This window comes from Tenrec ecaudatus, chromosome 7, assembly GCF_050624435.1.
Source record: "Tenrec ecaudatus isolate mTenEca1 chromosome 7, mTenEca1.hap1, whole genome shotgun sequence".
Lineage (NCBI taxonomy): Eukaryota > Metazoa > Chordata > Mammalia > Afrosoricida > Tenrecidae > Tenrec > Tenrec ecaudatus.
In genome coordinates, this window is record NC_134536.1 from 87,128,038 (window position 1) to 87,416,395 (window position 288,358).

General features: G+C 41.6%; 5 protein-coding genes, 1 non-coding gene and 5 pseudogenes across 11 annotated transcripts; 5 read left to right on the forward strand and 6 right to left on the reverse strand.

The window, feature by feature from the left end:
- Positions 1-11,556: 11,556 nt before the first annotated feature.
- C7H6orf163 (chromosome 7 C6orf163 homolog) lies at positions 11,557-44,248 on the reverse strand. The gene is given in 5 exon segments (XM_075553754.1): positions 11,557-12,040; positions 22,722-22,924; positions 32,632-32,739; positions 35,343-35,437; positions 44,101-44,248. Coding segments are annotated over 5 exon segments (1,038 nt in total).
- Positions 44,249-52,714: 8,466 nt separating this feature from the next.
- On the reverse strand, positions 52,715-59,002 carry SMIM8 (small integral membrane protein 8). Of its 6 annotated transcripts, none has more exons than XM_075554796.1 (3): positions 58,948-59,002; positions 55,235-55,388; positions 52,715-53,167 (listed from the first exon to the last, which is right to left on the reverse strand). In XM_075554796.1, exons 2-3 carry the CDS (start codon positions 55,367-55,369, stop codon positions 53,009-53,011), a joined length of 294 nt encoding a protein of 97 aa, XP_075410911.1. In that variant the 5' UTR covers positions 55,370-55,388; positions 58,948-59,002; the 3' UTR covers positions 52,715-53,008. The 6 variants fall into 6 exon arrangements, with proteins under 6 accessions (XP_075410911.1, XP_075410917.1, XP_075410913.1 ...); XM_075554802.1 differs by lacking the exon at positions 58,948-59,002 and adding an exon at positions 58,735-58,934; XM_075554798.1 differs by lacking the exon at positions 58,948-59,002 and adding an exon at positions 58,628-58,933.
- A 23,098-nt stretch (positions 59,003-82,100) lies between these two features.
- GJB7 (gap junction protein beta 7) lies at positions 82,101-82,898 on the forward strand. The gene has a single exon (XM_075554029.1). The coding sequence runs from the start codon at positions 82,101-82,103 to the stop codon at positions 82,896-82,898; it is 798 nt and encodes a 265-aa protein (XP_075410144.1).
- Positions 82,899-88,707: 5,809 nt separating this feature from the next.
- Positions 88,708-92,687, reverse strand: LOC142452419 (casein kinase II subunit alpha' pseudogene; annotated as a pseudogene).
- Positions 92,688-102,813: 10,126 nt separating this feature from the next.
- ZNF292 (zinc finger protein 292) lies at positions 102,814-189,611 on the reverse strand. Its single transcript, XM_075554803.1, has 8 exons — positions 189,419-189,611; positions 146,040-146,194; positions 145,774-145,852; positions 144,579-144,714; positions 134,341-134,543; positions 117,359-117,495; positions 115,281-115,422; positions 102,814-112,324 (listed from the first exon to the last, which is right to left on the reverse strand). The coding sequence occupies exons 1-8, from the start codon at positions 189,584-189,586 to the stop codon at positions 105,179-105,181; spliced, it is 8,166 nt and encodes a 2,721-aa protein (XP_075410918.1). The 5' UTR covers positions 189,587-189,611; the 3' UTR covers positions 102,814-105,178.
- On the forward strand, positions 121,333-126,524 carry LOC142453091 (exosome complex component RRP46-like; annotated as a pseudogene).
- Positions 161,131-175,827, reverse strand: LOC142453092 (mitochondrial glutathione transporter SLC25A39 pseudogene; annotated as a pseudogene).
- Positions 189,612-222,129: 32,518 nt separating the features above from the next.
- On the forward strand, positions 222,130-223,353 carry LOC142452837 (zinc finger protein Pegasus pseudogene; annotated as a pseudogene).
- A 10,793-nt stretch (positions 223,354-234,146) lies between these two features.
- LOC142454156 (U1 spliceosomal RNA) lies at positions 234,147-234,310 on the reverse strand. Its single transcript, XR_012785676.1, has one exon. It is a non-coding gene; the product is annotated as a U1 spliceosomal RNA (small nuclear RNA).
- Positions 234,311-236,128: 1,818 nt separating this feature from the next.
- Positions 236,129-236,602, forward strand: LOC142452838 (microsomal glutathione S-transferase 1-like; annotated as a pseudogene).
- A 40,091-nt stretch (positions 236,603-276,693) lies between these two features.
- On the forward strand, positions 276,694-278,456 carry CGA (glycoprotein hormones, alpha polypeptide). The gene is made up of 3 exons (XM_075554030.1): positions 276,694-276,793; positions 277,785-277,969; positions 278,379-278,456. The coding sequence occupies exons 1-3, from the start codon at positions 276,694-276,696 to the stop codon at positions 278,454-278,456; spliced, it is 363 nt and encodes a 120-aa protein (XP_075410145.1).
- The last annotated feature ends 9,902 nt before the right edge of the window (positions 278,457-288,358 follow it).

Here is a 288,358-nt window from a genome sequence, read left to right on the forward strand (position 1 = left end):
TCCTGTCTTTCTCCCAAGGGGCAGCTGGTGGTTTCGAACTATGGACCTTTCAGTTAGCAGCCCAACACATAACCACTACAGCACCAGGGTTCCTGGCATGCCGTAGTGCTTACTAAATGTCCGGCTGATTTTTCATGAAGCGTTTTATGGAAATGTCACTCGCATGGCACGCACGTCAGCAGGTCATCTGAGAGTTGCACAACGCTCACTACAATCGACTGCAGAGCATTTTCTTCCTTCCTGCGCCCACTGCTACCAGCTCCCCATTTCCCTCCAACCTTCCCACCCCTGGCACCCTCAGTTTGCCATTAGTCCAGTTACTATCTCTATAGATTCGCCCATCCTGGATTTCATATACCGGAGGAATACCCTAAAGTGATAGTTAGTTTTAGTTTTTCAGTGTCAGCCTGCTCGCCTTTTCCCTTTCACATCCTACATATTCCCTCGCTCTTTCTCTCTCTCACTCTCGAAAAAAGAACCATTTACATAGTTGTTGATTTTAAAGGTTAGTGGTTTATTAAGACCAGACAGTTCCCACCCACTCCAAGACATTGGACCCAAGCACGCCAAGGTGACATCTTGATGGCCCTCCACGCTCGCTCCTTTGGGAGACGGACAGGCTGCCCTCAGGCAGGTCTTGTAGTCGGTGTACCTGGTCTGTCAAATGAAGAGAAGAATGTTTGCCCTGCATTGCTGGACGAGTAGAGGAGATAACATGTGTAGACACTTTGAAAGGCAACGTGGTTTTGCAATGATTTACTCCTGACTTCTCTTTCCAGCCTTTCCCCCCATGGCCCCACCTTCCTGTCCCCCAAAAGAGTACATTTTCCTGACTCTTCTCATAAACAATCTATGCTTAGATTACCCTTCTTTTTTTCTCAACAAATCTTCCCCCGAAATTGAACTGATCAAAACTGTCTATTACTTTGACCTGAACTCCCACAGCCCTCTATGAGCACTACGAATCGGGGGCCTCGGCAAAGCAGCCATCGTGTTGTTGTCTTTGCTCCTTATGAAGCCCTCACCGCTCCGCTGCTATCTTCCCTGTCTCTGGTCTGCACCACGCCGCGCGCCGCAGGTGTGCTGCGAGTGCCGACTCACCGACTGGACCTGATATCTCCCGTCGGAACTCCCTGTCTAAGGCTTGGAGAGGAAAATGGATGCTTAAAAAGTGTTCATGTATATTTTCATCCCATTCGAGAGCCAACCTACTTTCCTTTTACCTTGGAATTTAGGACATGGAATTCACGGAGCCATCGTTCTGTAAGGAAAACGACAAGCCTCTACCGGCAGCATTATTTGAGCTCTGCCAGTCACACCAGGACGAGGCAGACAGGACTGTGAACCTGAGGCTGACCTCTGGAGTGGCTTCAGGTTGTATAAAACGATTCCATGACCTCAAGGCTGACTCACTTCTAAATTCTAGTATCCAGAAACCACTCCAAATGATTGATTTCCCTGCAAAGGATCAGGTCATTCAATGTGTCATCCCTATCCTGGAAAAGATGACATTTAAAATCATTTAAAATCAAAAGAGTACATGGTTGGTGATATTTTTAGGAAGAGTCCACCTCCCAAAGAACTAGGGAAAAGTTAGATAAGCATTGATTTTAAAATGTTATTGGCAATTAAGATGCTAGACATCTGATTCCCTTCTGTCCTCCAGTTTCTTTCAAGTGACATCGTAATAGCCACAGATGGTCCTTCCAGAGATGGATACCACACACTCAGGAAGAAAAAAAATTGCTAAGCTTCTCAGCAACATAAGAAATGGATTTTTTTAAAAAGAAATTAATTTAGTTAAAATTCAAAAGCCATTTCCTCTAAAGTGACTATCATCTTTTTCTGTTCAAGCTCAGAAATTCCTGCAAACGCAAACTTTTCATATATTTTAAAGGGCTTTATACTGTGCCCTGATGATCTTTTATACAACAAGAATCTATTTCCCTTCTAGGGCTCTTCTATGTTTAAATAAAAATAAATGTATGTGCTGTCAGAAACAGTAATTGAGTTTATGTAAAATAGGAACCAGTGAAACGTAGCTGGCTGGCTTGGGTCCTGGACTTACTGAAGGAAACATCGCAGACATGTCCCTGATCAGAAAAAATGACATTGTCATGTTTCATACCTCTGGTCGCCACAAGATAGGAAGCCCACCTGCTGCTCTGGCTCTGTCTCGTAGTCTTGGCAATGTCGCTCTGTTTTATCTCGTGGTCTCTGGTCTCAGCCTAGCATCTTTGCTCCGTTGCATGCTCTGTCCCATGGTCCCTTTGCCCCAGGCCCGTGGTCTTGGCCTCCCCCTCTTTAGGCAGAGATTGCGAACAGGCTCCACGGTGGCTTTTCTTCCGATGGTCCTGGGATTTCTGTCTCTGCTTCCATTATGGTTCTTATTGACCCACTTTCTATCCAGACCTTGGTGACCCAAAGCCGCCTCATAGAGACCCTACGTACAATGGGAGAAAATACTGCCTGGTCCTGCACCATTCCCATAATGGCGGGTCCCCCTCCATCCATTTTGTCCTGATCATTTCATGCTACAGCAGACCTTCAAGTTGTTCTTTTCCTTCAAAATCATGACTACATCGGACTTACCATAATATGATTTTGATGAACTTCTTTTAGGCAGAAGCCTTATAATCATGAAACCGTATTGCAGTCACTTGACCTTTAAATTTGTAAGCATACTTTCCACATGAGTTGTTTTTCCACTTGAATTCTTAAAGTCTTAGACAAACTTCACTGATTTCCATGCAACGGTAAGGTGAAGGGCACATTCTATTGTTCAGCTCTCTATTCCTTAGCAATGTACTTAATGGCTTTAGTCAATAAATGTTATCCATAGGTCAAAAGAGAAAGCATAAATTGAGTTAAAGAATTTTTATATGTCAACAGGCATTTCTAAAGGTTAATTCAGTCAGAGCAAAATTAAAAAATCAAAGTTCTCCACACTATTACCTAGATATATCTTAAAACCCACGAACAATAAAATATATCTCACACACACATACTGAATAAAAGCAAATATAATGAAATTGGTAGTTTTTAAAAATGAGAACAAATGGCTGTGGGATTTGTAGAGGAAATGCAGAGCTATCTATATATCTTGTAGAGTTATTTTTGCAGCGATGGAAAATCATAATAGCGAACATTTAGATTAGTTTCTCTTTCTTAGGTACTAAACATGCTAATGAATTTTCACCTTGACTCAATGGAACAAATACAACTTAGTATCCCATTTCATGATGAAGCCTGAGGATTAAGAGGGCATTTGCTGAAAGTCAGCCAGCTACACACATGTAGGTGAGGGTTCTCCGCAGGCAGCCTGCCCGCAGACCAGGATGCTGTTCCGCACAGTGAGGACTAGAAGGGCAGCGTGGCAGGGCGTCTTCCTGGTTAGCGGCATTGTCATTTTAAAAAATTGGCTCGAAAGAAGCCTAATGCTCATACAATAATATTCACCAATTTTAGTGTACAATTAGATATGAATTGAAAAATCTATATAGTAATGTAATCATCACCAAAATCATTATAGAGAATATTTCCATTACTCTAGAACGTTCCCGCTGTCCTTTCCGAGTTGCTCCATTTGTCCCGACCCCCTACCCCCTCCATTCTAGACAGTCTTTCTCATGAGAGTCTCTTCTAGAATTCCATATAAATAGAATCATGATAAAGTAGTGGTCTTTTTAGGATGGCATTTACAAACATACTGTTTTTTAGATTAACCTTCTTGCATGTAAATGACTATTTTTTAATTGTTGAATGGTGTTCTATTTCATGACTATGCCATAATATGTTTATGTACCCCAAAATTGTTTGACCCTTGCATTATTTCCAATTTAGGGAAATTATAAATGAAGCTGTTGTGCGTATTTGAGTACAATCTTTGGATGGACTTGTGTTTAATTTCTCTCTGGTAAGTACCTAGGAATATCACTGTTGTGTTTTATGGTTAGTGAAAAAGTTGTGGAAAAGGGAATTAGAGATCATAGACATTTTCCTATAGCCATGAATGTGGTGGAGTATACAGGGGGTAAATTTTTGAAAACTCCTTAGTGGTTAGACATAACCATTGTGTCTCTAAGCCTGAAGCCTCAGGACCAAAGTCTCCTGGTGCACCGAAGTCCAGTGACACAACACTGTGCCCAAAGGCAATAGTCTACATCCTCCTTTGGTGAGTAGCAACTGGATACTTAAAAGCTAAGGCGCAACCTTCTAAAGTGCCCATCTTGGTCTCTCCCACCTAGAGGAAAGGAGAGGAAGGAACAAAGAAGATGCATGGAAGCAATTGGTCCAACGGACCAATGCACCACACAAACATTAGCCTCCATGGCCCTGAGAGCAGAACTAGATCATACCTGGCTGGGACTACCAACTGCCCCGAGAGGGATCACATGCCCCATTACCATGTCCTGCATAGAGTGAAAGAAGATTGTGGAACAAAACTAAAAGTCATCTTTAAAAAGACAGGTTTGCTGGCATGATAGAGTCTGTCAGAACTCCCAACACCATGGACCATCGTTACTCTTCAGCAGTGGTGCGATTCAAATAATTTAACTGGTTTGCTGCCCTAATAACCATTTTAAGTACTAAAAAGATATACTGACCATTTTAAGTATTAAAAAAATATATACCGAAAGGTAGTTTATTATTTCAATATGTTATCAGAACACCACTGTTGCACAATGAATATTTTAAAAAATCATTTTATTGAGGGCTTGTACAATTCTTATCACAATCCATACATAAATCCATTGTGTCAAGAACATATGTACATTTGTTGCCATCATCATTCTCAAAACATTTGCCTTCTACTTGAGCCCTTAATATCTGCTGCTCATTTTCCCCCTCCCTCCCCACTCCCCCACCTCATGAACCCTTTATCATTCATAAATTATTATTTTGTCATATATTACACTGTCCAATGTCTCCCTCCTCCTTCTTCTCTGCTGTCCCTCCCCCAGGGAGGAGGCTATATGTAGATTCCTGTAATCAGTTCCCCCTTTCTACCCCACATTCTCTCCACCCTCCAGGCATCGCCACTCTCACCAGTGGGCCTGGAGGAGTCATCTTTCCTGGATTCCCTGTGTTTCCAGTTGCTATCTGGGGCCTATGTACATCCTCTGGTCTAGCCAGATTTGTAAGGTAGAATTGGGATCATGATAGTGGGGAGGAGGAAGTATTTAAGAACTAGAGGAAAATTATATGTTTTATCATTGCTACCCTGCCTGGTTCATCTCCTCCCCACAACCCTTCAGTAAGGGGTGTCCAGTTGACAACTTTGGGTCTCCATTCTGCACTCACCCACATTTTCAATGATATGATTTTTTGTTCCTTGATACCTGATCCCTTCGACAGCTCGTGGTCACACAGGCTGGTATGTTTCTTCCATGTGGGCTTTGTTGCTTCTGAGCTAGATGGCCACTTGTTTATCTTCGAGCCTTTAAGACCCCAGACGCTATATCTTCTGATAACTGGGCACCATCAGCTTTCTTCACCACATTTTCTTATGCACACATTTGTATTCATTGATAGTATCAGGGAGGTGGATACCCTTGATATGATTTTTAGTTCTTTGATGTCTGATAACTGGTCCTTCTGCACCTTGTGGTCAGACAGGCTGGTTTGCTTCTTCCATGTGGGCTTTGATGCGTCACAGCTAGATGGCCTCTTGTTTACCTTCAAGCCTTTAAGACCCCAGACACTATAGCTTTTGATAGCCGGGCATCATTAGCTTTCTTCACCACATTTGCTTATGCACATGTGTGTCATCAGTGGCCATGTCAGGAAGGTGGGCACCCACTGATATGGTTTTTAGTTCTTGATGTCTGATAACTGGTCCTTTCTACACCTCGTGGTCAGCCAAGCTGGTGTGCTTCTTCCATGTGGGCTTTGATGCTTCTCAGATAGATGACCCCTTGTTTATCTTCAAGCCTTTAAGACCCCAGATGCTATGTCTTTTGATAGCCAGGCACCGTCAGCTTTCTTCACCACATTTGTTTATGCACACATTTTTCTTCAGGGCCAGGACTGGCCCAGACTGACTCTGTGACACTGAGGCAAACCACTAAAAGCATGCGACACAGAAACCGTGGGAGCAGAGCAGGGAGCCTCCAGGGGAATACAAAGGACACACTCTAAGACCAAAGCATGGTGCCCCATTGGACCTGACTGAAGGACACACCTAGAGATAAAAAATCAGACCTTGATCTATTTACAGGTTTTTCTTTCTTTTTAAAATTTTTTCTTTTAATTATTTTTTCTATGGGTAATTGGTTTCCCTTTTTATTGTCATAGCTGTGTTCTCACTCATTGCCTATCTTGCAATGACTTGATTTTTGGTGCATATCATTATCTCTACAGATCTATCTAGACAAGATGGACTGGATGAATAGTCTGGAGGAGAAAACAACAGGACCAATGGTTCCGAGGGGACATGGGAGAGGGAGAGGAGAGGGCAAGCAGGTGGTGCTGACCAACCCAGGGACAGGGGAGCAATAAGTGATCCAAAATCAGTAGCAAGGAGGGTGTGAGTGGCCTGGTAGGGATTCAGCAAGGGCAAGGTAACCGAGAGAAATCATCACTGAAACCCAAATGAAGGCTGAGCATGATAGTGGGACAAGAGGAAAGTAAAAGGAAATAGAGGAAAGAACTAGGTAACAAAGAGTATTTATAAAGGTCCCAAACCTGGCATGTACATATGTAAATATATGTACATGAGTGTGGGGAAACAGATCTATGTGCATATATTTAGAGGTTTAGTACTAAGGCAGCAGATGGACATTGGGCCTCCACTCAAGCACTTACTCAATGCAAGAACACTTTGTTCTATTAAATTGGCATTCCAGGATGCACACCTTCCCGACACGATTGCTGCACAATGAATATTTTTTCAAAAAATGTAAATTTGTGATTTCTACATTAGGCAGTCACCTACCTTACAGAGAACCCTAATTACGAGTGTCATTTAAACAACCATGTCACTGAACGCAACACAAATAAATCATCTATAAGTTCTTGAAAACAAGCTGATTCCTACCACCACCTTTCAGGTGTAAAACTGGCTCAATTTTCAGCCAAATATGATATTGTCTATAAGGGGAATAATAACACTGGTGATATATATAACCTTAGGATTTTTATGAGGATTATGTCAAATCTATTGATTAATATCAGGATACTTAATGTTTAAACAATATTTCATTTTGGGGTCCATAAACAAGGTATATTTATATTCATTTGTTTGAATCTTATTTAATATAAATGAGCAATTCTTTATAGTTTTTGTATAAGTTTTGCATACCTTTTACCAAAATTATGCCCCAAAATATAGATATTAAAAATACTATTGCAAATGATATTTTAAAATAGGTTTTCACTTTCTGCTGGTTCATTACTTAGGTGCATAAGAATCTTATAAAACTGTATTTTATTTCCTTCTCCAATTTTTCCTGTATAATTTTCACAATGCTAGTTCTATGTATGTATGTAGTATGTATGTAACCCAGGACAGATGATTAATTTTTCCTTTTAACAATTACCCTTTCAAGATACTTAAAATAAAAAAAATTTTAAAGATACTTAAAATAAGAAAAATACATTTTGCACATATTCACATATCTATTAATTCCAGTATTCTGTATTCTTTTTGTAGATCTAACTTTTCACCTCATAACATTTTCCTTCTGCCTACAGAACTCCCTTTACTGTTTATTATATTGCTGATATACTGGTAGTGAATTCTTTCGGCTTTTAGCAATGCCTTTATTTTGCCTTCACTTTCTGACGCATTTGGGCAAGGTCTAGAATTACTGGGTCAACAGTTGTTGCTGTCCTTTATGTTTGCTTCCACTCCATACTTTAAAGATGTGGCTTCATTGTCCTCTGGCGCCTTTAGAAGTTGGCTGTCATTCTTTGTCCTCTCAACAGAAAGTGTCTTTTTCTGTCTGGCTATCCAGGTGCTGACTCCAGAGATGAGTGGTGAAGGGGGCTGGGATCAGGTCAGTCTGTCCTGAGAGCATTCGCTGCGGTCACCAACATTACCCAAGGCATAACCAGTGCTGAGGCTGCAGGTCAGCGGGCAGGGGAGTCAGTGGGTAGGCAGGGAGCCCTGTGGTCATCAAGCTAAGTGCAGCAAGTAAGTAGTAAGATTCCAAACTCATCTCTTCTAAACAGGATGGATCAGAGTGAGGAGCAGCAACTGGAGTATGAACAAAGAAAATCCTAAACACATGGGCATTTTCATTTAGTTGCAGACTTGGAAGATGGCTTTTTCTAAACCAAAACTGAATTCACCTCCCTCTTTTCATGTCACTCCCCCTGTCACTGACTAATACCAAAGGAGAAACACTTTAATTGCAGGCCTGGCGTAATGATGACTGTCCTCCGCTCCCTGGTGTTATAAGCTCAGATCGAGTCTAGTGGAGGATGCCAATAAATTAAATACTGCAATCAACCAATAGCTATAACTTCCTGTTGGATTATGTACATTAATTCTCCAAATAAACAAACAAACAAACAAACACCAAATTCACTGCCACAGAGTCAATTCTGACTCTTTATGTGGGGTAGGAAGCATCATTTTTCTCTTGCAGAGCAGCTGTTGGTTTCAAACTGTTGACCTTGCAGTTAATAGGCCAACAAGTAACCCACTACGCCATCAGCGCTAGGTGAGATAAAAATAATGTGGGACCCAGCGGATAAAATATATTCTCCCAATATTCATCCCAGAACCCACTCTCCAATGCCCTTCACACTGCATTTATGCATCCCTCCATCCATATACACTCATGCACACACTCGTGTAGAGTCAACAAACGAGACACCAATTCTTCACTTACAGTCTGTGCAAACAATAGACAACATTCTGGCTCAGGAGCCATCATCTGTGGGTTTGAAATGGGCCCTGTGCTTTACTAGTTGAACAGCTCTGAAAAGTGACTTAACCTGTCTGTGCCTCAGCCTTTTATCTTGAAAACAGCCATTGAGTAGTACCAACGTGCAAACATTGCTGTGTCCCTGGGTACGGCACACGGCACACCGCAGCACTGTGGTAGCTACGTAATTTCACGTCAACTTGAAGATATGTAAAAATGTAGGGGTGTTTAGCCTGTCAATCAGGTCACAGCCAGAAGGTGCCTCCTTGTGGGCATGGTCTTCTCATAGGGAGAGTCCTGGTAGCCTCCTCCTTTCTCTGCCTTCACCTTCCTGCTGGTGGCCCCTGGAGATGGTACCACCACCATTGGATCCACAAAGCACAGCACACACCCACCTGTGGTCTTCCTGCATTCTGCATCATTGCATGTGGCTGCATGAGGCTAAAGAGGGACTTATGGACTTGAATTGAACTGGACTGGAATGTTTTACTGATATACAACTGCTTCTTGATATAAAGCTCTTTGTTACACATGCATGAGTGTCTCTGGATTTGTTTCTCTAATCAACCCAGTCTAACAGGAGCAGCATCAGCAGCAGCACCACCACCACTCCATTGCTGGTATTACTAAGTATTCAATCCTAAAAACCCTTAGGCCTTTCTCATGCACTGTCTACCAGTGCTTTGTAATAAATTGAACCTTGACTGTTACTGGGGAAGGATATTTCATCACTTGTAACCTCAGTTTCCCTCTCTGTAAACTGAAGACAATGAAAGGCATTGCAAGGATATGTTTTTAAGTGCCACTCATGTGAAAACAGCTTAGTACATTAGTTTTAATTTTTCACCCTAAAAAGGAAACAACAGCAATCCTCACCCTGTCTATCTCACCAGTTACTGTGAAAGAGATGACACCCGGAGAAGCAGTGCTGAGCAGCATTCAAATGCTGTCACTTCCAGTGCGGCTGAGTTAACTTGGACCGGGTGGCAATAATCCTGCAGCATCAGGGAGTTAAGCACTAAGACGCTACCTATGGTGCAACTGTACATGAATTGCTACCTGTACCCTTAGGACATCCCAGAATAGTCCAGATAAATAAATCCACCGAAGACTTGTTCAATAGCAGTCTTTTTTAATGTGCTTGTATTGGACAGGGTTCTCTAGAGAGACAAACCAGATTGCTAGTAATTATATATAAATATATTTATAAAGATAGATATATAATTCAAGAAATAAACTGTTAAATAATGTACAGATAGATAATACAAGAAAGTAACATTTAAATTATAAAGCAGTGAGACACTAGCAGTCCTTTAAGGCTTGAGAGCTGCCAGGTGCCAGTCCCCTTCTGTAGAGAGAGCTGAGCTATATATACCCAGGCAGCAAACAGCAAGGCAGGTCCCCAACTGTCATCAACTGTCAGTCCCCAGCTCCAGATATGAACATTCCAATCGTGTGGGCTTAAAGGGGCCTCAACTTACAGCGACACAGTCCACAGGCTAGGCATCCCACAGGTAGTGTACCCCTTTAAACTGAGGCACAGAACAACCAAGGTGAGGCTCACCGAGCCATTTATCCCTCTGCCCTTCAGTTAATCCTACTTGTGTTTATCGGCCAGGCTGGCACAATAAACTATAGCAGTGCTGAAAACTGCATCTAAGTTGTACATTTTTAAACACCTATATAGTTCAGTAATTAATAATTTGAAGTTGTTGTACTATAGAGGATACATTGTTAGAAACATATTTATGGCTTGGGCTTCTTCAGTTCAGTAGATGTTGAATTGGGTTGGTCCTGAGTATTGCAGTAATTAAAAGTTTCTGCATTTTGACCCAAAAGAGATGAGTTCAAGGCACTCTTGGGTTTGGGTATAAATGTCAGGAGGGAATCTTTTCCTGAAGATAGGGAATCTGAGACCTATTTTTTCCTTCACAATTGGCACTGTCAGTGCTCTTTGTATATTATTTTATACGGGGGTCTCAAGAGTAAATTTGGCCCTACTGAACTGCAGGGGGAAAGGTATTTGATCTATAATACCATTGAAGTTTGAAAAGCAATAATCTCCACACCCCAAATATCTCAGCACACTTCTCCACAGTGGTTGTAATATAAGCACACATCCCTTTGCTTGCTCTTGACCGCCACAAACACTAAAATTGTTACGTGTGTGGAGTAGAATTCAATACAGCCAGATCCAGAAGTTGTTTAGATTCTTCCCACACAACTTTTCTCCTCCTATGCAGTTCTGACCCTGCTCACTGCTGAATCTCCTCGGTTAGATGTGGAGCTCACTAGAGCCTGGAAGGTGCTTTTTATTTTAAACTTTTTAAAAAATTGCAAGCTAGGTGGAGCTTTACATTTCAGACCATCAACTTTGCCTTCAATAGTCCAAACCACCAGTCAGGTCCTCCAGTAGCACCCCTCTGACCCACTTCTCCCGACCTTCCTGCCCCCGCCCCATAGACCACCAACCTCCATGTCACCATGACCAGAGAATCAATAGTTCAGCCCACTGCCCCATGCCCTCTCCTGGCCTGCCCCATCACAGCAACCTCCAAAGTCAGTGCCCTGAGTATGGGGGTCATGCACTTTGGAATACTTTGCTTTTCCACCCAAACTCTGACAACGCAATGATACACTGCACTTAAATGGGGATAAAGAAAATAATGTTTGAGTGAATTTATTTGGTCTTTGGAATGATATCTTTTGTAGTGCTATTCCAGGTGAGGACTTCTAGTTAAGAATTGTTCTTGTTAATAACCAGGTTGGACGGTGTTTTCTTTCTTTCTGGCAGAATAAAATCAGCATGCCCTGGAGAAAGATTGGGAAAAGTGTAATTGATGTATTTTTGAAATGCTGCCCTGGTCTCCTGTAACTCCTCCTCCAGAAAATCTTTCCAATTTGTCATGATTCCCAGTTGTTTTGCTATGGACAGTAGCTCCCCTTCGGTGTTCACCAGTTTATCCATCACATTCCCAAGGGTGATTTGATGTGATTTCTTGGCTTCTTGAAGTACTTCCTGAACTTCTTCTTGCTTCTGCCTCTGAGCTATACCATAGTAGGCACTCAATTTTTGTTCTTTTTCCTTTATCAGGTGTTCTACACTCTTCTTCTTATCCTGAACCATAGACACACCGGAACTCATAAGTTCCTCCATGGCCTTTCTGCAAATGATAATATAAGTTTACAAATTAGATAGTTTCGTTCCTAAAAACAGAATGAGTCATCCTTAAGCACAGATCGAGGAACCACTGCATTGTGGAGATGAGCAATCAGACACAGGCTGGCACAGTGAGTCTTGGATTGCATTAGCTAGCAATCAACCCTCAACTGTGGACTACAGAGAAAATACTAGTCTGAGTGTCTGATAGCAAAGTTGGGGATCTGCGGCCACCTTGACCAGAAAAACAAAAGGCTAGTGTGCTTAAAATTCAAGAAATACAGTCAGAGTACCAACCCCCTATGGGAAGTATGTCTTTATGTAAATTTAGCTAGAGAGGAGACAGCTGAGCTCTAATCTTAATTTCCTCTGAGCAATACTCTCTCACAGGTCTCTAAATGTCAGGTCCCCTTTCTACTCTTAAAATAACGCAGTCTCAAATGACTCCTTTTACATGGGTAATATCTATTGACATTAACAGTATTTTAAACTGAAAGTGAGGTATATAGATATATGCTTATACACCATATATAGAGATATATATACTTATTAATTCATGTAAGATAAAAATAAATCCATCACATACATTAAAAAATTTTATCAAAAAAGGATTTTCCAAAGCAAGATTTTATAAGAAGAGTGACATTATTTCACTTTGTTTTGTTGTTGCAAAACTGATGTCTGACTCAGTAGAAAAAAAGGCTATATCTATTTTTTGCATAAATATAATCTATTGTGATCTGCATTATATAGCCCCTGGACAACTCTCCTGTACGTGTGGAGGCATCGTCATTACGAGCCAGGCTGCAGTCCTCAAGGTCAGCCGTTCCTAACCATCAGCTGTTCCTAGGAAGACAGTCTGGGCTTTCTACTCTGCTTCATAGTTACAGTCTTGGAAACTCACAGGGTCAGTTCTACCCCGTCTTACGAGTCAGTATTGACTCGATGCAGTGAGTTTTGCTTTTGGATACTGGAGAAAATGAGATTGCAAGAGTAAACAACATCTTAGTATTATTTTTAAAGTAGCTTTGACTTTGAGAGCCTCCTAAAAGGAAAACAACAGGTTCTTGGGCCACATTTTGAAATCCACTGTTGTAAGAAATAATAGGCTTCTGGTTATAACGTGTGTCACTACTTACAGTAACTATATACATATATAACTTGCGCCCGGGGCAAGTACCTCCCTCTACCCTGTCCCCTCATTACCCCTATGTCTGTCTCACTTGAAGAAGGCCAGTGGCCTTTACCAGATTAATAAAGACCCTTCAGCAGTGCCTCCCATCAAACGGCACCCAGACAGGTTGGAGCACTCCTGTACATGTATTACCTCCATGGTTCTTAAACCAACTCCATGAGATGGTTGTATTGTATTATGTCCATTTTACTGATGAGGAAACCGAGGCACAGAGAAGTTTAGTAACTTGCCCAAGATCACTTAATTAGTAAGTGGCAAAACTGACCCACACTTCGAGTTCACAGCAAAGGTCCCTAGGCCCTGTGCTTACACTTCCAGGCATGTCTGTGGTTAGCCTAGTCCAAGCAGCATAATCAACAATTTTAGATACAAAACGATCTGCAAATGTGGAATTCCACATCTATAGCTATTGAACAATCCTCTTTCCCTCCCTGCTACTCTAAGAACGGTCTTCCTCCAGACCTGTCTTTTATATTCGGATTGCCACGATGTGGTTCTCTCATTTTGTCTGGGTTCTTCCCTATTGACTCTCAGACCTGACAGACCTTCTGAATCTTGGTACACATCGCTCATCTTTAGCTCCTCAGCTGCTCTGCTACCGGTTCTTTCTTTCCACCAACAATTAACGATGCCCATTGTGAATATCAGAGATTAACATTTATTATGAATTTACTCTACCCCGTGACTGTGTTAAGCATTTCACAGTGTTATATCTCAACCAATCTTCATAATAACCACTGAAGCTGGTCCTCTTTGTACTCATTGTCTGTTATTGTTCCCATGCAGCATGTGAAGACATTTCCCTAAGTCATTATCTCAGGTCACACAATTGAGCGGGTGGGAGAGCTCATCCTTGTAAACATTACCAGCTTCAATAGTGTTAGGTAGCTTAGCCTAGGTAATTGGGAAGTCCATTTACGCATGCCCAGGAGAGCCAGCATAGGAAAGCTGGATTTTCCTGCTGGTGGGCACAGATGGGCGTTACACCTGGAGCAGCCCACCTGGGCCAGGTGACTGCAATTCAGTCAATTGGATCAACCTGGGGTCATTCACCACGCCTCCCCCGGGAACCCTTGAAAAGGCAGGGACCGAGAGGGAGAGGGGTCTTGCTTGGGTGGTCTGGTCCTCTTCATGGGAGGAGAGAGATCCTTGCGTGACCTGGGGCAGTCTCCGCCAGGCCACATGGTCAAAGGAATCCTATGGGTGCCTTGTAAAACCTGAAACTTCTTTTAACTCTCATTAAATTCACTTGGATCACGAGCCCGGTTTCGGCGTGAAATCTTTCTCGCGCGGAGCCAAGGACCGAGGCTGAAATCTAGCCAGGAGAGAGAGACCTAACAATAGCAAGCTTATTGATAATAGGTTTGTTAGCATAGTATCACTGGCTGAATAAATCTTAGTGATGTGAGGTAAAGGGTAGAGAAACCATCCAATTGTATTTTGTAATAGTCTGGGTATGACTTAACAAGGAGGGAGGGGAGGGACCCAGATGAGACTGTCTGCTTCCATAAAGATGTACAGTCTCAGAAACCGTATGCAGTGTCACTATGAGTCAGAGTTGACTCGATGATGGGTTTGGCTTTAGACTTTAATCCATGGTCAATGAGCTGATTTCCACTCAAGGCAAACCCAGAGGAGAGGGCACAAGTGGTACCTAGGCCCTCCAGCGTTGGATCTTTACTGACACCAGCGGCCACATCTTTGTCCCCAGGAGCAGCTGGTAGGTGAGTGCAAGGCACTGGCTCTCACCAGGACTGCTAGGACCCTGAGGAGGCTGAAAGGGGACTATCAAAAAGCAGCTTCTTGCCTTTCACTGTGGGCCACTGGAGAATGATGATCCCTTAAGTAGGGGTGATGTCATGGATGGAGTTGGGCGGGCCTTGCCACCCACCCACACCCTCAGGATTTAGTCTGATACTTCATAAAATCCTTGAGCTATTGAGCGTTCACAGATGTGGGCTTATAAAGAGACTTTCCCCCCAGCTTTTTCTCCCCCAATGATATGCCAAGCATTAGAGGCTATTTGCCAGCACATGGTAGGGGTCAGATGCTTAGAGACATCCTCCCTGAAGGCATTCACTTGCCAGACTACTGTCTGGTCCCACCACAAGAGGGGCTCACTTCCTGCTGTTAAGGACAATGGATTACTTCTCACTGAAGGCTCTCAACCTGCAGTCTGGTCCCTTTAGGTGGGGTTCACACCCTACTGTTAATGGTTTCAATAATGAGCCAGAGAAGAGGTCAAACTGGCTCAGTGACATCCAAAATTAAGCTGCTTCTCTGAATCTAGGATCTTCCCATCTTGTCACATGTGTACCCCCAATACCACCCTTTCCTATTTCCTGCGTACCCCTAGATGGTCCCATTCCCATTACTATAGTACCTATAGTGCAACCCCTTCCTGTGACATATGTCTTTATCTGTAATTAAGGGGCTTGCTTGTCTCCAAAATATATAGAAGACATGGTTAGCAATAAAGATATATAAGCCTTAGTTAGCAATAAATCTCTTTCCACGTGGACCACCATCGAGGTGAGTATGCTACCATGAAATGTGTCTGACTCCATTATTTCAAATTCTCTTCTATCTCTCTTATTCTCTATGACTTTACTGTAATCTTTACTTGTTATCACTGTACAATTGCGCCTACCAGACCTGTGAGGATTTGTTAGGGGCTCTCTCCCTTGACACACAGAGACCTCTGGCGCCCACAGCTTAGAACAGAGCTGGAAGGACTCTCTCTTGGCCCAGCCACAGTCTCTACAGAAAAGGTTGGCTGAGCGCCCCCGGCGTCACGCTCTGGAATCGCAGCTCTCACAGGCACACAGGCTTCACACCAGGTCCCCTGCCTTTCTCCTCACCCCACGCACAGCCTCTTTATCTCTGCGACAGACTGAGCAGCCCACCCAGTGGACCTCAAGTAAAGCTAGTATTTAAATCAAATGTACCTTTATTTGACCCCAGCCCTCTACCCTCCATGAGAACCCTCTCTAAACTCCCTGTAGCCTAAACCTGTCCTAACGAAAAGGGTCCGACGTATTTTGAATGTTCTTTCCAGTATCTCCCAGCCTGCCCTTACAGTCAGAGGTCTCTAAGGGAAAGAGCTCAATTGGCAAGCCCTGAGCGGGTGCCCCTACTAGGAAACACAAGGGGAACAGTGCCCTAGGACAATCTCTAAATTGCACCTCTCCCCCAATTTCAAGATGACAGGCAGTGGTCAGCAGAAATGCCTGCCTCTCTCTTGTTGCTTGCCCCAGTCAGGCACCTCACTTACTTGTGGCATCTTCCAATGTAGTGGGGTGCATCCTCTGGCACCCCGTGGACTTGCACTTGGACTTGGGGCAAGTGCCTTCCTCTACCCTGTCCCCTCATTATACCTATGTCTATCTTGCTTGGAGAAGGACAGTGGGCCTTACAAGATTAATAACACTGTTCAGAGGGGTCTCCCATAAAACGGCAGCAAGGCGCATGCTATATCTGCTCTATCCTAGATATAGTTCTGCTTCCCAAACCAAACCTCACTGCCATTGAGTTGAATCCGATTAATAGCAACCCCCATGAAAGAGTAGAACTGCCCCTGTGGGTTTCTGAGTTGGGAGAAGAAAACCTCATCTTTCTTCCTCGAGGGACTGGTGTGTTTGAACTGCTGACCCATGAGGTTAGTAAACCCAATGGATGCTTACTCCAATCTCACTGCTATCAAGCCAATTTAGATTCATATCGATCCTACAGAACAGGGTAGAGCTGCCCCTCTGGGTTTCTTTCTTTTTCTGAGTGGCTGGTGGTTTTGAACTGATGACCTTGCAGTCAGTAGCCCAACACATAACCACCACACACCAGTAGGGTAGTGAAAAAGTACTTATGAGGAAGTACTTAACACAGTTTAAACTCTAGTACATTTTGTGGTGCTAAATACTCCCAAACTTTAAAATGGTGAAATTAGAGCATCACAAAAGCTGTAAAGAATTTATACTTAAAAAGATTCCTTTCTTGATGGGGAGAAACCGAGTGGATGGCACAGGGGGAACAGGCACTAACGCACTCAGGGGGAGTATTGGTTGTGTCCCCACAGAACTGGAACATGCATACGGACCCCACCATGACACGCCAAACCAGGAGGGCAACGTAAAGTGCGGAGGAACACACAGAGACTGGACCATTCGCCAGACCCAAACAGAATTAGCCCGACCCCCACAATCAAAGGGAGTACCACAGAAAATGAAAATAGATCATCTGGTGTGGGAAAGGAACTGACTTACCACATCACACCCAGAAGGAAGCTGAAGCAAAGGAAGGAGGAAGAATAGAGCGGAGCACACCTGGGCCCACCAAGCTCAGAGGATGATAGCCCGGCTCGAAGGGCCCAATGTACAGAGAGGACCATACAGCCAGTCCCACGACGAGATGCGACATCCTGCACTGACCCCGGCCCTCATTGGGACAGCACCTGAGACACAGTGGGGGATGTACGACTGAGCTGACTCCACCACACTGAGGCAAACACTGGGGGTGTGCAATGGAGCGGGGGGTGGGGGGCAGAGCAAGGAGGTCCCGAGGGAGTATAAAGGATGGACTTTGGGGCCAGGACGTGGCACCCCACTAGACTCATCTGGAAAACACTCCCAAAGGCCAACAAACAGATCTCGAACTACTAACAGAATTTTTTTTTTGCTGTCTTTTTGTTTTGTTTTTTCTTTTCTTTTAAATTTTGTATGTCAGTGGCTTTTTTGTTTGTCAGCGTGTCGGTGTTGCTGCTGTTGACACCATGTTCTTATGTGCCACTTTGGTGCTGTCAAAGCCATCCGCATTTGTATGCACATATTACTATATCTTCAGGTCCACCTAGATAAGATAGGCTGGACAAACAATGTGAAAAGAAAATAACGGGATCAAGGGTCCCAGAGGGACATGAGAGTGTGGGAGGTAGGGGAAGGGAGGAGGTGTTGGCCAATCCAGGGAAAAGGGAAAAGCGAGTGGTTCAAAACCAGTGGAGGGAGGGGATGGGAGGACTGATAGGGAGTGACCAGGGGCAAAGTAACTGAGAGGAATTACTGAAAGCAGAATGAAGGCTGAACATGGTAGTGGGACAGGAGGAAAGTGTAAGGAAATAGAGGAAAGGAGTAGGAGGCAAAGGGCATACATAGAAACCTAAACAGACATGTACATATGTAAATATATGTATGATTATGGGGGAAATAGACCTATGTGCATATATTTATAGGCTCAGTAGTAGGGTAGCAGGTGGACATTGGGCCTCCTTGCGCACACTCCCTCAATACAATAGCACCTTCCTCAGCTAAACCGTCATTCCATGATACCCACCTCCCCCACATAAACACTGAAGACGAATGTGTGCATAAGTAAGTGTGGTGAAGAAGGCTGATGGTGCCCGGCTATTGAGAGATATAGCGTCTTGGGACTTAAAGACTTGAAAGTAAACAAGCGGCCATCTAGCTCAGAAGCAACAAAGCCCACATGGAAGCAGCACACTAACATGTGTGATCATGAAGGGCCAAGGGAACCAGGTTTCAAACAACAGAGGTGGGGGGAAAAATCATGTCGTGAATGAGGGGAGTGAGTGATGGGGACCCAATGCCCATCTGTAGACAGCTGGACATTCCTTGCAGAGGGGTAGTGGGGAGGAGATGAGTCACTCAGGGTTCAGTGTAGCAACAATGAAACTCAAAACCTGCCTCTAGTTCTTGAACGCTTCCTCCCCTCCCAATTATCATGACCCCAATTCTACCTTGCAGACCTGGTGAGACCAGAGGATGCACAGCGGTGCAGTAGGGATCTGGAAACACAGGGAATCTAGGACAGATGAATCCCTCAGGACCAGCGGTGAGAGTGACGACATTGGGAGGGAAGGGAGTGTAGAACGGGGAACCCATCTCGAGGATCTACATGTAACCTCCTCTATGTGGGATGGGCAACAGGAAAGTGGGTGAGGGGAGACGCTGGGCAGTGTAAGATAAGATAAAATAATAATTTACAAACTATTAAGGGTTCATGAGAGAGGGGGGAGTTGGGAGGGAGGGGAAGGGAAAAAAAAGAGCTGATTCCAGGAACCCATGTGGAAGGTGAATTTTGAGAATGAAGAGGGCAACGAATATATAAGGGTACTTTACTCAATTGTTGTATGTGTGGATTGTGATAAGAGTTGTATGAGCCCCAATAAAATGATTTATTAAAAAATAATAAATAAAAATATAAACTCTAAAAAAACCCCAAAACCTGTACTAAACAAAGAACAAAAAGATTCCTTTCTTAGTCAAAATACTCACCATGAAAAATAGTCAGTATAAGGAAATGGTTAACTCTTGTCAATTTATACAATCTACCCATGTTTATTTGTGTTTTTCCCAAAGAGGAGGCTTGGAAATCATATCCTATGAAGAAGGATTAAAGTATTATTCCCCCATCTTGCAAACTGAAAATGTCGGTCTTGAAATATCTGAGGACTGGCCCTGTGTACATGAAGAGCAGAGCTAGCAGCTCAGGCTGGAAAGGAAGGTGAGGCCAAGCATCTTTTGGACCCCATGACGAAGAACATGGCAAGGGCTGGGCCAGCATTTCAGCCAGCCAGCTCAGCCTGCAGTGAAGCCCTGTCACAGAAGCACTCAGAAAACTGCTGAGCAGAAGGTGACAGCTCAGCCAGCTGACCTCCTACGCCCCTTCCAAAGCAACGTGAAAGTCTGCGTCCTTGCCTACGCAGTGCGGTAGTGACTGCCCTCGCTGTCTTCATGTGGCCATGCATGGTCTTTGACATATTCACAATATTGTTTTCACAGTGGTGTGGTGACTAGGAGGGGCCCATGATGTAGTGGTTACTCAATGGGCTGCTATCCACAGGCCAGCTGCTCTCTGTGAGAGAAAGTTGAGGTTTTCTACGCCCGTCAAGAGTTATAGTCACGGAAACGCATGGATCTATAGGAGTTAGCCTGGTGTTTTTAAAAAATGAATTCTAGCAAAGGCTGGGGTTAAGATATGAAAATAATAAGAGTTTATAATTTATCAAGGGGTCACAAGGGTGGGGGGGGAGAGAGAAGCTGATAACAAGGGCTCAAGTAGAAAATAAATGTTTATAAAATAATGATGGAAACATGTAAAATATACTTAGTACAATTGATGTATAGATTGTTGTAAGAGCTCTAAGAGGCCCGAATAAAATGCTCTTAAAAAAATTCTAAAGTTGCTAAATTAAAAAGTAATTTCCAATCTATATCCAAACTCCACTGGCTCTGTGGAAATGAGAAGCTGTATGAGTAATTGATTTGCCCTCTGCGCCCTCTCGGACTTCTCTGAGCTCTCTTGCTCACTGTTTTCAGGTGGCTGTTGAAACGGCATGCGGTTTATTGCTCACAGATCTAAAGAGAAATTTCTCTTCGGCTCTTAAGTGAATTTTCACTTTCTAACTTCAACTTGATTTTCAGCTTCAAACTTCATGTATGTCCACTAATAAAAACCATCTTAAGAGAGTGAAACGCAGTGCTTTATTTCCTCGTAGGCAATTTCGAAATTATGGAAGTTTTGGTTGGGCGCCCTCCTTGCTCATGAAGTGATTGAAGCCATCAGCAGCTTGCATGCTTAGCCCACGAAGCTGTTGGTCTATTTTTCACTTGAGCAACAGGACTGTCAGCACGAGTTCTGCCAGTTCTACCAATCGTGTGTCTAAGGAAACTATATCCTGATTCTTTACTAGGGAATCGGTTTCTCCTGGGTTTGAAGAAGGATTAGTGGTACCCCTAAGCTGGGGCTGCGGGAACGATCGAGGCCCCAGTGGGAAGGGTGTGCAGATACCTCCAGCAGTGTGTGTGTATGATGCCTTCCTTGGGCTGCACCTCATGATATCTCTCACCTCCTGTCTTGTTCATGCCGGTCTTCCTCGTCCCTCTCTTCTCTCTAAGGTCCGCCTCAAGATGAATGTACTTCATTATATACCTCACCCTTCCTCTGCTTGCTCTCTCCAGGATTTTGACCTCTTCCAGAACCTGAAATTTATCCCCGGTCGCTCAGCTGTGCTGCTTTGAGCCCATCATGCTTTGGTAACCTCACATCACCTGAAGGAAGGGCCCTTATTTCATGATGGCAGAGCTTCGGTGCCAGATTCGCCGCATCAAGGAACTGCATTGATCCCATTAAAGAGGGAGACACTGGCGAGCTCATGTGACTTCTCCAACTGCAGAGCAGGGTAGCGTAAGGGAAGGTCAGACGCTTCTGTGACAAGCCCAACCCAGCCACCACCTTTCCAGGCGACCTGACGGGTCCCTTACTCTTTCTGGTGACTGCCTGCCACTGACCAGCGGAAGGAATGTGAGGAGAGTGGTGTTCATAGTTCATAGTCAAAGATCTATCTAGATCTCTCCCCCCACCCTCTCTCTCTCTATATATATAGTCTTCACATGATCGAAAGAATGCTGGAGTTGAGCAAAAGTTAAACTTAGTATCTGATGTGCTGCAAAGTGGCACAGATGTAGGCCTCTTGGCCAAATGTTAGGAATGCCGCCATCATGTCCAACTCCCTTCAAGGCACCTGGGGCACATCGGTGAACAAACAGACACCGAGTTAGCTGTTGTAAATGGCAGAAGCCGTCTAATCTTACTCCAGTGGTTTAATCAAGGCGATCATTGAAGCGTCTCCATTCAAACTTGATGAAAGGACTGGAGGGGTGGGGAACACGAGACTCGGTGTGAGTGAGGAGGGGCCCAGGGACTCCTATGGGCAGGCAGGCAGGCAGGTGAGGGGAGAAAGGAAAAGAAGGTTCTAGCTGCCACTGCGTGGGCCATATGTATTCTTAAACTGTACCTACATATAATCTGATTTATACAAAATGCTTTATGATTCTCCAAAGTAAACTCAACACCAAGTCAGTGATTTGAAACCACCAGCCAGTAGAGTTACAGTCTCAGAAACCCACATGGGGTCTTCTACTCTGTCCTAAGGGGTCAGTAAGAGGATAATGAGCACACACATATAAGCCACCCAAACCCACGCTCATTGCCGTCGAGCTGATGACGAGATAACGTTGGAGAAGAGCATACGACAACTTTAGAAGCATTGGTAATTCTCACCTTCTTAAACTGCGCAGTGGGTCCTTGGTCTTTTATGGTCTCTATCTTTAAATCATTCTTATACATATTCTAGAATACATTGTATATTTTCTATGCGTGTTATGTAGAACCTATGGCATCGAGTCTATTCTGACTTGTAGGGACTTGTAGGGCTTCTGAGACTGTAAAGCTTTACAGAAGCGGATTGCCTCATTTTTTTCCTGTCAAGTAACTGATGAGTCTGAACCACTGAACTTGTGGTTGGCAGGTCAATGCTTACCTGTCAGCATCAGTAGGGCTCTTTAGGTTTTAAATGTAATCCATAGTAAAAAGGCAAAACACACAAAGGCCGGGCAAATTACCTTACCCTCATCTCTTTGCCCAAATTCATTCTGATAAAAACAAAACACTAATTTTGCTGATGTGTTTTCTGGGATACCTTTTCTGATCCTGGATTTCTTCTTGGGCTTTACGTCTTTCCTCCTCCCGGGCTGCCTGCACAGCCTGGACCTTCTCCCTGTGGCACTCCATCATAATCCTCTGGATTCTGTGGACCATGCGCTGTTCTGCAGCCAAATTTTCTCTCTTCATTTCCTCTTCCATGCTCTGATGCACCTCTAATCTGGTTTTATCCATCAAATCCTTAGGGAACATTAAACATAGGTTTCAATATTATAATTTTCGACATTTAGTAAATGCAAACTAAGAAGTCCTTTAAGTCATAGTTCATCTTCTAGATGGGATATGCCCCTCTTCATACTGAGAACTGAGGAGGAAACTGTACAACATGAAAACTCTTCATCGGTACAGTGTTTAGTACAACCGAAAAGGCATAAGCTATGTTGATGAATATGTATGCAGATAATCCTGGAAGGGAATATTCAAAAATAAAAAACCGTTGTATTGGGGGAGAATAATATGGTCTTCTCCCCACCCCTTGTCAAAATATTTTATAGTGATAGTGCTGTATTACCTTTATATGTGATTTAAAATAGATTATACAATTCTATCGCAAGAGGTCAGTCCTGGAAAGTGGCAGAAGCAGTTACAGGGTCTCCTTTGGGTTTCCTAGGTAAGAAGGATCCTAAGGCCCATGCGGGAAACAGGTGTGCACTCCTCCAGAGGCAGGAGACCACCCGCCACCCCACCCGCCTTCAAACAGCCCAGCTCCTCATTTGTTGTGGGAAACTGACACACAAGGACTATATTCCCTAACTTATACAGAGGAAATCTGGAAAGCTAGTACTCCACAGTAGGAAAACCTCCGCTTTGGTTAAGTTAGAGATAAATTCCAAATACATTATCCTGTTTTAAATATCATTCGCCCAGATTCTCCCCTAGCAGCTAAGCTGTCTTAAAGTGAGCGCATGGTTGAGTTTTCTCTCCCTGCAGAAGCAGACATCCTCTTGCTATCTCCTCCCAGCCTCCCTCATGCCTTGCCCCAACACACGTATTAAGATCCTCACCTCTGAGCTCAGGGGCCTTAGTGTAGATCCCCCCACCTTGTGACATATGTAACTACTGAATATGCATGTCTTATGGCTACCTACAAATATCCCCAGTAGTAGACTCCGTCTCTCTTCCCAGTTCCACATGGACCATCAAGAGGGGCTGAGGTGAGCATGCTACCATAAAATGTGCCTGAATCCTTTATTGTATGCTCTCCTATCTTTCCTATCATCTATGACTTTACTATGGTTTTTATATATGATAATCGTACAATTGCACCTAGTCACCCTTCGCTTGTTAGAGGCTGGTTTCCTCTAACAATTGTGTTAAGCAGCCCTTTCTTAACGGAGAGGACAGAAGCAAGTGGAGGTTCTGGGATAGCACAAATGGTGTGCACTAACCTAGAGGTTGGTGGTTCAAACACAGCCAGCAGCACTATGAAAGAAAGTCTTGGAAATCTGCTTCTATAAAGATCTCATCCGTGAAGCCCCTGCCAAACAGTTCTACTCAGTAACACAGAATTGGCCTGTTAGCCTGCTCCTGGCTACAAGTACCATGGACAGGTTTAAGCCAAATCATCAGGACTTCATGAGAACAGGCTCAAACAACCCCGAAGGAAAACCCTGTTGCCAGCTGGGAAATGCTTACTCTGCCGCAGCGCGCCAGGCCCTCTGCAGGTGCAGCCCAGACAATGCAACGAAGAGCACATGCTCAAGTGATCTGTTCTCTAGCGGAAGAGACCCCCGACCTAGCTGCGCAGTGTGCTGTGACAGAAATGTGTGCCTGAAAGGAGTATCCGGTAATTCGGTCCAGGTTTGGAATCAACTCCATGGCAGTGGGGTTTTGTTTTGAAGGAGCTTCAAATGTTCATTTAAAGGTGAATAGTTGCCTCTATTTTAGGGAAGATGTCGAGAGAACAGCATAGAACCAACTTCTATCACAAAGTGAATCTATGGAAGAATGAGGGATAGAAATAGGCTTTCAAGAGGCCCATCCACTTATTTATCATTCTCGAAATCATTGTCTTAAAAGATGCCACCTTTACCATTTTTTGTTTGTTTTCATAGCTGCAATCTTACCCAGCAGTGGGTGGAAAGAACATCAACAAGAACAGCGCGTTCCTGGCGGCGCACACCCTTCACCCGTCACCACCTCTTTCTGCGGTGGCGCCAGAGAAAGCCAGCCGCCCTGCCATGTCTCCATAGCAAGTTCTGCAGCTGAAGCTCGGGAAAGAGCCGAGAGAAGTCGGGGTTTCAAGGGAAAGGGAAAAGGCTTTTAGCTCCATAGGTAAGCATTTCTACAACTAAACTGTTTGCTTGATACAAGTAGTTGCTGTTGAATTAAGTCTGACTCATGGTTTCTCCGTGTATGTCAGATGAGATTTTTCCCCAAGGATTTTGCAATGGTTTCTTTAATTGGAAATAGATCACCAGGCCTTTCTTCCTCCGGATAGGCTCAAGCCTCCAATCTTTTGGTTAGCAGCCAAGTGTTAAAACTGTACCACCCGCAAACTCCATTTGCTAGTTAGACTTTCAGGAGGAAAGTTTTTACCGTCTCACTTTGACTAGTTCAAGAGTGGGAAGTGGGAGGTTTGGAGAAGGAAACAGACAACTGAAGTCAACTTTGAAAATCTCTCCAAAGTGCTTCATTTCATATATTCAGAAAATCTTAGTTTCTGGAAAACATTTTCTGCTTATAAGTGCTAGCTGGGTTTCCCTTTACATAATAAAAACATGTATTTTCTGATAATGAAGATCTTGTATGGAAATATTTCTAAAAATGTAACACTTCAATCTTTAACATAAAATAGAACATCTGAACCAAGTTACATTTTCGTGATGGTCCAGGCTCAGTGGACAAAGATGAATTATTGTGTGGAGGGAAAAATGTTGACTTGTACGCAGTAATTGCTCAATTGTAGGGTAATTTGTCCGAGACTTAAAGGATCTCTGATGAGTGTTCATTTGGGGATTTGATGGCAGCTTCTTAGGAATGGCTTGGTTCTTCCCAGGTCATCGAGTGGAGGCCTCTTCATCGTTACTGCTGCCAGTCGGGCCCTTCCCACCTATGCTGGTACCCAGTAGCTCATGTATCTCCAACTGGGGAAATTCAACAACCCAGTCAGTGAGGTTCAGGTTGTGAAGTGAACTGACACAGGTCTGAGTGGGGAATAGAGGCTCTGCTCTAGACAAGCCTGGGCTTTATTTTGGAGTCAGGGGCCTTTATCTGACTCCTTAGGGGACATTTTAACTTATGTCTGGACTTTCAATTAGACTCCCAATAGATGGAATTGCTAGGTCATTGAAATTCAGTTTGGTGAAATATTGCCATTAAGAATATATTTCTATATGAATCCTGTATCTATAAATTGTATCCCCTCCCTTTATTTTTGTAGCGTTCTAAGCTATCACTTAAGAGTAGCCTTTCCTCTTATGTAGTGATTTAGCAAAACCAAAATTCCTTTCAAAGACCTCACAGAGATCATGAAATACAGGTATCCACTGCTTTTCAAAAAGGTCACCTTGCGCCACTTTGCTTTTGCAAAAGAGGGTCTACTAAAGGACGCGTGTTCACTAACTGAAAGACAGCTGACTGAGGGGAAAACCAAGCTTGCGGTGAGCACTAGAGGGTGCGTGCACCGGGCAGCGAGTGGGGCGCCTTCTAGCGCCTTCCTGGAGAACGCCACCATGCGTACCTCGTTTCCATCCTAGACTGAATGTGTGTATCTCCCAGTCCCTACTTGTACAGTGCTGGCGCTATTTTAGGGCATTGGGGTTACAAAAAGTTCTATAGGAGCACCTGAATTTGGGGGTAGAGAAGAAAACCTATACATACTTAACGCTCCAAAAGGAATTCAAAATGCGAGTTCTCCCATGGGTTTCCTGATGAAATGACGTTTACTGGAACACGGGTCGAGTGCCCCAGTTCACATTTCAAGATGTTGTAAGCAGTGGCCTCCAGAAACCCACCATGATTACTCCAGAGCTGTGTGGCCGACTGTCTCCTGCTCCGGAGGCTCCTCTCGGGCGTCACAACGCCTCTCGTAAGCGTCCCACTTGATCGACCTTTCACTCACAGGGACTCAGGGACCTTTCCTGTTGGCATTCTCAGATACAAAGCTCCAGGGAACATCGGTGGTCCCTGCCCTGCACCTCCAACTTTCCACCGAGTTTTAAGTTTTAAATTCACCCTGACTTCAGTATTCTTCCGACCTTATTTATTCTTACTTTATCTTAGCTTCCATCTTTTTCATTCCCTTCTTAAAATTACTGCCCTTGAATGAGGTAATATAAACAACGTTCTCAAAGCACTACCTGTCCTTGGGATGAGATCTCTAAGCTTTATCTCATAGCAAGCCTCTGCCACATCTCAAACTCCTAACATGAGAGAAAAACGATGCTCACTAGTCTCTACAGACCAGACTGTATCGTTTGACCTTCTAAAAGAACTTGGGGTTTTTGGTTTGGGTTTTGTCTTGCTGTCGATTGGACATCTCAGACTTTTTTTGATCACCTGGGCCATGAGTGAAGCATGCTGCTGGCAATTCTGTTTCTGTAGGTCAGAGAAGGCCCAGGAACCTGCAGGTGAAGCTCCGGGCGAGCTGGTGATTTAAAGGCAGCCCCTGGCTTTATGAGATGCACCACCGATGTGTCCATCTCACAGAAGCTATAACAAGTCTGCCCAGCCCTCCAGCCAAATCACTGCTTCCTAGACAAGAAACGCCCCTGAGATGGTTTCCGCGTACACTCTCAAACCACAGGCATCAGTTTCAGAAAGGCCAATCCCCCTACAATGTTTGGCCTACACATTCTTAGGACTCCTTCCCACAGCAGCACTAAGTGCATCAGTTCCACCTGAAGGCTATGCGGGGTGCAATCAGATGGCGAAAGGAAGGCAGGATGTGGATAGTTTATAGCAGAACGACCCTGGCTGTAGCAGGGCGGGGTCAGGGCTCTGGAGACACCTGCCTTGAGTTTTTCTTTATAATTGTTAGCCTGAGGGAGGTGATGGAGGTAGGGAGATGGCCAGCAGGGAGAAGCACAGGGAAGTAGCCAGGAGAACCAAGATGGTGGGAGGCTTGGGGAGTGGCTATGTATCAACTCAGAGCAGTCTCTCCAGCCTGTAGGAACCAGTATGACCAGACTGACACCTGCCAGCTGGGAAGGAGACCTGCCTAAGACATGCTATATCATACTTTGAACAGAAACAGAAGTTAGCCGGCGGGCCACTTAGCCAAACCCTCAGGGACTGGTTTGGAGGCAAGGAGTGAGCACTATGCCACCATGTTGAGAGCCAGAGATGAATCCCCCATTTCTGTCATCAAGTCTTCAGAGAACCAACCCCACCTCCGCTGAGTTAATTCTGACTCTGCGACCCTATAGGACAGAGTAGAATTACTCCTTAGGATTTCTGAGACTAAATTCTTTTTATTTTTTTTTTGAGGCTGTAGATCTTTATGAGAATGGATAGCCTCACTCTCTCCCACAGAGTGGCAAAAGGGTTTGAAAGTCCAACCTTGCAGTTAGCAGTCCAACATGGAACCAACTGCACCACCAATGCTCCCACTTCTGTGGTGAAGGAGGTTTTCACCAAGTTCAGAACTCAACTATGGTAGCTACTCACCATTCGAACAATAAATAACGGACTGCCACACGGCTAGCTGGGCCAGCAATCTAGGCCTGTTGGCTGGTGACATTATCATTAAGTGAGGTCAAGCGTGGGGCGGACCTCTGCCACTTGCCTTCCCGCCTCTGTGCATGCATCAGCATACCTGAACCACATCCTGCCCTGTCCTTTGTTAGCCAAACAAAAGGAGAACATATTTCGGTATCCTTTTACTCACCCAGGTTTTATAACTCAGGTACTGAGTTCTCTGCCCAGGAAGCTTACTGGGGTGCGTGAGCCGCTCACAGGTTAGAGAGCGTTCTGCTTCTCTTTTGACCTCTGGCCCTGAAGGAACTACTTGAGGGAGAACGCAGCTTTCCGCTCCGTGCTGCGGGAAGTGGATTCCCAGACTGGATGCAATCAGAAAACCCAGGGGAAGGACGAGGACAGCTTGCTCCATTCTTCCCACAACGATTTAAACCCTGAGTCAAGGCCAAAGCAGTTACAAGACAGGTGTGCCCTTAGGGAGGGGGAGAGTCGGATGTTAGATAACCGCACACACCGCCCAATCTTCACAACTGCAATGACTGCTGTAACCAGTAGGGGATTTCACGGACAACGTCTGACCAGCCTCTTCAGGCTTCCCCTTAGGAAGTTCTGAAGGATGATGAGGCATGGGAAGAACATTCTGGAAAGCACAATGAAGCTAGGCGTGCGGTGTGTTCAGGATGGAGGACTCAAAGACAGGCAGGGAGAAGGGGGTGCTGGGGGGGCAGGGGCGAGGCAGTAGGGAGAGACTCGGTGCCGAGCCTATGGACTTTGAGAACGAGCCCCAGGCAGGCCTCCTGGTCCTGGAAGACAGAGGCTGAGAGGCTGGCTGCAGAGAGGCATGGCTGCGGACTGATGGCTGTATCCTTCCTTCTGATCACTTCTTAACGCCCCCAGTAAGCCCCCTTCATCGTGAGTGTTGTCTGTGAGTTCTGGGTGGCCATTGCCATGCGTTCTTGAACTCGGCAGAGAGGCGAACAGCAGTAGGTGTCGGCATCGGCAAAGAAGGATAGAGCACGCGTGGCCCGTTGTTGAGTCAAGACTGAGAACTAGAATGGGGGTACCCATAGCCCCTGCGCCCCGACCCTCCTTCCCCTGCCGCCGCTGCCTTCCTCAGGCCATAAGGAAAGGGAGTCAAACGTCCCCTCTCTAGAACTTCCCGTCTTTCGACCCCTTTGCTGATGGGAGTAAGGGCAATGCTTCCTCTTGTGACCAAGGATTAGCTCCACCTAGGAGCTCAACAAAGAAAGGGCAGGGAGGCCCAGAGGATCGCTGATGAAAGAGGCGAGAAATCAGACTCTGGAGAAGTGATGCAGCTCCAGGGTGACCAGCACAAGCACATAGGCCAGTTCCTTGTGGAGACGACTGGCTGAGGACAACCAGCTGAAGGTTCGTGGGTTGTAAGTGCTTGTGGCTCATTGAAACTTAAGTGAGGATTTCCTTGCAACGAGTAGAAATTTCCCCTCTGTCCCTCGTGACGAGTTTAAAACCTCACAGCTTGTAAGACGGTAGTTAGAATATCGCTGCAAAGGTTCTGGGTCGTGCGGGACATCGATACAAGCAGTCAGCCAGTGAGTCGCGGATTCTCCTCCATAATCCACTGTCTCAGCCTTGTGGTACTTTACAAAAAAAGATACTTTTGTGCTATAAAAAATGATTTTGAGGTCAGGTTAGTATCCAATTTTTAATCAGACTCAAGTGGGCATATCCCCAAATCAATGAAGCTTTGCACCCAGCTGACGGGAATGCTGCCCCCTCTCCACACACCAGCAGTTTCTACATGGCTAAAGCATTTCAAGGAAAGTCAGGAAGATCTCAGAGATGAGTCAAAACACGAAGACCATCAACCTCACCAAATGAAGAAACTGGCTGAAGTCTAGAAACTGCGGGCGGATGGCAACAGATTGACCACTGACAGCTCCTCAAGCTGTGGATCCCATGTGGCTCTGCAGTTTCAGTTTTAAGCCAAATGAATATGACTCAGCCAGCTTTTGGTTTGATGGGAGCCAAAAGCATTGTGGGACGATTGGCTGGCTCAAAGGCCTGGTCTTTCTGTCGGTCTTTTAAGCCAGGCTAAAGCCAATGAAGGTGATTTCACAGAAAGAATGAGAACATTTAAAAGGGACATTATTTGAATCCGCCAAGGATGCAAACCTTCCATTTTGACATGGCATAAATCAAAGAAAGAGGAGTTTTGTGAAGAAGCATCAGAGAGCTAGAAGCAACACCTACAGAAGTGTACAGACTGATTTTTTTAAAGTGGACAGACTAAAATGCAGAATCTGTCAATAAACAGTAGCTTTATTTCCGATATTTTTGTTTGGTAAAGGCTTTAGGATTGCACAGCAGTGCTCTCAGTCTTACTCTTGTGAAATGTAGCCATTTGGGGTTCACCTCTAACTTGGACTAGTAACGCCTTTGTGCAATAAACCGAACAGAGCCATGTTGTCCAATCTTGAAATCCCTCATTTAAGCAGATCAAGTAGCAGGCACCAGGCAGCAACCCAATCTGAAACCATAACCTCATTTCCATCAGCTCGGTGCCTCAAGTTCTCAGATGGCTATGTCTGGACAGATGCCCCCCTGCCCTCAGAAATGGCATCCTCCATCTGGACCCTTTCAAGAGAACCTAGAGCAGGGGATGGGATGAGACAGCTGTACTCTAGAGGGAACCTCTGCTCCTTAAGATCCCCCAATACCTCCCTTCCCACCTGACAAGGGGGCCAACCTTAGGAGAGGCCTTTTTCCCTCCGGTGAGGTGATAAGACTATTTGGCTTGTCACGTGTCCTTTTTGACCAAATGTATCCTAGGTAAGGGATGTCCAGAGATCGCCAGAGTGTGAGCAAACCATTCGACTAGAGTTAAGCTTTTGACAAGAGAACAAATGCTCCACCGATGTACTAGCTGTCGAAGGTTCAACCCACTGGCAACAGCTGCCCAATGGCATGTGAAGTGGAACTGGTTATTTTTCTCCTTCAGTGTGGATGTTATGTAATATAGTTGAACTTTTCATGTAAACAAAACTTGCTTTCAGATAAGAGAAAAGAAGAAGAGTGGCCCATGGCAGTAAGTCTGACCTTTGCTTTGTGGCAATAGAGAAGCCAGAAAAGGCCAAGTAGGGTCCCCACCCCATTTACTGCAGAGGGCCAGGCCTTGAAGTTAACAGCGAGTGTGCACATAGGAGTATATCTAGCACACCCCACAGAGGTGCCAGAAAGAAGAAAACGAAGAGATGAGAGGCACAAAGAAAAAGGAAGAGAGCGATAAATGATCCTCCCCAAAAGCTTTCGCATGAATCAGGAGCTGCAGCACCAAGGACAGCGTGGTGCCTGGAAGAAGTCTTGTGCCGGACTTGGCAGAGAGAATCCCAGGAGGGACCGTGTGAGAGAGAGAGCTGGTGGTGACGGGCAGAGGTGCTGGCTGCATGGGTGTGCACTGAGCTGGGCCAGTTAGCAGTGGGGAAGAGGCGGAGGGTGGCAAGTCAATGGCAGAGAGGCGTGCACAGCTGAGAGAGGGGCATCTAGCACCAAGAGGTCTTTCCAGAGAGGACCAAGAGGAGGCCTGTGCAGAGGAGGCTGAGCGGAGCCTGCAGAGCTAACAGTGGGCATGAATGGTGGAGAGGGGGGTTTGTTTGCCTACATGCTTCCTGATCCTGATCCGAACTTGTAGCTTGTTAATCCTGATCTCAAGTTGTATCCTATTACTTCCGTAATAAATCACTGAATAAGTATAGTCTATGAATTCTGTATAGCCAATACAACAAATTACTGAACCCAGCAGGGAAACAGAGAATGCTATGGGTGGCCAGCAAGAGTCAGAAATGGTAAAGAAGTTGGAGAGAAGATGTTCATTTGACCTCTACCTCATAGGGAATCGCCTTTGGATGGGTCCTGGTCTTTATTACTAAGGGATCTAGGTAATTTCTGATGATGCGATTACTGGTAGAGCCTCAGCAACACCAACCTCATCAACTAACTAACTGATTGCCGTCAAGTCAATGCCAGCTCACAGTGACCTCATAGAACAGGGTGGAACTGCTGTTGCGAGTTTCCAAGACGTAACTCTTTATGGAAGTAGAAGGCCCAGTCTTTCTCTCGTGGAGCGGCTGGTGGTTTCAAACTGTTGACCCTGCAGTGAGTAGCCCAGGCATAATCACTACCCCAACAGGGCTCCAAATACCAACCTTTGCTAAGGCTTTCACTAACTTAAATACTTTTTAAAAGACAACAAAAGCCCACTTAAAAACCTGTAGATCTTTTTTATGTGCCTCTTCCATAATTAGAAGGTCAATTTTGTGCTTTTCATTTGCTTCTTCAAGTGCTTTTTCCACGGCTTGTTTTTGGTGTTCCTCGGCCTTTGAAAATGGGGGTGGAGGGGGGAAATTCATCATGATGAATGTACAATAAATTATCACTATTTAGGATATTAGTAAATCACGTTTTCAAGTTTACTATAAATAAACAACTATAGGACCCTTATTACTTGTCCTGTTCCCATTTAAAACTTGCCATAGCTAAGTAGCTACTTTTACCCGAGATGCTTAACATATCCCCATATTTGGGTTCTACTACTGCTTCAGATATTGCTAAGGAGCGGGCAGCTTTACTAAAGGCTGCTTGGTTCTTTTCTGCTTGTCATTGCTTGCTTGCTAATCAAAATGGTATATAACAATTTCTCACAACATGGTTAGGTCCCAAAGACCAGTTTGTTATAGGAAAGATCAGTGTCATGCAAAAATGGAGGGTAACCAAATCAGATCACAAAATAGAAGATGATTACATTATTACATAACTGCCAAACCAGCGAGTCATGGCCCAGCCAAAATGACACATACCCTTACCCATTACAGCCAGCACTACTCTCTCCTGGCACCTTGGCATTTGTCACTGCCAGATTGTTATTAATGTGTAAAATAACCAGTAGATTCTTTAACATTAATATAAATGCTATACACCAGACAATAAGATAGTCAAAAAATGAGGAGTAGACTTATATTCACTGTAGGGGATCTGGAGCATACAGTCAAGTATAAAGATGAACAAAGCTATCAGGAGCTAAACCAGGAGCCTGAGTACCATTCTGGATGCCCTGCAACAGGTCTGCAGAAAGATGTTTTATTACTTTATTTGAAGGGAAGGTTCAGAACAGAACATGAGAGAGATTTGTATTCAAATTGTAGATCATTCACAAAGGCATTCTCTCTTATCAAGACACATAACTAATGGTTCACAATTGATTTGAATTTTGTTACTCTTGGCAAAAACAGATGACTACTAAGATATATATATATATATATATATATATATATATATATAATCACTCTTTGTATTGAAATATATTTTCTTTTCAAAATACTTCCATAGTAAAGTTTTGCTGAAACTCACACTGGACAATTCCAGTGCTATGTTATATGATATGCATTTTATAATGAAACTGAGAAACAACATTGTTCTACACATCACAATTTGCATTGCACTCAGCAAAAAATTGAATTTCTGTTTAACAACCCATTTGTGTCATTCTTATTTTAGTGAAAAGAAGGGTGGGTTGAGGATTGAGGGTTTACTTCGGTTAGCTGTCTGGGATCTCATTGTGAGCCCTGAGACACTCATCAGTCCTATGGGTAAGGTAGAATGTATTTTTGAGATGGGTGAAGGAGAGGGAGGGATGAAGCATTTAGAAAAAACAGACCCTTATTCCTGGAGTATTAAACACTGCACACATGGTTTTCTTAAAGTTTAAGTAATCACAAAGGGTTGTCAACAAGAATATCTGCTTCCTGCTGCTGCTTCTTATTTTTTAGTTGTTAATCAAATGAGAATAAAGGCCATCAGAAGCATCCATACAGTGGATACAATATTTCACTGACGATTTCAACAATGCAGTGGGCATTTTTACTCCTCATTTACAGATTACAAAAACAGAGACTCCAGAGTTTGAGGAAGTAGCCCAGGCCCCACACACAGCTAGCCACAGTTCAAAATCAGTTCTGTCTGAATCCATAGTCTGGGCTCTTGTCAAATGTTCTGATTCATAAAGACCCTGTGTACAACAGAATGAAACTCTCTCTGTCCCCTCAGAGACCTGTCTGGCTGAAAAGTGGATCCTGAAAGTGGGTTTATTTACAGACTAAGAGCCACAGTGTCTGTGTTCCATCTATCAGACAGTAAGCCTGGTTGGCCTTTTTCACGGTTGTGAGTCTTGTGCCACAGTTTTTCCCACTCATTCTAGCATGTTGGAATGTGATTCCTTTCAGAGCAGTTGGCAATGGTGGCTGGCACCATCTAGTTCTTCTGGGTTGTTTTGTAGAGAATGCTGTTCATAGGGTCCATTAGTCCAAAGGACTAATTATGTCCATGTGTCTTCAATTTTCTTTCCTCTTCCTCCCTCTGGACAGGGAGAGACCAATAGTTGTGCCTTAGATGGTACAGCTTTTAACACACACCCCCCCCCCCCCGAGGTGGATGTAGACCACTGTCTTGTGGACTCCGTTAGGCTAACTCACCTTGGTGACCACGGACACTATGGTCCTGACCTCCAGGCCATTGGCTTACTGTCTCAAGATTCTTGGTTCTGTCAAAGACATTTTCATCCCTCTTCCTCCTGTATGCACCACCATATTCACGGGCAGATTTCCAGCAAAGGTAAATACATATCTACAAATATCCTCCATCAAACCTGTATGCTTTTGTGAGACTATGGACTCACTCTCTCTCCCACACTAATTCAGTCTACATGTCTGTTGATCCAGGTATCTATGCAACACTGACTACTATTACAGGACCGAGTATATAACAGTATTTGTCTCTGCTGTCTTTAACTCTTGCTCTCCTCCCAGTACCTCCCTCTGCCTTCAGCATTTCTGACTGATGTCCCTCTTGTTGTATATCTTCTTCCCCTTCACCCCTGTTAACATGCGCATCCCCTCTAGCCAGAATTGACTCTCCTTTGTCTTACCTTCACCCACAAGTCTGCTTCCGCTTTTGCAATGTGTTGTCTGAGTAGAGCTTCTTGAAATTTCTCTTCTTTGTTCTGAATATTTTCCCCAATCTCTGTGTATTTGGAGAGAAATGGTCACAGATGTCTACAACCTATTTCCTAGATTCCTTTCAACAACATCAGGTTATTAACAAGGGCTAGGGAAGAGATGTATCATTTTAGACTTGAATATTTTCTTTAAAAATGATCAATAATCACTTCTCGGCCTTTTGGCTAAGATCAAGTGTAAAAATAACAGGGGCAAATTTTTCCCTAATTGGTTAGGAGTGAACTCAGAGTACGGTTAAATCTGGATGGAGTCAGCTGTTCCCCTCAACACACCAGTCCACCCAGTAAGCAATGAGAGAATTACATGAAATCAATGCCCTGAAGGAAGGAAGCTCATTTTACACACACAGAGGAGGACAGGGACTCAGTTTTGAAGAGGTATTAGAGCATCGTACAACTCCTCTCCATCAGAAGCGGTCTCCATCAGAAATGTGGTGATGGGTACCTTCTTTGACCCACCATATGCTGTGCTTTAAGATGGTGCAAGAATTAAGTACGTGGTGGCTAACCCAACAGTTGGCAGATCAAACCCACCCAAGGGTTCCTTGGGCGAAAGGCCTGGCAATCCATTCCCATAGGCATTGAACACAAACCTCAATTCTGACTCCCAGTGACCGTAAAGGACAGAGTCTAACTGCCCGCGTGTTTCCCAGGCTGTACATCTGTAAGGGAGCAAAGTCTCACGTGTTTCCTGTGGAACAGCTGATACATTTGAAGCGCAGAACTAGTGGTTAACAGTCCCAACTTACAACCCACGACGGCCCCAGGGACTAGAAAGTCCTATGAAGCTTCTGTCACATGGGGTCACCATGAGTTGAATTAAACTTGACAGCATCTATCAACAACATGCCATGGCTTAGTGTGGAAGTCTTCATGCGTTTAGCTCTTTCAACTGGATAGTGATTTAAGGCGTGTCACTGATCTCATTGGATTTTCAACTAATAATATTTACATAATGCAAACTAGAAAATAAAAGTCTGTAGAGGTTAGAGGAACATGCAACAGATGTGTAGGGACAGGGCTAGACCTGGAGCTAACACCTGAACTCTTTGAGTAGACCTGAACTCTCTGAGCGGGGCACTGGGTTTTTCCCCGTCTCCTGCCAAAGTGTGCATTAGAGACGGCTGAGGAACTTTATGCAGGTAAAGAGCTGCTGAAGCCACACACATCCACTTTATCCCAAACTTCTCATCTTCGTTCCATTAGATTCCTACATCATGCACTTATTGGAATACTTATTCATGTGACGAGTCCTTGATGATCAACTCTCTGAAGTTAGAGTGTGCTTCTTATACCAAACTGTATCTTTCCTGAAGCTTAGCTTGGTGATGGGCACAAGTAGACGTTTGTGAACATGCATGTTTGTCTGCCCAGCACATCTTGGCTCCATCAGGTAAGAGGACACATTTCTCAGAAGAATTTCCCTGCTTCACTTCTTGCTAACTCACCTATGCTAACTGGTGGGTCCTCCTGTCTCATTACAGCGTGTGCCATCATTCCCGTTCTGCAGATCACAATAGTTGGTCTAGGATTAGGCACATGTTTACTTACTAGGCTCTTACTAAGGATTTTATGTAACGATGTGACATGATCACAGCTCTTTTTCCTGGGGTTCTTGAGCTAGAAATATTAGACACTCAGAGCATATGGGTCCACATCATCTCCTCTCCTTGCTGGTGGAGGAAACCTGGGTGCAGTAGTGAATGTTTAGGGTAATGCACAAAGGGATTACATGTGGAGAGGCTGAAAGCCCTTGAAGTCTTCAAGGTCAGATCCAAGTTGAGTTTCTCTGCTTAAAAGTTAAATTTTAAAAACTTTTAAATCATTTTATTGGGGACTCCTACAACTCTTATCACAATTCATACATCCATCCATTGTGTCAAGCACACTTCTCCATCTGTTGCCATCCTCATTCTCAAAACATTTGCTTTCTACTTGAGCCCTTGGTATCAGCTCTTCATTTTATCCCCTTCGTCCCCATACCTCATCCCTCATGAACCCTTGATAATTTATAAATTATTATTTTGTCATATCTTACACTGTCTGACATCTCCCTTCACCCACTTTTCTGTTGTCCGTCCCCCAGAGGGAAGGTTATATGTAGATCCTTGTAATCAGTTCCTTCGTTCTAACCCAACTTTCCTCCACCCTCACGGTATTGCCACTCTCACCACTGGTCCTAAAGGGATCATCCACCCTGGATTCCCTGTGTTTCATGTTCCTATATGTACCAGTGTACATCCTCTGGTCTAGTCAGATTTGTAAGGTAGAATTGGGATCATGATAGTAGGGTGGGAAGAGGTGGGAGCATTTAAGAACTAGAGGAAAGTTGTATGTTTCATTTTTGCTACACTCTACCCTGACTGGCTCATCTCCCAGCACCCCTTCTGTAGGTAGATATCCAATTGTCTACAGATGGGTCTTGGGTCCCTAATATGTACTTCCCCTCATTCAGAATGATTTGATTTTTTGTTCCTTGATGCCTGATACCTGATCCCTTCTATGCCTGGTGATCACACAGACTGGTGTGCTTCTTCCATGTGGGCTTTGTTGTCTCTGAGCTAGATGGCTGCTTGTTTACCTTCAAGCCTTTAAGACCCCAGAAGCTATATCTTTTGATTGCTGGGCACCATCAACTTTCTTCACCACATTTGCTTATGCACCCACTTTGTCTTCAGTGATCATGTTGGGAAGGTGAGCATCATGGAATGTTAGTTTAACAGAACAAAGTATTCTTGCATTGAGAGAGTACTTGAGTGGAGGCCCAATGTCCATCGGTTACCTTAATACTAAACCTATAAATATATGCACATAGACCTCTTTCCCCATCCTCACATATAAATATATTTACATATGTACATGCCTTTATTTAGACTTCTATAAATGCCCTTTGCCTCCTAGTTCTTTCCTCTATTTCCTTTTACTTTCGTCTTGTCCCACTATCATGCTCAGCTTCATTTGGATTTCAGTAATTCTCAGTTACATTACCCTTGAACAAGCCCTACCAGGCCTCCTATACCCTCCTCACCACTGATTTTGGATCACTTGTCATTCCCTTGTCAGAAAGCAACAAGTGTTGGAGTGGCTGTTGTGAGATGGGAACTCTCATTCACTGCTGTTGGACCTGTAGGCATGTACAGCCACTATGGAAATCGATTTGGCAATAACTACAATAAATGGAAACTGAGCTACCATGACCCAGCAATCCTACTGGGCATATACCCAGATGAGGCAAGAAACAAACCACGGCCAGACATCTGTGCTCCAATGCTCATCATGACACCATTCACAATTGCAAGGAGTTGGAAACAACCCAAATTTCCATCAACTGACGAATGGATTAAAAAACTGTGGTTTATTCATATACAATGGAGTGCTATGCATCGCTAAAAAGCAGTGATAAACATATGAAGAAATGGAGGAAGTTATGCTAAGCAAAGTAAGCCAAGCACAAAAGGACAAGTACATCATGAGTCCACTGAGGTAAGCTTAAAAAATATGCTAAAGGAGCATAGGGAAAAGGTACTGCATACAGATATTCCTGGGGTGAGGTCCAGGTAGTATGGCAGACCAAATCCAGCGATACATATGGTAGCCAACTAAAAAGGAGGGGAAATCAAGGGGGGAAAAAAGAAACGGGTAGGAGAAGAACTGGGCACTAACCCACCCAAGGGGAGGGTATTGCTTATATGTCCACAGGGAAACAGGGACTAGACTTCAACCCAGTGCTCCAAGATGTGAATACAACATATTGGCATGGAGTAAGGAGAGGTCTGAGGGGCTGGCCCAATCCCAACTATGTGGACAATTGCCCCTACCCCCCAGAAGAATTTATTTCAGAGGACAGCACTGAAGCTGCAGCTCAGGGAGAGAGACATGTCTGATCAGAGCACATAGGAGCAAATGATGGGGGAGGAAGAGAGACAACATTCCCGCTCAGAGCAGCCAATGCACAGAGAGGACTATATGACCAGCCCCACTATGAGACATGACATCCCTCACTGACCCATAGCCCTACAGGGGACAACACTGGAGACACAGTGTGGGAATTGCGCCCGATCTGACCCTACCACACCAAGACAAAACACTAAGGGTGTCCAACAGAACAGCAAGGGGAACAGAGCAACGAAATCCCCAGGGAACACCAAAAATAGACTTTGGGGCCAGGGTCTGGCACCCCAGAAAACACTCCTAAAGGCCAACAAATAGTCCGTGAACTATCCACAGGCTTTTCTTTTTGTGTGTCATTGTTTGTTTGTTTGGTTGTTGTTGATTTGTTTTCTTTTGTTGCTTTGTTTTGCTCTTTCTTGTTTTTGTGCATGTTATTATCTCTGGAGGTCTGTCTCAATAAGATAGGTTGGATGAACAATCTGGAGGAGAAAACAACAGGACCGACGATTCCAGGAGGACATGCGAGAGGGGTAGATGGGGGGAAAGGGAGTCATGTTAACAAACTCAGGGACAAGTGAACAACAAGTGATCCAAAATCAGTGGTGAGGAGGGTATAGGAGGCCTGGTAGGGCATGATCAAGGGTAATGTAACCGAGAGGACTTACTAAAACCGAAATGAAGGTTGAACATGATAGTGGGACAAGAGGAAAGTCAAAGGAAATAGGGAAAGAGCCAGAGGCACACGGCATTTGCAGAGGTCTAAATAAAGGCATGTACATATGTAATTATATTTATATATGAGAATGGGGAAGTAGATCTATGTGCATATATTTATAGGTTTAGTATTAAGGTAGCAGATGGACATTGGGCCTCCACTCAAGTACTCCCTCAATGCAAGAATACTTTGTTCTATTAAACTGGCATTCCATGATGCTCACCTTCCCGACATGGTCACTGAAGATAAAGTGGTGCATAAGTAAATGTGAAGAAAGCTGGTGGTGCCCGGATATCAAAAGAGATAGTGTCTGGGGTCTTAAAGACTTGAAGGTAAACAAGCGGCCATCTAACTCAGAAGCAACAAAGCCCACATGGAAGAAGCACACCAGCCTGTGTGATCATGAGGTGCCAATGCGATCAGGTATCAGGCATCAAAGAACAAAAAATCATATCGTTGTGAATGAGGGAGAGTGCGTAATGGGGACCCAAAATCCATCTATAGGCAACTAGACATACTCTACAGAAGGATTGCAAAGAAGAAATGAGCCAGTCAGAGTGCAGTGTAGCAACGATGAAACATACAACTTTCCTCTAGTTCTTAAATGCTCCCTCCTCCTCACTCCCCCCACTATCATGATCCCAATTCTACCTTACAAATCTGGCTAGACCAGAGGATTTACACTGGTACAGATAGGAACTGGAAACACAGGGAATCCAGGACAGATGAACCCTCAGGACCAGTGGTGAGAGTGGCGATACCATGAGGGTGGAGGAAAGGTGAGGTAGAAAGAAGGAACTGATTACAAGGATCTACATATAACCTTCTCTCTGGGGGACGGACAACAGAAAAATGGGTGAAGGGAGATGTCAGACAGTGTAAGACATGACAAAATAATAATAATTTATAAATTATCAAGGGTTCATGAGGGAGGGAGATGGGGAGGGAGGGGAAAAATGAGGAGCTGCTACCAAGGACTCAAGTGGAAAGCAAATGTTTTGAGAATGATGATGGCAATAAATGGACAAATGTGCTTGACACAATGGATGTACGTATGAATTGTGATAAGAGTTGTATGAGCCCCCAATACAATGCTTTAAACAATATTAATTTCTAACTAAGATTCAGATCTCCTATAAGGTATATACATGTATAAATGATCATGAGAAGCCCTGGTGGTGATGTTGGGTAAGCAGAAGACTATGTTTCCAACCAGCCAATCACCCCTCAGGACAGATAAAGAACACCTGCTCTTGTAAGAATTACAGCCCCAGAAAACCCATTAGGGGTGCTATGAGTCAGAAACAACTATGTAGCAGTGAGCTTAGGATTTTTTGATGTAAAATATAAAGAATCAGAACACTGCTTCTCTACGAATGAAGAGACACTTCCCTGAGTCTGAAAAGCCAAAATTCATTTGAGAGACTCCAGGAGCTTCCAGGATTGGGAGGGCGATCTGCTCCTATAGCTGTCTTCAAGTCAAATTTGTTTGTAAATCAGAGCAGATCATATCATATCACTGTTTGCCTTGCTGTATAGTTAGTACACAAGGGGCTCCAAGAAGTTTATGGAAATGCTCCACTCTTTTAAAATTACTTTTTCTGCGGTGTTTTAAGCTTCCTAGTATAGTGTAACTTTCTATGCAAAAAGTTATTAAAGAAATAAGTCCAGATACACTAAACCATCTTTAGCATAATCAATTATATTTTTATGTACATTGCAAAGTAGTGCCCATTTGTTATGATGAATCCTTTTATTAACTTGAATTCTTAATAATAGACCTTTAGGGGAGGGGTTGTTTCTACTGGTTTGTAACTAGAGATTGTACCTAAGTTTAATGTTTGCAACCTAGGGCCTTCCTATAGAGTTAAAAAAAACATACTATAAAAATTTAAAACCATTTTGGTATTGGCAACAATTTTTAAAAATCATTTTATTGGTGGCTCGTACAATTCTTATCACAATCCATATATACATCCATTGTGTCAAAAACATGTACATTTGTTGCCATCATCATTCTCAAAACATTTGCCTTCTACTTGAGCTCTTAATATCTGCTCTTAATATCTGCTGCTCCCTACTCCCCCACCTCGTGAACCCTTCATCATTCACATATTATTATTATTTTGTCATATATTACACTGTCTGACATCTCCCCCTGCCCTCTTCTCTGCTGTCCCTCCTCCAGGGATGAGGCTATGTGTAGATTCCTGTAATCAATTCCACATTCTCTCTACCCTCCAGGCATCGCCACTCTCATCACTGGTTCTGGAGGAGTCATCTGTCCTGGCTTCCCTGTTTTTCCAGTTGCTATCTGTACCAATGTACATCCTCTGGTCTAGCCAGATTTGCAAGGTAGTATTGGGATCATGATAGTTGGAGGGGGGGGGTAAGTATTTAAGAACTAGAGGAAAGTTATATGTTTCATTGTTACTACCCTGCACCCTGCCTGGTTCATCTCCTCCCCATAGCCCCTCAGCAAGGGGTGTCCGGTTGGCTACCTTTCGGCTTTGAGTCTCTCTGCACTCACCCACCTTCTCAATGATATAATTTTATGTTCCTTGATGCTTGATACCTGATCCCTTCGACAGGTATTGGCAAAATTTTAAAGGATGATTCTATTTGATTTTACCCTACATTCTTCCAAAATATTTTCCAGTCTCTTTCTTCAAGTATTTCAGGAGTGTCGTCAAATTACCAATAATTTATCATTTCAAAGGAAGCGAGGATCAAATAAGTATTTTGAGAGTCCTTAAGAAAACATTTTTAAAATGATAATTTATAAATTATCAAGGGTTCATTCATGAGTAAGAGAGGGAGGGAGGGAAAAAATAAGGAGCTGATATCAGGGGCTCAAGTAGAAAGAAAATTTTTTGAAAAGGATGATGGCAACAAATGTACAAATGTGCTTGACACAATGGATGGATGTATGGATTTTGATAAGAGCTGTATGAACTCCCAATAAATTTATTTTTAAAAAGAAAAGTTTTTAAAATTAGCATATATAATATCCTTCCATATTTCAATCATGTCAAGCAGGATTGTACAATTGCTTCCACAATCCGTTTCCAAAAGCTCTTTTCTACATTGACTCCTGGACATGGGCTCCCCTTGACTAACACCCTTATTCGACGTGCTGTCTCTTTAGGTTCATCAATCCTGGGTTTCATCTATGGAAAAGCGGAAAAATATATAACACCACTTCACTTACGATCAGTCTGAAAATTCTTACGGGAACAAGGGAAAGAAAATGAGTACACGCAGTCACACTTTGATTTGCTGGCGAGAGGTATATATGTAATAGATACTCTCCTGTTGCTGAGACTGTGTAGCTATGTTTATATCACCATTTACTAATTAAAGCTGATCGTTTCTTTCACTCATTTTTAGGATATTATATATAGAAGGTGCCCAAGTATGGGGATGGGTAGAAAGAATGAACAGTCCTGATCTATTATGATCAATTTTAACTGCCGACCTTTCAGTCAGCAGCCCAGCAGCATTGTTATTAGCAGCTAGTAACTCACTACACTCCCAGGCCTGCTATGCTGTGTCAACACAACTCACTGCCATCCAGTCTATACCATCCTGCAGGGCAGGGTAGAACTGCCCTCATGAATCTCCAAGACTAACAGTCTACGGCCGTAGACAACCCCGTCTTTCTCCCAAAGAGCAATAGATAGTTCCAAACTACCTTTCAGATCGCAGCCTGTCGCAAGACCACTACACCACAGGGCTCCTACACTGTGTAATAGGTACACATATTTCATTAACACCTCATATCAACCTTCAAGGTAGATATTAACATTCTATTCACATGTAAACCAGTTGAGAAGCTAATTCCCTTGCCCAGGGCACACAACTCATAAGTAGAGAAAACAGGCTTCCAAGTCAGTCTTCTTATTGCATCAAATAAGGATGTAAAAGGATGTAATAAGGATGTCCTAAAGTGACTTTGACTAGGGAAGAACTGACTAAAAAAAAAAAGTTTGGGTACTAGGGAGAGCTATATATCCTAATGCTATGTAACATAAGAACAAAGGAAAACAGTAAATCACTTACCCAGTATATCCTTGTGAGTATAAAAGCGCGTCTTCAATGGCTTGTAATCGTGGATCAGTTTGAAGGCATCCCCAGCAGGCGCTGGGGGGATTATTTTATTACAAATAGCACAGCAAACAAAACTCGAGTAATCCTGATTGCTGATCATAGTTAAATTAAAGCTTTCTTCAACTATGTATCGTTAAAATATTCTTAGGGTCCGAAATATCAGTGTTGAGAAAAGCTGAAAGTTTAAGGAGGCTGAAAGTTCACGGTTTTAGCACAAGACTAGATGTTGGCAAGGACGACATGATCCGCCACGGCTAGCGAGTGGTCAAGTGCCTCAAATAAAAACCAGCGCCCGAAGGCTCTTGCAGCACAAAGCAGGGGCGCTGGATTTGGTCACATTTAGCAATGACCCCCTCCCAGTCTGTAAAATCAAGTTGTCAATGTACTTAGCAACTGTTGCTAGGTAAGAAAAGCTTTGCTCACAAAAGCTACTTGCAATAATGACTGAAGGGAGTTTGGTAATGCCTTTCAGCTGGCCCAGTGTGCTCTGTTAAGAGGGTTAAAGAACTAATTTCTTTTGTGGCCAGCATGGTAGAGTTATTTTTTTTCCAGATTACTTATAAATGTGAAATTTTTGTGTCATGACCTTAAAACTCAAAAAAATACAGTTTTAAAGGGAAAATTACATTCATTAGGTTAGCTTTCAAAATTATTTAGCTTAGTTTGAAGATCATGTCACCAACCAATTTATTCCCACAATTTTAAATAACAGATTTAGTAATTCTGAAATTTTAAAAACTGTTCCACAATGTCGTGCCCAGCATGTACTGAGCAGGGCTGATTTCAGAAAGAATCAATGTCAATCATGAGATTAATTTCAACTATGAAACTCCCATGGAGGCTTGAGCAAAGTATGCCACAAATGCAGAGTATAATTTTTCCCATGAATCACTATATTGACTCATATGATCTAACAAGTAGCTTAGGTTCTCTGCCAAATGGTACCAGATTTGGCTTCTTACAAAAAGAAAAGGGGTTCATGGGTTTTCAGAGCTGGGCAATGAAGATTTAGGTGAATTCCTGCAGAGTCAAAGGTGCAGCCACACAGGTTAACTGCTGCACTCGTGTGAAACCACTGGTGTCCACATGACTTCAACTTGTTGCAGGAACGTCTGCCCAGGAAGTCACCAGTCGGTATTGGTTTACCAAGGACTGTTTTAAAATGGAAAGTTCTGCATCCCAAGAATCCCTCAGTGCTGGGAAAACTCGGATTGTTGGTCAATCTACAGGTCAAAAAACCTGTAAGTCAATACGTAAATTGATAACTTCAGAACATTTCTGAAAATCAATTAGCCAATTACAGTTTCCTTATCAGGGCAATAAGTAGCTTTTCAATGTTATTTACTTAGCAAGATTTGCTTTCAGATCTAATCAATGAAGTAAAAAATTTTGCCTGATCCGACAGATTCTCATATTAAGAATTCCTCCTTTAGCCACTTAAGCTGAGACTAGAAAAGAAGGTAAGTTGCACTGGGAGGGTAGAAGGAGAGTGGGTTGGAAAGAGGGAAACGATTACAAGGATCTACATGTGACCTCCTCCCTGGGGGACGGACAACAGAAAAGGGAGTGGAGGGAGATGTCGGACAGGGCAAGATATGACACAATAATAATTTATAAATTATCAAGGGTGCATGAGGGAGTGGGGAGTGGGGAGGGACAGGGGAAAAAGAGGACCTGATGCCAAGGGCTTAAGTGGAGAGCAAATGCTTTGAAAATGATGAGGGCAATCAATGTACAGATGTGCTTTACACAATTGATGTATGTATGGATTGTGATAAGAGTTGTATGAGCCCCTAATAAAACATTTAAAACAAAACAAAACAAAACAAAAATCAAGGTAAATCGCTTCCCAACCACCTTCTTCTAGACAGAATGATGTCAGAGTGGCATTGTCCTGTAGTGCAGTAGGTTTCGTAAACTTAACTTTCTCTGATCAACAGGCTTTTCTGATGGTTTTTTTTTTTTGAGGGGGTGAGTTGTTAGTCAATCATTATTTATATAATTGTTTCACAATTCAGAAATGTCTCTGACCCCAAAAATAATGTGGCCTCTTATTCACTAAGTAAACATTTATGCACAATGGCAGTATGGTGTGATAAACATATCACTAGACTTTCAAGCAGCGGTTCTCAACCTGTGGGTCATGACTCCTTTGGGAGTCCAACGACCCTTTCACAGGGGTTGACTAAGACCATGGGAAAACACATATTTCGATGGTCTTAGGAACCGAGACACTGCCCAGATGCAGATATGCTGATCTGGTGAAAAAGAAGCTATCTCAACCTTCTCCCTTACTTGGCTTTTTACTCATACTGTCGCAAAATGTAGCAACGTAGTTACTGATGTTATATTATGCTTCAAGACAAAATTTCATTTACTCGTAATTAGAAATAAATATTTCACAATCTATAATTACATATTGTTTTTGTGATTAATCACTGTTTTAATTATGTTCCATTTGTAACAATGAAAATACATCCTGTATATCAGACATATACATTCCAATTCATAACAGTCACAAAATTACAGTTGTGAAGTAGCAATGAAAATAATTTTATGGTTGGGGGGGTCATCACAACTGTATGAAAGGGTCACGGCATTAGCAAGGTTGAGAACCACTGTTTTAGAGTGAGAACCAGGCAATCTTAGCCTATTAACCATAACTGAACAAACTGCTTAAAATATGACTTACATAAAATTGTGTCTGTGGTAGTGATGTGATTTTGTATCAACTAGATACTCCTGGCTAGGGGTGGAGTCAAACCTTTCAATCAGGTCACTGCCTGATGCTGTGTCTTGTGGGGGATGGCCTTAAGCAGGGACACGGGAGGCCACCCTTTCTGTCTCTCCCTTGCATCTTCCTGCTTGCTGGCCACCACCATGAGAGCTACTAGAGTCCTGTGATATTGCCATCGATCTTGGACCCACACCACTCTGCTCCCACTGGCCTGGGCTCTGCCTGCATTCTGCATCATTGCATGTGGCTGCATAAGTCTGAAGAGGGACTTATGGACGAGTATGGGATTTATGGGCTTGAGTTGTACTTAGCTAGGATGCGTTCTTGATATATGATAACTTTTTGATATAAAGCTCTATCTTATACTTATGAACAGTGATAGTTACATAATCTGTTGTCAGTATGAGAAGTAAGAGTGAAGGAGTGGAGTTTAGCCTGTCAATCAGGTTGCAGCTTGATGACCTCATTTATAAATGCTAAGGAGATAAACAGCTCACTGGAAGCAGGACACAGGCTCACTCCCTGTGAGACATTACTGATGACAAGCCTGATGGAACTACCCAGATGCAGCCAGAGCCAAGGAGCCACATGGAAACCCATGCCAGCGTCGAGATGCTTCCACTGCCACTGACTTCACAAGACTTTCCACCCACTGGCCTGTGTTCTTCCTGCATTTGGTGTCATTGCATGTGGTTTCTGAGTCTGAAGAGGAATTTATAGATTGATATCAGACATGTGGGCTAATATTGAATGTATGGACTTGATCTGGACTGGGCTGGGATGGTTTTCAATATTCAACTGCTCTTGTATACAAAGCTTTCTTATTCACATGTGTATGCTTGTGAACTTATTTCTCTAGTCTACCTGGACTAACACATGAAGTCACTATGTTTGTTTCTACCCAGTCTAACACAGTGTCTTTCTACAGTGTGATATGTATTTGTCCAATTGGATAAAAATCAATAAATGAACCCACAGAGCTGTATGGTCCTATGAGTTAGCTAAGAGGAAGACAGACACGGAGGTGTCTGGGTTTGTGGTTTCCGGTCAATGATACAGCAGGTGTAGCTCCTCTTCTGCATTTTGACTCCCAGTGCACTGGCATCACAATGCTTGTGCTCTGTGATTCAGGGAGCGAAAGTCTCACCCCAAACAGTCAGAGTGCTCTCCTTACAGCCTGGTAGTTTGCCAAGGAAATCAGCTTTCAGAATTCTGAAATTCTGGAAGCTAGCTACCTGGCCTGCTTCCGCTCCAGAAGTGAGCACAGGCTGCTTCCTGGCTGTATCTGTACACGCAAAAGGCGGCACTGCACTTTCTACCACGCTTTGTGTTAACTACATTTCACTGTAAGACCATTTCACTTCAAAACAAGTTATTTTAAAACGTTTCTCTTTAAAAATAAAGTGGTTCTTACCTTATACATGTTTCACACTTGACTACGAGTTTTTGAAACAAGGTAGTTTATATATTTGATATTTAATATTCATATCTATGGGATTGGACAAGGTGAAGTCTAATATTAAAAATTCTAGGACTATTATTAAAGACACTTTCTTTTTATCAGTTAGCCCTCATTCCATAAAGAATGGATGAAAACATCAGCACACTGTCATGCAACCTTTGAAACTCTACATACACAAAGATCATGCAAGAACCTGTAACCACTTTGTAAAAAGTAATCATAGTTAGGGACTTCTCCCTAAAATTCAATGTGATTCTTCCCTCATACTGGCTATTTCTTCCTTTGTGCTTGAATGAACCTACTTTTACACTGTTCATTCACAAAGATTCCCATAGCTTAGGATTGTGCCCTACACAGTTTCTATTGTCCTTCTGTGCTACTCTTGATAGTTCACTCAATTAATAACCAGCTGCCAACTGTCTATTATGTTTTTCTGAAGAGTAAGATAATTCTAAAAAACAGCAGTGTGTGAGTAAAATGCCTAAACTATAAATTAAAGAACCTATTTGTGTAGTAATAGACAGGAAATGAAAAAAAGAATACTTCAAAAATTTAAAAGTATCTTCCACCATCTAGGAGTCCTGTTGGTACAGCTAAGTGCTTGGCTCAACCACTAGTCGCCCAGGTGAAAAGTGTAGCAGCCTGCTTCCATAAAGATGACAGCCTCAGAAATCCTATGGGAATGGTAGAAGGGGCTCAACAGCAACATGTCAGGAGGGGGTGAGGAGATGGGAAGAGGGAGAAAGGGGGACTCACCACAAGGTTGGAGATACAGTCAATACCCCAGGGGAAGGAATAACAGAAAGGTGGGTGCAGGGAGACAAGGGACAGTGTAAGATATGAAATAGTAATAGATCAAGGATTCGCATGGATGGGAGGAGAAAGGAGGGAGGGCAAAAAGAGGAGCTGATACCAAGGGCGCAAGTAGAAAGAAAGTTTTGGAAATGTTGATAACATATGTAGAAGTGTGCTAAATACAACTGAATGATGGCTTGTGATAAGAGCACCCCAATAAAATGATAAAGTCTTAGAACTCCCTTCCCCCCAAAATAAACCATATTAAATCTACTACACTCTGAGGCATAGCAGAGAATTATTAAGTTCTTTAGTAAGATTTAATTTTGTGGCTTGTGCTGTTGTCAGGTGCTGCTGAGTTGGTTCTCACTCTCTGCAGTCCAGTGTACAACAGAACGAAGGCTGGCCGGGCACCGTCCTGTTTTAGCTGTCTGAACCCATTGTTGTAGTCACTGCATCACTCCGTAACCCTGGGGATCTTTCTTTTTCACTAACAAGCACGATGTCCTCCTCCAGACACCGATTACTGCTGATAACCATGTTCACAGCACATGAGATGCAAGTCTTGCCATCTTCGCTTCTAAGTACTCTGGCTGAATATTTGCCAAGATCGTTTTGTTCCTCTGGTAGTCCACAGTATATATTTCACCACCACAATTCAATTGTATTCTTGTCTTCCTTATTCATTGTTGAGCTTTCTCATGCGTACAAAGTAACTGAAAATACCGTGGCTTGGGCAGGCAGACGTTGGTCCTCAAAGTGACTTCTTTATTCCTTAATAAAGAGGTCTTGTACAGCAGACTTGCTCACAGCATATGCACATCTTTTAATTTCCTGAGTGCTGCTTCCATGGGTACTGACTGTGGCACCAAGTAAAATGAAATACTTGACAAATGTTTGCTTTCTATTGAAGTGTGATGAAGAGTAAAGGCTGTAGGTTGTCTTTGATCTTTATCAGTAAGTGCTTCAAGTCCTTTTCAATTTCAGCAAGTAAGGCTGTTATTTGCATATTGCAGGTTAATGAGTCCACAAGCCTGATAGTGTTCTTGATATACAGTCCAGTTTTTCAAATAATTTACTTAGTATACAGATTAATTAAGTGAAAGAATACAACTAGGACTCACACCATTTCTAATGTTAAACCATCCAGTATTCTCTTGATCTAACAGCTGCCAAATGAGTTTCCTCGTGACCACAATTAAGTGTTCTTGATTTCCCATTCTTTTCATGTTATCCATAATTTGTCATGATTCACAGAGGTGAATGCTCTGCACAATCCATAAAGCACATGTAAACATTTTTCTCTGCTTTCAGCCATGATCCATCTGACATCAGTAATGATAGCCTTTGGGTCACCTCTTCTGAATCCAGCATGCATTTATGCCAGCTTCCTGCTTATGTGCTGCTACAATCATTGCTGAATTATCCTCAATGAAATTTTTCTTGCGTGTAATATTAATGACATTGTCCAATAATTTCTATATCTTGCTGAGTCACCTTTCTTTGTAATAGGCACAAATGTGGCTTCCAATCAGATGCCTCGGAAGCTGTCTTCCAAATTTGGGGGCATAGACAAGTGAGTGTTTCCAGTGTTGTATCTGTTTGTCAAGACAGCTTCACTGTCCATTCCTTTACCCATGTTTTTCCCAAGTGTCATCAGTGCACCTTGTATTTCCTTCTTCAATACCATCAATTTCTTGTTCACATACTATCTCCGGAAATAGTTAAACATCGACTAAATTTTTCTAGTGCAGTGATTCTATTTTCCTTCCATCTTCTTTCGATGCTTTCTGTGTTGTTCAAAATTTTGCCAATAAAATCCTTCAATATTCAAATATCAATGGCAAAACTTTCAGTATCATAGTAACACACAAGCCACACAGGACAAACTGACAGATCAGTGGTGGTTCCTATAGATGAATTTAATTGTTACTATCTAAAAATCAGATACAATTGCATTTATGTAGCTTACAAAAACCACAATAAAGAACTACAAATGAAAACTGAATGGTAATTCTGCCATGCCATTTTATTAGGAATACTGAGTAAAAACAAACTGCTGAGATGAGATTCACTACTGCTCACCAATTAAGATGATTTAGAAAATAAGGGTAGCTGCTTGGTCAGTTGACCTCTCTCTTGACCCAACCTAAATTTGTTTTAGGACCAAGTATTTCTTGCTTGTTCCATGATAGAAATTTCTTCTCTGGTTTTTAAAATATGGATTAATATTTTTGATAAAACTAGAAAAAAATAATTAAGTAAAAAATAATGAGTAAGTATTAGGAAGAGAAGGGAAAATGTTCTAGAATTGACTGTGGTGATAATTGTGTAATTCTTCTTGATATGATTAAATTATTGAACTGTATCAACTGTGGATGAAGTGCTAATAAAACTTTTTAAGGAAAAGAAAAAGGGTAAACATCTGGAATTAAGATAAGCACACAAGTCTTGTCAGAAAAAATTAAATTATATAAGGTAAACTCAGGATAGTAATAGTAAGACCTTTGTTTCTTTTCTATTGAGTAGTTCTGGTTCTACATAACTATAAGAAACACTTGTTGCCATGTCTACAAAGTTTTTTGGACACTAATTAAAAAAACTAAAAGAGGTAACATTTGTTGGTGTTAGTTGAGATAAAGTAGGTTCGGACTCAGGGCAATCCTATGCCCAAGGGAATGAATTAACTGCCTGATTCTGTGTCATCCTCACAATTGTTGATTATGTTTGAGCCCATTGCTGCAGCCACTATGTCAATCCATCTCTTTAAGGACCTTCTCCTTTTTTTGCTGACTATTTACTTTGCCCAAGCATGATGTGCTTTTTCTAGGGTCAGGTCTCTTCTGATAATATGTCCAAAGCATGTGAGATGAAGTTTTGTCATCCTTGCTTCTAAGGAACATTCGGGTTGTACTTCTTACAAGACAGATTTGCGTGTTCTTCTGTCAGTCCACAGTATATGTTCAATATCCTTCGCCAACACAATTCAAATGCATCAATTATACTTCAGCATTCCTTATAGACAATATTCATTGTGGTCAAATAAAAACATCAATATAGTGTCCTATTTTTAAAAAAACAACCCCAACTTACTTTTGGTTTTCTATCTGATCTTTATTTTTGTAGTTGAGTAGGGCAGCTTTACAATTAAATTAGCTGAAATGGAAAACCACATTGGTGATTCTGTAAAAAGTATTTATCAGAGCCAATTCGGTTTTCATTTCTCACCTAATTTCTGTTGGCTTTAAAATGACAACTTCCTCTTACAGAGCCCTGCTGGTGTTGTCAGGTAAGTGTGTACTGCAAACCACAGGACTGATGGTGCAAATCCACCAGCCGCTCTATAGGAGAAAGAGGAGGCTCTTTGTGCCTATAAAAGTTTTCAGGCTTAGAAACCCTATGCAGTATTGTTATGAGTCAGAACCATGGCAGTGGATTTGGTGCTTCTTCACAAATAAGAGTTTTTATGTGAGGCAGAAAATGAACATCTCCTTTGCAAATAGCAAAGCACAATTAAACCCTCAGAACCACTATAAACGCACAGTTCATCTCAAAATATTGAAAATGTCATGCAAATTTAACAGCACTGAGTGCCTTTATTATAGAGAACTTAATAATTTACAAAAAGGACATCCATTCTCATGGCACTTTAATAAGAGAACTTAATAAAAAGATACAGTGAGAAGCTCTTTTTGTAAGGACAAGGATGGTGGCTACAGCTTGGAAAGGCAAGTTCACTGCCGCGGTCTGGTTGCAGCTGCTACCCTCTTTCCTCAGTAACTGTTCTAGAACAAGGACCAGAATCATGCACTCACAACGCCTTTCATTTGAAGATTCTGCAGGTGGTAACTGACTCTGCAGTCTTGTCAATCCCACTTAGATGTTCTCCTCCTCATACAACTGTGTCCTTCACTGTCAATCGCTTCGTAGAGCTCCGTTTTATTCTCTTGCGTTGCATGCAGGTAACCAATATAAGCCACACAAAGTGAAAGGGTTATCAATCCAAAAGCCATTACCGGTTTGTTCTGTCAAAGAGAAAAAAAATTACAAACTACATTAAAATTAATCATCTGAGGAAACTATCTGTTGGACTTTTTCCTTTTAAAAGGCCATGTCTACTTTTCTAACCACAACTGTATTCCTATGGCAATAATTTCTATTATAATTATTTGCCCAGTTCTGCATTCATTCAGTCAAGTTGACTTCTGAGTATTTAGAAATTACAGAAGATTCTTCTCCCTTGTTTCAGCCTGAAATTCTCAGGCCTCCACTGTGAGACACGAAGAAGTCACTAATTCCTCTGGGCCTAAATTTTCTCATCTGCAAATGTCAAATGAGTTCATTGTATTGGGAAGTGATAAATGAAGTACACATGCTATCCTTCTTACCAAAATCATGCAGAAAGGGCAAAACTGCTTTCATGATATATGAGGGAGATTTAAAAAGGTCAGGAAAAATAACCCATCATCTTTTAATTCCGTTTTCTCACGAACTTTTTGAAGCACTCTCCTCTATCAGGCACAGGGATAATGACAACGCACACCCTCTATGACTCAAACCAGGTACAGTGACCAGGACAGGTAGCATGCTACTAGGCGGTTGTGATTAGGTGCTGTTGAGCAGGCTCAATCCATGGCGACACTATGCTGCTATCATAATCCCAATTTACTGCTTGAAAATGCAAAACCTCAAGAGGCAAAGTGATATAGCTTTGAATTAAAACGAAAGGAGCTGATAACTTAGAAAATATATAGAACTCTTATCTTGTCCACTACCCTTTGTGACTCTCAGACGCAGATCCTCCTTTTTTGCTTTGTACATTCAACAAATTGGCCTTCATTAAGGCAGTGGAAATATACAATAACCATACACACTTTGCCCTATTTAACTAATTTGTGTTTTCTGCTTCTGCTACCATCCTTGCTGCATAATTACTATTTTAAACCTGAATCTTATCAAAAGTTAAGGGTCAAACTTTCTCACTTGCGTAGACATTTAAAATATGCCACAGGTTCGGAACAGTTTAAATGTGTAGTCCTTGAACTGCTATTAGCAATTTTAAAATCACATTAGTTCCAAGTATATGTTTTTAAACTTACTGTGATATGAAAATTTGACTGCTGACCTATACAACTTTAAAGTAATTTACACTGACAGCTATGTAATTAAAATTCTAATAAACATTTAATGCATTTAAATTTTTATCATATTTTATAGTAAGTTGACTTCATTTACATTTATTTAAAAGTAAAATGTACATCTATTTCATAGTAAAATTCATCAAACAAAATATATTCACTAATTTTCAACAAGAACATAAATTGGTGGCCTTAAAATATCTTTAGGAACTTTTCACAAAATGTTCACAATTTAAATTTAAATATTGATAATAAAAACTGGAAAAGCCTATTAAGTGATTTTAAAAAGTTTGTGGAGAAATTGATTTAAAAAGGTAAAGAAAGCTTTTCACAAACTCTTTGAAGTTCCCTTGTATAATAGTAATCAGATTTTCTTCATTAAAAAAAATCAATAGATCATCTTATTGACCGAATGGTACAAAATCAAACAATAATTTCCTTCAAATTAGTGCAACTAATAAAGTGACATTTTAAATAGTTTGAGTTGATAAAGTGTAACTTTTCTGTTGTCATTGTCAAATACTATGAAAATCTTTAGCTTTAATTTTTTTTAAGTTTACAGCAATATGCATTTTTATTATTTTCCTCCCATCTGTTTTCTTCTCAGGTTGTCTTAACAAAAAACCCAAACCAAACCATTGCTGTCAAGTGGATTCTGCTTCTTGTCAGCATGATACGATGGAGTAGAACTGCCCCACAAAGTGTTCAAGGATGTAAATCTTTTCAGAAGACTACCACATCTTCTTCCTATGAAGATGCTGGTGGGTTCTAACCACCGAGCTTGTTACTTAGCAACCTAATGCTTTAACCACTGCACAATGGGACTTCTCCAGGTCATCTCGGGCAACATACAATCTCCATGATAGAATTACATGTTCAGACAAATAAAAACTTTCTACTTCTGACATTTAACTTAGATTAAGCATTAAGCCTTGTTCTGGATGTATTTCTTACAGGTTTAATGAAAAGCTCTGGATTCACGGCTCGAAATAAGGTTGTTGTACGGACCCCTCTGAGACCTGGGTTTCGAAAGTCTTTGTCTTTGGGTGCTTCATTTTTAAAGGCTGGGGGCTCAGGTGCTGAAGACATCTTGCCGATGATATATTACCTAAAAACAAAAATGAGAGACTTTTTCTCCCTTCATAATGGTTGATTGCTTCTTTCTTAAGTCTCTTTTGAAAATAATTATCTTAGTCCTTTTTCAATTCCAGGCCAGGTACGTATCAAAAGTGATTGTCAGTTATTTTATTATTTTGTGTAGTACATATGTTGTAAATGGTGCTTTATGATTTTGTTTTAAACTCCGGATAGGGCAAGATATGACAAAACAACGATGTATAAATTACCAAGGGCATATGAGGGAGGGGGGAATGGGGAGGGAGGAGGGGAAAAAAAAGAGGACCTGATGCAAGGGGCTTAAGTGGAGAGCAAATGCCTTGAGAATGATTGGGGCAGGGAATGTATGGATGTGCTTTATACAATTGATGTATGTATATGTATGGATTGTGGTAAGAGTTGTATGAGTCCCTAATAAAATGTAAAAGAAGAAAAGAGAAAAAAATGATTAGGGCAAAGACTGTACAGATGTGCTTTATACAATTGATGTATGTATATATATGAACTCTGAAAAGAATTGTTTGAGCCCCAATAAATTGTTAAAATTAAAAAAAAAATGGTTCATTATTTTTCTTCTGTTAACACATACCCATGAGGTTAGCAAAGGTTGCTTTTCTACTTTAACAAAAGCCTGTACAATTTTTGTCAATATAAGTCATATTGTACAAAGGTAATTCAAAATGTACTACTATAAAACCATAGAAACCGTTATTTAAAAAACACATAAAATGTGAAGTTGTTGTTTCTTGACATATCCTCTCTAGGTCTACAGACTCTGAATAAACTGCTTCCATTTCTCTGACCCTTCCTCAGAGGATTCAGTGCTCTTTTATACCTTGCTATTTTGGCATCCTCAAGGGACTCAAATCTTGTTTAATAAGAAAATTCATTACTTTATTTTTCTTTTCTTAACACATACCCATTAAAATGTACTTTGACATGGGGAACAAAAGGAAGTCTGAAGGAGCAAGATTGGGGCTATAGACTGGAAGGAGTCAGGTTCCCCCAAAAGTTATCATAGTTGATTCCAACTCATAGTGACCCAAGAGGACAGAGCAGAAGTACCCCACATGATTCTCCAGGTTGCAATCTTAATGGAAACAGTGGGGTTAAACCACCGTTTTCTGTCATCAGTGCTTCTTGGTTACCTGCCACTGCACCACTAAGGCTCTTTGGGTACTACTAGGCAAATGCTATTCTTTTCATTCCGGATAGGCAAGGCTAGGGGCAGGGAGAGGAAAAAGAGGGCAAAGGTTGAGATAGAAGCATTCCAAAGAAAGCCTTAACTTTATGACAATAAAATTCGTAGGGGGGAATCCACTACAGTAAATGTTCTGAAATCAATAGTCAAACATGCAAATTTAAACACTTGGGCACATTCCTAAATGTGGCTTTGTTTACCCAAGTACTCTTTATATATTAGGTCTTTCATTTTGTAGACTTATAAAAGCAGTATTTTACACTTCATTAGCTATATGAGTTGGAACCGACTCAGTGGCACACAACAGTACCAAATACAATGGTGCGATTTTAATTGCAAGATTCCTGGATCTTCTCCTTTCCTTAACAGAACCTGCATTTCCTGCATAAAGACTCAAGAAAATAAGCAATCAAGGTAATATCTATTCTACTGCAAGCTTCAGCATCCTACCCATTGAGACAGCTTCTGCCTCACAGTGATCCTAAAAAGTACAGGGTAGAGCTGCTCCTGAGGGTTTCCCAGGCTGTAAATCTTTAGAGAAGCATGCTGCTCATTGTTCTCTTTGTCGATCTAGGTAGAGTTCAACTGAACAGTCCACGAATAAGGTAGAACATGGATACCTGGCTAACGAACCCTGGTGGGGCAGGTTGTTGAGCGCTGGGCTCTAAGCACTGGTCTCGGGGTTGAAGCACACATGCTCCACCGAAAAACCTTTTCTTTGTTGTCACATAGAAGGCTCTTTAATTCACATGCATGGCCCACAGAGCTGTAAATGCAGGCCTGTGGTTGAAATTCCAGAAATGTCAGTTAAATAAATAATGTAGAATGCAAAGCTTCTTCGGAGATGTGTAATCACCAGTACTTCATTGGAAAACAATTCTCTGTTTTAAAAGCAAACTTAATTTAGAAGTAAAAGCTGTTGGCTATTTTCAATTACTGAGCTAACAAAAATTCAATTTTTTAAAGATGCAGAACTAAGTGCAAAGCATAGCAATAACCTATTCTGACATCGCCACTCAAATGAACCGTATCGGTGACTAAAAAAGCTAACATCTGGCACACTTCCCTTGGGACTTCCTAAAGTATCCCATCATCAGCTCCAAATTCTTCCTTCACCCCCCCTTCCCAGTAGAAAGTTAACACTTATTTGCATATGATACTGTCTAATCTCTAGCTACACTCACTTTCAAGATCTGTTTGTTTTTAGAGTTGGAAGTGGGGAGGATCCCGTTTGTTGCACTACGAAAGCCAGATGGCACACCCACACACTAGTAAGGATGGTGGGACCTTGGGAACTTGTTTTGCACTGCTCCTGAGTAATTTGGGGGTGAGGGAAGAAGGGGACTCACCAAAATATGTATGAAATCAGACGCCCCGTGGCTGGCACTGGCTGTGCAACCCGTCCAGCTGCTGCTACTCTTCTTCCTTTCCCATTGCGGCACACTCTCCCTTTGCTTCTCTATGATAAACTATCTTACATTCTTTAAACATGTTTTTGTTAGTTGCTATCAAATCGAGAATGACTCACGGGGAAGCCCTGTGAACTAAGTATAACGATGCACTGGCTTTTCAGAAGCCAGAATGTTAACGAGAAGGAACTGTCCCAGTAACAGAAGGCTTTCTTTTAGAGTCAAGGCATTGGTGATATGATTAGTATAGCTGCCTTCCCATGGTCTTAGGCGACCCCAGCATAAGAGTCGTGACCCACCGGTTGAGAACCGCTGAATTAGTCTGGGAACCGCAGTGGGCAGTTCTATCCTGTCCTGTAGGTTTGCTATGAGTTGGCATCAGCTCCGCGGCAGTGAGTCTTAAGTATTATTTGGTTCCTTCTAAAGTGGCAGTACCCGCGACTGTTGTCTACTGAGGGCATAAACACAAATTCGTTGGGCGTTTCCCGAAGAAACGGTGGCTCGGCTATGGCATTGAGAGTTAGGGAGGCTGGGAGTGAACAGCGGGTGGAAAGGGGACACGACGATTGGGACCATTACTAAAGGAGTAAAGCACAGGAAAACAATTACAGCGCCATCTACCCCAGGACCGCGTCTGGAGGGCTGGGACACCAAGGGTCTGCAGAGGATGGGCAGGAAGTGCTGCTCCAGCATCCGGGTGCCCCGGGTAGGGCTGGGAGCGCACCGACCAGAGGGCGAGCGCAGGCCGAGACTGGAGCTTGACTCCGAGACGTGGAGATTCAGGGCGCCCACGGAACGGCTAAGGTTGGGGTGCGGCAGAGAGAACGCCCCGGTCAGCAGGGCCTAGGAGTGGGCGCTTAGGCACAGGCGCACCGGGTGGCGACCGTACCCGCCCGTCTACACAGCCAGCGACGCCAAGGCCCGACCACGCCGCGCCTCACCTTCTGAGGAGACGCCTCCTCCCGACGCCGCCGGCGGCTCCGCCTCGCCGTTCTCCGCGGGAGAGAGCGGCCGGGCGCGCACGGCCCAGCTCCGGTCACAGGGCCCCCTACAGGCCGGAGGCCTCGGCACAGGGGCGCGGGATCCTAGGGGACCCTAGCGCTTTTATTTCTTATGTTCAACTTTTGACTGTCAATTGCCAGGTGCAAATGATCTTCCAGTTTCTTGTGTGTGTGTGTGTGTGTGTGTGTGTGTGTGTGTGTGCGTGTGCGCGCGCGCGCGTGTGTGTAACGTAAATTAGACATCTCCAACACCTTTATTTAATGGAAGTAGAAAGGATTCTAATTTGGGAAAAGAGGCTTAAATCTGGGTCGCGCCACATTGTATGTGTGCTGTTATTTAAGCGTACAGTTTCTATGCTGCCATTCTGTTAACACCTCGAGATTCCAAGATGCAAGATGTGTGCAGCTATGGTTCAAACAAGAATTGGTATGGATGTAGGTTTGCACATACTTTGCTAATGTTTCAGTTTGTTGGCCTTCAAGCAATATTTTTAAACTTTAAAACAAAACAAATTTAAACATCAGTACCCAGAATTTCACATGATTTAAGAAAAACTTTTGCAATGATCCCCCAACCCCAAACCATTTTACTAGGAGCTAATCCAGGTATTATACCATTCCATACTTCAATCATATCAAGCAGTGTTGTCCAATTGCTATCAAAATCTGTTTCAAACCATTTTGTTCCTTCTTGAACTCCTTGCTATCTGCTCCTCTCTAGCCCCTTCCCACATCCCCCATGTACCCTCAGAAACGCTTATTCTATAGATTCACCCATCCTGAGCTTCATAAGCATAGAAAACACATAACCGAAAGTCAAGGAGTTAATCAATGACAAAATACAACAGAGATAAACCCCAATGTGTGGGGGGAAACATGCAGAAAATATTCAAAACCAGATCAAGCCCAAAGTGTATCAGAAGGGAGATCAAATGACAAGGTTTGAGTCATTCAAGTCAGGTTTATCATTTTAATCTACTATTGTCGTCTCTCTGATACACTCTGTCTGGTAACCAAGTTACTCATCCCTCAATCATGGTTAGCAACAAATCACCGGAGGTGTATTCCTTGTAGAGATCCTGTGGAATGTATTTCAAGTTTCCATTGTCATCCATAGCCTTCTGCATAACAGAATCTCACAATTTAAACAATACTGCTATTCCTTCCTTTGGATTTGCATTGTATAATTTCCAATCCTTGGATCACGGATGTTGGTGCGCTTCTTCCATGCGGGTTTAGTTAATGTCTCACTTAAATGGCTGCTTGTTTGGAAACAAGCCTTTACGTCTCCAGAGGCGATTCCATCTGATAACGAGGCACTATGTAATTTCTTCACCACACTTTGATATTAACACCCATATCTTCTGTGCTTCCTTTATGCTGGGGCATATCGAGCAGGGCCATGTTGTAAGAACGAAGTGCTCTTAGTTTGGAGCTAGGATTAAGTAAGAACCCAAAATCCATTCCTGAGTCTGTTTGTTTTTTTTAATATAATCTTCTTCTGGTTCACCTTAGAGACATCCTTGTTTATTTACATGAGAGAGTCTTTCTTATTAATCATCTCCCTGGAGCATAAGGATCTTCTGTTTGGAGTGTCATTGGTTAGCCCAATGTACTAATTTTGAAGCACTATTCAGAGAGGAGATTGAACATGTGTAGGGTAACTACATATTGCAATACCTGCATGATTCACCTGTACAGAATAAATCCTTATGTAACTGAACACTATTTACACAAACAATGGGAGTTGGTGGTCAGGCAAAACTTAAAATAATATTCACTGGCAATGTCAGACACAGGTCTTCCAGAATACTACATATCTGTAATTAATAATAATGATAATAATTAATACAGAAAGTAGGGCATTGAAGTAGTAAGTAAACATTAGGCTGCCTAATGACAATTCAATACTATTAATATAGCAGTCTGTTTTATTCAGACACCATGTAGTTTCATTCTTAAGTCCTCAGGTTACAGGTGTGTTTGAGGTAGTCTAATTCACCTATTGGGGTTTCCACATTGGATCCTTCTGTTGTGGCCTTTGGAGCATGTTGTGCACCGTGAAGATCCAGGGTTCAATGCCCCAGTGTTGTGTGGTACTTGACCTGGGTCCCCAGGGGATGTTCAGAAACCCGGATCAATGTGGCTCATTAGAAGCAGATTACCAGGCGTGCTCCCCTCTTAGGGTCCTTGAGAGTATTGTTAGTCACTTTTTTGCCCCCACTAGGAAGCTGGTCCTCCCTCTTTCCTTGCCCACCGACATGCACCTGTCTTCTGGATAGGTATGCTCTCTTTCCCTCTTCTGACTTGACTTCCCATCAGTGTCCCTCATCTCTCTGATAGGAATGTCTAGCAATGAATTTTTAATTTAAAACTTGTTCTCCCAAGTCAAATTAACTTTATATTGGATTTAAGTCTTAATTTTTTTAAGTCAATTAGCATTTGGTATTACCGTACTAGACAATCTTTAAGCAAAGCAATAGATTTCAATAAAATAAGGCTGGTTGTGCAGTAGTTTCAGAACAACTGCAGAGCTAGAAACTATTGTGGTGCAGTAACAACAGACCCGAATGTTCTCCTTATTCTTTCGTATTCTCTTTACAAAGCAGTAAGATGACAGATATCACTTTGGAAATCAAAGAACTCTTACAGCCATCATCCACTCAAAGGGGTCCAAGGGGAGATAGCATGCACTGTAAGAAAAGAGCATATCATGTAGGTAACTTTTTTAAAATTAAAGGATCACTTTGTTGGGGCTCTTGCAACTCTTATTACAATCCATACATCAATTGTATCAGGCATATTTGTACATAGGTCACCATTGTTCTTTTCTAGACAGTTACTTTCTATTGAGCCCTTGGGATCAGCTCCACTTTTTACCCTCCTCCCTCCACCCTCTTGACCCCTTGATAGATTATAAATTATTATTATTTTCATCTCTCATCTCAACCGCCGTCTCCCTTCTCCCATGGTTTCTGTTGTTCTTCCCCCTGGATGGGGTGTGTGGCTATATGTCAATCCTTGTGCTTGGTTCCCTGTTTCTCTGCTCCTCTCCCCTTACCCTTCTGGTGTTGCTATTACCATTTCTGTTCTTGGATTCTGAGTGTTGTGATATTTTATCTCTTAGCCTTACCTATGTACATGCTCTAGTCTAGTCCAGAGTGAGAAGCAGCACTGGAGCCATGATAGTGGGGGGTGAGGAAGCTACAAGGAAGCAGAGGTATATTATGTGTTCCATTGGTGCTTTACTGCACCCTGATTGACTAATCCCTTCCCTGAGACCCCTCTGTGTGTATGTGGGGGGGGGGTGTTCCATTATCTACAGATAGGCTTTGGGTCTCTGTTCTGACCCCTCTCATTCTCAACAATGTTTTTGTTTGTTTGTTTGTTGTGGGTCTTCTGATGCCTGTTACCCGCTCCCGATGACACCTCATGATCACACAGGCTAGTGTGCTTCTTTCATGTGTGCTTGTTGTTTCACTGCTGGATGGCTGTTTGTTTAACTTCAATACTTTAAGACCCCAGATGCTATATCTGTTCATAGCCAGGCACCATCCTCTGTCTTCACCACATTTGCTTATGTACCCACTTTGTCTTCAGTGATTATGCCACTTTGTAAGAACAACGTGTTCTTGTATTGAGGAAAGGTATGAACTGAGGTCCGAAGTTCATCTCACAAGATTTAACCGAAGATTTGACATTTGCTAGGATTGAAAAATGTTGCCATTTGGTGGGTCTACTTCAAAACAAAGGCTCATCATCTGTGTGAAAATACACTCAAATTTCAAAAGGTCTCCACTTTAATCAGGAGTTCCCAAATGTGGTCCCGATGTCACAGGAGGGGACTGTGAGCATCCTCGAGGGACTCGCTTTAGGTGCCAGTACTGTTTGTCAGGGTCAGCACAATGCTGAGCAGCCAACGCCAGAAGGAAGAGGTGACATCCCTGGGCTGCCCACTTCCTCCATTCCATGAAAATCGGGAGTCCAGGAAGCTTTCCAAAGGACTAATTAACAACCTGCCACAGGAGACCTGATTGATTAATCACAACACCAAGGTTAAGATTAATGGAAGAAATAAGTTCTTGGGTGAACAGGGTCCCACCACTGATCCCTATAAAACTTGATGCCATTCCCCTTGACCTGTCTTCCTCACATCTGGAAGGGGACCTGCTTCGTGACTGAGGGCACCTGCATCTCCCTCTGAGCGTAATCTCTGCTTAATAAACAACTGCTCAGCCTTGAGCATGTCTGGCATTCTCTGTTGCTGCAACAAGGCCCCAGGGAGGAGTTTGTTCATTCGTTCAGAGAAAGAAAGCCCAGTGACATGGGGATAGAACCCTTTTTTCCAGGCAGGATTTAACAGTTGATTTACAATATTTAATAAAAACCAGACATAATTGGTGTTTGTCCTTTCGTTTTGGATGTAATACACATTCCCTACCCAGTGTCACATAGTTTATTCGAACTCACAGCAACACTAACACGGGATTTCGGAGACTGTAAATCTTTACAGAAGCTGCAAACCCACCTCAGCCAGTGGGTTTGGACTGTCTCACCCATCTAACCCCACCCCCTCTGGGCTCAACTGTGATTAGCAGCTCATAGCCTAACCCATAGAGCCACTAGGGCTCCTTTAAAATATATTCAAGGGGCTACCCCCCCCCAATGTATTTAATTATTTTTAAAATAAAACAACCCTATCATTTTCAAAGTACTCTCTATTACACTCAATACATTTCTCAAATCTGCAATTCCATTCTTGGAAACATTTTCAAACTGTTTGGATGGCTGACAGCACCTCATGTTTTTCTTTACCTCATCAAATCACTGCATCGGCAAATCACTGTCCTTTCATGTCCTTCTTCATTCTCAGTCACACAGAATGAAGTCGGGTAAGTGAGGTGGGTGGGGCAAGAGAGGCATGCTGTTTTTGCCCAAAACTGGCACACTGAGATGGCTGCATGAGCTGGTACATTATCATAGCAAAACCAGTCCCCCATATGCCACAAATCAGGCCTTTTTGTTGTTGTTGTTGTAATCACACACTATTACACAATCTTTTCAGAACCTCTAAATAGAAAGCTTGACCAACAGTCTGACCTGGTGAAATGAACTCAAAATGCACTATGAGTTGACATTTTCATCCACTTGGGAAGTTGATGGACATCCAGAATGAGATTTGTCATCAATCTACATTTCACCTTTTTTGAAATGAGAAAACCACTCTTTTTCCATAGCGCTGTCCTTGTAAGCTTTATTGAACATCACGAGAGTTTCTGTGGCATTTTTTTCTGAGCAGGAACAAAATTTCACAGCCACATGCTGTTCTCTTAAATTGTCTGTCACAAAACACGAGGTTTGAGCAAAACTACTTCTACAAAAAAATTCACTGTGACCAGAAAGGACCTTCCCAGGAGATGCCACTGAGTGTACCAACTCAGAGCAAGTTGCTCAATGCTCAACCTACTGGAAAAAATGCATGCTACAAAAGCTCTGCTCTGCTCAGCACAATTCCAGTTTATTTTGGGTACCCCTTCGTATACATACAATCAAACCAAACTCACTGCCATTGAGTCAGTTCTGACTCATAGCAACCCTATAAGACAGGATAGAACTGCCCATGTGTGTCTCCGAGACCAGAGCAGAAAACCTCATCTTTCTCCTGTGGAGCTGGCTGGTGGTTTTGACCTGGCAACTTTGGGATTAGCATTCTAACGCATCCCCACTTACCAATCAGGTAAGAATAAGAAGGAAGAGGAGAGAGCAGAAGGAGGAGAGGAAGAAGAAGGGAGAAAAGAAGAATAAATATATATAAAAACTAGAAATGCTGGGGGGTCGGGTTGTGGGCTGGGGGGTTGGGTTGTGGCTTTTTAATGATACAATTGAGAAAAATATTTGGCAATGATGTGTCAGGTAAAGGACTAATATAAAAAACCAGTAGAACACTAAAACACTTTAATAGGAAAAATATAAATAATCCAATCAAAAAATGCACAAATACATGAATAGACAACTTACTAAAGATGACATCTAGGCAGTCAAGAATCTTATGAAGAAATATTTGAGTTCATTAGTCATAACAGAAATACAAATTATAATTAAAACAATAAAGTACCACCTCACATTGACACTCTTAGCAAATTAAAAAAAACAGAAAATAATGAATGCTAGAGAAGTATCTGGAGAGATGAGGATGCTCATACATTGCTGGAGGAATTGCAGAATCGTACAACACCATGGAAATCCCTAGGGAGCTTCCTTTAACAAATGCAAACTATGTTCCTGCAATCTCTCTGGAATTTTCCTTAAAGAAATAATGACTAAAACACAGACAGGCTTATGCACACTTATGTTCATTGCAACAATTTCTATGAGAGCAAAAACATGGATACAATGAAAACTCATCTGTAGAGGAAAGGATAAATAAACTCGGGCACCAACACGCAATGGAAGATCATACAACATTAAAAACAATGATGACTCTAACCAGCACCTCATGAAATGGACAAAATTGAAGGACATCTGTTTGGCAAAGTTAGTCAATCTAAGGGAAATAAATATTTTATGACACTAGGATAGCTAAGTTTATTGTGCCGACCTATAGGACCATGTGGGTGGAGATTAATCATGTGGTAGTTTGATTGGAGGGCAAAGAGAGAAATGGTCTGCAAGCCCTGCCCCCCTCTTCTTCCTCCCTGAAGATTGGACCAGTGGACAGCTGCTGTAGCTAGTTCTCTGTTTCAACCTGTGTGCTGCACTACCTGTGGGCCATGCCAACCACTGGATCCTGTTGCTAGAACTTGAGGCTCCTTTGAGACCTGCTTTGCCATGCTGCTGGTGTGTACATTACTTGAGATTGAGGCTCATCCAATTAACAAGAAAAAGGACAAAACCACATGATACTATCACTAGATAAAGAAAAGGCATTTGACAACATTCAACACCTATTCCTAACCCCAAGTGTGGACTTCTGACTTGGGGGGCAGCGCTTGGTACATCACCAGAAATAGTTTGGGTTACTGACAGGGGACCACACTGAAAGTGTAAGGTGGGGGGTTGAAGTGGGGGGTGGAGGAGTCACGCGAGATGCCCCATCCTAGACTGCAGGAATAGCAACGTGAACGTACGGGAAACTTGCCTTTTTGACGTGAATGAGGCGTTTTGTCATGACCCCTGTTAGGCTATCTGTATGTTGGTGTTTTGCGGTTTTTATTCTTCTATTCATTGTTCTTTTATTATTATTATTTTGCTGTTGTTGTTGTGTGCTGTTGATTTATACAAGAAAAATAGGATGGGCAGTCTTACAGAGACCGTGGCCTTGTCAACTGTGTTCTTGGGGGCGATGGGAGGGAAGAAGGGGAGGTAGGTGAGCAGGAAGCCAACAATGACAGCGGAATAATAAGAGTTGTTTATGGACCTCAAGGAGGGTGTAGCTTTTCTGGGAGTGTTTGATCAATCAAGTTGTATCTGAGAGGAATTACTGAGAGGTGAATAACAGCAAGCTTAATAGGGGGGTAGGAGGAAAAAACAAAACCATATATATATATATACATATATATATATGAATATACATATTCAAATATGTGTATGTTTGTTTATGTATGTATATATGTAAATGCAATAAGGAAACTGATGGACTTTGGGCCTCTACTTAAATCTTACCTCTGTATAAGAATGGTTTGTTCTAATAATGTGGCACTGTATGATGCCCACTTCTATGACATGATCACTGAAGACAAAATATCTTCCAAACTGATATGAAGAGGACTGGATGTAGTGGAGACCCAAAGTCCACTAGCAAGATAATTGGACAGACCCTCTCAGTAGGGCCCCAGAGACAGAGGATAAATCCAGGGTACAGTGTGGAACTTATAAACCACATAATTATCTTCTGGTTCTTCAAGATTTCTTCCACTTACTATTGTGGTCCATACGTGATATACCTCATTTGTCATGTTAGACTTGTGTATGTTCATGTATTCATTTAATATTGCTCGGTACATGGTAGTCAAGATAGGTAACCCCTCAGAGATCCTGACAGGAGTATCAGTTCCCAGAAGGTGTGGGAAGTGAGGGTGGTGGCGAAGAAGAGGGAGAGGGGATTTGATAGCCTGGATGATTGTATAGCCCACCTCCCCTCCGATGGGATCTGTGGTAGTTACATAATCTGGTGTCAATTTGGGACTTGATAGGATTAAGAGGGAAGTGGTAGAATCTAGTCTGTCAATAGCCAATGAGGCCTCTGTGTGGGTATGGCCTTCCCCTGAGGATTCTAGGAATTCCCGTAGTTCCTCCGTGGAGACAGGAGACACTTCTCTCTCTCTCTCTCTACTTCCTCCTTGAGAAATGCTCTACTGACAAGACACATGGCATTATGCCCTGGGAGCTGGAGAAGCCACATGGACCTACTGTGATGCAACCAGACCTCTGAAGCTGGAAAAGTCACATAGAGACCCCTGGCAGCCCTGAGATGCTTACAACGTCACTGGATCCAAAATACTTCCAACCCACCGGCCTGTGATCTTCCTGCATTTGGTGTCATTGCATGTGTTCGTGAGTCTGAAGAGGACTTTACAGATTGATATCAGACTTATGAGCTAATATTGGACTTATAGATTTGATCTGGACCTGGCTGTTTTCTCAATATTCAATTGTTCTTGTATATAAACTTCTTTCTTATTCACATATTAGTCTCTCTGAATTTGTTTCTCTAATCTACCCAGACTAATACAGGATTGAACAACAGAACTGTATGGAAAGGGAAGGGATATATTGGAATGAGTAAGATATGTCAATAAAAATATTACTCAAGGGGGAAAAAAAGAGTCTAGCTGTCAATCAGGTCATAGCCTGATGACGTCTGCTTGTAGGCATGGCCTTCTCTTGAGGATTCTGGGAACTTCCTCTCTCTCTCTCTCTCTCTCTCTCTCTCTCTCTCTCTCTCTCTCTCTCTCTCTCTCTCTCTCTCTCTCTCTCTCTCTCTCTCTGCGTCCTGTTGAAGAGCCACACTCGGAGAGCTGGAGGAGCCACTTGGAGATCTGCGTCAGTGGTGAGATGCTTCTATCGCCATTGGATACACAAGACTTTATACCCACTGGCCTGTGATCTTCCTGTATTTTGTGTCTTTGCATCTTACTATGTGAGTCTGAAGAAGGATTTTTTGGACTCGTATTGGACTTATGGGTTAATATCGGACAAAGTTATATCTGTGTTTACTGTGTATAGAGTTTAAACTAGTGGGATTTGAAGAGCAGACTTCTTTGAATCACAGTAAAAGTTATCTAAGGTACATTTTAATCTTGAGTTTGCTTGTCTTTTAGTTAATTTCAAATACTGGAGGAAATATTTGACCTTATTATTTTCTCTTCTATAAATTATATTCTAGTCATTTCAACCATCACAAATAGTCTTTCCTTTTTTTCTTTCTCTCCTCTCTATTAATAATATTTTTCTTATATTTTGGTGAAGGTCTATAAATAGTTTAGGTTCCCATTCAGCAATGTTACACAAGTTGTTCAGTGACATTAGTGACCTTTTGGACAATGCATGGACATTCTTATTATTTCCATTCAGGTTATTCCATGTCATGCCTCTACTTTTTAAAAATCATTTTATTGGGGGCTCATACAGGTCTTATCACAAGTCATACATAAAACCATTATGTCAAGCACATTTGTACATTTGTTGCCATCATCATTTTCAAACATGTTCTTTCTACTTGAGCCCTTGGTATCAGCTCCTCATTTTCCCCCCTCCTTCTCTCCCTCATGAACCACGGATAATTTATAAACTATTATTTCATGTCTTACACTGACCGATGTCTCCCTTTGTCCCCTTATCTGTTGTCCATCTCCCTGGGAAGGGGTTATAGATAGATCATTGGGATCGGTTCCCCTTTTCTCCCCTCACCTTCCCTTCCCCTCCTGGTATGGCTACTCTCATTATTGGTCCTGAGGGGTTTATCTGTCCTGGATTCCCTGTGTTTCCAGCTCTTATCTGTACCTGTGCACATGCTCTGGGCTAGGCAGATTCGTAAGGTAGAATTGGCGTCATGAGAGTGGGGGTGGGTGGGGGAGGAAGCACTAAAGAAGTAGAGGAACGAAGACTCGCTAACTCATTGAGAGCGGGTGAAGCTGAGAAATGGAAAGCTGGTCCATTAGATTTACCCACCCGAAACTCCTGCGGCCAGACCAGAAAATTGGGAGGTAAGGGGAAGGAGACTGGGAAGCAGAGTCCTAAAATTAGAATCAGGGTACTAGGGTCTGTGTAGACCCCGCTTTTTAAAATTTTCATTCACAAAGTGAACTGAGAACACACTGAAATACCCTAGGTCAGTTGTGCTGGGTTCGTCGGCTCCGGACCGAGCCTCTGCCAGCGCCCTAGGCTGAGGTCCAAAAGGGGTCACAATCCCAGACTCAAAGAGAATCTCTGACAGCTAGTCAGAGTACCCCACAACAGAGCTCCCTGCGCTGTTAGCTACCTTGTGTTAATAGTCTAGGGGTCGGGGTTGGCGCCGGCAGCCATAGATTTGGAGCAATTGAAAAGATGTCAGGAAATGTACCTGAGTCAGATCGCAGCGTGGTCGAGCAGAGCAGGTAGCCATAGCTGAATTGGGGGCAGGGCAGGGGCGAATTCAGTTCCAGTTGGCAGAGAAGAACTAGAGGAAAGTTGTATGTTTCATCGTTGCTACACTGCACCCTGACTGGCTTGTCTCCTCCCTGTGACCGTTCTGTAAGGGGATGTCCAATTGTCTACAGATGGGCTTTGGCCGGTCTCCACTCCAAACTCCCCCTCATTCATGTTTTGGGTCTTTGATGCCTGATACTTGATCCTGATAACACCTCGTGATCACACAGACTGGTGTGCTTCTTCCATGTGGACTTTGTTGCTTTTCAGCTAGATGGTTGCTCATTTATCTTCAAGCCTTTAAACCCCAGATGCTATGTCTTTTGATAACCAGGCACCATCAGCTTTCTTCACAACATTTGCTTATGTACCCATTTTGTCTTCAGCAATCGTATCAGAAAGGTGAGCATCACAGAATGCCAGGTTATTAGAACAAAGTGTTCTTGCATTGAAGGAGTGCTTGAGTAGAGGCACAATGTCTGTCTGATATGTTAATACTAAACATATAAATATATGTACATAGATCTATTTCCCCATCGTTATTTACATATGTACATGCCTGTATTTAGACCTCTATAAATGCCCTTTGCCTCCTAGTTCTTTCCTCTATTTTCTTTTACTTTCCTCTTGTCCCACTATCATGTTCAGCCTTCGTTTGGGTTTCAGTAATTCCTCTCAGTTACATTGTCCTTGATTAATCCCTACCAGGCATCCTATGCCCTACTTGCCATCGATTTTAGATCACTTGTTTCCTTGTCCCTGGGTTTTTTAAGACCCACTTCTTTTCCCCTACCTCCCCCTCTCCCATGTCCCCTCCCCGCCACCCCTCCATAACTGTCAGTCCCTCTGGATTGCTTGTCCCACTTATCTAGATAGACATGCAGAGACACTAATAAGCATAAAAACAAGACAGACCAAAACAAAGCAACAAAAGATAACAAACCGATGACAAAAAAAACCTGTAAATAGTTCAAGGTCTGTTTGTTGACCTTTAGGAGTGTTTTCTGGTTGAGTCTAATGGGGTGTCACATCCTGGCCCCAAAGTCTTTTTTTGGTATTCCCTGGGGACTTCATTGCTTAGCTCCCCTTGCTGCTCTGTTGCACACCCTTAGCGTTTTGTCCTGGTGTAGTAGGATCAGATTGGACACAATTCCTGCACTGTGTCTCCAGTGTTGTCCCTCACAGCACTGTGGGTCAGTGAGGGATGTTGCATCTTGTGGTGGGGCCAGCCCTACGGTCCTCTCTGTGCACTGGTCATGCCTCTGCTTTGAACGCTTTGTGATCTGCTTTCATGTGGGGACCTCAGATTGCCTCATCACTTAGTATTCAGGATTTTGCCTTTCAACGTTGAATTGGATTAGCATTTATAAAAAGTCCATTTTATCTCAGACACTGTTCCCAACAGTTGTGTTTTTACACAACCATGCATTAGAAATCACCTGGCAGAGTGAGCACTGTTTACTGTCTCTACACCTACTTGAGTTGGTCAACGTCTGTACTAAAGTGAGGACAAAACAGAGCCCACCTATGTCTAATAAGATCAGGAAAGACCAGGACTCTGACCTCTCTTGGAAGGAGCATGATGCTGAGAAATACTAAAGGCCAAGTTCAGAGCACAGTGCTCACTCTGCCCGATGCTTCCTAATGTATGATGTTTATCCCATCATAGTGTTCATACTTGATTGTGCTCTTCTTACACGGCATGATTGAGCATAGCTCTGCGATCTTTCTCAAGGAAGTGGTCACCAGGAGGGTCTCCCTGCTGTCTGGCCTACCCCCTGTGCAGCTCATGGAGGGGACATAGTAACCAGTCGAGGCTTACTGCCTAAGTCTGTTGGGGCCATACTGCTCCTGACCACACTGTCAGGGCACACTCTCACACTGAGGCAGCTGTTAAAATCTAAATCTGAAGGAGCAGATCATAACAAGTTTTGTCATATCTACCTGAGTCTTTCTCCAGTTCTGCTTTCCATGTCTCATGCCCCTTAGGTCTCTGACTTCAACAGGACGCTATTTTAGCACTCCACTCTCTTCTGAAGTCTTTGTTACGTTGGTTTTTACGAAGCCAAACATGAGGAGGGAGGATCAAATGTCTTCCTCCAACGTACAGAGGGAGCTGGTGTTGAAGCTGAGAATAGAATTGAGAGGTATAGGATTCAGCAGAATGCCACAGAGACTGGTGGCTTCCAGTACTGACATGGTCCCCCATGGTGGACAAGCATCTGCACACCAAGGCTGACCAGGAAGAAGACCTCATGATCGACTTATAAATATTAGCCCATGAAATCATGGCTAACAACAGAGTATTGCTCAGGATGGTGCTGGAAGATGAGCACAAGGCTGGAAGGCAGGGCAAAATAGCTGCCAACAATGTATTGACGCACAAGGATGATGATGACAGAACAGGGCTGGGCAATGTTTTCTTAGACTACACATAAGGTTGTCATGCGTTGAGTAACAGCAACTAACAGTAACAGGCTTATGTGTAGTGGTACTGTTCCCGGAACACTTCCATGTCTCTTGTTCTTTCAGGATCCCATTCATATCCTGCTTACTCTGTAGAGTCTCTCCTGATTGTCCCTGACCTTTAGCAATTTCTTCCTAGCCCTGCTTTTGTGGATACAGTGATATCTTTGAGAACAGGGATCTTTGTCTAGAAAATTATACCTTCAGTCCTCACTGGAGCTTTGAATGTTGCCTTTGTTTGGGCTAGTGCAGACATTATTGGGAGGCTGGAATCCTCTGATTCATAAATGCCTGGGGCTTCAATAAGGTCACCCTGAAGGTTGTCCTGACAACAAACTACCTCATCCCAACTGTTCTAGCTAAAACTGTCCAATACAAACAGGTCATGTTTCAAGACCATGGATAATGTGGGCTAAATGCTAATCATAAACAAAGAGTGGAAATTGTGACAGATGAATGAACCTGGGGACAACGTCTTTGATGTCTTATTTTGACGTGAATTAGATCAACATTCAGAAATCCTGAGAACTCTTTAAAAGCAAAGCAAAACAGTTGAAATGGCTAATGTTTTGTTACATTACATGTTTGTTACAACAAACACATACAAAGCAAAACAAAGGATGATTCTCTTCACTGGGTACGGAGAAAGTTTGGTTAGAAGTACAATATCCCTCTAGCTATTAGAATGAATCATCAAAACTAAGGGTTTTAAGAAATAAGCCACTCTTTTGTTTGAGTTTTGAATCGAATATATGGACTTGTTTTCAAGGTGAGGAGTTTTAAGAGCAAGAGAGAACCGCGTTGACACTCCCATCATTGTTGGATATGGAAATGACACATTAGTGAATGTGGAAAGGGCTCTGAGACCCAGCTCTTGGCTACACTCGCACTGCACTGGGACCCAAAGCGGGACATTCCCTCTACCATTTATTCTACTTCTCTCAAAAATGGATGAATTAATTTTCATGACATCTAATATTATATCCACCTGTAAAATTTCTGTTTCTAAATCATTCTTGTTCTGAGAGAAATAATTTCTATTTAATTTCTATGTAGCTTCAATTTCAGCCAAATTCATGCCTAGAAATGATTCCATAAAAAGATAAAGACATTTTATCTCTTTTCCTTCCTTCCTATCTCTCCCTCTTCCCCCTCCCTTCTGCTCTTTCTTTCTCATCTGTTTGTCATACATATGAAAATGGTTTTTCAAAAACAAACAAACTCTTTGCCATGAAGTCAATCAGTATGATAGTGACCTTATAGGACATAGTAGAAGTGCCCCTCTGCGTTTCTGAGATGGTAATTCTTTATGGGAATCACATAAGGGAGAAAGCCCCGCCTTCCTTCCTTAGAGCAGCTGGTGGTTTCGACTGCTGACCTTGTGGTTATCGGTTTAATATATAACCCACTATGTTTGGCTGTTAGGAGGAATTATCTGGGCTTGGGATAATTGTTCTTTTCACCCCAGTGTACTATTTGATTTTTTACATAATAGTATGCATTACATTTATTTATAATGATAAGAGTCTGAAAAACAACATAAAAGTCTAAATGATGTTATGCTGAGTAAAATAAGTCTAACATAAAACAGCAACTATTGTGTAGCCCCTCTAGGATAGAAAGGCAGGAATAGATATACACACAGAAATAAAAGTTCTTTGATGGTTACCTGGAATGCAGGGCGCTGGAAGGAAAATCACTTTCTAGCTAGTAAGCACATGTTACTTTGGGTGATGCAAAAGAATAGCAAATCTAGGTGAAGGCTATACAAATTTGACCAAGATAAAAGAAGACATTAAGAAGTTCACAAGATATAGGCATGTATATATGTAAATGTATTAATATATAATGATGGCGTTGTAGGTCTGTTTATTTATATGTTAATTCCAAGGTAGCTGATGAACATTGGGCCTCTACTCAAGTCTGCCTTCAACTCAAGAACATTTTGTTTTAATAATCTGGCATTGTGTGTTGCTCACCTTTCAGACATGATTGGTGAAGTCAAAATGGATGCATAAGCAAATGTGGTGAAGAAAGCTGATGGTGCACAGCTATTACAAGAAATAATGTCTGGGGTGTTAAAGGCTTGAAGGTGAACAAGCAGCCATCTAGCAGGGAAGCAACAAAGCCCACATGGAAGAAGCATACCAGCCTGTGCGATCACGAGGTGTTAATGGGACCAGGTATCAGTCATCAGAAGACCCCAAACAAACAATCATATCTATGTGAACAAGGAGGTTCGGAGTGGAGACCCAAAGTCCATCTGTAGACAATTGGCCATCCCCTCACAGGAGGGACACAAAGAAGGGATGGGCCAGCCAGGATGCAGTGTAGTTCTGAGGAAACACAACATTCCTCTAGTTCTTTAATACTTCCTCCCCCCAACTCTCATGACCCCAGTTCTACCTTACAAATCTGGCTAGACCAGAGCATATTCACTGGTACAGACAAGAGCTCTTGACACACAGAATCCAGGACAGATAAACCCTTCAGGAACATTGAGTATAACAATACCATGAGGGTAGGGAGAAGGTGGGGGAAAGGGGGAGAATGGGGGAACTGTTTGCAATGATTGATGTATAAACCCCCTCATTCCTGCCCCTCACTAAGGGGGATGAACAACTGAAACTTGGGTGAAGAAAGACAGAATATGGTGTAAGATCTGAAAATACTAATAATTTATAATTTATCCAGGGATCAAGAGCATGGAGGGTGGAATGGGGAAGGGGAAAAAAGGATCTGATACCGAGGGCTCAAGTAGAAAGAAAATGTTTTGAAAATGATGATGGCAACATATGTACAAATGTGCTCAACACAATGGATGTATGGAATGTGATAAGAGTTATGAGTCCCCAGTAAAATGATTTTTTTAAGTACACAAGAAAATGGTAAAACTTCAGTAAATGCTGTAACATATACAGTTTTACAATAGCAGTAGTAACAACCAAAAATATGTCTGTGGATACATAGGTAGAAATGCATGTACCCATACATAGGTATGGGAAGACATATGTGAGGGCATGCATATACCTGTATAGTTGTCTATGTAGGTGTACGTAAACATAGGTTGTGTGTGCTGCATCTATATCCATATATATAGTGAAGCACGTGGAAGACGCAGATATGGAGATTTCCTAGAGTTAGCTAAACAACGTGTGGAATTGGCTTCCTGAGTTAAAAAGGTTAGGACAGCAATCTCATTGAATGACTTAGTCAGTTGGCACCACAAAGTCAGTGTCCCACACCATCACGTGGTGAATGGCGTCTAGGCTTTTATTAGCTTGCGCACAGTCATCTCACAGCTATTGGTCTCTAATCTTCTGGAGAAAGTGAGAAGGAGGCCAAAGGCTCAAAGGAGAAACCAGGCCATAAGACTCATCACACAACAAACCAACATCCCCACTGGCCCGAGTCCCAAAGAATTGGCTTGCTCAACTACCACTCCCGGCTGTTCGGAGCAGGCACACAAAGTTAGGTCTGGAATAATGGGAAAATTACTGAGAGCAAAACCCCAATTCCTAACAATGCCGGACCTGAACTGATAGAAACTAGGAGAATCCTTGAGACTTACTACCCTAAAACTCCCTTTGAATTTGTCACTCAGTGTATTGCTGGGAACACCTTTCAGTCAAATGATAAATTTTATAAATTGGCATAAAAAAGAAGCAATTTCACCTATGAGGACTGTGATTCCTTAAACCACCAACCATATGAGACCAAATGGTCAGCATTTACTAAAAGCAAAAGCCTCGATACGGTCAGGTGGGGAAGGAAGACAGACAAATAGAAACAGAGCAAACACTATTGGACATCCCCTTACATAAGGCTCATGGGGCGATGACGGGCCAGTCAGGGTGCAGTGTAGCACTGATGAAACATACAGCTCTCCTCTGGTCCTTTAGCGCTTCCTCCCTCCCCACACCCCACCCCACTCTCATGATCCCATTTCTACCTTACAAATCTGGCTAGACCAGAGCATGTACATGGGTACAGATAAGAACTCGACACCCAGGGAATACAGGACAGATGAACTCAGGACCAATATTGAGAGTAGCCATACCAGGAGTGCAGGGGAAAGATGGGGAGAGAAAGGGGAACCTATTACAATGATCTGCCTATAACCCCTTCCCAGGGGGATGGACAACAGACAAAGGGGTAAAGGGAGACATCAGACAGTGCAAGACATGAAAAATTATAATAATCTATAAATGATCAAGGGTTCATGAGGGAGGGAGGGGAAGGAAGGGGAAAAAATGAGGAGGTGATACCAAGGGCTCAAGTAGAAAGAAAATGCTTTGAAAACGATGATGGCAACATATGTACAAATGTGCTTGACACACTGGATGTATGTATGGATTGTGATAAGAGTTGTACAAGCCTCCAATAAAATGATTAGAAAAAGAAACATAGCAAACAAAAATGGACACAATGGAAATGCTGACACAGCGCAAACATTGTACCCAGTGCCATGGAATAACATGTATGCTGATTGTCAAGTTCACAGTGTAGACCTTCACCCCAAACAAAATAGAATATTTTTTAAAATGTTAACACACCCAGAACAAAACAAAACGTGAACACAGAGAGTATGCCTTTTTTTACTTTCTGAATTTCTCAGAATAAGATACCTGAAAGTGAAGTGAAAATAAACTAAAAAGTGATAGATTGGCATAAATTGTTCGGTGCCTCTTTTTTTTTGAAGATAGCTTTTGATAAATAACCTTGGAAAATCACTCAAAGAGATGAAACACTCCCTCGTTGGATGACCATGAGGCTCTACACAAAGGAATATTCCGTGACCTGCTTGTATCTGAGGAGCTTTGAGTTCTCTTCTCCAGCTTCAGGCTTTTGTTTTAATTTATAATGTAAACAATGGAGACTGAGGGTGCTCTCTAAGGTAAGAGTCAAAACAAATGATCAAGTTACACCTGTTTGGCTTAAACTACCTTGGAAACCACCCGCCTCCATTTTCCTGGATTTAAAGCACTAGCTCCCTTTCAGGGAAATAATGTAACCAACTATTTTTTTTAATTGAAAGAGCAACTGACCAGTTTTCTTCTTAATCTCCTCATCTGTGTCAAGGTAAACTAACTTTATTTCTCTTATGATAGGATTAAAAAAATTGTGTGTGTGTGTGTGTGTGTGTGTGTGTGTGTGTAAGAACCACAATTCTGGTAAATGGATAGTCATTACCTAGAGAAATAGTCTTTCCAAAAAGTTTTAGGGAGTTAAGTAATCATAATTATTGCAAACTGTAAGGTGGTGCTATTCAATGCCCTTTTTGGATTTGAGGTTACCAATGCTCTTTTTGGATACGCGCCCCCAAGTGGAACTGCCTGCAGCGAGTGTGTGATTGACTTGAGGGCTTTGTGCGCTGTGGCCACCTCCCTGGGAGATTGTGATGAGACGGGTAATGGGGATGCAGAGGAAGCTCGTAGGACCCGAGACCACCCTTTCTGTATGGGTTGAGAACAACCTTAGCGCGCTTCCTAACAGAGGGTCTGCTAAAAATGACAATGCCTTAGTTAATACTTACTCGAGGCTCACTGACAAGCCTATGGGGTCGCCCCTGTGGGGATCCAGGACTAGAACTTTCTGCAGGAGTGGAAAGCCTCATCATTCTCCTTGGGGCAGCTGGTGGCTTCGGACTGCTGCCCTGCACCACCAGGGCTCCCTCGTCACTACAGAGGCTCCTGGGAGCCTGATGTATTCAGCAGATGCCATCTCAGTACAGTAGCAATGGTTGCAACTCTTCAGTGATTGAAATTCTTATATCTAGTCTCAAGAGATCGGGGAAATCAAAGACCCTTATGAAAAATAAGGAGATAATCTAGCTTCTTTGCAAAGCTCAAGGACTCTGGAGAGGAAATGTATTTACCGAGAAGGTTGTTTAGTAAATTGGAATCAAGCAAATTATATCACTTGAAAGACATAATCTAAGTTGTATAAAAACCGGATGCATGAATTATTCTTGCCCTGCATAAAGTTGTCATGAAGCCAGCATCATGAGGAAGAATACTAAAGATTGTTGGGATCAGAGAACATGTCTCTGAGGGAGTATTTGAATAGGCAAAAGGAGACAAGAGTTTCACGGGCGAGCGGGCAGAAGAGCTGCAGAACCTGGAGGCAGACGTGAAAGAAAGGAAGGATGCCTGGAAGTCTTGGTGCCTTGGCGGTGTGCATGACAAGACTGGAGAGACAGGCAGGGCTGACGCGACACAGGCCTTAGCATTCAGTTAAGCTGAGCTTAACTTTTGTTACTTCTCTGAATACAATAGGAAGTCATAAAGTCTTAAGCAGAGAAGTAAGATGCGATACTTTCCATTTTGAATATTATTCTGGTTAGCTAATGAAGAATGCATCGGAGGAGACCAAGAACAAAAACAAGAGAAGACAGCCACAAAGCTATGATGAGGGTGCCTAAGATTAGGGTGATGGCCGTGCAGATGAAGGGAGTGAAACATTTTGGGATGTCCTTGAGAAATCTTGGACTTAGATAAAAGTTGAATGTGGGACTTGTAGCCGTGAGAAGGATGGCATGTTTTGCCCCCATACCTCCCTCCCACCAACGCCATGCCCTGGCTCAGTAACCTTTGGGGAGTTGGGTGGGGTTGAGGAAATAACAGCATGAGCTCACTGTTAGGCATCGAAGCTTCTGAGAACACATCTTAGCAGAGATGGCAAGGAGGCAGCTGGAGCTCAGGGTATGCTCTTGAAAATGGAGAGAAATCTCTGTAAATTTAAGAGAGCAGGTAAATCAAAGACCCTTATGAAAAAGAAGGAGATAATCTGGAATTATGACATTAAAAGGTAAAAATGCTGAGCTAATGGCTTCACTATTTTCAGCCTTTAAAGGGCTCGTATAGGGGGAGTTCCAATGAATTAATTCCCAATTAATCAGTCTACTTTCATATGAACAGGGCTAGGGGCAAAAAGCCCCTCATTTACTACGATTGCATTTTGTCAGTAAATTATACCACCATCCACCTGTGTTGAAGCCAGAACCTTGGAAGTTGTTCTTTAGTCTGGGGTCTATGTCTACCTTCCTCCCGTCTTTAAAACGCCCGGTTGGTACGCTCCGCTGCTTTGTAACATTGCATAAACGTCCTTTGGGTAATATCGACAAGTGCCCAGTGACACATGTCGTAGGGAAAGAGAATACGTTTCATCTCCCTTTCTAATCTTTGAGGTTTTGTTTTAATAATTCATAGAGACATTAACCTTTCAGGTGGATTTGAGAATCCTTTTTACTTAATACAATTTTGTTTGTGTTCTGAAAACCAAGGACACTGAAGTATTTATTCCCTGCTGAATAGAGCATTGTGTACATAATTTCTCTGAAAAAATGCTCTCTCTGAAAACATCCCTTAACCTTCATACATCTCCCTAGGGCTCTGGCTTGTGGGCGTGCTGCATACTGTTCCCTCGCAGATACAATGGGCTGTAGTCCAGCAGGTGTGCTCTTTGAACAATGCTTCGGTTTTCTTAACCCTGGTTCCCTTCACGCACTGTCACTGCCATGACGCTCTCTGGTCTGAATCTATGGAAACGGCCAGATGGCATTCATTTTTATAATAGGAAACCAAACTTCCGAGAGCAAAGTATTTATCTAAGAAATCATAAGGCAATTTGGTGACAAACCTAGAGTTGTAGGCCACCCCTTCTGACTGCAGTAGCCAGGCTAGAAAAGGAGTTGAACTATCCCCAGCCTGAGGGACATTGGGCAATGCCTGGAGACACTTTTTGCAGGAGCCCAGGTGGCTTAGTGGTTACGAGGTGGGCTGCTAATTGCAAGGGCCCATTTGGAAATCACCAGCCTCCGAGGGAGAGAGACGGGCTTTCTACTCCCATCAACAGTGACAGTCTTAGAAACTCACAGGGGGACTTCGACTCTGTCCTGTAAGCTCACTGTGAGTTGGCATCAACTTGTTGGCATTGGGTTTGGTTTGGAGACATTTTTCGTGGTCGCAGTGGGGTGAGAGTTGGGGGTTCCAAGCATCTAGTGTGTAAATCCAGGGACGCTAAGCATTCTACAATGCCCCTGCACCCCTCCCAAAGAATGACGTGGCGCCAAATGAGAAGCCGTATACTGATGGGTTACAATCTTGTTCTCTGTCTTACTCGAGATTTGTGGACACAGCTTTATTCCTCAGAATCTGCTTTCTCATTTAATAACAAACAAAACCACCACCACCGCCATTAAAAAAAAATCACTCCTTCTAGGGTGGTTGTAAAAAAATCCCCAATACAAAACCGTGGACCTTACAAACAAACATCCGGGCCCACCCACAGAGCTCAAATATAAGATGTAAGCAGACAGTGACAAGAAAATAATGTCACCGAGGTGAGGAAGGGTCCCCAGGGGGACATGGAGCGGAGACAGTTGGACATCCCCTCCCAGAAGGGTCACAGGGAAGTGATGAGCCAGTCAGGGTGCAGTATAGCACCAATGAAACGCACAACTTTGCTCTAGCTCTTTGGTGCTTCCTTCCCCACACTATCATGACCTCAATCCTACCTTATAAATCGGGTTAGACCAGAGCATGCACACTGCTACGGAGAAGAACCTGCAACACCGGGAATCCAGGAGAGATAAACCCCTCAGGGCCAACAAGGAGAGCAGAGATGCCAGGAGGATTAGGGGAAGGTGGGGGAGAAAGGGGGAATTGATCACAAGGATCAACCTAGAACCCCCTCCTGAATAATGGAAAAGTGGGTGAGGGGCAACGGAGGATGATTAAAGATATGGGAAAAATAATCTGTTAACTTATCAAGGGTTCCTGAGGGAAGGCGGGTGGGGGAGGGAGAGGAAGAAATGGGGAGCTGATATCAGGGACTCAAATGGGAAGAGAATGCTTTGAAAATGATGGCAGCATATGTGCAAATGTGTTTGACACACTGGATGAATGTATGGATTGTGATAAGAGATGTAAGAGCCCCCAATAAAAGTACTTTAAAAAAAAAGAGCACAAGTGTAGGCCAACAGTGTCCCATGTGATAGAAAAAAAGGCGATCTAAAAGTCTAGCTTAGGTCCTGAGCAGTACTTCTGACAGTGCAATGGTTAGCAAAGCAACGACCACTAGACTGGGAGGTGAGGAGTCAACAATAGCTCATGGAAGACAGAGTGATTAGCAGAAAGAGATAGTCTCCCACGCAGAAAATGAGTAATGGGTCAGCATACGCATATGCCGAGAGCAGGGGCGAGGTTACAGAATATAGGACAGAGAAGGCAGTGGGAGGGTGAGTTGGAATTGTTTGAAGCACAAGAAGTAGACCTCTTCTCCAAAGTGGGCAATAGGGGTTAATTGGATGTGGGTGTAAATCAGTCTAAAGGCAATAATCAATCCAAGTGTCAATAAGTCTAAAGGGGAGGAAGCATACATTTGAGAAGGGCCCCATTTTGCAGAGCCTCCCTTTGTAGCAACACGTTGCATGGAGTCAGCTGCGGACCTGGGCCAGGGAAGCACGAGCAGTCAGGGCCAGGCGCAGCTGTTGGGGAGCATTAATAAGTTATAAAGTGCGGAAACTACAATTTCAAGGAGCTGGCAAACGAAGCACATCTCAAAGGACCGGTCGCACACCACAGTCAAGTTGGAATTTATATGTAGTTCTTCCCAGAGCAGTAATAAAACTCATGAAGCTTTAAAAGAAAACATTTTTTTTAAACCAAAAGGATTTAGTCAACCACTGTTTTAAGAATGGGCGTGGGGCTGGGGTGGGGAGTGGGGGTAGAATGACCCCCAAATTCCATATGAAAGTGAGCACGGATTCAATTATGTTTGCAGAACTGTTGTGTCATCTACTTATATGAAAGCAAGCATGTCTTCTGGGTCTTCTAAGAGAGTCTTCAAAGTCGAGCTGTAATAATGTTGTAATTATGCAGAAATAATATTGAGCTCATCTTCCACGAGTAAATAAAGCCGTGGAAAGAATCGGTGGAATAGAAATCAGGACGGAATTGTTTTCTTTTGCAGAGCCTTGCCTTTCTTGAGCCTGAGTCATGAGCTGGATGTTCCTCAGAGACCTCCTAAGCGGGGTAAATCAGTACTCAACTGGGATTGGGCGAATCTGGCTGGCTGTCGTCTTCATCTTCCGTTTGCTGGTCTACGTGGTAGCAGCGGAGCATGTGTGGAAAGATGAGCAGAAAGAGTTTGAGTGCAACATTAGACAGCCTGGCTGCGAAAATGTGTGCTTTGACTACTTCTTCCCCGTATCCCAAGTCAGACTTTGGGCCTTGCAGCTGATCATGGTCTCGACACCTTCACTTCTGGTGGTTCTACATGTAGCATATCGTGAGGGTAGAGAGCAAAGGCACAGAAAGAAACTCTATGCCAGCCCAGGTGTGATGGATGGGGGCCTGTGGTACACTTACCTGCTCAGTCTCATTGTTAAGATCAGTTTTGAAATTGGCTTCCTGGCTTTATTCCATAAGCTGTATGGTGGCTTCAGTGTTCCCTACCTTGTGAAGTGTGCTTTGAAGCCTTGCCCCAACACTGTGGACTGCTTTATCTCCAAGCCCACCGAGAAATCCATCTTCATCCTCTTCTTGGCCATAACCTCATGCCTGTGCATTGTGTTGAATTTTACTGAGCTGAGCTTCCTAGTTTTCAAGAGCACCATGAAGTGCTATCTCCAACAACATTCGAAACGATTCAAGTCCTCATTGTGTGAGTGCCACAACCTCAGATATGATGATGGTGGTAGGATCGGGGCCCCTCCCTTACTCCAGAATCTCAATTCAGATTTGACCATAAGCACAGTCCAGCAAGCTGAAGCGAAGCTACTCTGTGACACCTAACAGCTAACGGAATCTCTAGGGGTGGCAGAGGGCATACAGAATGTCCTGAGTGAGATTCAAGCAGAGGATAAAATGACTGACTATACAATTTTTTGTGCAGAGGTTCACTGGAAAGGTATTATTTTTATGAAGACATATACCTATACTCATTAGTAATAATAAAAACATTTTTGCAAGTCAATCTTAGACATAGCTGTATACTCACAAGGCTAATACTCTAAGCTGAATTACTTCTTACACATTCCACTGTGCACTGTTGAAATATATCATTCTTACCCAATCATGTGGTTTCATCTGAAAACTCTGGTTGCTTTTGAGGTTGCTAGTGTTTTTATATTGCTTATTTTGTCAAATTTTCTGGTGTTTGAGCTACAACATTTTGTTAGTTAGTATTTGTGAGTCTCTATCAGTAACTTTTTTGAGAAAAAAATAGTAATTAAAAGAAAATGAGAAAAATCAAACAAAGTATCCACTCTTATGAATGATGCTGTAATCAATTTTGTTGTATTCTTATAATCTAATAAATACTGAAATGAAGCACTTTACAGCTATGTGTACAACATACTCTTATTACAATTGATAATAAGCATTACGAAGGATTCGGTATGGTCTGGTATGGGAGGAGGTTCATGGTCAGGGAGGTGTGGATGCCACAATTAACCACATTGAGTGCCAGCAACCCTAGTGACACTACTGTTAAAAGGATGACACAGATTAAACCAGCATCCTCCACGCAAATCCTAAACTGGGTTGGAAATCCCAGGATGTCAGCGTACCAGCATCATTAGGGAAGGATTTCTAAACACTGCAGTGTTCTCTGTGTGAACATCAGGCAGAGGACTCACCTTGCAAGACTCTCCATTTTGTAGACACGAGTTGTGTTTGAATCGTTAGATGCAAATGAAACCAACCAAAAATGAAAATGCACTGTCATCCCACGGGTTCCAATTCACAGCGACCCTGTATGGGGTTTCCAAGGATGTAAATCTTCACTGCACCCGTCGGCCTTGTCTTTCTCCCACGCAAGAGTGGTTGGCGGGTGTGAGGGAGTAGTCAATCAGCAGCCCAAGGCTCGCCCAAGAATGCCACCAGGGCTCGCTCAGTGCAAAATTCGTCTGGAGAAGTTCGACTCAGAGCATGCTTTCAAGTGTTGACTAGAAAAGATAAAGTGCTGCTTCTGACAGATGTAATTGCCTCCACCCTGCAGTTGAGGCTCTGGTGATCTTTTCAAAGTGGTAGCCAGGGTTCCACTCACTCAATCCTACTCACTGCATAGACCCAATGCTGGGGAGGTGGGGTGAGGAGCAGCGAACCCCATGCACACAGGACCACGTAGGATGTGGTCCGATAAGCAGGCCCAGGCTGGGGCGAAAAGCAACACTCTGGACTCTTGGCAGTTGAAATAACCCTGCCTAAGAGTGGTCAGCAGGGAAAGAAGCCCCAGGTTTAGTACTCTGCGAGTTAGGTACAAATATTACTGAGAGTTGACTTTGAAAACAATCACTGTTGTCAAGAGGGAAGACATGTTGACCAGGAAGGAAGGCACCGTATAAAGAATTCACTCACCTGGTAGTAGTTATAAACACCACTCTCTAACCAGAAGAATGTTGACATGCTTTGTAAATTCCCAAACTGTTGGAACTTTGTATAGTCAGGAGTGGGTTACGCATTGGACTGGTAACCTGAGTCAGAGCTGACTTGATGGCAGTGTATTATCTATCTATGAATAGGTAAGTCTGTAGTCTGCTTTAAATTTATTAACACATGTCCCTCTAGGACAGACCATAAAATGACTATATTGTGCAGCTACATTGATAGAAAAAATGTAAAAACAAAAACACCCAAAACCCACAAAACATTTACTATCACTCATCATGTACTTTAAAAAAAACTCCCACAAGCATATCCTCTTTAGACTTAATGTTCCAACATAGGCACATGTCCCCAGAGTGAAAATGCATTGGTTTTACGGTGTTATGTAGCTGTCACTGCTATGTTTGACTGCACTGGGCATGATTAGTCTGTGAAATAAAACTTGTTTTGACTATTTCAAATTTTGGACACTGGTTGGTAAGGAAATTTCAGAAACTATTATTTTCAACTGGGACTTTCTTCATGGAAAAGCAGTGCATAAAAATGTAATTGTAACTAAAAACCCAATTAAGTCATGTCTTCCAAGCCTTGCTCTCTTCAGAATAAAATGTCTCATTATAGCCCATGGATAATGATGTGGGTGGTTTGGGTCATTAAGCAGTCCGCAGACCATGCATGTCAGCTGCGGTGGTCATCATTTGTACCTAAAAGACTGTCATGGACACGAGCGGGAAGGGGGAATCCTGTCACTTCCCCTTCTATTTCTATTACAAATCTGTTAGGTTTGTGAGTCTCAACCCACATACTTTAACCACTTAACTCAAAAACATCTCCCTTCCGCCAATGTAGGTAACCACTGAAGGGCTGACTAAAAGGAGCTTTATTATTATTATTATTTACAGGGATAAGCAGCGATCGAGGTTTATTTCGAGGCTCAGGCTCTGTCTAGAACAACAGGGTTTTGGTGGAGAGGACTGGAACGCAGAGGAGAAAGTGCTCAGCTGCGGAGGAGTTTGCTCCCATTCCCCACCCATCGCCCCATGGACCTCAGCCTTGTCACCTGTTAAGACAAGTCTTTTTGGCCCAGCAGAAAGGCTTTGTTACTTGGATATGTACACTGCTGGCTTTTCAGAGGATAATGGAGAACAGAAGCAACAACAAGGAAAACAAAGTTGTTTCCATAGGGAAGGGAATGGCTTTTAAAACGATTTTGCTCTCATTGAAGTTGTTGGCGAAAACTCAGCATTCAAAATGAGTTTCTTATCAGGTCCTCTGCAGGCTGCCTTTGGTGTGAGTGAAGACCCAAATCATTTAACTGGGAGATACTGGAAGTGAAATGTCGCCACTTGCTTCTCTTATCCATAAATTAATATTTATTAAGCACATGGGAGCAAGATACTGTCTCTGTACCTGTGAGATAGAACGCATAATCCCTGGCTCAAGAAAATGTCTATGGAAAGAGCTGGCAGTGACGTCCACATTCATTAGCTCACTCGATCCACCCTGCAGCCTTCTGGGGTTCACCAGCAGAGTCGCCCCAGAGACGATGAAGAGTGAAACCCAGAAAGGCAAACCACTTTCTCAGGGACAGAGAACTAGAAACAGGCCAGCTGGGATCGCCTTGCCTTCCCACCACACCGGATGCCCAGACCGCTACCCGGAGCTTTCTCTAGTCTCGTTCAAGCCATTCTTGGCTTCTGAGTTCAGCGCTCCTGTCCACAATCTTTCTGGTCACACGCCTTCCCCACTGGGCATTCTGCTCCTTGGAGCTGGAAGGAAAAGTTTGTTCAAGTGCTTATATGAAAGGGTGGACAGAGCAGCTCGCAGCAGCTATGGTTCCATCTTCCTGAAGAAATAAGTCAACCCTGAGAAAGTCTACCCAAATGCCTGGGAAGAGAAAAGGGCACCATCCTGGGAATGATGGCATTCCTCAATGCTGTTGTCTCTGAGGTCGAGTTTATTCCTTTCTGCTGTTAATTACATGAGAGATGACCTGTCGCCAGAGGAGACTCAGACTCATGGGGAGCCCGCCTGTGTGTGAATAACACTTCTCCATAATCATTTCCAATTTATTAATAAGTCGATCTTTCTTCCATGGTGCCTCTGGGTTTACTTGAGCCTGTACCCTGTAGTTAGCAGCTGCATGCATAAACTGTTTGTACTACACGGGGCCTCCCACCCTTCAAGACCCCGCCCCAACCCACGGCACTTTTGTTTACACTGGAAACTTTCCAAGGATTCAGTTGGGGTTTCTGTGGCTTGCAATGGAAAGGAACCTAATTACACCCTTTTCTTCACAAATATCTTTCGTGAGTAACTTGGAAAACAGGCCAGATCAGCTTCTATCAACAGTACAGCCCAGAAAACCATTGAGAGGTGTCGCTCTGTAACCCGCCGAGTGATCGGGAGCTGGAGCTGCTGGACAGCAGCGCACTGGGGTGCAAATCCTCTCCAGCACGCTCTCGTGACCATCCTTTCTCAGAGACGATTTTCAGCAGGGCGTCTGTGCAGGACTGTGACGGTGGTTCCAACAGGGCAGAGACGAACGTTTTTAAAAATAAGTGCTTTCTGGGGTTAGGGTTAGGGTTAGGGAAAAAAAAAAGAAAAAAAGTGCTTTCATTGCTTCACATTACTTTTGTTCTTCAATACGGAATAAAGGCCGACCATTAAAATGTCCATCCTACCAGACTCTCTCTATTCTTTTGTTCACATCCGATCACAGATATATAACATATCCCTTAATTCTAATGCCAATGGATTTTTAGTTAATATTTTTGTTTGTATTATATTTAATATTGCATAGAGCACCTAGGGCTCTTTGAAAAGCTGTTGAGGACATAAAGTAGGGAAGGGCAATGCAGAGGTCACCACCTCACCCCCCGAAAAGTCGGCACTCAATAGAATGTTCACATCTGAACCTGGGGGAGATGTTTGCAAAGAGACGCCCAAGAAGCTCGCTCTCCACTGAGAAACAGGATCACTCCCAACAGGGAAGATCCTGCTTTGGCTGTAAGACAGTTCCGTGACTGTGGAGGTCATTTTCACTCTGTCAGGTAGTATCACAAGTAATTTTCCTATTCTGAGAATATGAAGAAGATAGAAAAAACATGTTGGGGAAAAATCTTTTAAACTCTTAGAACTGAGACTACAATCAGGGAATGATCAATTGACAGGCTAGGAATTTTTAAAAAGCTACATCTAGTCTTTCAGAAATTTCCTGTACATAAGTATTTCAAGGACTTTTAGAATATTGCTATATCCATGCGATAGTCAACGGTGTTACAAATGTTTATCTGATTAGGTAATTAATAATGAGGAGGCTAAAAGTTAAAAGAAAATGGACTTGAAAGATCTAGATTTTTTTCCCAATGAAATTTTTGAAGTCCCTTTTTATGTCTAATCCATGTCTCTATCCTGTGTCCATGATGAATGGTGGTGTATTCATTAAAACAAGACCAACTACTCATGTCTCATAGTCACTGCCAAGTTGTAAAACGTTGTACCTCAATAACTGGTCAATGTATCATAAGCATCGAAAAGGATAAATGGCTACCACATTTTAATCTACACCCCTTGCAAAAGCATTAGTAAACCATAATGGAAAGGTAGCTTCTGGTTCAACTTCCAGACCTTAACGGTATGCATTTCCAATGTTAGCTTGCCATCTTGTGGCCTCTTATTCCTGCGCAATTCAGTATCCTACTACCAATCGAAAACCTAAGAAATCGATGCACTCTTAAAAAAAAATTCCACAATCTTTCCCACACATTGTTTGAAGTCCCCTCTTACACACACACACCCACCCACACTAAAACATACAGCAAGTAAGCTCCTTGCACCTTCCAATCTCACTCCCAAACCGATTTTTTTAACTGTCACTTTTTAATATCTCCTTTTCATAAACGAAGCTCGTGTGTCAGTTTAGATTGCTGATGCTTGGCTAAAACATGAGCCTGACTCTTGCCCGAGGAAATCCGAGGAAGGGAGGTTCCCGCAGATCCTGAACTAAGTGCCCCCACCGCACGCTGTCCCTGCCAGGGCAGCTCCTTGCAGACTCCTGGGGAGTCTCTTGCTTGCTTGCTTTTCTGACTTTCGGGTCTTTATTCTCTTCTCTGCATTTCGAAGGCAGCATTAGAATTTCTTTGTATCACACTGCAGTTTTCCGTCATGGTTTGCATTTCGCTTGGTTGTCTTAATGGCTGTGACCGGCTGGGTATCAGTACCCGTGATCCAGGGCCTCGTTGGCAGCCGGTCGCTGTTGATGGTGGCATCACAGGAGTTTGCCAGAAGATCTAGGGCCTCCCGGCTGACCAGGTGTCTGTTCTTGCTATGGATCCAGTTCTCCCAGCGTTTCTGTGCATTGTCCCAGGATATCGTGCAAGTGCGGATCCAGGTCGATGTGCTACTGCCTCAGATACCCATACAGTTCATCCGTACCCAGAGCCTTGGCAATGTGGACAAGCTGGTCAGAGGTGTCCTGTACGTAGAAGAAGGGTTCCCTTTAGGAAGATACAGCCCAAACTGCACAGAGCCAAGCTCCAGCCATACAGCTGATAGTCCACAAGGAGCTCAAGCCCCGTGAAGTACCTCGAGGCCACCGGGACACTGTCCTCCTGAGCGGGATGGTAGAACTCGGCCAGACCCCAATCAATCAGTCACAACGTTTTCTATCACGACACTGCGAGGCTTCACATCCCCGTGCTTGGTCCCCTTGCTGTGGCAGTAATCCGGCACTCTAAGTAGTTCATACATATGACACTGTGTATCAAAGTCTGTCAGAACCTGGTAGCATTGCTTCAAATCTGTATTATTGATATATTCAAATACTAAAACTGGGGTCTTTGCACAGGGTCCTTTACGGTGTCAATCAGCTTAATGATATTTGTTCCACCATGCAGGTTCTCCAGAATCTTAACCTTTTCTTTTTTCTTTTTCACTGGCCAGAGGATTTTCACAGCCACTCTCTCATTGGTGGTGAGTTAATGGCCTCAAATGCTTCACTATCCTTTCCCCTGCCAATTTTTGAACCAGTTGGTAATCATCCTGATTACCCAACAGAAACCCAACATCATGGGGAGGAAGGGCGGCCCCTCACATGCAGGGGGCTCTGACCCCGGCACCCCACACTTGTCCCTTTCTTGGGGTCTCCCAAACCAATTTAAGCCTAACTTTCATCAGAAAGGCTGATACTGGTGGGAGGAAGGGGAAGGCCTAGGCTACAGGGTAGACAGGTGTGAACTTGGGAAGTGGAAGATAATATCTGCCAATAGGGAGATGGGCAAAAAATCATGGAAACAGAAAAAGTTATTGGGAGGGAACCAAGTAGAATATAAAAATGATCTGCTCTGGAAAACGTCATCTAATTCACAATAAAGTTTTTAAAAATCCATTGCAAGGTTTGCGTCTATGGTCACTACTTTATAACCTTTCTTCTAAGCAGGATTTTAGGTTAATAAACTGACTCTGAAGGAATACATTATTCTCTTGAAATAGATGAGACAACACGTGAAATACATAGATATGACAACACGTGAATAAAAACACCGCAACAGTGATCTACAATGCCAGCGTAGGCCTTAGAATTGTGATTACATCAGTTACTGTGTCTACTGGTCGAAACAGTGTGTGACACATGTTTATCAAAACCTGTCATCTCTATGTAGAATGAGCAAGACCTCAGTTTTGGGATTCCCAATCTTTTCTTCCGGGATATCTAAGCCCCGCACTTTCTAACTGCTGCTCCTGAGTGGTTTTATGGAAGCAGCACACCAGCCTGTGAGATCACAAGACATCGAAGGGATCAGGTATCAAAGACCAAAAAAAAAAAAATCATAGCATTGTGAATGAGGGGGGTACAGAGTGGGGGCCCAGAACCCATCTGTGGGAAATTGGACATCCCTTGCAGAAGGGTCGCGGGAAGGAGACGAACCGGTCAAGGTGCAGGGTAGCAACGATGAAACATACAACTTTCCTCTAGTTCTTAAATGCTTCCTCTCCCCACTATCATGATCCCAATTCTACCTTACAAATCCGGCTGAACTGGAGGATGTACACTGGTACAGATAGGAATTGGAAACACAGGGAATCTAAGACAGATGAACCTGTAAGGATTAGTGGTGAGAGTGGCAATACCGGGAGGGTGGAGGGAAGGTGAGGGAGAAAGGGGGAACAGATTACCTTCTCCCTGAGGGGACTGACAGTGAAGAAGTGGGTGAAGGGAGACGTCGGACAGTGTGAGATATGACAAAATAATTTATGAATTATCAAGGGTTCACGAGGGAGGGGAAGGGATGGGGAAAAAAACGAGGAGCTGATACCAAGGGCTCAAGTAGAAAGCAAATGTTTTGAGAAAGATGAGTATTTAAAAAAAAGTGAAGTTTCTGTGCTCTGCTGGAGTGTCTCCCCTTCCTTCAATATTGTTCTTCCGAGGAAAGCTGGCTACAGAGATATGACAGCTGTGGCAGGGAAAAGGAATAGACAAAAACAGGCTAAAAGAACCCTGAGTTCTAACCTTTAGTTTTACAAATTGAGCTTTCATTGTCAGGTCAGAGATATCAGCTGAGGGGAAACACAAAACCAAGAACCTACCTTAAAATCTACATTCAGAACACAGCTTTCCCCAGATCCTGGATGCTTCCTCCCCCCAGCTACCATGATCCGAATTCTACCTTGCAGGGCTGGATAGGGCAGAGGCTGTACACTGGTACATATGAGGGCTGGAGGCACAGGGAATCCAGGGTGGATGATACCTTCAGGACCAGGGGTGTGAGGGGCGATGCTGGGAGAGTGAAGGGTGAGTGGATTGGAAAGGGGGAACTGATTAAAAGGATCCACATGTGACCTCCTCCCTGGGAGATGGACGGCAGAGAAGGAGGGGGAGGGAGACTCCGGATAGGGCAAGATATGACAAAATAACAATGTCTAAATTACCAAGGGCCCATGAGGGAGGGGGGAGTGGCGAGGGAGGGGGAAAAAAGAGGACCTGATGCAAAGGGCTTAAATGGAAAGCAAATGCTTTGAGAATGATTGGGGCAGGGAATGTGCAGATGTGCTTTATACAATTGATGTATGTATATGTATGGATTGTGATAAGAGTTGTATGAGCCCCTAATAAAATGTTTTAAAAAAAATCTACATTCAGTCAATTCACACTCATAGGGGTCCTCCACAATAGGGCTGTCCTTCTGGGTTTCGGCCCCATCTTTCTCCCTTGCAGCACCAAGTGGTGTCGGACTGCTTGTTGCAGCGCAGTCTGTAGCCCATCATGGCAGGCGGGCACCCCGACTACCTGAAAGCTCAGTGTTCACACCCAACCAGCCTCTGCTTCGTGCTGCAGCGGCTCCTATCACCACGGCCGAGGATCCTGGAGGCTCTGCTCCCGTCTCTTAGGTAGACAAGCTGGCGTCTCTCATGCTTGGGGCTCATTTATTTGGCGAGGGAGCTGGTGTAGGACTGAGATTTTGTTGGAAGAAACCCAGTTTCAGTGTCTCATTGTATACCAGTAACATGTAGACGTGTTTATATATGCCATGTGCCAAGATGTGTCATTTTGTCTAGTTTACTGGAATGTGTGTTTACTGCAATGCTTCTCCTATTTGCAAGGAAATCCAAGCAGCGTTCCTTATGTAATCTTGATATCCTTCATCTTCATCCTTCTTGAAAGGACAATCTCTACCAACTGGGACCGAGTTAAGTGTCCGTTTTACTCTCGTGCCTTCCTTTGGCTTTGCTGTTGCAATCATCAAACTCCCCACCCCCCCCTCCCCCGAGGTGACTCTTTTCACCTATTGCATGAGAGGTTGTTATTTTTCCTATTCTTCTCACAGGGTAGCAATAGTCTGGAGGATACACGTTTTAAACTGCTCTCGAGTTTAGAGAAACTGCTAATGCTCTCTCAGCACTTGGCTACTAAGCGGAAGGTCAGTGATTCAAACCTATCCGCTGGGTTGCAGGATGAAGCCGTTTGCTGGAAGGTCCAGAGGGCAGATTCTAGCCTCACAGACTTGCTACGAGCCGGAATCAGAGGGCAGCAGGGTTCGCTGTAAATTACTGTTAGGTACCGTGGACTTTGTTCAGCTCACAGCGACTCTGTTCAGGAGCATGAACAAAGCCCAGTCCTACCTCCTCCTCACAACCGTTGCAGTGTTTGCCCCCCGTGGTTGCAGCCACTGGGTCATGTCGGCTTAATGGGATCATTTTGAAATTTTCAAATAAAGTGACTGTGTGAGTACAGCAGGTAAGGGGCTTTTCGGTTTGGAAGAAACAATGATTACCAAGATGATTTAGTTATTTGAAATGTTTGTATTATATTCACTATAAAAGTACATGGAAGTATAAAAGATTGTTCAACTCATAGCAGTCCTATGTAAGGTTTTCTGGGCTTACATCTGTATAGGAGTAGAAAGCATCTTCTTTCTCCCACGAATTGGCTGGTGGGTTTGAACTGTTGACCTTGCAGTTAGCAGCCCAACACTTAATCCACTAGGCATTGGTTCCCTGTATTTCCCTCTGCCTCCCACCTGACCCTTATGTGCCAAAATGTTAGCTAGCATCATAATAATCAATATTATAAATATACAAAGAAAATTCTCCTGTTCTTGTCTTGTCCTGGAGGGACCATTTTGGCTTGACGAGAACAGGAGAATTCTCTTTGTATATTTATAATATTGATTACAAATACTTATTTTTAGTAATTTCCTGGTGTGACCTGCTTCTGAACACACCCACTTGTTCCAGACATCGGGTCATTATGTGAAAATTAGTGTTAAGCTAAAAATGCTGTGATCTGATCACATCAGACTACAAACTAGAGGCTCAGTGCATGATACACTGAGTGCTAAGCCACTGACACACGTTGCCCAAGCTGACACATAATCTTCACCATCGCTTTCTGTCAGACACATGTTACCGCACACAATTCTGTGGTTGGATAGATGTCCCATGACCATAAATGAGAAAATCCAGGTGAGACAGTGAGAAGTAGGCAGAGTTTGAAAGCCACCCTCAAGTCCAGTGACTTCTTTAAGACCTCCCGGCTGCCTGGGACCTGGGCACATGAGGGAAACTGCACCGCCCGGTGCCTATTTCGTCTCCAGCTAAGAGCACCTGGGGAGGACTGCACAAGTTGGTGTAAGTACCATTTGCATACTTGCCATGTACAAAAGCTGTTTCGGAGAAGTTGCTATATAATACAAGAATCTTGTAGGTGAATAGATACACTAGACAGTGTAGTAGACAGCTGGTTGGAATCCACTTAACCCTGCACAACTGCCTTACATTTTTTTCTACTTAGCTTCTTCAGTGTAGATGTCTTGAAGCCAGTGTTTTTCTTGAGTTCCCTAGCTGCCTTAATACAGCCATCTTTTTTGTGGTACCAGATTAAATCAACATTAAGCAGTGTGATTTTAAAAGGATATAACCCACAGAGCTCTCTTAACTTTGTTTCCTAATCACCCGTGTGGGTGGATTCTCTTCAGATAGCAGGGCAGCAACCTCACATGACTGTGTGCTCCCAGTTCCAAGCACGTACAAGCTCTGCAGTTACAATGCCTGCTTTCAAGTCTCTGCTCTGCCACATGCTTTGTACCACACAGACAAGTCACCTAGCCTTTCCTCCCCTTACTCCATGTCCTGATTTTAATGAGATAAAGGCACTCGTAGTTTGTGTGAGAATATATGTTAATTCAGAGTTTCCAGTTTATAGTATGCAATTATTAAATGTTAATTAGCAGATCTAATAAATGAGAACACAAGGTCTGGGAAGGTCAGGTATAGTATAGCTCTCTTACGACATTAGCCTTGGAAGTTTGCATTGTTACTCAGGCTTCTGGTCTTAGACTTCTAGACTCATATTTTATCTAAAAACCCAAACCAAACTCACTGCCATTACGTTGATTGCAACTTAGTGACCCTACAGAGCCGAGTATAAGCCGGCCCACACGTCGCTGAGGCACCTAATTTTACAAGAAGCCGCATAAAAAATGTGCTGAAACACTCACCGTACACACGCGCAGACACAGCAGTCCTCCATTACAGCACTCCGTTTCCTTGATAGCACCTGCCATACATTGTTTTTTGGTTTTCTTTTTGTTGTTGTTGTTTTTTGGTTTTCATTTTTCCATTTTCCACCCTCCCCTGGACTATAAGCTGCCCAGGTTAGAATCGTTTTAGTTTCCTCACCACTTGATGCTCACTACACACCGTATACATAATACGCACTTGAGTGGCAGATATTTATGGAATACATAAATGAAGAGAACCTGTGGTCCTAATGGAGCAGAGTCTAATTATACAATTGCTGTCGTGGTGCTCTGAAGCACAGGGTCTTATGGCGGGGGGGTGGGGGGGTGGGGGGTGGGGTAGGGTGGAGCCTGGTGGAAGGGCGGCAAGCACCGCACTGCACTGTGCTGCTGTCAGGTCAAACATTCAAACGTGCCCATTGTCAGGTCAATCATTCAAACGTGCCCGCTGCTAGCAGGCAGAGCGCGAAGGGCTGTGGTAAAGATTCAGTCTTAGCAACCCTGCTGCAGAGTTAGAATCAATTCGACGTCAGTGGGTTGATGTTGTTGTTTGGTTTCAGGTATAACTGAGAGAGAATGTGGTACTATCGAGTCTGCAGCGAGAGAAAGCGGTTACTAGGAATTTCCTAGAGGAGGAGGTTGCAGGAGGGAAGGCAGAGGAAATACCAGGCTGAGGGAAAAGCGTACATAAAAGGCTCTGATGGGAATAACTGGAGGAAATGGTAGGAAGCAGTATGACTAGAACTTAAAGTGGAGGAGGAAAGGTTATAAAGTTTCAGTTTATAGTCTCAAAACTAAGATCTTTATCGCTTTACCTACCAGTTTTTGGTCCTCTTGTTTGTTCGTTTTTTACCTCATCCAGGCTACAATGCACTGATAACAATCTACCAGGACGACGTAATCAGCCCCTTCTTCCTCCTCCATTTAAGCAAAGGAACATTACCAGGAATACTATATAACCATGCGGACTGATGTCACCACAAGGCTGTTCCCCTAACTCAGTTGGGTCTTGAGTAGAGTAACCCTTTCATAGCGTGTTGGTGGCACGATGGTTAAGAACTCAGCTGCCAAACAAAGGGACAGTGCTACTCGACAGCACGGGGCATTATGATTGGAGACTGATGGCACACAACACAATCATTTTATAAGCACGATTCCTACGATGCCTCCATTTCCTCCCTTCCCAAGGCTTGCTGCTGGGCAGAAACATCACTGCCTGCTCTACGACAAGCTCAACATTTCTAATTACATAAACGTTCTGCCCGACCAACCCATCCAAACTCAGTGACATGAAGTTGATTCTAACTCATGGCAACCCTATAGGACACAGAACTGCCCCTGGGGTGCTGATTCTAAATCTTTATAGGAACAGAAAGCCTTGTCTTTCTAGGGACTGCTGGTAGTTTTGAATTGCCAACCTTACTGTTAGTAGACCAACATACAATCTATTATGCCACCAGGGTTCCTTCGATGCTGATCTACCTGTATTTTTGGGTCTAGGTTGTACCTTCTACTGCACTTAAACCTCTAACTTTTTAATGAGTACTTCTCCAGTCTACAGATAGGCATAATTCATCGTAAACACTTCAAATGTGGACAGGCAAAAATGATGCCAAGAGCTAGAATTAAATATTTATAAAGTACAATTCAATGCCCTCACTTTCTTAAACTTCTCTAAAGACTAATGGCTATCAACTGTTATTCTACTGGACCCTTCCTTCTTACTCTTAATTGATCTCTCAGTGGCACTGGGCATGACCATCTACAACTTCATTGATTGCTGGCTTTTGTAATGCCCAAACCCTCACTTACTTCCACATTTCTGAGCTGACGTTCCCTTCCCAAGCCATCTTTACAGGTCTTTTCTCCTGTCTACAAAGTGCTGGCACTCATCTGCACTCTCTCCTGGCTTATCTTCTCTTGACCAAGTTGCTCTTCACATGCCTTCTTGTTTCAAACATCCCCCAATGCTTCAAACTAGTCAAAAAATGGCCAGTTGCCAAATTTGCACCTAAGAGTTCTTCAGATTGATTTAAAAAAATGTCAACAAAATGTGTCAAAAAGAGAGAAAATAATAGGAAGAAAACCAAAAAGAAATCAGGATCTTTTTTCTCAGCGGGTATAAAAATCTAGAACTGTACTTTCAGAGCCCTGAAAAGAACTGCTCACTTGACTGATCTTTCTATCTTGATGACCTACAGGGACCTCAAAATCGCTATTAGCCTTTCCTCCTAAACATATTCCTTCCAATTTTTGTTGGTAAACATTAGCTCCATTCATTTGTTCAAAGCCAGAAGTTTATGAATTTTACAATATGCTACTTCTAAAGTCCTAACCTCTCTAAAACCTTATTGGCACCTAAAACTTGCTTTGTTTTTCAAAAAAAAAAAAAAAAAAGACAAACAAACCAATAACTGGATCCCATGATGCTCTTCAGCTACCATGCCATTTTTCTTTTCAAGAGAAGCAACATGTTCAACTATATGGGTTTACGATGATTTTCTATGTGCCTCAATCGGATCCAAATTCAATTCCACTAAATCTTATTAAAACTGCAAGCAATTAACACATTTTCAAATAACCACCTTCCAACCATAGCTTTCCTACAATGACCTCTGATCAAATTCTGTCAAATCCTCTAAATCTCTCAACTCCATCCACTTTTATTCTTCTCTGCGAGTACCACCGTATGTCCTCTTCCCTCATTGACTTGAACAGCCTTAATTCATTGTCCAGAATCTCTCAATGAAATGCTGTAAACTTTAAAAATAGCTGTTTATAGATCTTTCTTCTGCGTAAGACACGAACACTTAAGACATTTTGTAAGACGCTGACAATCTGCCCCTTGATTACCTTTCCTCCACTTCAGGCTCTACTCCTATTTTTCTGTCATTCCTTTTATATCCATACTTTTCCCTCAGCGCAACGTGTTTTTTGCCTTCCTTCCTCAATCCCTTTAGGGATGTCTCTTCACTGCTCTTATCGCACACTAGATAGTAACATTCTCACTCTATTAAAACTCCCCACCCAACCAACAAGTTGATTCTCAAAGACCCTCAACAAGGGTTACCAAGGCTGTAAATGCTTACAGCATCCAGACTCATGCATCTTGAAGGTGACAGCTTGTGGGTTTGAACTTCCAACCTTGCAATTAGCAGCTCACTGCTAATCCCACAGTGCACTTACCTCAAAACCAAACTCACTGCCATCAAACTAGCCTCAACTTATAGAGACCCCAAGACACAGAACTGCTCACTAGGTTCTCCAAGGTCATAAATCAAGTTGCATCTTTTCCCGAAGTGGTGCCTGGTGGGCTTGAACGGCTGACCCTGTGTTTTAACAGCCCAACTCATAATCCACTAAACCTCCAGGATCCTTTTACCCTAGCATATATACCCAGATCTTGTTTTTCCTTTCTACACTCAAACAATTGCAATTGAATGTTTCATAAAAATCGCAAGTTTTCAATATTCATTCAGGCACTCTATCTTTATCACTTGCAAGTACCTACAATGTGCAAGGTGGGGCAATGGGCAGTGGTGGTGTGTGAACAAACATGAAAGAGTTCTGACCTTGGGAAGCATAAAGGGGTAAAGAAAAAAAGCTGGGGGGATGATGATGTAATTACAATTTATAATAATGGCTATCAAGGAAACAGCCCTCTAATGGAGACCATTCATGGATCGAGAAGCCCAAGATCCGAAGAATGGCTACCTTCGAACTCCCAGTAGAACGAGTAAGCGCTAGGGCCTTGAGATGTGTTCGGCTGGTTTGAGGAACTACAATGACACTCGTGGAACACGTTGAGTAGCAAGATGTGATCAGAGAGGTTTTATTCAAAGTATCGAGTGTGAATGCAAATGAATGTTTCCCTGCTCCCTCCCCATTACTAAAGTTAAAAAACCCACCTGAGTGGAGGCCATACTTTGGAAGGAAACCAGCAGGGAGTCCATTACAGTGTTTTACATGAGATGGTGTTTCGTTTAGAATCGATAGGGGACAAGGTGAAAAGTAATGATGCTGCATACTTCGGAGCTACACATGAAAATTGTGACTTGTAGCATATCACTTGATACGATGAGACCAAAGAACATGGCTTTAAAAACTTGGCAGTCGTTATATTTATTCAACTAAAATAGAGTGGAAAATAGATTGTTGGTAGCTGGGGAAGAAAGAACGGGTTGGATATCAAACTATGAAGTAGGCAGTTGGAAACTAGACTGGATCATGAAAAATTTGGTTTTGGGGGTTTGTTTGCACTTCTCAGGTATAGTGATAATTCGAAATGCCAGATTGTAGAAAGATAATGACTCAGAAGTCAGGTACAGAACTAGAACTAGAATCAGAAATGGAGTGGCCAAAAGGACAGAGAAAATGCTGCCACGGAAACCATTTCAAGGAAGGACTTGTTGAAAGCTCGAGGCAGCTGGAATGGATATGGAGCCATGGAAGACTGGTGACCCTGGCCTAGGGACAAAGTTCAGGAGCTGTGAAAATATTTAAAATGGTAAGGAACTAGGGGGGGAATGGTGGGTGCCATGAATATGCATGTACAACATATTTGTTGTTTGGGTGCCTAAGCTGGGTGCCCTGCATGGACGGCTGAGAATTCTACCAGGGAACAATGGTTCATAATAACTTCAAAAGGGGCCAAAGGGTCTTTAGCTGAATGGCATCAGCTGGCTTTTCTTTCTCTCAAGAATAGTACCTAGTAGGTATATCTGAGTGTTGTTTCCAAAGACCCACTTAGAAAAAGGCTTAGGAAATGAGGCAGCAGGTAAGCTTTAAGAAGGAAAAGAATTACAGTGGGATTGCCAAGCTTGCTGAGTCCACTCGAGACAAGATTTTAAACCTGCCCAACGGACCAATTTTCTTCCATTCAGCTGCTCAAGAGTCAACCAGTCTTGGAATTTTTCAAGAGCATGAGAGGGACAAGATCCAAGGATATCTGTCTGCAATGGGTGTGTACAGCCATGGGATCTACTTCCTAAACCCGCTACATTAGGGTAGGAGTGAGCAGGTGAGTACTGGGCAAGGGGTAGAATTAACTGACTGGCGGAGGACGAATTCTTCTAGTGGGGCTATTTTCAGCAGGTGAGCTAGAAAGTAAGTTTGTGGTTGGAGAAAAGGAATCTGAATTCAAAATCTGAAGGCACCACAGGTTTGGATTAGGGAAGGTGCCGATGCCCTTTTGCATACATAGATCATGGCGATGAAGAGCGCCGTAAAAGCATGGCTGCTGGAGAATCAAACACGACACTCATTTTTCTCAGGGAGTGGTAGTGTTGGGAGGCAGAGGTTCATCAGCAACAATATAAAAAATATAAAACTTGTTATAAGGTGCGGGCCTGAGAAACAAGATATTAGAGAGCAGTTTGGGGAAGTCTCTTTAGTGAAGTGACAGTTGAGAGAGATGAGCCAGACTTAGCACTTGTTAAAGGAGGAAGCATTCCAGACAGAGAGGGCAGTCTGTGTAAGGGTCTTTTCGAGTGCACAAAAACATGTGTTGTGTTCAAAGAAATGAACAGTGGGAAGTAGGATCCCAGTGTTGAAGGTCTGGAGGAACTTTGAGTAAGGTGATTGGATTTTACTCAACATGCACTTAATTGATGATCAGTAGTAGGTGTTTGAGAGCAGTGATAATTTAAAACATTATCAATACAGCTGGGTAAGCATTCAATTAGAGTGGATAAACTGGCCAATCGGAAAAATCACCAATTGCAAATAGCTAGTGAAGTTGTACAGGAATCTGTCTTGACAGCCATACCTGAATACATCCCACTTGAGATCAGTGTTTACCGACGTGCCCCTCAGAACACCCTTTCAGAGCCAGGAGGCACAGGGCATTTATCGAGGTCTAAATAAAGGCATGTGCATATGTAAATATATTTATATATGGGGATGGGGAAATAGATCTATGTGCATATATTTATAGGCTTAGTATTAAGGTAGCAGGACATTGGACCTCCACTCAAGTACTCTCTCAATGCAAGAATAGTTTCTTCTATTAAATTGGCATTCTATGATGTGACACAATTCCTGAAGACAAAGCAAGTGAATAAGCAAATGTGGTGAAGAAAGCTGATGGTGCCCGGCTATCAATAGATAGCATCCAGGGTCTTAAAGCCTTGAAGGTAAACAAGCGGCCATCTAGCTCAGAAGCATCAAAGCCCACATGGAAGCAGCACACCAGCCTGTGCAATCACGAGGTGTCGAAGGGATCAGGTATCATGAGAACCAAAAAATCTTAAAATGAATGGGGGTGGGAAGTGTGGGGTGGAGAGCCAAAGCCCATTTGTAGGCCACTGGACATCCCCTTACAGAAGGGTCTCGGGGAGATGAGCCAGTCAGGGTGCCATATAGCAATGATGAAAAATACAACTTTTCTCTAGTTCTTAAATGTCCCTCCCCTCCGCTCAGTATCATGATCCCAATTCTACCTTACAAATATGGATAGAGCAGCGGATGTACACTGGTACAGATAGGAACTGGAAACACAGGGAATCCAGGGTGGATGATCCCTTCAGGACCAGTGGTGTGAGTGGCGATACTGATAGGGTGGAGGGTTGGGTGGGATGGAAAGGATGAACCGATTACAAGGATCTACATATAATCTCCTCCCTGGGGGACAGACAACAGAAAAGTGGGTGAAGGGAGACGTCAGACAGGACAAGATATGACAAAAATAATAATTTATCAATTATCAAGGGTTCATAAGGGAGGGGGTAGCGGGGAGGAGAAAAATGGGGAGCTGATGCCAGGGGCTTACGTGGAGAGCACATGTTAAGAATGATGAAGGCAATGAATGTACAAATGTGCTTGACACAATTGATGTATGCATGGATTATGGTAAGTTATATGAGCTCCTAATAAAACAATATACAAAAACACTTTCAGTGGGATATATATATTAACAAACAAAACCGACAAAAATTTCTTAAAGATCAATTAAATCTGGTAAGCTCAGTTTAAACAGTTAATGTGTATCTTTTAAACAGGATTTCTAAGTTTTTAATATGCAAATGAATAATGGATTCTTTAAGAGGGAGATTATAACATGCTATGATCTATAACATGCCCTATCACAACAGGGCCCAGCACACTGGGGTCTCAATGCAATGCACATTTTCAAAAAGGCTGCTTGGGAGTGCTCTACTTTTAGGCTTCTTCTGTCCATCAGCATGTTTCCTACCTCCATTCACACCAGCTTTCTGCGGGCTTTCACCACCTCTTGCCTCAGCTATTTCAAGTCTTCCTATCTTCACTATCCCGTCCATCCAATACGTAGTGCACGCAGTGTCAATTACATTTCTACACTTATAAGTGACATGGTGGTTACATGTTGGGCTGAAGTCTACAAGGTCAGCAGTTTGAAATCACCAGCTACTCCAAGGAAGAAAGAGAAGACTTTCTGCTCCTATCGAGTGTTATAGTCTCAGAAACTCCCAGCAGCAACTATTGGGTCTCTATGGGTTGGCACTGACTTGCTGGCAGTTAGCAGCAGTAAGATAAATGACTATGGCATACAAAAACCTTCATGGTCTGGCCTGTTTATATAATTGGCTTCATCACTGGCTATTTTGCCACATGAGCTACTTGTAATACTGAAAATGCACTATGCGGCTTCATACTTTCATGCCTAGATATTCTTTATCCCCTGACCATCTAATGGACACTCACTCAACTTGGATGTCTCAGTCAACTTCTATGAAGACTACCCCACTCCTTTTCCCACTGTCTCTCTGATGTGCACAGCGGAGTGATAGTCATGGGTGTCGACCTTACTACTGAAGGAGTCCTTGGTGCTCAGTGCAGTGGGTAGAGCTCCACTACTACACAAAGACCACTAAGTCGAACCAAACAGCCTCTTTGTGGGAGAAAAACCTGATGACGTGCTGTCATGAAGATTACAGCTTAAGACAACCCCTCTGACTAGTCTACGTTTCTGTATAGGGATAGTATGAATCAGAAATGACTCAATAGTAAAAACAATCTTAATAGCTGTAGTAACTGGTTTTTACCTAGTGGTCAACACTTGTCTTGTTTAAAATCTCCATCTAGCCTTTAAAATAATTTAATTATACTAAATTTAACATTGCTGAAAATTCACCATACTACAACATTTCACGTTAGACAATGATGCATTTTGAATAACATGGTCTTCTGATACATAATAGTACAATTCTTTGGATTTAAAAGATGAAAAGCCCCATTTTAAAAACTGATGAAATCTTAAGCAAATTCAGGCTGTAGAATGAAAATACCTCAAGATCACAGGTTGAGAAAATGTATAACATGAGAAGTGCAACTTGATTTTTTAATACATAAGCAATCCATTCCATATCCAATTTTACCAACATGCTGCGCTAGAAATTCACATTTTATACCATAATTTGATTTTTCTGCTCCATGCTTAAAAAGCTCACTATCCCATAATTGCTTACAGTATATTAAAAAAAATTAACTCAATGTTGGCAAACTCTTTCCCCTCATGAGAAAACAGTTACAGAAATGTCTATTGGCCAGTTATCTGGTAAGCTAGTGAGCAAAAGGCCCAATATAGAGGAATTTTCATTTAACAATGATCCATCACTACGCTTATCAGGAACAATATTATGATGATATTATTATATAGGGCAGTTTTGTCAAATGCTACCATTAAGAGCTAGGTCAGCTTTTAAGAAAGCTATATGGAAACATATCAATTGTTAACAAAAATTAATATAAAAATTATACAATGTTATGTAAGTTATTTTAATGCAGATATAAAAAACATGTATTAATCACCCATAACAACTTTATTTTAATAAATAACAGTGGGCTTACTAAACGATAGGGATTGTATGTTGTCAAATTTTATGCATATTGGTAATAGACCTTAAGAAGGTGAAACTAGTTAAGAGGTATAAGCAATTAGGCCCTAAAAACTATAGTACTCCAATAATAAAACTTCAAAAAATATTTTCCAAGAGAAAATAATTCACTTCTTGACCATGCTTATTTATTCAGAGTACCAGCAATTTCAATTCATGTTAAGTGCTTCTTCTTCCTGAAATATGGTGTCGCACAGGGAATATTCACATTTTCAGATCATCACAATATCTTCATTATTTCAGGCTACTAATATTGTGAATGCAAACTTTATAACAAATACAAAATAAAAAATGAATTCTACTACAGTATTTATGGCAAACAGAACAAAAAGAAACCTTGAAAGTGTGTTTTCTTTTGCCTTCAGTACTGTTCTTAGTTGAACTTTAAATGTAGGCAATAAACTCTCTGGAAGTAACCTAATTCTGGCTGGGGATCCACAGTATAAATATGGTGAATAAAGCTAAATTATGAGAGCTAACTACATATTGAATAATCAAAATAATCAATTATAACAACTAATACTGCTCTTGCAGACCAATCTAATGAAAAAAGTATCATTAGATATGGTGGAAATATACAGACAAATCTGTACAATCTAACATCTAGAAACAGTAAAATCAAAACATCCAACTTCCTTATAGAAAGTGTTTCATCTATGTAATTATAAATGTTAAGGACTCTTGCATTTTATAAACACAAGATGAGCTCACTTTGATGATACCAATATTAAGATTTATAAAAATGTTTAAAAAAATCTTTCCACAAAAGTTTATACAGTTTAAAGCTATACACCAATCTATAAATTTCATAAAATGGAGGGAGAGGGGACGACCTTTATAAGATCACATGTATAAAACAAGAAATGAATTGTGATTTTATTTAAGGCAATACTGGGCTACTTCACAAATCACCACCTCAAATATTTACACTGCTCCACACTACTAGTTTCTATCACATCACAAAGGATTTTTTTTAATACGAAATGTTTAAAATCTTCAATGTAGTAAATTCTTTATTTACATTTCCATTATATTTCATGGAATCATAATAACTATATCCAATTAGAAGCAATGGGGAAAAAATTTAAAAAGCAAACCTCCTAAAGGTGCTAAAGAATCTGCCTTAATTTTACATGAACGCCACCCAAAAACCTTGGGTGTAAAAGGTACAAAGCAGAACAAGCTGTCAAAATAATGTGCTGAGTCTGTGAAAAGGAATCTTGAGATCATCTGGTAAATAAACTCATCAGTGGACTCTGGCAGAGTTTCTAGTTTTAGTTTAAAAAAAGTTCTTAATTTAAAACAATAATACAACTTGATCACTCTGTTAAAAACTTGATCACTTAAAAATTAAAATCCCAAATATAAATGTGTCATTTAATAGTTTAGACTTACAGACTGCTGGTGGCAGCAAATGATTTACAATAATAAATATATACAAAAGAGGTATCTACAAAGACTGTTTGTTATACATGAGCAGTGCCCTGGTGAGACATACCCATCACAGATAACTCAGCTTAGTTCATGGAAAGGGTAGTTGGTTGATATAAATTTGCAGTTTAGCTCAACTATTTACAAAACTGAAATATTGATTCTGTTCCTCAAGTCCCATAGGGATAAAAACAAAGAGTTTACATGACAAATGTCATGCGTTTTTTTTTTCTTTTTTTGTTGGCCAGTTTAATTCATGTCAACAATAGCAACAAAAAGGTTAAAAGGTTCCACTGTTCTAGCATGCTGGATGGCTTCCTATTTAAAAAAATCAAACCATGATGTATTTCTACTACATTAGTTCTCAGTACTGCCCTTTCCCTGTGGCTTTACCTGTACTGATTTCTTTCAGAACAGACATATTTAGATCTTTTGGATGTACTTCAAGTTTTTTCAGACTAACGGTAGGTTTCATTTCCTGAAGCTGCTTTAAGATGAGCTCAGTGCAATCTTTAAGAGTCTTGTCTAAAACAATTTTTACATTATTACTGTACTTAAGCTGTGATGGATTGGCAAACTGTACAAACGTCTCAGTTTCTTTACAAGAATATACATGATTCCCACTAGTCCCAGTCGTCTTGTCATTATTTCTCCTTGAATTTGAGTGAGCTCCTTTTTTAGTCCCACTATTTGGATGCTCTTTGTCACTATTTTTCTTCTGCTTCACTGCCGACTCCTCGAGAAACTTGAGAAACGACGCTTCAAACCCCATTGGCTTGAAGGAGCTCCAGTCAAACGAGGCAGGCCGGTCCTCGGAGGTTTGAATGGCAACAGCCGTTTCTTCTTCTCTACGGGCGCTACTTAACTCAACTGCCAGCGCCGCTTCCGCTTTCTCAGTCTTCCTTTTTTTATTTTGTGAGACGTTTTTTTCTTTATTAGCTCTCTTCAAATTACTTGCCTTGTGCTTTTCCGGCTGGCAGGGGTTACTTTCTTGAATATCGTTACTTACACTTGAAGAGGTGTTAGCTTGACCCTCTACATTTGCATTGTCTTCATTTATTAGTTTTGTAATAAATAATTCTGTTAACTCATCCATTTCGTCTTTTTCGTTTTTTTCAACTTCCTTCTGTGGAACCAACTCTGTTCCTGAGTTATCATCGTTCTCTGGTACACACGTGTCGGCATCTTTGACAGCGCATTTCTCAACCTCTTGCCCAGAAGATGCTTCCTTAACTTGTGGGCTGCAACACCGTTTGAAAACAATAAGAAGACTGCGGTGTTGTGATGTAAATGCCTTAGATAATTTATGGCACTTATAATGTCTAATTATATTGCTTTCACTTGTAACGACTGATGTACACCCCTTAATCATACATGGGTACTGGGTCACAAATCTGCTTGTGCATTCAGACAAGGCATCATTTCTAGCCTTTATAGAATACACGTGCTTTCCACGTTTCAGAGAATAAGGCTTATTTTCTTCAATCTGCACAATCTTTGTGTTCTTGCTTTCTAAATTATTTCTTTTCTTTCGTTTGGTCTTAGGAATTCTGATTCCTTCCTTTCCACATCTGCTGTGCTTTGCCCCTCGAAGTTTAGCTTTTGGTTTCTCTTGGTTTGCCTTGCTTGATATATTTTCCTGGCCTGGTGTTAATCTTCTTGGTCGAATCAAATGGGCCTTATGTTTGTCATTATGCTTATTAAAAATGTGTCGCAGGAGATTAGACCGGGTTGCATATATCCGGTCACAGCCTTCGCAATCACACTTATATACGCCATCGTCTTCTACTTTACTCGCCCTCAACCCGAGTCCATGGTCGGCCTCAAGGTGGACAACGTAATTCAGAAAGGTAGTAAATGAAGATTTGCATTCTGATTGATCACACAGAAATTCCCCAGCATCGACAGCGGCAGCCATACCCTCGACCTCTTCAGGGGTCATTTCATGCAGCTTCACGCAGTGCTGTATTAGGCCAGTAATTGCTTGAAAAATTCGAGAACAGTCACTCACCTGACATCGAAATTCTTTCACAGCTTTCGTTCCAACTTCCTCACTTTCTTTACCAGCCTCACTTTCTTCTTCGATCTCTGCAGAATACGCAGGTAGATCTGATCTGTGTACAGCCTGGTAATGAAGAATCAAGTTTTGCTGTATTGTAAACGCAGCAAAGCAACCCTGGTGAACACATCGATAGGGTCGGTATGGACTGTATGTGGTTGGAGCCTCAACTGACTGGGAAGCTGGCTTCTTGCTTTTTTTCTCCTCCTTTTCTTTTTTCTGTCTCCTGACTTTCCGTCCTTTGGTTTGCATGTTTGGGAGAGAATTTGTATTATTTGGTTCTGAAGTAACTACGGTCACTTGGGAAGAACTTTCTGTATTTTCAGGGCTTTTTTTTCCTAGAGGTTGGTTTTCTGGGGTCTCTGTTATGGTACTGGTAGTGCTTTCCTTTTTTGCCTCTACTTCTAAAGCAGGCTGCGATTCCCGTTTATTTTCCTCAGGCTCAGGTAATTGCTTTTTGACTTGCGTAACACGGGAAGCTGGCAAATTTTCACTCTGCGATTTCCTTCCATACGGCCTTTTGATTTTCAACTTGACCATTTCTTCTGTTGTAAAATGATGCACCAACTGACAGTGTGCTCGCAGATTTGAATTTCTTGTGAATGTTTTTGTACATGTAGATACTACACATTTAAACGGAGCAAATTTCAACTGATTCTTCTTAATCTCCAGAATCATCTCGGGCGTGTACTGATGAATCTTGCCATAGTGCTTAAAGAGCGCATCCTTGGTCATAGCACTGTAGTTGCAGCCTTGGTTTTGACACACGAAGGGCTTATTAACCTTGTCACTACATTGAATGCTATGTGTCACTTCAGAAACAGGCGGAACCGGGTCAGTTGGAGTTGATTTAACAGGACTAGAAGTCAATGTCACTGATGTATTGATTAGAACACACTGAGAGACTGGAGCAGAGAGGTCATTTTCTAATTTTAATTTCTGCAAACCTTCTAAGATTTCCTGTATTTGATCCTCCTTACGTAACGCTTCAGATTGAGGAGCATTATTTTTTGTTGGCACGACTCCTGTGAAGGCAGAAAACTGAGAAGAATCGGGTAACGTGTCACTCTGAGCAGTGTTTACTGCAGGAAGCTGGATGCTATAACTCACTTGCGCATTCTGTGGGACTTCACCAACACTAGGAGGTCCACTTTTTACCTCAAGTATTTGAGAATTCATAGCAGTTTTAATAATCTCAAGAGTCTTTTCAAAGTTTTGTATAACATTGTCTTCAGAAATCTGCAAATCAGAATTCATCGATGTGCATGAATTCAAAGCCATCATTTGGGAATCGCCATTTTCTGCTTTGAACGACAAGGGTGCTAACTCTGTATGAGACTCAAGATTGGTTTTGAAGTTTTCTTTTCCATCAGTTATAAACAACTGATTGTCAGCACTGTTTAGTTTTTGTGTTAGATTTTCCACCACACCCCGAGGTTCGCAATTTGGAATGATGGTTGAATGAAGGTTACTAGCTGCTATCTCAAGACTCTTTCCTGCGAGTGCCATTGGTGCCAGGTCGCTCGCTACCACATTTTGGGGGGCAGTAGGCGCGATCAGCGGAGGAACAGCTTTCTTCCTTCTCTTAGAAGCACTGTTGCCCTTTTTATTTAAATTACTGGACCGTGCATTCTGAGGACCACTTATAACTGAAACACGGGAACCATTACCAGCAAAATTCTGCGATGGCCCACCAGAATCAGGAAATGAATTAGCAGCGCACAAACCATTTTCAACAGTCTTCGGGAGCAAGTCATTTGCTGGAAAGGCAGGTACATTATTGCATTCCTCTGCAGAGGGAGTTTTAGCATCGGGGGACCTATTCTGGTTGACCAGCAGGGCGTTGGGGTGGCATACAGTCTGCAACAGGGGGGGCACAGTCGCATTCGGCACCACCACTGCATTTACCTGCCCCGCCTCTGAGACACAACCTGACGGAACAACATGAGAAAGCATCTCTGGGCCCTCAAATGTACTGGGAATGCCAGCAGTTTCCAGAGCCTGTTTAATGATTTCACTTCCTTCTTGGCTCACACTGGTATTAAAATTAGTCACACCAGTACGAGGGAATGTATTTGGTAAAAATGTGGAGCGATTCTCAGCAGCAAGAAGTTGCAAGAACGATGGATCTTTAAAACATGCTTCAGGATTAAAGGCAGACTCTTGTGGCTGCTGCAGATTCACTGCATTTGTGGAGAGGATCATGCTGGCAAGAAGAGAAGGCGGCCCATTATTCTGTAGCAGTTCCTGGGCAATTTCTGCTCCATCCAGCGGCTTACAGTAAGATCGCTTAGACAAGTGCCCTCCTAGTGATCTGGGATTGGTAAAAGCTCTGTAACACCTGCTACAAATAAATTTTCCATCCTTGATAATTGCGGGCCATTTCGCCCTTTTGTTTTGCTTGGGTTTTCTTTCCTTCCCATTTGGGCCCCGCCCACGGTCTGCTTTAGCTTTTTCAGGTGTGGGCTCCTGGGCACTGGTGCTGTTGAGGTCCCTGGCAGCGTGCACGTGTGAAGGAAAAACTGCATTTTCACCATTACTCCCCTTGAGGAAAGAGGAATGAGTGTCCCCTTCAATCTGTGAGGAAAAAGGGTTTGTATTATTTTCCAGTTGGGAAAAAACAGAGTCAGTCCCACTATCTGCTGGTGACGGGAAGAGGGACATTGCGTTATTTCCCACAGGCAAAGGAAGGAAAGGGTCAGAGCCACTGTCAATGCTCAAGGGCAAGACCGTTTCGGTTAGATCTCCCATCTGTGCCGGCAAGGTAGGAGCAGAGACGTCTTCCACTTGGGAACCTAACATACCACCACCCTGTTCATTTTTGTTGTCCTGAGAAGGTATATTTGGATTTATGACACTTTCCACGGAGGGCAACAGTGGAGTAGACACATTTGTTAAATGAGCTGGAAAAACGGGAGGCGAGACATGCTGCAACTGGGTTGAACAAGTAGGATTCCCATTGTCTTTGGTCTGTGATGCAAAAAATGAATTATTAGAACTGCTCACCTGGGATGGCAAAAAATAAACAAACTTTCCATTATTTGGTGTATTTAGGTTGTTAGACTTCTGACCTTTTTTACTTTTGCGCTGCATTTTAAATGCAGCATATTGGTCAGGGTGCGCGGTCTTCATGTGTTTCCCAATACTCTGCGAAGAGTTGTAGGTTCGAGTACATCCCTCCACCTGGCAACTGAATTTCTGAACTGGAGGTTTTGGAGGCACTGATGGAGTTCCTGCAGAGCCACTTAGGTGGGGCTGTGGCGGAACGAAGGTGAGGCTTTCCAAAGTCTTCAGAGGTAAATTATAAAGGTTGGATGATGTTTTCACATCACCTCCACATTCAATCTTGGAAGTTGGTGAAGTGTTTTGAAATGCTGACTGATTTTGCACAGAGAAGGTCATCAGGCTATTCACTTGCCTTCCTAAGTTCTGTGGGGTAAGGTCATCTAGTTTGAGGGTTTCTGAACTGAGTAGAGGATTCTGAGTAATCGGAGTTTCATGAAAGCAAGCCTGTGCTTTTCTCTCTTGGAGACCCGGGTGACACAAATCGTGACAAGTATCTCCAGCAGGTGTGTGTACGCCTGCGACCAGTGATTCAGCAGCGCCTTCCACGATCGAGTTTTCGTGCTTTCCAAAGCTACCCGCAACCCCATGATTAAGAGACACTTTGATGGACACAGCGACCTCACTGGCGTGCAGCAGAGGGGTGGCAGCAGGGTGTGCGGAGCCATGGGACAACGGTCCATCAGTTTCGCCCAGCACAGAGGCGGAACCCGGTTCTTGTTCAGTCCCAGCTGAGCCCGGCTTGAGTTTAGCCCAGGTGTCAGTCCTGCTTTCTGGTGAGCTGCTTTCAAGGCTATTTGCTGCAGGAAGCACGGATCTCTCTCTCTCAGTGCTTCCTTCTGGGTTCCGCCTCCCAGCGGAGGACTGAGCAGGCTCCCCAGGGGCAGGAAGCTGGTCTTCGGCAGCAGTGCTGTGATCGTCCAGGTGCTTTTCTAGCTCACTCTGAGAACGGTAAACTTTGCCACAACCCGCGACCTTGCAAGTATAGGTATTGTAATGCTGTGCTTCATGATCATACAGTAGGTATGCTTCCGAAAAAATTCTGCCACATTTAGGAAACATACATTTTGCTCGAAACACTTGATGCTCCTTCCTGTGGGTTAAAAGTTCCGCGTAACTGTTAAAACCGGCCTTGCATTTCATCTGTATGCAGATATAGGGCTTGCTGCCACAGTGCATTTGCAAGTGGTCATTGAGATGAGTAACGCTCACAAAGTGCCGCCTGCAGTACTGGCAAATAACTTTTTTGCTTTGCATTTCAAGGAAGCGCTTGGCATCTTCATTATCCTTATGCCCCTTTACGTGAGCAATTAGGTTTTTAAAGTACTTAAAGCCCTTTTTACAAAAAGTTACAGGGCAATTAAATTCATTAACAGGTACTGGTTTCTGGATTGGGATCACTTCTGGCTCATAAGATTTATCTTTGTCATCCGTTTCATCATCTGAACCATCATTGTCATTAAATACTATAAAGTCTGTTGAATAGAGACTATTCTTTTTTATAGGTCTCTGTTCCTGCTTGGTCACAGCGTTATTAGTCTTCTGGATCTCATTGGTCGTGGCAATCTTTGGAGGCCTTCCTAGTCTTCTTAATGGTTTCATAGCTGCTAGTCTCTCTTTACTAGATTGTTTAACATGCAGTGTGACATGAGGAACAAAGGCTTCTTTAGAATTAAAGTTCTTTGCACATATGGGGCAACTGTAAACGCCGTCTTTGAAATGTTTCTGAGCATGTCGTACTATTCTGTGACCAAGGAATTCTTTGTCACACAGCACACAGTATTGCATGTATGCTTGCCAATTCCTAAATCTGGCAGATATGAAGCCCCGCTCTCTCAACTGTTTGATCTCTTTCTTCTTTTGCTTCTCATCACAACTGCCTTTAAGGAGGTCCGAGTTAGCACCAACTCCACCAGAAAGTCCATTCACAGAAGTCTCTTTAATCTCTTCCTGGAAGTCTACTGCTTTCTCATACACGTCACTGTCGTTTAGTTCATCTATTGAAGACACAATGGATGCTTCTTCTCCCATTAATGCAAGACACTGGCGTTTTAAGGTTTTCCAATCCCAAAATTCTGGATCAAAAGGCCACTGTGTTTTCAAAACAAGCAAGAGCTCGCAGCGTAGAGAATTTGGTATTGGAAGATTCTCTTCATCATATTTCTGGTCTGGCTGGTTATACAACATTTCAACAGCATAATATGCATCTACTGTAGGCTCAATAAGAAATTCACTGAGTTGACAGGCACGCTTAACTTCCAGATCATCAGGCAACAAGCAGGAAATGGTCTTGCAAATTGATATTTTCACTTCAGTGTTTTCTGTAGATTCCAAGCGAAGAGCTTTCACACATAATTCTATACAGGTGGCAAGTCCAGCCCCTTCAGTCTGTGAAAAGCAAAGAGAAAAAGTTAATAATAACACCCTATTAATATTATTATATTATTGATAATTATTATGTTAAGAATAATCCACATTAATCGAAACAGAGTAACTTGTGAAGTTAGCCACTGTAAAATGCAGGCTTGCTTTCCCACGTACTACAGTAACAGGGCAGAAGGCTGCCCCTTTGGAACGCACTGCAGCGCACTCTGGCAGGTGAACAGGTAACGGACTGCACAGAGGACAGAAAGAGCACCGGCACTATAAGAGAAGCCGTGGAGCGGAACATCTTTTGATAAAACCATGCAAACTGCAAAGTTACTTAACATCTCTGATTTTTTATGAGGGGGCTTCAAAAAGACCACAGAAAAATTGCAGGATATTTTCATTCCATTTTTCCACCAACTTTACAAAGACTCCACATATATCCCAGTTATATACAGTACTTACACTTAATAGAATGGCTCTGTGTATTAAAGATTATTCATTCTAACTACCGGGACCAGTTTAGCAGAGGGCCTTTCACATAGGACGAGGCTTCATGCGGCCACTGTCTGTATCCTAAATCTCAGTCTACCGTCCGTACTCGAGCATAAGCCGAGTTTTCCAGCACATTTTAAATGCAGTTTTTGTGGTTAAATTAGGTGCCTCAGCTGATATTTGGGTCGGTTTATACTCGAGTATATAGGGTAAGTTTACGCTGATAATCCTTTCGAAACGAAACCTTAGCCAAATTACAAAACCAAGTATGTCCTCATAGTTCCTACTTTATCAGTAATGGAAGAAGAATATTACTTCTAACAGAATAAAGGTATCTGGTCCTCCATAATGGGGATTCATTCTACCACCATAAAACTGACTGTTAAATTACATATCTCATGGGTGGACCAGATTAAGAATTAAAAGTAGGAGAAGACAAAACTGTATTAGCACCTTAAATTATTCTTTTTAGGAGAGAGCTGTAATCCAGGTATGAATCACCTGAAAAATAAATGGAGGCAAGAAGATGCGTTTGAAATGGGTAAAAGGGATCATGAAAGAAAGTAAAAGGAATAAGCTAGCTGCAGGATTTGGTCACACCATGGAAGTGGGACATGTATGACACAGTATCAATAGGCAAGAAAGACGCTAAAGGAGCCAGTTAAAGAATTTTATTAGATAGAACAGATATTTAGATTTGTGGGTCAAAATAAGATTGAAAATTGGTAAATAAGGCAGATTCGAGGAAAAGGAAAACCAAAGGGATAGGAGACAAAGACCAAAAAGGTACGAGGTTAAGATGAATAAACCTGAGGAGACCTACTGTAAAAGCGACAGGTAAGAAAGACAGGAAAACTGTGAAGAGTGGAAACATATGGATGTCTCTAGCATCTTTAAAGATAATTCATACAAATCTGCATAGTTATTTTGTACTCTGATACGTTCCTCCAAAGCAGTGCTATAGCAAATCTGCATGAGTGAAGATCTACGGTTACAATTTCTTAGAGGAACCACTTTCCCGTCTAGCCTCAGATGGACACAAAGTTTCCTATCAATTATCTATGGTAGGAAGTATTTTTTTTGGTGGGGGGGGGAAGGAGGGTGTCTACCTTTTCTTTCCATTAGTTGGGATTTAATACATATATCATTCCATGTTTCCATCACATCAAGTAGACTGTACAATTGCTATCGGTTTCCAAACAATCTTTTACTACATGGACTCCTTTTTACCCCACCTCCACTGTGCCCCTCCCCGCAAGCCCCTTATTTTACTTGCTGTCCCTATAGGCTCATCAATCCTGATTTTAGGTTTCATCTACCAAAAACAGAAAAGCATGTAACACAGCTTCAAGAGGGTGACCTGTATTTGACACAACAGCTCTGAGATACACTCTAATACGAACAAACATACCCCGAACAAAACAATACACACCAAAAATACACAATGTTTTGGAAACAGGATCAGGCAAAGCCTGCATCATAGAGGGGACTCGACTGACAAAAGTCTAAACTGTTCAGGTCTCGGACTTTAGCCTTTGATCGTCTACACTCCTCTCTGCCAGAGGCCTCTTGTGTACCCTGCCTCCTGTCCCTCCATTGCATTGTAGACGGGGGGCTCTCCAGAGGCTTATTTCCTATGAAGCTCCACAATGAATCTTGGGTTCCCACGGTCACCCATTGCTTGCTTCCTCCACATTGGATTCTCATAACTTAGGCTCTGATACCGATCTCTCCTTCTGGATTATATGGATTCCAATTTGCTTTTCTGTCTACCTTTTCAATGAAATTAGAGAATTTCACAGCTGCCAGCTTTATGAGGGCCTTCAATTCAAGCTCTCGACCTGGAGTGGGTCTAAGGCCTTACCTCCTATCCCAATATAGATGCATCCTGTCTATGGGAGACTATTAAACTCAAACTCCTTGCTCAGTGCAGGTAGTAACATATCTCAATCCCTCCCAAACCAAACAAGGCATCAGGGCAGCCATTCTCCTCTGGTTTTTAGGTTTCCACTTCATTTAAGGCCCTAAAAATTTTCATAATCACCTTGTAATTTCAGATGTTATATGTTTTTAAAAAGATGTTTGTTACATTTTATCAAATATTCTGGAAGTCTTGTCATAAGAGGATTTTCAGATAATCTAATCTACCATAATGCTAACAACGGGAGACACCTATTCTTCTTTACGTTTTCCAAATTTCTATAAAGCTATCAAAGTAGTATAACACCAAGAAGCAACATCTGATGAGTGATTAAAGAGTAGGTGTGAAGAGTATTGTCTTTCTTTAGGTGAAGTGTATGCTATTGGCCCTCATTTGCCACGTCAAGCATGTGTATCAAGTATCTTAAAGGGCTAAAAGAAAACTAAAGTTCAAAGTACTCCATGACGCAAAAAAAAAAAAAATCTGAATGAGTTGCTTAAATAATAAAATTTAAAGTATTTTATTAAAATTAATTTTTAACTAAAAATGGATTGTTCTTACCTCTGAATTAATAACTTTAATGAGGAAGAAAATATGATACACCGTCTTGGTTAGCAAAGAAAGTTGACGACACCTCTCCAGGTACACCTGTACAGATGGCTCTACCCTTTGCTGCAATTTACTCCAAAAGAGAGTGAGCTCCCTAAAAGAAGTATAAAAATTAATTTGAAAAATATATGTAATAAACATGGACTGTATCTATCAGTCTTGCCATTAGTTTTGATCTTATATTCCATGTTCACATGTGGAATAAAATTTAAAATACAAAAATAGTTTCTACTTTTCTAAAGATTAAATGAAATTATGAAACTTTATAGCTGTATTAATCAATATCTTCCAAGTAGTTGAGAAGCAGAGCTATTCACCAGAAAACATCTAATGTTTAAGTAAATTATACAATGGTAACTATGAGCTGCCTCTCAACTTTGATATAATAAAAGGTACAAAGCATCAATGTCCTATTTAAAAAAAAATTTACCTCTCGACTTCACCTTAAATCTAAAGGCAACCAACCGGTAGGGTTAGTAGATGAAAAATGACACAGAAACCACATAAAGGATCTAACTCACCTGCGCTATAATCATGAAACAAGACATTAAAAAAATAAAAGTAATTACAAAACTCATTTCCAATACAACAATGTGTTTCTAATAATTCAACTGAGGGGATGAGCTTTCTTTTAACCTAATCATTTGTTTTTCTTCCATTCTCCACGATGAACTTCCACAAATATGTACTTCATGACTACTCCCAACTCTCAACTTCTTTAAAAGACCTCTCCATTTTTATCCAGAATGTATCTTCTTCAACATTTTTCTCTCAGACCCCACAATCACACGGAAGCCTTTATCTAATTTTTAAGCTGGAATATTTACTGTATTTGCTGACTTTCTAGTTGATTTTATCTCAGTGTATTACCATTCACTCTCTCCAACTTTGCCCTTGCTCAGTCCCTAGTTGGTTCTCAACTGCTTATTTAATACGGTTTCTTAAACATCTTTTTACTAAAATATTTATACTAGACTGATTTAGCCTTAAGTAAAATTCAGACTGTTATTTTTAAAACCATTTAAAACATTAGTTTATCAGTCATCATTAATATTTACTGCTATGTTATCCCTAGGAAAATCTACTTGTTTGCCATAATACACCACATAATATAGAGCAATGGTTTAGCTAACAGTAATTTAAGACTGCTGGTGCCTCTGAGCCAGTGCTTACTCATTGTGATCCTATAGAACACAGCAGAACCGGCCCTGCATTTCTAGAGTGACTCTGAGACTGGAACTCTCTATGGGAGTAGAAAGGCTCATCTTTTTCCCTGGGAGAAGCTGATGGCTTAGAGCCGTTGACATTATAGTTAGCAGTCTAATATGTAAACCACTTCACCAGCCTGGTGGGAGCCCTGGGAGCATAGTAGTTATGTACTGGGCTGCCAATTGCACTGCAAGGTCGGCAGTTCAAATCCATCAGCTGTTCTGAAGGAGATTAAGTTTTTCTACTCCTGTAAAGGGTTAACCTCAGAAACCCACAAGAGTTTATACACTATAGCCTCAAGACAATTCGGAAGTGGATGGATGACAGTGAGGTTTTTGTTTTTAAGTTTTTGGTTGTTTAATTAACATCTCTGCCAGTTGCAGCATTCCCCAAAAGTACACATAACAAGGTTTGTAAATTAAACTGTACCTCCACATATAGAACCAGCAGCTAGTTCTATAGCTAAGACTTCAATACTCAGAGGGGGAAAAAAAACAAGGAACACACACACTTAATCATAGGAGGGTAATGACATAGTTGAAAATTTCTGTTATGGCACCAGACAAAGCAAATCTTTCTTTTACCACCCAACACTACAAAATACCCTGACTAGATGATCATTAAATTGGTAGGGTAAGGAATTGTGTGGTCCTTAACATTAAAAAACACAGAAAGGTTATAGTGTTATAACTTGATCCATGCTTTTTTACCCTGAAGACTTTAAAAGATACTAAAAATAATTTCCTAAATTATTGAAATTCCCTTAATTTTCCTTGTATTCTTATTTAATAAATTATTTTTAAAAAAGTAAAACAACTCACCAGGCACAATACATATCTCCTTGTTGTAGCTGACGTGATAAAAATGCAGTACATAAAACAAGAGCACTTTTTTCATCTCCCTCAGATTCTAAGTTACATATCATCTCCAGTGCATCTTTGCAATCAACTTCTGAAATCTAAAGAAAATGGATATAAAAAATTTCTCATAAAATAGTATTCTAATTAAAAATTCACATCTGATCAGTATAATGAAAAAAAATCCACTCGTATGTTAATAGTACACAATTGGTCATTGCTATAGCTTTATAAATGTCTAATACAGAAGTTAGTATCACAAATCTGGAAAAATATTAACACAAGAGAATTTTTTCATGGATTTTCAAAGTATTCATTGACATGTAAAGAACTATGCAAGCAGTCCCAATCATAAAGCAAATCTGAAAAAGATGTAGTACTTAGTCTCCCCTTTATCCGGTGATTTTAAAAGGATTTAAATACAAAGAAAGACAATAAAGAGGTCTATTATACATAACTAGTAAACTAGTCTATCTGAAAAATAAGAGTAATATGAAACATTTTATGTAACTATACCACTTTTAAATTAAGCTCGCCTTAGTTCCTACAAAATGCTACTATATCTCTTTCCACATATATGAATTTACTCCATTTCAAAACTTCTCAAAAGTCATGCTGGAATAAGTATAACCTAGATGATAGCAACTTGCTTAATTTAAACATGCATTCATATCTATTACTTATTCTTATTTAACAATTAAAATGTACAACTTTACCACCATGATATACTATATGAAACTTCATGCACTTTACTATATGACACCGGATATGACAAGCAACATACAATCACAAATCGCTAAGCGTTCCACGATAAAAAGTCATTCCTAAGCGGATTAAAAAGCAATGGGTGACCAAATACAGTGCGTCAGAACCAATGTACCAGAGGTAAAAAAGGCCCACGTGGCTGATTTTGAATCACTTCTCACCAATTTTTGAGTAAGACAAAAAGTGGGTGTAAATACAACGTGCTAAGTGAGGAGAAGGGTGACCATCAGGTGGATCTTAGAGGAGGAAAAGGCTGCATGGCAGCATTCAGTGGTCACACTATAGCCATTACATTGGATTAGAAAGCCCTCGGACAATATCAGACTAGAGCGTGTCTGTATTGAGAGCTGACTTCTTTAAGGGCATATGAAGTTGGTGGTGTTAAAGTCTTGCTATTCCCAGGTGTAGTGTTCTTTCCCTATTAGACTCCTCTGCCTCCGCTTTTTAACAAACACTACGGATGAAAGGGTTTCCAAAAGTTTGTGGGAAAATCCCTTTAATCTTTTAATTGCAATGTCCCAAGAACTTTTAAAAGTCTCCTCACTGGACACCCCCTTACCGAAGGGTGGTGGGGAGGAGACGAGCCAGTCAGGGAGTGGTATAGCGCCGATGACGCACACAACTTTCCTCTAGCTCTTGAATGCTTTCTCCCCTCCCCCCACTATCATGATCCCAATTCTACCTTACACATCTGACTAGGAACTGGAAACAGGCAATCGGACCACCAATGAGTGACGATACCAGGAGGGTAAGGGAAAGGTGGGGGGAGAAAGAGGGAGCCGATCACATGATCTACATATAACCCCCTCCCTGGGGGGCGCACAAGAGAAAAGTGGGTGAAGGGAGACATCTGGCTCAGTTTAAGGGAGGGCGGGGGAAAATGTTGATACCAAGGGCTCAAGTAGAAACATGCTTTGAAAATGATGATGCCAACAAATGTACAAATATGTTTGACACAATGGATGGATGTACGGATTGTGGTAAGAGTTGTACAAGCCCCCAATAAAATGACTAAAGAAAAAGGTCGCTTATAAATGACTCATTTAAACAAGCAAAAAAGGGCTAAGGAATAAAAATGTAATATATATATATATATATATAGGTACATATATACATACATATTATTTTACTAAGATAGTTTTCAAGTATCAACAAGAACTTTTCTCCTAAATAGGTATTATCATTTTATACATAATGAATCTGGGACAAAAAGTTGTTCTATAATTTGCTCAAATAAAAGTTAAAGGTGGAGCCATAAATCAAACCATGTCTGAATGACACTGTATTCCCATGATTCTGCCGTTTCATCACATCACTTACCTTGTATTAATTAAATATGTATTAGAAACAATTCCCTTAGCGTACTCCCTACTGTTGAGGCAATTCTGACTCACAGTGACCCAGTAAGACAGAGTATACGGCCTCTTTGGGTTCCCAAAGCTCTGAGTCGTTACAAAAGCGGACTGTAACATCTTTTCCCCCCATAGCTGCTGGTGTATTCAGCCAGCCAGCCTCTTGGCTTCAGAGCCAACTGCTCTGACCAATGTGCCACTGCTGTTGGGTGCCAATGAGCCAGTTCTAACGTGCAGCTACCCTGTTCACAAAACACTGCCCAGTCTTGGTCCCGCACCGTCCTCACACTTGTTAGTCTGAACCCATTATTGCAGCCAGTTACACTGCATTGCTGAGGGTCTTCCTCTTTTCCACTAACCCTCTATCAAGCATGATGTCAAGGGCACTGATCTCCTTAATATATCCAAAGTAGGGAGACAAGTCTCACCCCTCTTGCTTCTAAGGAGCATTCGGATTGCACTTTGACCAAAACAGAAGAGTTCTTCTGGCAGCTCATGGTATTTTCAATGCTCTTCATTAACACCATAATTCAAAAGCATCAGCTATCCTCTGGGGTCTTCCTTATTCATTGTCCAACTTATGCAACCATATAAAGCCCCCTTAAAAAGAATTCTGTTGTTCTTTAGTGACATCAAGTCGACTCTGAATCACACTAGCTCTACGCAGAGTGAGGTACTGCCACTGCGGCCTCATCTTCAGTCTTCCCTTGCACTTGAAGTCCTTACTATGGCCATGGTGCCAATACACTCTGTTGGGGTGGGGACTCTTCCTGTTTTCCACTGATCATCTACTTTACCTGATGACATGTCTAAAGAACGTGAGACAAACTCTTACCGCCTTCTCTTCTAAGAGCATCCTATGTTCCTTCTAACACAGTATAAAGGCCCAAACCAAACTCACTGCCGTCGAGTTGAGGCTGACTCATAGTGACACTAGAGGATAGCACAGAATTGCCCCTGTGAGTCTCTGAGAATTGAACGGGAGTAGAATGCCCCATCTTTCTCCCAGTCTGATGGTTTCGAACTGTGAACTTTGCAAAGCGCAGTTCAGTGCCCAACCACTACACCAACAAGGCTCTGAATACAGAAGGGCAACCTTCTATTAGGTGCCATGTTAATAAGAAGCAGCATTGCTAATCCACTGAATTGTTTGGTCATTACTACTTCTTTTCATAGATAACACTCAATGGCTAAATTACCTTTTCAAATTCAAATAACTAATGGCAATTAGATTTTAACACAAGTCTAGCTTCAAAATCTTGTGTACTTCAGTAATATATGTGCATACTGAGGCCATCTATGGCTAAATATTGCTTTGAGATGTTTCAGGCTTAACAATAGTTATTACTTCTTGAAAGTCTGATTTATTTTGGGTCTGGTCATTTTTTGTTATTGTCATCCCCTCCCGCCCCCTAAAATCTAAGGCATTAATAAAATGGATTATAATACGTTGTGTGTGTGTATATATATATGAAAAAGTTAAATTTCCTATTAATTTATATTTACCATTCTTAAAAATGCCTATTAGTATGTGTGTATGAAGAGCAGTATGCATTTATTTCTATACATATATCAAAAGAAACATTTGGTACAATCTCTTTTTAAAGTCATACTAATGAAATTAATTTTATTGTTCCCCCTGATAGCCTTCATTTTCTTGATTTGCCACTAGATGGCAATGCTTGAATTAAAATAGTTAATAAAAGTGGGATAAGTCAAACAGAAAAATCAATGAGCGATAATTTTTTTAAAAGCCAAAGTAGAGGCTGGGCGAACGCTACTGCGCAGGTTGCACATGGGTCGGCAGCACTGCAGTGGGTGATGCACACAGATACCCAGAAGCGCGCTGGGCCGCGGGCTCAGGCTGGTCTCCCGCACTTTGCTTGTGAACAGAATCTGCTGTCCTGACCAGATGGTTGGCCTCTTTCCTACAAGGCGACACTTGAGTGCTGCTAGGTGTGTACCGGATTGCCGTGAAGTGAAGGTCAGCAAGGCGATCTTCAACAAGGCCAAGCTGGAAGTGCTCCTGAGGCCGAAGATCGGGCTTCCAGGTGTGGCTGAGAAAAGGCAGGAACATGTGCGCCACAGTGGTTCTGGCCGGCCACTGCACCTCCATCACCGTGGTGCTGCGGCAGGTCGTCAGCCTGTTGCCTGAACGCTGCCTGCATGGCGCTGGTGGACGCACGTGTGCCCATGCGAGTCCTCTTCTGGGGCGTCACCTGTGCTCTGGACTTGGATGGGAATCTTGTGCTGGGCCCCACCATGAAGCAGGAAAAGGTCTGAGACACCTAAAGGAGCTTCCCGCCTCACCGCTGTGACTGCGTTGCTTGCATCGTGACAGTGGGGAGCAGTACCTGCTCACGTCCACCACCAGGGGCTCTACTCCAACACCGAGGTGGCACGCACTCCTGCCACTCACCCTCGTCCCAGGCCATCTGGACGATTCAGGAGCAGCCCTTTCTCTCTGCGACCGTGCCCAACGTTTTAATCAAAGAAACTCTTGGGGGATGGGGGAGTCCAGAAGCAATCTTAGCGTGAAGCCCAATTTCGGAGATGGGACAAGAGTAGCAGCTTGCAATCAGGATGGGCAAGAGGTGGAGGTGGGGGCCTCTGAAACCCACCTCCCTCCCCCACCAGAGTGAGAGCCACACCCAATCTCTGGTTCTCTAAGAAACCAAGTTGGGCTAACTGGTCTCCAAGAGCACTTCCCACTCAGACCGTCTATGAATCCCCGGGTGCAGAGCATGAACGATTTGGGTCTGTGGGAGCCCCTGGTTCCTGAGTCCCTAGAAGATGGGGATCTCAAAGCTGCCAGACCATCTGAACTTCACGGGGCTGCTGCCCATGGGGCCCACGGTTCAAATCCACCACCTGCTCAAGGGAAAGGAGATTGCCCACTCCTGTAGATACATAGGCTCAAAGTGTGGTGGGGTTTCCAGGCCACGGAACAAGTAAAGCCGAGTGCTTTGAGGCAGGAAGCTGGCTTGTGGAGTGGGGTGCCTGGGGGCACTTATGGGGGAGCCGGGCTTGCGGTGGAACAGAACGCCTTCAGACTGAGGCTTACAGCGGAGCCGCCTGCCTCCTGGGCACGTATTCCCACTCACCGCTATGAAGCTGATGCTAACGTATGATGATCCTATAGAACAGAGAACTGTCCTGTGAGTTCCTAAGATTGGAATCCCTTATGGGGAGGTAAGCCTCGTCTGTCTCCCTCAGAGTGGCTGGTGGTTTCGAACTGCCGACCTTGCAGTTAGCAGCCCAGCGTGTATCCGCTACACTACCAGGGCTCCTTTGGGCAGGTATTAGCAGCCCTGAAGGAACTTTGCGTGCACGTCTGGACTGAACAGTTGTATAACCTGAGCACGTCTCACCTGCTAGCTTCCTGCGTGAGCCCTTCCATCACAGGGAAAAGGAGATTTACCGTCCCAGAAACCTGACATAGTCGTGGTTCGCAGCCTAGTGTGAACCAACTCAGTGGTCTTGTAGTTGTAGGTCTTGTGCCTCCCAGAATTGCGTCCCCCGCCCCCCTTCTTCCGCACGAAGAGCCTGCAGAGTAGGAAATAAAGGGGCCGGGGACGGGCGCCTTCAGGTCCGCTCCAGCTCTAGGCAGCAGCGCCCCCTTGTGTGAGGGTTAAACCGCACTCCACCAGGGTTTGACAAGCCTTTGCCCCAGGCGACAAAGGGTGCAGGGACTCAAACTTCCAGTCTTTCCCTTGGCAACAGAGCAGTTAGCTGCCTGGGCCGCGCAGGCCTGGGGACCTGCTGCGTACTCTAGGGAGGTGGGAGGTGTGGGGCCTCTTGGGTCTACAGGCTGTGTGGCATGTGGGTCCAGGACGTGCCCCCAGCATTGACCAGTGTGTTGTCCCCGCCCCCCAAGGCCCCAGCTCCAGCAGTGCCTGGCCACAGCTCAGGCTGCCTCCCAACACATCTTCCGCTTCTACCGGGAATCTCTGCTGCCTCTGCCACCGCCGCTGGTCCCCACAGCCTCCAGTGTAAAAAAAAAAAACGACCAAGACAGACACATATACACAGCCAAAGTAGAATAATATAAGAATTAACATTATATTATATATGAGGATTATATAAAAAAGCGCAGAAGGCTTCAAAAGGTTAATGGAAACGTTTGCTTATTTTAAATTCCATTTTCACAAATTTTTAAAAGTCCTTTTGTATTACTAGTAGGATTCTAGTTCATATGAGTGTCTTTCAAAATATGTCTAAACATTTATTTGTGTAAATAGATGGCTAAGTACAAATTCTCTAAGTAACACCACTTGTCTTAGTTTCATTAACGTGTCTTCAAAAATAAGGATTTTTTTGGGGCAGTGAGAAAAAAAATAGTTTCTTAAGGTCAGGGTTAATTCCACATTTTAAAACAAAATTTAAGCAGGAATATTCCCAAATCACAGAAGCTTTGCAACAATTTTATGGGAACCAGTTTTTTAATTAGAACTAGTGTTTTAAAGAGGGTTGGGATGGCCTCAAAGATGAGCGAAGACCAACAAACTTCAATGATAAAGACTATCAAATACCTAATTCTCTATTGCTTCTAAAAAGGAACAAAAAGTTAATGTACTACAAAATTTAAAATTGTGAATGAAATTTTACAAATCAATGGTACTTTTCTGCTTATAAAAGATACTAGTTTTCAAAAAACATATGGAAAAGTAGAACTAAAAATAAAGCATACAAACTTTACTTCTCAACATAAGTCTCATCAAGTTCAAGACACTTGGTAGTTATGGGATCAGCCATCAGACTCAATTAAGAGCCCTGAAAATGTAGTCATGCCTCTATAGTCTTTTGTAGATTAACTGAGGAGAACTGGGCATCTTTTATACATTTTTAAAGACTGGTGGGGGGTGGGGGATTGGTGTTTGTCGGGGGGAGGTGAGAAGGAACCAAATCACGGTCTAAGGCTGCCTATTTTTCTAACAAAACAAGATTGTAAAATTGCCCTCGCTTGTGAGAACAGTGCTGTTGTGGCGAAGCATTCTCTGCGGAAGCTTTCCTGGGTATTTTTCTTCTAGCGCTTTGGCTTTCTCAAAACAGTCTCATAATAAGCAGATGTTACCACCGCTTGGCCCTCCAAAAGGCCAACTCACCAAATGCTTTGAATGTCCTCCTAACATGTTGCTGTGACCTTTGTGCGTGGCTGGCCCACATTTAATTTTGACTGGCCCGCTTGGTAGCCAATGCTTTGGTACTTTACCTTCAGAGTCATATTGGTAAAGTCACACTCCATCTCCTATAATTCTTCTAATAAGTACTTTAGAATCTTGGACCAACGTCTTTGAAATTTCCAAGAAAAGCTCTGCTCCTGTCTGGAGGTGCTCCGGGTGCAACAGATGTAACAGGTCAAGTAGAGAGCGTGCACAACTCTATGGTTCCCTCCTCCAAATTTGGATTTTGCTATTTACAGTCCTTAGATCATACAGGCTGCTGTGTTTCTTCTTTGCAGATTTAACCAATGCCTCACTTAGATAGCTGCTTGTTTTAAGACAAGTCTCCAGGACCCTAGACACAATTCTTTTTTACAGCACACTTACAGCATCCTTATCTTCAGAGACCTCTTCATTCAGTTAAGTACCGAGTATGATCATGTCATTAGAACTAGCTGTTCTAAGGTTGGGGTTAAAATTAAGTGTGAACTCAAAATCCATGAACATATCTATGGCTCATAAATGTTCTTGGTTAACTTTAGAGACACGATTATCATTTTATTGGGAGAATAATATAAATCATCCCCATGAGACATAAGGTAATTCTACCGATATTTTCATTAATATAACAAAATACCAAGTATACTTTGAAAATGTATTGCTTTAAAACATGCTTTAAGAATAATCTTATGCTTACAAATAAATATCCATTTCTATCTACAAAGATCTTAAATGCTTAACCTCAGGCTATGAATTTGTTAATTTTAAATGTATTGTTTCTTTGATCCAACTATTCGGCTCCTAGAAAATTTTCCTAACAAGGATGAAGACAAACAAGTGAAATGTTCACCAGCCTGGTTAAATATAATACAAATCTGTACTATAGAATTATGTAGTCATGAGAAAAAATATGATTTACCTATATGTAGCAACATGGAAAGATACCCATGAGAAGAAAACATGGTGACTAACAACTAGTGTTTGTGTATGTACATTTTTAGCACATAAAAATATATGTATATACATAGAAAGATGTCAAGAGGATTAAATGTCCAATTTTTCAAACTTCTTTCTAATAATGGGAACACAGCAGAGCAAAAAGGCGCTCTAGTGCAATTATTAAGCAGCTGGCTGCTAAACTCAAAGGTCAGTGGTTTGAACTCACCAGCCTCTCTATGGCACAAAGATGTGACTGTATACTTCGGTTAATTATTTATAGCTTTAGAATCCCACGGGGCAGTTCCACTGTGTTCCACAGGGTCATTATGAGCTGGAATTGACTAAATGACAATGTGTAGTAGGATGGAATACGGGAAATTGTGGTTAGGGAGAGATAAGCAAGAGGATTTTGATATTAAAATTTATATTTATTGTTATTTACTCCTTTTTAAATGACAAAACCAATAGTAGTACTGGGTCTAAAATAAACAGTGTCACCTTTACTCTTACTACTTATCCACCCCCCAAAAGTGTATTCCTTCCAGAGAATCCAGCTGAAACCGTCATTGCTCCCAGCTTCATTCTCCGCCATTAATCAGGGTCAGCTGCTCTAACACAGTGAAAATGTTGGCTAATAATTTCTTGACTACTGGCTCATTTGAATACGGATGGTACTAAGCTCATTTATAGAAACGAAGAATAATCAAGTGTAATCTCTAAGCACAATAATAAATAAGGGATGTGCAGATTTACATGGACTCTTTTCTACCCCGTTCTACGTGGCATGTGAGCTGAAACTGACTAGATGGCAGTGAGTTTCTTTCTTTTAAAAATTTTATTCTTTTTTTGCAAATGTGATCTATTCTTTTGGGGGGTATGTTGTAGATAGAGATCCGAGTGAGCACTGCTTGAGACAAACAGTCTCAATCCCAACTAATACGAGAAGAGGAAGAAACCATCTATCATGACAGGCATGCGCGGTGCTCCTCCAGCATGGTCCTGGGGTGTTCAAAGCAAGCTGGACTACTATTGTTCAATTTTAGGCTTACTGTAAGATCTGCTAATCAAAGGACACATAAATAGACTTTTTATTGGATTTTACTTAAGACAACAAAATCATTGTCATCAACTTCAAATACAATTTCAAAACTAACTCAGTAACAACCTAAAGTCTAAACCACCGGCTTCCTATTAAGAAGTATGCTTCTTTAGGTCAGGGCCTCTGGCTTGCTCACCTTTATGCCTCATAAATTTCCAAGCATATCAGAATTGTTTCAAATAGAAGGAAAATGGTAGGAACTCAAAAGCTCTGTCATCATTTGTATCTTACTTGTGAATTCTCTAAAAATTTCAAAGACAATGACATGTGAAAGGCAATGGTTTTAAATGTAACTATATTTTCAAGATTCCTTTCTCCTCTTTCCATCTCATATCTTGGATAGGTCTGGGGATCCTATGAGGCATATGAGCCCAGGACAAAGTGGCAACATGGGAACACATCATTTATTTTGTAAACCTTTGCTGAAAGAAGTACAGACAGAAAGAGTTAACACAGTGACAGAACTGAAAAACAAAACCCTTTGTTATAGCTGAAGAGTTCTAAGATGTAGCTGCAAATATTACTAATTTATTGGAGGATTTAAAAAGTCACATACATTTCAATATATATATATACACCAATTACCATCTCTATTAAGTTATTTCAAAGAATACTTCGGGATTACCAACAAAAATTCCCCTGGACCAGATGGCTTCACAGGAGAATTCTACCAAGCATTCAAGGAAGAACTGACACCAATCCTACATAAACCCTTCCAGATCATAGAAAAAGACAGCAAATGCCCGAATTCCTTCTATGAAGCTAGTCTAACTCTGACACCCAAACCGGGCAAGGATCCCAAAGAATTGAGAACTACAGACCAATATCCCTAATGAACACTGATACAAACACACACACAACACACACACACACACATACAAACCCAGCAAAATAATGACCAACAGAATACAAAAGTATATAAAACAAGTAATTCACCATGACCAACTGGGATTCATACCAGGGATGCAGGATGGTTCAACATATGAAAGACCATTACTATCATTCACCACATTGACATGAAAATCCGTAAGAATCACATGATAGTATCAATAGATACAGAAAAAGCATTCGACAACATCCAACACCAATTCCTGTTTAAGACACTTGCAAAGATAGGAATGGAAGGAAAGTTCCTCAAGACAATACAAGCTATATATGAAAAGCCAACAGCCAACGTGGTAGTCAATGGAGAAAAGACTAACACAATACCACTGAAAAAGGGGACCAGACAAGGATGCCCCTTGTTCCCACTCTTATTTAATATCGTGCTGGAGGTTTTAGCTAACAGCATAAGGCAAAGAAAAGACATCAAAGGTATTCACCTGGGGAAGGAAGAGGTGAAACTATTGATTTTTTGTGGTTGATATCATTTTATATATGGAAAATCCTAAAAGCTCCACAAGGGGAGCACTGGAAACAATAGAGGAGTTTGGCAGAGTAGTAGGATACAAGGTCAACAAACAGAAGTCCATTGGACTGCTATACACATCAGATAAGACCACAGAAGAGATAAAAAAGGAGGTACCCTTCACAATCTTCAAGCACAAACTGAAATATTTAGGGATATACTTGACTAAAAGAACAAAAGATCTATATAAGGAAAACTACAGAACACTATTACAAGAAACCAAGAGTGACCTCAACAAATGGAAGAATATCCTATGCTTGTGGATCAAAAGGCTCAATATAGTAAAGATGTCAGTTCTGCCCAAAGTACTATATAAGTTTAATGCAATCCTGATATAATTACCCTCATCTTCAAAGAAATGGAAAAACTGATTATCAACTTCATATGGAGAGGAAAGTAGCCCAGAATTAGCAGAGACCTCCTCAAGAAGAACACAGTGGGAGGGCTTGCCCTACCTGACTTTAGCACCTATTATACAGCCACAGTTGTCAAAACCGCATGGTATTGGTACAATGACAGACACTCATCAGACAAATAGAAAAGAACTGAAACCCCAGAAATAAAATCATCAGCATACATACAGACAACTGATCTTTGATAAAGGTCCAAAAAATATCCAATGGGAAGCAGATGCCCTCTTTAACAAGTGGTATGGAAAAAAAATGGATATTTACCTGCAAAAAATGAAGCAAGACCCTTATCTCACTGCATGCACAAGAATAAACTCAAAGTGGATCACAGACCTTGAGGTAAAATCCAAAACTATCAGGGCCATCAATAAGGGAATTAGGACCAACTTAGAACTTTGACACAGGGAATACATAGACTATTAGAAACAGGGAAGGACACAAACACAGGAGGCACAAATTGAAAAATAGGATATACTGAAGATAAAACACCTGTGTACATCCATGAACTGGGAGAACATCTTCAGCAAAGATGCATCAGAAAAAAGTCTTATTACTAAAATCTACAATACTCTGCTAGCTTCCAAAAAGGAAAACACTAATTGCCCACTTGACACGTGGGCAAAGGATTGGAACAAAAGTTTCACAGGGGCAGAAATCCGAATGGCCAACAAACATATGAGGAAATGTTCCCGATCTTTAGCCATAAGAGAAATGCAAGTTAAAACAACAATGAGGTACCACCTGACACCCTCAAAGGTAGCCCAATTAAAATAAAATCAGAAAGCAACAAGTGTTGGAGGGGCTGTGGGGAGACAGGAACTCTCATCCACTGCTGGTGGACCTGTAAGTATGTACAGCCACTATGGAAATCGATCTGGTGATATCTAAAACAGATGGAAATTGAGCTACTGTACGACCCAGCAATCCCCCTACTGGGCATATACTAAGAGGCAAGAAACAAACCATGGCCAGGCATCTGTGCTTCAATGTTCATTGCGGCACAGTTCACAATTGCAAGGAGCTGGAAGCAACCCAAATTTCCATCAACCTTGGAGTGGATCAAAAACTGGTTCATACATACAATGGAGCACTGCGCATCGCTAAAAAGCAGTGATGAACATATAAAGCACATCGCTGCATGGGAAGAACTGGAGGAAATCATGCTAAGCGAAGTAAATCAAGCACAAAAGGACAAGTACAACATGAGTCCGCTGAGGTAAGTTTAAAAAAAAAATGTAAAGGGGGCATCGGGGGAAAAGCCACTGTATGCAGACATTCCTGGCTGAGGACCAGGGAGCACGGCAGGGGCCAGACCTAATCCAGGGGTACACATGGTAGCCAACTAAAAAGGAGGGGGGGAAAGGAAAAAGAAAATAAAAAAAGAAATGGGTAGCGGGGGCGCAGGGCACTAATCCTCCCAAGGGGAGGGTATTGTTTATATCTCCATAGGAAAAAAGGGACCAGACTTCAACCCAGTGCTCCAAGATGTGAATGCTACATGCCGGCATGGAATAGGGAACAAGTGGAGAGGTCTGAGAGGCTGGCTCCAATCCCAACAAAGTAGACACCTGTACCTCCCCCAGGAAGAATTTATTTCAGAGGACAGCACTGAAGCTGCAGCTCAGGGAGCGGACCATGTCTGATCAGATCACATGGGAGCAAATGAAGGCGGAGGAAGAGGGAGTGGAGTACATCCTGGCCCACTAAACCTTAAGGACGATATTCCCGCTCAGAGCAGCCAATCTACAGAGAAGACCATATGGCCGGCCCTCTTGTGGGCATCTAACTTCCAGTCTAAGGGTATCCTCCTGAACTGATTATATCCCTCTTATCTACTCAGGCATTAAGTTACACTAAGTGTCCTCTATGACTTGTATCACAACCTTTCCCCTAGCACAGTGTTTCTCAACCTGTGGTTTGAATGACCTTTTCACAGGGGTCACCTAAGACCATCTGCAAACATATATTTCCAATGGTCTTAGGAACAAAGACACCCCTCCTCTATCTGTCTCCAGGCGGGTCTGCCACATGCTGATATGCTGATCTGGCGAGAAAGAAACTATCTCAACCTTCTCACTTTTTAAGCATTCTGTTGTAAAATATAGCAATGGAGTTTACTGTTGCTATATTAAGATTGTTATCCATGCTTCAAGACAAAATTTCATTTATTTGTAATTAAAAATAAATATTTCACAATATATAATTACATATTATTTTTGTGATTCATCACTATGCTTTAATTCTTTTCCATTTGTAACAATGAAAATATATCCTGCATATCAAATATTTACATGGCGATTCATAATAGTAGCAAAATGACAGTTATGAAGTAGCAACGAGAATAATTTTATGGTTGGGGGGTCACCACAATATGAGGAACTGTCTGAAAGGTAGCGGTATTAGGAAGGTTGAGAACTACCGCCCTAGCATATGCTAAGGGTATGTTTCTCAATCCCTTTGCGGTGGTCACTCTACTCGAGAAGTAATGGATAACTAAACTAGAGTTAGCAAGCACTTAAGTACATTAAGTGCTTTCAAAACACTTTTGGTGATCTCCAGTTCTTCTTTATGCTCTTCAAATATTATTTCTCTCAAGATTAAAAACATTAATTATCCTTTAATTCCAACTTCACTTGGTGTTTTCCAAAAACTCCTATAGCTACATGCATACTACACTGTATGCTCAGAAGTAGGAGTAAAACAATCATGTGCCTCCCTAAGAAAATCTTATATTAGACATGCACATAAGAAAATTAAACTTTAATAAATACATATAGATGAATATAACAGGCTTGAAAAGTTTGTAGAAACAGAATTGAAAGACAATGCAATTTACCCATGGAACTTAAAAAAGCTCCGTTGCAGATATGTGTGTCTTAGTTATCTAGTTTTGCTATAACAGAAATAGCCCAAGAGAAAACTCTTAATACACAGAAATTTATTTCCTCACAGTTTAGTCTAAAAGTCAGAATTTAGAAGTCTGGCTTTAAGGAAATGCTTTCTCTCTACGTTGGCTCTGGTCTTTGTCTACTCAGCTTCTATTTCTTGCCATCTATCTTTGCCTGGGTCTAGAATGTTCTCAGCACAGGGACTCCAGATCCAAAGGACATACATACTCCGATCTTGGTTCTTCTTTCTTGGTAGCAGTGAAGTCCCTCCCCTGTTTTTTTGCTTCTTTTATCCCTTGTGTGATACCAGGTGTAACCCCAGCAAGGGTGGTGACTTGAGTAATGATGGTAAATCAACATATATTCCACACTAATCCTGCCTTGTTAACACATACTAGCTAGGATTTATAACACATCACAAAAACAGAAGTATATTAACACCAGATAATATGGTGTTAATGGAGGGTATCCACATTAATACTGGGCCCCATGGTCAGTCAAATTGATACATATTCTTGAGAAAGTAAATTCAATCCATGACATACTACCCTTTACCCTGAAAATTTTCTGTCTTTGCCAAACAGTCACCCCATCACATCTTCTGGATCATCTAAATTCAATATAGTTGAAGCTTTAGAAAAATTGTATCCTGAGGCAAAATTCTCCCTATTTTTGAACCTCTGACATTTACATTACAAATTATGCTTCCAAAGTACAAGGGTGGAACATGATCAAGATGGACATTCCCAGTACAAATGAGATACATTAGAAGGAAAGGACAACGACCACTAACCAAGTCCCCAAACCAGGAGAACAATTTACATTACCAACAGAAGTTTGAAAACAAGGTTCTGGAAGACTCTGGGTGTTGTTCACGCTCCCTGAATTCTGAGTGAAGGCCTCTGGGCCTGAGCTTCAACTCTACCTGCCAAACCCAGCAACATGGCAACTCTGCTCCCTTGGCTTGTGATGGTCCCATTCTTCTAGTCCCCTAAGGAGTGACCCTACTCCCTCCATCCCACCCCCATTCTTCTGCCCCTTGGGCATGGTAGCCTCACTGTCAGCTTTGGGTGACAGTGACATCTCCCTGGATCCAAGGTGGCGAAGATCAAACTGAGGCAGCTATAGCCACATCTCATGAAGCCCCACAGGCCATGGCCTCACTCTTTGAGATATGAGGCAATGGTTCTTTTCTTTTCTTGAAGACAATAGATGTAACCTCTTTTGTCTGTTTTCTGACTATTGAATCCCAATAGGCAGTCAGTAGTCTTATTTTTCATTCTGTTTCTGTGCTCTTCAGTTTACCCTGATGGATTTTTGCTGTGGTAGCTAGTTAGATCCATCAGTTAGAGCCTTAATCTCTTTAACGAAAGTTTGTGCAGCCACATCCTTGAAGACAATTCGAGTACATTTGTCCATTTTGTACAACAGAGTTTCCCAAATCAGTATGTTCTGTTTCCATTTTAAAATCCATTTCCCTCTTGTATTTTACTATAAGTGAGGATAAACCATGTGACCCCCTATAGTAGCTTAGAAGTGCCAAACAGCAAGTTGATCTCTTATAATCGTGTTTGATAAAAAATTCTATTTTCTATCACATTGAACTAATTTCGACAAGTTCTTTATCACTGCACCTTTCCTCCATTAGCCAATCATGTGCTCACCATTTACTTTTAAAACTTCGACAGAAGCACATTTAACAGCCACATTTCCAATACTATGTCGCCAGCAGCATAGGTATTTTCTAAGATGGTAGAGACTTTATATAAAGTTCTCCTGACTTCCTACTGAACCTCATCAGCATTGCCTTTGACATCCATAATCCTACTAATAATCTCTTCAAGACAATCCAGGCTTTTATAGTTAGGCACATCTTACCACATCTACCATTACCCAATTCTAAAATTGCTTCCATATTTAGGTGTCTGGTGGAGCGCTCCATGTCTGGTATCATTTTCTTAGTTATCTATTGCTGTAGTTACTGAAATATCACAAGTGGATGGCTTTGACAAATAGAAATTTATTTTCTCATAGTTTAGGAACTTGAAAGTCATAATTACACTCTAAGTCACATACACTCTAAGGGAAGGCTTTTACTTGGTCAGCTCTGGTTTGTTTCTTCAGCTTCTACTTCCTGGTTTTGTGGAGATCTTCACATCTAGCCTTCCCTAGGCCTAGGAGGTTCTAACCACAGGAAACCAAGGTGGAAAAGATGTGCTCAACTTGTCGCTTTCTGTCTCAGTAGCAGTGAGGTCTGCTCTCTCTGCTCTTCTCTTGCTTGTACGGTAAAAGGTTAGACTCAACCAAGAGTGTCTGACTTAAGGGTGGAGCCCTACGATTCACACCACACGATTCTGACCTCAATAACACACAGAGGGAAGGGTTTATAATACATCAGTTAGACAATGGAAAACAGTTATAGCAGATCACAAAATGGAGGGTACCCATCCATGGCCAAGTAGACACGTATTTTGAGAGACACAATTCAATCCATGGCAATATATAACAGAAAGTCCTCAAAAAAAAAAGAGCCATGTACAATTTTATAAAGTTAATTACTGTGTCAATTAAAAGGTTGTTAGTATCTTGAATTCAGGTGAAATTGAACTTAAGGCCAAAGAACTGATAAACTTATTCTACTAACCTGTTAAGTCAAACCACTCACTGTCTTTTCCAAAAATCAGACAAAGCACTTACAAAATTGCACCTTATTTAACACAGAGGCTAGATGAAGTCAATTTACACGTAACTCTGGAAGCTTCTTAGAATCGAGTGACCACTACCCAATATCATAAGAATTTTTTTAAAACTTACAACAAATGTTTTTCTGCTATTTAAAAGGAAAGTCAAAAAGGATACATTAATTTGAGTTAAAACTTAATCTCGTTGCTTGAAAAATGCTAACAAAAGAAAGCATACTCACCTCTTCGATTAACTTTTCATTTGGTGATGATGTACAAAGACAGACCAGGTACGTTTGTTTAAAACCACCTTTTGTACCAATCTCTGGGTGGTCAGAACACAGCTTTGCCAGAGCAGTTGCTTCACTTAACTGATTTGTTTTGATTAGATGTTTAATTCTCATATCCAACAAGATGGGGCCCTCAAAAGCTAAAAATTCATTCACTTTAAAAAACAAGACATAATAGATTATTAACACTTGGTAATCATTCATTTGCAATACAAATACTTAGAAGGAATATTAAAACAAAAAGGTGCAAGAACTAAATTCTTGAGTGTTTTTTGCATATGATTTCTTAGTACAGCAAGAAGTTTATCAGGAAAGAATGCTTGCCCTTATGATACAAGAGCGTACCTCACTAACATCTAAACGGGGCATCAAACATTTCTGTCCCTTGGAATGCTATGGAGAATACGGTGATGACTAAATTGTTTCTGCATTAAATTTTAATGGTCAATTATTAAAATTATACTAATTCTTCTCATCCCTAGAAATGTGTAATAGGTAACCCCAAAAGGATATTTAGATATTCTAGATGTGAACTATCACATTCTTCCATATGGATAACTTTTCCCTTCAGAAAGCCTATTTTTTCCCAGTCAGTTTCTAGTTTCTAGAATACATGTATCTACAAAGGGAGTGGGGGAGGAAAAGTTGGCTGAATGATGGACTTCATAAACTTGGGTGTGTCTGTGCGGTTTGTAAAGTCCATCCAAACCCTGGCTAAATGTCTACTTAGAGTAAGCAGGACAGAGATAAGACCACTGCTTTTGTAAAGGAGCAGTTTGACTCTGTCGTACATTATCGGGTTGGTAACAGTCAAAATCAACTGGATGGCAGTGGGTTATGTTTGGTCTCTAAAATATAAATTCCTATTGTTCGAATCCTTGAATTTTCTAGTGCTTATCTGACCATCTAAAAGGAAGAATTTGCTTCTTACTTTTTGTGTTTGTAAAGTCTCAAGAATTTAAATTTTAACAACTATAAATCAAAATGTTGCACAAAGTTTCCTTTACTAGGATGAAAAGCATGCTTAAAACTCTGTTTGGAGATGGCGAACTTGAAAGTCTTTTAATAACAAAAACATTAAATGTCTTTAAAAAGCAAAACATTTGCTCTACTTCTAAACAAAGTGGAAGATATGCCAGAAAGGAATTTGTGAGTTAGAAGCTGGAGAAGGTGAGAGATTTCTTCCTATCATAAGTATCCTTTGCTAACTTCTAATGCATTTATATTTTAGATTTATAAAAGAATCATCTATCAGGTATTAAGGTCATGGCTCCTTAGTGTCAAAGACATGACATTACATAAGCAACTCAATACAGGAATTTTAAGTTCCATTTTCTTCTTAATATTTAGGGCTTTCTATATGCTCCGCTTTATTCTTTACATGAGGCTAAAGCAAGAAGTTAATGACACAACCAGGACTATATTATTACAGGATCTTCAGACTTCTACCTTGGTACTTTTGAGTACAATGAGGGAACAAATTCATTTGATTAAGTGTTTACTTCTCATTATGTGCTCTATAGCAATAAAGAGCTGTGAAGTAACATTTGCCTTAAAAAGAAAACAATGATGGATTCAGAAGTTCATGATTCGAATGGATCAGAAGTAGATAATATTCTAATAATTTAGAGCCCACGGAAAGAAAGCTCACTGCCCCTCTGCCCACTGCCCCTTCATTTCTTCTCCCGCTGTGGTCTCCATGGTGAGCACTGCAAAGATGAAGGTGATGGAGTTCACTGTTTGCTGGGCTTACTCAAACGAGTTTTGTGATTTTTATCCTTGAGCAACTGAGTTGCATCAAATTTTGCTTTTCCCACTTCTAGGTCAGGAAAGCGTCAACTAGTTTGATGCTACTTATGTGTAGCTTTCTTGTCGATTTCCCTTGTTCCTCTGAATAGAAAGGCTCTATTGCACTGAAGTGTATTAAGAAAGCACAGTGACTACAGGGTGATATAAATGAATGGGACAGTCAGTCCAATGAAATAAAATAGCATTCTTTCCATAAACAGCCATTTTAATATGATTTTTTACATCAAAGTTAATTAATTTCAAGCATAATGGAGTAAATAAATTGAACTCTTAAAATAAATGACATACAGATATTGGAAGATCAATCCGCTAGTCTTAATCCACCTCCCATTGTATTTCGCCACAAGGAGTTATGGGTACTTTTTTAAAAAACAAGCAGTGTTGAAGGTTTTCCTCCCTCTTAAAACTCTTCAATGATGCTTCTTTGCTTTCAAAGTATCAATTTCAAATTTATGAATCTTTTGTTAGATTTTTCTGCAAAAATCCTGAATTTCTGATTAAAACACTCAAACATAAAATTTAATTGAAAAATACCCCTTTAAGTTGGAGATTAGTGGTTCTGAGACCTGGCTAATTCCCTGGAGCATCTAAAAAGTACTAATGGGTGGGCTCCCATACCCAGAAATATTTGAAACTATCTAGGTATTTTAAGCACAGCCAGAGTTGAGAAACACATCTCTGGTTGTGGCTACATTTGATGGCCATATTTCAGTGCCCAATTTACCAATTATCGATAGTCTTAGTCTTTAACCTATCACCACACATTATGTAACCTGGAAATTCCAGTTACATTAATGAAAGAATGAGAATGACAAAGCAAACAATGCCCAATAGTTGTGAACTTTTAGACCTCCTGAGTCTTTGCTAAGTGGTGTAAACTAGGTTACACTTTCTTCAAAAAACTAACCAAAAGCGGATTGTATCCCTAAATGTAAAATGAAAAGCTATACAACTTCTAGAAGAAAATACAGAAAAAAAAATACATGACTTTGGGTTTGGTGATGCATCTTTAGATACCACACCAAAAGCATGAATCATGAAATAAAAAAAATTGGTAAGTTGGGCTATATCAAAATTTAAAACTTGTTCCATAACAATAATTGAATTCTAAAAATGGACAAAAGATCTGAAGTGAAGTGTCTTAACAAAAAACAAAAAAGTCCCTACAGTTGATAAATATGCAGACAAAATAAAATACCCAATATAAATCTATCATTTGACCATAAAAATAAAAATGCAGTGTCCCTTCACCGGATATTACCCATTGCCATCAAGTGGATTCTGACTCAGAGATCCTAAATAGGGTTTCCAAGGCTCCAGATCTTTATAGAAGCAGAAAACCCTATCTTCCTCCCTTCGAGCTGGTAGTAGGTTTGAACTACCAACCTTGCAGCTAGCAGTCCAACACTTAGCCAAGGCCACTGTGCTACCAGGGTTCCTTATACAGGTAGAACAGCTAAAATTCCCCAAACAGACAATACAAATTGCTGGTGATGGTGTGCGGGGGTCAACAGAACTCTTTCATTACTGATAAGAATGCAAAAAATGCAGCACACATAAAAGGCAATAAGCAGTTTCTAACAAAGATAAAGCCCAACAGCTAACACAATCCTAGGTATTTACGTAACATAGAACACACATGGAAATGTTTAAAGTGGGTTAAAATAGTATTGGCCTCAAATAGAAAGTAAGCAGATGTCCTTTAATAGGTGAACTGATACACAAACATAAGTTAGCGATGAGAATAACGTATTAAGTCACATACAAGTCATGTGTTAAATGCCACGTACTGCTATGCAACAGATTCCAGTATGACTACAATGATCCGTCCCTCTAGAAAAGACAAAATTATAGAGCTGTGAAACAGGCCACTAGCTTTCAGGGTCTCAGGAGGAGACTGAATAGGTGAAGAAATTTCTTAGGGCAATACACTGGAATCATGCTTATACAACAACATGCATTTGCCAAAACGCAGAGCTTTATAACTCAAGGAGAGAGTCTTAATATATGCAAAATTAAAGATAAGGGAGGGAACCCAGAATGAAATGCAGCAAATGACAAAATGAATTTAAATATGTCATTGAAATGCAATTGACAGGGTGAGGAGTAAAGTGCTACTAAGTAAGATAAGTAACTTAAGGAAGGAGGAGCAGCTGTAAAAATCAACTAAGTAAGTTCTAAGTTTGGGAAAATAAGTACTATATTCTAACTGATAAAGTTGTTTCCCACAGGGATACATGTTAACAGTTCTGAAACCAATATATACAGAAACTGGGATGGAGGAACTAAATAAATGGATAGTGGATGTATAAGAAGTCATTCTGAAAGGCTATCAACTTTAATTGGGGCAGCCACAGTCTTTGCAGCACCCACCAAACAACTGGGTGGGACCAGGCAGATTGGGCTAAAATCTTTTTTTCTGATGGGTCTAGGTAAGAGAAAGTGGGGGGAGGTGCTGATAGGATTAGATGACTCAGTTGTGACTGTTAGCAGGGTTAATTGTGATGGTATAATCTTAGAACTCTAACTTGAGATTGGTCATTTTGTCATGCTAAATATAAAAACAGACCATGCTCAGAACCAGGAAGAGGGGATCTTGCAACCTTTGAGAGAATAGCCAGAGTCCCTGCACACGGACCCTCTTGGTGCAGCAGGAGTCAGAGCTGTGACGCCAGTCGCAGTCAAAAGCGTAAGACAGCAGGGGATTTCCCAGGCCACAACGTTGGAAAGCTGAGTGCTTTTGAGCGGGAGGCTCATTGTGGAGTTGGGTGCCTTCAGGCAATTCAGTGGGGAGCTAGAGCTGGGTGCCTTCGGTTTGAAGATGACCGTGATGTGGCACATGGCTGAGAAGTCTAGAATCAGAGAGGTGTGGCTGCAGGAATACCTTAGAAGAGGTGCTCCTTACGGGAAAAGTTATTTCCTGAACATTTCTGGATCCTGAACTGTACCCCATTTAACTTCCCTAATACAGACCCCGTGATTCAAAGTAGCTAGTGCAAAGCATTACTGACTCCAGCTGAGAAATAGCATGGGCGATGTCAGAAGTAGTTCAGAAAAAAACCAAACACAGAAGTTATCTCAGCTTTGGGCTGAATTTGATTCTACCTCCCCTTCAGAATTCTGACACAGTCCTTACACCTTTCTTTAAAAAAATTCCAATTATGTGACATTCTACTGAAGTAGAAGGCTATTGATAATAGGAGGTACCTAGAGTGAACCGTAATACAGGATAGGCATTGGAGATACCAGTATCGAATCGTACTAAACAAAGACACAGCTGCTTACCGCAGTATAAACATATACGTATACACAGGAGAAAGATGGGAAGTCAGCTTCTGTAAAGCTTTACACCTTGAAAGCGCCGTGGGGTAATTCTACGTTACCCTACAAGGTCACTATGAGTTAAAACTGACTTGAAAGCAGTGGTTTAATTGTTATTTTATACAAAAACATCTATGCATGGATACGTATCTATTCCCCGGCACCATCTGTTGAGGGAACTCAGAAGCAGCAGCACTTCAGAGATAATAAGCATACCTAGCTACTAGATCTTGATTCTAATATCATTGTTCAATAAAACCAATCAGGGCTCTTGGAAGAAATGTCTGATAACCAAGAAGTGGGACAAGAAATAAGCAAGCTAAGACTGAAGTTATCTTGTAATGCAAGAAAGCACTCAATACAGAAACAAAAAATGCCATCATGATGGGGTAAGTCAAGGGGAAACAGGAACTTAAAATAGCTATCCATTGCCTAAACTAGAACAACGTGAACAACAGCGTAAGTAATATTAGACTATTACCAAAGCATAAAATATCCATACAGCCATAGTGATACAAAATGACAGAATAAATGAGGGATTTGAGACAAATCTGATATAAAAGAATTCAAAAAATCTTTCTCAAGGAAACAGAGCAGTCCGTAAGTATTGATTCTACACACTGACAACTTTGTAGCCAAGGAGTTAAAAATGGAAAGGGGCAAAAGAGTAACAGTGGAGAAACCTGAGGTACATTATAAACAACAATGGTGAGACAGGTGGATAATACGCATCTTTGATATGCTGTCATGAGAATGGCATTTTCTGCGATCTTCCAACCGCAAATTCATAGCTTTAGTTTAATTATGAGGAAAATATGAGACAAAACCTAATGGTCAGAAATTTGGCAAAATGCCAGTACTCCCCACAATTGTCAAAGTCATCATCAAGTAGAGACTAAGAAGACATGCTGAGTAACTGTATCTTGGATGGAATCCTAGAACAAAAGAGGGACGATAAACCAAAATAAAACTCACTGCCACGGAGTCAATTCTGACTCTCAGCGAATCTGTAGGTGGAGTAGAACTGCCTCGATGGGTTTCGGAGACTGTAAGTAAACATGGGAGTAAGAAGCCTCATCTGTTACCCTCTGAGCAGCTGGTGGTTTCCAACTGCTGACCTTGCACTTAGCAGCCCAATGCATAACCACTATGCCACCAGCGCTTGTAAAAGGGCAATAGGTAACAGGAGATAAAGTACAGGTTTAAATGGATAATGAAGTATCAGTACTGCCCCATTAACCGTGACAAATGCACTACACAAAAGAAAGCTACATACGTGTGTAGGGTGTATGATGACTCAGTGCTCTCCTCACATTTTTTTATGATCCTAGAACTGTGCCAAAATAAAAACTTTATTTTAAAGATAACATATTAGGATAGGCTAACCACAATATGGAGCTATTTTATTTTATAAAACTCTAAGCAAACACTTGTAATGGTCTTTCAAAAAGACCTTACAGACTACAAGGAAAACCATAGGCCATATACAAAAGACAAAGGGGTGCTTTTGGTAAAACAATGATAACCAAAGGGTGTTAGTGAAAAGACTGAAGGCAAGGAAGATTTCTGTAAGTAACTCCAGGGATTGAACTTTAGGTATGTCCTTCTTAGGCTAGCTAAGATTTGGATATAAATAGTATATATGTTATAAAACCTGCTGGGGAAAGTGGAAAGGAGAAAAACCTTCAGCGAGGGTGTGGGGTAGGATCAAGATTCAAAAGGATTAACAATCAGGGGAGACAGTGACTATTATAACAGTGAAATTCAAATGTGAGAAAGAAGTAATAAACATATGGGTCAAAAGGCAAAGTGTGTGTCAAAAACAAAAAGAAATTACTATAGGAGACCATGTCTTAAAACGAAGACATCATCCAAACAAATTTTATTTGTGCTGAATAAAAAATGACAAAGATTATGGAAGGTATTTAAAAGTAACATATTAAAAAAAACCCTGGTTGATTTTAATAACCTTACTGAGTTGTGAGATTCCTAATCACTAAATGCTAATGACATGATAGATCACATTAAATGCAAATCATAATGAAAGAGTGAAAGTTACATTAACCTAAAAGCTGGCCAGATCATATTTGGGGTACAGATTCAGTACTGAGAATTCACATTAAAGGGAGAAACAACATGTGTAAAAATGCAGTCAGAGATTATGATTATGGATTTATATACCACACCAAGAAAGCCCTTTTAAAAAAAATAAACCAGTAGATATGTAAATACAGACATGGTGGTTATCTATAAAAATCTCAATGATTACTAAGTGAAAGGGGGATTTACACTATGATATGGGTAGAGGGGTAGAAGTCAAGACAAAAGATGCAGCATGGAAGAATGCAATTTTCACAATCTAAATGGTCTAAAACAAGTCAAGCATAGATTATTATTCTCTAGAATCTCCAAGCAAAAACTAATTGTATTAATCTGTGATGTTACAGAGGAAAATTACGCCTTAGGCAGCTGATATAAATGACCATTATATGCCCTTCCAACACAATTATAACAAAAAAAGACAAGCAACATCTTGGGCAAGCCTAAAAGTGACTCTGTCATTAAAATGAGTTGCAGTGATTTAATTATGAGTGACCTCATAGATAAAGTTCTTTTTCCTTTTCTCCCTAACCCCCATAGGTAAAGTTCTAAGATGCTTAAACTTTAAAGAAAAGCCAGAATCCTTAAATTTTAAGTTCTATCCACCTCAGTCCTTAAAATCCAATAAGCAAATTATTTGGTCCAGAATTATTCAATTAAAAAATAAAAACAAAAACCCAAAGCAAATCAGGACTAAATGGATAATCCACAACGCAACTATACTAAATTGTCAAAGGCTTTCACTATAAATAAGGAAATTATCACAACCCATAGAGGTATCCTCATTAACCTCTGGGCTCTAGCTCTCCTCTTTCTAACACATTATGGCTAAGATTAAGTTAAATCAAGGGTCTGGGTATAAGAGCTAAAAGTTTTTCATTGATGCACAACCATTTGAAATTTGGAGGCCCCTCTTATAAATAATATACCATATATACTTGTGTAGAAGCCGAGTTTTCCAGCACATTTTAAATGCAGTTTTTGTGGTAAAATTAGGTGCCTCGGCTGATATTCAGGTCGGCAAATAATTGAGTATGTACGGTAAGTGGGCGAAAGACAAGGCTTTCTAGTCCTGTAAGCAGTAGAGCCTCCGAAACCCACAGAAACAGTTCTACCCCGTCCTCCAGTGTGGCTATGAGTCAGACTATAGCAGTGAGTTTTTGAGTTCATATAATAAACGAGCATGCATGAAAAACGAACCCCTTCAACTTTATCAAAAAGGAAATAAACATATTCCAAGATAATGTGTATTATCCATTAAAAAAACTCACATTGAAAAAATTCTGAGTAATGGAGGATCAAGTAAAGATTATGACTTAAAAAAAAAACCCAACCTCTAAACCACATATCTGTCTGGCTGCTTATGATCAATATTAAAGTCTGGCTGCCTAGAATCCACCTGCCAGTATAGAAAGGCCTCCTGTCTGCAGAATCCTAAATATTCTAGTGGCGATGGCTGTGAAAACCAAGACATCAAGCAGTATAGAAATGGGCAGAGATATCTGTTAACATATTCAGACAATTAACTTTTAAAAAATATATAGCTTAAATCTCTACTCCTGATAAAAGCATTTTTTTCTTTACTTAGCATACTGAAGGAGCTTGGTAAATTTTTATAGAAATAGTCAATGAAAAAAATGTTTTTTCTTTTGGCATAACATCTCAGGAAAGAAGTGGAACACTGGACTTCAGTTCTGCCTCTGCCTGTCTCCACTGTCACTGTAAACCAGGAAAAGGCCTGTCAAATGCCTGCGCCTGTGTAAAACAAGGGCAACAGAGAGTCTAGCGTGTTCCTAGGATCACTGTGAAGGCTAAAACTAAGTCATGCGGATAAAAGCACTTTTCAAACAAGAACACTACGCAATGTGATTTAATAGTCATTTTAAAACATTATACTCATATTTCCAAAAGCTGAAAAGGTTAGAAAAAATATAGCACACTGGTGCTAATTTATATTATAAGGACTGAAACTAATATGCTAAATTCAAAGACCCAAAATTTTTCAACTTAAAAAGTTTTAATATTATTAATATTTTAAGTAATAAAGATGTATTGCTTATTTCTCTAAGGTCTTGGAAACTTTTTTGCTAATCTGTGGAAATTCACAAGCTTCTTGTGAAAACTAAGGAATTGCTAATACTGTTAAAACCATCATGAGCGCATGCAGGAAATGGTAGAAAGGGGAGTTAGGACAGAAGCAAAGTGCTTGAAGAGAAGCCGAGGGACTGGCTCGGACGCCTCTGATTGAACACACACCCGTCAGAGGCTTTCAAGCTAAGGGGTTCTCATAGCCTACTGTTCTTAACGGCTCTTTTGCTCTCACAGAGCAAAATACCTCATAGTTCACCATCAAATGCCAAGAAAAGTAGCAAAAGAGGGAAGTTTATAATTGTAGATGTTTTCATTTGATACACTGAAAATATTTTTTATTTCTTTTTCCAGTTGTTAAGTGCCTCAAAGAGATTTGTATTCTTCTTCATGGTATATGTAATTTTTGAACTCTGAACATGAAGTGTTACATATATCAGTCATATAGACATCTATGTGGACATTTCATGCACATTTTATGTCTTAAACTCAGAGAATAGCAACATGGTAAGACACAAGAATTGGGCAACAAGCTGTTTTAAAACTAGTCCTGGCGCTGATTCCTTGCTTTATTTTGAGGAGAATCATTCAACTTTCTGTTTCTCTCTCAAATGTCACCTTACCAAATGAAGTCAGATTATTACCTGTCAGGGATATTGCAGAGGGGACCCCCTCTGCAAAAAGATGTTGGGAATAAATTTTAGTTTCTGTTACTCTAAGATTCTACAATCCGATTAATACATTGGCCCTAAAATAAAAGAATTAAAGGTTAAAGGTCTGAAGCACCTTAGATGAAATATATCAAGACAACTTTAAGTACTAACTTAAAAAAAATGTAACGATTTCCCCACCTCCTTTCTCTAGATATTTACCTTTGTCCTTATCCAGGAGTCCCTGGGAAAGAATAGTGCACAGCGTGGGGTTTTTCCACACCCCCGTTTCTTGAGCTAGAGCAGCTAAAAACTTCAGTTCGCAGCTGCCATTCTCCATCAGCTTTTCATGAGCTACCTACAAACAGCCGAAGAATGACAGCACATTTTTAAAGAGCAAGCCTATCAGGTTTTAAAAACTAAATAAATTTTTTAAAAAACCCCAAACTTCCATCTTAAAAATTCCATGTCACATTACAAAATGAACTTCTTTACTTCTGATTTTTAAAAATGAAACCGAAGAAACAAATTCATTATGAACCTTAAATAAATGTGTGTCTTTAGTGAATATAAGCTCGTGTTAAATTTTAAAATATCTAAACCAAGAACAAAGGTATTTATCAGAGAAGCTATTTAAAGAATCCAGGATGGAAAAAAACAACCTCATGCTTTCTTTTTAACTAACCAATTAGCTAAAATTTACTTAAGATAAAAATACACCTAACTCAATCTAGTGCTTGAAAAGGAACTAAACATCCCTAATAATCACCCCATAATAACTTGTGTGGTACACACACGTGCTTTCACATAAGTGAGAAAAAGCATAGGCTTTGCAGTAAAGAATCTTGTTTCACATAATAACTCTATGACATTAGCATAAATTTAGATAGATACCGTATATACTCATGTATAAGTCAAGTTTCTCAGCACATTTTTAATGCAGGTTTTGTGGTAAAATTGGGTGCCTCAGCTTATTCAGGTCAGCTTATACTAGAGTATATATGGTAAGTATTTTATAGTGTAAGCCTCAGTTTCAACTTTAAAAGGGAGAAAATATACCTACTTCCATAAATGTTTCATAAAGATTAAAGGAGGTTCTTGAAAAGCACAGTGCAGATGTTCATCAATTAAACTACTTCTAAATCCAAATGAGAATATTTTCTTTTGTGTTTCCAGTCCTTTGACAAATCCCTAATTATCTGATCATAAAGAATTCACTCAAACTACCTAAATGGGTATATTAATTTACCAACATTTATTGAGCATCAACTACATATACAAAATATTAGGATTAATAAGAGTGGCACATTAATGCTTGGCATTACTTAGATGTTTTAAAGTTTAACCAACTATTTTTAAGAATAAGAAAAACTGATACAAGTTGTACTAGACAAAGACTAATGGATAAATGTCTCACCTGCACCAGTGTCTGAAATTGCTCCCATTGTTTATTGGATAACTCAACTCGCAAACACAATAAAAGTTCAACACAGCTTCTAAAAAACACAATGATGGTATGGAAACAAATTATTGTTAAAATCCAAATGAAATAAAATGAGCAATTCTAATATTAATAGACTCTTCATCCCTAACTTAAAATTAAACTATCTTAAGAAATGTGCTACAGAGTTATTTTTTTTAAAGCTAAATCTAGTTTTTTTATTTATACAAAGTTCTACTCACAATGCCAAGCGTTCCAGAACCAATGCTACATTTTCACATTCAGAGGTAAGATAAGGTCGTGCTTTAACATAACTTTGGATAGCCACTGTGTATACCTCCAATAAAGGTAAGGGATCATCTGAAGCTTTCCATTTCTCTGCATATTCAAGGAGTGTCTGTTTAGAAATGAAGAATAAAAACTTTTCAGTATAAGTGAAAATATACATTGATGAATTGTATTTTTTCTAATATGAGAAATCATGAAAGGTAACATTTACAAAAAGAAAAAGTTTAACACTAGTTTAAAAAAACAAAAATCCCACAGTCATAATACTAACAGTTCTCTGTCACAGAAAAATAAAAGTGTTAACTCATCCAGCAAGCATGTCAAGATTGATTTCAAATAGTGTTTTATCTTCACTACTATAGTCAAAATGCAACTTCCCGTATTAAATAACGCCCTCTGATTTGAAAGTTATTAAAAGGCAAAACTCAGCTAATAAGACAGAAAGTATATTTGTTCCCTTTCAAGGAGCAAAAAAATTCAATATTCAATTAGAAATAAATCACAAATGGCTAGAGTTTACACATAATTCTTCAATCCATTGAAAACGTAGTGTTCCTTTAACAATAAATTTTATCATTTATAATACAAAGACCCCAGGGAATGCTGAAAGTGGACTTTGGGGCCAGGGCGTGGTGCCCCAACAGACTGGACTGGAAAACGCTCCTAAGGGCCAGCAAAGATCCCTGAACTAACTACAAGCTTTTCTCTTGTGAACTGTTTTGTTCTGTTCTTTTTCAGTGGTTTGTTTTGGTTGTTTTGTTGTCCGGTTATATACTGTTGCTTTGTGTTCCTCTGTCTAGTTTTCGTGCATGTTAGTGACTCCACAGGTCTGTCTGAATAGGACAGGCTGGATGAACTATCGGGAGGAAAAACAACGGGACCGACAGTTCCGGGGGGACTTGGGGTGGGGGGTAGGGGGGGGTAAGGAAGTGGTGTTAACAAACCCAGGGACAAGGGAAAAACATGGGACCCCAAAGGGTAGAGAAGGGGGAGTGGCAGGCCTGGTGGGAAATGATCAAGGGTAAGGTTGATTAGAGAAGAGGTATACTCTAGCCCAGGTGGCAATGAAGCATGGTAGTAGGGCAGGAGGAAGGTCAAGGGAGATGGAGGAAAGAGCTAGGAGTCAAAGGGCATTCATGGAGGTCTAGACAAAGACATGTACATGCAAATATATATAGGAGGTTGGGGAAATAGATCTTTGTGTCTATATTTATAGATCAAGTATTAAGGTGGCGGAAGGACCTTGGGCCTCTACTCAAACACTCCCTCTATGCATGAATACCTTCTTTTATTAAATTGGAACTCTATGATGCTCACTCTCCCGACACAACAGCTGGAGCCTACATGGGTGAACAAGTAAATGTGGTGAAGAAAGCTGATGGTGCCCGGCTATCAAAAGAGATAGTGACTGGGGTCTTAAAGGCTTGAAGATAAACAAGCGGCCATCTAGCTCAGAAGCAACAAAGTCCACATGGAAGAACACACCAGCCTGTGTGATCGAGTGGTCCCAAAGGGATCAGTTACCAGGCATCAAAGAACAAAAAATCATATCATTGACTGCACACCTCCATGATAAGATCGCTGAAGACAAATGGGTGCATAAGCAAATGTGGTGAAGAAAGCTGATGGTGCCCGGCTATCAAAAGAGATAGTGTCTGGGGTCTTAAAGGCTTGAAGGTGAACAAGCGGCCATCTCGCTCAGAAACAAATAAGCCCACATGGAAGAAGCACACCGGCCAGTGCGATCACGAGGTGCCCAAGGGACCAGATATAAGGCATCATGCAAAAAAAAAAATATAAGTGTGTGTATGTATGTGTATTTATGTGTATATGTATATATGTATGTGTATATATATATTATATTAAATGAAGGGGGAAGTGCAGAGTGGAGACCCAAGGCCCAAGTGTCAGCCAATGGAGATCCCCTCATAGAGGGGCTTAGGAGAGGAGATGGGTTAATTAGGGTGTGAGGTAGTATCGATGAAGAACACAGCTTTCCCCCAGATCCTGGATGCTTCCTCCCCCCAACTACCATGATCCGAATTCTACCTTGCAGGGCTGGATAGGACAGAGGCTGTACACTGGTACATAGGAGGGTTGGAGATACAGGGAATCCAGGGTGGATGATACCTCCAGGACCAAGGGAGTGAGGGACGATGCTGGGAGAGTGGAGGGTGAGTGGGTTGGAAAGGGGAAACTGATTACAAGGAGCCACATGTGACCTCTTCCCTGGGAGAGGGACAGCAGAGAAGGGGGGAAGGGAGACCCCGAATAGGGCAAGATATGACAAAATAACGAGGTATAAATTACCAAGGGCATATGTGGGAGGGGGGAAAAGGGAGGGAGGGGGGGAAAAAAAGGAGGACCTGATGCAAGGGGCTTAGGTGAAGAGCAAATGCCTTGAGAGTGATTGGGACAGGGAGTGTATGGGTGTGCTTTGTACAATTGATGTATGTATATGTATGGATTGTGGTAAGAGTTGTTGGAGTCCCTAATAAAATGTAAAAGAAAAAAAAAAAAAAAGAAAATGATTAGGGCAAAATATGTACAGATGTGCTTTATACAATTGATGTATGTCTATGTATGGATTGTGATAAGTGTTGTATGAGCCCCTAATAAAATGTTTAAAAAAAAAAAAAAAAAAAAAAGAAAACGTAGTGTTCCTTTAACAATAAATTTTATCATTTATAATACAAAGACCCTAAACATATCTAAATATCAATAGAAAGGATTATGCAATCAAGTGATTTTTACAATGGATTATTTAATTTAAAAAATTCCTCACTTCATCCCACAACAAAGTGATATTTCAAATTCATCCATTAAAATTAACAAAATATTGCTTATTATATAGAATGAAGAGATGAAGAAACTATTAAAAGCAGTTTTACACATACACACACACACACACAAAACACAAAACACACACACGAGGGAGTACCCACTAGGCAAGCATCAAGCAACTTGCTCTGAGTTACTGCACCTAGTGGCATCATCTGGGAAGGCTCTCTCTGGCCACAGTAAATTTTTTGTAAAAGCAGTTTTTCTTGAACCTTGTTTTATTTTTTTGTGATGGCTGATTTAAGAGAACAGTGTGCTGCTGTATTTTGCTTCCTGTTGTGGAAAAATGCTGCAGAAACTGTTGTGATGCTGAACACAGCTTATAAGAACAGTACTATGGGAAACACTCAAGTGGACGAGTGGTTTGAACATTTCAAAAAAGGTGAAATGTCACTCTTCCTGAATGGATGAGAATGTCAACTCGTAGAACATTTAGAGTTTGTTCCACCAAGTCAGACTATTAATCAAGCTTTCCAATGAGAGGTTCTGAAAAGACTGTCTAACTGTGTGTGACAAAAACAGGCCTGATTTGTGACAGATTGGGGGGGGGGGGGACTGGTTTTGCCACCACAACAATGCACCTGCTCACACAGCCATCTCAGTGTGCCAGTTTTTGGCAAAAAACAGCATGCCTCTCTTGTCCCACACACCTTACTCACCTGACCTCACTCCATGTGACTTCTTTTTGTTTCTGCGAATGAAGAGGGACATGAAAGGAGAGCGACTTGACATAGAAGAGGTGAAGAAGAAAAAACACAGGAAGTGCTGTCAGCCATCCAATCAGAAGAGTTTGAAAAATGTTTCTACGAATGGAATTGCCGATTTAACAAATGTATGAAGTGTAATGGAGAGAACTTTGCAGACGATAGGGTTGTTTTGTAAAAAAAAAAAAAAGTAAACACAAAGCTTTGAGAAATATTCTGGGGCTTTTTGGGTATATATATTTATATCTATGTATTTATTTATGTTTGTATATAAAGGAAGAACTATGGGTGAGATTTAGATTCAAACACCTGCCTGTCAATTTGCCTCACTATAAAGGTTTGCACATAGCTATAAAGGAAAAGCTATGCCACAAGGATTTAAAATACTGGCAGTCACACAAAATAGGAAGGTTTTAGTGAAGCAGCTCTCACACTAAAACAGACTAGGAAGAAAGGCAAACTATTTCAGAAAATTAGACAGTGAAAACCTTATGCATCACCATACAGGTCTGCCTGATTCAGTGCTAAACAGGACCTACTTAGGTTGGAAGGCACCACAAAATAGCTATCGCAGTAACTCAAAAATGCCAGTGATCATGGTGATGCACAGAAGTAAACAATATATCCTGTCTTGAGTTTTCAGTAAGTTGAAATTGACAAAATGGCAAGTGACAAGATCAAATACTCAAAAGAAAGCTATTACTGCTTTGCCTTCTCTGTAGTTAGATGCCATTGAGTAGATTTGACTGACAAGACATCCCGCTTGACAGAGAAGAACTACATTGGTTTTCTAGGCTATAATCTCTATAGGAGCTGCTGGCAGTGCCAACTGATGAATTTTCAAGTTAGCAGGTAAGCATATAGTCAATGCATTGCCAGGGCTCCATCGTGCCCTCTCTATTAATGTCTAATTAGCTGAAGCAATTAGTAATCAAAGAATGGAAAGGAAGGAAAGAGTGAAGAACAGAAAGGATAAGCTGGTAACTTGAAGAACAGCCCAGGAGAACTCCTACCAGTCATCTATCAGTTGTACTACAGAGGCTGTATGTTGTGATGCGGAAAGCTAGTTCAAAAACAGTAGTCACCTATGGCAAACAGGTTTCAGTGGATTCTCCTAAGAAAGGCCTGGGAAGAAGGAACATGCTGTCTTACTTGTGAGTGATTAGCCACTGAACACCTTATGAATAAGAGAACATTGTCTGTTACAGTGCCAGAAGATGAGCCCCTCAGGTTTGAAGGCACTCAAAATACAAGTGGGAAGAGCTGCCTTCTCAAATAGCGTGTACCTTAATGCTGCAGATGAAGCAAATCTTTCAGGACTTTCATTTACTGAAGGGGCATGTCCTAAAATGAGAAGAAACAGACGCAAATATCCATTAATAACCAGAATGTGGAATATATGAAGTTGGAAATTGTCAACAATGAAATAGAAAGCATAAAATGGATCTTAGGTGTTAAGGAACTGAAATAGACTAGTACTGGCCGTTCTGAGTGGGGCAATCATAAGATTTACTTAATGAAAGGTTTACAGAAATGAAAAATTCAAGATAAATTATGCACATGGGTCAAAAAGAACATTTCAAGATCTCTTAAAGTACAATGCTGTCTGTGATAGGATAACACCTACACATGTGGTATTCCAGTTAATCCAACTATTATTCAAATTTATATACCAATCACTAAAACTAGTGATGAAGAACTAGAAGGATTCTATCAACTTCTTTAACCTGAAATTGATAAAAAATTAATCAAGCTGCATTGACAATTACTAAGGGTTAAAAGTGAAAGTTGAAAACAGGGAGGACAAATTAATTGGATAACATGGCCTTGGATTCAGTCTATGCTAAACGAAGTCAGTAAATCAAATGATGTATGGGCACTGGGCAAATCTGCTACAAACGAACTCTTTGAAGTGTTAAGGAGCAATGACGTAACTTTGTGTATTAAAGTGCACTTAATCCAAGTCATGGTATTTTCAGTCACCTCAGATGCATGTGAAAGCTAACAGTGAAGAAGAAAGACTGGAGAACAGTTCATAGGTTCCAATCATGGTGCTGGCAAAGAACATTCAAAAACCGGGAACTGAAACAACAAACGCACCGTCTTGAAAGAAGGAGGGTCAGACGCACTGGAGAAGTGAGGATGGCACGACTGGATTTTGTGAGGCCAATGGCTTCTTTCATCGTAAATACTTGATTATACATGTGGACATTTCAAAGACATATTCTGCATATGACAACTAACCAAAATGAAGAGAGGTTGGCCTGCTGAAACAGAAGGTCTATCAGTGACGTTATTCATACAGGAGTAAGACATTCATGAAAGTGGGGTTAGGGATGATGTAAAGAAATCTAGGAGACACAGTCTATCATATCTGAAGAGACTACCATGGCCAGTGAAAGGGAAAATGGATATGCTCAGATGGTTTCACTGATGTGTTCACATCAATTAAAAAATATTCCAGTTAGTTTCTTTTATTTAAAAATCACAAGAGATACACTTGAAATTGTATTTTTGGCTTTTCTTTTTAAAAAGTTCAGAAATTTTGGGCAACTTAGGGCCCATGTTCCATGATGCCAACAACCAGCTGGAGCTGAGTAATGAGCTATTTCACTGAGTCTAGGTATAAGGCGGTGAATTACTTAGGGCTCTTCAGTCTGTGTTTTACTCCCAACAAATGACTTTTCCCTGATCAGTCTGGATAAGAAGGTAGAAGAAGATGCTTCTTTGATTGTATGATTCAACTGCCAGTGATTGTTAGCAGGTGAAAGTGATTGCCATCCTGCTGTGTATAAAATAAGCCATCTCAGAAGTAGGGCGTGGGGACTCACTCCCAGGGAGAGAGGTCAGCAAGGAGTGGACAGCGTCCTTTGACTCCTGCATCTGGTCAGCCTCACTACCTGATCCGATTTCATCAGCTTTCTCAGCCTTGTGGATGAGGAGGGTCCTCCAAACGGGCATTTAAACTTTAGATTTGGGACTTACCAGCTATGTAAGCCATTTTCCTTCACACTGTGGCTACTGCAGTGGACTGCTGAATTCTGGATATAAGGGAATATATTATGGGGCAGGATGGTGGTTGATAAAAGGGATTATAGGGGATATAGCATTTTTGAAAATTTGGTATTGGGACTAATCTTGTATTAATTTTTCTAAAAGAAATTGCATTGTTTTTTGTAAAAGAGGCACCAGGCATGGACTTTCTGGTTGCTGTGTGCTCACCTGGCTCCCTTACTCTTCAAGGAGCACACTGGACTTACTCTTCAAGGAGCACACTGGACTTCTACAGATATTTGTGGTTACAGTCTGCACTATGTAGTATATATTCCAGCAAGCTTGGTGGGAGAGAGAAATACAAGCAAAAGAATAGTTAAAAAAAATAAGGAAAATGAGCTGATTCCAGGAACCCAAGTGGAAGGCGAATTTTGAGAATGACGAGGGCAACGAATGTATAAGGGTGCTTTACTCGATTGATGTATGTATGGATTGTGATAAGAGTTGTATGAGCCCCAATAAAAAGATTTATTAAATTAAAAAAAAGAACAGTTAAAAAGATCATACTCTAAATAGGAAACATTGATACAGCATTTCTAAACCTTTTTTTCTTCACCTTTTTCTCCATTATTGACACAAAAATGCTAAGAAGCCTTTGGCTTTTTCCTAATATCCCATACCTAAATTTAATTTTAGTATCCCAAATATGTATCTGCTTGGGTCATAAACCACTAGCGTCTGGGGTCTGTAAGGCTTGAAGATAAACAAGTAGCCATCTAGCTCATAAGCAACACCAGCCTGTGTGATCACAAGGTTCCGAAGGGATCAGTTATCAGGCATCAAAGAACAAAAAATCAACACTGGGTGCACACATCCTTGATACGACTGCTGAGAACAAACCGGTGCATAAGCAAATGTGGCAAAGGAAGCTGATGGTGCCTGGCTAGCAAAAGAGATAAGTGTCTGGGGTCTTAAAGGCTTGAAGGTAAACAAGCGGCCATCTAGCTCAGAAGCAACAAAGGCCACATGGAAGAAGCACACCAGCCTGTGCGATCATGAGTTGTCGAAGGGAGCAGGTATAAGGCATTATCAGAACAAAAAAAATCTTATAGTGAATTAAGGGAGAAGTGCTGAGTAGAGACACAAAGCCCATTTGTTGGCTACTGGAGATCCCTTGCAGAGGGGTCTAGGGGAGGAGATAAGTCAGTCAGGGTGTGATGTAGCACCGATGAAGAATACAGCTTTCCTCTAGTTCCTAAATGCTTCCTCCCCCCGCATCCCCCGCCCCTATGATGATCCGAATTCTACCTTGCAAGTCTGGCTGGACCAGAGGATGTACACTGGTGCAGATGGGAGCTGGATGCACAGGGAATCCAGGGCAGATGATACCTTCAGGACCAGGGGTGTGAGTGGCGATACTGGGAGGGTAGAGGGAGAGTGGGTTGGAAAGAGGGAACCGATTACAAGGATCCACATGTGACCTCCTCCCTGGGGGACGGACAACAGAAAAGGTGGTGAAGGGAGACGTCAGACAGGGAAAGATATGACAAAATAATAATTTACAAATTATCAAGGCCTCATGTGGGAGGGGGAAAAAAGAGGAACTGCTGCCAAGGGCTTAAGTGGAGAGCAAATGCTTTGAAAATTATGAGGGCAATGAATGTACAGATGTGCTTTACACAACTGATGTATGTATGGATTGTGATAAGCCCCTAAATGTTTAAAAAACAAAACAAAAACATTTCCACCACCTTAAAGACAAAAATAAACACTCTAATCATGTAGCTCTGAAATTGAGTTCTCATCGATATCAGCTGTTTCATTTTGTTCCTCTAAAGACTACTGGGAGAAAAAACAACACAGGAATAAACTCAGATGGGTTTTATACTTAACGATGATGGGCTTAAACATTATTGTCCTGTGCAAAGGCTAGTGGGATATTGGGATAATTTATATTGTTGTACTCATGTTTCAGTCCCAATTTTTAAGTAAGATTTTAGAACAGAAGTTCACAAATAATTTGCCATCACAACACTGCACTCTCACAAATAGAATTAAAATGGAGATTACAAAATAAGTATTTCCAAATGTACTTATATTAATTTATATTAATAAACCCATCATGTAAATATAGCAAGGAATTTTTAATGAGGAGGAAAAAGCTTATTTCCCCCCAGGGAAACAGTGAGAAGAATAGTATTGTTTTACATTTTCCAGACTTAACAGAAAAGAGCAAGATTCTCATTTTTGCTTCTGCGTTCTATTTTACAGTATCACCATCACATAAACCAAGGAAGTCCACTGTTACATGAATCAAAGAATGTGAACGACAAAGGGAAGTAACACCTCACAGTTAGGACCTTTTAGACCTCCTCACACTTTGTTGAGTATGCTATACGCTTAGGAGATACACGCGTAACAACTAAGATATTGGAATGGTGGTAAGAGAAACACTTTTAAAAGTTAGAAGGCAAATAGAAGATTACTAACTGATTTTAAAGACCATGAGTACCAGTAGCCATAAGAAGTCACTTCTGAGTGAAGTGAGTGGTTAACACATCCGGCAGCAAATCAACAGGTTGGAAGTTCAAGTTCATTCATAAGCCTGGCAAAGTAAACTCAATGCCATAAAGTTGACCCCAACTCAGGGACTCTATAGGACATCCTCCATACAGTTTCAAGCAGACTGCCTCATTTTCTTGCAGAAGGGTGGTGGATTTAAACCACCCTACATTTGAGTTAGCAGCCAGATGCTTACTAAGCCACCATGGCTCCTACCTCTCCATCTCTGCTGGGGAGAAATGAGTATTCAAGTCTAAGCAAGGTCACTCAGCTGTGGTGGGTTACCCAGTAACACCTACCTGCGAATCATAGTGACCCCATGTGTCAAAGTAGAATTGGGCTCTGTGGAGTTTTCAGTGACTATTTTTTTGTTTGTATGTTTTTTAAAGGTGGGGGTGGGGGAGTAGAAGTAGATTCCCACTCAATGCTAAAACCTTAAGAGTCCTTCTCTGGAAACAATAAAAGACACGACAATTCTGACACCAATCCTCTCCCTTGGAAAGACATTAGCTAGCTATATCCCCCTTCTATGAAGATCAAACAAATCGATTCAAGAGTTGAAATTCTCAGTTTCTCAGTAACATAACTTAGCAGCAAAGAGTCAATAGACATGCCAGGAAAACACATAAAATATGAGAGGAAAAATAACAGAAAAAAAATGTAATTTGAAGTGATCAGAAACGACGTAGGGGAATACAGAATTTCAAAACACTATCATGCACATGAACCTATACAGGTCTGAGAGAGGATATTCTAATATATTCTACAGAGGCAGAGAACATGCTACAGCTGTGTGTTCTGCAAGCATAAAGTTAGGAAAATTCTTTAGCCATAACTAAACATCTTGAGGGATCAGTCACTGGATTTGAGGATTTAGGATGATTGCCAACGAACCGAGAAACAATGTTCTACATCTTATTTTGGTGAGCAGAGACCGAGATCTTAAAGGCTGTCAAGCAGCCACGCAAGGACAACGACTGAGATTCTTACTGTTTGAAAAAAAGAGGGGTGAAACACTCAAAAGCCTCAAGAAACAGTGAGAGCAACAGCCTCCATGTGTCTGAAATCAGAATTAGATAGTGCCCAGGCACTAGCAACAGCTGATCCGACTGGGACTGTAATAGAAGGATTTGGATACGGTCGGAGAAAACTGCAGACCCACATTCGAAACCATTCAAACATCAGTCTCCGTAGACTGGCAGCAACCCACAGGCTATAGCACGTAGACAACAAGACACAAACAAGATTCATAGAACATCACGGCAAAAAGTTACCAAAACTCCTTCAGGAGGAAAAGAAAAAGTAATCATTCTTTCACACTAAAGCAAAGATGTGAAGCCAAGGAGGGGCAGGGAAGTTAAATTAATGGAAACAAAATAAACAGAAGGAAAAAAGGAGGAGGGCACATTGTGAAAAACATAAGCAATATCATGGAACAATGTGTATAAAATTATTAAATTGGAACCTCATTTTCTGTGTAAGCTTTCACCTAAAATATTATTAAAAGAAATAGTCCTTTGTCCACCGAACAAACAGAATCTAGTATAGAAAAAGAACTACCAGATAGTTTTGACAGAACAAGTCTACCAAATAAACCTTTAGGCACCACTTACGTTCACCATTTCTTTATCAATACAAACTTTTTGAGAAAGGCAGGAGAAATGAAAGGAGAAAAAATCACCCGAATTTAAAAAGATCCAGAGAAAATTACTGTGCTGTGTGCATTCTAAGAATGGACTACGATTTCCTAATCTCAGTTGTAAACGGGATGTTAAAAACCTTAAATAAAACCAAAAAATATTCCTCCAGTAAACTTTTTTATTTTAAAGACTATTTTAAAGTCATCCCAGATTTACAGATGTTGAAATACAGTAGAGCGAAGCGCTCTCTGTCCCTCCCCCGAGCCTCTTTGGAGATAGTTGCCAACCTGATCGCCCAATTCTTTCAATGTGCACTTTCTACCAACAAGGACATTCTTCTACAACACCGGAAACAAGAAATAACCACGGCTACATCGTGACGCTTAGACACCATTCAAGTCGACCAATTATTCATCTTTAATAGAAAAGATGGAGCTCAGAATCAAACACTGCATATATTTGATATTCCTTCCGTTTCTATAAATCCTAAAAAGACATATTCAATTTAGAATTTAACCTTCTGAAGATCAGAAGCCAATTATTTTGTCGAAACACTCAATTCAGGGTTTCCTGGAATTTCTGGATTTAATATGGTATACCTTTTGGGGCAGGAATAACACAGAAGTGATAGTGATTTCTTCTCATCACATTCTACCAAGTGGCGATAATTTCAATTTGTCTGATTATGAATGGTGCTTATTTTGATGGCCTGTAAAAGTACCATATATACTTGAGTATAAGTCGGCCCGAATATCCCGCCGAGGCACCTAACTTTACCACAAAAACTGCATTAAAAATGTGCTGAAACTTGGAAGCAAATGAAGTGGGAGGAGAGTGGAACACAACCTGGCCCTCCAGGCCTGGAGGACGATGTTCCCGATTAGAGCAGCCAGTCCACAGAGAGGACCACAGGGCCGGCCCCACTATGAGAAACGATGTCCCTCACTGACCCATAGCCCTACAGGGGACAACACTGGAGACACAGTATGGGAATTGCGCCCGATCTAATTCCGCCACACTGAGGCAAAACACTAAGGGGTCCAACAGAACAGCACGGGAATGGAGCAGCGAGGTCCCCAGGGAATGCTGAAAAGTGGACTTTGGGGCCAGGACTTGGTGCCCCAACAGACTGACTGGAAAACACTCCTAAAGGCCAACAAACAGTCCTTGAACTAACTACAAGCTTTTCTTTCTTATTGTGTTTTGTTTTGTCTTGTCATTGGTTTGTTGTTGTTTTGTTGTATATTGTTGCTCGGTTTTGCTCTGTCTTGCTTTTGTGCATGTTATTATCTCCACAGGTCTGTCTAAATAAGATAGACAGGATGAACAATCTGGAAGAGAAAACAATGGGACTGACAGTTCCCGGGGGAGATGGGAGAGGAGGTGGTGAGGAGAAAGGTAGTGGAGTTAACAAACCCAGGGACAAGGGAACAAGTGATCCAAATCGGTGGTGAGGAGGGTATAAGAGGCCTGGTAGTGCTTGATCAAGGGTAATATAACCAAGAAGAATTACTGAAACCCAAATGAAGACTGAGTATGATAGCAGGACAAGAGGAAAGTCAAAGGAAATAGAGGAAAGAAGTAGGAGGCAAAGGGCATTTATAGAGGTCTAAATAAAGGCATGTACATATGTAAATATATTTATATATGAGGATGGGGAAATTGGTCTATGTGCATACATTTATAGGTTTAGTATTAAGGTAGCAGATGGGCATTGGGCCTCCACTCAAATACTATCTCAATGCAAGAATACTTTGTTCTATTAAACTGGTATTTCATGATGCTCACCTTCCCGACACAATTGCTGAAGACAAAGGGTTAAGTAAGTAAATGTGGTGAAGAAAGCTGATGGTGCCCGGCTATCAAAAGATATAGTATCTGGGGTCTTAAAGGCTTGAAGGTAAATAAGCGGCCTTCTTGCTCATAAGCAACAAAGCCCACAGGGAAGAACACACCAACCTGTGTGACCACGAGATGCCCAAGGATCAGTTATCAGGCATCATAGAACAAAAAAATCATATCATTGTGTGCTCACCTCCCAGATAAAATCGCTGAAGACAAATAGGTGCATAAGCAAATGTGGCAAAGAAAGCTGATGGTGCCGGGCTATCAAAAGATATAGCGTCTGGCATCTTAAAGAATTGAAGGTAAACAAGCTGCCTTCTAGCTCCGAACCAACAAAACCCACATGGAAGAAACCCACCAGCCTATGTGATCATGAGGTGACAAAGGAATCAGTTATCAGGCATCAAAAAACAAAAAATCATATTGTGTGCTCACCTCCCTGATATGATCGCTGAAGACAAACAAGTGCATAAGCAAATGTGGTGAAGAAAGCTGATGGTGCACGGTGCCTGGCTATCAAAAGATATAGCACCTGGGGTCTTAAAGTCTTGAAGGTAAACAAGTGGCCATCTAGCTCAGAAACAACAAAGCCCACATGGAAGCACACCAACCTGTGTAATCATGAGGTGTCAAAGGGATCAGGTATCAGGCATCATCATCTTAACAAAAAATCTTATAGTAAATGAAGGCGGGAGTGCGGATTGGAGACCCAAAGCCCACTTGTAGGCCACTGGATATCCCCTTACAGAAGGGCCTCAGGGAGGAGAGGAGCCAGTCAGGGTGCAATATAGCAACAATGAAACATACAACTTTTCTTTGGTTTCTAAATGTGTCCTACCCCACCCCACCCCCCCACTATCATGATCCCAATTCTACCGTACAAATCTGGCTAGACCAGAGGATGTACAGTGGTATACATAGGAACTGGAAACACAGGACCAGTGGTGTGAGTGGCAATACTGGGAGGGTGGGTTGAAAGGGGGAAGTGATTACAAGGATCTACATATAACCCCCTCCCTGTGGGACCGACAACAGAAAAGTAGGTGAAATGAGACGTTGGACAATACAAGATATGACAAAATAATAATTTATAAATTATCAAGGGTTCATGATGGAGGGAGGAGTGGGGAAGGAGGGAGACAAAATGAGGAGCTGATGCCAGGGGTTTAGGTGGAGAGCAAATGTTTTGAAAATGATGAGGGTAATGAATGTACAAATATGCTTTGCACAAATGATGTATGTATGGTTTGTGATAAGAGTTGTATGAGCCCCTAAAAAATAATATTTAAAAAGTGTTAAAACCTCTGCTTATACAGGAGTAGATATGGTAGTACCTGCCCTCCTAGCTTGAATCATCAAGCTAGAACTGGCTACTTTAGGCAGTCCTAAAGCCCTTCATGCCATGCCTAGACTCTGACATTCTATGCCATTCTGCCCATCTTCAGAGATCCCCTCAGTCCACATCCTGCTGACTCTTCCCTTCCCCCATGGATACCCTAATTCATTTCAGTTGGGTTCTCTCAAATACATGTCATATCCCCCAGCCATTTCCCTATGAAGGTCACTTCACACTGATGCACCATCTCTTTCACCAGACTATGCCTAATGTAATTACCCTCATCATCCTATTTATTCCTGAGCTACTGTAGATGCCTACCTCACTCCATGTGTCTAATGTCCTCAAATCAAAACCAACCCACTGACATTCAGTTGATTCTTACTCATAGTGGTCCAAAAGGACAGAGAACTGCTTCTTAGGGGTTCCAAGACTATAAATCTTTACAGGAGCAAAATCTTCCTCTTCTATGGAGGGACTGGTAGATTTAAACCATCGATCGGGTGGTTAGCAACCCAACACTTAACCACTGTACTACTGAGGCTCTTTCTAATAACTTTAGGATTAATTTAGAAAAGGAAGAGGAAGGCCGGCACTTTTATTATTTTTAATGCATTTTGTATTGAACACAGGAATGTGGGAATAGTTTGAAATTAAATACATGTGCAAAATAAATAAAACTCAACTGATTCAGGGCAAACAAAAAGCAAACTTTTCTTGCAACAAGAAATAAAAAGTTCCTTAATTTCATGGGAATTCTAAAATCTTACTACTGAAGGATAAAATGTTAAAAGCTTTCTTGTTTTTAATCATCTTCAGATGTAAGGAATTAATAGAGGTAGGGAAGACTGAGGCAGGCCCAGTTACAGCAAACATACAGGGGCAGGGAGTTGGGGGGCAGGTAGCAAATTTGGTCTTGAACTTGTGGAGCTAAGAAAGTAAGGATCCTTGAGTCTGGGGTGTGGGGTGTAGCAGGAAGAAGGCCCGCTCTGAGGAGGGCCTGAGGGTGGTCCGGTGGGGGGAGGCCACAGGGCTCGCCCCTCAAGTGCTGAGGAAAAGGCACCTGGCTCAGTGTCCTTCAGCCCACAGCCCACCTGAGGAGATGGGATTCCCTGAGCCCCTTTCAAGGGCCTGGCAGCCGCTGCTGATTGAGCTTCTGGAAGAAGCTTTTGCCGAACTCCTAAGTGCTGATCATAATGGCACAGGAAGGGGCGGCCTTGATGATCGGGGCAGGAAGCCTGCAAAGAGCCTCTTAGTGCCCGACTCGGCCTGGATCTTCGGCAGTAGCACCCAGGTGGAGTCGACCCGTGGCGGCCTCACCCTGAGCCTCCACTGTGCCCAGCGCGACCTGGCGCTGAGTCTTCACCACATTGAAAGGTAGAGTCAAGATGGATGCCACCGTCCTGAGATTCCACCAGCTGATGCCCACGGATGCCTGGTCCTTTGACCTGGGCCCACTCAGGCAGCCCTTCACCGGCTTGTAGTTGAACCAATACAGGACTGAGAAGGGCATGTCCTGCAGGGCAGCGGACCCCTAGCCACTGCGGCCTGCACAGAGGCGACCAGCTCCCAAGAGGTTCACATGCTGAGCCTGTAGCTTCGTCCTCACCAGCTCCAAGGGGCTGACCACAGTCACAGTGCCCAAGCGGGCCAGAGTGCCAGCCACCATGGGGGCATAGAGATCAGAGGTCAAGGCTCTGTCACACAGAAAGGTCCTGAGTTGGTCATAGGAGGTGAAGGAGATGACAGTGGCCTGCACAGTCATCACCAGGGTGGTTGGGAAGCCACTCCACAGGGTCCTGGCGCCCTCGTGCCGCACAATCTTCACAAAGGCATGCGTGGTGCCGGTGAATCAGGTGGGATCATGAAACCAGGTGGCACAGCGCGCAGTGTAGGCACAAGTAGAGGGGCGCCAGAACACCGTTGCCGTACAGCAGGCACTTCCATTTGGTGTAGGAGGCGCTCCAGAGGCTAGAGGGCGACTTCAGTTCGGTGGCCACCGAGGCGCTGGGATGCAGACGCACCTTCACCATGTCCAGGGGCATCATGTAGAGAGGTGACCACTGCGTCAGTGCCCAAGGCCACCATTTGTTGGAGGGGGCTAATGCCCCCCGGGTCCTGGTCTCAATCCTGACTCTAGGCCAGTGCTCGCGCGGCGTGGAACCGGCAGGCCCATAGGGGCTCCGCTGTCAGTGCTCAGAGGCCCTCTGCTTGCTTAGAGCGGTCGGGTCGGGCTGGCCCCGTCCCCACGCACAACCCAAAGCATTCTTCTTTATAGTCAGAAACAAAACAAAGATGTTCATTTATCAAAGTTTCCACTCAACCACTGATAACCAGTTTGATTAGAAAAAGAAATTACAGTAATAAGAACTGGAATGGAAAAAATTTTAATATGCTCACTGCCAATAATGTATACATAACAAGCCCAAGAGTATTCAGTATAGTGCTAGTTATCAGATGAATATGCAAAATTCAAGCACAATTTTATTCACAAACAAGCAATTAGAAAATGTGGCTGTGATAAAGATACCATTTACAGTACACTAAGACACACAAGATACGTAGGAATAATTCTAACAACCTGATGCAAAGGGCTTAAGTGGAGAGCAAATACTTTGAGAATGATTGGGGCAGGGAATGTGCAGATGTGCTTTATACAATTGATGTATGTATATGTATGGATTGTGATAAGAGTTGTATGAGTCCCTAATAGAATGTTTTTTAAAAAAAGAATTCTAACAATGTATTTATAAGATTTCAGAAGACATTGCAAAGCTTCCTTTAAAAGATTTGCACAGGTGGAAATATTCATGATTGTTAGAAGACAAAATTTAGAGGTGGCCCCAATTTTATCTAAAAATTCAAAGCAATGACAATGAAATTCCATATTAGCATTTTTCATAAAACTTGACAAGTTGACTCTAAAATTCACACAAAAGGCCAAGACAGTTTTGAATAACAGAGTCAGAGTACATACCCAAATAAGACAGGAAGACATACTTAATCTTAAAAATCATATACCTAAACAAAGCCAGCCGTGCTGCTTGCTTATTGAGCTGATTCTGACTCATGGTCATCCCACGTGTTATGGAGCAGAACTGGGCTGCACAGTGTTCTTTATAGAAGCAGATTGTGAGACTTTTCTTCCATAGTGCGATGGAGTAGTTTCAAAGTGCCAAACTTATGATTAGTAGTCAAACATAAACTATATAGAAATTAGAACTGGAATATGGGTATACAGAGAACTTTTTTTAAAAAGCTATGCTGGCAAATAACTGATGTGCCATTAAAAATCAGTAAGGATAAAGTACAGTCATTTCCATAAACAATGGATTATAAATGGGAAATTACAACTATTCAGAGTATACAATAAAATACCATATGAATTAAATACCTATATAAGCCATCCTTTTTTTTTTTTTTTTGGAAAAGCAGTACTTTTAAAGTTTAAGAAAATAAAGGGCAATATCTAAAGATGCTGGGGCAGAGAATGAGTTTTTAAACAAGACACACAGCAAACCATTAAAGGACAAAGGAAGAAAGTAATTAATGAAGTTACATTATAATTAAAAAACATTTGTTCATCAAAAACCCACATTAAAAAAACCCACAAAAATAAATTATAGATGGGGAATAAATATTTCCAACTGATATTGGCACAGATTGTATATTTACATAATGTAACTGACAAAGAAAATTTATACGTACCTGTAATATAAACATGAGTAAAAGAACAACAGTTTGATAGAAAATTGGGCACCGTATAAAACATTTCACCAAATGACTATTCCAATAGAAGTTAAAAAAAAATTGTGACCAACTAAAATTACAGGTTGACCCCGGGGCAGAAGTTTCCCCACTAGAACTGGCGAAACTGCCAAATTTGGCTTCAGTAACTGAAGGTCACTGGCATCCCTTCTATCTCCCAGTCGGCCTTTGCATCTAGGGTTTTGTCTATCCTCTTAGTCTCTTCTTTGAGCGGTGCCATTATATCATCTTTCTCCAAACTAGTTAGAATTCAGGGTAGTCTCTCTTAAATTGTAAGGAAATACAACATTATTTCATAGTCTTACATGGTGGCCACCAGTTCATTTGTTACAGAATGTATCTGTTATCCATTTTTCTACACTTACACAGCTTCTTCGACAATCTTTCTTCTTTCTCCATACCACTATCTATAGTCACTCCCATACAGCCAATGTAGTAGCTATTTCAGTAGCACATATGCATTTTCAAGAAAATTTAGGATTGTTACATGATTCTCAATCATAATTCATATATATTCTGCTATATACTCATTCCAGGGCTGAAAATAACAGAAAACGGATTTTGATAGTTTTGAATCTCCATTATTTAATCCACAGTATAAATGTTATCTACTGCCATCAAGTCAATTCTAACTCATAGTGATCCTATATAGCAGCGGTTCTCAACCTGTGGGTCGTGACCCTTTCAGGGTTGCCCAATTCATAACAGTAGCAAAATTACAGTTATGAAGTAGCAATGAAAATAATTTTATGGTTGGGGGTCACCACAACACGGGGAACTATATGAGAGGGTTGTGGCATGAGGAAGGTTGAGAACCACTGCTGTATAGTGTTTCCAAGGCTGTAGATCTTTACGGGAGCTTCATCTTTCTCCTGTGGAGTACTTGGTGGGTTTGAACTGCCATCTTGGTGGTTACCAGATCAAGCCAAAAGACTCCCTACAGACACTAATTTTCCAGATTTTCTCAGACTCCAAGGCTTACTGTCTTTACAGTACATTAGTTTATTAGCATAAACCAATCAACCCCAAAAGCTCCTGTTCTGTAACTTGACATGGTGTGGACCATTAATTCCTATTGTTTCTTATACCAGTATGTATGCATGTATACATGTACGTATCCTATGTTACAAGCAAGACTTACAGAAGTAATCAGATCAGTTTCTTGGTATAAAGATGCTCGATCTTGAACTGATCTTACCACGTCAAACAAAACTGCTCATCATACTCACAAGACTCTAATTTCCTAAAAAATTTCAAGTTATTAAAAGTAGAGTATAATAAAAATTTTAGTTCATTAGTGTATTCCTTTGAGTGGATATTTTACTTATGCATAATTTGATACTATCTCACAAATCAGCCATCTGGAAAATATTGGCCTACTGAGTTATGAATACCTTTGAAATATTTACACATTTCATAATCCTAAGTACATATTAACACAGAATTACAGATGTACTTTAGAAAGCTTCCAGCTGCTGCTGTAAACTAGACAACTTCCTACTACTTAAAAATATTGTACAGACTTTCGCTGACATTCATAGGAATACACACACACACACACACACACACACACACACAGAGGACTTCAAAGTTTGTGGGGAAAAGTGGAATTAAAAGGTAATGGATTTTTCCCACAAAGTTTTTGAAGCCCTTATGAATTGGAATCGATGTAATGGTAGTGAGTTTGAGTTTTTTTGGTGTATACATATACATTTTCCAAATACCTACCCTTTCAGGTGTGGAAATGAACTCACACCCATGGCCCAGTTTTCAGCCAAAGGACAGGCAGGTCTATATGAGGGGCTATAACCCTAGTAAGGTATGCACATCTTAGAAGAATTGGGCATTTATAATCAAAAGGGCAGCATTGGCCCAAGGACAAAGTTTAGAAGGGCTATGATAGGACGAAGAATGGAGTAAGAAAGGAACTGAGATAAGTGGTATTGTATTGAGGGGATTGCAATGAATAAGAGGAAGCACAATATGTAAGGATAATTAAGTAGAAAACTGGTCATCTGCTCTGTAGATCTTCACCTGATTCAAAATAAGATAAAAACAAAAACAAGCTACTTCACAACTCTTAACAAGTGATTTTCCTCAAGATAATCATTTAAATACAGTAAAATTTAGCAAAAAAAAAAACCAGTAATATGTATTTGCAAGTTAAGAAAAACCCATCATAAAAAAGTGTTGCATATTTATCAGACTTAAAGGATTCATCCTCTATTAAGAAAATTGGGTTAGAACTGACTTTCAGAAAATGCGAATGTCCATCAGTACTAGAGTGAACAGCAGCTCCCCAAGTCATGTCTACCAAGAACCATAGACCGTGACCTTATTTGGAATAGGGTATTTGCAAATGTAGTTAATTAAGTTCATACAGCATTAAGTAGGCTCTAAATCTAATATGGCTCATGTCCTGGTAAGAAAGATATTCATAGGGAAGAGGGGCAAGTGAAGGCACAGGAAAACAGGAAAGAGGGTCACGTGATGATGGAGGCAGAAATTAGAATAATGCAAGTAAGTTACCAGAAGCCAGGAAGATGCAAGGAAGGATGTCCCTCCTAGAGACTTCAGAGATTACGACCCTGTAAACACCTGGACTTGCCCAGTCCCAAACAGGGGCAAAATAATTTTTTCGTTTGTTTTAAGTCACCTATTTTGTGGTAATCAGTGGAAAGTAATGCAATACTTCAACCTATGACATCAATGTTTCCTAGTAAACCAAGCTCTTATACGCACAATAGTGTATATCAAAATCCAATTTCAAGTAATATATTTCTATCACAAAAATATTCAAATTGATCTAAGATATAACAAACATATGCTTCGAAGATTTTCTATTTACTTAAAACTAAATACTAAAATAATATAATGGGTTTTTTAGTGACTTTTCTAATTTTTAGTCTTAAAAATATGTATCACTTGTTTGGTTTAAGAATTCCATTTCCTGGTATATTTTCCTGTAGCAAGCATGGACATTCTTTCATTGTTCCAAGACCTTCAAACAGGATTCCCTAGGGTCTCTGTCTTGCTATGTGTGCTTCCAAGTCAACGCTCACAAATGCCTCTGAGAGCGCTCGAATGAAGAACGCGGACAGCGGGTATAAGCATGGCAGCTGCATTGTTAGTTATTCCAGTTCTGGCCGTCAGCAAGGTTTTAAAAGCACAGGCAGTGTATATACCTGAAACATACATAATCTATTTTTAAAAATTATTTTCCTAGTTCAAAAGATTTCTTGTGTTCATAAAAGAAAAGATAAAAACCTACCAGGTTTTATAGGAACACACAGATGAACTGGGAAAAGCTTTCAATGGCCATGCAGGAACAATAAGAGGAACAAACAAGATAGTATTGGATTATAAACCAACATAGAAAATAACACCCTAAATCCATGTTGGTATAAATAAATGATTGAGTAAGTGGAGAAGAAAGAAGTCTCCCCTGTAGTAGAATTCCAAATAAACCCAACTCAGGCCATCCAAACCAACCAGCTGCTCCAAGGGAGCCCACTTGCGCCTGGTAGACATGTACAGTCATGGAAACCTACAGAGACTACCTAGGAGCCAGAACCAACTCAATGGCAGTTTCCCTCCCCGCCTACTTGAAGTTGGTGTTACTTATGAACTGAATTGTGTACTGCAAAAATGTGTTGTAGATCCTAACCTTCTCCTTGGTGGTCTAATCCATTTGGGAAATTTACCTAGATATTCTTCAGGAGTTGGAATAAAACGTCACAGTCTTACATGTGGGTAGATACATAGTAACTTCTTTCAAAGAGCATCTTAGCGCTAAGAAACTTGACAAACACTACACCTCAGCAGATAATCAAGATTAACATCAAGCAAAAATAAGTCACATTAATAGTATGTACTTTGAAAGACAAGAGGGTACCCCCCAAATCAACAACAACAGAATTGCACTGGGCGGAGCTTTCACAGGGCACATTTTCCCCACTAGACGAGCATATCAAGTAACTTGCGCTGAGTTAGTAGTGCACCCAGTGGCATCACCTGGGAAAGTTCTCTCTGGTCATGGTGAATTTTTTTGTAAAAGCAGTTTCGTTCAAATCACGTTGTGTGTGTGTGTGTGTGATGGCCAATTTAAGAGAACAGCTTGCAGCTATGAAATTTTGTTTTCTGCTGTGGGGGTGGGGTTGGGGGTTGGGAGGGGATATGATGCCGAAATGTTATGAGTAGTTTTCTCATTTCAAAAGGACGAAAATGTCAACTTGTAGTGCATATGGAGTTTGTTCCACCAGGTTAGACTTCTAATCAAGCTTTCTATTTAACAATTCTGCAAAGATTGTGTGACAATATGTGACCAAAAAGGTCTGATTTCTAGCAGATGGGGGATTGGTTTTGCCACCATGACAATGCACCTGCTCACAACGCCATCTCAGTGTGCCAGTTTGGCACAGAAAGAAAAGTAAAACAGTAGATAAAAACTAGAAATCTGGGTACAGTACTTAGGAAGCAGATGGGGGGGAGGGGTAATGTTTCCTAGGCCTAACAGGGAAGTAGTAATGGCCCACCATGACAGAACGCTTATCATGCCCAGCCAGGAAAGGTCTTCACACAGCAATGGTACTCACTTCAGGTTCTAGATAAAATTTCTGTAAACCTCGTGAACCGGAATAGACAATGGAAATAGCTTGAACTCTAAATATCCTTCCTGCAGAAGCAGAGATGCTGGAAGAGAAGGGAATGTAATCATATCTTGAAGGGTTTGGGGCTTATTTAGCAGCACAATCGATCTTCATATGCATGGAAACTCAATATGAGAAGGTTTTGACGAAAGCCTCCGATAAGTTTAACAGTTGAATGAAAAGATATACGAGGGAGCTTCACAAAACTTGTGGAAAAACAGGACTGTAGGATAATTAACGATGGACAACATTGGGAGGTGTGTAAGAGTTAAAGGCACTCTCCTGCAATACCAGTGATCTACCAGTGATCTACCAGTAGGTGCATGGAATATGATGCACGCTGAATGCATGTGTACTTAATAGAGGACATTTTTATGTAAGTATTTACCTTTTATGCAAATAGATCCATGAATATGGGTGAGCATACAGGGGCCAAGTTATGAAATCTTCTTAGATATAACCAAACATCTTGAGTGACTGGGCTGTGGGCTCAGGACCACAGTCTCACAAGAAATCAGTCAACTGGCATAACATAATTCACAAAGACAATGTTCTACTTCTGGCTTTGGCTGAGCAGTGACTGGGGTTTTTAAGCTTGTGAGCAGCCATCTAAGCAGATCTCTCCCTGTCTGGAGGAAAGATCAAAGGACACCCAGAAACAAGGAGTCCAATGCAGTGGTTCTCAACCTTCCTAATACCTCTTGCACACAGGTCCTCACGGTGTGGTGAGCCCCAACCACAAAATTACTTTCGTTGCTACTCCATAACTGTAATTTTGCTACTGTTATGAACCGGGCGGCCCCTGTGAAAGGGCCATTTGACCCCCAAAGGGATTGCAACCCACAGGTTGAGGACCACTGAGGATCCCTCAACACTACAGACCACGAGAAGACAAATTAAATGATGCCAAGTTACTACTACCAAATGCTCTGAAAGGGATCACATTAGAAGGTCCTGGATAGAGTGAGAGAAAGATGTGGAACAAAACTAAACACCATTAAACAGACCGGGCTTACTAGTATGATACTGGTGAAACCCTCCCACTGCCCCCCCACCCCACCCCAACCCCTAAGACTGTAGTGGTTCTTAGGCCACCTTTCAGGTCTGAAATTTAACTCACTATGGCAGCTTAATTTTCTGCCTAACAATTGAGAATTAAAATACAAACAAACAAAAGCCCCACAACCACTGATTCCAACCTTAATAGGGCAAACAGAGAACTGCTCCCTAGGGACCCTGGTAGCATATGGATTGTGCATTTGGCTTTTACAGCAAGGCCAACAGTTCAAATTCACCAGCAGCTGTGAGGCAAGAAGATAAGGCTGCCTGCTCCTATGAAGATTTACAGTGTTGAAAACCAGGGAATAAGCAAACAGCAGGTCCATCAGGTCACGGAGTCAGATCAATTTAGGGTAGTACATTTGGTTCTGGTATATGGGAAAGAATAACACTTATAAGGGGCACACACTTTAGAATCATCAGCCATTTGGGATCAAAAGGGTGGCATTTACCCACGGACAAAGCTCATAAGGGTTATTTATGAAAGGAGGAATAGACACAGCAAACACATGAGAGAACAGAATAGATGATCTTACATCGAGGGAATAACAATGAATGAGATGAAATTAAGTATGCATAAATTGATACATGTAAAACTTATGGTTTGATCTGTGCACCATCATCTAATTCACAATAAAAAGTAAATATAATAAACTGAACAACCAAAAAAGAAAACAGAATTTCCCCAAAACTTTTTGAGGGTACTTAGCATGCTCTTCAAAGGTTCCTTCTGATAGAGCTCATTTAGAGAGAACTTCAAGTTATTAATATTGTCATTTACGAAAACAGGCATTATCAAGGGAAGATAAATGACAGAATTTGTGGAATTGAAGATCCCTCCTCAAGCTAAGACTTCAACTGTTCATTGGGCAACAGTGACTTCGACCTCTGCTCGAGAGCATAATACCATATGTTCTCGAGTATATGCCGACCCTCTTATCGGCCGAGAACCTAATTTTACCAGAACTGCAGTAAAAATGTGCTGCAAAATTCAGCTTATACATGAGTATATATGGTACCTTTGCATCTACTACCATTAATAAGAATGATCCCAAGGAACAACGTTCTAGAATCTCACACGAGAGTGATCTCTAGTCATTCAACATTCACTCAGCGTATCTAAATTCTAGAGAGCTTTGTAACCTTTAGGTCTGGGAAACTGCATTTAAGCAGCTCACTTTTGGGTTCTCAATACTGTAATAAAGCATGTCATCTGCCAACTCAAACCAAAGGTTTTGTCTCATGTTATCAGGACTACTGGTTCTCTTCATTTCTTGGTCCAGTTTTCCAAATAAATTTACACTCCAATAAGTCATATCACAGCTGAGTGTTCAATGTGACTGCCTCACATAAACGAAATTGTTTTCTCCACGGTTTGGCAAGGAGGAGACGGTCTATCACTGACTTCAAGGCACTAGCCCTTTTGCCACGACTCAGATCTTACTCTTTTTCTTTCAGTTTTTTTAACATTAGATCTTACTTTTTTCTCTGTTCATTTATTCAAACCAAAGCTCATTGGGAAAATAATGTATAAGGTCTTTATTATAGCAAACATTCCTAACTATGCCAGTATTCATGCAGTATTTTCTTTGGAGAATTTTGTCATTATTGCTGTATCTTGAGTGTTGGGAGGATGTGGTGTGTGTTGCTTGCTCATTACAAAAGTAAGCAAGTACAATGAAAATGCGTGCTAAAACATCAAACTTCCAAATGTTTGTGTGGTGTCCTTCAAAGTATAACACATTTTTAAATGTTTTAATTTGTTTTATTACAAATATAACTTATGAGGAAAAATTTGATAGGAATAATACTGCACATTGCTGATTTCCACCAGCAAACCCAGAACCCTGGTGCTACAGTGGTTCGAAGCCACTAGCTGTGGGAGAAAGATGTGGCAGCCTGCTTCTATGAAGATGAAAGCCTTCGAGATCCTGCAGAGTCAGCAGTCCTACTCTGTGCTATGGGCTCACAGTAATTTGGAATCAATCCAACAGCACACACCAAACTAGCCAGCCTTACAAACTGCACATCTTCCCCATATAAAGTACTGATTCCAGTAAAATAATTGTCAAGTAAAATTCTCGAGTTTAATTCAGTATTTTTAATTGTTCCTTTGGCTAGGCTCTGTATCAAGACTTCTTTTAACCATCTTTGGGATTTCAGAATTTAATATTTGGAAGAAAATTGAGAAATATATTTGGAGAGAATAAAACTAGCTTTATTTCAAGACTACTCTAGGAGCTGTTGGAAGCCCTGGTGGCATGGTAGTTACGCATTGGGCTGCTAGCAACTAAGTCAGCAGTTTGAAACCACCAGCCAGCTTGTCAGGAGGAAGACGGTGCTGTCTATTACTGTACAGAGTTATAATTTCAGAAACTGACTCTATACGGTCGCTATGAGCCTTAATTGACTCGATAGCAGGCGTTTGGTTTTCTTGGTTGGAATTGTTTTTGAGCTCTGGCCATGCCTGAGTGATAAGCATTGGGCTGCTAACCATAATGTCAATAGTTCAAACCCACCAGCTGCTACAAGGAAGAACGATGGGCCTGTCTGCTCTGATTTCCAGTCTCAGAAACCCTCAGTAGGGTCACCATGAGTCAGAATCAACTCCATAGCATGGGCTTGGGTTTTTATTGACAATATTTATTTGTGTGTGTGTGAGCAATAGGGAAGTGAGAAGATACTATTATCTATGGATTGGTCGTGTCCTTCAAAAATGTGCTAGTTTTAGTTCTTCTAGGGCAATTTCCCCCCCCCCACTTACTATTTCTGGCACACTACAGAATGCTCAAAATATCTAGGAATAAATTGCCCGGACACACAAAATTTTGGGTTCTCCATTTTTAATTAGTCACCATTATTTCATAATTGGGACATTACACATACACACACACACACACACACACATTGATTCTTAACTTTTCATGGTAGAAACAGGCAGGTAGGTAGCAACTGGTGAATCAGGTGGGCACTCTGGATTCGTTATGTCCTTTCCCTACCTGGCCTTTTAGGCATTTAAAAATGCAACTGCTGGCATAAGCAACTGGTTAAGCAGTGAAAGCAACTTTTATAAAGAAGCATCAAACTACATAAATCCCCAGGAAAAATAAAAACCAGCCATTTGGCACTGAACAGGTTCATACAACTGCCCTCCAGTTTAGGATTTGGCTAGGAATATTGCTTATTTTCCAGCACTGAGTGGTTATCTCACCTCACTGTGATCCAGTTGATTCCAACTCATATTTTGTCGTGTGAGCCTACGACATTTTTAAAATTCTATATTGAACATGATCAATTTGAGCCCATCATTAACAGAACTTTCTAGGTATGTAAATCGGAGAGGACTGCCAACTTGTTATGTTTAGAGAAATATTTTTCCTAAAAAAAAAAAAACAAACCCCAAAATGTACTATTACTGACACTGCAGTTAGATATTCAATACAATTAGCTTAAGCTAAAAAAGTTGTTTATTAACTCACATTACTGGGAAAGACTAGCACGACAATGACACAATCAGAATGTTGAATTCACAAAACCAAACTCTAGTCTTGCCCTATTCATTCACCTCATGAATCAATCATTAGTGCCAACAAAATGGGGGTGTTTTCAGAGGAAAATGTAAGTTCAATCTCTAAGAGAAACTCTTAAGTTCAGGGGTAAACAAAATAAAACTAGGTTTAGCAGCATCAAAACGATTTGTGTCGATGGAGACTCTGCTATTACAAATTCGTTGCTGTTCAGTGTCACAAGTCTGTACTGACCCACAGGAACTCTACGCACAACAGAATGAAACACTCCCTGGTTCACTGCCTACACAGTAACTCTAACTGCAGCTTAACACACCACCACCACCACCACTGTGGATTCCTCCACCGTCACCTCCCCCCCAAACTGAGCATTTTTGTCTAAATATGTACTTAAATTATTAAAGAACAAATATATATGAAAGATTATAATCTACCAAGCCATAGCCATAAATATTATCTTTAATAATAAACTCAAAGTTGTTACAAACAGGAAAGCTGGATCGGGAGGAGCACGAGATAGAAAACCCCCATACATACAACTCTGGCAGCCTGTTGCCTTACTCATATTTTTAAATATGTAATGTATTCAATAGACTATGCAGAATACCCTTATTTTATATAAACCTTACTTAATAAAGACACTTACCTTAAAGTAGGCTTTCCAGAGAGCAAAACTAATGAAGTACATATACATATAGAAAACTTAATTTCAAGAATATAGATGACACAGTTATGGAGGAAGACAAGTCTCAAATCTGTAGAGCCAGGTGTCAGGTTGGAGGGTTGGCAGGACTCACATGGCTGCAGGGGTTGAAGAACCCCAAATCGGCAGGTCATGCTGCTAGCTCCTGTCCCTAGAACCAGCCAGAGGTACCGTAATGACAAGCTGCATATAGGATCCAGTGAGAGTATCTTACCAGTCTAGTCCATATAGACTAGATAGAGGCACAGCCACAAGGAAACTCCCCTGATAGCAGATGGCAAAATGATGGATAACTGCACCATACCAAGAATCATGGCCTAGTCACGTTGACATAAAACATGAACTCTCACAAGACTCAATTATATCATCTGTAGTAATACATGTGGAAGGAATTTTTATAAATTTAATGTAATATAAAGGTTATTGGGTATAATTAGTTTTGTTATAGAATTGATAATGTGATAGTTAATTCACTTTTATTCTTCAATTTTTGGAAATGTTTCTGACAGTAGTATTTTAAATTTAAATAGTATTTAAAATTTTCAATACTTCTTTCATCTGTTTCATCAACCCCATGTTTCTGTGAATGTTGGTGTGCTTTTCTTTTAGCCAACAAACAAAGGAGTCCTGGTAGTGCGTGACTAATCACAAGGAAAGCCAGCAGTTCAAGCCCACCAGCAGTTCAGTAGGCTTTCTGCACCCATAAAGATTTACCATCTTGAAATCCACACAGGCAGCTTCACCCTATCCTATAGGGTCACTATGAGTTGGAATCAAATCGATGGCATTGAGTTATTATTATTATATAAACAAACTGAATCGTACGCTATTAACAATTAGAATTAATGTTCTTTATGGAGTAAAATGTATGATCGAGTACTCTTAGATCACCAAGTGCTAACATTTGCTATGCATTTCCAACATAAAAACAATTTAAGCACTCACGATTATATCATAACAATCACAATGGCTTTCAGACAAATACAAGTATAGACTGTGTATCTACAGTCTATATCCAATAATATAGACAAAGAAGGAAGTCTTAAATACCACAGGAAATGACAAATCTGAAATTCAAGTCATAATCCAAAATCTATACTTGTAGGTACTATGTAGTTGAGATAGTCAATTAATTTGGCCCTTAAGATGTGTTGTATATGCTAGTTCCTATCCATGTGGTTATAATCCTATTTTGGAGGGAGTTCTGTTACAGGATTAAGGTAAGGTACAACCTTAGTCTGTACCTTACTAGAAGGGTGACTTAATCACCACTTTTTGTTTTATTTGGGGGTATGACCTGCTGAAAGATCAAAACCACACCACCTCCATGGAAGAACCGTCTCAGAAGCAGACAGACAGAAATATAAAATCCGAGGACTATTGGAAGACAGTTACCAGTGGAGCCTGTTTAAGATCTGTCTTAAGTGAGGGAAGTTCAAGACCAGAGGCACCAGAAGCTGTGGCAAGGAGACCATGAGACAGAACAGAGGAGCAGCAGCACGACTATGAGTCAGTGAAGCAAGGCAGCGGGCGGATTCTTGGACTCCAGAGGCAGAGGACAATGTGGCTGAGAGGCTGAGGACCAGTCTTGGCTGCTGGCTGAGAAGAAGCACTGCTGGGGCCAGTGACGGTATCCTTGCACTTGGGTAGCCTGTTAATCTCCCTAGCAAACTCCTGTAGGTAGTGTGGCCACTGTAACAAATCACTGAAGCCAAATGAAGAGTGGAGTGTCATGAAAGGTACAGTTGGTGACAGAAGATGGCGAGAGGCAGCATGTCTGATCTCTGCCTCGAAACAACAGAAGTCACAGTAGTATTTAACTTTCTACATAGCAGTGCGTCTTTCATAACTAGTCTTTGAAACTTTCCGTTTAAAATGTTGGACACAGAAAAGGTAAAAATGTAAAGCCAATAATCTTCAGTTCCAATTCATAGCAACCCTATGTACAACAAAATGAAACACTGCCTGGTAGGTAAGCAGCCACTATATGAACCTACCTTGTCAGCCGTTTCCCCATTTTTGCTGCCCGTTGTTTTCCCAATTATGATGCCCTTTTCCAGGAACTGGTCTCTTCTGATAGGCCAAAGTACATGCGACAGTCTTGTCATCCACATTCCCGAGGAGTATTCTTGCTGTATTTCTTTCAAGGCAGATCTGTTTGTTCTTTTGGTAGACTATGGTTCTCTCATTATTTTTCATTAGCATCATAATCAAATGCACCAATCCTTTCCCAGTCTTCCTAATTCAATATCCAACTATCATATTCAGAGGAGACTACGGAAAATACTGTGTTTGGTTGGGGCCAGGCACATCTTCGTCCTCAAAGTGTCATCCCTGCTCTTCACCACTTCAAAGTCTTGCATAGCAGATTCACATGATGTGGTTCCATTCCTGACTGCTGTTCCCATTCGCACTGATTGTGGACCCAAGCAAGAGAAAATCCTCGACAAGGTCAATCTTTTCTGCATTTAACAAGATGTTACCTAATGGTCCAGTTGTGAGGATGATCTTCTTTGAGTTCTAATCCATACTGAAGGCCGCAATCCTTGATCTTCATCAACAAGAGCGTTCTCAGTCTTCCTCGCTGTCAGCAAGGAAGGTTGTATTACCTACATATCGCAAGTTGTTAATAAGCCTTTTTCCAATCCTGATTGCCGTGTTTTTCTTCACCGAGTTCAGCTTCTTCAATTATTGCTTAGTGTACAGGTCAAGTAAGAATGGCAAAAGGACAGAATTTTACACACTAAGGTTAACTGTTAATGACAGTAGCAGAAGCTTTCAGAAATGTTTTCTTGTAAAATACTTTCACAGTGATGGTGAACTTCATGACAACTCTGTTTGAGGATATCAATTTTATGCAGCGTTGTTTTTTTTATAACACATTCCATACTCTTATTTCAGATAAAATGCTTAATTTTTCCAAATTATTCAAATATGATTTAAGTAAAAGTTACCAGATTCAAATTACTGAAGTAGAAATCTCTCAATAAGTACTTTAAGAAACCTTTCCCACTCTTTTGAAATAAAATATTGTGAAAGCTTTGCTTAGGAAATTAAAAATCAAAATCTGATTTTAGAATAAAATTTGACAATAAGTTAATACTTTTGAATCAAATGCCTAATGAAGCTTTAAAAGCTTTCCATGTTGACTGAGATCTACCATATTTATAAAAATTAGGGAAACTAATTTTATTTTTTTAAATAGCTGCACATATTATACATAGAAAAATACAGAAGATAAATTATTCTGAGTAAACAAAAATTCCAAATGCCTAGTTTTGATAAAAATGGAACATATACAAGAAGCAACAAAATTATCTTTATTTACTGAAAATAATTTGATCTCAATCTCACAAATACCTCCTCCAATTCACTTTGATAGTTTATAAACTTAGTATGACTCAAGATTTTTATCTAAGACAGCTTTTTAATATTGCTATAAAGCTGATTAGGCTGGGGATGAAGTCAATGATCAATTATTGCTTCTAAATTTAGAGTACCTCCTTTTTAAGCATAAATGCCCCTATCTGGTAGGTATGAAGCGAACAAACACTATTCACCTACCATCTCAAGCACCGAAGAGCCCTGGTGGCATAGTGGGTTATGTGTTGGCTGCCAATCGCAGGGTAGGCAGTTCAAAGCCACCAGTCACTGCACAGAAGAAAGCAGCTTTCTACTCCTCTACAGAGTTACAGTCTTGGAAACCTACAGGAGCAGTTCTACCTGGTTGTATTCTGGTCATTATAAATCCGCTGACTCAGTGGCAATGAGTTTTTTGAGTTTTCATATCAACTTTCAATAAGGATGACAGATGTTCCATGTGATTAAATTCTCCAGATATCTGAAATTCATATTTTAAAGCACAATTTAGTTTTAGTTATTTTAACCACATCTCAGTCTTCATATATAATGGCTAATAAAATTCCTAATGATTTTCTAATGATTACAAGTCACACTAAGTTTAATAATTAAAGGTCACACTGCATAATATATATTCATGATGAGGTCCCAAGAGGCAATCTGGGTAAAATTGTATATTTAAACAGACTAAATGGTTCTTAAATCTAGCATCTAACAATGCCTGTCTTGAACATTAATTCTCTCCCTTGGATGTCAAGGTCTTCTTGCTATAAACCATAAACTTCACTGTATTTTCAGATTATGAAAATCAGCTAATTTTTGGTTTGTTTTTATAACTATGCTAGTAAACTAACATCACTGGCTTACAACCACCGGCTGGGTACGGGCAAACAAGCTTTCAGCCAGCAGTAATGCAGTTTCCCAAAGTGCCACTTCTCTTGCGCCTTCATGGACAAAGCGTTTGCTAATTTATGATTTAAACCTTACTGATCAAATACATCTTATCTGAAGCCACCAAAAATTTCCGAGACAATCTTAGCTCAAATATCTTCTATAACTACATTTAAAAGAGCAAAAATTTGACTAGCACGGTTCTCCTCAATCTCATGAAAAACAAAAAACTCATTGCTGCCATTGAGGCGATGCCAACTCACAGCAACCCTATGGGACAGGGGAGCAAGGCCCCCTTTGAGTGTCCAAGACTGTAACGCTTTCCAGGAAGTAGAAGAAAGCCCTTCTCCCGAGGAAGGGCTGGTGGTTTCTAACTGCTGACCTTGTGGTTAGCGCACAAAGTGCAACCACTACACCGCCAGGACCCCTCCCAGTCACCTGAGTACCACAGAAAAAAGTACTGTATTAACTCTCTAACACGGATCCCATGAAAACCAAGAAGATTTAAGAGTCAGTTTTACAGTGTTGAGCGGCTAACTAAAAAAGGCAGTGATTTGAACCCACTAACCATTCCACGGGAGAAAGATTTACAGTTTCAGAAACCCTAAAGAGCAATTCTACTCAGTTCTATAGTCAGGAGGAGCCAGAATTGCCACTCAGTGGCAGCAGGGAAGTTTTTTACTTAGTCGAGAACTTGTATTAAAGGGGGCGTAGAAGAGGGATCAAATATTCAGTATTGCCTTCAAAGATTTGACTTCCATAAATTCTTCACAGAATTACCACTACTTTCTCTATGTAAGCAGTACAGTCTGACACAATTAAGCACATAATATGTGTTAATGGAATAAATGTTGATTAAAAAATATTTTTATTGGGGGTTCTTACATCTCTTATCACAATCTACACATTCATCCAGTGTGTCAAACACATTTGCACATATGCTACCATCATTTTCAAAGCATTCTATCCCAATTTGAGCCCTTCATATCAGGTCCCCATTTCTTGCCCCTCTCTTCCCCGCCCACCCTCCCTCACGAACCCTTGATAAGTTATAGATTATTCCATATCTTGCATTGTCCTGTCACCTCCACCCACTTTTCCATTATTCATCCCACTGGGAGGGGGTTCTAGGCTGATCCTTGTGATTGATCCTCCCTTTCTCCCCCTATCCTCCCCTAATCCTGCTGGTATCTCTACTCTCCTTGTTGGCCCTGAGGAGTTTATCTATCCTGGATTCCCTGTGTTGCAGGCTCTTCTCTGTAGCAGTGTGCATGCTCTGGTCTAATCTGATTTGTAAGGTAGAACTGATGTCATGATAGTAGGGTGAAGGAAGCATCAAAGAACTAGAGGACAGTTGTGTATTTCATGGGTGCTATACTGTACTCTAACTGGCTCATCTCTTCCCTGTGATCCCTCTGTGAGGGGATGTCCAACTCCCTATAGATGAGCATTGGCTCTCCACTCCATATCCCCACCCCCTTTCACCTTGGTTTTGGTCTGAGTCTTAGATGCCTGATACCTGATTCCATTGACATCTCATGATCACACAGGCTGGTGTGCAACTTCCATGTGGGCTTTGTTGCTTCTCAGCTAGATGGCCGCTTGTTCAACTTCAAGTCTTTAAGAACCCAGACGCTATCTCTTTTGATAGCTGGGCACCATCAGCTTTCTTCACCACACTAATGGTGTTTTGTTTTTTTTTCATCCTGCCTGAGGTAGTTAATTTATTGTACCAACCTGGCCAATAAACATATGTGGGGTTAATTAAAAGGTGGAGGGATAAATGGGTCCTTGAGCCTTGCCTTTCGAGTTCTCGGGTCTCTTGTTTTGTGATGGTCAGACGAGGATGCAGCTGCCTTAGCCAGTTCCCTGCTTCAGCTAGCAAGGCTCATTTTCTGCCAAGACATCCCCGAGGTGAAGCCACATGGACCTACCCTGAAGCAGCCCTGGGTGCTGGAGCAGCCATGTGGAGACCCCTGCCAGCACTGATTGCTTACACATTCACTGATTCTGCTTTCCACCTGCAGTCAGCGTCATAGTGTGTGTTTTGTGAGATGGAGGAGGACATGTGGACATGTGGGTTAATGTTGGACTTGGGGGTTGGGCAGCACTGGGTTGGGATGTTTTCTTTTTTATTTTATTTATTTATTTATTAACAATTTATTGGGGCTCATACAATTCTTATCAGAGTTCATACATATACATACATCAATTGTATAAAGCACATCTGTACAGTCTTTGCCCTAATCACTTTTTTCTCCTCTTTTCTTTTTTTTACATTTTATTAGGGACTCATACAACTCTTATCACCATCCATACATATACATACATCAATTGTATAAAGCACACCCATACATTCCCTGCCGGGATGTTTTCTTGATGTGCACTTAAACTTTATATAAAACGCTCTCTTACACGAGTTTCTGTGAATTTGTTTCTCTAAAGCACCCAGACTGACACACTGCCTCATTTCCTACTTCACAAATAAAAAAGGAATATGGAATATTTCTGGCAAAGAGCCAAGTGACCCTAACCACCATAGAACCTTGGAGAGGCAGTCAGCAGAGTACACTGAATTTGGACCTGGATTAAAATCATACACTATCTCCGAGACCTATAGCAAATGAAAAAAGTGAAATGTATTCTCACTTACAGACATGGTTAGTTTCCAAGACCAGAGTTAACACTAATGAAAATGGGAGATGACCACATCAGTTCACAAATGAAGGATAACTAGATACAGACATAATTGCTAAACCACTGAGAATCATGGCCCAGTCAAGTTAACACATAACCATCAGTCAGTGATACTCTCACCTTCCACACCTTAGAATCCATTACTACCAGATAATCTAAATAGAGTAGAAGTGCTGGGGTTAAAAATTCAAATACTACTTAAGACATTCAAGGCACTATAGGTGTAATAAGACAAACAAACAAAACTCCCTGCCATTAAGTAATTTCTGTTTCAGAGGGTAGTAATTTCTGATCCCTGTGGGTTTCTGAGACCATAACTCTTTATGGGAGTAGAAAGTCTCACTTTTGACTGAATAACAGCTGGTGGTTTTGAACTACTGACCTTGAGGTTAGCAACCCAATATTAGCAACAGGGCTCCCTCCTATAGGTGTAATAAGAGAGCGCAAACTATGTAGTGATAGAGAACCAAAAGAGCTATCAATGAGATTAAATAAACAACATAAAAACAAGGGAACCCATTGTGGTACATTGATCTACTTCACATGTCTCTTTTAGACATAATCTTTGTAAACGCTCACCAAATAACTGGTTGAAACACCATGCAGACTATGTATGTCCACTGTTCCTGGTGGTCTGGATAAGAGAAGGTGGAGGGAGATTCCCATAAGACTATATGATTTCATGTGTGTCTGATTAACAGGGTTGTGATTGTAAAAACGTAGAACTGTAATTTTGGGATTGGTCGATTTTGCTATCCATGAGGGTACAAAATGGGCCAACTCAGAAGCAGGAGGGGGATGGAGAATTTCATTAACAAGAAATATCAGCCAGGAATGAATCTTTTGGACCCTGAAATCCCTGTGGTGAATCTTTTTGATGCGGTAAACAGAGGTAAAATCCGGGAAAGCAACAGAGGAGTAGCAGCCACAGAAGCACGAGCCAGAGCACAAGACATGGACTTCCTAGTCATGGAAGCAGGTAAAGCTAAATACACCCTGGGGCAGGAGGCTCACCTGTGGAGTAGGGTGCCTCCAAGTACTTAATTGGGAAGCTAGAGCTGAACACTTTGGGGCTGAGACTTGTGGAAAAGTGGTACATACTTTGGGTATTTGGGGGCAGAGCTAAAGGAACTGACATTATTTTATTGCTAGAGTGGGTCAGAGGTCAAAGGGTCTGTATGGCTGAGAAACCAAGGACCAAAAAGAGGCCTGACTGCAGGTCTGGCTAAGAGGAGGCAGTCCTGACTACAAGAATTGCATTGAGTGTTCTGAGCCTGAATTGTAATGTATTAGTTTCCCTAATAAACCCTGTAATCATGAGTATGATTTGTAAGTTTTGTGCGGCCACTGCAATGAATTCTCAAACCCCGCAGAGAAATGTACAGAATGTGGTGGAAGAGATGGTTGGTATTAGAACGGTAACGAAAGTTAGAGGGTGGAGACGTATCTGACCCCCGCCCCCTCACAGGAATCAGCCTTAGGAGGTCAGAATACATCACCCGCATGCCATTCTAACAACCATACCAAAACCAAAACCAAACCAAAGCACTCAGTGCCATCGAGTTAATGCACTCAGAGCAACCCGATAGGCAGGGTAACTTCCCTGTGAGTTTCTGAAGACCGTACGTCTTTAAAGGATTAGAAAGCCCATCTTTCTCCCACAGAACGCCTAGTGGTTTCAAATGGCCAAGCTTGCAGCCCAACATGTAACCTCTATGCCAACAGGGCTCCTAACAACCACATACAAATATTTTTTTCTAACCCAAAATTGACCAAATTAGAAAACCAATGTTTAAATTAATGGGAAAAATGCAAATTTAATTAAGTTGTATTGGAGAATCCATTATATACAAGCATTATAACACAGATTATAGAAGTCAGAGCTACCTCTATGGGAATTTCCAAACGAAGAAAATAAGAGAGCATGCTAAACTTTACAGTACAAGTAGAACTGAAAATGAAGCAAGACCTATACAAGGGGTGCTTCAAAAACTCCACATAAAATGTAATTAAAAGATAATGGATTTTTCTCATGAACATTCTTAAGGCACTTTGTATGGTAAGTTCCCTGCATTCACTGTACACTTAAAGCTGCATTTTAATTTAAATTCTTCTCCAGGATTTACTGTTCTGGATCAACTAGGCTAGAAGACTATGTTTTAATTCAGGGTTTGCCCTGCTTGCCTAAGTGCTTATTTCAGGAGTCAGTGTTTTTCAAATCATTGGTTATGACTTATTAGTGGGTTATAAAATCAAGATTTATGTATATGTATACACACATATGAAAACAGAATGCAGCATATACAATGAGGTTAAGTATTATTTTGTGACACTTTTACACTTTTGTTTCAGTTGGCAACTAAGTGGAAAAGTAAAAAAAAAGTTACATTTTACTATGAGTTAAGGCCAAAACTTTGAAATTCCAACTGAGATCTAAAGACTCCTTTTCTAGAGCCTTTCAGCAAATACTAGAATTTGAAAAACACTGTTACATGCAATGGACCACGACTGAGACGGACAGGATTAAAAAGCAAACGGGAATTTCAAGAAAATGGAAACACGTGTGTTTCCAATGCATAGCTAAGATTGAATAATAACATTTTTCTTCTGAAGAGTGCTGTGCAATTCTCAGTGCAAAGCGATTAACAATGAATCAAATGGCTCTCCTAGAAAGTAACAAAGTTGCAAGGTGCATGGGTATGTGATAAACATAGAGGAAAAGCAAACTTCATGTACAAGGCTTAAGAGGCTACTAACATTTCCTCTAGTTCCTTAATGGTTTCCCCCCCTCCCCCCATCATGATCCCAATTCTACCTTCCAAATCTGGCTAGAACAGAGGATGTACACTGGTACAGATAGGAACTGGAAACACAGGGAATCCAGGGCGGATGATACCTTCAAGACCAGTGGTGAGAGTAGCTATACCGGGAGGGGGGAGGGGGTGGGTGGAAAGGGAGAGCCCATTACAAGGACCTACATATAACCTCCTCTCTGGGGGACAGACAACAGAAAAGTGGGTGAAGGAGATGTCAGACAGGGAAAGATATGACAAAATAATAATTTATAAATTATCAAGGGTTCGTGAAGGAGGAGGGAGTGGTAAAAATGAGGAGCTAATGCCAGGGGCTTAAGTGGAGAGCAAATATTTTGAGGATGAGGGTAATGAATGTACAAATGTGCTTTACACAATTGATGTATGTATGGATTGTGATAAGAGTTGTATGAGCCCCTAATAAAATGACTTAAAAAAACTGAATGTATTTGTAAAAGTTGGGAAAAAGGAAATCTTTCAACTTTGATAGAAGTAACAAGGTATAAATAAGTACAGCAGTGGTTTTAGAGTAAAATCTTTGGTTTTCAGGCTAGTTATATAAAATATTATGAAAAGCATCTGCATAATATATCTTTTCTTCTCCCATGTTAATTTAGGACCAATAAATGCCAAGGAGATAAGCAAAATGGGATCTAGTTTGCTCTTCACTAAAATTGGTGTAAGCATATTCTGGAAAGTGGAATTTAATATCAACAGCATGTAGTAATACAATTATGAACATTAAAAATTATTTCCCATGAGCATTAAAGTTTTAAAATTTAAATTACTTATTACCCCCTTAATACCTAAAATAATTATCACCAATTAACAAACAAATCATCTTTCCTTCTGATTTGAAGACATGTCCTACAAATTAATTTACAACAACCTCTAATAGTAAAAGTCTCATTTTTTAAGGAACATGAAAAAGCATTCTCAGAGCTTTTAACCACCATAATTAAAGCTAAGCAAAACATGTAAGGAACAAAACCATGAACTTGTATCAAATTGCTCAAACAGAAATATACAAACAACTGTTTTAAATGCACAATTCAAATAACAACTCTCCCAACTGTTTTTATTTCTTATGCCAATAAAAGCACTAACAATAGTTCCTTAAGATACTAAGGTCCAGCTGAAACCTTAAGTCCACAGTAAAACTTTCCCTGATATTCAAGACTGGCAATTTGATTGCCACCTACTCTGATCTCTACATTCAAATTATAATCCATAAATTAGCAGATTCACTAAATCTCACCTTTCTCCCTCCAATTGGCTGATATATTTCAACCACCAACGTTGTGGTTAGTCCATCGCTTAACTCACGGCACCAGTAGGGCTCCTATTTCTTTAATTAATGAGAATGTTGCCCATGTGCAGCTGTAGGATGGTATTGATATTGATCATTGGGTCCTGGAAAGATTTACAATCTCCGAAAGCCTCCATAAAGTCACTGTGGGTCAGAATCGACTCAATGGCAGTGGGTTTTTGGTATGATACTAATGAGGCAGGATTACAGCCAATTCTGTTAATAAAGCCGGACACAATCTACAGAATTAGGTTCTATCTTGAGTCAATCTCTTCTGCAACATGAAAGAGAGGGAACAAGAAAGCAGCGATGGGGGAACCTGACTACCACACCAAGAAGTGCTTGGAGTGGAGCCGAGTGCACCCTTGTAGACCAAGGATTCCCAGCACTGTGAACCTTGTAGATTTGGGGAGACGGACATCAAGGCATGAGCAGATCTCCAAGAAACAAGGACCTTCCTGCAGAGCCAACAGGTAGATAACATCTTCCTCTGAAATCAGCACTAGGACTTTAGATTTCTAGCCTCCTAAACTATGAGGTTAAATTTGTTTAAGTCATACACTTGTGGTATTTTTGTGATAGCCAGAACTAGCTAACTAGAACAATGACTGAAAAAAGAGAAAAACCATACGACAGGATTATCCTAATTCCTTTAGAATATTCCGTATCGTTGGCTCTTAGGCACTAAATGCCATATACCTCCAGTTCCTGTGACAGTCAAAAAGCTGACCCTATATTTTTCAAAATGGCTTTGAAGAAAGAACTGCACCCACCAAAAAGCACTGCTTGTATGAACTGACACTAGCAAAGCGCACACCCTGTCAGGGTTTCCAAGGCTGTACATCTTTACAGGACAGGCAGCTCCATCTGGCTCCTGAGCAGCTAGTAGTTTGAAACGAAGATCTTGCAACTGGCAGTCCAATGCTTACTTAGACCGACACAAAAGCTCCTTAATATGAACCAAGGAACAAATATACCTCCCCCTACAACTGTATTTCAACTCTAAAAGTTTTTAGCCACCAGAAAATAACCAACAACTACAACAAACATTGATTCTGACTCACCGCAATCCTACAGGAAAGTGAAGAACTGCCCCCATTTACAAGGCTGTCATCTTTACAGAGGCTAACTGCTACAGCTTTCTCCTTGGAGGAGCGGATGAGTTCAAACCTTATGGCTAGCCAGGCGAAGGAACCTTTACCCCTGCCCCAACAGTCCCAGCTCATGCAGCATCAGCCAGTCCACAATGCTGGCAGTACCATTCAACTATTACTATGAAGTAACTTTTTTATAATGGAGATTATTTGCACATCCTTTTAAAGCCACTCTTCGGTTGGGATGCTTTTGGGTTTGAGCTTCCAAAGAAAAATTCTTCCGTTGTATTGCATTGAGATCAGTGATAAAGATACACGAATCCATTTACCAGTTATTTGCTATCTTCCCTAGAGTCTTGCCTGGCTTATAGATGGAGATGGTATGAGAAGGTCTTCAAAAAGTTGTGGGAAAATGGAACTGAAAGAAAATAGAGTATTTTCCAGTAACTTTTATGAAGTCTTCTCATATTCAGTAAGAATGCTGAGTGAAATCTGCAGTCTAATCCAAAAAGTTCCAACTCTAACCGATGTTTATGGGTGGGCTTCAAAAAGTTCATGGAAAAATTCCGTTCTCTCTCAATTCCATCTTTTCTTCTTGAAGCTTTCTCATGTATGTAATAATAATCCTGAAACAGATTCATTCATTTTGAGGGATTATCCTGTTCTTATTTTAGGTTATTTTTTTGGTTTTAATTAATGTATAGCAGACTATTATCACCCAAATTGAGGCTAACTTTTAAAATATGTTTGATAGTCACTGCCACTTATCCAACTTCTGCTTCCTTTGCCTTCTTTCCTCCCACTTAAGCTTTAAGCAAATAGTTATTTAAATACAATAGGCATGCTTCCAAGGAGCCAGCTAATTTGTGGGGGTTTCAAAAATTCAGGGAAATATGTTAATAGTTGAATAAGAGAAACATGTTTAATGTCTTCCATTTCAATTCTCCTAAGGACTCAGGAAACCTGTTACTATCCTACCTCATTGAAAAACAGAAAATGCGTAAACTAGGGCTTGCAAGCAACTTCTACTTTTGTGGGTTTTATTACATTCTCCAAAACTTCACCTTTTTGCTGAGGTAAAATTTCATTTTCTGATACGTCCAATAGTGAAGATTTATAGAAGCACATTAGAGCTTTATTATCAACACTGATAATAAATAGAATATGAGTGTTGGAAGTCCACTAACCTTGATGTTTACTGTAGCATGTAAACACCCTAGTTTTAAAGAAAAGGCTTGCTTAGCTAAAATGTTAACTAATAATCTTAAGGTTAGAATCCAAGACATCATTTCTAGCTCCTAATATATCTAGCAAGGTATTTACATTACTCCAGTAAATATTAACCACTGTTCTGCTCAACCTTATATAAAAAGGCATGATTATCCTAAATAGGATACAATTTTAAGGAAACAATTGTTTCAAGTCATCTTCCATTTGACAGTATCATTACAATAGAATACTTATTTTTGAAACAATTTGGAACATATTCTAGAGGGATTATATTCTCTCTATTAATAAAGATCACTTTCAAAATCATTTTTAAAATCATTGATACTGTAGTAAATGAAACATTTGAAATTCGCAAATCTAGCATTTGGTTCAGTGCTGTTTTATGTGTTCTGCTAGCACCTATCAGTCAATAAATACAATATGATTACAAAGCTACCCATTTAAAAATAATTTAGGAACTTCTTACATACTGATGAAATTACTTTGTCTATTATTTTATCCATTAAAAATATTTTCTAAGTGATAATTTTTAATATGGCACCAATTCTTCCCAGGATTATTAATCCTGCTTATAAATACTGCTGACCAAGAATTTTTACAGTTATTAATTTTAAGCACATCAGTGGACACTATTAGATGAAAAATGTCTTTCACCAAAGCTAAACGTTAATGCGGCTTATGTATTAAAAAGCTGAATTATAAACAAAAGATTGCCTATCATGGATATTTAACAGAAATAATTCTTTACAGAATAAACCTTTGTGTCTATCAGATGTTGGCAATGTAGTGAAATTATCTATTCTTTAAATCTTAACCCATAGGTTTAAAGAATGGTAAAATCTCAAATTTTGCCACAAGCAATCACCAGACCTTAAGAAATAAACTTAGGTAAGTCCCAAGTTGATCAGTTGTTGTATGTTAATGATAATAGCGGTACCACACACGTGACAAAGTACATAAGCAATGGGGATTTTTTGGTTTATAATGGAGCATCTCTAGGGCTATAAAGATTTCTGGACTTGGAGGCAAAATAAAATAAGTGAAAATGAAATCTACTCTGAAATTCAAATTGGTCCAACACTGCCCACCTTGCACTTCACATTTTTCCAAAACTAAATTTCTATGACATTCCTAAGTTAGCTCTAAATATGACCCATAAAAGGTGACAGTTCCTGTCTTCCTTCTCACATTAAAAAGACAACCTAACCAAGATCTTCACAAGAGCGAGCAGCTCCTTGAAATTGCAAATGTAACTGTAGGGCTTGAAATGAAGTTCAAATGCAGAAACCCCCACCCCCCAAGTTCTCCGGCTTTCAATCATAAGCAGACAGTGTATTAACATTTCCCAGCTCACTTAGAAAGCAGTTCCTGGAAACCAGTGTCCTTGGGTATAAAAAGGAAAAGATTTGAAACTGGCCAGAGCACGCAAGTCAACATTAACCTCAGTCCCTTCCACCGTCACTAGAATGCCGCCGAGGTGCGAGCGGAGAGCAGGGCGAAGAAACGTGACTCCTTCGGGGGTAAAAGCAGAGCAGCAAACCCAGGACCAGCCACTCCGAAGGGACCTTCGGCCGTGGGATCCACGCTGACGGGCCGCTCCTTTCAACAGCGGAGAGCAACCTTTAGCAAGCCGACGGCGCGCCCAGCTAGTAACGGCGAGAGCGGACCATCTCGTCCCGCTCCCAGCCCTCGCCCTCGCCCTGCAACGTCCAGCCCGGCAAGAAGGGTTCGGCGGGGACTGCTCCCCCGAACGTCAACAAAGGCCCTCAGTCCGAAGGCGAAACTCCAACAACAAAGGCCCCGAGACGGCGAGGACGCGGCCGCGGGCGGGCCGGAGGACGGACGGGGGGAGGCAAAGGCATCAAGCCCTTGGGGGCGGAGGCCCGTTGGAGTGGGAGACCCGCGCAGAGGCGGGGGCGCGGTAATCCCCGTGCACAATAAGAGGAGGAGGAGGAGGAAGGGGACCCAGCCTCCATTTCCCACCTAGCCCTCTCCTGCAACGGAGCGCCGCCGCCGCCGCCTCCAGCTCCGCCGCGGGGAGCGCGCGGCTCCGAGTTCGGGCAAGGAGAGGGGTGGGGGGCATTTTCCGCCCTGACCACAACTCCCTTCCCCCAGCCCAGAGCCGGCGACGACAGCAACGACGACAGTCACACAAAGGCGCCTTCCTCGTCCTCCCCGCTGCGCCCCGGCGAGGGCGCCCACCGAGCCCGGGCGGCGACCACCCCCGATGGGCCGCCCGGCGCTCGCTCGCCCGCTCGCCCCCTGGGCTCTGCAGCCGGGAAAAGGGGGAGGGGACCCGAGGCGCACTCACCTGGCACAGCTGCTGACAGTACTCGGTGGCCGCGTCCACGGCCGGCGCCCGGCTCTCCCGCAGCCGCCGCTCCAGCTCCTGGAGCCGCTCGCCCAGGCGCTGCAGCTCCGCGACGCAGCCGCCGCCGCCGCCGCTCAACCTCTCCTGCTCGGCCTCCTCGTCCGCCATCTTCACACCCCGCTCCGTCGCGTACGCACCTGGGTCACGTGATAACACAATGCCACGTTCGGGGGGTCACGTGCCGGGCGCGCCAGCACGCCGGGGCGCACGTACAAAGGGCCCGGCCGCGGAGCTGGGGCGGGAGGGTGGCGCGCGCGAGCCCCGGGAAGTGCGCGGAAGGGGAAGGGAGCGGGGCGGGTCGGCGGGGCCGCGGCTTACTTACCCGCCGCGGGAGGCCTGCCCGGGGTCCCCGGGACGGCCCTCCGGAGAGGCTCGTGCTGATGGGCGGCTTTCGCCCGCGGCCCTGGCCCCGGCCCGGCGACGCTCTCGAGCTCTCTCCCCGAGGCCGCTCCCCACCCTAGGCTCCAGCCCCCTAAGAGGACCGCGTGGGGACATTTCCGAGTAAGCTGGGACAAAGATGTAGTTGCCATTGACTTCTGGGCGGGCCCGAGGCCGCGGAAGAGGGACAAGGTGAAACCTACCCATGGGCCACCACCAAGCGGGAGAGCCCCAGCGGGATTCTGAACTGTCAAAATGGCCCGACTTCTCCTCTGGCTGGAGGTCCGGGGTGTGAGGTCCCAGATCGCCTCCCGCTAGACTCGCCTCCTCTTCAGCCCCAAGAACGCCTCTCCCTTGGAAACACAAGCTCTAAAGAGTGGCGGCAACAAAGAAAAATAACAATTGGGTCAGAGCCGGATGAGGGTGGAAATCTTCAGCCTGGAGAACAGGGCAAACTATTTAGGAAATATAGTTGAAGAGTTCAAGCACACAATAAACTAGTAGATACTGTAACCGAATTATATTCAAACCGTGAAACCATTTCCAGAATAAGTGCTAGCCAGCTAATCTGTTTCTCTGTGACTTCACACTGATACACACTGTATTTTGCATTACCAAATACAGAATATATGAAGGGGGGGGGGGGCTGTGGCACTAAGTAGGCCATGAAACATCACAACAGAGGGGAGGAAACCGGTGCTAAAATAAAAGAACAAGAGTATCCAGTATTAAAATAACAAGTTTCCTGGTCAAATGGAGATGGCATTCTAAACCATCGGTATTCACAACTTGGAAAGAATAAATTCTTAGTGGTTACTTTGGGGTTGCTAATGTCAGCAGTTTGAAACCACCAGCACTCCGTGGAAGAAAGAAGCTTTCTACTCTCAAAAGCAGTCGTCTTGCTTTGGGTTTTTTTCCTTTGGATTTGCACAAAATAGGAATGTACTCAAAAAATTAGAGCGTTTACCTTAAAGTTTAGAATGAAACTAATAATTTAATAGAGAATAACAAGGCTTATCTTTCTTACAACATAAGGATCTTCAAAAATTCAGAAACAATGATTTTGATAAATGATATTTTGAGGTAAATTTTCTAAATGCAAACATCCAAAATGAAAAGAATTGTCATTATGTATAGGATCCTCGGAAAATTTTCTAATAATAATAGAAAATCTATTGTTCAGAATGAATGCTTTGTAATGTATCAGCCATGGTAATGTTACAGTGTCATGTAAGTTGAGTGGGGCACAATTAAATTGAATTCCCTTATAAAATACAGAATCGGCTAAAATATTAGCATAACACTCAAGTACTAATGTTGGATATTAGCAATGCAGGGATTTCAAATGTTTACTTATAGAAGAGGCTGGAGAGTACATTCAGAGGTTTTGGAAAAATTATATAACAGCATCTATCACTGGGATCTAAAAGATCAGGAATTTACGCCACTAATAAATTTCAATACCTGGAGCTTACTTTCCCAAGTGAAGTACCTTCAAACTCACGATCATCCAGTCGATTTGGACCCAACAACCCTATAGGACAAGGTCAATGGTCCCTAATAGTTTCTGAGACTCTAATTCATAGAGTAGAAAGCCCAGTCTTTCTCCCACAGAACAGCTGGTGGTTTTGATCAGCTGACCTTGTTGATCACAGCCCAACTTGTAACTTGGATACTATGAGAACTGTGAACTGAGTAAAATGAGGTTAGCCAGGTATTCCAGTCATTTCAAAGACAAAGTATCAACGACAGCATTGCCCATTCTCACTTCAAGTTTAATGGAATGGAAGGGTGTGTGTGTGTGTGTGTGTGTGTGTGTGTGTGTGTGTGTGTGTGTGTGTGCACGCGCGCAAGCAAGAGGGAAAGAATTCTCAAAACAGCTGTACAGCCCTAGAGTGTAGGCCATCCCCACCTCCTCTGAAACCAGGCTGATGACTCATAAACAATTCTGTGCACTATTACTACTTTGCAAAAACACCTTAGAATGAACACCTGGTGCCCTTTTTATTTGGAATATTTGAGTCTTATCGCTCCTTCATTACTGCCTTCTTACATGTTTAGAGCCTCTGGCAATGTAAACACTGGAAAGGGAGATGAAATCATGTAATAATCATTTTGCTTTTAGGTGCTGTCATGTTGGTTCCAACACATAGCAACCCTATGTACAATGGGACAAAACACTGCCCAGTCCCGTGCCACCACCCAGCCATGCCATGTTAACCCACGGCAGTTTCTAGTGAGTGAGACTGTCAATGCAAGGCATTGAAGGACCGCCTCCTTCTCACTGACCGCTTCTTTACCAAGCAGGATGTCCTGCTCCAGGAATAAGCATTCACTGCTTGGGGATATCAGAGGTAAATGAAAATGATCCCTCATGATGAAAACAAACTGCATTAAAATTTTTTTAATGAAATAAAACTGCATTGAGAAAGCTTAAAGTCGTGGAAAGAGTGGGCTAGCATACATGCGATAAATAGGCAATGTTGTACTGTAAAAATGAGTGTAGATTCAACTGAGAACCTTAAAGTAGCCTGAGTAATAAATCTAACTAGAATGTCTGCAGAATCTACAGAAATACAGGTTGTTGATTTTCTTGTTCTTTGTCATTTGAGAAGGGATGGAATGCCCTTCCTTGACAAATTGACCTTGTCCTGGAGGTATCTAATCTTTCCTTTGATAATCTCATTCTTATCCACAGAAAATATGTATTCACAAGTACGCATGATGTAAAACACACACATACACACACCCCTACTTACTGAGAGACACACACCCCTACTTACTGAGATGTTCCTGGGGGAAATTGGAAGCCGGTCCATGGAGAAAATAAGAAAAGGCCCTTTGGGAACTCAGTATCTGCACTGCGAGTTCCTGGTCCCATGCTGTGCTTTATATGGTCGCTGTGGCCTCAGCCTAACACGGACCCTCACGCCCAAGTGCCTTGACTTCAGAATACATCTTGGTGCGGAAACAAGGCCTGCATCTCCACCCCTACCCCGAGGTGGACAAGGCTGGGAAGGCATTGGGAGAAAGACATCTCCCTGCTCCCGGGAGGCTAGAGCTGCGGGGCCGGCACCGTGCCGACGCACTGGTGCTCTAGAGTCCCGGGACGAGCGGGGCCCGGGGCTAGAAAGGAGCGCTTTTGTGCTGGCTGAAAGCAGGTGGCCCAGAGCCAGGGAGCCGGCGGGCGCGGCGTTGGCGTTTGGAAACGAAGCGGCGCCGAGCGCGGAGGCCGCGCAGGCCGCAGACCCCGGGAAGCGCCGGGCCCCTGGGGCGCACTTCCACCGCGGGCGGCTGGGCGGAGGCCGGGCGGGCCCCGCACGCTGGGCCCCGCTTCACCGACCCTCCTCGCCGCGCCCCACCAGGGCCAGGCCGGGCTGGGCTCCGCGGGCCGCAGCCGGGCGCCGGGTCTCCGTGCAGCCGCGCTGGGCCCCGGGCGGGCGCGGCAGGCTCGCCGGCCCCCGGCGGGCGCAGTCGGGGCATTTCCAGCCGGTGTTGCGGACCGAACCGACCAAGCGGCAGAGGCTCCGGGCCGGGAGACGCGGGGCCTCCCCGGGAGCAGCAGGGCGGGGGCCAGACCCCGAAGGGCCTGGGTGTCGGATCCGTGCCGCCCGGGAGGCCGCGACGCGAGCCCCGCCGCCCGCTCGCCCAGCCCCAGACAGTCGTGTCCAGGATCTCGGAGGTGGAGACTGGATCGGTCTGGCCGGCCACCAGTTCCGTCAAAAGTTCCCCACGAGTCTGAGAACCAGCATTTGCTGAAAATGCTGCCATCGGTGAACTGAAACACTGTGCCTTTGCAAGGCAGACATTTTAAGGATCCTGGAGAGGAGCGGGCAGAAGAATGCAACAGTGAGCCATCAGGCAGGTGCTGTGCCACAGACAAATGTTTCAACGCCGAAAACTGGAAACATTGAATCCGCGCGCTAAGAGCACTGGGTTGAGTCCTGGCGATTTTCGCCCACAGAGGATAGTACAGAAGATACATTTAAATCCACAGATAATTAAATGAGGGCTAATTTTGTTGCCGATGTGGATCATTAACAAAATGTTATTCTGTAAAAGAAAATGCCAACTATGAATAAGGAAGTAGTGATATTTAAAGGAAAATGCTTTTAATGTCCTTCAGTTATCCACAGTTCTAAATCAACCAAGGTGAAGGTAATGGTGAAATGAAACCACAATAAAATATTTTAAAGGATAATGTGATCGGTGTGTGAATAATTTCTTTTAGGAGGAGCAAGTTAAAGTTGGTTCCTAAGAGGTGAAATTTAAAAATAGCCCAAATGTCCAATGCTTCCAAACGGCTCTACTCCATCATCTCTAACATCAGCTACTCCCCTCTCCTTCAGCTCTCTCCCTCACAGAGTCTTGGACTTCCATAATTTGCAGAACTACTTCACAGAATGCACAAGCCATCAAGGAGCTGACTCCTGTGGTTGTGGGGTTGGCAAATCCAAATCCCTGCACGAGTCAGGCATCATCCTGGAGGCTTCTGACTCAACGTAGTTGTAAGGGCTGAGGAATATTCGCAAGCAGACAGGCTGGGGTTTGGACTCAACCTTTCCTCTATGCACAGGTACCACGAGGTAGAAGAACTGGTCTGGAGCCTATTGAGAAATATCTGTCTGTCTTCGTTGGGGATTTACAGACCAAGAGGTGGTATTGCTTCTAGCAGGGACCAGCTGGAGAGGCAAATTTCTGCTTAGGAGGTGTCATTCTAAAGGATTGTTTTATGGTTTGAGGCGGGTTACCAGAAACCAGTGACAACATGATGGGAATAAGCCCAAAACTCATACCTGAAACACTCTAGAATCCTTGTAAGGTCGATGCTATGCAGATAAGAGGAAGGAGCAGGAAGAATTTACATCTGACTGTCTGTGGTGCTCTGACTTCCTGTGAAAGAAGAGTATCGTCCAGGTGGACAGAGTGACACATGGAGAGTGCCTGCTTAGAGGAAGTTGGTCATTTGTTACCTCGGGCCCTACACTCAGACCACAGAGTACAAGCTCACCAGGCCACGGAAGCTCATGAATTAGGTCAGATGATAGGCTGCTGGCTCATGTTCCAAGAGCCATGAAACAGATGATAGCAAGATGCAGGATCCAGAGCAAGAGAGAGAACTGGGCTGATCATTCATATGTGCTAGATACAGACCATATTCTCAAAGAAATTCCTCTTACTTGAGCAAGGTGGTACAAGTATGTGACATGTGATAATACTAGGATAAGGGTGGTGTCTAGAGTCACATCTTCTAGCATGGCAGTGATTCAAGATACATTCCTCTCTAATCCTGCCTCATTAACACAATAGACATCTCACTCCCAACTGGAAATATAACCACAGGCATAAAGGTACAAAATGAAGAGTAATTACATTAGATCACAAAATAGAGGGTGCTCACATCCTTATATAACCGCCTAATTACATAATCATCAAACCACTGAAAATCATGACCCAGTCAAGTTGAAACATAACTACTATATAAGGAAATGATGTGGGTAATGAGGCCATAGCTAACTCCTTTGGGCTTCACTAGGTGGGGAGCGGAGCCCAACTCCATATCTGCCCCAGGTTGATTCCTATGAGGCAAAAGTTAAACATGGATCCATCCTGTATTCTTCTTTACCTAAATAGACACTCAGCATCCATTCAAAGACATTCTACTTTTCTGCTGGGTTTGATAACCTGTTGCAATGGCTCCATGGAACTCAAAGACAATATTAATTGTAAGATTTATTAGTGGGATAATTAATGTTTATTATGTCAACCTGACCACTAAACACATGTGGGGTTAATTGAAGGGCAGAGATAAATGGCTCTATGAGTCTTGCCTTTCTAGTTCTCAGGTCTCTTGCTTTCTGATGGTTGGACTAGGGTGTAGTTGCCGTAGCCGCTTTTCTGCTTCAGCTGGCCAGGCTCACTTCCTGCAAGACATCCCCGAGGAGAAGCCACATGACATGGACCTATCCCGATGCAGCCCTGGGTGCTGGAGCAGCTGTGTGGAGACCCCTGCCAGCGCTGAAATGCTTACACGTTCACTGATTCAGCTGTCCTCCTGCAGTTGGCATCATTGAGTGTGTTTTGTGAGATTGAGAAGGACTTTGTGGATTGATGTCGGACATATGGGCTAATGTTGGACTTGTGGGCTTGAGCAGCATTGGGTTGGGATGATTTCTTGATGTGCACTTACTCTTTATATAAAACTCTCTGTTATACATGAGTTTCTGTGGATTTGTTTCTCTAATGTACCCAGACTAACAAGTACAGACATTAACAGGTTACCACAAGTCAAGATAAGAAAATATTAAGGATACAGTTGTCTTGTTTACATCAGTGTCTCTTCTCAGCCACGCCAGCACGCATGTCTCTTTCTTGTCCCTACAATTGCTCTCTGGTGTTCAGCCTCTAAGCAACACAGCCTTGTGCCCTCTGCCTTGTTCCTTGGGCCAGAAAGACATATGTTTTGCCTCAGGACCTTGGTGCTGCTCCTTTGCTCTGTCTCAGTCTTGATGCTGTGGAAACCCACCACATGCATGATCTCTGTTGGAAACTCTTATTGCTTAATGGTCATGGGATTCTTCCTGCTTCTGAGATGACTTACTTTTATACACAACAAAATGGCAAAATTGGACAATCCCCAAGTTAATGTTCTCTACACTTTCTTTTTGTACTCCCACCCAGTCACTAGGTGGAAATTACAAGGACTATGATAGAAGAGCCATATCAAGCAATTTCACTTTGCCACACCATCACAGTTCCCCCACCCTTTATTTGCTTTAGAAACAAGCTATCCAATTCCCCTGGTGGGAACAAGCACCTCATTTGCATGGTCCCACCCAACCCTATACACTCTATACCTAGAGGGCCACATTAAAGAACTTATCCCACCACATGTAGTGTACGCTGCCTCTAACAATAACCAGGAGTTGGTTTTTAACAAATTTTCTCAAAGCAGGAAAAAGGGAAATAAAGAATGTGCCTTTCCTTATATTTTTATATTTTAGCCACCTCTACCTCATTTGGAAATCTAGTGTTAACAAAAAATCAAACAGCATAGTTTCTCATGCAATTCTTAATTTAAAACATAGGACTGTCGAGGTGTGATGGGCTTAGAAATGAACAGATATATCTATATTTCTGTTTTAGGGCATTAATTTTGAGATCGTTTTGTTATTCTGATTGGAAAGACACATTCTCTAACACAATAGCAATCATAGGAATCACTCAATAATATCAACTGGCGTATTTCATCCAGTGGGTGAAGTCCTTTCCCAGCATGGACTGACCCTTTATCACATCTTTACAAAATTGTTTCACTGTTCCTTTTGTTCCTTGATAGTCTGTTTCCCAATCCTGATGTTTATATATTTTATGCAGCGTCCTTTTGTGAAATCCTCCTTGATCTTCAATATCTATCCCCAGATTAGATTTGGCTCACGTTGTATCCTCCCCTTTTACTCCCTCTCCGTACAGAAATATCAATCTCCAAAGCCCCTGTGGCTTGTATGCACCACTTACTATATTTTTATTTCGAATCTGCCATTTTGCCTTTTATTATACTTATTTTGTAAATGTGCCTCACTCCCGAGCTTGTAAATTGTTTATGGATAGATTTTTTTTAAAATCCAACCTACTTTCTCTAATACTCTTTGCTATATTGCAAGATAAAATTAGGTGATCAATAAGTGCACATTGAACTAAATTCAACTCAGCCTATATTTGGCAGGGATGGATATTGATTTGTACTTATCTTCATTATTATTTAAAATATCTTAGACTCTATAGAGAAATCACATGTTCTCCAAACTTTAGAAGCTTATTTCTAGCAGTCTTAAAATATGTTACGTGATCTATGTTTTATCAATGGAATCCCTAGGTATTGCAAACTGTTACTGTACTGGCCTGGCAATGGAAAGATTGAATCTACACAGAGATACCTTGAAAGACATACCTAGTGATCCAATCCAGAAAAACAGCTGTTGGATACTCTATGTACCACAATTGTACTCTAATCAGTTGAGGTTGAGATGAGTCAAATAAACTTGACAGAGAATGATATTGGTTATGTACACAATCAAAAGTTCTAATGTAGATGAAATGGAGAGAGGAAAAGACACAAGCTCACATGTTATAATATAACAGGTTGGATTCATTTCCTAGGACTACCATAGCAAAACATCACATATTGGATGGTTTAAAACAATAAAAATTCATTGTTTTATACTTCCAGAGGCCAGCAGTCTGAGATATGGCATCCACAGGATTTTGTTTTCCCTAAAGAGTCTAGGGAAAGAGCCTTGCCTCTTCCTAGTTTATAGTGGTCTTGGCAATCTTTAAGATTCTTTGGTTTATACATACATCCCCAATCTCTTCCATGTCTTCACATGGAAGTCTTCCCTCATATCTCTGACTATATCTGTTCTCTTTTCTTGACACCAGTTATATTGGAATAGAGGTGACCCTACTCCAGTATGATTTCTTGTTAATTTAACTAATAATACCTGCAAAGATCCTGTGATGCTTAGAGTTTATGTCAACTAGACACTCCTGTAGTTGTGCACTACAACCTATCAATCAGGTCACTACTGGATGACAGCTCAGTGGGGTGTGCCCTTTTCTATAAGAGAGAGACCCTATGCAGAATCAAGCTCTCTCTTGCCACTTTACCTTCTGCCGGATCTGGATCCTGCATCTGGCTTGCAAATCTCCTGTTGTATCACCTGCTGCTCCCAGGAGGCATCAGCAGACTGTTGACCTTTGATTCATTTACCAGATCTCGGACCCATTTATGTTTGCATCCACCAGCCTGTGACCTTCCTGCTTCATTATCTTCTTCCTATTCATCAGCTTCTGCAGCTACAAGAGTCAGGAGAAGCTTGACTTGAACTGGACTGGACTTACCTACTTCTACAACTGTGTAAGTCATCCCTTGATATAAATCTCTTTCCAAATACATACACCTACAAGCGTCCCTGGTTTTACTTCTTGAGAGAGATCCAATCTAACACAGATCCTATTTTCAAATAAAGTACAGGGTTGAGATGTCCACATTTTGGGGTCATAATTCAGCTCACTACACAGATGAACTGTGCAGTGGTTCCACTAGTGGGGTGTGGACAGCAGTCTTTCAGTAGAAATGTATTCCCAGGGTTCAATGTAGCAATAAGGAAACTCAAAACCTTCCTCTAGTTCTTAAACACTTCCTCCCCCGACTATCATGATCCCAATTCTACCTTGCAAACCTGGTTAGAGCAGAGGATGCACAGCGGTACAGATGGGATCTGGAAACACAGGGAATCTAGGACAGATGAACCCCTCAGGACCAACGGTGAGAGTGGCGATACTGGAGGGAAGAGGGGCTAGAAAGGGGAAACCGATCATGGGGATCTACATATAACCTTCTCTCTGGAGGATGGGCAACAGAAAAGTGGATAAAGGGAGATGCTGGGCAGTGTAAGATAAGATAAAATAATAACATATAAATCATTAAGGGTTCATGAGGGAGGGGGAAGCAGCGAGGGAGGGAGAGAGGAAAAAGGAAAATGAGCTGATTCCAGGAACCCAAGTGGAAGGCAAATTTTGAGAAAGATGAGGGCAATGAATGTATAAGTGTGCTGTACACAATTGATGTATGTATGGATTGTGAGTTGTATGAGCCCCAATAAAATGATTAAAAATAAAAATAAACTGTTATAAAAAAAGAAAAGAAAATTTCTCTGTAGTGACAATAAAAACATTTGTTTTAGTTGTTTGTTCTTAGCAATAGCATCTTTTTAAAATCTGAGGTTGAATTTGACTTACAGCAAATTGTTTGGTTTTTGTTTAATGTAGATATATTGATACATGTAAGTTGGTTTTTAAAAAAATGTTTCCCAAAAAATGTTTCCCCTCCACACTTTAAAAAAAATGTTTTTACCACACACCCCCGTCCCACCCCACTATCGTGATGAGTGTGTTTTTCCTAATGTTCTAAGATATATTACATTTTCAATTTATGAATGTGATAATTATGAGGGGGTCCTCCAAACAAAATCAATGCTCTTTTTTATTTTGATGTGAGGGGGATAGTGCATTTGAAGGTCCTTCCACCAGATTAGATTGTTAATCAAGCTTTCTATTTAGAGGTTCTGAAAAGATTGCATAATAGTGTGTGACAAAAATGGCCTGATTTGTGGCAGACAGAGAACTGGTTTTTGCCACCACAACAATGCACCTGCTCACTCTCACAGCCATCTCAGTGCGTCAGTTTTTGACAAAAAACAGCATGTCTCCCTTGCCTCATGCACGTACTCACCTGAACTTGCTCCCTGCGACTTCTTTTTGTTTCCGTGAACGAAGAGGGACATGAAAGGACAGCAATTTGATGTAGAAGAGGTGAAGAAAAGATCGAGGGAGGTGCTGTCAGTCATCCAAAATGTTTCCAAGAATGGAACCTCAGATTTGACAAATTTATTGAGTGTAATGGAAAGTACTTTGAAGGTGATAAGGTTGTTCTGTATATAAAAAATTTAAAAAATTAAAGACATAGCTTTAAAAAATAAAATTATGCAATTTTTTGGGGGGGGTGTTTGCCCCCTCGTATGTACTGTGTCAATTTGGCTGGGATAGAAGTCTTATTTGGTCATTGGAGCCTCCTCCATGATATGATCTATAATATAATCAGCTTCATGATAGAATCTACTGTGAGCAGCCAAATAGTTGTTAGAAGATTAGGGTGGAGCGTCACAGCCCTGAGGCAATGGGAAAGAATTCAATGGGGAGTCTGGACTACTCTTAAATATACACTGATAACTGTTGACACTGTGGAGAATATTAGTTCTCTTTTTGCTGGTCTGAATTCTGTATTTGACACATTGGCCTGCCATGTTGTCCCCCAAACCAGGTAGTTAGGCCAGGTTGACTAGAGAAACAAATCTGGAGAGATTCATATGTGTCTAAGACATATTTATATAAAAGAGAAAATGTATATTGAAAAAACATCCCAGCCCAGTCCAGATCACATCTGTAAGTCTGATATTAGTCCATATGTCTGATACTAGTCCATAAATTCCTCTTCAGACTCACCTTGCCACTCGCAATGATGCCGAATGCAGGAAAACCACACATCAGTTAGTGAAAAATCTTGGGCATCTAATGGCAGTGAAAGCATCACAGGGCTGTCTCTGCATGTCTGCACTGCATGGCTCACTTAGGTCTCAGTGTAACTTCCCATGGCTTGTCCACAGGGAGATTAAGGGAGAGACAGAGTATGGCCCGCTTCTAGGAAGAAATAAAGAGAGTTCCCAGAATCCTCATGAAAAGGCATGCCCCAAAGGGGCATCTGATTGAAAGGCTAGACTCCCCTTCTTCACTCTTAATATCCTCAAGTTGACACAAGATTATGTAACTACTGCAGTGACCTTCTATATTGCCTGATGACCTTGAATTCATTCAATTGTGCAGCCACGAGCCTTGCTTTCTGCTTGGTTCATCTTCTTGCTTCCTGGTTTGTTAGCCTTAGCAGCTATATACATCACGAAAAGCTACGAGCCTTGACTTGCTGCTTGGATTCATCTGCCTCTGCTGCTGCCTTCTCTAGGCTGATGTCTTCCTGATTCCTGGTTTACCAGCTCCAGCAGAACATCTGATCCATGGACTTGAGTCACAGTGGAATTAACTGCTTTCACAACTGTGTGAGCCACTTTCTTTTTATAAAATTATTTCTCTCTGTGTATACAAGTGCTGCTGATTTCTCTACAGAAAAGCAAACACAATAAATATATTATCACATATTATTCTATGGTTAACTATGTCCTCTTGGGTTCTCCGGAGAAGCAAAACCAGTGATACCTGTATGTGTTGTATCTAGAAAGAGATTTATGTCAATAACTGGCTCACACAATTGTAGAAATGGGAAAGTCCAGTCTGGGGCAAGTCAGGCTTCTCCTGATTTGTGGGAGCTGATGAACAGAAAACAGGATGGCAAACGGGGACAGTGGGGGATACAGGCTGGCAGATACCGAGATAATATGAATCTGAAGTCGGCCAAATGAATACATTGTTGGTAGTTTACTGATGGCTCCTGAGACCATGAGGCCACATAATAGGATACTGAGGAACTAGATGCGAGATTCAACTCCAGGAGAAGGCAACAGACCAAAGATTCGATTTTCTTCCAACTCTCTCTCTCATACAAAAGGCCATACCCCTACGGAGGTGTCAGTAGTCTGCAACCCAATTGGTAGGTTGGGTTCCACCCCTACCCTTACCCAGGGGTGTCTACTTGACATAATATTTAACCATTAAATTAATATGGATATCAAATAGCACTATGCCTTCTATCTAAGAAGCCCTTGTGACCTTGTGGGTTAGTCACTGGGTTGCTAACCACCAAAAAAAAAAAAAGGAGGTTCAAACCCATTACTGCTCTGTCTGTTCCTGAAAAGATTTACAGTCTCAGAAATCCCATACAGAGTTGATTTGGGTAAAATAGATTCAGTGGCAGCAGTTAAATATTTTGCTTGATCCAGGATGGGAGGAGGTGTCTGAGAAGAAGGGGTGATGTCACTGGAAGGTACCGCACTGAGTGACACTAACCCTAGTGACCCCACTGGAACTGTGGGTACTTGGGCTCCAGTTTGGTTGGGCTTCCAGGGAAGTAGCCAAACAAATAAACCCGAACTCATTGCCGTTGGGTCAATACTGGATCATAGCAAACCTATAGGACAGGGTACAACTCCCCCTGTGAATTTCCAAGACAGTAACTTAAAAAAAATCATTTTATTGGGGGCTCGTACAACTCTTATCACAATCCATACATCCATCCCTTGTCTCAGGCACATTTGTGCATTTGTTGCCATCATCGTTTTCAAAACATTTTCTTTCAGTTTGAGCCTTTGGTATCAGCTCCTCGTTTTTTCCTCTCCCTCCCTCCCTGATTCTCCCTCCCTCATAAACCCTAGATAATTTATAAATGACTATTATTTTTTCATGTCTTACACTGACTGATGTCTCCACCCACTTTTCGGTTTTCCATCCCTCTGGGAGTTTATATGTAGATCATTGTGATCGGCTCCCCTTTTCTCCCCCCACCTTCCCCTTACCCTCCTGGTATGGCTACTCTCAATATTGGTCCTGAGGGGATTATCTGTCCTGGATTCCCTGGGTTTCCAGATCCTATCTGTTCTTGTGTACATGCTCTGGTCTAGCTGGATTTGTAGGGTAGAATTGGGGTCATGATAGTGGGGGGCGGGGGACGGGGCTGGGGAAAGAAGCATTAAAGGACTAGAGGAAAGTTGTATTTTCAACAGTGCTATACTACACCCCTACTGGCTTGTCTCTTCCTTGTGACCTTTCTGTGAGGGGATGTCCAATTGTCTACAGATGGGCTTTGGCTCTCCACTCCACACTCCTCCTCATTCACAATGATATGATTATTTGTGCTGGGTCTTTGATGCTTGATATCTGATACTATCAACACCTCATGATCACACAGGCCGGTGTGCTTCTTCCATGTGAACGTTGTTGCTTCTCAGCTAGATGGCTGCTTGTTTATCTTCAAGTCTTTAAGACCCCAGACACTATATCTTTTGATAGCTTGGCACCATCAGCTTTCTTCACCACATTTGCACACCCACTTTGTCTTCAGCAATCTTGTCAGGAAGTTGAGCATCACGGAATGCCAGGTTATTAGAATAAAGTGTTCTTGTGTTGAGGGAGCACTTGAGTAGAGGCCCAATGTCCATCTGCTACCTTAATACTAAACCTCTAAATATATGTACATAGATGTATTTACCTATCATTATATAGAAATATATGTACATATGTACATGCCTGTATTTAGGCCTGTATAAATGACCTTTGTCTCCTAGTTCTTTCTTCTATTTCCTTTTACTTTCCTCTTGTCCCACTATCATGTTCAGTAACTCTGCTCGGTTATATTGCCCTTGATCAAGCCCTACCAGGCATCCTATGCCCCCCTTGCCATCGATTTTAGATCACTTGTTGTTCCCTTGTTCCTGGGCTTATTAACATCCACTCCCTTTCCCCCGCCTCCTCTTCTCCCATGTCCACCCCCCCTCCCCACTGCCCCTGAACTGTTGGTCCTGTTGTTTCCTCCTCTGGATTGTTTATCCTGCCTATCTTATCTAGATATACATGCAGAGACAATAATAAGCACAAAACAGAACAGCAAAAGAAAACAACAACAAAACCAATGACACAAAAAAAGAAAGGCCTGTAATAGTTCCAGATCTGTTTGTTGTCCTTTATGAGTGTTTTCCGGTTGAGTCTGATGGGGTGCCATGGCCTGGCCCCAAAGTCTGTTTTTTGGTATTCCCTGGGGACTTCATTGCTTTGTTCTCCTTGCTGCTCTGCTGCACACCCTTAGCGTTGTCCCCTGGTGTGATGGGGTCAGATTGGGCACAATTCCTGCACTGAGCCTCCAGTGTTGTCCGTTGAAATGCTTTGGGTCAATCAGGGACATCATGTCTCATGGCAGGATTGGTCTTATGATTCTCTCTGTACACTAACTGCTCTGAGCAGGAATATCGTCCTTGGGGCTTGGTGGGCCAGGATGTGTTCCACTTTCTCTCCTTCCCTCTTTGTTTGACTGTAACTTTTTATAGGAGTAGAAAGTCCCGTCCTTTTCCTGAGGAGCTGCTGGTGATTTCGAACTTCTGACCTTATGAATTACAGCTCACCTCATAACCACTATGCCACAGGGCTCCCACCTAGGTAAGTAGAAGTAGAATTAATTCCAATTATGAGCTAGAATCAATTCATTGGCAACCAGATTGGATTCTTTTTAGCAGTGTTCTCTATGCTTTAGGTCTTATTTATTTGTCTTTGCTCTTACATTTTGTCATAGTATTGAATAATTTTTTCATTGTCTCAAAGGTTTTAAATTTCCAATTCACATACTTTCATAATGTGATTGATTTTTTCTAAATTTCTTTTCATAATGTTTCTTCTTATAATCCAGGTGCCCTCACTACAGGACAGATTGACATAGTAGCTTCAACAATGGGCACAAATACAGCAATGATTGTGAAGATGCTAAAAATCCAGGCAGTGTTTTCTCTGTTGTACATTGGGCTGTTATGAGATAGAGGCAACTTAACAGCATCTAACAACAACTAACAAACTGTATCTTCTTATTAAACCTCACCACTATCCAGTCAATTCTGACTTATAGTGGCCCTATAGGACAGAATAGAACTGTCCCTGTGGGATTCTAAGACCATGTGTTAGTCTGGGTTGACTAGAGAAACAAATTCATGGAAATTGATATGTGTATAAGAAAGAGTTTTATATAGAAGAGTAATTGTTTATTAAGAAAATATCCCAGCCCAATCCAGATCAAGTTCATAAGTCCGATATTACCCCATTTGTTGATACTAGTCCATAAATTCCTCTTCAGACTCATGCAGTCATGCAATGATGCCGAATGCAGGAAGATCAGACTAGCAGGAGGAAAGTCTAGTGGATCCCATAGTGGTGGAAGCACTTGTGTGGGTGGGACTCCAAGTGGCTCCTCCAGCTCCAGGGCTCTTGCTCTATCAGCTAGCTCCATGTGACTTGTCAACAGGAATGTCTCACAGGGAATTAGCATGTCTCTGGCCTCCAGTGAGTTATTTATCTCCACATGTGCCTCCTAAGTGAGGTCATCAAGACAGGCTAGACTCCACCCCTTCCCAAGTTGACAGAAGATTTTGTACCTGCCACAGACTGTAAATCTTTATGGGAGTACAAAGCCTCATATTTCCCCTGAATGAGTGATTCTGCATCTTGCATTTTCAGTGCTTAAAAATGAGAAGCCTTCTCATATCTGCCTTAGTTTTAATAGCCTTATGATTTTCAGCAGCATACATGGAGATGATTTAAATAGTCCTCTCATATGTAAACAGTTACATTTTCTCCACTTTAAAAGTATTTAAAAATCCTGCAGTGGCCATTTTTGCACATATACCTTCTTATTTGAGCAAGTGAGTATCCATGGGATCATTTCCTCAAAAAAGAGATATTACTTAAAAGCAATACATGATTTTAATTTAGTCAAATGTTGGCCAAAATTCTATTTCACAGAAAAAACTTTTAAAAGAACTTCATATTTTAAAAATACCATATTTTAATCAACAGACCTTTCTTTTTGAGTCAAATGAATAGTTAAATTTGTTCATTTCTATTAGTTTTTTTCAAGAGAAAAGTCCCTGAAACTCAGGCAATATTTTACACAATTGTTAATTTTGTACAACAATAATATAGAAATTCAACTGATATATTGTTTTTGAAACGAATTGCTTATTACTTTAAAATGTATATGTATCCCTTAAATCAACACAGGGATAAAAATTAAGATGGCCATCGCTCTGCTGAACAGAGGGTCATTAGTTCAAACCCATTATGCTGCTCCACAGAAGAAAGTTAAGGCTGTACGTGCCCTTAGAGCATGACAATGAGTAGGAATTGACTTCGTGGCAGTGATTTAATGTTTCTTTATTGTCTAATATTCCTGGCAATTGAAGAGCTTTCCGGTATATTCTTCCCCTTTTGAATTAGTGACAAAAGGCAAAATGGCTTGATTTTTAGGGAGTTGCTTATTTATATAGTAAGTACACATTGAAGCAAAAAGGACATTTTCTTTACCTTTGCTTCAGGATGCCCAATTCTTGCTTTCATTTCTATTCTACTGTAAAATGTCTTCCCTTGGTGCTCTGCCCTATTTCAAGCGGAGAAAGAGCAGAAAATTTACAAGCCCTTAACTGTCAGCAGCATTGGGTACATCATTTAGAAACAAGAATTCTTTCTCCCTGAGCTCTGTGTGGCCCAGCACAGCAGGTGAGTATGGCTGAGAAAAGAAACCATGAGAAATTTATGGGTTTTTTTTTTCTGCTTTCCAAAGCATAAAGGTAGGACTTCAAAAGGAATCAAATGTGTTTCAAATAAACCTCCAAGATTTAAGTTAAAACATGATTTTTTAATTTCAGAAGGATCAATATGTGTTGCTCCTCACAGAATTATTAGAACCACTGTCAATATTTATTTAAAATTGTAAGGCTGATACTAGTGATTAAAATGGATTTTATGACCTACTCAATCTTTAGAATATTTTGCATCTTTCATAGAGAGTTAGGTGATATCTGAGAAGCAAAATATTGTTTTTAAAAGGGTCCTAGATCATCAGTATTTGTCTATTATTTTTCACAAAGAACTTGCAGTTACTTCAAATGGTCCACCCCCAAATTTTTGAGTTTATCACTGATTCTTCCTTTTCCTTATGTTTTCTGAGCCATGTGTTTTTCAGACTTGCTTTTGTTTCACTCAACTCCTCCATGTCCAAGGTCACCCCACAAGTGGTTCTCTTAAATTACCCCACAGAGAAAGATTGTTCATTTGTCTCTTATCTTCTCACTCTTCTTTTTACTAGATTGCACTAAGGATTGACGGCTGGAGTTGTCCTTCCACAGGGCAACTCTGATTTTCAGACAACACAAGGTAGCAGAGTTGAAAGTCCCTAACTAGAGTGAGCAAACTCATGTAGTCACTTCACCACTCTAGTCCCTATTTCCTTATATGGTTGTGGATAATAATGATGATAGGGCTATGATCTAGAATTGTTGAGAGGATCGAATGAGAAAATGCTCATAAAGTGCTTTGCCCTGACATTTAGTCATTTAATAAATATCAATGGTTATTATTAACACACCATTTCCTACTAAAACTGTCAATATTGCCCTAACACCCGCTGAAAAGTATAACTCTAACCTATCATTTTGGCTTTGAATCTGACTTTTTTGGGGGGATCATTTTATTGGTGGCTCATACAACTCTTACCACAATCCATCCATCCATCCATTGTGTCAAGCACATTTGTACATTTGTTGCCATCATCACTCTCAAAACATTTACATTCAACTTGAGCCCTTGGTGTCAGCTCCTCATCTTTCCCCTTCCTCCCCACTACCCCCTCCCTCATGAACCCTTGATAATTTATAAATTATTATTATGTCTTGCACTGTCCGACATCTCCCTTCACCCAATTTTCTGTAGTCCGTCCCCCAGGGAGGGGGGTATATATAGATCCTTGTAATAGGTTCCCCCTTTCTACCCCACCTTCCCTCCATGAATTTGATATATTGACCTTCAAGAAGTCCTTTTCAGTCAAGCATTTGTCCTGTTCCCCAGTACATTGTGTTTATCTACCTAATTGGCCTTGTCTTAGTCAATATTCTGGTAGTAACAACTGACCCCTCCACGGACTCACTCGTTCCACAGTCAAGTGTGACACAAAAAGTGCCTACAGAACAAAGGAGAACTGCTTCCGTGGGTCTCTGAGACCATAAGTCTTTATGGAAGCAGAAAAGCTGATCTTTCTCCCATGGAAATTTAGATTAAAAGGGAGAAAGATTAACTCATATGTGAGGGCTGGGGAGTGGGAAGCTGCTCAGAGCTGTGGAAGACGCTTCCTCAGTCCCGCGCTTTCTGGGGCCACATGAGCTCCTTCTCCCTTTGCTATGAGCGGCTGCCTTGCATACTGGCTCTCTTTGCTTCTCCATCTACCCAAGAGCCACACAGTTCTCAAACTCACACCTCCTTGATTCTAGCACACACATAGATCACATAGCCCTGCATCCCAAATGCAAACTCCTAGACAAAAGACTCATACTAGTCAGTGACTACTCTAATCCGGTCTTTTGTAGCCACTGTGCAACGTCCTATGGTAGAAATGTGGTCCACATGCTAGGTACATGACAGTTCTAAAACAATATCTACTCAGGAAAAGACCCTCTAAAAATGTCAAATATGTATTTTATCACAAAATTAGATCATTAGAGATGACATAGTTGTTTTATCATCTTTATATTTTCTCATAGTTCCTAAAAATTCTATTTCTTTTAAACTCCTTTCAATAAATGTTTATACAAAGATCTAGGCATCTAGTGTGAGGTTGTAAAAATAATACTGGTATTTAAAATAATATCAACTTTATAATTTACTTAGTCTAAGGACAACTATCTATGAGTATGTCTGATGATGTGTGACAGTCCCTCACAGTTCTTTGGAATTTTTTTGTCCCATAGTAAAAGGAATATTTGACCTCATCAAATAAGAGAACTTTAAAGAAATGCAGGAAGACATCTTTAGTAAAACCCCATTTTGTGCAGAAAGTGGTGAGACACTGGTGGATTAAAAATAACCACGGAGGGCCCATGAAGATAATAAAAAAGAATGAGAGAGAAGGACCTACAAAGAGATGATTAAAAATAAAATATTAGCCCACAAATGAGACCTGCACAACACAATAAATTACATTAAATCTGAGTTACTGTGCTTGACAGAACAGTGTTTCCCACCCCAAATGCCCATACCTTGATCTCCTGACCATTTGAAGATACTATGTGGCAAAGGGGAATGAAGGTTGTAGATTGAATTAGATTTGCTAATTACTTTTTAAAAAATCCATGAATTGTTCAGGTAGGCACAAAGAAATCACCCCAGTAACCAGTTGCTTTTGAGGGGATTCTGATTCAACGTGACCTTGTGTGCGTCAGAATAGAACTGACCTTCTGGATTTCAAGAGCTGATTTTTTTGGTTGTCGTTTTTTTTGTTGTTGTTAAGAATATTTTTTTTTATTAAAAAACATTTTATTAGGGGCTCATACAACTCTTATCACAATCCATACATATACATACATCAATTGTATAAAACACATCTGTACATTCTTTGCCCTAATCATTTTCTTTTTTTTTATCTTTTTCTTTTTAATTTTAACAATTTATTAGGGGCTCATACAATTCTCATCACAGTTCATACATATACATACATCAATTGTATAAAGCACATCTGTACAGTCCCTGCCCTAATCATTTTTTTCTCCTCTTTTCTTTTTTTACATTTTATTAGGGACCCATACAACTCTTATCACCATCCATACATATACATACATCAATTGTATAAAGCACATCCATACATTCCCTGCCCCAATCATTGGTTGTCATTTTGTTAAGTATATTGCAAGGCCCTTCTTAGATGCCTCTGGGTGGACTCAGGCCTCCAACCTTGCGGTTATTCATCAGATGCACTCATCATTTGCCCTCTCCATAGAGTCCTCACAAGGGTCTTTTAAATGTGGACCGTTGAAAAGAGGAACTGAATGGTGTGATATGAGGTGGACTCAACTGCCTATTGCTGACTTTGAAGATGGAAGAGGGCAACCTCTAGGAGGTGGGAAAAACAAGAAAACAGATTTCCCCCAAGGCGTTTAAGAAAGGGACACGGCTGTGGTAGCACCTTCATTTAGCTCATGGAGACCCATTTTGGTCTTCTGATATCCAGATCTGCTAGATAACACATCTGGGGATATTTTAAGCTGCCACCCCTTGCCATCAAGTTAGCCTGATTCACGGCAACCCTGCGCTTGTCAGAGAAGAACTGCGCCCCAGAGGGTTCAATAGCAAAATGTAAAAAGTAGATCACGATGCTTTTCTTTCAAGGTGCATTTGGGTGAATGGAAACCTCCAATATCTTGATTAGCAGTCAGCTCCTTAACTGTTTGTACCATCCAGGGGCACCTCTAAGCCATGAAGTCTGTGGTGATTTGATATAGCAGCCAGGTAAGCTCATGTAAGCTCTACTGTTTTAAAGACAGGAGGATGTTCTTTAAACTGTTTCACTGTAGGGTAATTAGAAACAACAACTTGACACTTAGAAATATACATATTTAAGGTACATTGTTAGGGGGAACCTAAAAATTTGATTATGATAGTAATTTCTGAGTTGTTAATGTGATACTGTGTGTGTGTGTGTGTGTGTGTCGGGTGGGTGGGGGGCACGTAGGCTTTGCAAAGAAGACAGAGGTACTTGATGCACCAGTGTTTGCACACTTGTGCCGTGCCATGTACTTGGAGGCAAAGGAAGCCTTTTGATCATATTATTTGTTCTTTGTTTCCCTTTGCTAAGATAAAACTCCTAAAAATATGTATGCACATTAGAATGTATCGTGTTAAATCAACATAGCTGGATTTAGAATTTCAATTTCACTAGCAGTATCAGAAAGTTCACCTGTGTAAACAGCTCCCCCTGGGGAAGATTGCTTTCCTCTGTAATTTGATTTCCATAGTTACATGGAATGAGACCCTGGCCCCTTGAAAACAAGGTATTGATCTGGTAAAGATCTACCTTATTCTTATTCATAAAAGGCTTTTTTCAGTTGCAAGCATTCAAGGTTCTGAAAAATAACCCAATTCTAAAGGAATACTAACTAAGGCCTGGCGGGACTGTTGGTGCCATAATTTTGCTTCGGAATGATAATAGATTTCTATGTATTTTATTTGTACAGTGCTCTACCGAAATGATGTTAGCCACAGAAAAGGCAAGACATTTCTGTCCTTGACTAGAGGTCCTGGCTTTTCAAAAGCCACACATTTTATATGGGCTTCTCTCTGGGTTTTTTTTTTTTAAGCAAAATGCCTCTGCTCCTAATTTACAAACCATAGAAAGGGAGAGAGGAGATTAGTTTTTCAGGGCTTTTACTAGTTTTTTTTTTTTTTAGAGTTCAGCATGACTACAGATGAATTTGTGAGGTCAGAAAGTTCTATAGAAGTCCTAATTTCTTGCAGAGATTTATTTCTGGATTGTTAAAATTCAATCCTTTCCTTTCTCTGTCATTAAAACCTTCTCTGGGACATTTCATGTGTAACCTTTTTATCCACTTCAATGTATATTATGTATATTCAGTATTGCCATTTCATGTAACACTAAATTCAATCCAGTGAGAGTAATTTGTATAAACAATAAACAGCCCCCGATTCCTTCATTCAAATCAAAAGAGAGTGTTTCTAGTACTTAATACACTGCCATATCAATAGAAGTGAAATTATTTTTTGGTTAAAAACTCAGTCAGGAATTCCTCCCTTCAGATGTAGATGAAGCCTGTAAGAAAGATGTAGTGTAGGTTGGACTAAGATTAAGGAAAAGGTATCCATAGTATTGTTGTTGTTAGGTGCCATAAAGTTAGTTTCATATGAATGGTTTATGTAAAAGTGATAGTAAAATTGGTGATAGCAGGGAGGAGGACAGAACTACAATTTAATATGGAAGAAGTTAGTGGATTTGAATTTGAGATTTAATAGCAAATTCAAGTTGTCAGTTAGGTTACCTGCCTTGGCAATTACTTGAGCAAATTTAATAAGAACATTTTATGCCAAGATTCAATAGGGGACTTTGTAAAAATGAAAAATAGCCTAAAAGAAACAAACTAAGGCAATAAGCATGTAAATGATGACCAGTAAATCCTTACAGCTGACAGTTAAGAGAGTACTAAACAGTGATGAACATAAATACTAAAAAAGAAAGAATGCAAAAAAAATAGATACACCAAAACTTGGGTCAAAGCCTTGGCAGCACATATAGATTTAGTTACCAAATAAATACAATAAAGGTTTTTATCAATCTATGAGGCCTACATGGTGATGTCACAGCCAGCAGTTTTTAGGATTTCACATATGCTCATAAGAGCTTGTTTAGTTTCTTCTCCGACTCCCAGCATGAGCTGTGCAGTTAAAAGATTCACCCCACCTGTCGGGAAATGTCCATGGTCCTGTTGACCAACAAAGCTTTACTGTAGGTTCCTGCAGCCTCTGGGGCTTTTGTGGTGCTGGTCACCTTTCTGATCAAGGATGATTTGGTTAATTCATTTATCTAGCAGTGATTAAAATGAGCTAACACCTATATCAGCCTTGTTTGTTTCCCACCAAACTAACACCCCCCTCGCAGTGCCTCATTTTTCTCTTGTAGAGCAGATGGTGGGTTTGAACTGTTGAAACTGGTTAGTAGCCCAGTGTTTACCCTCCTGTGCCACCATGGTTCCTTCTAATAAGCAAGGAGCTTCTAACCCTGGAGATGAGACTGTCTACTCCGGGAAGATTTATAGTGTTGGAAACCCTAAGCATACATCCTATAGGGTCATGGTCAGTTGGAATCAACTTAATGGCAGTGGGTGGGTTTGAGTTTCTTCTTGAACAAGAAAGATGGGACAATCTGCTTCAGTAAAAATTTACAGACTGGAATTCCTAAAGGCATAGTTCTACTCTGACCTATAGGTTGTCTGTGAATCAGATGAACTCAATGCCAGCGGGTATGCTTTTCATTTGTGGTGGTAAAAAGTTTCTGGAAGTAAATCACGGTGATGCCTGCAAAATATTGTGAATGTTTTTCCATTAAGCTGTACAATTTAAAATTATTAAATTGGTAAATGTTATATGCCATATCCTCTACCACAATAAGTAAAAATTTGATTAAAAAATCATTTGTCTGTGGGTAGATGGTCTTATTTCTGGGTTCTGTAGCCTGTTCAATTGGTCTCCATATCTACACTGTACCAATGATAGGCTACTGAGACTCTATAGTTGGTGAGTTAGTTTATTGTGCCAACCTGGCCGATAAACACATGTGGGGTTAATTGAAGGGCGGAGAGATAAATGGCTCGGTGAGCCTTGCCTTTCTAATTCTTGGGTCTTTTGCTTTGTAATGGTCGGAGCAGGGTGCAGCTGCCTTAGCAGTTTCCTGCTTTAGCTTGCAAGGCTCACTTCCAGCCAGACATCCCCAAGAAGAAGCTGCATGGACCTACGCCAATGAAGCCCTGGGTGCTGGAGCAGCCATGTGGAGACCCCTGCCAGCGCTGAAATGTGTACATGCTCACTGGTTTGGCTTTCCTCCTGTAGTCGGCATCAATGAGTCTGTTTTGTGAGATGGAGGGGGCTTTGTGGACTGGTGTTGGACAGATGGGTTAATGTTGGACTTGTGGGCTTGGGCAGCACAGGGTTGGGATGTTTTCTTGCTGCACACTTAACCTTTATATAAAACTCCCTCTTATACATGAGTTGCTGTGGATTTGTTTCTCTAACGTACTCAGACTAACACAGTTGGTTTTGTGGTCAGAAAGTGAGAGACCTCCTACTTTGTTCTCCTTCAATAGTTTTTTGCTTATCTTTGCTTATTCTTTACTTATACCTTTGGATACCTTTGGTTACATGAAAACATCAGTTTCCATGTAAAACTGTTGATTCATTTTTCCATTTCTTTAAAGGATTATGCTGGGACTAGGATCAGAATTGCATTATATTTATAGATTGCTTTTCACAATGTTAGGTCTTCCTATTCATGGACCTGGAGCATTCTTGCATTTATGTAGGTCTCTTTTGGTTTCCTGTAATAGTGTTTTGTAGTTTCTTGTTTCTCTCATTTGGTTTACTACTAAATTTTTTATTTTGGGGGTGGTGTGGTCGTTTCATGTCAACTGAAAGAAATATAAATATATAGGGATGGTATTCAACCTGTCCATCAGGTCACAGCCTGATGGTGTCTCCATGTGGGTGTGGCCTTTTCATAAGCAGGGCCCTGGGAACCTGCCCCTTTCACACTTCCTTCCCCTTCCTGCTGATGAGCCACTCTGAAACCTGCCAGGGCCCTGTGATACTTCTTCTCCCATGGCATCCACACAACTTTTCACCCACTGGTCTGTGCGTGGCTTCAGGCGTCTGAAGAGTGACATGGACTAATACCTGACTTATGGACTTGAGTTGCACTGGGCTGGGATGTTTTCTTGATAAAAAATTACTTCTTGATGTATAACTCTTTCTTTTACGTTTATGAGTGTCTGTGGATTTGTTTTTCTAGTCAACCCAGTCTAACACTGGTGGCTGTGTTAGAGAGGGTTCTTTAAAGAAGCAAAACCAGGACACATGATATATATACACATACACACATATATACATGTATATGGATAGGTTTATATAGTAAGAAGAAATACAATAGCCAATTAGTCCACACAGCAGCAGAGAGGAGTGCTTCCAACTCACACTGGTCACTGGCCGAAAGGCCAAGGAAAGGGACAGGGAAGTAGCTGGCAGGAGGTGTAAGATGAGCAGAGTTGACCTCCGGGCAGTAGACGTGGCCAGGTGGGGTGGCCACAGCAGGGATATGAAATGTCAAGGCATAGCAGAGGCCAGTGGCAGCAGCTGCACGGTGGCCATGGAGCCTCCAGTTGTAGCCCGGCATGGGGACACGATCCATAGGCTGGTTCGGCCCACAGGTAGCACAGCTCATGGTTGAGGCAGAGCAGCTTACTCAGGCTGGTCTGACCACCAGGGAGGAAGAAGAAGCTCGCCTCAGAGAGCCATTTATCTCAGTAGCCCTCCAATCCAGCTGCGACCTGATTGCAGGTTAAGTCCCACACACATGTTCCCGCAGCAGTCATGTTACTATAGCCCTCTAACTATCAGGGGCTACAGTAAATGGTTTTGCTTTCTTGATTATTTTTCAGAGTTCTTGTCATTAGTTTTCTTTTGCTTCTTCATGTGAACCGATTGTCTCTTGTCTCAGAGATGTTGCATTGTTTTAAGCTTTGTTTCTATTTGTTGATCAGGTGGCAATGGATTGGGTGGTGGCCCTTGTCCACTACTTTTAGCTGCTGAAGTTTGAAAGGTGACTGGGCCATGTGGGGGCTTTGAACTATTTCAGATGAAATGAGAAAGGAATACTAACAAACAAAACAAAAAACCAACCACACCAACGTGCACACAAATACCAAGACTGCATAAACAACTATACACACCCACCTACAAACACACCCACCTACACACACACACACACACACACACACACACACACACACACACACACACACACACCGAAGCCCCAATGATTGGCTGCTTTCTCTTTATCAATCAACATGTGTACTCATCAAAGACCCACCCAGGGTACACATCATAGAACTGCAATCTCTGGTATGAAAGAGGGGGAGTTTTTGACTTTCCTGATTGACAGAGGCTTTTGGGGAATTAGGGATGACACCCACCCCTGTTGCCAATGTTTCTCCACTTGTGGTTGATACCGACAACAAAAGAATAGAAAAGAAGAAGAAGAACAACCCCAAATAATCACCAAAATCCAAATCAGAACAGGGCACTGCTTTTGATCAAGCCCACTTCCTGAACTTGACTTCTATTGTTGCCAGGGGGAAGCAGATAAAGAAAGGGAAAAAATTGCAAAGGAAAACAACCTCAGTCTATCCTTCTGTAAGGCACCCTGGTGACAGAGTGATTAGCATTGGGCTTCTAACTACAAGGCCAGCAGTTAGAAAGCACCAGCTGCTCTGGTGGAGAATGAAGCTTCCTACAGCCATAGAGAGTTACAGACTCAGAGCCCCACAGGGGCCGTTCCTGTCTGTCTTATAGGGTCTCTATGAGTCAGAATCCACTCAATGGCAGCAATATTGTTGAGGTACCCTGTGATGGCATAGCTTTAGCCCAAGACAAAAGTGTCAGATTCTACACTGGCAGGCTTGCCAATGGTGCGTGCTGGGTCTGGGTCTGAGTACTAGGTTCAAGCCTTCATCACTGGCTGCCCAATCATTAATGTGTGGTCCGATGCTGGCTGTGGTGTCCAGGGTGCTAGGGGAAACCTGTTATGTTTCAGCCTCCTGTTTCCTAAGCCCCTGTGATGTGTAGTGGACCCTCCGGTCTGCCTTTCAGAATCCATTTGCTGATCTGGCGATATGGAGTGCAATCCCTCCTGGATGGACTAGGTTGGATCCGGAAGTGAAGGGGTGACTTCTCTTTTGGTTGGGTGTTCTGGAGACCATTCTGCACTGTGGGTGGGATTGCTTGGTTTGTAGTTGGCCAGCTGAAGAAAATTTTCTGTTCCTCTGGATCTCTTTGGGTGAGTTCATTCTTAAAATTTTTCTATCGGCATTTGGCTCATTTATTTTTCTTTCCTCAGATATTCATGGCTCTAGGTTTTTCTTTCTTTAAAAAAAATCATTTTAGTGGTGGCTTATATTACTCTTATCACCATCCATTCATTCATTGTATCAAGCACATTTGTACATTTGTTTCCCTCATCATTCTCAAAACATTTGCTTTCTACTTGAGCCCTTGGTATCAGCTCATTTCCCCCTACCTCCCACTCACTCCTCCCCCATGAACCCTTAATAATTTATAACTTATTATTATTTTGTCTTATCTTACACTGTCTGATGTTGCCCTTCACCCACTTCTCCACTGTCCATGCCCCAGGGAGGAGGTTATATGTAGATCCTTATAATCAGGACCCCCTTTCTCCCTCATCTTCCTTCCACCCTCCCGGTATCACCACTCTCATCACTGATTCTTAGGGGTTCATCCGTCCTGGATTCCCTGTGTTTCCAGTTCCTATCTGCACCAGTGTACATCCTCTGGTCCAGCGGGATTTGTAAGGTAGAATTGGGATCATGGTATTGGGGAGGAGGAAGCATTCAAGAATTAGATGAAAATTGTATTTTTTATCATTGCTATGCTGCACCCTGACTGGCTCTTCTCCTCCCCGTGGCCCTTCTTCAAGGGGATGTCCAATTTCACACAGGTGGGCCCTGGGTCCCCACTCTGCACTCCATCTCATTCATAGTGCTATGATTTTTTTTGGTCTTTGATGCCTGATAACTGATCTCTTCGATGCCTTTTGATCTCACAAGCTGGTGTGCTTCTTCCATGTGGGCTTTGTTGTTTCTCAGTTAGATGGCCCCTTGTTTATCTTCCAGCCTATAGGACCCCAGACTCTATATCTTTTGATAACCAGGCACCATCAGCTTTCTTCACCACATTTGCTTATACACCTGCTTTGTCTTCAGCGATCGTGTCGGGATAGGCTGGTGTGCTTCTTTCATGTGGTCTTTGTTGTTTCTTAGCTAGATGGCTGCCTGCTTATCTTCAAGCCTAAGACCCCAGACACTATATCTTTTGATAGTCGGGCACCATCAGCTTTCTTCTATTTTTTTGTTTTATATTTTATGTTTTTGTCGAAAAGGATCTGCACATCAAGAGTGTCTCAGGTGCCAAGTTTAGTGGAATTCTTCCAACTCTTTTCCTAAGTAAAGTTGAAATTAACTTGATGGCATTGAGTTTGGTTTCTTTATGAAATTACACAAAATCAAGTAGTTAAAAGAAAACTACTGTGCACAAAATATTCTACTTAATATCACAGGCACAAACATGTGTGGGAAAGGATCTAATTTTTAATATTATAGCTATGTACAATCAATTATTTTTCTGAACTATATCCTGTGATGATTTAGTCAGTTAATATTGTAAGCGGCATGATTTTCTCAGTAAAATAGGCCAGCATCTCTAAAAATTCACACATAATACAATAATAAAGATGAATTCAAACTAAATTTTAGTATGTACTATGTTAGGTCTTGGGGTTTGGGGCTGATGTTAAACCTATGTACATTTCTTATTATATGTCTATTGATGTCATCCATATGTTAGAAATCATTCCTTAGTGGAAAAACAATAGCAGTAACACGATAAAATGAAAAAGCAATATAGTATTCATATTTTAAAATTAATGGGAATTAAAAAAGTGTAAAGAAAATTTAACTTGTAGCATATAGTTCAATAGTAATTATAAGAATTTAGAAAATACTGGGAGAATAATGTAGTATCAGTTACTTCTCAGAATAGTCCTTATAATATCTATTTTTACCAGTTAAATTTACCTCTCCCTAACTCTTCTTATACAGATAAGACTCATTCATACAAACCTTTGTGGTATTTATGATTAATTCAGAGTATTACAATTTTGAGACTTGTGTGAGATTGGCCCTGTTTCATTGTGTTGTCCAAGGTATCTCCACGAGTCAGGGCCAACTTGATGGCAGCTAACCACCACCACCACCTCACCCTCACGCCCCCCCACCTCCACCACCATCACTACCACCACCACCTCACCCTCACTCCCCCACCTCCTCCTCCTCCACCACCACTACCACCACCACCACCCCAACACCACCAGCACCACCAACCACAACATCACCACCACCACCTCGTCCCCACCCCCCCATCACCACCACCATCAGAACATATTGATAGACTGTTTAGCAATAAAATGTTAACTTCCTCCTCTAATTCTCCTGGGAGCAACCACTTGCAGACACATTCTTTGTCAGAAAACCCATAGAGTTTCCAGTTTTTAAATATTTAATTTGTCTTTTAAAAATCATTTTATTTACATCAATTGTGTAAAGCACATTTGTACATTCATTGTCCTCATCATTCTCAAAACATTTGCTCTCCACCTAATTCCTGGCATCAGTTCTTCATTTTCTCCCTACCTCCCTGCTCCCCACTCCCTCATGAGCCCTTGATAATTTATACATTATTAATTTGTTGCATAGTTTCCATTGTTAACAAGGAGGTAACTTGTCAAACTCTTGATTAGGGACAAAATGTCACATTTGCTGAGAGCAAACCATTTTCTTTTTACATAAATTAAATGATAAAAATTTCATTTTACAGATACAAATTATTGAAGGATTTTTATAGAAAGAAATTGTTGATAGAGTAAATTTAGTTACCTGAACTAAAGATTAGAGTAACCTGAAAGAATCTAGGGAAAATTATTTAAATATATTTAAAATGATTATTGAACTAATTATTTCTCAAAATAATAATTTAATTAGTACTTCAGGAACTTTTACTAGACTATCTTTGATATTGGATCAAATTATCATAACTTGTGGCTGGCTGATTGAGGTAGTTAATTTATTGTGCCAACCTGACCGATAAACACATGTGGAGCTAAGTGAAGGGCGGAGGGATACATGGCTCAGTGAGCCTCACCTTTCTAGTTCTTGGGTTTCTTGTTTTGTGATGGTCGGACCAGCCTTAGCTAGTTCCCTGCTTTAGCTGGCAAGGCTCACTTCTTGCAAGACATCCCTGAGGAGAAGCCACATGGACTTACCCTGATGCAGCCCTGGGTGCTGGAGCACCCATGTAGAGACCCCTGCCAGTGCTGAGATGCTTACATGTTCACTGACTCAGCTTTCCTCCTGCAGTCGGCATCATTGCATCTGTTTTGTGAGATTGAGGAGGACTTTGCGCATTGGTGTTGGACAGATGGGTTAATGGGTTATTATTCAACTTGTGGGTTTGGGCAGCACAGGGTTGGGATGTTTTCTTGATGCACACTTAACCTTTATATAAAACTCTCTCTTATTCATGAGTTTCAGTGGATTTGTTTCTTTAAAGTACCCAGACTAACACACTGATGATGTGATATATCAAGCATGTGGTCCTTCTCTATTACGTTTTCATCCCCTCATTTTCCTCCAATAGAGCGACTGGAAGTCATGCTCACATTGCCGCAAGGGCAGAATCATTACAATAGGACCAGAGACTCAAGAGAAAAGCTTCCTGTGCTTGCTCGCTTGCTTTAAAGCTTCAGAACTCCATATTTCAGTATGCCCCGGACAAGTACACTACCACCATCTCACCACCCCAACCCAAATAAAATAAACACAAACTTTCCTGCATTGGGACAAGAAGAGAACATTGGAAAGCAGGCAAGAGATTTAAAAACTGGTTCCTGGGAAGCAATTCTGCACCTGGTCAAACCAAAATCTGGGCCTGAACATATTAAAGTCCTTAAAAAGTGGGACAATGTTGAAATTTTTTTCTAGATAAATTTGGGCATTTAAGGATGCCTACTCTTCTCCTTTTTACAATGGCACTTTCGATCACATGAGATGCATTGAGTGGCATAAACAATAAATAGACTTTCAAGAAGAAGCCCAATTGTATGAAACTAGTTCTTTTCCTCTCTTTCTTTTTAAAAAACTGTACATAAATGACTCATAATTAATTACTAGAACTATGAATAAAGAGCATCAATGAATCAATCAAATATTTATTGAAAATTATGTATGGCCCTCTTAGGGAACTTCAAAGGAAGTTAGTGGGCAGCACATACAATCAATGTTTGAAGAGTTCAATAAAGGACAAATTCAGAGTGGAATGAAATAAACATCCTGGAGGACGTAGATTTTGGATAGGAGGTAGAGACATGTCCTTATTAAAATGGAAGGAAACAGAGATACACAAATCAAGCAAGGAAGAAATAGATCTTTAAGGGGATAATGTTTTTGTTTTATACTTATTTCTAGGATAATTTCAAATTCCTAAACATGAGAGTAAAGTCATGCTAAAGATCGAAAAACTAATCCTATGCGGCAGCTCCTTCTTTAACAGATTCAATCCAGGAATGGATGAACGACTGCTCTTTGTTGAAGCTGAATTGGGGATATAGGTCTATTAAGGACTTTGCATGCACAATTGAAAGGACCAAAGAAGAATTACTGCTTCTTTTCTTGTTTCTCTCCTGAGTCTTCAGCCAGTACTGTTTTAAAAAAATGCCCCCAAATTATTCTGAACTATAAATTTTCCTATCACAGTCAACAATCTGTTATGTGTATTGCTGCTTGTATTAAGGAGTTACAGCTCTTATTTCCAAGCACTGCATTTTGGGGAATTATTCAGCTGCTGTGAAATCTGTACGTCTGTCTATGAGCAAGTGCATGTGTATAGTTCACAATAAGGTCCTCGCTCCTTTACCACTTGTCTGAACCTCTAATACCATATCATTCCTTCTACCTGCTTTTCCCATAAAGCTTAACCTCTGTATAACTATTTCATTGCTTACTCAGAAAATATATTGAACTTGCTAGAATGAGGATGTTTTCTGAATGTCAAGTGACTATTGACTTTTTAGTCTATGGGAATGCATTATGAAGAACATAAGCTACTTACAACTTCTATATCATCATGCCAGCGCTAGAATTGGACCTCATCACAAAATGCCAGTGACAATGAGACACCAACTGTTACCACTTAACAGAGTGTCACTTAGAGAAAGGGATTATGCACAAATGACATAGAAGTCCTTGATGTTATCTCAGACATTAAGACGTCTAACATCCCTTCTGATAGGAACATACTTTTACAATTTGTATAGATCATACACTTCCTCTGAGAATTTTATTTTTTTAATCATTTTATTGGGGGGTCTGACAGCTCTTATAACATTCCACACATCAATTGGATCAAGCATATTTGTACACTTGTTGCCATCATCTTTTTCTAAACATGTACTTTCTATTTGAGACCTTGGTGCCAGCTCCTCATTTTTCCCTCCCCCCCACTTATGACCCCTTGATAAGTTAGAAATTATTATTGTTTCATGTCTTACACGGATGGCTGTCTCCCTTCACCCACATTTCTGTTGTTCATCCCCCTGGGGGTGGGGTGGTTATGCGTTGACCTCTGAGAGTGTTATGTCAGCATAACTGTAGACAAACATGGCGGCGGTGACCAAGACGGTGGCTGTGGACGGCAGCGGCGTGGAACCAGGCGGTGGGGGGTACTCGGTGCGAATGTCTGGGGGTGTAACGAACTGTAAACTTCAAACGGAAGCAAAGATGGGTGCCAAGAAACCCCAGCCTCTGGACTTCTTGAAAGAGTTTCAGGAGTACCTGACTCAGCAGGCCCATCAGGTGAACCTGATCTCGGGGTCCGTCGGTGGGGACAAAGGAGCGGAGGCTGTCGGCGGAGCTGGAACCGATGGCGATCAAGATGGGCTCGATCACGCGTCTGAAGTTTCTCTGGACGAAAACGCAGGCATGATAGTGGCCGGGTTTGAAAGGACCTTTGATGGGAAGCTCAGGTGTCGGTACTGCAGCTACGCCAGCAGAGGGACGGCCCGGCTTATGGAGCACATTAGAATCCACACCGGTGAGAAACCACATAGGTGTCACTTTTGTCCCTTCGCCTCCGCTTACGAGCGGCATCTCGAAGCCCACATGCGTTCGCACACTGGAGAAAAGCCGTACAAATGTGAATTCTGTTCCTTCCGCTGCAGCGACCGGAGCAACCTCTCCCACCATCGGAGGCGGAAGCATAAAGTGGTACCGATGAAAAGTACCAGGTCTTCCCTGAGCAGCAAGAAGATGTTCGGGGGTTTGCAGAAGAAGACAGGTAACCTGGGCTACAGCAGAAGAGCCCTGGTCAACCTGAGCCCGCCGCCCGACTCTCTTAACCACTTCACCCACGAAATCCCACACCTTCAGATGGACGCCTATGAGAGCATGGTGAAAACTACCCCCATGGGGGGCCTCCCAAGGGACCCCCAAGATCTCATGGTCGACAACCCTTTGAATCAGCTCTCGACTCTAGCAGGACAGTTGTCCAGCCTGTCTCCTGAAAACCAAAACCCCGCTTCCCCAGATGTAGTGCCCTGCTCCGACGAAAAGCCTTTCATGATTCAGCAGCCCTCTGCCCAGGCCGTTGTTTCTGCCATGTTGGCAAGTATTCCTGAGAGCCCCGACCCTCGGCCAGCACCCGATCAGAGGAACTACAGCCCGGTGGCAGGGCCCAGCAGTGAACCAAGTGCCCACACGAGTACTCCCAGCCTAGGAAACAGCCAGCCCAGCACGCCGGTCCCGACCCTGCCGGCCCAGGACCCCCAGCTTCTGCACCACTGCCAGCACTGTGACATATATTTTGCTGACAATATACTGTACACTATTCACATGGGATGTCACGGATACGAAAACCCGTTTCAATGTAACATATGTGGTTGCAAATGTAAAAACAAGTATGACTTTGCCTGTCATTTTGCACGAGGTCAGCATAACCAACACTGATTAACAACAATCAATCACCCCACACCTGGGGGGTATTTTTGGTGGGAGGTTTTTGTTAGTATATTTTGGGTCATCCCCTAACTGCACCCAAGAGCAGGTAAGATGTCTGCTAATTTAAAGTTTATACATTTTAACTTATAGACTATAAATTTGACAGTGGAAAAAAATCCCCCACCCCATAAAAGCCTAGCCAGGGTCCTCTGTCTGTGTTAGAGCAGCTAGTTGGTTGGGTGTCTGGTTTCCCCTTGGTTAGCCATAGGCGAATGAGAGTCCAGTCATGCTGGTAGGACGTATTCATGTAAATCATCTCCTGCCTGGATAGACCAGGAAACTTAAACTGGTACAGACTTGCGATTTCAGGACACAGATGGCAGCTGGCTATTCGTTCTGCTGTATTTTACAACGGGAGAACAGTTCCTTTTCTTGTAGAAAACCTGTTGCAATTTATCTCGGGGTGTGTGGTATGTGCGTGTATAGAGTAGGCGAGTTGCCTTTACGTTTCTCTGAATTAGAATGCTATTTAATTCACATAATTTAAGTTGAAGCAATTGTTTCATTTCTACTGATAGGGGGAAGCTTGCAGTATCATAAATAATTTCCACAAGGGGAAATGTAAAACGATTTGATTAAAAAAAGAGTTATGGAAACATGAAGTTAAAGTTATAAAGGAAAGTTCTTAAAAGAAATGAAACCCATGACATGGCATGGAAAATACATCGTTTTTGATGTCTGAAATATTGAGGTTTTAACTCTTAACATATGTTCCATTTCTAGCTAGATTTCATGCTGTTTCCATTGGCATCTTCTGATATTCCAGTTTATTTGATTTCAAACCAAACCCACATGAGAAGAGCACGAGAGAAAGGGTCATCTTGGGCGATGCTCGCTCTTGCCCTGTGTGCTGGACCATGTCATTGCAGCCCTCCATCCGGGGTCAGGGCATCAGGTGGGGAGGTCATTCCGCCCATGCCTTTGATAACCAAAGCAGTACAATGGAGTGTCAGCCACCTTCCTGCCCTCGGGAAGGCCAGGCCTTCACCACAGATCTGGGGTGGTTCTTTTGCTTGCCTTAGCTCCTGTTGATGCTCATTTTATGGGTCCAGGGACACATGGAGAAATGGATCTGAACACAAGGGCAGGTGCTCACAATGGATTCTGGTGTCCTCGTCAGAATTAGCCTCTAAGGTCATTACGACTGTGGATGCAAATTGTAAAGCCTCTTTGCAATTTTACCCACCTTTATGGTGAAAGCACTGTGGAGACTGATTGGAATGTCACCTCAGGAGGAGGCCATACAGTGGGGTGAGGATGGATCTAAGATGCATTTAAACGTGGATGTCTGTTTACAAAAAACGAGAGTTAAGTCAATCTAGAGTAATTTTGAATGGGAGGCTCTGGTTTTTATATTGCATAATTAGCTCACTCTGGAAAATAGCTTGGTCAAACAATAAAAGACATTGTTACAAAAAAGAATAACTCTGTAATTCTAATTGTTGTCTCATACACTAAGCTCAGGATTTTTTTACTTGGTATGTATGCCTAGTTGCACAATTAAAGATCAAATCATTATGATTTAAATCATCCTTCATAGCAAATGCCAGACTCTGTATTAACACTTTCTTGGACAATTTGGTGTAAAAAACTTTCAAGATGATCAGATTTCCGATTTAATGAATCCCAAATTAGACAATAGAGCGAGAACAAGTGCAGGAGTGAAACTTCTTGAGTTTTTAAGCCATTCATAAACTGGGAACATGAATTATCAAGCCTGCCTTTTGGGAAAAGTCGCATCAACCCACGCCTTTGTCATTCCATTATTGTAATCCACACTGCATACACGGAGCAGGAGAGCAATGGAGATGACCGCATGAGAATAGTGGCTATGGACCTAGTCCTTCCACAAGTGCAAGTTCCCATTATATGAATTGTAGCATAATTAACTTTATTTCAACATGCAGTTTTATGTGATGATTCTATTTCCAAGATTGCTATTTGTTGCCACTGAGTTGGCACTCACTCAGTGGTTCTCAACCTTCCTAATGCTGAGACCCTCTGATACTATTTAGCACCTTATGCTGTGGTGACACTCCAACCATAACATTATTTTCATTGCTACGTCATAACTGTAATTTTGCTACTGTTATGAATTGGGTGACCCTTGTGTAAGGGTCCTTGGACCCAAAAGGGGTCATCACCCACAGGGTGAGAACCACTGCTCTAACTCCTGGAGGCCTTAAAAATAAAGATAAAATGTCCTCCGGTTCTTGCTGTTCATAATTGCTGTCACGTTTTGATCCATTGTTGCAGCTCTTACGTTATGCCTTTTGACTGAGCACCACCTCAGCTATCACATGTTTGATCCATAAGGTTCTCATTGGACAACTTTTTGAAGCAGATTTTCAGACCTTAATTCCTATTTTTTTTTCAATTTGGAAGCTCCACTGAAGTCCATCAACCAGAGTGACTCTGCCAGTATTTATAAAACTGTGATATTGTTTGCATAGCTTCTAGGATGATAGCAACCACCAGTGTGACAGACTGACAGGTCGGTGTGCATTTCCAAAACAGGTGAATCATTATTTTGGAGGCAGTGAATGAAGTTGGAAAATGACACAAATCTTAATGGCAGAAGAGGCAACAAAGATTTTAGAAATTTTGAGGTAGAGAAACAAAGATGAAAGAAAATCCAAACCTTTGAAGCATTAGCTACAGCTGTTGAGGACAATGGAAACGGAGACCTGTCTACGGAGGCAGGTGAACTGGGGACTCCTTGCTGTGCGACACAGGAGGCAGCACTCAACAGATCTGGGCAATGACAAGAGAAAGGTTTTAAACATTTGGGTGAAGAAGCAAAGTGGATAACTCTTAGAGTGTGTTTTACCTACAACAAAGCCAAACAAGCTTAATTGAAACCTCCCTTGACTATATATTCCCCAATATCACTCAATTAGAAGGCTGTTAGCCCTAGCTTTTATCTCAGCCTCTAGTTAATGGGTAAAATGTGCCATGAAAGGAAATATAAAGTATCTGATTTATGCTTATGTAAAGTATTTGATTTATGTACAGTGAAAGGAAATGTAAAGTATTTGATTTACATATCTGCTTAAGTCCATGATTCCATAACTGAAACCCTTAGTGGTACATGAATTTCAGAACTCATAAAGATTTTTTTCTCATTTTATATATTTGTAGGAGCCTCACTAGAGTCTGGAAACCTAACTCATAGTCAAGCACATCAATGTAGCTCAACAAAGCATAAATGTTCACATAAAATGCAATAAATAGCGTATACAAATGATCTTCCCTCAATTTGGGTCAGAATTTGTTAACAAATGTGCTCAGGTAGCATCAGATTTTATTGCCAAGTGAATGATGAAATATATTTTCTGTTTTTAGAGTTTTTTTTATTTTAGAGTTGTGGGAATGTGGGATTAAGAGCCTTTGTTACTCTTAAGACAAAATCAAACAAGCAAACAAAAAAGCTCAGTTGGGCTTAGCACTAAGTAGTTGTGCCGGGCTATGGTTTTTTCTAATTCAAGCTATAGAACCTTGCTAGTACAAAGTATGGAACACAGAGAGACTGATCTAGACAGATTCACTTGCAAAGAGACAGAGAGCGCTAGTTGCCAGAACACCCATTGATAGCATGGATGCAGGTCACACCTCCAAGCAAACTCCTCTTCCAGCTGATTGCTGCTCATGTTAGATCACAAAACTGGGGGTGATTAATAATGTCTGCCAAACTACTGAGCCTCATAGCCTAGCCAAGGTGACACATAATATTAACCGGCACATAAGTAGAGGAGGTAAGGAATCCTATTAAAACAAATGATTGGGCTCTATAGATGGTCAAGAGACTAGGGGGCTTCAATTCAGGCTTGTTTAACCTAATGACTACAAAATGCGGATTCCAACTTACCTCTAAACAGTAAGAACGTGTTCTATCACTCAGGTTTCGCAATGGTGTGTATTTTATTGCTGACCAGTAATATTCTTTCACTTGCTCAAAGAGGTCCCAATTTTGTGGCTAGAACATACGCTGCTTTGGTTGTTACTAAAGAGTAGAACAAATAAGCCTTTAATAAAATGAGTTTTATCTCTTCAAAGCCTGCACCCCCTTATGTCCACTACTATGTTTATACCTCTCTCCATTGCTTTACTTCCTTGGTCCTTCCTCTGTTGCCTTTTACCTTCCTCCAGACCCACCATCACTTTCTCCTTATTTCTGCCTCTTGGTACCTCCTCTTAGCTAGTTTGCTGTTGCTCCGATACTCACCCCCCTCGGATCCCTATCTCCTCCTTGTTATTGACTCCAACACCCCACTTGTTCCCCTGTCTTTGGCGCAGCCTGCTCACCGCTCTCTTCCTCCACCACCCTCACCTCCCAGGTCTCTTCAGACTGTTGGTCCCGCTGCTCTCTCCTCGGGCATACCTCACGTGCCTATCTGATACAGGTAGGTACACCGACTTCGACATAGCCCAAACTGATTTAAAAAAATGAAAGTAGTAAATAACTAAGAAAAAATTTTTTTAAAAAAAGAAGAGAGAAGAAGTATGCAAAAATCCTGCCTCCCCACCATGTGACCCCAGAAATGTCCTCTGTCGCAGTCTGCTCCAGTAAGGGGAAAGCATGACACGTGCTGTTGTCGGTTGTCCAGTCCCCTCTGTGTCCCACTAGCTCCCTGCAAAGACATCATCCTCCAAGCCTGGTGTGCCAGCGTGGGGTCCAGTCTGGCTCTCTTTCTCTTCTTTCCTCCCTGCCTGCCTCCGTGTGGGTGTGGCATGCTGGCCCCTCTCCCCAACCTGCTTTCCACCACACCCACCTCCAGGGAGGGGGTCAGTTTGGCTCTGGTTGGGGCCAGCCCTGTAGTCTCTCCTTTCATGCATTCTTCCACGTGACCTCATGACTCCAGTGCTGCTTCTCAATTCAGACTAGACCGGGACATGTACACAGGTATAGATAAGAGATGGGAGCTCACGACACAGAATCCAGGAACAGGAGTGAGGATAGTGATACCAGAAAGGTATGGGGAAGAAGGGGAGAGGAAGGGAGCAGGGGGAACGGATTTCAATGGTCAACATAACCATACACTCCTCTACAGGGGGAGGAACAACAAAATGGGGGAAGGGAGACAGCAGTTGGTGTGAGAGATGAAAATAATAGCAATGTACATCTATCAGGGGGTTATGAGGGTGGGGACGGATGGGAGGGGGAAGAGCTGATACCAAGGGCTCAATAGAAAGTAAATGCCTAGAAAAGAATGAAGGCAACATGTGTTCAAACATGCCGGATTCAATTAATGTATGGATTGTGATAAGAGTTGTAAAATAATCAAAAAACAAACAAAAACTGCAACTCAGTTTGCAATTAATTTAACTGTAACTGTAAGGGATTAAAAGAAACATAAACACCAATACCAAACCACAGTCAATCCAGACAACAGATGGGAACTTTTCAGAAAAAAATGTGTGTTGTTGTTCGGTTCTATCAAGCTGGTGCTGAAGCAAACAAAAAAAATCATGAGACAGCCAATGTAAGCCCGGAACTCACCCCGTGACTCAACTTCTGCCACAAAATAGACACTTAAAAATATCATTTGATTGGGAGCTTGTGCAACTCTTATCACAATCCATACATACCTCCATTGTGTCAAGCACATTTGTACACATGTTGCCATCATCATCTTAAAAACATTTTCTTTCTACTTGAGCCCTTGGTATCAGCTCCTCATTTTTTCCCCTCCCTCTCCCACCCTCACTCCCTCATGAACCCTTGTTAATTTCTGTTTTATTTTTTCATGTCTTACACCAACTTATGAAAATAGACAAGTTTTTAAGGTGAGCAATAACACCAGAGTATAATGCGTCCCTTCAAATAATCAATTATTTGACACGAATAAGTCAACATTTTCCCAGAGTCAAAGCTCAGAAGGCAGGAAGGGATAAGAAAGAAAAGAAAATGGAAATGGGAAATACAGCGAAAAAGCAGGATGAGACTGTTACATTGTGCGGCTTGCAATCAGTGGTATGAAATTTAACGTGTATAACTTGTTAAATGAAAAACTCATTTGCCCCTTACACTTTCACCCAAATTATCACTTAAAGTGTTTTCTCTTTTTCTAAATTTCAGAGAAAAAAAAACCCAAAATAATTGAGAGCAAAAAAGTGTTAAAAGTTGTTCATTGGGAATATGCTCTGGAAAAAAATACTATTTTTTTGTACTAAACAAAGCCATCTGTTCAGAGGATGACCCCAAATACTGAAAAGATTGTTGAAGAAGGAGGGAAGCATAGAAACAAATGGAAAATGCTCCATCCTGCAATAGGGAATGACAGACTAAGTCTGAATTTCTCACAAACACTTCATACATCTATGGAAACTCTTAATTTTTGCTTTGTTAAAAGTTTGCCAAAACCATTGTAAATGTAGTAGTCTCCCCAAACTATCTGTGTTAGTCTGGGTAAACTAGGGAAACAAGTCCACAGAAACTCGTATGTCTAAGAGAGAGATTTGTATAAAGGGTAAGTGTACATTTAAAAAGCATCCCAACTCAGTGCTCTCCAAGCCCCTAAGCCCAACATTAACCCATATGGCTTACACTGATCTACAAAGTCCTCCTCCATCTCACAAAACACACACAATGACGCCGACTGCAAGAGGAAAGCCAAATCAGTGAGCGTGTAAGCACCTCAGCGCTGGCAGGGGTCTCCACATGGATGCTCCAGCACCCAGGGCTGCATCAGGGTAGGTCCTTGCAGCTTCTTCTTGGGGATGTCTTGCAGGAAGTGGGCCTTGCCAGCTGAAGTAGGGAACTGGCTAAGGCAGCTGGCACCCTGGTGCGACCATCACAAATCAAGAGACGTGAGAACTAGCAAGGCGAGGCTCACCGAGTCATTTATCCCTCCACCCTTCAATTAATCCCACATGTGTTTATTGGCCAGGTTGGCACAATAAACCTTAACTATCTCACCATCTTCCACTTAGGAACTTCATAAAGACTTCTAAACCAACTTCTTTGTCTGCTTAACTCCCTAGGAGTACCCAGAGCTGCTTCAAGAATTTTGATATTTTCTACTATGAGTTTATCTGAGTCAAGAACTGAAGAGAAAGATTGTCTTCCTGTTCCTATGAAAGTTATTTGGCTATGCGTAGGGAAATGGGGGAGAAGTAAACAAGTATTTTTCAAAGACTTTCTTGTGCCTTTTGTTTTCGGTCACTACATAGCTTTAGGGGAAAATTATTATTTTTTTTCTGGAGATACTGTTTTTTTCTGTTTATTTGATTAAAAAACATTTTATTAGGGACTCATACAACGCTTATCACAATCCATACATACATACATCAATTGTATAAAGCACATCTGCACATTCTTTTGCCCTCAACCATTTTCAAAGCATTTGCTCTCCACTTAAGCCCTTTGAATCAAGTCCTCTTTTTCCCCCTCCCTCCCTTCTCCCCGCTCCCTCATGAGCCCTTAATAATTTACAAATCATCATTTTGTCATATCTTGCCCTGTCTGGCATTTCCCTTCACCTAGGGGAAAATTATTACTGAGAAAATTATTTAGACCCTTAATGAAGTTTCTTTTTTAAAAATCAACTCCAACTTATAGTCAGCTATAAGTTGGATTATTAATAGCTATTTTGTAGGTTTTGTGAATATTAGCTGATATAATGCATATAAATAAATATCTTCATCTAATAATTCTCATATGGTACATATTCAGTAAGTGTAACTTTTGTGTCAAAGGCTAATTTAAGGGGAATCCTATGATTAACATTACAGTCTTTGTAAAGGCAGTATTGAGGATGTTGTCCTCTATAATATAAAATTTTGACCTTTTTCTAGTAGTAGTCTTATTTTTTATAATATTATGAAAACTATGGAAATTCTCTCTCCAAAATGCATAACCACACAACCGTGTTAATATGATTTTCGGTAGCTGTGTACCACACTAGAGACCATCCATAAGCTACAGGTTTAAGACTCTTTTTCTGTGGGATTTGACTCATGATATCTGAGGATTTATCTTCTCTAAACATGTGGCATAAGCTTATGGTTAAAGACGTTTTCTTCTGTGGGATTTCCCTTATGTATAATTCAGAGGGTTTAACCCCTCTAAAGCTATAACTAAGGCAGCCATCCTCAAATGTGGTCTACATACCCCTGGGTTTCTCTAAGATTTCCAAGGAATAGATACCATGAATGCTTTTAGGGAAAATAATTTCAAGATCGCTAATTTTCAAAGGCAAACTTTCCTATCCTTGTTCTGCTGGACAGCACACCTTGGTGAAAATAACTTGTCAGATCTCTTTCCCCACCTCCCATCACATTCATAGCTGTATTCTCCCAACACAAAAGAAAGACATACCCTTCACACACCCTCAAACTTACTATAGTGTAATTCCCTAATGCTGCAATGGGTTTTCCCTAAGGTAAAACCCAGAGAGAGCTAAAAAATACCTGGTCTCATAAACCAGAGTCCAATCAATTCTGACTTTTGATGATCCTATAGAACAGAGTAGAACTGCTCGATAGGGTTTCTGAATTGAACTCTTTATAGGGGCTGTCTCAGCATTGTCCTCTGGAGTGGCTGATGGGTTTGAACCATCAACCTTATAGATAGCAGTCCAAAACTTAACCCAATGTGAACCAGGATTCTTGTGTTCATAGAGCCATCTATCATAGAACACTATAAACTCAGGAGATTTTAGCACCTTTCTCTGTCTTTAACTTTTTACTATTAAGAGTAAATCTGTGTTAGAAAATTTTGCTGGAATATGTCAATTTTAGATGTATGATAGAGGGACACTGCACAAGGGATGACAATTTTTGCTCAACAAGTTCACCTCTTCCGTTGTTTATAAATTACATTATCCCAGAAGATAGATTCATCTGAGCGCAAAACAATAGAACCTCAGTTGAACAAAATGGTAGCCATTTCATTCAGTAACAAACTCCTGGTAAAGCTTCATTTCAGTCTGTAGCCTAGTAATGGAAATAGAATGGAAGTTTGTAGTTATTTGGATGTATATTAACTCATATGTGTGATTTTAAAACAAAGCCAGATATTTTTCTGAAAGAAAATAAACCCGAGTTGGCTCATTAACTTGACAAAGGGGTTGATTTGTCCCATTATTTTTCATGCTGGCATTTTCTATAGGTTGAGTGAACTAAACCTAAAGCTCCAAGACTTTTGAAAATAATAAATTGTGTAATGCAATTAAAAATTGTATTTGAAAAGATGAAACGATACTAGTGATTTTTAAATTTGTCCAACCATTTACAAACATATTAAGATGTTTTCCAATGAAAATAGAGGTAAAAAATACTTGCTCACTTATTTTTGGTGAAATCTCTTTAGGAAATTTCCCCCAAATGAAATGATTTCTAATGACTGAGTTAAAAAAATTCGAATCACTAAGTAGCAACTATGTTTGCAAGTTGAATGATTTCCAATTCTGTTGTTTCAATAAAATTTGAGGAGCGCCTAATAGAGTCATCATCTGAGATCATTAAGATTAAAACTGCAATATGTGTAGCACATAGTTTAAAAGAAGTCTTTTAACATTGAATAATATTAGTACAATAAAACTTTTCTATTCCAATTCCTTACTTGTGGCATTCAAGATTTCTCAGAGCTTACATCAGTAAAATAAAAAATCAAAAAGAATAGAATTGGTGCTGAAAATTTCATATTCTTCCAAAGAACAAGGAATTGTCACCCACAAACACACGTAGAATGTGGGTAGTAAGATGGTCACGTCATAAGGTTATGGCGAAAGGTAAATGACCTAACACGAAACTCACTTGGATGATGCTGAGGATATGATGCATGCTCAACACATATTTATTATTATTATGAGCCCTCACTTTGTATAGAGGATACAACTAAGCGACTCAAAACGATCGCTACATGAATGTCTAAAATGTATTTATGTTGACAATTATTTATTAAGTCCTAATGTATGTATGTTTTTTCCATAAATTGGTACTGAAAAATTAGGGTAATGGTAACTCATCGCAGAGAAACATTTGAACACGTTGCTCCTGTTAGGTGTTGTGGTGAATGGGTTCCAGGTGATGAAAGTCCTAGACTAATAAATACAAATAGTTTTAGGTTAAACTTTGACAGATTTGTTTGTCGCAAAAAAATACATTAGGAATATCTGTTAAGGAATCAAATTTTAAACATTAAAATGCATTACTTTAGGCTAAAATTATGTTGGGGAAGTGTGATAGAAATAAGTTGAAGAAAAAAGGCGATAATGTAAAATTTCTGTGTTAAAGAAGATTTTGTTCATGTATTTTAATGGGTATGAGAGATGTAAAATGGTATAAAATTTGGAATCCATTAGGAACATTTAAAAGAGTAATGTAATCACTTTATTTTTAAAATGTCAAATTTAAAGTATCCTACAAATTGCTTTGCAACTACTTTAACTTCTGGTGAAAAATACTTTATAACTAAAACATGTATGATACAAGCAAGCAAAAAATGCTTGCAGTCCACTGCCCTGGCCCCTTCCTTTGTTTTTTTGCTCAGCTTTACACCACTCTGGTTACAGAGCGTACTTACATTCATCGCTCAATTCTCCTATTTTCTCCTCAACTTGAACTCTTCAATAAAGGAAGAGATAGTAAATGTATCCTTTCCTTTATGAAGTTGTATTTCTAAATGTCTATGGAACTTCTCCAGTTACTGTTCTACTAACAGCCTCAAACATCTTGTTCAAACCAAGTTCTTTTACCCCATAGACCTTAATCTTTATTTTCATTTTTTTCCCTTTTTTCAGGGGAGAGCGCGGATGCAGTCCCCCACTACCACAAATTATGCAGTCAAGTTTCCCACATTTGGGGAAATCGCAGGGGTCAGCACATCTCGAGTGCAATGGATAAGCCTCGCCCTGGGAAAACCACCTTAGTGATCATGGTGTCTCCCCTGCCAGGTAAGTATCCTTAATCTTTATTTTTAAATATACTTTTAAGAGACAAAGAACCTAAATCAAATAGGATTTTTTTTTCATTACTATACAATTTTATTGACTATTCTGTATTATTGACTTATTGACTGTATTATTGAGTTTTTTTTTACATTTTATTAGGGGCTCATACAACTCTTATCACAATCCATACATATACATATACATACATCAATTGTATAAAGCACATCCCTACATTCTTTGCCCTAATCATTTTCTTTTTTTTAATTAATCTTTTTATTGGGGCTCATAAGGCTCTTATCACAATCTGTACATACATCAAATGAGCAAAGCACCCTTATACATTCGTTGCACTCGTCACTCTCATAATTCACCTTCCACTTGGGTTCCTGGAATCAGCTCGGTTTCCCTTTTTTTCCCCCCATCCCCCTCCCTCCCCGATCCCACCCCTGGTCCCTTTATAGTTTATAAATAATTATTATATCTTATCTTACACTCCCCAGTGTCTCCCCTCACCCACCTCCCCCTTGCCAATCTCCCAGAGAGGAGGTTACACATAGATCTCCGAGATCGGTTCTCCCTTTCTACATGCCCTTCCCTCCTGGTGTCGCCACTCCCACCGCTGGTGTTGAAGGGTTCGTCTGTCCTAGATTCCCTGTGCCTCCAGATCCCCACTGCACCGCTGTACATCCTCTGGTACAATCAGGTCCGCAAGGCAAGGTAGGATTGGGGTCATGATGATTGGGAGGGGAGGAAGCGTTCAGGAACTAGAGGAAGGTTTTCAGTTTCATTGTTGTTACACTGAACCCTGTGTGGCCCATCTCCTCCTCACTACCCCTCTGGAAGGGGTGTTCAGCTCTCTACAGGTGGGCATTGGGTCCCCATCATGCACTCCCCCTCTTTCACGGTGATGTGATTCTCACCACCACCCCACCTTTGATGTTGGAGACCTGGTCTCCTCTGTCCTTCATGGTCACCTATGTTGGTGTGCTGCTTCCGTGTGGGCTCGGTTGCTTCTGGGCTAGATGACCACTTGTTTGCTTTCAAGCCTTTAAGTCCCCAGACGCTATATCTCTCAGTAGCCGGGCACCATCCGCCTTCTTCACCACACTTGCTTATGCACACTTTCGTCTTCAGCCATTATGTGAGGAAGGTGATCACACAATGATTGTTTTTGTTCCTTTGTATCTGCTACATGGTCCATTCAACACCTTGTATTCGCTTAGGCCGTGTGCTTCTTCTCTGTGGGCTTTGTTGCTTCTGAGCTAGATGGCCGCTTGTTTGTCTTCAAGCCTTTAAGACCCCAGACACTATATCTTTTTTTGATAGCCGGGCACCATCAGCTTTCTTCACCACATTTGCTTACACACACACGGCTGTCTTCAGTGATCTTGTCGGGAAGATGGGTATCCTGCAATGGCTGCTTAGCAGGGCGAGGTGCTATTGTATTGGGGGATTATGCATGAGGAGGCCCAATGTCCATCTGCTACCCTACTACTGAACCTATAAATATCAAATAGGATTTTTAAAAGTAGAAGGAAATTTATTGGCTCACACACCTGAAACTTTCAGTAAGAAAGTTTCCTCTTCACTGGATTCAGGACCAAGCCTGGTCTTGGAGCTTGACCTCTGCCTGCCACCTGATTCTGCCTTTTCCTGTGCTGATTTCAGGCACAGCATTCTGTGTTGGCAGATGATTACAGGCGCTGCAGACTTAACTGTCTCTCAGGTCTAAAATCAGTAGGGGCTGGGGGCCTAACCCCGGACAGGTTCACCTAGCCACTTTCCTCCTCTCCGAATTCACAATTCCAGGCCCAAACTGAAAAACAAAAATGGTTGACTTCACCCAACAAATGGAGAATGAAGTACGCATTCCTGGCCTTTGCTTCCTCTACAACACTTTCCCTCTTGAAAATTATGCCTGTCTACTGCAACTGCATTCTAAAGAGTGACAAGAGAGGTTTTTGCTAACCCAGAAGATTGTGCACAATTTGGAAAAGGAGAAAATGCTAAGAAATACCTTCCGACAGATGTCAAAGTGGAATGTGTATGAAGAATCCACCTGAATGACCTTGAAAATATTGTGCCAAGCCTTGGCATTGGCCTCCTGTACACCTTGAATGATCCGAGTCTCTCTACCGTACTTCTGCATTTCAGACTCTGTTGGAGGATGGATTGACTACACACACAATCGTGTATTTGACACTGTGTCCTCAGCCAAATGGAGGTTCAACTTTTTTTATATTGGATATGGGGTGACATTTTCAAGGGCTTGTGAATGGTGGAAAAGTAGACTGCACTTGTAAAGAGAATCATACAGATCAACATCCAGCTTGTTTTTGTTGAGTCTGTGTTTCCAACTTATAATGAATATTTTCTTAGGTTTCTGAAGGGAGCAGGACTTAAGAATTATGCAAAACACATTTTGAATATTAGCATCAACAATGTCATGTATTTTGATTGTCATAGTTTGTAGCTTTTACTCAACATTTCCTATTATTATTCTATAGGAAGAATGAATCATGTGTGCTAAACTTGTATTTCTTAAATGGTTGAACTGAACAAATGAAATAATTTAAATGATAAATAATAAAATAAAATCAGTAGGCAAGACCACCTGCCTCTCTCCTCCGAAGTGTCATCAAAAAGATTTGTAGTGTTTTATGGGCCACTTTTGCAGTTTATCACCCAGTCCTAAAGCGATCACCAGAGCCAAGGGGATGGAAAGTCTCTTCAAGGAGGAGTCACTGGAATCACAGCTGACTTCTCATGCCAAGACTCCATGAATTTGGATGCAAAAAGTTATGTAGATGGAACTTCCGAGATGGAGAGACCTCAAGACACAACTCCAGACTGTATCAGTGACAAGGGAGTTTAGATGGCAGGCCACATCTCAATGACCTACCATACAGCTTCATCTCCCCTCCAATCTAATTCTACATTTTACTAATGATATCACCATTCTTGTGATGACTTTCAATTCTTCCTCTTGCTGGATCCCCACACTCATTTGGTCACCAGGGAGTGAGTTAGTGGTGAAGAGAGTAAAATGTCTAGGTTTAAATCCCACCTCCACTCCTTCCTAGCACCATTAACTTGGGTTAGTTACTTAACCTCTCCTTATCTTGGATTTTCATCTGTGCTCTGCCAGTAGTAATAGTGCCCACCTAACAGGATTGCTGTGGGAAGTAAATAAGTTGCATAAATAGCACTGAGGCAATGCCTGACATATAAAAACTGTTCTATAAATGTTAGCTATTGTTGTTGGGACACCATACTAATTTCTGGACAATACACCTCATGTGCGCCCACTACTCATCTGTCAGTTCAGGCTTGCACGCTGTTATGATTTTGAGATAGTTAGGTTTTATGCCACCTTGGATGGGCCAGGATTCTCAGTGGTTTGGCAATTAAGGTCTAGTAATCCCTCATGACAAGACCTAACATAACGTTGTCAGCTCCATAAGGGGAACTGCTATGAGCGGCCAATAAATTATAAGGAGATTAGTGTGTGATACAACCTGTTACTCGGGTCACAGTCCTGATGGAAGTTTTCCAATAGACAACATTATATTAAACAGAGAAATGATTGAAGTTGTCAAGGATTCATTTTTCTTGGGTCTACAGCCAATGCTCATGGAAACAGCTGCTAGGAAGTCAAATGATGTATTGCATTGAGCAAATCTGCTTCACAAGACCCCTTGAAAGTGTGAAAGAGCAATGATGTCACTTTGAGGTGTAAGCCATAGCATTTCCATTGCCTTACATGTGTGCAAAAGTTGGACAACAAATAATGAGGATCGCAGAAAAATTGGTGCATTGACAGTGTGGTACTGGGACAGTGACAGGTACTCAGACCAATGGAAAAGAGCTGAAGACCCAGAAATAAAAACATCAGCATACAAGCAACTGATCTTTGATAAGAGACCCAAAAATATCCAATGGGAAGTGGATGCCCTTTTCAATAAGTGGTGCTGGAAAAAAATGGATATCTACCTGCAGAAAAATGAAGCAAGACCCTTACCTCACTCCACACACAAGAATAAACTCAAGGTGGATCACAGACCTTGAGGTAAAACCCCAAACTATTAGGGCCATTAATGGGAATTGGGACAAACCTGAGAACTTTGGCACAGGGATTACATAGGCTATTGGAAACAGGGAAGGATACAAATACAGAGGAGGCACAAATGGACAAGTGAGATATATGGAAGATAAGCCACCTGTGCACATTTAAAGAATTCACCAAGAGAGTAACAAGAGAGACCAAAGACTGGGAAAACATCTTTAGCAATGACACATCAGACAAAGGCCTTATTACTAAAATCTACAATACTTTGCAAGCTTACAATAAGAAAAAAAACTAACTGCCCACTGAGGAGGTGGGCAAAGGACGTGAGCAGAAGTTTCACAGGGCATAAATCCAAATGGCCAATAAACATATGAAAAACTGTTCATGCTCATTAGACATAAGAGAAATGCAAATTAAAACAATTATGAGATACCATTTAGCAACCACAAAGATAGCCCGATTAAAAAAATCAGAAAGCATCAAGTGTAGGAGGGGCTGTGGGGAGATAGGAACTCTCATCCACTGCTGGTGGACCTGTAGGAATGTCCAGCCATTATGGAAATTGATTTGGTGATATCTAAAACAGGTGGAGATTGAAATACCATATGACCCAGCCATCCTACTACTGGGCATGTACCCAGAAGAGGCAAGAACAAACCATGGCAGACATTTGTGCTGCAATGTTCATCACAGCACAGTTCACAAGCGCAAGGAGTTAGAAACAACTAAAATTTCCACCAGCAGACGAATGGATCAAAAAACTGGTACATACATACAATGGAGTACTAGGCGTCCCGAAAATGCAGTGATGTGCGCATGAAGCACATTGCCTCAAGGGAAGAACTGGAGGAAATCATACTAAGTGAAGTAAGTCAAGCACAAAAGGACAAGTACAACATGAGTCCCCTGAGGTAAGCTTAAAAACAAACGAAAAAACCAACCAAACAAAAATGGGACATAGGAGCAAAGCTACTATATATATACACCCTGGAGTGAGGTCCAGCAACTATGGCAGAGATACAATGGCAGCCAATCCAGAGATACATATGGCAGCCAACTAAATAAGAGGGAGAAAGAAAAAGAGAAAAAGAGGAGAAAAAAGACATTGGTAGGTGGGAAGCACCCAAGGAGAGGGTGTTATTTATATCTCTACAGGAGAGGGAGAGAGAGGCCAGGCTTCAACCTGATGCGCCAAGACATGAACACAATATAGCAGCATGTACCCGAGAACCAATAGAGAGGTCTGCAGGGCGGCCCCAATCTCAACTATGAGGACATCCCCTCACCCCTCAGAAGAATGCACTTCAGAGGACAGCACTGGGGCTACAGCTTGGGGAGAGGGTGCATCTGATGGGAGAACATGGGAGAAACGCAAGGGATGGAGAGGGAGGAGAGGACATCCTGGCCAACTAAGTCCCATGGACGATATTCCTTCTCGAAGCAGACAAGGCACGGGGAGACCATAGGCCAACCCCATCAGGACACGGTGTCCTGCACTGAACCATGATGCTATGGGGCACAGCACTGCAGACACAGTGCGGGAATGGTGCACGGTCTGGCGCCATCACTCTGGGGCGAGGCACCGAGGGCATGCCGCAGAGCAGCAGGGGGAGCAGAGTGATGAAACCCCTGGGGAATACCAAAAACAGACTTGGGAGGCAGAGTGTGGCACCTCAACAGACTCGACTGGAAAGCACTTGTAAAGGCCAACAAACAAAGCTTGAACTATTTAGAGGCTTTTCCATTTTTGTCAGTGGATTTCTTTTTGTTATTGTTATTTTGTCTTGCTTTCTGCTGTTGTTATTGTTTTGTTGGTTTTGACTTCTTTTGTTGTTTTATTTGGTTTTTCCTGTTTTTTTTTTTTTCCACTTATTAGTGTATCTGAAAATCTATCTAGATAAGATAGGCGGGATAAATAATTCAGAGATGAAAAGAATGGGACCAATGCTTCTGGTATCAGGCATCTAAGACCCAGAATAAAAGCTTACCCAAGGTGAATTGGGGCGGGGCGGGGCATGGAGTGGAGACCCAATGTCCATCTGTTGACAATTGGACATCCCTGCACAGAGGGCTCACAGGGAAGAGATGAACCACTCAGGGTGCAGTATGGTACCAATGAAACACACAACTTTCCTCTAGCTCTTTGGTGCTTTCTTTCCCCACTATCATGACATCAGTTCTACCTTACAAATTGGATTACACCAGAGCATGCACACTGCTACAGATAAGAGCCTGCAACACAGGGAATCCAGGACAGATAAACTCCTCAGGGCCAACAAGGAGATTAGAGATACCAGCAGGATTAGGGGAGGGTTTGGGAGAGAAAGGGGAAATTTATCATAAGGATCAACTAGAATCCCCTCCCAGGGGGAGGAATAATGGAAAAGTTGGTGAATGGCGACAGAGGACAATGTAAGATATGGAAAAAATAATCTATAACTTATCAAGGGTTTGTAAAGGAGGGTGGTTAGGGGAGGGAGGGGAAAGAAAGGGAGAGCTGATATCAGGGGCTCAAGTGGGAAGAGAATGCTTTGAAAATGATGATGGCGGCATATGTGAAAATGTGATTGACACATTGAAGGAATGTATGGATTGTGATAAGAGATGAAAGAGCCCCCAATAAAAGCATGAAAAAAGGATTGGTGCATCTCAACTACGGTGTTACTGAAGAATATAGAACATATCTATGGACCCGTCAGACGAACAAACAGATATGTCTTGAATGAAGTACAGCCACAATGTTCTTTAGGGGTGAGGTTGGAGAGAGTTTGTCTCATGAACTTTGAGCATGTTATCTGGAGGGGTTAACTGTGGGGGAGGATATGCTTGGTCAAGTGGAGAGTCTAGGAAAAAGAAGAAGCTTGATTAAAACATTGTGTTCAGCAAAGGGCTCAAACATAGTAACAATTGTGAGGATGGTGAAGGACTAATCGGTGCTTTGCTCTGTAGTAAATAGGGTCACTATGACTCAGAGCTGACTCAATGGCACCCAACAACAACAACAATATCAGAGTTTACAGTTTACGACACCTATTTTGGAGGAACACAATTAAACCCTTAATAGCTTCAAAACCACAATGAAGTTAAGTATTTAACAAGAGACAGGCAAGAGATATGGAGTGAGGGTGCGGAGGAAACTTTAATTTATTGAGGAATTAAAAGTTAGGGTTTTGCTTTAAGGGTTTAGGCGCCAGTCCTAAGCATTATAGTATACCATAGACTGATGGCATGACCCCAAAGTATAAATCCACAAACTGATCCAACACAGTGAAAGATGGGTGACATCTCTAAAGGCAGTCCTCCTGGATCCCATCCTTGTATAACTCTCCCATTGAGTGGGGATTGGAGCTGATGGCTTACCTCTAATGAATGGAATGTGTTTTAATCATTTGTGTGGATCTCAGGGATCAGAAAAGGCAGTCAGTCTTCCTTGTTTTCTATCTAGCCTCATTCACTCTGGAGGAAGCTAGTTACTAGGTTAAGATGGTTATGGAAAAGCCCAATAAGGAGGAACTGGAATCTCCAGCCAATAGACAGTAATGAACTGGGCTTCCTGGCAACAGCCACGCGAGTGAGCTTGAAAATGGATTCTATAGTCCCAGTTGATCACCGAGATAGCTGCTCCCTTTGCTGACAGCTTGACTGGATCTCAAGAGTAAAAAGCACCCGAGTCCAGTCATTTTCAGAATCTTGTCCTTCAGATAGGAGATAATAAATGTTGTTATTTGACGCTGCTAAACTTGGGGGTAATCTATTACATAGAAACAGGTAACCAATCTAATACAGATGGTAAAAGTACAAGTCTCTGATGCTTTAGTCAAGACCAAAGAAATACATTACAATCTACATCCAAGGGATTTAACCTTACGTGTGTTTTTTGAAGTAAATATTTTAAAAAATTAGTTGGTAATCAAACATCCTGACCCCAGAATAAGCACAGATACAGAGGAACAACATCTAGAACACAATTGTAAGACATTCATAGTCTTCATGAGAAATTTGTGGATCCAGTCAAGAATGTGTCAAAATCGATCCTGCAGTACACAATAACAATTAGGCAACCTAGATCCCTGAATGGCACACATAGTTTGCTCTCACCTACTAACTTGAAGGTTAGTGGTTTGAGCCCACTCAGAGGTATGCAAAAGAGACTTGGATACCATGTAACATATGAGGTTCTCCTGATACCTCCTCCCCTCTTTCCACCCCCCACGAGCCCAGTGGTTAAAGTGTTCAGCAGTTAACCAAAAGGTTAGCAGTTTGAATCCAACAGCTTCTCCTCAGGAGAAAATGTGGCAATCTGCTTCTGTAAAAATTTACAGACGTGAAAACCCAATGGGGGCAGTTCTCGTCTCTCTGATACAAGTTGGAATTAACTTGATGGCAATGGATTTGCTTTGGCTTGTATGTCCTAGGATACATGGAAGCCTGATTATTGAAAAATGCTATTAGATGTCCAGATAAAAAAGTAAAATCAAGAAAGAGCATCGCAGACTACTATTTTACCCCTCTGGAAATTGTTAGCTCACTTAGTAGGAAACCGTTTTTCTTTTTCAGACTCTTTTACATCATTGTAGCTGATTAAAAAAACAAAAAACAAAAGCTCACTACCACTGAGTTGATGCTGACTCATAATGACCCTATAGGACAGGGTAGGACAGCCCCAGTGAGTTTCTGCAGTCCAATGAATAATGATGACACCATCAAGTTGGCCCATGATTCATCCTGACCCAATGTGTTTGCATTAGTCTGGGTAGATTAGAGAAACAAATTCATAAACATTCATTGGTGTATAAGAAAGAGCTTTTTAAAAAGAGTAATTATACATTAATAAGACATCCCAACCCAATCCAGATCAAGTCCATATGTCCGATATTAGCCCATATGTCCAATACCAATCTATAAAGCCCTCTTGAGACTCACAAAACACATGCAATGACACTGAATGCAGGGAATCACAGGTCAGTGGGTGGGAAATCTTTTGGATCCAGTGGCGTTGTAAGCATTTCAGCACCGGCAGGGGTCTCTACGTGGCTCCGCCAACTCCCAGGGCACTGACTCTAACAGCTAGCTCCATGTGTCTTGTCAGTAGTCTCTCAGAGAGTGAGTCTGTTTCCTGACTCCAGGGAGCTATTTATCTCCAGGGAGCTATTATCTCCAAATGAGGTCATCAAGCTGTGACCTGATTGGCAGGCTAAACTCCACCCCTTCACTCTTAATACTCAAATTGACAACAGATTATGTAACTAGCACAGTGCTCTAGAGCAGAACTACTCCTCTGGACTTTGTTGCCTGTGACTCCTAAGGAAGCAGACCACCAGGTCTTTCCTCTGAGGTGCCACTGGGTGTGTTCAAACCACCAATCTGTTTGTTAGCAGACAATCACAAACTACTGAGGTTTTGTAATTGGTAAGCTTATATATGGTATATATTCCAAAATGTGTATCAAAAGCCAGCAAAACAGCAACAAAGGAGTTCTATAGAGTTTATGCAGCTTTGACCAATAATTCAACTCTCAGTGTCAAAGGCCAAGAAAGATGAATATAAGACAAGAAAATTACTATATTATTTGTGGCAAAGAGTAATAGCCACCAACTGTTCTGTTAGATCTCTTATATTTCACCGCCTTCTTGTAGTTAGTTTTGTGATTAATTTTGGCCAATTAAATAGGAGCATGCCATCTTCAGGTCAAGGCTATACAAAGGCTATGCATAATTTTCCAGTCTCTTTTTTTCTCTTAATTAAGTTGGTGGGGGCTTGGTCAGCTGGTGCTCCTGAGCGACAGTGTGGGTGGAACAGAGACGCAGGATGATCTGTGACGGACATGTAACTGGAGCAAGGAATAAATTATCATGTTTAGCCACTGGGATTTCAGGATCAATTTACTACCACAGAATAATCCATTCTATCTCAAATAAAATATTTTTTGGAATATATTTCTGGATAAGATATAGTATAACTTATGAGAATCATGATGCACTATGATTGTTTACTCCCCCACTCCCCCCGCCACCCCAGAGTCTCAAAAACGTTCAGCCTTTGACAAAGTGCAGTTATATAATTGTTCTATTACTCCTTTTAGGGGAAAATATTTGCATTTTCCTTCTCTAACAGATTTTCCCTTATACAGGTTCCAACTTTCACAGGTTTTACAGTTATAGGTGAGTTTAATAATGTTAATAGGAAATGGTTTTATCTAGACTGACTGCTTTTTTAAACATTTTATTACGGGTTCATACAACTCATCACAATCCATAATACATCAGTTGTGTAAAGCACATCTTTACATTCATTGCCCTCATCATTCTCAAAGCATTTGCTCTCCACTTAAGCCCCTGGCATCAGGTCCTCTTTTTACCCCTCCCTTCCTGCTCCCCCTCCCTCTTGAGCCCTTGATAATTTATAAATTATTATTTTGTCATATGTTGGCCTGTGAAATGTCTCCCTTCACCTTCTTTTCTGTGGTCCGTCCCCCAGGGAGAAGGTCACATGTAGATGCTTGTAATTGGTTCCCTCTTTCCAACCCACTCTTGCTCTACCCTCCCAGTATTGCCACTCACACCCCTGGTCCTGAAGGTAACATCTGCCCTGGATTCCCTGTGCCTCCAGCTCCCATCTGCACCAGTGTACATCCTCTGCTCTATCCAGACTTGTAAGGTAAAATTCAGATCATGATAGTGAGGGGGAAACACTTAGGAACTAGAGGAAAGCTGTATTATTCATTGGTGCTACATGGCACCCTGACTGACTCATCTCCTCCCCTAGATCTCTCTGCAAGGGGATCTCCAGTGGCCAACAAATGGGCTTTGTGTCTCCACTCTGTACTTCCCCCTTCATTCACTATGGTAAGATTTTTTTGTTCTGATGATGCCTTATACCTGATCCCTTCGACACCTCATGATCACACAGGCTGGTGTGCTTCTTCCATGTGAGTTTTGTTACTTCTGAGCTAGATGGCTGCTTGTTTACCTTCAAGCCTTTAAGACTCCAGATGCTATCTCTTTTGATAGCTGGGCACCATCAGCTTTCTTTGCCACATTTGCTTATGCACCCGTTTGTCCTCAGCGATCGTTTCATGGAGGTGTGCACCCAATGATATGATTTTTTGTTCTTTGATGCCTGATAACTGATCCCTTCGGAACCTCATGTTCACACAGACTGGTGTGTTCTTCCATGTGGGCTTTGTTGCTTCTGAGCTAGATGGCTGCTTGATTATCGTCAAGCCTTTAAGACCCCAGATGCTATATCTTTTGATAGCCGGGCACCATCAGCTTTCTTCACGACATTTGCTTGTTCACCTGCTTTGTGTTCAGTGGTTGTGTTGGGAGGGTGAGCATCATAGAATGCCAATTTAATAGAAGAAAATATTCTTGCATTGAGGGAGTACTTGAGTAGAGGCCCAATGGACTGACTGCTTCTTGTAGTGAGTATTGGTTTCTAAATATAAGTGTTAGTTTAAAACCATGGAACTGGAATAAACTTCAGATGAAAGCTGCAATAAATTAATATGTTAAAGAATTGTCCTTTGAACAATGGAAGAAATGTGTAGTTGGGATTTAACTTGACAGGTAGAAGTAATGAAGGTGAAAAGTTAGCATGCATTCAAGACAGCGTTTAAGGCTTAAACAATTCTGGAGTTAGAAAATTCTGCATTATTCTTTTAATCATTTAGGTTGAACTTTAAATGCAAAGCACAATATGAGAAAAATACAGAAAGCATCCTGGGATGTGTATGTTAAAGAATGACAGTGGTTTATAAAGTTGGGAAAAACAAAATTTCCCAGATGAAGGCAGAATTGCAAAATAGTTAAGAGCAAAGACTTTCAAATTATACTTATTTGTGTTAAATATATGAAGCCCTGGTGGTGAAGTGGTTATACCTTGGCCTCGAATTGTAAGCAATTTTAAAGCACCATCTTTTCGGCAGAAGAACGGACTCTCTTATAAGGAGTTCCGGTATTGCAAATCCACAGGGGCAAGCCTACCCTGTCCCACAGGGTCGCTATGAGTTGGCAGTGACTCTATAGCAATGAGTTTGGTTTGGTGTTCAATATAAGCAACCCTGATTACATTATGGACTAGGTGTTTGGTCACTAGCTTCAAAGCTAGTGGTTCAAACCCAGCAGCCACTCTGCTGGAGGACAATGAGACTGCCTGCTTCTACTGCCTATGACCTACCATGAACAGGTACAGGTACACCCATATTTTTTGTACTTCTGTTCACAGTAGCAAGAAGATAAAATAACCTAAGTGTCCACCAGTAGAAGAATGGATAAAGAACATTTGGTCCGTATACACAATGCATTACTAAAAAAAAGAGATAAAAACACAAAGCACCTCATACCATTGATTGACATGGAAAATATTATGCTGTGTGAAATTAGTCAAGCAGTAGAGGTCAAATACTCTATGACATCCCTGTTACAAAGGAAAAACAAGACAAAGACTTTCATACCAAAGGAACGGACTTTGGAGATTCCCAAGAGGGTGGGGTGGGGGTGGGGTGGAGGGTAAGGGAGGAAAAATGAAACAATAGAGTAGAAGCCTGACGGGTAATAACTTGGGTGAAGGGGAAAATAGAAAATCATAATGGGGAGAAGAGAAATCAAAGGAGGGGAGTTAGGGTAAGTTAAAGGGGTGTTAGATAAGTAGCTTAACTTGTTGAATACAAAATTGATTATCTGAAATGTAAACCTCCACCTAATTGACAATAAAAAAAGAAGCTTTAACACTATAAACCTTATATAGGGTCACTTTGAGTTAGAATGAACTCAGTGGTAGTGGGTGTTTTGTTTTATTTTGCTTAGGTCTTTAAATATTGTCTCTACTAATTGCTAGTCCTCTTAGCTTTTTGTTTAAGAAATTTTTGAGCTATAATTAACATCACACAATTCAATCATATTGATGAGTTGTATAACCATTACATAACCATTTTTAAAAAATTAAAAGATCATTTTATTGGGGCTTTTACAGCTATTATAACAATCCATACATAAATGTATCGAGCATATTTGTACATATGTTGCTATCATTATTTTTTAGGCATTTACTTTCTATTGAGCCCTTGGTACCAGATCCTCTTTTTTCCCCTCTCTCCCCTCCCCAACCCTCGTGACCCCTTGATAAATTATAAATGATTATTATTTTCATATCTTACAATGACTGCTGTCTCCATTCCCTCCTTGGTTTCTGTTGTTCATCTCCCTGGAGGTGTGTGTGTGTTTATGTGTCGATCATCAAGATCAGTTTCCCCTTCCTCCTTTCCTTTTCCCACCTCCCCCCTACCCTTCTGATATTGCTACTCCCATTCCAGTACCTGGATTCCATGTGTTGTCAGTTCTTATCTCTTATCTGTACCTGTGCACATGCTCAACTCGAGCGCGCAGTAAAAGGCAGTACTGGGTGATGATGTGAGGGTTGAGGAAGCTTCACGGAACCAGAGGAATATTGTGTGTTTCATCAGTGCTTTATTGCACCCTGATTGACCTATCCCTTCCCTGTGACCCCTCTGTAACAAGATGTCTCCATGTTGACAGATGGGCTTTGGGTCTCTGTTCTGAGCCCCTTGTTCTCAACACTATGTTTTTTTTGTTTGTATGTTTTAGGTCTTCTGATGCCTGCTACCCAGTCCCAGCAACACCTCATGATCTCACTGACTGGTGTGCTTCTTTCACGTGGGCTTGTTGCTTTTCTGCTAGATGGCCACTTGTTTAATGTCAAGCCCTTAAGACCCCAGATGCTATATCTTTTGATAGCTGGGTACCATCTACTTTCTTCACCCCATTTGCTTATGCACCCACTTTGTCTTAAGCAATTGTGCTGGGAGGGTGAGCATCACAGAATACCAGGTTGTTAGAACAAAGTGTTCTTGCATTGAGGTAGGGCTTGAGCAGAGGCCCGAAGTCCATCCACTACCTCAGAGTATTGCCATATAAATATATGTACGTGGGCCATATTTTTATGAACTAATATATTTACATATGTACACACCTATGCTTACACCTCTATCCATAGCTTTGCTTCCTAGATCATTCCTCTGTTTCCTTTTATGTTCCTCCTGCCCCACCATCATGCTCACTCTACTTCTGCCTCTTAGTTATTCCTCTCAGCTAGATTGCTGTTGCTCCAACACCCCCAAGATCTCTACATCTTCTTTGTTGTTGATTTTAATTCCCTAGTTGTTCCCTGTCTATGGTGTTGTTTGCTCACTGCTCCCTTCCCCCGCTTCCGTCTCCCCCCAGTCCCTCCGGTACCATCAGTCCTCAAGCCCTCAAATTTGCTTCATAAATCTATCTTATATAAGTAGGCAACCTAACCATAACAGAGACTGAACAAAAAGAAAACAAAAGATTTTTTTAAAAAGACAAAGAAAGAAAGAAAGAAAAAAAAAAACCCACACATAATTCCAGACCTGTCCGCTGACCTTTATGACTATCTTCTCATTGATCCTTGGGGAATTCTGGGAGCTGCCCCTCTTAGTGTGAGGTCTATTTTTGGGACTCTTATGGGGCTTTGTGGCTTGGCTTTGCTCCCGTTGCTGGTCTGTTATGCTCCCTTCTTGGTTCACCCCTTTGCAGGGGTGGGGTTATTTCAGATTGGACTAAACTCCCCACTGTGTGTCCCCAGTATTCTCCTTTGTAGTGGTATGCTCCAAGGAGGGGACAATATGTCTTGAGCTGTTGTCAGCCTTCCTATCCTCTCTTGCCATAGCCAGTTTTGGAATCTTTTTTACCTTCTTGTACCCAATGATGTTAGTTTCCCATTTCTCCCACCTTTCCCTTCCATGCCCTCAAGCAATCATCAATTCAGCTGTTGTGTTCATAATTTCACCCATTCCGGTTCCCTTATACAGATAAACATACAAAACAATGGCAAACAAAAACAATAACCCAGTAACGATGACTATATAAAACAAGTTAAAACCTCAATCTAAGAGAAAGCAGAGAATTAAAAGTTTAGAATAAAGCCACAGTGGATCTAGAGGGAAATCAAGTTATAGAGTATTTCATTCCAACTTAAGGCCAACTGATAAAATCCACTTACGGAGGTCAACATTTCTAGTCTATGTGAATTTGGGAATTCATCTGGGTCTTAATCCATGTAGTGACCCTGCAAATGGGTTTGGGGCTACCACTATCATTCATAGCTTTCTTCATAACAGGTGTTTAGAGTTTGGGCCCATTTCCTCCTCCAGGTTTAGATCGTATTATTTTCTACACTTGATCTTAGTCAAAAGGCAAAGAAGCGATAGTATCTTTTGATCTTCGATCATTGGATCACACTTTCTGGTGTGTTCTTTCCATGTGTACTTAGCTGACTCCTCTCTTAGATGGTGTTTGTTTTGAGACAAGCCTGTTAGTCCTCAGCATTGTTTTAGATGATAAATGGGCACCTATGTCTTCAGTGATTCCACGAGGATAGGTGCCAGGCAGGGTCATGTCTTAAGAACTAATTGTTCTCATATTAGGGCTATGATCAAGTGAGAACTCAAAATCCATCCTTATCATTGTTGTTTCTATAAACCCGTGGTTCTCTTTTGGAGACTTCATTGTCATTTTATTGCACACATCATAGACCTTCCCATGGGGCTGAAGGCAACTCCACCGATGGTAGCATTATTTAGTCCATGTAAAGCACTGATGAACAAAGGGTTTTATACACATGTAGGACTTTTAAAAAAATCAGACTCCAACTCATAAATTGTTAACTTGTTTATTTTCAAAATGTGTGTGACTGGATACTAGGTACACATGCTGCAAGCGTTGAAGATATGGCAGCATTTTCTTTTCTTTTAAAAAAACATTTTATTGGGGGCTCATACAATGCTTATTACCATCCATCCATCCATCCATCCATCCATCCATCCATCCATCCATCCATCCATCCATTGTGTCAAGCACATTTGTACATTTGTTGTCATAATTTTGAAAACATTTTCTTTCTTCTTGAGCCCTTGGTATCAGCTTCTCATTTTACCCCTTCCCTCCACTCACTCCCTCCGTCACAAACCCTTGATAATTTATTATTATTTTGTCATGTCTTACACTGTCTCCCTTCACTTACTTTTCTGTTGTTTGTCCCCCAGGTAGGGGGTTACATGCGGGACGTCGAGTCACCTTAATGTAGATCCTTGTAATCGGTTCTCTGTTTCTATCCCACCTTCCCCTCCACCCTCCTGGTATCGCCACTCTCACCACTGGTCCTGAAGAAGCATTAAAGAACTAGAGGATAGTTGTATGTTTCATCGTTGCTACACTGCACCCTGACTGAGTTGTCTCCTCCCTGCGACCCTTCTGTAAGGGATGTCCAGTTGTATGGCAGTATTTTCAGTACCATTTATTTATGAGGGCAGACCCATGCCTGGTAGACTAACACAGGTCACATAAAGGCAGAGAGAATGTAAAAACAGCAAATATGTTTGTCCTTGGTCACCAGGCAGCTCTCTATCTCGTTGCTTGGGAGAATGGATTAGAAGATTACATGACCCGAGGACAGAAGCCTGGCTTGGTCTTGTTTAGCCTTTTAGTTCTGGAGGCAAATAATATTGCTCCTTTTGTGATTGACTAACTTCATTCAACATAATGGTTTCTGGTTCCTGTATGTAATGCATCATCACGGTTTTCTTTTGTTATTTCCCCTAGCAGTTTTTTTGCATATAATTCACATAGTTCAATTACATTCAATAGTTCAATTACATAAAAATAGTTGTACTATCATTCCCACAATAAGTTTCAGAATAGTTTCTTCCTTCTTGCACTTATCGTTATTAGCTCCCAATTACTCCTCAACTTCCCCAGCCCTATCCTCAAGGCATCATTAATCCAGTCACTGTCTCTATAGATTTACCTATCTTGGATTTCATAGATAGAAACACATTAAAAACAAAAAACAAAACTAACAACAGTAACAAAGTAAAGCAGATAAAATATCTATAAGAAAGCAGAAAATATTGAAAACTAGAACAAATTTAAATGGATCATAATGGAAATCAATACCATATATACTTGAATATAAGCCAGCCTGAGTATAAGCCAAGGTACCTAATTATTACCTGGGAAACCAGAAAAACTGATTGACTCGAGTATAAGCCTAGGGTGGGAAATGCAGAAGCTATTGGTGAGTTTCAGTAATCAAAATAAATGAAAATAAAATTACTAAAAATTGAGACATCAGTGGGGTAATGTATTTAAATATTTATTTTAAATAAAAACATAAATAAAAGGACAAGTCAGTAACATTAGTAAACCAGCACAGTAAGTGGAAAATAGGTTCAATAAAACAATAAGGTGTCAACAATGATACCTTAAGAGCACTATTCCCTGAGCTCAATCAGCAACCAAGCTAAAATGTAAAGAGTTAAAATCCTTCAAAACTGGATTCCTCATCATCATCCGTATCCCAATGCAGAGCTTCAGCTGGTGTGAGGTCATCATAGATGCTATCCTCACTGAGATCGCCGTCATCACCATCACTGCTGTCATTTTCATACAAAGCACAGTCTTCACTGCCATCCATAGCATTACTAATACTACATTTCTGGAAGGCACGTCACACCATGTCTTCTGGGATGTCTTTCCATGCATCTCAAACCCACTTTGCTATTAACTCTATGTCAGGCTTCATGAGATTTCCTCTTTTTGTTAGTCAGGCTTGACCAGATGACATCCATTCATGCCACATCCTTTGCACATGGTCTTTAAAAGGCTTATTCAAAGATACATCCAGAGGCTGCTGTACAGATGTAAGCCCACCTGGAAAGTAACTTTACTAGATTTTGCCAATTTTTTATGGGCTCTGAACATATCCCAAACAAGTAACGATGGCTTTTTCTTTAAGGCTACTCCTGGTCGTCGGTTCAAAATTTCTTCCAGCCATTTTTTTTTGTTCCGTCTTCATCCATCCAGCCTTTAACATGTGCATGCACAGTAATTCTTGGTGGGAAATTGATCTTTTTAGGCAAGGTCTTTCTTTTAAAAATAATGACAGGACGCAGCTTAGTTCCATTAGCCAAACACGATAGAACAACTGAGGAATGGCAATCACCATTCCCATGCGTGTTATGAAGTAACCGTTTTGACGACACTCCATATAATAATTGGTAGTCTGTGTAGTCCCTGCAATAGGGCCCTTAAGTTTATCCCAATTGTTTTAAATTGATGATCCTTACAGCTCTTGGGCTTACATTTAGGTCTCCAATAGATTTTAGTTTGCTTTTGTACATGAGGTGAGACATGGGGCCTGTTTCATTCCTCTGCAGATGTAGATCCAGTTTTTCAGCACCAGTTGTAGAGGGTGTGTTTTTCCATTTAACATTTTGGTCTTTTGTTGAAAATCAATGGCCTGTTGGTGGATGCACTTATTTTTGAGTTTTCTATTCTGTTCCCTTGGTCTATGCATCTGTCATTATACCAGTATAAGGTTGCTTTCACTCTTGTGACTGTGTAATAGATTTTGAAGTCTCAGTGCAAAGCGTCTTATTTTGTTATTCTTTTTGAGGAGTTCTTTACTTGTCCTAGGTTTCTTCCATTTCCATATGAAATTGGTACTTAGTTTTTCCATTAAAAAATGAAGTTGGGATTTGGATAGGAATTAGATGTATTTATATATTCTTTAGGTAGTGTTAACATTTTCACTATATTAAATCTTCCTATCCACGAAAATGAGAAATTCTTCCATTTATAGGCCTATTTATTTTTTGTAATAGTGTTTTGTAGTTTTCTTTGTACAAGTCTCCCCCCTGTCCCCTTGGTTGGGTTTATTCCTAAGTATTTAATCTTTTGTATGGTTATTGTAATTTGTATTGTGTTCTCTATGTCTGTTTAAGAATTCTTTCCTTTTCTATATACATGGGAATCTGATTAATTTCTGTTTGCTAATCTTGTATCCTAACACTTTACCAAGTTCCTTGATTGTTTCCAATTGTGTGTGTGTGTGTGTATAGAGTCCTTGTGGTTCTCTCTATAAGATCATGTCATCTGAAAATAGTGAGAGTTTCATTTCTTCATTGACCAGCTGTATTCCCTTGATTGGCTCTGGCTAGGACTTCCAGTACAGTGTTGAATAAAAGTGGTGACAGGGGGCACCCTTGTCTAGCTCTGTATTGAACAGGGTTCTCTAGAGAGACAAACCAGATTGCTAGTAATTATATATAAATATATTTATAAAGATAGATATATAATTCAAGAAATAAACTGTTAAATTATATACAGATAGATAATACAAGAAATTAACAGTTAAATTATAAAGCAGTGAGACACTAGCAGTCCTTCAAGGCTTGAGAGCTGCCAGTTGCCAGACCCCTTCTGTAGAGAGAGCTGGGCTATATATACCCAGGCAGCAAACAGCAAGGCAGGTCCTCAACTGTCATCAACTGTCAGTCCCCAGCTCCAGAGATGAACATTCCAATCATGTGGGCTTAAAGGGACCTCAACTTACAGCGACACAATCCACAGGCTAGGCATCCCACAGGTAGTGTACCCCTTTAAACTGAGGCACAGAACAACCAAGATGAGGCTCACCGAGCCATTTATCCCTCTGCCCTTCAGTTAATCCTACTTGTGTTTATCGGCCAGGCTGGCATAATAAACTATAGCACTATTTAAAAAAATAAGGGCTATATATCTTTATTGAATAGAGAGGTTATGATTTGGGCTGTTAGCTACAAGGTCTGCAGATTTCACCTATCAGCTACTCTGTGGAAACTTACAACATAGACACTATTTATGGACCACATTGGCCATAGGAAATAAATCTGGGGAATAAAATTTTACTCAAATTGAATACATTTGATGTATTATTTTCTTACTAGTAGTAATTTTCCACAAACAGTGACTTAAGACATTACAAAGTTATTTTCCTTAGGTCTAGAGATCAGAAGTCTGAAATTACTTTCTTTGGACTAAAATCACGATATCAGCAGACAAGCATTCTTTCCGAAAGCTCCACAGGAGAATTCACGTCCGTTTTCGCACCCCAGCATCTAGAAGTTGTTTTAAATCAGAATCATCTCTATGACAGAGGACATCAGAGGCTGTCTATCTTCCTTTGCTCTTGGCTTCTTCCTCCACCGTCACAGTCAATAGTGTGACATCTTTGTTGTCTACAACTTGTCCCTCTTTCTTGCTCTCTCTTATCCACCTGCATCCCTCTTATAAAAGCCTGTGTAATTATATTGGGCCCACTTGAATAATCCAGGACCACTTTTTCATCTCAAGATTCTTTTTTTCACCCCCATCTCAAGATTCTTCATCAGATCATCACAGTTCCTTTTACCACGCAAGAAAAATATTCATAGGTTCACAGGATTAGACATAGGCCTCTTGGGGGACACATTGCTCAATCTATCACAACTGGCTCCAAAAGAAGAGAGAATGGACATAAATCAGGCCAGCATCCTTCTCTTGGACTTCTTACATTGAAGTTTGAAAAATCCTGCATGTTGAAGAAAGCTCTGTGATATGAAAGTTAGGAGCCCTCAACAGTCATATATTTTTGACGTCCAGAGGAGGCTGGTGTGAGAGAAAAGGATTTGAGCCCCCTGCAATAGAGAGGCTAAGGTGAAAAAGAGAATGTGTGATGTTGTTGACGATGGTGGTGTGGTGGGGGAAGTGGGTGGTGAAGTTCCAGGTGTGCCTTTGCATCTCATGGCTTGTTTACATGAGACAACTCAGTCTCTTTCCATTTTTTCCCTCCCCTTTGCATATACCATCACTCAGAGTTAGCATTAACTCTACGGCTGTGAGGTGGTTTTGCATACACTAATTTGAGATGCGTTTCCAATATTGACAGCTGGATAACACCTAACTAACCTACTTAGCACTCAGTTAAACTCTTGTTACAAATGGAACAGCTTACATTAGACTTCTAAACTGAGGTTCACTCTCATTGAGTCAGTGTAACTTAGAGGACGGCCTCCCCGTGCTGTGCGGTTCCAAGATTGTAACTGTTTCAGGGAGTAGAAAGTTCAGCCTTTCTCCTGAAGAGCTAGTGGGACCATGGGGATCTCACTATAACCACTACACCCCCAAGACTCACATAGCTAATTTTTTCACCTATCTGACAAGTTCATAGACAAGGCAGGCTTCTTGGGCTTTGTCCTTGGGTGAAGGTGAACATAACTCAGTTAAGCCAGGAAGGTACTCAATAGCAAGCACTGGGAGGAACAGAATTGACAAAAGAGTGAGCTAACTGAGAGTCAATCTCTTAATGAAGACTGCCTAGAACACGAAAGAGCCGAGGCTCTGTCAGTCATGTTATATAATAACAGAGCAGTCATCGTGGAGAGAGTGTTTGAATGGAAACCAGGAGAGCCTGCGTAATCCCTCCTTTCTGTCCATTGGGAAATTCTGACACAACTTCACAGTTCCAACTCCAGGTCTTTGCCCCCATGAAGACTCCCCTACATGTCTCATCACCCCTTCTTACTTTTTATTTTTTCATAACTTACTATTCTTATAAGGAACCCTGGTGGCATGATGGACTAAGCATTCTGTGGCTAGAGGCAAGGTCAGCAGTTCAAACCCACTAGTCACTCCATGGGAGAAATAGAAGGCTGGCTGCACCTATAAAAATGTGCACTCTCAAGAATCCGAAGGGACTGTTCTATTCTGTCCAATAGCCTTTATGGCAGTGACCTTGGTTTTTTGGTGTATTCTTGTAGGACTTGGAGCATTTTAAAGTTACGTCAGGCTATTATGTCCTTCTTATATTCCTGAACACATACCTGAAATTTGAATTCCTAAGAATGTGGGGATGCTACTCTCAGCAGCATTGAATGAGTTAGGGATGTTTACCAGAGTGGTGAAACTTGAGTTGAATCTTAGAGGATCATCAGAGTTTGGGGGACACAAGAGAAAGGACATTGTGGGCCAGTCTGCAGGAAAGAACATGGTAGATTCAGTGCACCAGAAAAAAAAAGTATATGCAAGGGAGGGAAGAGAGAGGAGGTTCAGGGACCCTGACAAAGGCAACGTTGAAAAGGCTTAAAGGTAATGCTAGGTTAGGATTCTGTTTCTAAAAGCAACTGAACAGTGACCAGCAGAGACCATCACTGCACTGATGGCTCTGAGGCCATGACTGCTCACAATCTACACAGAAGTCGAACGCCATGGCCAGAGCATTGGTGATTGGCATCGAGACTCTTACCCTGACTGACATCTTTGCTTCAAGAGAGAAAAATCAATGTTGAAAAGCATTGCATTAAATTTTTTGCATTAAAAAAATTCTCAAACCTAAGATATGAAAATGATTGAGCAGCTGTACATGAGAGGGAGCTAAACAGGAAGGATTTGAAATAACATGTCCTTAATATTTATTCTGGGCTCCTCTATATTCATATCATATATAAAAATAAAACAAAAGCAAGCAAACAAAAAACCCCACAGCCATTGAATGGACTAAAGCTTGTAGCACCCCAACATAGGATTTCTGACACAATAAATCTTTATGGGACCAGGCAGCCTCATCTTTGTCCCACAAAGTGGCTGGTGAATTTGAACTGCTGACCCTTTAGTTTGCAGTAAAGCGCCTATATTCCTTGCTTATTAATTACTAATAGCAGGGTTCTTAGCCTGGGTTCTATTGATGAGATTCTTGGGCTTCTGAGAACATTTTGAAGTGTTAGGTACATTTTGACCACTTGTGCATTTGTTACTTTTTTTCCCCCCTGGAGAGCAGGGTTTTGGATTTTTATCATATTTGAAGAAGATTTTTTTTCTCCCCAAATGCCAAGAATCACTGGCCTCTAGCAAGGGCAACATTACTGAGACTTTGCCCTGTGGGTTATGATGGTAATGAGAAGTTTTCTTTTGTGGAGTTAGACCGAGCCGTTACGTCAATACTAGATGCTATAACAAACAATCCCCTGATCCTTTGCTCATCTTCAGTCTCGTCAGGTGACAGCTCGGCTATCTTCACCATGTGTCTTCAGTGACATCCTGGCGCCCTGCAGGAAGCACGCAGGGGAAGAGCACGTTGGGGAGGGCATCCCTGTTGAGTGCCATGTTGAGGAGGTAGCATACTCTTCCTCACACGTCCCATCAGCAAGCTTTGGTTCTGTGGTTCTGTTTCTTAGTGCCAGAGGGGTGTGAATTGCAGTTTACCTGAGTGTCGGTGAAGAACAATTGTGTTTGATGAGGATCTAGTCAGTCTCTGCCATGCAGAGTTATAAAAACTAGTTAAACTAGTTCAATCCTTACCTTTGGGGAATGATTTTGATCTCATTTTAAATGAAAAGCAAGGCTTGAACAAGATATTCTTTCTTAAGAGTCTTTCTGTTTGCTGAAGAAGGTGAGGTTTTTGTTTAAAAATGCTTTTGATCAGGAACACCGCCTTAGGAATTCTCTAAGGACCAACTAACTCCTTCAAAGGTGGTCACCCGCCCGGTGACTCATATAGAATGAACGCTACATGGTCTGAGATTTGAACATAGACAAACATGTTTTCCCCTTGTCCTCTTTTGTACATTCAAGCTAGGCAATAATCTTTTTAAGGCCTAGCCTGTTTTATTGTCAAATAAAAACTTAGTTTCTGCTCTCACTCTGAGAAGCTCCCTTCTCGAGCATTATTCTAGGAGTCGTTAAGTCAAACTGCAGAACCAGTCAATCCCAGAGGGGTTGTAGATCAAGCTATGCAGATCAGCTGAAAACTGGAGCACATGAAAATGCTTTACTTTTGAAAGATGCTTTCAAGAGACTACTTTAATCATATAGAATTTTGCTAATTAAACAGTCAATTTAAATTCCAACTCCACTGGCTGGATTTTGAGTTACATTTAATTTTAATTGTTTCTGTTCTCTAAAAATATACATAAGAGCATTTTAATTGTGATTCCACATTTTCTACCGCAGTTCCTCTCCCACACAGCTCCAACAGTTGCGATAGCAGAAATAAGTACTTGCTGGGGGTACAGTTTCCGCATTTTAAGCTATTTTATTCATCTGCCGATCTATTTAATTTAAATTCTGTCCTCACTAGCTTAAGCAAAGCCAAGCAGGCAATGTGGTCGACATGAATGTACTCATGGTCAGTTTTGTCTTTATATTGTTTGTGTTTCCTACTGAAAACAGTCCTCCCTCATCACTGATTCTTCAGCCAAATTTCTGACTCTGACTTCATTTGTTCATTTAAAAAAAAGATCGAAACTGGTTACTTAGCTGTGTAACTTTGGGCAATTCACTGTGTATTGTACGGCAGCAGCGTCTTTAACGGTGAAATAACAATGCCTACTTGGACTGGTTGGGGTGACCTTCAAGAAAGGATAAATACAAAAGGGCTTTAAAACATGTCAATGTCTGTGGAAACACAAACTATCAGGCTTCAGAATGAACTCCACAACCACAGGTTAGTCTTGTGGTGTTGTCAGCATAATGAACACATATCACAGGCAGAGGAGTCTTTGTAGTGCAGTGGGTTAAGCATTACATTGCTAGCTGAAAAGTCGGTGGTTTGAACCCACCAATTGCTCCAAACCCTTCCGTCACTCTGTAGGAGAAAGACGGGACAGTCTGTTCCTTAAGATCACACAGCCTCAGAAATTCCCAAAACAACAACAACAAAACCAGACAAACAAACAAAACCAAAACTCAGTGCCAGAGAATTGATTATGACTCATAGGGACCGAGTAGAACTACTTCTGTGGGTTTTTGGACAGAGTAGAACTACTCCTGTGGGTTTTTGAGACTGTAAATCTGTACGGAAGTAGACGGCCTCATTTTTCTCCTTCAGAGGGGTCGGTGGTTTTGAAATGCTGACCTTCTGGTTAGCAGCTCAACTTCTAATCATTACTTAACCAAGACTCCCTTAGTAGTTGTACTCTGTCACCATGAATCAGAAAAAAACCACCAGTGGGTTTGGTTTTGGGTGTATCACAAATCTACACATTCACATGGGTGGAACTATACGTGCAATAGAGTGTGGAGAAGAAAATCAGCATGAACCAGAGAAGTTTATTGAGGGTAAGAGTGAGAATGAGAGCGCGGCCCTGTGCTGGGTCATGGTGGAAGAGGATCTAACTGTAACAGGTACCCTGAAAAAATGAACACAGGAATGGCTGGGGATTTTCATTCATGAGAACCTTAAATCGATTTTGGATTAGGATATATAGTAAGGCGGGATTGGTATTTTCAGATAATGAATTGAAGTGGCAGGAAGGGAGATGAACAAGAGGCTCCAAGCTCAATTAGGGCTGCCATTCCAATCCTGGTGAGAAGCAACAAAGGTCTGTCGGTCAGCACTGGAATTAAAAAGGTGTACGAGAGAAATGGGAAACCATTATTGGATGTGTTAGTCCGGGTAGACCAGAGAAACAAGTCCATGGACACACATACATGTATAAGGAAGAGATTTATATACAAGAGCAATTGAGAAAACATCCCAGCCCAGTCAGATCAAGTCCATAAGTCCGATATTAGCTCATCGAGGGTCTTCCTCCTTTTCACTGTCCCGTTACTTTCCAAGCATGGGACCCTTCTCCAGGGCCTGGTCTCTCCTGACAGCATGTCTAAAGTCTATGAAATAGAGTCGCATGACTTGCCTCTAAGGAGAATTCTGGCTGTACTTCTTCCAAGATAGATCTGCGTGTTCCTTTGGTAGTCCAGGGATTTTCAATATTCATTGCCAGAAACCTTCTACCTTACAAATCTGGCTAGACCAGAGCATGTACATGTATACAGATAAGATCTAGAAACACAGGGAATACAGGACAGATAAACTTCTCGGGATGAATATTTGGAGTAGCCATACCAGGAGGGTAAGGGGAAGGTGGGAGAAGAAAGGGGGAACCAATCACAATGACCTATCTGTAACCCCCTCCCAGGGGGATGGACAACAGACAAGGGGGTAAAGGGAGACATTGGACAGGGCAAGTCATGACAAAACAATAATGATTTATAAATTATCAAGGGTGCATGAGGGAGGGGGGAAAATGAGGAGCTGATACCAAGGGCTCAAGTGGAAAGAAAATGCTTTGAAAACAATGATGAGAATGATGTGGGTAACAAATGTACAAATGTGCTTGACATACAATGGATATATGTATGATTGTGATAACAGTTGTATAGGCCCCCAGTAAAATGACTTAAAAAATAATGCTCTTCCACATTTTCTTTTCGACAACATACTTATTTGGTCCCCAATTCCGTGGGTAAACTTCTCCTGGTGATATGAGTATGGGAAATGTGTCTATGTGGAGAAGGGCCTGGTCGTTACTGCATGATTCATACTGCGTCTAGAAGGCTGGGAGAAATGAGGGGGCACCTCTGTGAAAGTCGGAACAGCGACTGGGTCATTCATCAGTCCTAGTGAGATCTGAACAGTATGCAGAGTCTGAGCTTAGACACTCTTTCCACCATCCAATGAGCCAGCTTCCTGGGATGGAGGTGGATGGCAGGATGGGGAGGAGGGGTATCAATAAGGATAATGTTCGTGGCAAGGTCTCTTACTTTCTCTTGAAATATACGAGGGGGGTTCACAAAGTTTGGGAAAATGAGCCACATGGTAATGGAATTTTCCATCAATATTTTGAAGTCCCTTCACATTTACCATGGGTTTCCCTCCCCCAGCCCCACGATTATTGAGTCGATTCTAACTATATTATGTAGAGTAGTGATATGCTCCATAGGGATTTGATGGTGATTTTTAGAAAGTAGATGACCAAGCTTTTCTTTCAAGGCACCTCTGGGTGAACTTGAACCTTCACCTTCCTTTCGCTTAGGCCAGACTAGTTGGCTCTGCTGAACTTTCCGGCTTATAAGACCCCTGGGATTCCTGTTACCTCCTCTAAAAGGCATCTAAAATAAATCCCTTTCCTTAGAAAAAAAGTGCCTCTGATTTCCTCTCACCAAATTTCTTCACTGTCTCTAAAGCTGCTCATGGCTGTTTTATAAAGATACGGAGGGTGAAGAGGCAGCAGTTGACACAGTGGCTTCCCCAATAGGTTCAGACATAACAGTTGTGAGGGTGCACAGGACTGGGCAGTGTTCTGTTGTACATAGGGTCACGGTGACTCAGTGGGACCCACCACCAGCAACCACAAGAACAGCAACCTCTCACTGCAAAATACCCATGCCATTTAGGCAGGAGATGCTTTAGGCAAAACTATGTGACTTCAAATGTCACCCATAAGATTTCCTGTTCAGAATTTGGATAGGAAGTTCTTTTGGGCTTCATTTCTTTTCTCTCATACTGTACTATACAGAACAGAACCACTCTATCAATATAATTGCTTCTCTTTTGGTTCTTGTACCAAACCCACTGTTCCTGTTAAATCTCTCATAGATAGCCCATTATTGAACGGCTTCTGAAATGGAAGTGGGAGGAGACCTGTTCAAGGCAGAAAAGCAATGGAAACATGCTAAACAGATGACATCTTACCAGTGATCTTTCCCCCTCTTTCTTTGTAGTGTTAGCTGCCCAGTCTACTGACATTTCGGACTGGAGGGATATTACGTATGATTGTACCAGCATTTCTTTATCTCTCAGAGGCTTCGAGTGACAGAGGTGGTTAGTCCGAGAAACAGGATGTTTGCGTTATTGATTAAGGCATTCTGTTTTGACGGAAATGACAGACGAGTCTTGGCTGCTTTGCATGTGTCAAGGCTGCCTGCTTCTTGTCCATCAATTCAGGGAGGTTTTGTTGTGGGGAGTGTGTGAGGCATCATGTCTGATTGCTCTTTCAGACTGTCAGTCACCTTATCTGCCATTGCTGACTAAAAACATTTTCTGATTCAAGAAACAGCCTATACTTGTTTTTGTGTCTGTGAGCATGCAGTCGTTGATTCTAGGCTTTGGGCTATTTTGATCATAAATTCCTATTGCTGGATCTTTCAGCTGTTTTTGCTGAGTGGAGGCTCACCCAGCTGAACAAATGGCTTTACCATTTTCAATTTATTTGTGCCAAAGGGGCAGTCAGAGATTAGAACAAACCATATTGTTCCTTAACCATGCTCCTGGCTTGCTGAACCATGCTATACAGCCATGACTATCAAACTTTGGTGTATAAAATGTAAATTTCTGAACCCATGAATTTTTGAAGCTTCCTTGTATATGAAAACTATTGTCATGTAGAAGTGCCATACAAGAGTCAAAAGTCAGTGTAAGACATGAAAAAATAATAATAATTTATAAATTATCAAGGGTTCATGAGGGAGGGAGGGTGGGGGAGGGAAGGAAAAAATGAGGAGCTGATATCAAGGGCTCAAGAAGAAAGAAAACGTTTTGAAAACGATGATGGCAACAAATGTACAAATGTGCTTGACACAGTTGATGTATGTGTGGATTGTGATAAGAGCTGTATGGGCCCCCAATAAAATGATGAAAAAGAAAAGAGTCAAAAGTCAAAATTAAAGATAAAATAATAAACCTTGGGAATATTTTTGAATCAGGGTTTAGGACAAGCAAACAAACAAACACATATAAGCTATACAAATTTATGAAATGATGTTCATCTATTATTTTTACAAAGTTAACTTATTTCATGGCATCCATTTTGAGAAATAGCTGACAAGGGCACTTTGGCAATCTCTCTTTAAGTTCTGCTGGCTATGTGTTGAACTCCTAACCTTGAGGTCAGGCATTGAAATCTCCTTGGGAGAAAGACGGATCTGTCTGCAATAGAGGTTTGTAGCCTCAGAAAACCTGATAGGGTAGTTAGGAGTCTTAATTGACTCCATAGCAAGTAGTTTTTTAAAGAATATATTTATTTTTTGTATTCAAGCTTAAAATACTCATGCTTTTGATCCAATTATTTTCCTTCTAAGAACTTATCTTAGCTGTATAATTGAACATGCAACCAGAACAAGGATGACAATTACAGCATATTTTATATAGAAAAACCTGAACATTATTTAAAATATGGTGACTGAGGGCTTAATGACTGACAATCCACAACACTTTGTGCTATTAAAATGTATGAGTTAGATCTGCACGTGTGGATATGGAAAAATTGTTAAGACCCACTGTTATATGAAGATGACAATGTATTATGTTTCCATTTGGGTAAAGCAAACTCTCAGAATACACGGATTCTCAGAAAATGCTTAGAAACATGAAGAAATTGTTAAAATGGATACCTTTGGAAGTGGGGATGAATATTTTGGGGTAAGAGGAAGACTCATTTGTCATTGAATAAATATATTCACATATATAGCCTTGTCTTGTTCAATATTTAAAAATCAGATACTACATTCAAAAAAGCAAATTTTTACACACCTGAGTTGTTCTGCTGATTCTAGCATATTTGGGATAATTATGCTTCGCTATTAGATGGATCAAATTATGTTTGAAATCAAATTATGTTTGGTAAAGCAAATCAAATAAGCATATGAAACATTTGCACAGGTGATTATTTGAAAAAAAGTGTGTTGTAAAAGACCCAAACTTCACTAGGCAATATCCACACAGTTAGTACAGCCTGTCTGAACTGAAAGGGGCTTTGATGGAGCAGAGGTGAAAGGACTCAGTGGCTCTCTGAGGCTGCACCTTCTCAAATGTGACTAGTTGCACAAAGTCATCCCATCGTCGTAAGTCAATGAATATACCTACCTGGGAAACAATCCTCCACACGTTAACATCAGGAAGGTCATTTTAAATGAATGAAGAGTGGTGCTTCAGACACTCAAACTACTGGAAAACCTATAGTTGTGAAGTCGATGTTGACTTTCAGTGACCCAATAGGACAAAGTAGAACTGATCATAGGGTTTTCTGAATTGTAAATCTTTATGGACATCGAGTGCCGTGTCTGTCTCCTGTGGAATGACAGATGGCTTTGACCCCTGATTTTTTGGTTAGCACATTTTAACCCTTGAACTACTTGGGCTCCCATTTTGCCTTACCAGTCCTGTCAATTAACCAGGAGGTGGGGATAGAACTGTTAGTTATGGGATAAAACTATCAATAATACATGAAGTAGTTACATAAAGTGGTTAAGCTTTAAAAACATTGCAATGTGATTGATTACTTTCATATATGTTCCCCCCCCCCCATGATCTTATAACTCTGATCAAATGATTGCATGGGAGTACGCACGCCATTTTCTTGTGGCCCACAAAAGGAATTGGATTAATAATGCAAATAAGGTGCATAGCACTTTTGTGAAGATGGGACCATACAAATTAGGTGTGTGTAACCCTAATGATGAGGGGATCGGTTTTGCTCTCCTGCTAGGATTACACTGACCCATGTCAGAGTTGGGAAGGGGAACCTCATAACCCCAAGAAAGAAGAGCTAGGCATTGAGTGTATCCTTTAGACCAAGATGTCTGTGCTGAGATACTCCTAGACCCAGGGAGCAAGGACAGGGGGTGGGAGGTGGGAGGGTGGCAAGAGTGAGGAGACCAAGAGCAGTGTGAGACAAGTGGCAATGATAGCGTGGCAGATAACACTTGGCAGTAGATCAGTCTGAGAGTGGGCAGAGTGAGATGGTTACAGTAGGTGGGTCAATCCACAGAGAAAGCTGAGAGCCTTTCGCAGAGATTTCCTGGTGGAGTGGGGCATCCCTGTCCACTAACTGGCAGAGCTAAAGAGCTTTGTTAGACATGGCTAAGCAGGCCAGATACTGGGCTTGTTTAGGAGTCCCAAGAGTCCTGAGGGGCTGAGGGCAGAGAGGCCTGGAGATGGAGGGCCGGGGAGAGGCCTGGTTGAAAGGCTGTCTTAGTTGTTCCTAATCCTAAATTATAACCTATTGCTTCCCTAATAAACCCCATAAGGGTGAGCATGGTCTATGAGAGCTGGGTGGCCATGGTAAGGAATTATTTAGTCCAGCAGCAAAATAAGATGCCTTGGGAGGGATGGCTTGTGCTAGAAATGGTCAGACGATTGCAGAGAGGAGGCATGTCTGTTGATGCTGATAACGATTTGTCCCATCTTTTGCGAAATTAGATGCAGAGGTCTGGCCCTGCCACCACCCCATCTTTACATGCATACTGTTGCGAATAGTACTTTCTCCAGCTATGAAAGATATACTCATTGGAGAAAGTACAGAGAAGTAGAGGTTATACAATATTAACTGAAAGGAATGTTTTTTAAATTACGATTTTAAATAGCTTCAGGGTTTCTGCCAAGTTTTGAATTCTGTTCGTTCTTGTACGCAGACTTGAATGCTAATGAGGACTTGTGTGTAATCTGCTTAAACGCACATAGGATATCTGTGGAAAGAGAGACAAGACTGGAAACAGGGTCTCTAAGCAAAAGGATTGAAGGGAAAGAGACCGGGCATTGGTGGGGCTGTTTTGACAGCCGTTTGCATCATTTATTTTGTCATACCATGCTTAAAAAATACACAAAAGCTCTATCTAAACTTTAAAAACCCCATCAAATCTTTCATATTAAATTCCTCTAATAGTCCCAATTGTTCCTAATTCTTCCATAGAAACATGTGCACTGAAAATAGAACCCATTACTAAGCCATAAGCCAAATGAAGACAATTTAATATGCACAAGCAAAAAAAACCCCATTATTTCTCCTAACCACACAGATAAAAAAGAAAGAAAAAAAACTGGAAGAAGGCATAAACAAAGGAGACAGAATAGCGAAGAATGAAATACCTGTTGGGAAGATAGCCAGTTGCCCTTGAATTGACTCTGACTGGTGGTGACTCCATACGTGTTAGAGTTGAACGGTGGTTCACAGGGTTTCCCATGACTGACTATCAGAGAGATATTGCCAGGTATTTCTTCTGAGGCTTCTTTGGATAGACGTTAGCTTGCAAATGTTTGGCTAGCGCTGAGTATATTAACTGTGTGAAGCTCCCAGGGTCTTATTTGATTGGAAGAGAGGGAGGGAAACAGAATCCAAGATTTATAAAAGTTCCCTTCTCCGCAATCTATAAAGACTCCCACTGTTCAAAAAGAAGCCGGATACATAGAAAATATACCGCTGGGCCGTTTGGGCTTAAATGCTAGAAACTCACGAAGAAGGGTGACATCAAAGGCTAATGGAGAAGATGAATGACCAGTATGGGCAAACCACTGGAGGGAAATCATGGAAAGCTGAAAGAATCAATAAAAAAATTTTAAAATCACGAGTAACAATCACAAAAAACCACCCCTAGTTTTCTGTGGTTTCTTTCTTTTCTTTCTTTCTTTCTTTCTTTCAACATTTTATTAGGGGCTCATACAACTCTTATCACAATCCATACATACATCAATTGTATAAAGCACATCTGTACATTCTTTGCCCTCATCATTTTCAAAGCATTTGCTCTCCACTTAAGGCCTTTGCATCAGGTCCTCTTTTTATCCACTCCCTCCAGGCGCCCCCCTCCCTCATGAGCCCTTGATAATTTATAAATTATTATTTTGTCATATCTTTCCCTGCCCGGTGTCTCCCTTCACCCCCTTTTCTGTTGTCCATCCCCCAGGGAGGAGGTCACATGTAGATCCTTGTAATCGGTTCCCTCTTTCCAACCCACTCACCCTTTACTCTCCCAGTATCGCCCCTCTCACCCCTGGTCTTAAAGGTATCATCTGCCCTGGATTCCCTGTGCCTCCAGCTCCTATATGCACCAATGTACATCCTCTGCTCTATCCAAACTTGCAAGGTAGAATTCGGATCAGGATGGTGGTGGTGGTGGGGGGGCATTTAGGGACTGGAGGAAAGCTGTATTCTTCATCGGTGCTACATCACACCCTGACTGACTCATCTCCTCCCCTAGACTCCTCTGTGAGGGGATCTCCAGCCGACAAATGGGCTTTGGGCCTCCTGTGGTTTCTTTATGTTGAACAAAAGTTGCTTTTTGTAACATATGAAGCTTCTAACCTTCCCACTGGACAGATCCTTGGAAGCTTATATTGAATCTAGTTCCTACCGAATGGCCGGAGAGATCAGGAGCGATTGGGTTAGTTCCGCGGGTTTTAGAGAGGCCCGGGATGAGCAACCACGGAGCTGCCTGTCCCACTGCTGGGAAGCTCTACACAGGACATGCATTTTCAGCATGAAACTAAGCCTTAAGGGTAACAAGGGGTGGGGTAGCGGGGAGCACACATATTGAAAATTAGTCCTTCTTAGAACTGCCTCATGCCTTTCCTTGGCATCTCTATTGAATAAAGATACACGTTCATTTTTGAAAAGTCTAAATGGGCATGTGATTTATTTTTCTGTTTCCTTAGGAAGTAATGTGATAAGCCTGAAAATGCTTTATATTTGTTATCTGAAATCTATGGCTCCTCTGTTTAAGTAAACATCAGCTACTTAGCTAATTAAATGTATTACTCTTAAGGCCTTGTTTATAGGAAAGTGTCAACTTTCAGGATGTTGTCTGGAAGTCTCAATAATATTATTTAAAAACAACAGTGCACTCTCTTTTCATAGGCTGACCTTTCAGTCACCACTGCCTAAAAATGACTCAGAACAAAAGATGATCTAAGGGATGAAGCAAGATAAGATCAAATTGATGACATGGCGATTATATCAAGGACCATTTGATCGCGGATGGAATATACTGCTGATCCCTAGGCTCAGGTGCAAGTAAGCCCTTGCAGTTTTTATGACTCGGTTGGTATAAAAGGGAAGTGGAGACTTTATGAACTACAGTTACTGAGAATCACAGGACAAAACTGGAATCCCTCTTCAAATTCACAAGCAGCTGCTCTGAACACATCCTGCAAGGTGTCCGGAGGAAGGTAATATCAATGAAACACGGAGAAGATTCTTAGCTCCTTTCCCTTTTAGCATTCATGAATCAGCTGGGGATGAACTTTAAAAAATTGTGAGCTGTGATCACAGGCGAAGACACCATCTAAGAGGATCCCGGAATCAAACTTCTCTTGCTGATATGCCTGAATGCTTGTCTAGCTAAACATTTTCTTCAAGGACCATTGGCTGTCATTTGAAAGGCATTCTTTTGAGTGACGTCAAGGGTCAGAGAAAGGGGGTAAACATCTAGTTAGCGGTCAATAATTTTTATTGTCAGTTTTCAAATGGTGCATAACTATGTTTTCAAGTTGTTCGTTAACTTCTGATTCATTTGAATAGATGTTTTCCATAATCTTGAATAGATACTGCACTTTATGAATCATCCTTTCATTTTTTTTCTTTCTTAGAAGGCTAAAATAAATCAGCATGATTTCTCTAAGTGCTACTAATGATTTCTCCATGATAAATTACTTGTCTAAGTCAGATTGGCTTGTTCTCATGGAAAACTGGAAAATTTGTGTACTATAGAAGGCAACCTGGTAGCACAAACAGCTACATAATTGATTCAAACCTGCCCAGTGGCTCTCTGGGAGAAAGAATCTGGCGATCTGCTCCCCTATAGATTACAGCCAAGAGAGCCCCATTGGCAGCTCTCCTGTGTCATATGGGTCTCTATGAGTCAAAATCAATGGATGGGACCTAGTCACCAGTGGGCTCTTTCCTAAGAACAACTACAAGGACCGGTTGATGTTGCCTTTTGTTGTTAGTAAGGTTGCTATGGGTTGAACCAACTCCTCGGCACCTCACAATGACAACAACAACAACAGGTTCATTTACATCAGCGTTAGCTCAAAGGGAGGTTGGTTAGGAAACCGAGACTAGAAAATCGAAGTCTTCTCCCCCACACTTCCTTAAGAGCATGGAGGAACAGTAATTGGTCACCGCGGGGAAACTATGAATTGATTCTTGGTGGAGACCTGAAGAGTGCAGGAGCTCTGTCTCATTCCCATAAGAAGTTTTGTTTTCTAAATTCTACAGTCTTTTGTCCATTCAAAAGTAAGATATTTTGCAGTCGAAGAGAGGCATCTAAGCTTTGAAGATGCCTTTTAAAAATAATTACTCAGCTTAACACCAATTCAATTATATACATTAGTTGTACAAAAAGCATTTTAATACTCTGCCATAGTCTTGATTTTACCTTTTAAAGCGAAGATCAATCAGCATTTATAAAAGTTTCATGTATTTTCACTGCTACTTTACTTTGGCTTTGTAAGTTTTTTTTCTTTTCATTCTGGCAGTAATTGAGTATGTGAAATTTTGAGTCACATTTCTTTCTGTTTCCCACGGAAGGGCTGGCATGTGAGAAATATTAGAGAAGCAATTGGTAATGTTTCAGAACAGATTCTCAGGTATGTTTTAGTATAATTTTTTCTTTTTAAAATGTGAGTCTCAAATTATATGAAGACTCAAAGTAAAAGCTAAATAGAGCAAGATTAGAAGTTAGTGAAAATCTTGTTCAAAAGCAGATCAAAGTACTTTACTTCCACAAAGGCAAAAAAGATATAATTATCAAATCCATTATTACAGAAACTGGATAGAACAGATGAACTGGTATACATTATAAAAATAACACATTGCAGAGGAGAGTGAAGAAAGCAAGGAGAGAGGCAAGATTATAGTTCAAATCTTGGAGTAGAAATTCTTGTTGAAAGAGATAGCAGTTGGTCCAGTTATCAATTGCTATGGACCAAACTAACTGAGGGTTTAATGAACAAATGACAAACTATTATTATCTATGAAGTTTCTGTTGGTGGATTGGGAACATTGGGGTAATTAACTTGGGTCTTCCACATCGTTGAAGACAGTGGCTGGGGCTGGATTCATCTGAAGTGTTGATTGGTCATTCAGGAAGGAGGTCCGGTTTGGGTTTGGCATTGGGCTGCTAACCACAAGGTCAGAGTTTCAGACCCACTAGCTGCTCCACAGGAGCAGATAACATGAGGTTATCTGTACCTGTAAAGATTGAGAGTCTAAAAAAAGATTTACAGTCTCAGAAATCATATTTAGGATGAGAAATGACTGGATAGCCATGGGTTTGGTTTTGGGTTATTCAAGATGGTTTCTTCATCCACACATCTCATTGCTCCATGAGCCATTTTCTCTGTTCACATGGCGTCTCCTTCTCTGGGGCCCCTGCTTCTCATCTTCCAGAGCCCTTGCATATGGCTCAGCTTTATCCTCCTCTGATGGTCTGAAGGTAGTTGCCTGGCAGCAGCTTCTAAAAGACTAGAAACTGGGAGGTCAGTTTAAGGAATATGCGTTGACCCGCTGTAACCTCTACCTGATTCTATTTATCAGCGAGGTCACAGAGTCTGTGTAGATGGAATGGGATACAACGGTAAACAAATCTTTAATGGGGACACATTGCAGAAAAGCATGTGAGTGGACAGTTTAATAGTATGGCCATTTTAGGAAATGACCACCTGTTAAAAGAGTGGAGACTTAGGGGCAATGAACAATAGAGGGGATTCCCTTTGCGGATTCTCTACTCTACTTTTTACTAGGGGAAAAATACCTCATAAATTAAGGTGCCAGGACTGTAAATCTGTAGTCTTGCACATCTCTCCTAATACTGAAAGAGCTTTGGGAAATGATTTTCTTTATACTGCCTTCCTACTTTTAAATAGGAAAAATGATACTTGGTGTGCGAATACTTCACAAAAATTGTCTCGAATAAAACTGGACTGTTGATTTCTTCTTTCAAGTCTGTTCTTGGGCTGGATGCTCTGCTGACATCTGGTCGCTAGGTGACCTTGCTGATGTTTGAGATACTGGTGCTATAGTTCGCAACAGCACAGCCTCCCACAGCACAATACACAGCCGGACAGGTTTGGCAAGTGAGCAAAACAAAAGGTGACGCACACAAAAAAGTTATAAGAAGGATTCTTATTTTACTATAATAGTGTATTTTTGGCCTTTGACTTTCCTACTTTTTCTGTATGGTAAATTGGAACTATGTAATGTTTTATCTCTGATAGTATTTATTCTGGCAATAACATTGATTTAAAAAAATTAATGTAGTTAAAAAGAAATAATACTTGAATTTCTCATTTAAAACAATGTTTTATGGGGCACTGGGTTTTTCACATCAAAATTTTTATAGATTTTTTTGCAATATAGATTTATATGCAGCAAATTAAAAAAATTATGATATGCTAGGCACATCAGAAGGGAAATGAAAGAATCCAAATTTTAATTACCTAATTATGTTAGCATTGTAAAGCATCTTTGAGCAACAAAGTGGAACGTGTACATTTATTATAAGTCTCTTAAATTTAGTCAATTAAGAAATGAAAATACTCAAACCATGAATGTTATAAATGAGTTAAGATCATTTTATAAAGCTATGCATATGATAGCAATTTTATTGTAAACATTGAATGCCCCCCTTTTAAGGAAAATAATCTTAAACTTCATCCTTTGTTTAATTCTTCATTACGGAAACCTTGTTTTCATAGGGCTTTGCAAACTATGCTGTAATTTCCTTTTAAATATAAGCCCCCTTTCCTTTCTTATCTCTGAATTTCATCTGGAAAATAATTAGCAGGCTTGTAATTTTGTGGAGGTAAAAAGTTACTGTTAAATGATAAGTAAAAAGAAATCCCACCTCAAATGTGATTGCCAAACTGGGTGACATCAGTTGGCTTTATTTTTCTCGGGATACATACCTGGGTGATACTCAATAATCTCTATTATCTGAGTATTAGATTATAATAGTAACTACTGGTAATAAAATCTACAACCTCTACCTGCTGGAGGAGTCAGGAGGATGACTGGACAACGGTCCAAACCATGAAATATATATTCAATACTGCCATGTTTCCTTTTCCATTCAGCACATGCCCTCAATTCTCAGAGTTTTTCATCTACACTCTTTCAGGTCTGATGCTGCCACATGTCTCAATGTCTACATGCTTTCAGTTTAACTCATAGTCATTTGCCTATCGAGGGTCCTCCAGGTGCCTTATTCATATTTATATCACTTGTACTGGGCACAGTGCCTGTCACTTAGCAGCCACGCATTTCAAAGTCCTTAATTCTCTCAGTCCTTCTGTATGAACCTTACATTTTGTACTTTACAACATATGAACTCTTGACAAACTGTTGAAACTTCCTCTTTTTGTTAAATAGAGTAATCACTAATTATCATTATTAAAAAATGCATGAGGTGAGTTGAGATTGATAGGAGGGGTATTAATCAGTCCCTCTTCTTCCCCCTCCAACTCAAGCTATTCCTTGTCATCATCTTTGAGAAAACAAAACCAAAAAACTATCCATGAATGTGTGAATGGGTTTCAGGTCACTCCGGTGACTGGGAGGCATGCTGAAGTACAGAGGTATTGATGAAAGAACTGGAGCATTATTGAGGTAGGGTGACTAGAGCATGGAACAATGAAAGATACTCACTGCAGGATGGGGGATTCAGAGAATGTTCCAAGAGCAAAGTAGAAATCCATTTACTAGAAACAGAGCACACGAGGAAGGAAAACTGGAAGCCAGACTCACAACTGACTTTCCTGATCACTAAACCCAGAGTCTTGAAATTCCTTTACCCTAAGAGAGAAGTGGCCACTTGACAGGAGATGGTAGTGAGTCTTCAGAGGGGTGCAGGGGTCTCCTCTGGAGTAGGATGAAGGAGTCAGAACATCATTCTTCCCTTTGACACTTTCCACCTTCAAATCTTTCATTAAGGCAACTTTTGAATTATGTTCTCTGGATCAGTTGAAATACTAATTAAGACTTACAGGTCTATCTGTTGTTTAACCAGCAATTACTAAATACCTATTTCATGACAGGCAATGTGCTGGGCATTAGACACCTGCCATTAAGGAGTTCTTTCCACCATCTGTCATTTAGTCAACATTCAATTGTGTAGATGGGGCTAATGAGGCAAAGCTTTAGCTTACTGTCAAGAAGTCAGTTAGATTTAATCTGCTTCATTAACATAGAATTATGTTTCTAAACCCAGCCAGTCAACAAGAAATGTATGATATGAGTCAGTGGAGCTTGCAGGTGTGAAAACATAGATGAGTCACCCAGTTATCACCACCGCTAGAAAAACGAGAAACCTCATCATCTCCCAGTGGCAGCTCATTGGCAGTGTCTCCTAAAGTAAAGTGAAGACGTCTTATTGGACAACAGAAAGAAACACGGTCCTGCACCATCCCTACAATTGTTATTTTTGAGTTCATCATTGCAGCCACTATGTCAATACAGCTTATTGAGGGCCATCTTCTTTTCCACTGTTTTACCAAGTATTGATGCTCTGCTCCAAGGACTGATCTCTCCTGACAACATGTACAAAGTGCATGAGAAGCAGTCTTATTCTTGCTTTGAAGGAACCTTCTGGCTGTACTTCTAAGACAGCTTTGTTCATTCTTCTGGAAGTTCATGATCTATTTAACACTGCAATGCTTTGCCAACACCATAGTTCAAATACATAACTTCTTCTTTGGTCTGTCTTATTCATTGTCCAGCTTTCACATGCAAGGAGGGGCTTGACCATGTGGGTGGCTCGAGTCAGGAGCACCTTACTCCTCAAGGAGACGTCTTTGCTCTTTAACACTTTAAAAAGATTATGTGCAGTAGATTTGTCCAGTGGAATATGTCATTTGATATCTTGATTGCTGCTTCCATGAGCATTGATTGTGCGTCCAGGCAAAATGAAATTCTTGATGACTTCCTTGCTTTCTCCTTTCATCCTGATGCTGTCTGTTGATCTGGTGGTGAGGAATGGGGTTTTTCCGGCCACATTAAGTTGCAAACCGTACTGAAGGGTTTGATCGGCAGCAGTAGTTCTGTCAGCTTGAAAAATGCTGAGCATGTTTTTCTCTTTTGGTTTTCTAACTCCAGGTCTTTGCACATTTCATTCTAACCATTCACTTTGTCCTAGCGTCCTATCTTTGAAGCTTCCTGTTTAGCTCTTTTAAATCATCCTCTCTTTCAGTCAGTTTAGTTTCAGTTTCAGTGTTTTCTTTCTCTCCTGCCTTTCTAGTGACCCTTTGCTTTCTTCATGTTTGACATTCATGATGTCCTCACATAACTCCTCTGTCTTTGGTCCATTTGTGGTCATTGTATGAAATCCATTCTCGAGGTGGTCTCTACATTCAGGGGGAATGTACTCAAGGTTGTATTTTGTCTCCCGTGGACTTGCTCTGTTGTGTTTCAATTTCAACCTGAACTTCAACATGAAAAATCAATGGTCTGTTCCATAGTCATAAGGAGCCCTGGTGGTGTAGTGGTTGCTCATTGTGCTGCAATCCCTATGGGAGACAGCTCGAAACCACCAGCAGCTCTGAAGGAGAGAGATTGTACTTCATACTCCTGTAAGCAGTTAGTCTCAGAAACCCACAGGGGTCACTATGAATCTGCAACCACTCGATGGCAATGAGTTTGGGCTTTGGGGTCCATAGTCAGCCCTTGGCCTCATTTTGGCTGGTAATATTCAGCTGCTCCATCATCTCCTTCACCAATATAGTTTATTTAGTTCTTGTTTATTCCATCTAGGAAGGTCTACATGTCTAAACTTCTGTGTTGACGAAAAGGTACTCACAATGAAGAAGTCACTGGTTTTGCAATAAAATTTTCTGTGTCTACAGTGATCAAACATAAAAGCCACAGGCATCGATAATTACTGGTGTTTTGAATGCAAAAGTTGTCAAGGATTTTATTTTGTTTGGATTCACAATCAAAGCTAATGAAAACAGCAGTCAAGAGTTCAAAGGACACATTGGGTAAATCTGCTGCATGATCCCTTTTGAAGGTGTTGAAAAGAAAAGGTGTTACTTTGAGGACTGCAGTACACCACGCCCAAGCCATGGTATTTCAAGCATGTGAAAGTTGGACAATGAATCAGAAAGACCAGAGAAAAATCCGTGTATTTGAACTATAGCGTTGGCTAAGAATATTGAAAGTAACATAAACTGCCAAAAGAACAAACAGATCTTGGGCTTCTTAGGACAGGATGGAGAGACTTCCTCTCATGTATTTTGGACATGTTGTCAGGAGAGACCAGTCCCTGGAGAAGACATCATGCTTGGTAAAGTGGAGGGGCGGCAAAAAAGAGGCAGGCCCTCCAGGAGACGGATCGACATAGCAGGTGCAACAATCAGCTCACATGTAACAATTGTGAGGATGGTGTAGGGATGGGCTGTTTTTCCTTCTGTTGCACATAAAGTTGCTATGAGTTGGAACAAGCTCAATGGCACCTAAAAATAACAACAATATTTTAAGAGAGAATTTATTATTGTTACCATTAAGCCCAATCTAATCGGTTTGCATGAAGAATGGGGAGTTTCAACTTCTCACTTTCTTCCTAAGAGGAAACATCAATTAACTTGTTCATAAGAAACAAACAAAACCTCTATATGGAAACCTGGTGGTGCAGTGGTTATGCCCTGGGCTGCCAACCACGTGGTCAACAGCTTGAAACCATCAGGAGAAAGATGAGGCTTTCTACTCCAGTAAAAAGATAGTCTCAGAAACTCACTAGGCAGTACTGTAGCGTTACTGTGAGTCAGAAACAACTCTGCTGCAGTGAGGTTTTTTTTTGTTTTGTTTTTAGAGTGTGTTGGATGCAAATGATGTTAGGATGTGTTTGTGCAAATGATTAATGCGCTCAGCTACTAATCACAAAGTCACCCAGAGGCATCTTGGGAGAATGGCCGGCCAATCTATTTCCAAAATGTTATATACCATGAAGACCCTATGGAACACAGTTCTACTCTGACACACATGGAGACACCTCTATAAGAGTTAACTTTATGTGATCAGGAGTCGTCGATGGGATCAGGTGTGAGGCATCAAAGACCCAGAACAAAAAATCTTTTCAATGTGAATGATGGGGCGCATGGAGTGGAGACCCAAAGCCCATCTGTAGACAATTGGACACACCCTTACAGAAGGGTCACAGGAAGAGATGGGCCAGTCAGGGTGCAGTATAGTACCGATGATACACACAACTTTCCTCTAGTTCTTTAATGCTTCCTTTCCCTCACTGTCATGACCCCAATCCTACCCTACAAATCCGGCTAGACCAGAGCATGTACATGGGTACAGAAAAGATCTGGAAACACAGGGAATACAGGACACACAAACCCTTCAGGACCAATAATGAGAGTAGCGATACCAGGAGGGCAAGGGGGCGGGTGGAGGGGAAAAAAGGGATCAAATAACAATGATTTACATATAACCCCCTCCCAGGGGGATGGACAACAGGAAAGTAGGTGAAGGGGGACATTGGACAGTGTAAGACATGAAAAAAATTATAAATTATAAAGGGTTCATGAGGGAAGGAGTGGGTGGGAGGGAGGGAAAAATGAGGAGCTGATACCAAGGACTCAAATAGAAAGAAAATGTTTTGACAATGATGATGGCGACATATGTACAAATATGTTTGACATAATGTATGTATGTATGGATTGTGATAAGAGCTGTAAGAGCCCCCAATAAAATGATTTAAAAAAAGAGTTATCTTGGCAGTAATGTCTAGAGTATTGGGAACTCAAAGGAGAAGAGTCATGATAGTGACCTTTATTATACTAGTAATATTTAAACTGCTGATTGTTTTTATGAAGGATAAACAAATTTTAGATTAATTTTACTTTTCACCCCCAGGTCTTTTTTGCAGAAGGACCATGGATTGCTACAGAAAGTATGCAGCTGTCATCCTGGCTATGCTGTCTGTGTTTCTGCACCTCCTCCATTCTTTTCCTGATGGAGAGTTTTCTATGCAGGGTGAGTGGTCAGATTCGGTTTGCAGTAATAAGAACAGTAAACATTTCTAGTTGTACATCAATAACTTCATTAATTACAATTCCTTCTCCTTTTCAAATGTGATCACAAATCTTTGCCTAGTGTATGTATATTTAGGCACTTTTAAATTGTGAACATAAAATTAAATTAGGTTCAGAAAATGTACAGTGAATTATATCTCACATGTCCATTTAAATAGAAGTAAGTACATGTTCATTCCTTATTATTCTTTATTTGAGCTTCTCAATCAGAAATGTCTTTTATTCAGTTGCCTCATTTTTTCTTACATTTCTCCCAAAAGATTTGAGAAAATGTAACATATCCTTTGTAGATGAATTTTCACATCACTTAACAAGTGAGGAAAACAAAAACATTTTACGCAGTAAATTTGTTTTGCTGTATTGTTTGGAAAAAAATCTCATATAATAGCTGGTATAACTTCATCGACTATGAAATTGTGAGTCACTATTGGTTAGGACTTTTCTCCAGATAAATAGTAATGTTGTCTTCCTAAATCCTGTGTGAAGCTGCCAGATCTAATATCAGATTCTCTGCACACACTGAGCATTCTTAATTCTGACATATTTTTCTCTGTCAATATTTGAAATTGCAATGGGGGAAAACAATAGGCCGAACCAAGGGAGAGAATATTTTGCCTCTGGGCAAAATTCTTTCAAATGAGCTTGGTGTTTTCATCTGCCATGTTCTGTGCTCCCTGCGTTGGGAGAGAGAATCAATGTTTGAGGAGAGAGAAACTACCACAACTGTGATTTCCCATGCATAGCTGTAAACATTGTTTCCCCACGTAAATCACTATATTCAGTATAAATGGCTCTTATGCATGAACATGAGCTTATAGCAAAAATATTTCTTTTCAATGGAAAAAAAGAACATTGATCATTTTATATGTAAGGAAGTAGTTATTTTTGACTCCTTTTTGGCTAAGTTTGGTCTTTGCTTTTTTTAATGGAAGGTTGCCCAGAATGCAAGCTGAAAGAAAATAAATACTTCTCCAAGCTGGGTGCGCCAGTTTATCAGTGCATGGGCTGCTGCTTCTCCAGAGCATACCCCACGCCAGCACGGTCCAAGAAAACAATGCTCGTGCCGAAGAACATCACCTCAGAGGCAACGTGCTGTGTGGCCAAAGCATTTACCAAGGTGAGAACTTACGTGGTCTGGCAACATTTCCAGGAGCCACATCCGAGCAAGGGCCACCGACTGCTTCATGGGTTCCATCCTTTGATGGCCTCGTATACAGGAGAGGCTACATTTGGCCCTCTTAATTAATAAAGTCAGCAGTCCTGTGGATATAGGTTGGATTTATTCAGAATGAAGAGATGGAAGTGAAGACGGGAAGGTTGGTAGAGAGTAAGTATACCATATGCACCCAATGTGAGCCTACCTTCTTAGCGTGAAAACAGCAGCTTAACGGAAGAGTGTGTAAATATATCTACTTCATTTGGCGATATATAGCTATTTTGCATGTATTTACATATGTATGTGTGCATATATATTTAATTTTGTATAAGTATATATATGTGTGTGTATTTTTTCCCTACGTCTTTAGGCCACAGTCATGGGAAATACCAAAGTGGAGAACCACACGGAGTGCTACTGCAGTACCTGTTATTATCACAAATCTTAAATACTTTTCCATGCCGTGCTGATGACTGCTGACTTCCTGGAACGAAAGTGTTCAGTGTTTATGGGCTTGTGAGATAAAACCCTCCTTTCCCTTGCCATACCACTTTGGGCATGCTTCAAGGATATAGTGCAGCTTTATTACCTTTCTCCTTATCCTACATTAAAATCAGCAGTCTACCTCTTTTCACTTGGAATGAAATACAGCATTCTGCATGACCATAAAACACCCACTCTGATGGAAATAAAGTATTTCAAATCATCATTTAATCATTTGATACTAATTTCTGGTGAAAGGCTTAATTAAAGCCAGTTGCTTTTGAGTCGCATTCACTCAGTGACCTGACACTGAAAGGCCTTTGCTCCACCCCCCTTCATCGAAGCAAAGGCTTCCCGTCACAGTCCAGACAGCGAATGAGCCCTGGGATCAGCAGGTCAATCTGAAGGCTCCTGTTTCTATCCTTACACAGAATACATCATTTATAAATGATGGGGCATTTGGGCCAGTATGTTCTTACGGGTGGAAGTGTGAAAATGAAAAAGGGTTTGGAGGCTACTGTTTAGGGTTTGGAAAGATAACACCTTTATTTGACCGACGACGTTTCTATCCACTTGGCTGATGCCTGACTAAAAGCAAATGCATTTGATTAGTTGCTAGAAACCCACTTGTAAGGGATGGGTAAATAATAAACACGACTGTTGTCCTCAATTAAAATTGGACATCCCTTCAAATGTATATAGCCATCAGATCTTTCATCCCACATCAAGTCTAAATGGCAATAAATACCAAGCATTGATACTCTGTACTGCAGGGAATGGAAACACGTTTACTCAGTTCAATCCACACTCGTAACGAAAGTACTATGTTTTAAAGTCACATTTAATGATAATTTATACTTAAACACATCGGTAGTTCTTACTTTGGGGATTATTAATTTATTCTCATTAAATTATATGAGCCAAGGCGAAGACTAAACTAACCCCTGAGTTCTTTTCCTAAGGAGCCTGAAATAAAAATTTTTTTAAATGAACCTAAAAAAATCACACTGATCACAAATAAAGTATAAAAACTTAAAAAAATTAAAGTTTAAAAATCAGTCATCACCAGTTTTTCCAAGATTCAGTTTGTGAATAAACACCAAGTTCTTCGATTACCCACAAGAGAATGGGTTTGGTCATGGAAATAGTAGAGAAAGTGTCATCTGGTAATTTTGTTGGGAATTTTCTGATTACATGAAGACATAGAGCATTACTGGGGAGACTTTTCAGAGGCTCGGAGGGAACTGTTTACCCTTCACCTGTGCCTCCTGCTCTAGATCATCCTTCACCTGTGCCTGCTCCTCTAGATCATCCCTTCACCTGTGCCTGCTCCTCTAGATCACCCTTCACCTGTGCCTGCTCCTCTAGATCATCCCTTCACCTGTGCCTGCTCCTCTAGCTCATTCCTTCACCTGTGCCTGCTCCTCTAGATCATCCCTTCACCTGTGCCTGCTGCTCTAGATCATCCTTCACCTGTGCCTGCTCCTCTAGATCATCCCTTCACCTGTGCCTGCTCCTCTAGATCATCCTTCACCTGTGCCTGCTGCTCTAGATCATCCCTTCACCTGTGCCTGCTCCTCTAGATCATCCTTCACCTGTGCCTGCTGCTCTAGATCATCCCTTCACCTGTGCCTGCTGCTCTAGATCATCCTTCACCTGTGCCTGCTCCTCTAGATCATCCCTTCACCTGTGCCTGCTGCTCTAGATCATCCCTTCACCTGTGCCTGCTGCTCTAGATCATCCTTCACCTGTGCCTGCTGCTCTAGATCACCCCTTCACCTGTGTCTGCTCCTCTAGATCATCCTTCACCTGTGCCTGCTCCTCTAGATCATCCCTTCACCTGTGCCTGCTGCTCTAGATCATCCCTTCACCTGTGCCTGCTGCTCTAGATCGTCCTTCACCTGTGCCTGCTGCTCTAGATCATCCCTTCACCTGTGCCTGCTGCTCTAGATCATCCTTCACCTGTGCCTGCTGCTCTAGATCATCCCTTCACCTGTGTCTGCTCCTCTAGATCATCCTTCACCTGTGCCTGCTGCTCTAGATCATCCTTCACCTGTGCCTGCTCCTCTAGATCATCCCTTCACCTGTGCCTGCTGCTCTAGATCATCCTTCACCTGTGCCTGCTCCTCTAGATCATCCTTCACCTGTGCCTGCTCCTCTAGATCATCCTTCACCTGTGCCTGCTGCTCTAGATCATCCTTCACCTGTGCCTGCTCCTCTAGCTCATTCCTTCACCTGTGCCTGCTGCTCTAGATCATCCTTCACCTGTGCCTGCTCCTCTAGCTCATTCCTTCACCTGTGCCTGCTGCTCTAGATCATCCTTCACCTGTGCCTGCTCCTCTAGATCATCCTTCACCTGTGCCTGCTCCTCTAGATCATCCTTCACCTGTGCCTGCTGCTCTAGATCATCCCTTCACCTGTGCCTGCTCCTCTAGATCATCCTTCACCTGTGCCTGCTGCTCTAGATCATCCCTTCACCTGTGCCTGCTGCTCTAGATCATCCTTCACCTGTGCCTGCTGCTCTAGATCATCCTTCACCTGTGCCTGCTCCTCTAGATCATCCCTTCACCTGTGCCTGCTCCTCTAGATCATCCTTCACCTGTGCCTGCTCCTCTAGATCATCCTTCACCTGTGCCTGCTGCTCTAGATCATCCTTCACCTGTGCCTGCTCCTCTAGCTCATTCCTTCACCTGTGCCTGCTGCTCTAGATCATCCTTCACCTGTGCCTGCTCCTCTAGATCATCCTTCACCTGTGCCTGCTCCTCTAGATCATCCTTCACCTGTGCCTGCTGCTCTAGATCATCCTTCACCTGTGCCTGCTCCTCTAGCTCATTCCTTCACCTGTGCCTGCTGCTCTAGATCATCCTTCACCTGTGCCTGCTCCTCTAGCTCATTCCTTCACCTGTGCCTGCTGCTCTAGATCATCCTTCACCTGTGCCTGCTCCTCTAGATCATCCTTCACCTGTGCCTGCTCCTCTAGATCATCCTTCACCTGTGCCTGCTGCTCTAGATCATCCCTTCACCTGTGCCTGCTCCTCTAGATCATCCTTCACCTGTGCCTGCTCCTCTAGATCATCCTTGACCTGTGCCTGCTGCTCTAGATCATCCCTTCACCTGTGCCTGCTCCTCTAGATCATCCTTCACCTGTGCCTGCTCCTCTAGCTCATTCCTTCACCTGTGCCTGCTGCTCTAGATCATCCTTCACCTGTGCCTGCTCCTCTAGATCATCCTTCACCTGTGCCTGCTCCTCTAGATCATCCTTCACCTGTGCCTGCTGCTCTAGATCATCCCTTCACCTGTGCCTGCTGCTCTAGATCATCCTTCACCTGTGCCTGCTCCTCTAGATCATTCCTTCACCTGTGCCTGCTGCTCTAGATCATCCCTTCACCTGTGCCTGCTCCTCTAGATCATCCTTCACCTGTGCCTGCTCCTCTAGATCATCCTTCACCTGTGCCTGCTGCTCTAGATCATCCTTCACCTGTGCCTGCTCCTCTAGCTCATTCCTTCACCTGTGCCTGCTGCTCTAGATCATCCTTCACCTGTGCCTGCTCCTCTAGATCATCCTTCACCTGTGCCTGCTCCTCTAGATCATCCTTCACCTGTGCCTGCTCCTCTAGATCATCCTTCACCTGTGCCTGCTGCTCTAGATCATCCCTTCACCTGTGCCTGCTCCTCTAGATCATCCTTCACCTGTGCCTGCTCCTCTAGCTCATTCCTTCACCTGTGCCTGCTGCTCTAGATCATCCTTCACCTGTGCCTGCTCCTCTAGATCATCCTTCACCTGTGCCTGCTCCTCTAGATCATCCTTCACCTGTGCCTGCTGCTCTAGATCATCCCTTCACCTGTGCCTGCTGCTCTAGATCATCCTTCACCTGTGCCTGCTCCTCTAGCTCATTCCTTCACCTGTGCCTGCTGCTCTAGATCATCCCTTCACCTGTGCCTGCTCCTCTAGATCATCCTTCACCTGTGCCTGCTCCTCTAGATCATCCTTCACCTGTGCCTGCTGCTCTAGATCATCCTTCACCTGTGCCTGCTCCTCTAGCTCATTCCTTCACCTGTGCCTGCTGCTCTAGATCATCCTTCACCTGTGCCTGCTCCTCTAGATCATCCTTCACCTGTGCCTGCTCCTCTAGATCATCCTTCACCTGTGCCTGCTGCTCTAGATCATCCCTTCACCTGTGCCTGCTGCTCTAGATCATCCTTCACCTGTGCCTGCTCCTCTAGCTCATTCCTTCACCTGTGCCTGCTGCTCTAGATCATCCCTTCACCTGTGCCTGCTCCTCTAGATCATCCTTCACCTGTGCCTGCTCCTCTAGATCATCCTTCACCTGTGCCTGCTGCTCTAGATCATCCTTCACCTGTGCCTGCTCCTCTAGCTCATTCCTTCACCTGTGCCTGCTCCTCTAGATCATCCCTTCACCTGTGCCTGCTGCTCTAGATCATCCTTCACCTGTGCCTGCTGCTCTAGATCATTCCTTCACCTGTGCCTGTTCCTCTAGATCATTCCTTCACCTGTGCCTGCTGCTCTAGATCATCCCTTCACCTGTGCCTGCTGCTCTAGATCATCCCTTCACCTGTGCCTGCTGCTCTAGATCATCCTTCACCTGTGCCTGCTCCTCTAGATCATCCTTCACCTGTGCCTGCTCCTCTAGATCATCCTTCACCTGTGCCTGCTCCTCTAGATCATCCTTCACCTGTGCCTGCTGCTCTAGATCATCCCTTCACCTGTGCCTGCTCCTCTAGATCATCCTTCACCTGTGCCTGCTCCTCTAGCTCATTCCTTCACCTGTGCCTGCTGCTCTAGATCATCCTTCACCTGTGCCTGCTCCTCTAGATCATCCTTCACCTGTGCCTGCTCCTCTAGATCATCCTTCACCTGTGCCTGCTGCTCTAGATCATCCCTTCACCTGTGCCTGCTGCTCTAGATCATCCTTCACCTGTGCCTGCTCCTCTAGCTCATTCCTTCACCTGTGCCTGCTGCTCTAGATCATCCCTTCACCTGTGCCTGCTCCTCTAGATCATCCTTCACCTGTGCCTGCTCCTCTAGATCATCCTTCACCTGTGCCTGCTGCTCTAGATCATCCTTCACCTGTGCCTGCTCCTCTAGCTCATTCCTTCACCTGTGCCTGCTGCTCTAGATCATCCTTCACCTGTGCCTGCTCCTCTAGATCATCCTTCACCTGTGCCTGCTCCTCTAGATCATCCTTCACCTGTGCCTGCTGCTCTAGATCATCCCTTCACCTGTGCCTGCTGCTCTAGATCATCCTTCACCTGTGCCTGCTCCTCTAGCTCATTCCTTCACCTGTGCCTGCTGCTCTAGATCATCCCTTCACCTGTGCCTGCTCCTCTAGATCATCCTTCACCTGTGCCTGCTCCTCTAGATCATCCTTCACCTGTGCCTGCTGCTCTAGATCATCCTTCACCTGTGCCTGCTCCTCTAGCTCATTCCTTCACCTGTGCCTGCTCCTCTAGATCATCCCTTCACCTGTGCCTGCTGCTCTAGATCATCCTTCACCTGTGCCTGCTGCTCTAGATCATTCCTTCACCTGTGCCTGTTCCTCTAGATCATTCCTTCACCTGTGCCTGCTGCTCTAGATCATCCCTTCACCTGTGCCTGCTGCTCTAGATCATCCCTTCACCTGTGCCTGCTGCTCTAGATCATCCTTCACCTGTGCCTGCTCCTCTAGCTCATTCCTTCACCTGTGCCTTCTCATTTTGTTCTTTGGATTTTTCAAACTCATTCTACTTCAACTAACAAGAAAACACCTTCATTTTATGAAACTTGTTTCACAATCGCTTCAACAGCTACTACTGCCAGTAATTTGGAATTTAAGATTTAGTAAATCTGAGGAATGTAGGGGAGCACTGACTAAGCCAAGGGAAATGAGGTCGATGTGTGGGAGGTGAGAGATGTGCTGTGTAGTAAGATGTAAAAGAATTCAGAACTTGGTCACTTAGCTTTCTGTTCTGAGGAGCAAGTAATGTCGTTCAGCACTTAAATAGATTATCCCAAGCCCCGTGAATGCAGGAGCACGCCTCCCCGGGAGTATTAGTTTCCCAGGGTTGCTGCAGCGCTCTGCTTTCCTACTTAGAGCTCTGTGGGCCAGAGGCCTAATTAGTCCTTACCTGGTTCAGTTTAGAAGCTCCGAGGAATGATCCATTTCCCTCTCTTTTCCAGTTTCTGCCTGCCTTCCTTGATTCAACGCCTCTTTCCCATATCATTGTCCCCTCTTACTTCCATCGTCACATTCCCTATTTTTTTTTTAATTTTAAACGTTTTATTAGGGGCTCATACAACTCTTATCACAATCCATACATATACATACATCAATTGTATAAAGCACATCTGTACATTCTTTGCCCTAATCATTTTCTTTTATTTTTAATTTTAACAATTTATTGGGGCTCATACAATTCTTTTCACAGTTCATGCATATACATACATCAATTGTATAAAGCACATCTGTACAGTCTTTGCCCTAATCATTTTTTTCTCTTTTCTTCTTTTACATTTTATTAGGGACTCATACAACTCTTACCACAATCCATACATATACATACATCAATTGTATAAAGCACATCCATACATTCCCTGCCCCAATCATTCTCAAGGCATTTGCTCTCCACTCAAGCCCCTTGCATCAGGTCCTCTTTTTTTCCCCCCTCCCTCCCCATTCCCCCCTCCCTCATATGCCCTTGGTAATTTATACATCGTTGTTTTGTCATATCTTGCCCTATCCGGAGTCTCCCTTCCCCCCTTCTCTGCTGTCCCTCTCCCAGGGAAGAGGTCACATGTGGATCCTTGTAATCAGTTCCCCCTTTCCAACCCACTCACCCTCCACTCTCCCAGCATCGTCCCTCACACCCTTGGTCCTGAAGGTATCATCCACTCTGGATTCCCTGTACCTCCAACCCTCATATGCACCAGTGTACAGCCTCTGTCCTATCCAGCCCTGCAAGGTAGAATTTGGATCATGGTAGTTGGGGGGAGGAAGCATCCAGGATCCAGGGGAAAGCTGTGTTCTTCATCGATACTACCTCACACCCTAATTAACCCATCTCCTCTCCTAAACCCCTCTATGAGGGGATCTCCATTGGTCGACACTTGGGCCTTGGGTCTCCACTCTGCACTTCCCCCTTCATTTAATATGATATATATATACATACATATATACATATACACATATATACACATGCATACACACACTTATATCTTTTTTTTTTTGCATGATGTCTTATACCTGGTCCCTTGGGCACCTCGTGATCGCACTGGCCGGTGTGCTTCTTCCATGTGGGCTTATTTGCTTCTGACCTAGATGGCCGCTTGTTCACCTTCAAGCCTTTAAGACCCCAGACACTATCTCTTTTGATAGCCGGGCACCATCAGCTTTCTTCACCACATTTGCTTATGCACCCATTTGTCTTCAGCGATCCTATCATGGAGGTGTGCAGTCAATGATATGATTTTTTGTTCTTTGATGCCTGGTAACTGATCCCTTTGGGACCACTCGATCACACAGGCTGGTGTGTTCTTCCATGTGGACTTTGTTGCTTCTGAGCTAGATGGCCGCTTGTTTATCTTCAAGCCTTTAAGACCCCAGTCACTATCTCTTTTGATAGCCGGGCACCATCAGCTTTCTTCACCACATTTACTTGTTCACCGACTTTGGCTCCAGCTGTCGTCACATTCCCTATTATTAATCCTAATTCTCCTGCCCTTTTCTTATAAGGATTCTTATGATTACATTTGTTCTACCCACATAATCGAGGATAATTTTCTCATTGCAAGATCCTTAAGCTAACCACATCTTCAAAGCCCCTTTCCCATGCCAGACAACATGCTCAAAGGTTCTAGGGAGTAGGGGTTGGCACATCTTGGCCCAGTGTTCAGTTAACCACACCACCTTTTTGCTGAGATGGCCTCTACGAATAAGAATGCATGCTAATATAAGATGGAAGAAAGATCCAATGGCCAAGGCCTTGTTTTATATTCCTCATTAATCTAGTTCTTGAAGTATTTATGTGGAGTGTGTCTGTGGCCCTAAATTGCAGACTATTGATAGGGAAAATAACATTCCCCTCCCCACCCCTCCAAAATCTTGAGTGTGAGTTTGAATCTGGTCCTGCTACTTACTGGTGGCCCTGAACCAGCCAATCTTATTCACTAGGTCAGTGTTCTCATATGTCAAGAAGAACATTGGTTGGATAAACTTTGACATTGTTTTCAAGCTCTAATTTTTTGACCCCATGTTTGTAAAAATGTTATGGCTGCTATTGCTATTCTCAGTTAATCTCAGACCAGGCACCAGGCTGCTTTCTAGAGAAAATAAGAAGAAAAAACTCACCGCCACTGAGTCAATTCTGACCGTAGTGACTCTATAGGACACAGCAGAACGGTCCCAGGGGTTTTCAAGGCTGTAATCTTTATGGGAGAAGAAAGTCTCATTTTCCCCCCCACAGAGTGACTGGTGATTTTGAACTGCTGAACTTGTAGTTAGCAGCTCAACACCTAACCAATATTCCACCAGGGCTTCTTTACTTCCTAGAGAAGTTATATACAACTTGTGCTTTCCTAGGACTGTCCAAAGAGAAATCCTAATTCAGTATTTAGATGAAGAAATAAAAATTAAAATGTGCACATGTTTTAAAAGAAAAACTGGAGTATGCATGATGATATCCCTTCTTTTGTCGACTTACTTATTATACATATATTAAATGTCTAGTAAATGCAAGAATGTTGTTAATCCAAAGGTTTTCTAACATGACAAGATTCTCTGGAAGATACAACTGGGGAAACAAAACACAGCCTAACTCAACAGAATAATAGTGCTCATCACTGACCCATTAATACATTCGAAACACATTTAGTGATGGTTTACTGCAGGTCAGTACTTCTGGTCATATTGGGAAGGCTCAGCAGGCAAGAAAAGCTACTGGCATGTCCTTGGGTGCAATGTCCTTGTTTATCTTGCATCATCTATTTGACACAGAGGGTGGAAGGGACCTTGAGAAGTAATGGCAGAGAAAGTACACTCCCCAGGTATTCCAGCTCTCACAGGTTGGCCCCGGGAATCACTAGGGTAACGTGTCCTAACCATACTACTCGCCCACCTTGCCATGTGCTAGCCATGGGTTCGTCTTCTGGAGGTCAATAGCAATCAATCACAGTTCTTAAGTTCAAGAAATTCAGAGTCAAATGGGGGGGAAGATGCCATACATAGTCTCAGTATGGCAACACAGATATGAGAGAAATGGGAACTGTGATGGGACAAATAGAAGAATGGCCAAGATCACCTCCTTGACATTTGTCACGACCAGCTTCAGGATGTGGTGCCTGGGCTGCATCTAGATGAAAAATGGATGGAGAATGGATACACCCTAGTCTGAGGAAATAGCATAAGCAAATGTCTTGAGATGGGAAACAATATGATGGTCACATCATTGCTGAAAGTTCTGTGTGACTGTATTCTAAATAGCTGATTGGAGGGCAGGGGTTGTAGAGATACCAGATATCAAAAAGGGTTCTGGAGGACACGTGCATTTCAACCTAGGATCCTAGCTTCTCAAACAGGAGAACCTGAAGCTTCTTGAAGTCACAGGTTAGACATGGCTCACCTTTCTACCTGATCAGTCTTACTTGAAGACTTAGAAAAATGCTATTTCTATTTCAGAACAAAAATTAATGCACTAATAGACCAGAGCTGGTATGCTGGGTTACATAAGATCTTGAAACACAGGGATTCCATGACAGATAAACCCTCAGGACCAATAAGGAGAGTAGTGATACCTGGAAGTTAAGGGGAAGGTGAAGGGAGAAAGGGGAAATCAATCACAATGATTTATATAAAACTCCTTCCCAGGAGTATG

What these genes read in the sequence shown, in the direction of transcription:
- GJB7 (XM_075554029.1), top strand. Translation starts at nt 82,101, where the DNA reads ATGAGCTGGATGTTCCTCAGAGACCTCCTAAGCGGGGTAAATCAGTAC.
- CGA (XM_075554030.1), top strand. Translation starts at nt 276,694, where the DNA reads ATGGATTGCTACAGAAAGTATGCAGCTGTCATCCTGGCTATGCTGTCT. An exon ending in TGGAGAGTTTTCTATGCAGG is followed by an intron (nt 276,794 to 277,784) that starts GTGAGTGGTCAG and finishes TTTTAATGGAAG; the next exon opens with GTTGCCCAGAATGCAAGCTG. An exon ending in TGGCCAAAGCATTTACCAAG is followed by an intron (nt 277,970 to 278,378) that starts GTGAGAACTTAC and finishes CTACGTCTTTAG; the next exon opens with GCCACAGTCATGGGAAATAC.
- SMIM8 (XM_075554796.1), bottom strand. Translation starts at nt 55,369, where the DNA reads ATGTCTTCAGCACCTGAGCCCCCAGCCTTTAAAAATGAAGCACCCAAA. An exon ending in CAGAGCTTTTCATTAAACCT is followed by an intron (nt 53,168 to 55,234) that starts GTAAGAAATACA and finishes TCTCTTTGACAG; the next exon opens with AACAAACCGGTAATGGCTTT.
- ZNF292 (XM_075554803.1), bottom strand. Translation starts at nt 189,586, where the DNA reads ATGGCGGACGAGGAGGCCGAGCAGGAGAGGTTGAGCGGCGGCGGCGGC. An exon ending in ACTGTCAGCAGCTGTGCCAG is followed by an intron (nt 146,195 to 189,418) that starts GTGAGTGCGCCT and finishes ATTTCTAAACAG; the next exon opens with ACACTCCTTGAATATGCAGA. An exon ending in AATTTCAGACACTGGTGCAG is followed by an intron (nt 144,715 to 145,773) that starts GTGAGACATTTA and finishes GGCTGTTTGTAG; the next exon opens with GTAGCTCATGAAAAGCTGAT.